Source organism: Myxocyprinus asiaticus, chromosome 13 (assembly GCF_019703515.2).
Source record: "Myxocyprinus asiaticus isolate MX2 ecotype Aquarium Trade chromosome 13, UBuf_Myxa_2, whole genome shotgun sequence".
Lineage (NCBI taxonomy): Eukaryota > Metazoa > Chordata > Actinopteri > Cypriniformes > Catostomidae > Myxocyprinus > Myxocyprinus asiaticus.
This window is the reverse complement of record NC_059356.1, coordinates 17129304-17406002: the sequence shown is the minus strand read 5'-3', so window position 1 is coordinate 17406002 and position 276699 is coordinate 17129304. Positions and strand designations below refer to the sequence as shown.

Genomic DNA, 276699 nt, shown 5'->3' with positions numbered 1-276699 from the left:
ATTAGAAAAGTCTAGTAATATTGTCTTATAATATTGAAGATGACATCAGTTGCTAAGTTAGGTTTGGTCAGTAACATTTTTAAGGCTGGACTTGGTGAAGGATCATGACCCAATGCTCTTAATATATAAAAAAGGCTCCTAAACATATGAAATGCTAAAATATGGGCAAAATACAGAGTTGTATGTACTGTAGCTAAAGAGACTTTGCCTTTACATGAAATGCTTTAATACATCTAGAACTTGTTTAAGGCTATTAAATCAACAGAATAACTGTTCATTTATTCTCACAGAGTGTTTGGTATGCACAGCGTTTGTTTCATTCATTGTCCTCCTGTTACTATTTAAAACACTCAACCAAGTCAATCATCTTGATATGAAATAGAAAACCGTAAAGCATACAGTGACTGCTGAGGTGTGTCATAACATTTATCTCACAAAATGTAAAACAGGAAAACAAATTAAACAAATCCAAAGAAACCACATTCAGTTCCAGCCTCATTGCAGTACATGACATTTTGTTTCTGCATATTCAATGAGACAAACTGCCAATCTTGAGATATATTGCTTTGCAGACATTGTTTTTTTCAAACGGTACAGTACATAGAGAACAATGTAAGAAGTAGTTTAAAACATTTTAAGACATTCATCTTGGTTACTGTCGTAATCTCCGTTCCCTGATTTAGGGAACTAGACGTTGTGTCGATGTAGTGATGTAGTGGTGCTCTTGGGAGCCCCAAACACATCTGACCTTTGAGAAAAGGCCAATGGGAATTGGCGAGTGGAATTTGCATGCCACTCCCCCGGACATATGGGTATAAAAGGAGCTGGCTCGCAACCACTCATTCAGGTTTTGCGCTGAGGAGCCGAGACAGGGTCCTGGCCATTTCAGCGGGTAGCTCAGCATTGTGGCAATAGGGACACAACGTCTCGTTCCTTCCATCAGGGAACGATGGTTACAACTGTAACCAAGACGTTCCCTATCTGTCACTCAATCGACGACGTTGTGTCGATGTAGTGACACTAGGGGTCCCTATACGAAAGGCCACAACCAGCTGAACTGTGTTACATGGACTGGCGGTGCAGGTGCGTGCAGACCACTGCGTACCTCGTAGCAAGTGCACCCGGTCCCCACGTAACCTCCCCCAATGCCCCACAAGTGTCGTACAGCCCCTCGCACTCCAGGGATAAGACGAACTCATAGTGGGGCAGGCCGCGTCAGCCATGGCGTCTTCTCTTCTTTTTTCTCCCACAAAAATGGAAAATCAATCAGCTGGGGCCATATGCGTCCGACACCAGGTGGTGGCGTTTTGCGGGCACAGGTGCACCGCAACCGACTTCTCCACCTGGGGAATCGCCGTACACAGACGGAAAGACATCTTTAAAAAGACGTTCTCCGTCAGTGCCATTTTTTTAGAGGAAAATATACTCTTTTATTATTAGAATATATACACTTTTTTAGCTGTCGAAGTGGCCAGGGGCGTTCACTGCACTTATTCGTTCACGAGGGGGAGAAACTGCTGAAATGCGCCGTATATCCAACAACATACGCAGAGGTGAATGGAATGGCAGTGGAATTCAATGAATGAATTCAATGAATGAACACCGCTCGGCTCCGAAGAAAAAATCTGAATGAGTGGTTGCGAGCCAGCTCCTTTTATACCCATATGTCTGGGGGCGTGGCATGCAAATTCCACTCGCCAATTCCCACTGGCCTTTTCTCAAAGATCAGAGGTGTTTGGGGCTCCCAAGAGTGACCCCTAGTGTCACTACATCGACACAACATCGAGTGAGTGACACATAGGGAACATGTGGTTTTGGTTGTACATGAACTTTTTTATAACTACCAGACATCAGCAGGCAAACTTTCATCATAAACAGATGTGAAATCTGTTGGGTTTAATGTACACCTACATAGCATTTGAGGTGTCATACTAATCCTGAAATAACACAATTTTATCCACCTTTGTGAAAGATCTGATTAAAGGGAACATTGCATATATCTTTTGAAATACATTTTGCAGTTTGGTGTTCTAGGCATACACTAACAATAACAATGCAAAGCTTCCTTCCTAAGTTTCCCATTTATGGATACCAAGTTTGAGGGTCATTTAAAAATCATCTAGAAACTGCGTAATTACGCAAATGGGACTACGTCAGTGAGTCACGTGGTCTGAAGCTTGTATACAGTTATGGCAATTTATTGGCTGATGGCGCTGAAGCGATGTGTCACGGAATCCATATAGGCATTCCGAGATGTTCCCTTTGATGAAACATTGACGTTGCATAATTACGCAAATGGGATGAGATATGCCAATGCGAACAGTAGCTGCCAAATCTCTAAGCCCCTGTGGCAAGCATACAGCGGTGCACAAGTGACCTAAACAAATAGAAATTTCAAGAACTTACTCCTGATCCAACAGAAAGAACATGGGAAGCAAGAGTCAAACTATCGTCCAAATTAGAAAACCTAACAAAAGGATGCAGAGAGGACCCTTCTGCCACCATACAAATGTCTTATAAAGACACAACTCAAGCCAATGCCCAAGAGGATCCCATACTCCTCATAGAATGGGCTTGAATACCCAGAGGCGTAGTTAACCACACGCCTCATAAGCACTTGAGATTGCATCCACAATCTAATGAGACATTCTCTGACATTCTCTCATGCCTGAGCATGGCACGAGAGCGCACCCCTCCCTGACGGTTGATGTAAGCCACCAATGTCCTGTTGTCCGACTGGATGAGGATGCGACTGCCCCGAAATTCTGGAAGGAAAAATCTCAAAGCCAACAGCACCGCTAGCAGCTCCAGACAGTTTATGTGCCATTTCAGCCGCTGGCCCATCCATACACCTTGAGCAGGACGGTTCTCGTACACAGCACCCCAACCCACAGAGGAGGCATCTGCTGTTATCAATTTGCGGTGATACACCTGTCTCAAAGGAACACCTATCCGCAGAAAGCAGTTCCATTTCCATCTTTCCTGGTGTTTTGAATGGGAAAGAGTGTATGAACATTGGGGGAGAGCACTTGTGCTTATTGTACATGGTACTTATTGCCTGTCCCGAAACACTTGGTCATGTGGACAGAGGCCGAATTCGATTGGGCAAGTATAAAAAAAAGGGGTCACTCTGAATGTATTTACAGCAAAGGACGCCAGTTAAACCATCTTCCCCAGCATTAGAAAGGGGAAGAATGTGCGAACATGGGAAATAAATTAACATTATTTATTTATTTTTTTTAACTCGCTCCCCAGCATAAGCTGCGGGGGAAAACTGAGCCATAACCTACCTTTAATAGACAAATTTTTATACCAATTGGCCTCCATAGGAGAATATTGATACCAATTTGCCTCCTATACAAAGTATGACCCAATGGTTTCTTAAGCAGAAACTATAATCCAATCCATACTTAAGTTATGACATGTTTAGTCCTCGATATACAAATCATAACCTACTTGATCTTCCATACACCCTAAATTTCGAGTGATCAAACGGCGAACTCGCACAAGAAGAAGCAAGAGCGTGACCAACGGAGAACTCAAAACACAACTCCTTAACAATGGAAAGATTGCTAAATCAGTGAGTACAGAACTAACATATCATAAAAGGAGTGAGGAGCATGAAGTACGTGCCGCCATTGAACAGGGACAGAGACAGCATTTGCGTCTCTTCACATGTCAAAGAAAAGATGGCCGTGCAACCATTTGAGTTTCACACACTCACCATCTCCTGATGGGACCCAGGGAGAATAGTAACGCTGATGAATCACCCAGAGCGTCAATTCATAATATTGTAATGGAGATAAATGCTCTTTTTTGAAGCCTCTTAAGTCCCGGGGCTTGAGCACCAATCACACTGGAGCGTGCCCGCTGCGCAACGGCACTCCAAATATGGGAGAGAAAGAAAGAGTGGTCAGGGCCACGGCCCGTGCCTCATTACGTTTCTGTGAACTCTCTAGGGCGACAAAATAGAAGAAATTAGGTATTTTTAAACAAGTGCCTACCTTTTCCATCGTTCCTGCGACGAAACACCTCCAAACCAGCGTTTCCTAGATGGAAAACGGCCTGCATGACACATAATGGCGCCGAACTAGGCCGCGCGCCAGATAAATGAACATGCCTCGACGGCGAGAACATGCATCTGTCCAGAGGGAGAGAGAAACACAAGAAAAAGTCTGGTGACTGTCCTCAATCCTTCTTCTTATGACAAGAGCCGGAACCTCAAGGCTCATATGGCTCCTTTCAGAGACCGTATGGTTTGGCAGAGCCTCAATGAAGCGCCATTGGGCCTGTTTAACAATGCGGTTGAATCCGCACACAAATTGCTCATTTCCAACGACGTCCTCACGTGTTGTCACTCAGAAGGGAGAACATAGTCCTCGCTTCGGCATGAGTCGCTAGTAACCAACAGGGCCTTAGACAAATTTGTGTATTAAAGTAAGAAAATCTGGCGAAATGGCAGCAAGTGTCTGCCTTTATGGATTCCATGATGTGGCTCCCTATGGGCGTCGCTTCAGTGCCATCAGCCAATAAATTGGCATGATTGTATACAGGCTTCAGACCACATGACACACTGATGTAGTCCCATTTGCATAATTATGCAACATCGATGTTTCATCGAAAGGGAACATTAGGATATAGATGCTATTAATAACTTTTAAAATATGACTGTCCACATTTGCATATCAACGCTTCAGTTATTCAGCAACTTCACACTGATCTCATAGTGAAATTGGAAATAGTAGGTTGAATTTTCTTTAGCTAAAATCGGTCTGTGCTTACCGAAACTCGAAACACTGCCCCCAGTGGTCAAATAGGTAAGTGTTGTTGGCACTTACAACTTACGTGTTAACTCCATTTACCACTTACGTGTTGTGAAGTGAGTTGTTTTCAGCTGTACAGGCTGTAATACATTGAAGAGCAATACTTATTTTATAAACTGTACCCCCTGACCCAAAACTAAACCTAACCATCAGTTGAGTAAAAATGCAATGTTAGGCGGGGTGAACACAACCTCCGCATCACACACGTTACTGATTATGCAAACGTGATTACTTTCTGGTTTTAATGCAGGATCTGAACCCGGGTCTCCCATGCACCTTATGAATGGACACAAAAGTGTAGCAAATAGCCCCTTTAAAACAATACTGTCTCCTCTTTTCCCTTTAAAAATGGTTACATCTACAGTCATTTTGTTAAAATCAATAAATAAGAACATGAATTGAGTTTGCTTATCTAATGGCAGTTTATCTTTTATGTGCAACAGTGATGTCCTTTAGGGTATGTTTACACGACAACGATGTACTAAAAACGGAAAAGTTTGTCCTTTGCGTTTTTGAAAACTTTCGCGTGCAGAAGACAACATTGTCAAAATGATCCCCGCTCACACGGATCCGCGAAAACAACTAAAAATGCTGTATTATGCATGCCAGGCCAGTAGTTGGCGATGTCACTTTGTAAAGAAACACTACGCAACTGTGCACATAAGCATTCTTCCACAGAGCGGTGAATACAAACAATGAAGATGGCAAAAGCATCAAGCAATTTTGTCTGGACAGACGATGAGGTTGCTTTATTACTACAATTACTTTGCTGGAGAAGTGTCAATAAACTCAAAATCTTGAGCAGCACAAACACAGTCCTGTAGTCCGCCATTGTAGTTTTGAATGTCTCGCTCATTGTTTTGAAGTATTTGCGCGCATGCCTATAGACTGAACTCTCAAGATTATTCAATAAACTCTGCTCATTTTTACCATCACTTCATCTCCTGCCTTCTTCTGTATTCCCCCTGCTGACTCTTGGGCTGGTAGGAGAGTAAGTTAACATAACAAGCTGTTGATGTTGACTGGTTTTGGATATCAGACAGAACTCTGATATATGGATAGCTTCTGACGGAGAGAGAGGTCTTGTGTACACTGGATTTAACATGCATTTTCACTGCCTCATGTTTTCATATTCTAAGCATATCATTGAATAATGTACATGGCATCGCATCTCTTTCTATAGGCTATAGACATAAACGGTGGGTGAATGAATTGCAGGGTAAAGGTACATCAGATAAAATTAAGTAAATAAATAAATAACATTTAAAATACAAATACATTTTTACCATCTGAATCCATACATTAATTTCAAGATTTTCAAATTGCAGGTTCTGCCTACTGTACAAAGTTCACACTCCATATAAAACACTCCAAATGAATAAATTGTTGATTATTGTTATTTGCACTGACACCAGTATTCATATTGATAATTATACATCTCAAATTGATGCCTATCAATCCATCAATCTTTTGATATCACAAAATATGTGTGCGCATGACGTCATCGTTTTCACAAATTTGCGTTTTTGTATGTTTACACGGAGACGATAACGGCATCGTTTTCAAAAACGTGCACTTTGAAACTCATTTTCAAAAGTTTGCGTTTTCAGTCCCCAAAACGCCATTGTCGTGTAAACTAACAGCCAAAACGCATAAAATGTTTTCAGTTTTTAGTTGAAAACGTTGTTGTGTAAACAGCCCCTTAGTATGCAGTATTTGCATAACTTTGATTGAAGCAGGGCTTCAGTCCATCTGTCAGAAAGATGAATCAAGCAAAAGTCCTTTAAAACTCACCAGTGTGCTCTGAAAAGGTCAACCATTGATTTTGTATGATCATGAGGGAGGCAACAGCGCAATTACTGTTAGAGGCCAGTTTAACCTTCAAAGTAAATACAGCAAAATAAACAGACAGTGCTGAAAATGTCATGAACTTTGAGCTTTTCAGAAGAATATTGTACCTTGGCTTTAATAAGTAATGTCAACAAAGTCAGGTATGCCTTGTCACGTTCTCACTGCCTGTCGGGGATGGCTGGAGAGTGTGAGAGTGCATTAGGATGCTATTGTTGTGGGGTTTTAATGGCATACTGTATGAAAGCATCACATGTAGTGGTTGACCGTTGTGGGTTTTCAGCGGCAGATGTGGGTGGTAATATCTAGAGATCAGGGTGGCTGATGTCCAATATGATGCTATATTTCTTCTATTAGTCCATCAGACTGACACTGATAAATAGAGAGCGGGATATAGCCTAATACAATTTAAATATAGCAACACATACATACAGTGTGTGCTGAAATTAGTTTTTTTTTTTTTTTTTTTACACAATATGTACTCTGAAGTAATTAAAAATGTTAGCAATTGTTTCTAATGTATATATATATATATATATATATATATATATATATATATATATATATATATATATATATATATATATTTATTTATGCTAGTGAAGATTTTTCCCAAATGTAAAATATTTTAGCAGATTTTGAGGACATATTATGTATAAACAATTGTTTAATTTCAGGCAACATTATCGGCTAATGACGTTAATCGCAAAATGGCCAAATGTCTGCTGATTTATTGACCTGGTTGATATACACTCAGTGACCACTTTATTAGGAATACCTCTACACCTGTTTATTCATACAATTATATAATCAGCCAATTGTGTGGCAGCAGTGCAATGCATAAAATCATGCAGATACGGGTCTAGAGCTTCAGTTAATGTTCACATCAACCATCAGAATGGGGAAAAAATCTGATCTCAGTGATTTCGACCGTGGCATGATTGTTGGTGCCAGATGGGGTGGTTTGAGTATTTCTGTAACTGCTGATCTCCTGGGATTTTCACGCACAACAGGCTCTAGAGTTTACTCGGAATGGTGCCAAAAACTAAAGACATCCAGTGAGCGGCAGTTCAGCAGTGCATTCTGAGATGCTATTCTGCTCACTACAATTGTACAGAGTGGTTATCTGAGTTACCATAGCCTTTCTTTCCATTTGAACCAGTCCGGCCATTCTCCGTTGACCTCTCTCATCAAAAAGGTGTTTCTGTCTGAAAAACTGCATTCCCAGGAGACCTAATAAAGTGGTCCCTGAGTGTATATTTCTATAACAATTCTATATTATACATTTTAGTGATAGCAAATGAGCAGTACAAACAATTGCTGAACATTAAATGAACAATTGTTTTGCATTGTATTCACTCAAAAAAAATAAATAAATAAATAAATAAATAAATAAAACATCCTGTTATTTTCCGGCTCCCTGTTCTTCTATTCTAATCTTTTCTATTTGCAGAAGTAATGTTTGGGAGTCTAACATTATATTTCCTATTGACACACTAAAGTTAAAGATATAAATAACCATCTAAAGACAAATGCTTTTGTGAAACATCTTATGTGCCTAAGACTTTTGCACAATACTGTATATATATATATATATATATATATATATATATATATATATATATTTTTTTTTTTTTTTTTTTTTTTACTTAAATTCTTTGAAAAAATTACACTTAAATGGGGGAAAAGGGAGACGTGTACTCCCAAACTGGCTTATTTGTCCAACCAGTAGTTCCCCCTGTCTCTTCTTGCTCTTCCCCCCAGGTTGATGAATCCGCTGCTGCGGGTACGGGCATAACGTCTGGGCCGGCTTGTTGGAGTTGCGGGGAGCCGGGGCACTTCCAGGGCCAATGCCCCATGATGGAACTGGGAGTATTGGTCTGGGTCCCCAATACCCCACGGGCCGCCACTAATCGAGCTGGAATGTACCGCATACCTGTGAGTATCAGGGGAAGTACATATCAAGCCTTGGTGGATACGAGTTTTAATCAAACCACTATCCACCAATGTTTGGTTCAAGACAAGGCTTTGGGCATGGGGCAGAAGATGGGGCAGAAGATGAAGGTGAGGTATGTCCACGGGGATATTCAAAGTTACCCTATAGTGACAGTCACTATTCAATTCTGGGGCAAAATCATAGTGTCGAGGCTGTGGTTAATTCCCGTCTCACCCATCCACTAATTCTGGGAAATAATTGGCCAGCATTTACTTCTTTATTGAGAGGAATGTGTTTGGATGGGTGCTGCAACAAAGTGTATTAGTGTGTGATGTGTGACTTGCTGACTGGGGAGGCAAGGGCCGTCTACATCAGCTCCATGTCAGGATGACGTAAGGGAGGGGGAAGTCTCGGCTTCCCCAGCCCTTAGAGGATTACCTGCTGGGGATTTCCCTCTGGAGCAGTCAAGAGACGAGTCCCTTAGGCACACTTTTGATCAAGTGAAAGCGTTTGATGGTCAGTGTCTCCGGCCAGACGTTGCACTCACACATACATATTTTTAAATTATTAAAGATAGGTTGTATCAAGTGACGCAGGATGCTCAGACAAAGGAAGATACAACCCAGTTGTTGATACCGAAGAGCCATCAGGAAATACTATTCCAGACGGCTCATCATAATCCAATGGCGGGTCACTTAGGGCAAGAAAAAACACTAAACAATAATTTTATAATTTTCTTTATTTATCACACATTATACATTTGCACATTTACAATGAAATTCTTCTTTTTCACATATCCCAGCTAGGCTGGGGTCAGAGTGCAGGGTCAGCCATGATATGCCCCTGGAGCAGATAGGGTCAAGGGCCTTGCTCAAGGGCCCAACAGTGGCATCTTGGTGGTGCTGGGGCTTGAACCCCTGACCTTCTGATCAGTAACCCAGAGCCTTAACCGCTGAGCTACCATTGCCCCATTTTTGCATATCCCAGCCAAGCTGGGGTCAGAGCGCAGGGTCAGCCATGATACAGCGCCCCTGGAGCAGATGGGATCAAGGGCCTTGCTCAAGGGCCCAACGGTGGCATCGTGGCGGTGTTGAGGCTTGAACCCCTGACCATCTAGTCATTAACCCAGAGCCTTAACCGCCAAGCCACCACTGCCCCTAGTCCATCTAATAGCCCATTTCTATTGGCCGGGCATTCGCGGAGATGTTCGCAGGTGGTGTGCGGCATGCTGTGAATGCCATTTGGTGAATCCACCGGCCACCCCAAAAGTGCCATTGCGCCCTCTGCAGTTAATTGAGGTCCCCTTCGAGAGAACTGGCATGAACCTCGTTGGGCCATTAGAACGGACGGCACACGGACATCGCTTTGTGTTAGTTCTGGTGGATTACGCAACACGATATCCAGAAGCAGTGCCTCTGTGCAATATCTCAGCACGCAGTGCTGTGGAGTCACTCTTCAGAATTATCTCCCGAGTGGGGATTACGAAAGAAATCCTCACTGATCAAGGCACTACTTTTAAGTCACGTACACAACGCGAGCTATACGTATTATTGGGTATAAAATCGATTCGCATCAGTGTTTATCACCCACAAACAGACGGGTTGGTGGAACGATTTAATAAAACCATGAAAAATATGATTCGTAAGTTTGTGCACGAGGATGCTAGAAATTGGGATAAGACTCATCCCTACCGACTTCCTGAGCACAAGAAAAAGTGGTACGAGAAGAATTGGATGCAATGCTTAAGATGGGAGTAATTGAAGAATCCCACAGTGACTAGTCCAGCCCGGTAGTGCTGGTTCCTGAGAGCGATGGGTCAGTCTGGTTCTGTGTGGATTACTGAAAGGTAAATGCAGTGTCTAAATTTGATGCATATCCAATGCCTCGCATTGATGAACTGCTTGAACGGTTAGGCAAAGCTCGTTTTTATTCGACACTGGATTTGACAAAGGGCTATTGGCAAATCCACTTAACCCCAATATCCTGTGAGAAAACAGCCTTCTCCACACTGTTTGGCTTACACAAATTCCGTTCTGTTTGGGGCTCCGGCTACGTTCCAGTGGCTCATGGACTGAGTCCTCAGACCATTTAGAAGATATCATTATTTACAGTAATGATTGGAAGCAGCACCTGCAACATCTGAGGGCTGTCCTGAGGTCATTGAGGCGAGCGGGGCTCATGGCAAACCCGAAGAAGTGCACAATTGGGCAGGTGGAGATCCGGTATCTTTGTGCATGACATGAGTAATTTTTCTAACAATTGTTTACAGACAGATTGTTTCACTTTTAATTGACTATATCACAATTCCAGTGGGTCAGAGGTTTACATTCACTACGTTAACTGTGCCTTTAAGCAGCTTGAAAAATTCCAGAAAATTATGTCAAGACTGTAAGCAATTAGCAAATTAGCTTCTGATAGGCTAATTAGCTAATTGGAGTCAATTGGAGGTGTACCTGTGGGTGTATTTTAAGGCCTACCTTCAAACTCAGTGCCTCTTTGTTTGACATCATGAGAAAATCAAAAGAAATCAGCCAAGAACTCAGAAAATAATTGTGGACCTCCACAAGTCTGGTTCATCCTTGGGAGCAATTTCCAAATACCTGAAGGTACCATGTTCATCTGTACAAACCTTAGTACTCAAGTATAAACACCATGAGACCATGCAGTCATCATACTGCTCAGGAAGGAGAGGCATTCTGTCTCCTAGAGATGAGCGTAGTTTGGTGCGAAAAGTGCAGATCAATCCCAGAACAGCAAAGGACCTTGTGAAGATACTGGAGGAAACAGGTAGACAAGTATCTATATCCACAGCAAAACAAGTCCTATATTGATATAACCTGAAAGGCTGCTCAGCAAGGAAGATGCCAATGCTCCAAAACCACTATAAAAAAGCCAGACTACAGTTTCCAAGTGCACATGAGGACAAAGATCTTACTTTTTGGAGAAATTTCCTCTGATCTGATGAAACAAAAATATAACATTTTGGCCATAATGACCATCCTTATGTTGGGTGAGGCTTGCAAGCCGAAGAACACCATCCCAACTGTGAAGCATGGGGGTGGCAGCATCATGTTATGGGGGGTGCTTTGCTGCAGGAGGGACTGGTGCACTTCACAAAATAGATGGTATCATGAGGAAGGATATTGATGTGGATATATTGAAGCAACATCTCAAGACATCAGCCATGAAGTTAAAGCTCAGTCACAAATGGGTTTTCCAAATGGACTATGACCCCAAGCATACCTCCAATTTGTGGAAAAATGACTTAAGGACAACAAAGTCAAGGTATTGGAGTGGCCATCACAAAGCCCTGATCTCAATCCAATAGAAAATTTGTGGGCAGAACTGAAAAAGTGTGTGCAAGCAAGGAGGCTTACAAACCTGATTCAGTTACACCAGTTCTGTCTGGAGGAATGGGCCAAAATTCCAGCAACTTATTGTGAGAAGCTTGTGGAAGGCTACCCAAAACATTCTCTCTACAATTATTCTGACATTTCACATTCTTCAAATAAAGTAGTGATCCTAACTGACCTAAGACAGGGAATGTTTTCAATGATTAAATGTCAGGAATTATGCTTTTTGCTTTCTGTTCCGGACTGGGCAACTGTCCACTGTCCATATGATTGTCGGAGGAACGGCCAGCGCTGTACATTAGTCTGAATCTCTCTTTAAGAGAGACTAAGTACAGCACCGTGGAGAAGGAATGCTTGGCCATCAAGTGGGCTGTCCTCACTCTCTGTTACTACCTGTTGGTGCGAGTCTTCAACCACTGTTCAGATCACACACGCTCCAGTGGCTTCACTGCATGAAGGATACTAATGTGTGGAACAGCCGTTGGTATCTGGCATTGCAGCATTTTAAGTTCGAGGTGGTCCACAGGCCGGGGGCACAGATGGCTGTCGTAGATTTCCTCTCCAGAAATGGGGGGGGGAGTGGTGGGCAGGCCGGATGGCTCCCTGAATCAGGCGGTGGGGGTGTGTGGCGAGGGCATGGTTGAGTGTCTGTCCAGGGAGAGGGAATGCAGTAAGAAATCATCCCTGGGTGACAATTAGGTCTAACAGCTGTTTCTTGTTGCAGTAATCCAGGAACAGCGATAAGAGGAGCCCACACCAGAGCCCAGGGAGAGAGAGAGAGCAGTGCGGCGCGTTAGTGTTTTTGAAGAAAGCTACCTATGAGTCATTATTGTGTGTGAATAAAGAGTTGAACTTACTTGAACCTCGCTTCCTCCTTCCCATACTGACCAGTCCTACTACAATACCATTATGTTTTTAAGGGTGGCACATTTATAGTGAAGCTGAAGACAATTTTTCAAATTTTGAACAGTTTCTAAAGTCTAAATATAAATGTAAAAAATATATACTGAATATATAAGTCTTTTTTGTAGATATACTGTATAAATACTGTGTGTGTGTGTGTGTGTGTGTGTGTGTGTGTGTGTGTGTGTGTATATATATATATATATATATATATATATAGTATATACTGTATATAGTATATACAGTGTATATATATAAAAAAAAGACTTGCCAAAAGGTAACTGGCCCTGACAGGCCATACAATTCGTAGTGGAATAGTGTTTAGTCTGTGAAGTACTACTGTATGTGAAAACAAAATAAATAAATCTCCCAAGTCAAAAGAATACTCCAAATCCAACAGATGTCAAATGGATGGAAATACCAGCTGAGCACTGTTCAAAAGTAAGAGCACGGAGGGGAAAGCGGGGTTTCTATATCTGTTCAAGTAAGATATTTGTGGATGACATATAAAATAAGTAATCTCCTCTAAAGCAAAGCAGTTTGTTAGATATGTCCGCACAAAAGCACCACAAGTTTTCTGCGAAAAGCCTCTCAATTAGCAGTCCATCTTTGTTTGATTAGGCCAACCCCTTGTCACAGCTGTCAAGTCAGAGATGGTTTTGTGTCTTGCAGCAGTTTGAACATTTAGAGCTCAGAGTGGCATGTAGAACGAGTGAGGCCATCAGAGGGCTATGAGTGTCATCACACTGTCTCACCTAATGAACAGCATGCCAGAACTGTCTGTCTTCAATTCAGTATTAGTCCATCCTTGTTAAAGAAAAAAAAATGGTTTTGCACTGAATGTGGTCACATTTATTTAAGCCACAAAACTGTGGATGTTTTCCACCTGATTCAAATGGCCAAGTGAATCCTTTATTTGGGTCATTTAATAAGCCTTGAGAATGGCACATTACATGAACAGGATACAAAATAGGGCCTAAAACTCTTTCAAAATGCAGTGGGATCAAATGTTGGTTAGTAGTTATTATCAAACATACAGTATATTACCCATATACCATATATATATATATATATATATATATATATATATATATATCAGTGGCGATTTCTCAGAGCCAGCAAAGCCTTCTCTGCTGGCGTTACATGCCTAATGAATAAATATTTTTTCATCCTTTCATTCTCATTGAACTTTTTATATATTTTCAGTTGCTTCCACTCCTAATTCATCTACAAACGAATAGCAAAACATAAAAAGTTTAACCAATCAGAATTTATTCCTCGATGCTTACAAGCAAAGTGTGACAACTGTTTCACAAATCGCATGCCCGAAGCCGAAGCAGCGCTTAAGTCTGAGCTCCACGGAATTTCCACAGAATCCTTCAACACTGCAGTGAATAGGTATCTAAAGTCAGATTGTCAGATTCATCAGCCAATCAGATCGATTTATTTGTTCTTGGTGGGTGTGGTATTTAGGATATGTCCCAGTCCATGCCTTCTAGCTGGCTTTGAGTTACGCAATCACGCTTTAAGTAATGTACGTAATTTGAAAGCGAAGAGCACGCGATCTAGCTGACAAGTTGGCTGTCATCACTGCCTCATCACCATTGAGAAAGAGATCTTTATGGATTTAAAAACCTGAGATGTTCTGCATGATCGTGCAATTGATTAATTAAACAGGAAAGGAGGGTTGATTTTCACTTCAAGCTGTTAGGTAAGTGCTTTTTGCATAGCAACATCAGGAGTTCGCTATCTGTCACTCACACGATGTTGTGTCGATGTAGTGACACTAGGGGTTGCCCTTGGGAGCCCCAAACTCCTCTGATTTTTGAGAAAAGGCCAATGGGAATTGGCGAATGTAATTTGCATGCCACTCCCCTGGACATACGGGTATAAAAGGAGCTGGCTCGCAACCACTCATTCAGATTTTTTCTTCGGAGCCGTGCGGTGTTGATGTATTCCACTGCCAATCCATTCGTCTCTGTAAAAAGCAAGCGATCTCCGCAGCTGTTGGATTTCATGGCGCATCACAGCGGTCTCTCCCCCTCATGCACAGATAAGTGTGGAGAACGCCCCTGAGCGCTTTGACAGCACACATTGAGCGATAAAAGAGTATATTTCTCCCTAAAAGAGTATATATTTCCTAAAAGAGTGAGCACTGACGGAAAGCATCTTTTTAAAGATGCTTTCCGGTTATGTGCAGTTCCTGGTTGCGGTCACTATCTCTCCGCTTCTGATGGTCACTATCGCTGCCTTAGGTGTCTGGGCTCCAGACACGCTGAGACAGTGATCGTGGATGGTTCATGTCCACATTGCAAGAGCATGACCATGGCCACGTTGTGATCGCGGCTTTCCTTCCTCAGAGGGAAAGCCACTCCAGCCGCTCCCCACCCTGGTTCTTCTGCCTGCAGGCACATAACCGTGACGGTTAACGCTGGTGGCGATATGTGGACTTCAATGGGAGTAACTCCGCCAGGTGAATCCCCACGGACCTCCCATTCCCCAGCACGCTCGTGCGCCCCGGTTGAGTTCTGGGATGAGTCAGGCAGCCCGCCTCACAGCGGGTTTGACCCCGGCGTAGAGCCCCCCACAGGAAGCAGACGCCCCCTGTCTCACGGCCTGCCGCCAAGAACCCGAGGAAGGCTTCTAGGCGCACCTGAGAAGGGTGACCCAGGCACGTGGAGACCCGCTGCAGGCCTAGAGATGGTAAGCAGACCAAACCATCCCCCAGTGGAGGGCCGGGAGGAGAATCATTTGTTGCCTTTTCTTTGATTAGCCGCATGCCCGAAAGGCTGCGGTACCCACATTTTCAGAAAAGGAGCGGTTTCCTCATTTCCTGGGTCACACACCCGGTGTTTAAGGCCTTTCTGTGAAAGGACGCGGTAGAGCCTGTCCCTCCAACCAAGATGAAGAAGGGGTTCTACGGCCCCTACTTCATCGTACCAAGGAAAGGTGGTGGGTTGCGGCAAATTCTGGACCTACGAGTTCTGAACCAGGCCTTGCACAGACTCCTGTTCAAGATGCTGATGCGGAAATGCATTTTAGCATCCAGCATCAGGAATGGTTCATGGCGGTAGACCTGAAGGACACGTACTCAACGTCTCTGTTTCTCCTCGGCACAGGCCCTTTCTTCGGTTCTCCTTTGAGGGCCTGGTGCATCAGTACAAGGTCCTCCCCTGCGGTCGGTCCCTGTCGCCTCGCGTCTTCATGGAAGTCACAGAGGCAGCTCTTGCCCTGCTAAGGGAAGTGGGCATCGGCATCCTCAACAGTCTTGACGACTGGCTGGCTCTAGCTCACTCTCGATACTTGTTGTGTGTGCACAGGGACCTGGTGCTCAGGCACCTCAGCCGGTTGGGGCTTAGGGTCAACTGGGGGAAGAGCAGCTCTCCCCGGTACAGAGCATCTCTTTTCTTGGGTTGGAGTCTCTATGATGGCACGCCTCACGATCGAGCGCAATCAGTCAGTGCTGAACTGCCTGATGTTGCTCATTTTCAGAGGCTCCTGGGGCATATGGTGTCCTCGACGGTGGTCTGCCCCAGGAGGAGGCAGACTCAGCCTTTTCATCGCTGTGTTCGGTGCATGCTTTACGCATCTATTTGGACCGCACGCAGAGCTTTAGATGCTCTGAGCAGCTCTTTGTCTGCTTCGGAGGACAACGGAAAGAGAGCGCTGTCTCCAAACAGAGGATCGCCCACTGGGTCGTTGACGCCATCACTTTGGCATACCACGCCCAGGACGTGCGGTCCCCCTTGTGGTGACCTCCTGGGCCCTGACCAATGGCGCCTCTTTAGCAGACATCTGTAGAGCAGCGGGCTGGACAACACCCAATATCTTTGCGAGGTTCTACAATCTCCGGGTTGAGCCGGTTCATCCCGTGTGTTGTCAGGTATGAACAGGTAAGTTGGCAGGACAACTGGCTGAGTGTACAGCTTGCGTATGGCACCTTTCCCCTACAGAGGGGAAGACGTGCGCTTTTTACCCCCCAGCAGTGTTCACGAGACCTTTGGCCCTGGATGTCTTTCCTCCTTAGCCCTGTGGCAGGCGGATTTGCGTAGAAATTCGATGCCAGCCCAGTACGTGTGCTAATAGTAACCCCGTGCGATGTATCTTCCGTGAGATGGTTTCCCCATTGGTAAACTCGCGTCTTCCTTGGGCAAAGTCCCCTTCTGCCACCGGTCACCGTGTTTGTAGAGCTCCATCCCCTCTGGGTAGGACCTACTAAGGGGACATCTCCTCATGCGACACTGCCGATAAGACTCGGTAAGACCTTGTGATGTATTTCCACACAATTGCCTCCCCTTCGGGCAGGGTGTGGTCTCCGCAGTGTCTTCCCCTTGGGAACGGACACCCCCCCCCTGACGTGGACACTTGTGGCCCCCAGCTGAACAATTTCCACTCTTTTTGGGGGGAGAAAAAATAAGAGAAGAGGCCACGGCTGGGGCGACCTGTCTCCATTTTTGCAGTCGACTTGTCCCCGAGGTATGGGGGACAGTACGGCACTCATAGGAGCATGGGGGAAGTTACGTGACGGCCAGGTGTGCTGGCTACGAGGCATGCAATGGTTTGCCTGTCTCGCACCGCCAGTCCAAGTAACACAGTTCAGCTAGTGGCGTTTCGTATAGGGACCCCTAGTGTCACTATATTGACACAATGTCGAGTGAGTGACAGACAGGGAACGTCCTGGTTACTTTCGTAACCTCTTTTCCCTGATGGAGGGAACGAGACCTTGTGTCCCTCCAGCCACTACACTGAACTACCCGCTGAAATGGCCGGGACCCTGTCTTGGCTCCTCAGCACAAAACCTGAATGAGTGGTTGCAAGCCAGCTCCTTTTATACCCGTATGTCCGGGGGAGTGGCATGCAAATTCCACTCGCCAATTCCCATTGACCTTTTCTCAAAGATCAGAGGTGTTTGGGGCTCCCAAGTGCGACCCCTAGTGTCACTAAATTGACAAAACGTCTCATTCCCTCCATCAGGGAACGGAGGTTATGAAAGTACCCAGGACATTTTCTACGTATAAATTAGGCTGCTTGAGCATTCAGTGTCAGATACAGTTTTGAAAAGTAACTGTGTACTCTTACGAAACAAATACTATTAAAGAGCTTTTTCTTGGTATTAGACCTCCTTGGTTCTGGCTTTCGTGCATGGACATGTTTTTAAAATATCAATTGGTATTATTAGTTGGCTGCGACGAAATGTATTATAGACATACGGTGTCTTATTCATTGTGAAACTGTGTTTTATTAATGACATGAATCACACTGAAGGCCTAGACTTAAAATGCACGGGCTGCGGCTGATGTATATATATATACACACACATTTTTCATACAATAATTTAGGAAAATGGAATGAGATTTGTAGAAAAGCTCTTTGTTCAGGGCAATGGAGGAGTCAGGAGACAACGAAGCAGGTTCAAGGTCAGTTCTTTTATTAACAGTATTGTTTCACACGGTAACCGTCGTTATGAACAACAAATAAACTCAGAAGCTCAGAATCTCAGAAGATTATTTTTTGTTTTTATTATGCCATGTTGTAGAAAGGCTCCAAAAGATGTTACTTTTGGAGTCACAATTTTATGAAATGTTACATTATTTGTAATAGGGGGGACATCATGCAGTAACAGGGTTTAATGCAAAATATTACATAGTTTATTTTCTACTGCAATTCATTGGTTGTTAATTCAATGGATTGTTAAAATTATCATATTATCAATATGCAACCCCAATTGTTGGGGAATATTATATGTTTAAATGTAGCTAATTTCTATTGTTCTCACAACAAAAATGTGGCATTTGTGCCTCTAATGCTTTAAAAAAGTTTTTGGAAACCAAGTGCACTGCACACATATTACAGTAGGTAAGTGCCCAGTATGAATATAGCCTACCTCTCTTCATATTCTTCATATAATCTAGATTAGTCATAATGTGCAGTGCTATACTGTTTAAATAAGAAATTGACTTTTTCCTCCATTTTGTTTGAAGCACTTTTAAATAAAAAAATAAAAAAATAGCCATTTATTTGTAAGTATAGATACATTTTTAAAAGGCTTTTTATAATATATACTTGGACATAAAAGTGTCTCATAACATTAAAACTCATTAACCAAAATCCAATGGGGATAAACAAACCAAACTCTCAGACCGCTATTATGGCCCCAGAATGGTTCCCTCAGCATTTTAAGTGATTAGATCTAATTCTCTAAAGTAATCACCTCTGCTCTGCAGTGTGCGCAGCGAAACTGATGAGCAAAGCACAGACCTGGAAAATGGAACCCTCCCCGTGAAAGTACTTGACACTTGTAAAAAGCTTGTCATGTTTTCATGCAGCTTTAAATCAGTTTTATCATTGTTAAAATCACAGTGTGTTTTTCTCATCGCTCTTCTCATCACATTCACATGCGATGGAGAGCCCTTAATGGTGACGGTAACTTTATGAAGTATTTTTATCAAAGCACCTCATCTCAGCTCTCTTCGAAGAGAGCCAAGCCCACACAGGATTATGAGAAAGGTGCCTAGCTGCACTCCGAGAAAGGAATACTTGCCTATGGATGATTTATAGGATGACAGACATGCCCCACCCTCAGAGGATTTCTCATTATGCAGGAGGATCAGGTGAGCAAATCTCTTCCTGCTTCAGGGCATGGGTGGCTTTGAATTTACAGGAGCCATCAGATCTACCAAACACTTATTGGAGTTATGGCATATTAATGTTATTTTTAACATTAATTGTTCCAGTCATAGATTTTATATAAATTAAGGCATGTCATATTAATTGTCATACCATTTTAGTAGATAAAAAGATGCAAGATGTAATATAGACTAATGTTTATGTTGTGGATGTAGCCAGAGGTGTATAGTAACAAAGTACAAATACTCCGTTACTGTACTTAAGTACAGTTTGTTTAATATTTGTACTTCAGTATAAATATTTCTTTGGACTTTCACTTTACTACATTTTGAAGAGAAAATTGATACTTTTACTCTGATAAATTTCTCCAGAACTTTTCATTACTTTTGCGACTGAATACCTAAAAAAAATAACAGCAATATGTGCAAAAATACATGCAGATCGGCGATAGTGATGTGTGATTTCTTGAAAGAATCATTTGAGTTGAATCTTTTAAATTTGATTCCTTTGAACTGAACAAAAAGATTCAAAAAGTGGTCTGAATGATTTGTTTTGCGAATCACGAATCTGAATCAAAATCACAAGCAAAGTGCGCGATTACGTGTTCATCAATCATCTGTCTCCACTGGGGAAGACAAGAAACTGCTCATGTGAGTTATTTTTTTTCCCCGACTAATTAAATGTATAAGTTTAGGCTTAAACATTATGAAAGCTGTGAAAAAGTTATATGCGATCAGTCTACCACTTTTCCAGGAGACCTGTTCATATAAAAGTCAATCACATGCGTTCATATTTTACATTTAAATGTGATGTGTATGAATAATTACCAGTGCTCTTGAAAATATCCATCAATATTTATTTTTATATTTTATGAAGATGTGAATGGTCTTTCCTGAAGCAAAACTAGTTTTCTGGTGGTTGATAAGTGTTATATTTGCTTTGTAGCACATTTATGCTACAGTATGTGGTAACTAGGGTTTTCTGGATGGTTGCTAGGTCATTCTATGCAGTTATCAAGGTGATCTCTGCTGTGTGTTTTGGTGCATTGCCACAGTATGTGGTTGCCAGGTTGTTACTATGCTGTTGCTAAGTTGTTTTCTGTGTTTTTTACACATTGCTTTGCAGTTGACAGGGTGTTCTAGGTGGTTGTTAGGTTGTTGCTATGCTGCTGTTAAGTTGTTTTAACTGTGTTTCAGCACATTGCTATGCAGTTGCCAGGGTGTTCTGGGTGGTTGCTGGGTGGTTGTTTATTGGCCCCATAATCCCATAAATATGATCATTCTGATGTGACTTGAATGTACCATTAAAGGGATAGTACATTTAAAAATGAAAATTCTCTCATTATTTTCTCACCCTCATTCGATCCAAGATGTGTATGACTTTTTTTTTTTTCTTTTTTTTTTTTTTCTGCAGAACACACTCACACACAAAAAAAAAAAATTCAGAAGAATATTGCTGTTATGTAGGTCAATTCAATGTAAGTGAATAGTGGTCAGACCTTTAAAGCTCCATAAAGCACATAAATGCAACATAAGAGTAATTCATAAGACTCCAGTGGTTTCATCAGTGTCTTCTGAATGGATCAAATTGGTTTTTGGGTGAGAATAGACCAAAATATAACTCCTTTTTTTACTATACATTTTGACATTAGCAGTCTTCTTGGCGATCAGGATTTCAAGTTCGATTACACTTCCTATAGTGCCACCTAGGGCTCTGCGCATGCATCAAGCTCTAGAAGGTGAAATCAAGCTTGAAATCATGATCGTGCCTAGAGATTGCAATGGCAAGATATACAGTGAAAATTAGTTACAATTTGGTTTGTTTTCACCCAAAACCAACTGAATCGCTTCAGAAGACATGGATTTAACCACTGTAGTAGTATGGATAACTTTATGCTCCCTTAATGCACTTTTTGTAGCTTGAAATGTCTGGCCACCATTCACTTGCATTGAATTAACTTATAAAGCTGAAATATTCTTCTAAAATGTTTGTTTGCATTCTGCAGATGAAAGAAAGTCATACACATCTGGGATAGCATGAGGGTTCCATAGTTTATGCAATTTACCTGTAAACATTGCAGGTAAATTTACTTAAGTAAATTTTATATCAGTTACTTTAATACTTTTACTTAAGTCGTTTTCTCATGAGCTACTTTAACTTTTACTTGAGTCAATTTCCATGAAGGTATCTTTACTTTTACTCAAGTATGACAAATGTATACTTTATACAACACTGGATGTAGCTAATATATTTAAAGAACACTGGGGCGGGGGGGGGGGGGGATGCTGCACATCGTATAGTGAGTCATTTACAGAAGGTAAGGTAGATCCGTGGACTAGTTGAGTATAGTGGACTACATTTCTGGACAACTAATCGACTAGTAAATCTGTCTAGATGGGCAAGCTGTTTTGCATGTCAATATATAATCTGCACCACCACATGTTGTGTTTTGATTTTTGGTCCACAACACAGGATGCTGTTGTGTTGGTGTTGCAACATGGCTTTCTGACTAGCATAACAAGCAAAACTTCCTTAAAATGAAAATTCTCTTATCATTTACTCACCCTCATGCCATACCAGATATGCATAATGATCTTTCTTCTGCAGAACACAAAAACAGATTTTTAGAAGAATATTACAGCTCTGTAGGTCCATACAATGCAAGTGAATGGTGGCCAGAAGGCAGCATAAAAATAATCCATACAACTCCAGTGTTTAAATCCATGTCTTCAGAAGCAATATGATAGGTGTGGGTGAGAAACAGATCAATATATAAGTCCTTTTTTTTTACTATACATCTCCACCTTTGACCAGGCCCAGCCAGTAGGAGGCGATATGCACGAAGAATGTTAATCGGCAAAAAAAAAAAAAAAAAGAAGAACGGGGAAGTTAAAGTTGAGATTTCTAGTAAAAAAGGACTTAAACATTAATCACGAACACCCATCACTTCTGAAGACATGAATTTAACCACTGGAGTTATATGGATTACTTTTATGCTGCTTTTAGAGAATTCTCTTTTTGTGTGTGTGTGTGTACCCCTTTAACTAGCATATCCAGAAAAACCATACTGGTTGACCAGTTGCTCAACAAAGTTTGTTGGTGAACAACATGGCAATGATGGATCACCAGCTATTCAGACCAGCATAAACCAGCCTTAGTCTAGCTTAAGCTTTAAGTAGGGTTTTCTTGTTTTTAAAAACCAATGTCTGCTGAAGGCAGATTCTGCTCTCCATTTGATATCTGCTATCTTTCATGATTAGAAGCAGCAGTGCTAATAAAATTCCCCTTTGGCAACGTTTCTTTCTAAAGGTATTTAAAAAAAAAGATGCTGTCTGGGTGCCGGCTCAAATGCCTCCGCCATCTCCACTTCCCCTCCGAGTTCGGCTTGTCAGAAGCCTCCTAGGTGCTGCTCATTTTCCCATGGCCTGTTGAACATGTGCTGGTCGCTTACCTTTAGGAAAGGTCAACCACTGAACTCTTATCCAGGCAACAGAGTTGGGCTAATTAAGCTTCAGCAGTGGAGAATTCTGAATCCCCAGACGCCCGGCTCAGAGAGGAGACCTCGGCAGGTCATAGCCATCTTGTCCCAGATTCATGCCTGTGTTTGCCATTTGCATTCTCTTGTAGTCAAAGCACGATGAAATCCCTCAGGAACATCCATGGTAAGTTAGAAAATTTCTATGACAGGAAAGGAGAGAGGAATTCAAGATGCTCAGAGCAAAAACTGCTTGATGAATGAGGGTGTGAATGTTTTCTGTCACCGACTCCGCATTCGGGACACTCAACAAACTAGACACTAAAATGAAGGTCTAGCTGTATTAATATCAAAGCACTGCCTGTTTTATATTCTCATTGTGTTTACTTGACTTGAGTACTTGACAAGGCCTCATCCGTTGATTGTGTCACTTTCATAAGCCATCGCACTTTACAGAATTGGAGCAATTCCATGCCATTTAACGTGCTATCTGATCAGCGTTAAATACATTCCCACAAAGCTATTACCATGGGCAAGATCGCAGACAGCTCTGCTTGGAATGATGCATCAAGTCTTTGCACAACAATGGTCATAATGCCAGTGCATTAGCTAAATCCTGCGTCCACTGCTCAGGCGAGAGTCCTTGCAGATGATATTCTCAGATGTAAATTAGCTACAACGACTGGGCCTGCATCATGAACATTCCTGTGGGGAGAGAGAATTATTTTCACAAATTCACACCCTCGAACCGCCATGTACAATTTGCGTCCACCTCCACAATCCTATGAGCAGAATGCCAAAGATGTGCCAAATGAGCTAAATTATGAAACCCTCATCCTCATACATCTTTTCATTAAACTGCTCTGTGCTATAGCGTGATGCTGAAAAAAAAAACAAGGAACTGTTTTAGTGAGAATGTTGAAAAGAAAAAGAGAAAACAGCTGGTTATCTCTTTGACCATTATTGTGTATGCATTATTGCATGTAACAGCATCCACCATTCTGAAATATTACAGTCTGTAATAATACACCTAATGGTTTTGCTATAAAGAGTCAGGAACAATTTGCTCCAATCAAGCTGAATACAAAAGGTACACATACTGTACATTATGCATTGTGCAGTAAAATTACTGAAGGCCTTTCATAACCAAATTTGAGGCCTACAGTGCCTGATAGCACATTTTATGAAGGCATTTTTTATAATGTGACAGTTAATTTTCTCATGTCAAATTCTTGTACATACAGCATCAGTAATTCTGGAAGAATAGTGATGCATATTATTAAGGGGGAAAAAAATCAAAAAGTATTGAAACTTCTTATATGCTCATCTAAAACTTGCCACACAATGTAAACAATGTTACACAAAACAACTGCGGTAAGTTTAAGAAATGTTTATTTTAGCTTTTTATTATGTTTCATTTGAAAACTTGTTTACATTATTTACTTAGCCTAGGCTAGAAGATAAGTGTATAGGCAATTTTTCAATAAAAAGTTTGTCTTTTTGTGGTTTGACAATTTGAATAACTCCTGTTCCATATAGAGAAGTTACACAATAAACGTTGTCCTTTCTGAGCTTTCAGTCTGTGCAATTGCACTGGTTTACACCAAAACACAATCTAATCATACACCAACCTGCAAACCATCAATGAGTATGTTCACATGCACACCAATATGTTGATTATTCTCTAAAATCAGTTTATTTAAAAAATCTGACAAAGCAAGAAATCTGCGTTTACAAGACATTTGAAATAATTGCTTTATTCTCTGTATTTTATGTCAAACCGTAAAGAGGCATGCACTCAACATGTGTGCACATTGGATGAGCCGGTGGGAACGCCGGTCAAGGTGTTTACAATTCATGAGAAATTGCCGTAATGGGCAAAAATCTACCCGTGTCGATCGGTTTATTCTTATGCCATTTAAGACCTTACACCAATAAAGGAAGGCCGTTTATCGTGTTTACATGACCACACACATTTATTTATGCATAATCAGTGTAAGAACTTGCACAAGGCCACTTTTCATGATCCAAACAATTCCCAATGGATAAAATCAAATCTTGCCCTAATTTTTGTCTAATTGAATATCCTATTTCACTAGAAACATGCCAAAGTACAGTAGTAAAATGGGTGGCGAACATCATTTCAAGTTGACTTTAAAAGTCAGATTAAATGTTGCCGAAAGACCTGTTTTGTTTTTTCGATTTGTTTTTTGATTGCAAAGCAATTTCACAATTTTCGCTAAATTGACATCCTACGTTTGAAAGTGTCACACAGTGAAGGTATCGAATAACGCAAAGAGGCATTATTCAAAGTAATTACTTTATTGATACAGAGGGCGACACTGGAGATGGACTGCCAGTGGCATGTTGGGGAAGGAAGTCCATATCACTCTTGAGGAGTCTTGGAAAAACAACCCCTGCAGGGACACAGGAGTCCTGGCTATGTTTCAGGTGATCCACACAAAGGGCCAAAGTAGAGGTCGATACAGCCAGAGACATCCAGGCTGGTCAGAGCTGGTCTCAGCCCCTAAGCACTGTCGACTAATACACAAGGTCAGCTCAGACTCTGTATTTATAGAGCTACATCACAGGTTCCTGTAAATCTGCATCACCTGCAAATGTATATCAATTTACAAAGGAGTTTATTTTAGCCTATAATAGAGAAGTCTCTAATACTAAAACCCAGAAGAGAGTTAGAATTTTCCAGTCATGGGTTCCCTTTTAAGAGGCCCTATTATGCTTTTGGGGATTTTACCTGTCCTTTAGTGTGTAATATAGCTGTCTGTGCATGTAAAAGATCTGCAAAGTTAAAAAGCACAAAGTCCACGCCAAAGGGAGTTACTCTCTCCCACAGAAAACACTGCTTCTGAACTGCCTGAAATGCCTGGTTTGCAGTCCAGCCATTACTCCCACAACATAGCTACATCACTATGTAATACATTTGCATAATGCCTGCCTCAGGAATGCGCTGCTTAGGAAGCCTCGGGAGCTGAAACTCGGTTATGGTAAGGGACGTTATATTTCCAACACACGCTGTTGACCAATCACAACAGACTGGGCCAGCTGACCAGTCAGAGCAGACTGGGCTTTTCGGAAAGAGGGGCTTAAAAGAGACAGGAGCTACAACAGAGCATTTCAGACAGAGGGTGAAAAGAGGTGCTGCAGCAATTTACAGTATGAGAAAAATAATGTGTTTTTTGAACATTAAAGCATGTAAACCTATTCTAGTAGACCCCCAAAATAAAATGATGAACCTGTAAATGAGCATAATATGGGCTCTTAAAAATTTCCAATGGGTTTTAAGAATAGTAGTTTTCAATTTATGTGTAAAATAAGTCCTGTGGTTAGCATTACTTGAACAGACTTTCACGTTTGTTTTGTTACATTCTGCTGACATGGTAGAAAACAAACAAGCAGTCTTATAAGGGGAAATTTTTCATTACTCGGGATGTAAAAATAACTTGGGAGCACGTCAGGTTATTGCATGTGTGTCAACAGTGCGAGCATCATGAAAATGAAAGGAAGATCAAAGTGTGTCCTCGCAGACAGACTTGATCAACGCTGTTCCAGTAATGAAGCATTCAGAAAAGACATTTCATTGCTTGAAAGCAACGCAGTTGTCAGTTTTTCCAACAACCACTGAAATATGAAAAGCAGAATAAATAAGTTATACAGAGAAATATATAAATAAACAGGCCAGGAATATGTGCATTGCCAGAGCGTTTTTCACTGAAATGCATTTCATCAGTGGAACTTATAGAAACAGGTTCAGTGACTGCAAGGCTCATACAGTATAATGTCTAAGAGGAATGCAGAATATCCATACTGCAAAGATATCCCCCCTCCTTAACTTCAAGGACACTTTAGATAGTAAGGACTACATCAAAAACTTTATTGTAGGCTAAAACTTGGAAGTGCTTTAATGTTCAGAGGAAGAGATTATGCTTTGGAAAGCTGTGAGGTTTTTGTTGATATGTTATTCATTCCACATTTACTACTCCACAAAAATGGGAATAAAGCTGAATTAATCAACAAGGAATATTCCGGGTTCAATATAAGTTAAGCTTAATCAACAGAATTTGTGGCATAATGTTGATTTCCACAAAAATTTATTTTTGACTAAAAAAAAGAAAAAAAAAATTATACAAAAGTTTATGTGGTAACACTTGACTCATTACTTATGGGTAACCAAAATTACTTTAAAAAGACCTCCAGCAATATCAAACCTGCCGAAGTTAATAATTTATAATGAACAGAAGAGATATCCCAAGGAATACACATGTTTGGCACATACTATGATACTCTACCAGACACTGTAGCCATGATTTAGAGAGCTATTCTGTTCATAAATTAATTCCAGCAAAGAACACATGTGAGGCGCATGTTTCTCTGAAGGCGCATTTCATGATCATGTTCACAATAAAAACATAATCATTCACATTTTAGACACATGTTAATGTTTTGATTAGTAATTAATTAGTAGTTATTTTAAATTAGCCATAGTTAGTTGATAGTTCTCAATGAGGACCTAACAGTGAACTACCTCAGTCATCAGTTCGCTATTACTTACTGATTGGTTAATCATGTTTCCATATTAGTTAATAGTAGTAATTAAAGTGTTAATGTAGTACTACTCATTAATTCTGCATTATTTCCTGCATAGTTACCTATTAATGACGGACAGTTATTATAAAGTGTTACCTAATTTTGTCATCATGACAGGATCCATTGTGGTATGATTTTCAATTTTAACTCAGCAATATTTATAAACATACGTGTTAAATGTTTAATCTGATGTTTTCTATACACATTCTGCTCTGCTGAATTGAAATTTTTCTATTTGGTTTTCCTTTTTGGTTGACCGGCTTAAACAGAACCCTGAATGGTGGTTACAGTTAATGGTAATGACAGGAAGTATTTTTGATGAAAACTGATGTAGGTGAGGTTTATATTTTTGTCAGACAACTATAAAAAAAAAAGTAAAAAAAAAAAAAAAAAGTACAGTAACAGCACATGAACGCTACAGAAAACGTCATGGTTACTGGTGTAACCTCCGTTCCCTGATGGAGGGAACGAGACGTTGGTGTCGATGTAGTGACACTAGGGGTCACTCTTGGGAGCCCGAGACACCTCTGGTCTTTGATAAAAGGCCAATGAAAATTGGCGAGTGGTATTTGCATGCCACTCCCCCGAACATACGGGTATAAAAGGAGCTGGTATGCAACCACTCATTCAGGTTTTATGCTGAGGAGCCGATATAAGGTCCGGCCATTTCAGCGGGTAGTTCAGCGTTGTGGCAGGAGGGACCAACCTCTCGTTCCCTCCATCAGGGAACGGAGGTTACACCAGTAACCATGTTGTTCCCTATCTGTCACTCACTCGATGTTGATGTCGATGTAGTGACACTAGGGGTCCCTATACAAAACGGCACAAGGCTGAACTGTGTTACGTGAACTGGCGGTGTGTGGTGGGCAGACTTGCTGTGTGCCTCATAGCCAGTGCACCAGGTCGACACGTAACCTCCCCCAACACAGTTATGAGTGTCGAACGGCCCTTTTTGGGGACAAGTCGACTACCCAGAGATAGAGACAGGCTTAACGCAGTCGTGGCCTCTTTCCCCTTCTCTTTTTCCACTCCCTAAAAAAGAAGGGGGATTATCTGACTGGGCCGCCAGGTCTAGTCGGGGGGTGTCCCTCCCAAGGGGAGGACACCGCGGAGGGTGAGGGGGGGATATTTAAGTGGAAGAATACATCACATGGTCTTTCCAACCATGTGGAGAGCCTTCAAGGTAGATCCTGCCTAATGGGGGAGGGGTTACTACAACATGGAGACTGGGGCAGAGGGGCTCTGCCCAAGGAAGACGCAGTTTGCCAGTAGGGAAACGAACTAGCGGAAGATATAGATCAAATGGGGTTAGCCTTACAGGGAACCGCCACATGCGGAGCACCTACCCCAGAACCGGGCTCTTAGTTAGCGCGTGTACTGGGCCGGCAGCGAGTCTCTCCGAAAACTTGACTGCCACAGGGCTCGGAGGAAGTCAACCAGGGAACAACTTTTGTGAACACTACTGGGAATTAACAGCGCACGTCTTCAGCTCAAAAGGAGGTGGAAGGCGCTATGTGCAAGCGATACACCCTGCTGGCTATCCCGGGCTTATCCGCTTGTGTTGCGTGCCACTACCTGGGACGAAACCGGTTCCACCCGGAGGTTGTAGAACCTTGCAAAGGTGTTGGGTGTTGCCCAGCCCGCTGCTCTGCAAATGTCTGTTAGAGAGGCACCTCTGGCCAGGGCCCAAGAAGCCGCTACACCATGGGTAGAATGGGCTCGTAGCCCTACCGGGGGAGGCATGTTTTGGGCGAGATATGCCATAGTTATGGCGTCAATGAGCCAGTGGGCGATCCTCTGCTTGGAGACAGCGCTTCCTTTCCGCTGTGCATCAAAGCAGACAAAGAGCTGCTCAGAGATTCTAAAGCTCTGCGTGCGATCCAAATAGATGTGTAAAGCGCGCACAGGGCACAGCAACGACAGGGCCGGGTCTGCCTCCTCCTGGGGCAACGCTTGCAGGTTCACCACCTGGTCCCTAAAAGGAGTGGTGGGAACCTTGGGCACATAGCCCAGTCGGGAGTCTCAGGATAACGTGAGAATAGCCCGGACCAAAATCCAGGCACGTTTCACTGACAGAGAACGCTTGCAGGTCACCTACCCTCTTGATGGAAGTGAGCGCAGTCAGGAGGGCAGTCTTCAAGGAGAGTACCTTAAGCCCGGCTGACTGCAAAGCTCAAAGGGGGCTCTCTGTAGACCCTGAAAAACTACAGAGGTCCGATGAGGGAACGAGGCGCGGCCTGGAGGGATTCAGCCTCCTGGCACCTCTTAGGAACCTGATGATCAGATCATGCTTCCCTAAGGACTTACTGTAACTGTGTCATGGTGTGCTGCTATGGCAGCAACGTACACCTTCAAGGTGGAAGGGGACAGCCTCCCTTCCAACCTCTCTTGCAGGAAGGAAAGCACTGATCTGACTGTGCACCTCTGGGAGTCTTCCTGACGGGAAGAACACCACTTAGCAAACAGAAGCCACTTAAAGGCATACAGGCGCCTCGTAGAGGGAGCCTTAGCCTGAGTGAACGTGTCTGCCACCGCAGGTGGGAGACAGTTTAGGTCTTCCACGTCCCATCCAGGGGCCAGACGTGGAGATTCCAGAGGTCTGGGCGCGGGTGCCGGATGGTGCCCCTTCCCTGAGAAAGAAGGTCCTTCCTCAGGGGAATTTGCACGGGAGGAGCTGTCACGAGGAGCGTGAGGTACGAGCACCACGTCTGGGCGGGCCAGTAGGGTGCTTACCAGGACGACCTTCTCCTCGTCCTCCCTGACCTTGCACAGGGTCTGTGCGAGCCGGCTCACTGGGGGAAAATGCATATTTGTGAATGCCAGGGGACCAGCTGTGTGCCAGCGCGTCTAAGGCCTCGGTCAGGGCGTACCAGAGTGGGCAGTGGGGAGGATTCTTGGGAGGCGAACAGGTGCACCTGTGCCTGACCGAATCGACTCCAATCAGCTGGACCACCTGAAGGTGGAGTCTCCACTCTCCCTTGAGGGTAACCTGTGACGGCACATCCGCCGAAGTGTTGAGGTTGCCCAGGATTTGAGTGGCTTGCAGCGACTTGGTGCTGCTGACTCCATTGGAGGAGACGGCGGGCGAGTTATGACATACAGCGGGAGTGCAGACCGCCTTGGCGGTTGACATATACTACCGCTGCCGTGCTGTCTGTCTGAACTAGCACATGCTTGCCCTGGATCAACGGCCAGAATCTCCACAGGGCGAGCAGAATTGCCAGTAACTCGAGGCAGTTGATGTGCCAATGCAGCCGCGGACCCGTCCAGAGGCCGGCGGCTGCGTGCCCGTTGCCAACAGCGCCCCAGCCCATTTTGGAGGCGTCTGGAGACCAGTTCTAGGGGAACACCTGCTCGTAGAAACGAGAGGTCGGTCCAAGGGCTGAAAAGACGGTGACAGACCGACGTAATGGCCACGCGGTGTGTCCCGTGGCGCCATGCCCGTCTCGGGACTCGAGTCTGGAGCCAGTGCTGAAGCGGCCTCATATGCATCAACCCGAGTGGGGTGGCCACCACCGAGGATGCCATATGCCCCAGAAGCCTCTGAAAATGTTTCAGTGGAACCGCTGTTTTCTGTTTGAACGCCTTCAAATAGGCCAGCACCGACTGGGCACGCTCACTCGTAAGGTGCACCGTCAAGGAGACTGAGTCCAACTCCAAACCGAGAAAAGAGATGCTCTGAACCAGGAGGAGCTTGCTCTTTTCCCAGTTGACCCGAAGCCCTAGTCGGCTGAGGTGTGAGAGCACCAGGTCCCTGTGTGCGCATAGCACGTCTCGAGAGTGAGCTAAGATTAGCCAGTCGTCGAGATAGTTGAGAATGCGAATGCCCACCTCCCTTAACGGGGCAAGGGCAGCCTCTGCGACCTTCGTAAAGACGCGAGGAGACAGGGACAGGCCGAAAGGGAGGACTTTGTACTGATATGCCTGACCCTCGAACGCGAACCGCAGGAAGGGTCTGTGTCGAGGAAGGATCGAGATGTGAAAGTACGCATCCTTCGGGTCTACCGGCACGAACCAATCTTGATGCCGGACGCTCGCTAGAATGCGTCTTTGCGTCAGCATCTTGAACGGGAGTCTGTGTAAAGCCCGGTTCAGTACTCGCAGGTCCAAGATTGGCCGCAACCCACCGCCTTTTTTTTTCGGTACAATGAAGTAGGGGCTGTAAAACCCTTTCTTCATCTCGGCTGGAGGGACAGGTTCTATCGCGTCCTTTCGTAGGAGGGTTGCGATCTCCGCGCAAGGTAGCAGCGTTTCCGTCTTTCACCAAGGTGAAGTGGACACCGCTGGACCTGGGCGGATGCCCGGCGAAGTGAATCGCGCAGCCGAGTCGGACGGTCCAGACCAGCCCTCGTGACGGACTGGAAAGCGCAAGCCATGCGTCCAAGTTCCGCGCAAGGGGGACCAAAGGGACAATGTCATCGGATGTACCGGCAGGTGGGGCCTCGTGGCGGGGCGGAGCTCGAGGTGCCACACCACATCGTGGCCGTGCTGAGTCTGAGGACATCGAAGCACTTACCTGGCTCCTTGTGACCACCCCTGGAACAGCCTGGGACGGGGGAGGAAGAGGCCTGTCCTCGTGACCCGTGGAGACTGTCACATCGGGGGCGGATTTGTGCCACAGCTGGGCGCTCAGGGCGGGAGACCGCCGTGGTCGTGATGCCAGCCGTACACCCCGGATATGTGACCCAGGGAACAAGGAAACCACTCTTGCTGAGCTCTTGAGTACTGCAGCCACTTGGGCATGCAGTGCAATTAAATGCAAAAGGTAACAAAAAGATGAAGATCTGCTTACCATCTCCAGAGCAGCGGGTTTCGTTGTCCCTGGGTCGCCCGTCTCAAGGGCGCTTTGAAGCCTTTCACAGGTTCTGGGCGGCCGCGAGACGGGTGGCGTCTGCTTCCTGCGGTGGGCTCCACGCCGGGGCCAGGCCAAAGGGGTGGGCTGTGGCGGAGCTGGTGCAGTCACCGCAGGGGGACGCCCTCGGCGATGAGTAGATGGGGTGCGGGATCTTGAGCCGTGCCGGGGCAGGATAAGCCGGCTAGCATCCATCTACTGCTCTACCATCGAGAACTGCTGGGCAAAGTCCTCGACGGTGTCGCTGAATAGGCCCGCCTGGGAAATGGGGGCAGCAAGGAATCGTGTCCTGTTGGCCTCACCCATCTCGACCAGGTTGAGCCAAAGGTGGCGCTCCTGGACCACTAGTGTGGCCATCGTCCACCCGAGAGACTGCACCGTGACCTCTGTCGCTCAGAGAGCGAGGTCGGTCGCCGAGCGCAGTTCCTGCTTCAATCCCGGGGCGGAACTACCCTCGTGCAGTTCCTTTAGTGCCTTGGCAGACTTGCAGGAGAGCCATGGCGTGCAGGGCGGAGGCGGCTTGTCCAGCGGCACCGTAGGCCTTGGCCGTCAGAGATGACGTAAACCTACAGGCCTTGGACGGGGGCTTTGGGCACCCGCGCCAGGTGGCGGTGCTCTGCGGGCATAGGTGCACCGCGAGCGCCTTTATCCACCGGGGGATTGCCGAATAACCCTTGGCCGCCCCACCATCGAGGGTAGTGAGAGCGGGGAAGCTGAAAAGATCGGGACCGGGCAGTAAAAAGTGCCTCCCGCGACCTTGTCAGCTCTTCATGCACTTCCGGGAAGAAAGGAATGGGGGCGGGGCGTGGCTTTGAGCGGCGCCGCGAGCCCAGGAACCAATCACCGAGCCGCGAGGGTTCAGGGAAGAGCGGTGAAATCCACTCTAACCGACGCTCGCGGCTGTCCGGGAAAGCATGTCGTCATCTCCGCGTCAGCCTATGACTGGGTGATCGACCCCGAAGGGAGGAGCCCAGCTGAGGCTTCCGACTGGACGAGCCCACTCTCCGATGCTGCGCTCGAGAGCTCATCACTTTCGCGGGCTCCGAATAAGAGGTCGAACTCGCCGTGAGACGAGCCGGCGGACTCACCCGGAAGCCCGATCGGGGCAGACGAGCGTGCTGGGGAATGGGAGGTCCGCGGGGGTATACCCGGTGGAGGCGGTCCCATTGGGGTCCCCAAATCGCCCCCAGTGCTAGCCGCGCTGGCCTCAAACCCATGGGTAAAAGGACCGAGGCGGGAGCCTCTGGGGTGGCTCGCTTTCTTACGAAGGCGAGCCGCGACCGCAACGTTGCCATGGACATATTCTCGCAAAGAGAACGTGACCATCCACGAACGCTGTCTCCGCGTGAGCAGTGCCCAGACACGAAAGACAGTGACCGTGACCGTTAGAAGGCGAGACATAATGAGCACAACCAGGAATAACACACAATCGGAAAAGCATCTTTAAAAAGACGCGTCTTTAAAAAGACATTCCATGTGTGCGCTCTTTTAGAGAAATATATACTCTTCTAGAGGGGAAAAATGCTCTTTCAGAAAATATACTCTCTAGTTTTTCTGCCGAAGCGCCCAGGGGCATTCTCTGCAGTGCACCAGTACAGAGGAGGGAGAAGCCGCTGAAATGCGCCGTCAGATCCAGCAGGTGAATGAACAGTAGTATTCAGCTCAGCGAGCATGACCGTTCAGCTCCGAAGAGAAAATCTGAATGAGTGGTTGCATACCAGCTCCTTTTATACCCGTATGTTCGGGGGAGTGGCATGCAAATACCACTCGCCAATTTTCATTGGCCTTTTATCAAAGACCAGAGGTGTCTCGGGCTCCCAAGAGTGACCCCTAGTGTCACTACATCAACACCAACGTCAAGTGAGTGACAGATAGGGAACAGTTCAAACATGAATCTCTGTCAACTAATAAATGTTGCTGACTTAAACATGAATATTAAACTCCAACATATCATTTATCCAACTTTTTTATCTACAAGAACAAATGATTAAATACGTATAATTAAATGAGTGATCAATATATAATACAGCTTTCTGAGAAACTAACTTTATGATCATAAAAATGCTGATATATCGACCGGCCGTGTTGGCAAACAAATACTTAGGGGTGCTTTTTGTGTCCATATACTGTAAAGTGACAGGCAGGACTGCACAATAATCAATATTTGATGCCTTGGGAGTTAGAAGGGGTTGGAAATATATGGATGAGGCAGCAGTTGCAGAGATGTGTGCATCCTGCTCTTTCCTCTCATTATTTTATTGACTGTTGCTCATTGCTGGTCTCTTATTAATCAAGACAGTGTGCACACCTGAAGACAGCTAGATTTCAAACCAGTTCAAACCAGACTAGTCATCTGTGACAAGTCGTAGCAGTCTCACAAGTACACATGCCTAGTTCAATTTTTTTTTTTTTAAGTTAGAAAAGTCCAGTTGTTTATATTTGCATGTGAGTTATTTATGAGCGAAAATCAAGGCCTATGCGCACACAAGGAGGGAGTTAGCTACGATCTGGAGCTTGTTGATGCAAACAAGTTGTAGATTTCAAACATAAAAGGGAGGCAATGTTCAGTCTAGTGTGCGCTTGGCTTAAGAGGCACAGACGTTATGTTCTCCATGTGGAATTGGAACCCCTTCTAATCTGAGAAGGTGTAACAAAGATAAACAGTGGCCTTTGTGATGCCCCCGATCTCTGTCATGCATCCTTGCACCAGGGAGGGTCATAACAACTTCCTGCCATACATTGGGAAGACAGAGAGACATGTCAGACCTGAGACTCTCGGTGCTTCATCATGTAAAGGTCACCGGCATTACTGTAAGGAGCTGCTGACAAGAGTCCGCTGACAGTCTATGGAGAGATATGGGCGCGGTTGCCATCACTGCAAATGGAATTTTAGTTCATCTAAAATCATGGCTGAAATTTCCTCTATATCACCCGCACCAATTCCTCTGGCTCAGCAGGTGCGGCTATATTCTGCAAATATTTCATATGAGCAGGCTAACACTGTCTGGGAAACTGTAACACATTGTACTGCTTTTGGGATTGCTTGATCCAGCTTGCCAAAAAAGTCCTGATGATACCTGGGAGTGAAATGGCTTAGCATTGCATCTTATGTAAGAGTGCTGACATTGCCATTTTGCAGATTGTAAGCACTCTGAATGCTAAAAAGGTTATCATTATATTGCAACCAATTCCAAATTCTCACCTTACAACAAATGCCTATTCCTGCAGTAAATAGCAACAGATTTAATAAATAAAAGGGGTGTGAGGATTTCCACACAACTATTTGAATACTTTCCCTTTTTCATTTCTTGAAAGCATCCATTGTGTTGCTAATCATAAATACTACAGTCTTCAACAATCAGACAAAAGCACTTTTGATATAGGATGTAAAACATGAATCTGATCCAAAGGACCCCTCACCTCTAAATACCAGTTTGTAGCAGGGGGTCTTCTGTTTTCTGCTTTATGAGAAACACGTTGGACACAAAGTACTTGAGGCTCCAACAGAAGGGTTGTCAGCTTCAAATGGAATCAGTCCTACCCTGTAGTTTTTTGATCATACAAGATAACTGATCTTAAAACTTCTAAGAATATTTATACGGTAAAATTTTACAATAAGGTTCCATTTGTTAACATTAGTTAACAACATTATTTAACATGAACTAACAATAAACAATACTTTTATAGCATTCATTAATCTTAATGTTAATTTCAACATACGTATATTAATGCATTTTTTAAATCAAAAATTTTATTAGTTAACATTAAAGCACTACGAACTAACATGAACTGACAAAGAACAATTGTATTTTTATTAACTAACATTAACAAAGATAAATAAATGCTGTAAAAGAAAATAAAAAAAATATTGTTAATTGTTTGTTTATGATACCTAATGCATTATGTGAACGAATGGAACGTTATTGTAAAGTGTTACCAATTATACTTGACTCTTTTCTCTATAGCTTGCTGCAGGCTTTCTTATAATTACAATGTGATTGCGCTATTAATGTCACTGCAGTGAGCATAATTACCACCCCTCTGCCCCACAGAAAGCCTTTGTCACAATTGTGGATGTTTGTGGATTTTACCAAAGTGTTGCCCCCATCTCAAATGTCACCTGTAAATCATTCTCAAGACACACAGCAATGAGCTCAGAATGAAAATGAAGTGGAAACTCGTTACTACAGCTGTGTCATATGTTACTAAAATGGATTGCTGCAGAGTTCACAAATGCAATACTATAACAGTAATACTATACAGTAATAGGACACGTACTCATTTTAGCTTTCGAGTGTATAATTTCTTTTTCTCTGATATACACTTATATTAGTAAAGTTTTTCAGTAATTCAGAATTTATTTTGGCAGAGGGTGTCACACCTACCAACTTTTTTGCTGAAATCTCTTTCTCTTCAGATGGAGGTCAGTCACACACAGACTGATTCAAAATGAAGGTGAGGTGACAGACATTCCAGCTCCCCCAGACTTTCTCTCTGATTTCCTGTCATGTGGGGATCAGTGAAATAACAACAGGAGTAACTTAAACAATAGTAATAGACTGAATTATGATGTGATTATTAGAGTAACTCTGTCCTGTGAATGTGTGTGATTGTGTATTTTTCCCCTCAGTGCTTGCCGCAAAAAGCATATTTACAGCTTCAGTGATAAAAAGATGATTTACGTCCAATAAACAGACTGTTGCGCCTGACTGTTCTGATTTCTGATTTTATTAGTCATTTAAGTGTAGGAGTTTCGCAGTGCCGTGTTGCATCCAGTGTGGACAGACAAATTGCTTGTCGCTGGAATCACATCACGTCTGTTAGGACACAGTGTAAATCTTGCAGTAACAGTATCTGTGCATGCAGTATGTTCAAATACTGTATATGTATCTGTCTAATATCAGCAAGTTGTGGAAGTAGTTTTAATAAATAGTTGCGTCTCACTGGGAAGGAGGTTTTGAGTTCTGAAACATACAGTATGTTATCATAGAATAATATTATCTAATATATCAAAAGAGCAAAGAAAATTTAATTCCTCATGATATGACCCCTTTAAGCAGTTTTATTAGTCTGGTTCTCCAACCATTAACATTATTTTTCTTGTTAATTTCTGTTTAATTTTGTTAATTTTCTGTGAATTTATTTATTTATCTATTTACCATTTTTATAAATGACAGTGAAGTGAAGGAAAGGGGAGGAAGACAGTGGGGAAATTAGACATGACAGGTTAGATCTGAACCTGCATCTATGTGAGCATAAATGCATAAGTATTGAACAACATGTGCACTACCCACTATGCCGCAGCCCTGACTTGTATATGATGGTTTCACTTGGATAAACATGCATAGAAATGAAAATGTCAGTTTTCACACTGGTTATCTGGCATAGCTCAGATTCAAGATTGCAGCTGGTTGTATTGTGGTGAAAAAATAAATGCATGCATCCTTGCGTGCATCCCTCATCACTATTTAGTCTGTGTACTCTGACCTAATGGCTGCATTAATTATTTAAAATGACAAAACATGCTGATAAAAGTCACATTAGGAGGAGCTGTACGTTGTGACACTGAAATATGAGTTGATGCAGACTGCGCTCCTTCCTGTATAAATTAGCTGCTGCTATGGTTATTAGCATTTTTCTATTTATACATTTAAACTCTGATCTCCCTCCAGCGATGCTCACACAAAAGTGATAAGCGATTTGGCAAGTCGGAGGAATAAATCTATTTACTTACACAAAATCCATGTGATAGCTTTTTAATAGAGGCCATTACCATTGTTTCCAGTGATACACTGCAATTCCATTAGTGGTTAATTTTGCTGATGATTAGATAAACAAATGCCCTGATGAAACTTTGATTATGTTTCCGTCTTGATTACATTACATATCTAACATGCCAGATCAACAGCTCCTAGGGACGAGACCTTTCAAATGCATGAAAAAGCATGAATGACATATTAGCGGATCACTTAATTGCAAATGTGCCCAGACAAATTCGGATAACAGTGCTTTGCACTCAGCAGCTTGTTGACAAATTTCTCCATCACATCCGTCGGCCGCCGCACCGAAATGACTGAAATAATTCAATCTCAGTATAATTGCTTACATCAGAGGAAATCTATCACAATATTTTGGCAGAGTACATCCCTGCAGAGGGAATTAAGACTTGCAGCTCAGTAGTGAAGCCTCTGCCAAACTTTTGACATGATCTTCCAAAACTTTTTATTAGAAAAAAAAGTTCACATCCGAAATAGAGCAAATTGCATTGCATATAGGCTGTTACCTAAGCCAGGCATAACAACATTACTCAGGACAGTATTTTTTTTCTTTTGCACTCAGTTATGGTTTACACTTTCTACTGTAATTGCTTTTACACCGTGTTTTGTTTTTGCACCGTGTGTGTGTCTGTGTGTGTGTGTGTGTGTGTGTGTGTGTGGTGTGTCTATAATTTTGTATTTGCGCACTTTTTTATATTCAGCACTTGAATTTCTCCCTTAGGAACCAATAAGTTACATTCATGTATCTGACCATCTGTACAAGGGAGAACATAAACCGGAGGTTACATCAATTAGTAGTAGAGAATCAAGCAACAATACTGACAGAAACAAAGAGAAAACCACTCGCTTCTCTGGGCTGGATAGCTTTAGCTTAAATAAACCATCTAAACCCGAACATTAATGCAAAAAAACAGTTTGTTTAACCCCTAACCCCAAACTTTAAATTACAAACCCGCTTAGTAAAATAATAATTCTGGAAGTAATTGAAAAGTTCTTACCTCTAATATTTACAACATTCTTGTACTTGTCCATGTTGTCATTATTGCTGTGGGAGATTTGCACAAACTTCACAGCAGGATGGTTTGTCATGGGACTGTTGTGAAGACATGCGGGGCATGCTCTGATAGGCATGAATTTGTGAATAGAACACTGAATGTCATGCATAATTAAAATAATTTCCACTGATGATGCAAGTTACAACATCCATGCAACACCGCAAATTAAAATATTTATCTGCCATTCTGTAGCAAGTTTTTTCCCCCTCAAATCATCCAGCAGGCCAGATTGGAGTCCTTTTTGGGCCACATATGACAACCCTGATCTAAACGTACATATTTTTTATGCTTGTTCAAATGACTCCAGCATAAACTCTGAATGGTGCAAGCCATCTTTGAACTTGTCATCTGTTAACCAATCAATTTTAATACTCACTCTTTGCCTAACATTTAAATTTGCTCAGTTTGCAAGTTAGCCAGTTTTTCTACAGCACACAGCGAGAGTTTCCTCTGAAAATACTATTTGCTCAGGTGGTTGCTGGGGCTTTTTCTTCTAGTAGCTTGCACTATAATGTCTGCTTTTGGCTATGACACACTAGAAGAGCGTATTTATCAAGGTAAGGTGTAGCCAAATCAGGCACTGGCACACTTCACTATTGTAGGTCATTAAATACACAAATAGCTAGGCTAAGTCACTAATTAAACAAGCTCTAGGCTTTCCTGGTCCAGATACACATTATGAGTCAGGTCACTTGCCGTTTAAGTCATTCAGTCAAGCAGGCCAAGGCACACCACCCTAGCATACACTCAGTGCACATGGCTCTCCAGAGCAGCAGCAGTACACAAGTTTTGGTGGTAGATCTGCTTGGGGGTTGTGATTTGTGTATTGTGCTATGTGTTTGTGCAGCTTTCCTTCCTTTGTTGGGGGATTGCATGTATGTCTAATTGTGCAGCAGCATGTCACACATGCTTGTTGCTGATCAGCTCACTTACATTTCAAGCCAACACATGTTGTAAGCTGATAGGTCCTTTCTCTTTGACTAACATTTAAATTTGCTCAGTTTTCAATTAAGCCTGTTTCACTGCAGCATCCAGCTCCACATATCTAGATCTGCTACATGAGGATTGTATTTATGTCTTATTTTGCAACAGTATGTCATACATGCTTGATGCAGCATGTCTTGTGTTTTTCTTATTGTGCTGCAGCAGCATGTCCACATGCTTAACTCAGTATGTCTATGTATGTTCTAGCTATAGCGACTCTCCTTACTTGCTCAGCAGCAGGAGCGTAGCAGATCTAGTCTGCCAAAACCAATATCCTATCAATATGTCATACCCACATTAACATGCTATGGATACCAGGATGACGGGCCACTGGAGAAAGCCACCAGATCTAGAGCTGAAACTATGCGACCACCAAACTCTCTGCACTGCCAGGACCAATTTAAGTTTTTCCATTTAGACACAAATTTTTAACATTCAAAGTTAAATTTTATAAAAAAAAATTCATGTGAACTCAAACCATTTGTGCTAAAAAACGATTTAATCTCTATGCCACTACTCAGTGTCAATCCAAACGCACAAACATGAGCATGCAATAGAACACCAGTTTATTCACCAATTGCAATAACAGGCTCTAAAAGTAAACAATGTTGTGCAATTTGGAAAGGGAAAAAACAGGCCTTCCACCTACACCAATGCAATAACCAACATTCAAATACATTTTACATGCAAATTCCTCATAATTAACAGCCCCTGGGCATTTTGTGGCCAAATCAAGACCCAATGACAACACTTTCCCTCTGACTGAATATGCATATCTCACAAAATAACAGATGTATTACTTGAGAAATCACTCAGAGACTTGCACAGTTCACTTTGGAGGGTAAAACCTCTAAGTGCACTAGTAATCCTTCCTTTAGTTCTCTCTCCATTTCCTTGATTGCACAAGTGGCGTGAGCCTTAATGTGGGTGCAAACCTCCCCATCACAAATTCATGAGAACCCTGAGTAACTAGCGTTTTCTTCTTTCCAGGCTGCTCAATTACCAGTATGTTTTTCTTTGCAGATTCAAGTAGTTTATCAATCATTCAGCCTATTTTCAATTCGTCCCTTCAGGTGTCTTGATTTGTAGGGTTGCTGACAGAGTTGCTCTCAGGGTTGGCCCATATAGCAATTCGTGTTTGAGTTTTGCAGCTGCTCCATCCTTGTGTTTCATTCATGATTGCTTGCTTGTGTTCATGTAGATTGCGGGGCTCCCAAACATCTGCTAACATTATTCCATTTGGAAGGTGTAAAGTTTACATATGTTGCCTGGACAACCTGATGCGTTTACACTTTTCAGAGTTGCATCTTGCATGCATCTCAAACCACCTTCTGAGGTTTGAGTAATAGGATTGATATTTGTCTCGAAAGCATCCTGTAGGTCATTTACACTTGTTATTTAATAATTGGTTAGCTGTCTGATCAGTGAAAACGCAGTAAAAAAAAAGTGTACTCCGTATCCCCCATGCACTCTTAAATGGGCCTGTTGAATGAATCAGTAACATATTTCTGATACCTCTTCCATAGTCAGGACATGTTTTGTGTTGAAGTGGGGATGTGGAACAGAGTTTTATCCATCCTGTACTGCTTTGCATAGTATTCTATCAGAGTGGAATAACACTTAACAAGTTGATGAGCCCTATGGCTGTCAGGGTCATTGATATGGGTGGAATTATTTCATGCTTGGGTTCAACATCTGGCATGCTGCGTGACAGGCACGGACAACAGCTAGCAGCTCAGACCAACTATGTAAATTTTCAGATCAGATGCTGCACTCTACTGACAAAGCACACACTAGTGAGCTGCATTGAATGAATGTGAATGGAAGAATTTGTGGCCGCATGTATATGTAGATCCTGACCATGTAGCATATTTGCATGAGATCACTCTCAATCTCTCTTGCTCTCAATGTATTCAACAGTGTTGAGTGTCCTTTAAATTTCAGTTGGACTCCTGAGGTAGCAAACAGGATGCAGATTTGGAATTTAAGGAAGTAGAATTAAAGGAAAGTCCTGGATTGAATACAAATTAAGCCTAATTAACAGAATTTGTGGCATAATGCTGATTTCTAAAAAATATATATATATATATTAATTGATGGGCATAAGGTATTAGGGACCCTCCATAAGAAGTCAAAAATACTTGTATTTGTATTTTAGTAAATATAATCAGGGTTGGGAGGGTTGCTTTTGAAATGTATTCCACTACAGTAAATGTAATTTGTAAAGTATTTCATTAGATTACCCAAGGTCAGTAACGTATTGTAAATACTTTGGATTACTTCATCAGCACTGGTAGATTTTTCACTTGTTTTGACTATAAAAACTCTGCCAGTACAGTAAGACAAAATGCACATGTTAAAAATACATTCTCTGAAAAACCTAAATATCTTATGCAGCGTTGTTTCTAAAACAATATAAATCAAATTGATCTTGTTTTAAGGATTTTTTGATATTTTTACAGGAAAGCAATACAAAAATGATTAACAAGAATACGATTTTTGCCCTAATATCAAAGGTCTTACTAGAAAAAAAGAAATTATGTTCCAACATGAATTTTCTTGATAAAAAAAATATGATCGTGCCTGGTAACGTGCGTGTAAAATGTCTAGAAATAGCATTTTAGCTTAGCGTAAAGCTGACAATTTACACAAGGTTTATTTCTATTTCTTCTGCTCCAAACTTACTTCAAACTTACTTCTCTGTCTGCTCGTATGAATGTAACACATCATAAGAAAGTGTTTCACCGCTGTTCAAATGCACTTTGGATCGCATCGTTTATATGTATAAATGTTTTCCATCTGAAAGGACTAAATATTAAATGAAACAAATGACAATAAAATGCAAAGTAATCTCTTTAGTAATCTCTTCAGTAATCAAAATACTTTTTGAATGTAACTGTATTCTAAATACCAATTATTTAAATTGTAACTGTAGTGGAATACAGTTACTTATATTTTGTATTTTAAATACGTAATCCCGTCGTGAGGGACTCGACATGGAGGCGAAGGTAGAATCCAAATTCAGGAAGTTTAATAAACTCAGCAGACAAAACCAATACACAAGGCAGAGACATAGTCGATGAAGCAGGCAAAGTAAACAGTGACAAGTAATCAGTCCAACCAGGCAAACAATGCAAAAACAGTAATCCAACAATCAGTAATCCAGTAAAATAGGCACAATGGTCATAACAAGATGGCAATGAATCAGGCAATACAAAAACACTCAGTAAGATAGTGAAATGACTAGCAATACTTCCCAAGGTATCTATGCAAGGCATGGCTATTTATACAGTGCAAACAGGAAGTAAACGTAGAAGAAACAGTTCATGGCTAGTATTCGGGAGAGGGCTCCCTCTGACGGTTGGCTGAATGGATACCAGCCTCATTCGTTACACCAGTTACATGTATTTCGTTACTCCCCAACCCTGAATATAATCATGACAAATGCTATTTAATTTACGCAGTTAGGGTACGGTACATTTCGTGAATTATTTACAATAATCAGGGCTATACAGTGCGAGCGTTTTACTCGTATATATGAGAGATAATTACTGCTTGCTAATGTAGAAAATTATTTGGCCCACGGCGTGAGTAACAGCTGATCTAATGCCCAAAGTTATGAACGTATTATTGCAGCCTACCATCAGAATTAAAACTTCCTAATGTATCTTCCCTCATATACCAAATTCTTTTAAAAGTGGCACGTTAGTAATTTTTGCATTAAAATCACAGTTTTTTTTTTTGTTGTTGTTTTTTTTTTTTTTTTTTTTTTGCTCTCACATGGCTGCGAGCGCTGTCCTCTCCCTCCCGCTCTTTTTTCATGCGCACGCAGAGACCAATGGCAAGATATACCACGTGAAGATGGTTTAAGTGAAGTTTCTTGCTTGTTTTTATGTGTCAAAATTACGTACAGCATTTTGAATAATGACGGATTAATCTCGCTCTCACACGCAAGATTCTGAGAAAAATATCGAGGTGAGCTGCATGTGTGAACATTTAAATGCGCTTCAAATGCCCCTTTTGGCGCGAAATGAAATAAAGATACAGCTGTTAATGTATTACGAGTGATTGTGTAAACAGACGGGACAGAAATCTGCGCCGTCATGACAAGATATTAATATAAATACAGCCGTAACTTTTGTAGCATTAAGCCCAATAAATTTCAATGACAGGTCTGCTTATCAGTCAAACTGTGAATGCATTGGTTCTGTATTAATGTAAATCAAATAGTAACACAGTAAAGATTAGCCTATGTCAATATTTTAAGTAGTGTTGTTTTTCATTTGATTACTTTTTAATGTTTTTATATCACTTTTTTTAATATTTAATTGCTGCTGTTACTGAATAACTTAAAGCATTGTTTATTCTGTTCTTTATTTTATTACTCTGCTTAATTTTAACTCTGCTTTTATTACTGGCTCTTGAACAATTACTTTAAAAACTTTAAGCAATGTTTAGGAGAAACACTTGAAGGCTACATTGTTTTAATTTAATTAGTTAATATTTACATCAGTATTAAATTATTTTAAATAAATGAGTCAATAAATTCATTTAAATAAATGTAAATAAATGGATTCATTGATTGCTTTTCAAATGAAAAGAAATTAAGATCATCATAAGGGAAGACTTGGCTTTATTGTTATTTTTGTTCATTCTTATAACGGCAACTTTCTAATTTGCTGGGTTATGAACAAAGCTATGTGATTTATCTTCATACACATGTGCATTATATTTTAAGGCTGGTGCCGTTCATATTTTTGTTAACATTATCGTTTTACCTCTGCTTGCATTTCAATTTGTACAAGTAGCCTATGTATGAGTCATATGAAGCTGCTTTTCAATAGAGTAGTGTATAAATAGCTGCTTCAGTGTGATATTTGAGGATGATATTGTCAGGAATTAATTAAAATATTTGGGACTTGATTTGATGCTGTCACGTGATGAAGTAAGATTGGATGACATCATCGGAACTTGCCATACCTTGGCTTTTGGTGAATTGACGCCACTGATTTAGCTTACAGTATGTGTAGATTAGAGGGGACTTCAAGGTAAAAAGGTTGGGAACCACTGGTCTGGAGCAGATTTTCATAGAAAAACAATAAAAAAAAAACAGCATATACAGATGCAGAATTGCTTCTTTGTGGTATCATATAAAATATATTAACATTGTATAACATTCATGAATAACCCATTAAGTTAAAACTGAACAGCTAAAACTGAAAATAAATTAATGTAGTTATGAATGTCATGAAAGTTTAAATGTTGATGAACTAGCTACTAATTAGATAAGAATTAGGCCTACCTACAGTATATATTTGTTAATGGCAAATGAAAATATAAAGTGTCATCTATTTACTACTAGTTTATTAGTGGCTTAAGGAAATCCATCAGGACTGATGTAGTTTGGTGCTTCCTGTAAGGTTAATTTAAGAAATAATCATTTGAAAATGGTTTATCAGTGAAGACGTCCTTTGTCATGTATGAGGAATATTTTGTTAAAGAGCACCTATTATGGTTTTTAAACGAGCCTAATTTTGTTTTAAAGGTCTCATGCCATAGATTTACATGCATCCAAGGTCAAAAAACACTTTAATTTGCTCATAATTTAAATTGCAGCATTACCTTTTTTTCCCAGTGTTAAAAACAACTCGTTCAATGATCCGTTCTAAAGGATTCATTCTAAACTCCTCCTTTCAGAGAGCCTACTCTGCTCTGATTGGTCAGATGTCCCAGTCTGTTGTGATTGGTCTACCGCTTAGTGTAGTGTTTGAGGGCGGGTCAAAGCTGTTCGCGAGCAACCAATGAAGACCAGAGGCGGGTTTTTTGTTACCAGATTATGTAGGTTAGTACAGGAAGTAAGTCTGGAATTACTAACGACTCGTTTCAGGTGTTCAGAATCAGTTCTTTCTTTTGGGAGTCAATAACTCCATTTGTTGTGCAGTTTGATTTTTGAAACTTTGCAGAGTTTTTACATTCACAAACAGCTATATAACACACTACATGAAAGGTAATATAAAAACCATAATAGGTGCTCTTTAATGAATTCTGTAGTCATTTTAATGCATGCATGCTCTGTTGTGATACATTACCAGTTGTACCAACCTGAACACCACTGTGCCCCTAAATACCACTAAGCGCAACACCCCCCAATCAATCACCCCCAATTTAATGTAACTGGTGAGTACTGACTTCTACTCTTAAAGTGATAGTAATTCTGTCATCACTTGCAAACGTTTATGATTTTCTTTCTACCGTGGAACTCAAAAGGAGATGTTAGGGAGAATGTATGGGGAAAAAATATAGTGACAGTGAATGGTGAGTGGAACTAACATTCTGTCTAATATCTTCTTTTGTGTTCCACAGAAGAGAGAAACTCCTACAGTCTTCGGGGTGAGTAATGACAGAAATTTCATTATTGGGTGAACTGCCCTTTGACTACCTGTTAAAGTCTTTGTTAAAGGTATCTGCCAAGAACAACAACATAAATGTAAGTCAGCACATGATTGCATCACGTTCAGAGGTGGGTAGTAATGTGCTACATTTACTCTGTTACATATACTTGAGTAACTTTTTGGAAAAAAATGTACTTTTAGAGTAGGTTTAAAAGTGGGTACTTTTTACTCTCACTCAAGTACATTTCTAATGAAAAAAATATACTTTTACTTCTTTACAGTGGGTGTCGTTACATCACTGGGTTTAATTTTAGTTTATGTGTAATTTATTGAGAGATTATTGAATGGGACTTTTACGACAGCGGAAGTTCACACAGCTGTACGCACTGTCACAGACTGTCATTCAAGCCGAGTCTATTACTGCTGCAGCATCATGCTCTTCAAATTGAAACACTTTCTTCACTCCGCACAGTGAAAAAATAATTGTTTTGTCATGCAATGCCTTCATTTAACACAAAGACAAGCTGATATTTCAAGATTAAAATCTCAGCTTCAATTTAAGGCAGCACATCGAGGTAAGTTGTGGTTCTAACGCTAACGCGGGCTTTTCTGTGTAATGTGATTTTTAGTGTGATTCTGTAACTGGGCTCTTATGACATCAGTTTTTAAGTGTACATTTTTAAATCAGTGCAGAAATATATCTGCGTACCGTATGTCATGAGCAGTATTTACGCATTTTCCCCGAGCCCTCACGGGGATACTGGAAACTATCGCAGCTACTTCGGGCTGATTAACTGTATAAATCAATGTAAACATCCAAGTTAAGTGTAAATACCGTTTGTTCTGCCATTCGCGTGATTGACAACTGAAGCGCGAACAGACAGCATTTCTGCACGTGCACAGCGAGGTGTGCGGGGTGCACGCATGAGAGATGTGTGGGTGCGAGGCGATCGTATGGCGAAGAGAGTGGCTGTGTCCGAAATCGTTCACTCATTCACTCATTCACTCATTCACTATTTCCTATATAGTGATGAGTGCACTATACCTCAGCAGTGAGTGAATGAAATGAGTGAGTGAATTCGGACACTGACGTAGACAATGAGCATCGGAGCTCTGGGGCTGTTGCAGAAACAATGTCACATATGAACTTTTAAAATACTTGGGCCTTCCTTGTTATTCTTATTAAATAATATATTATTACAAAATATCTTCATTCTGTTTGTCATTTTTAATATATATGTTAATATAAAGAATAAACACAGATCGAATGTACATTATTGTATTTATTTGTTATACTTTAGTATCTTTAAACTCCAATACAAGATGGGTAGCTTTTCTGGGCGCATCGCACCCTCATCCAACCAAATTATCATAACCTACGTGTTATAACCGAATATTTAAATCATCCATAGAATTATCATTTCCACTGTGTGCAGTCACCTGAGTTAAAATAATATCATCTCAGTGAATTATTTAGTAAATAAAGAATTCTTCAGCATAATGGCAAAAGTCTGTATAAATATAAATAAAGAGTACATTTTAAAATGTATCTGTGTTTTGCCTCTCTATATTTTATTGTTATTTTAATCAAGTAATGATTTGTCAAAAAGTAATTGAATACATTCAGCATTAAATAAAACATTGCAGGAGTGAAGGAAGCAGTAAACTCCCAGCTGGTAAATCTTCCCCGCAGTGTATTATGGGCAATTAATTCATAGAGTGTACATCGAATGTACACTCGAAATTAGTGCATTGTGGGTAAAAATTAGTGAACAAAAGTAGGGAATGAGTGGCTCACTCAGAATTCAGACACTCCTACAAAATGGCGGACACCCGAAATAGTGCACTATATAGTGGATGGAGGCGGTTTCAGACACAGCGAGTGTTCCGCGACCGGGGTTGGTGCCCTACGCAGGCTGCATACTCTGCGTTTAGAGAGCGGCAGTAATGCTGTACAGAACTAATGATCTAAATTCTTTCGACACTGAAAACTGTAACTACACAGAAATAAGAATTAATGCAGGACTTTAAAAGCTATGAAATAGAGAAAGTAGGCATTAATAAAATGTGATCTTGCTTTGGTTTATATTTCAGCATTATATATAATGTCCCAGTGGGACATTTTCACCATAATATTTACTAGAAAGGTTTCCAAACCTCTCTTCTTATTGACAAATTCATCCAGATTTGACAAGAACACATTCACTTAAAGTAAATAGTGACTCAGGGCAAACATTCTGTCTAATTTCCCCTTATTGTGTTGCATGGAAGAAAGAAAGTCATACAGGTTTGGAACAACATGATGGTGAATGATGACAGAATTTCCACTGATATTAATAATAATAATAATAATAATAATAATAATAAATAAATAAATAAATAAATAAATAAATAATTCTGTAATACAAGTTAAATGTGTATTATGTAATGAACTATAGTGGAGTTAACGTCCATTATGTAATTTGTGAAAGTAACGAGTTACTCACTACTTGAGTACTCTTTTAATTGGATACTTTCTTATTCTTACTCAAGTAATTATTTATGTTAGTACTTTTACTTCTACTTGAGTAATTCTTTTTTTTAAGTAATTGTACTTTTACTTGAGTACAGTTTTTGACTACTCTACCCACCTCTGATCACGTCTTGCTGAGAAACAAGTGACTGAAGGAGAGGACCATAATTAGACTATATACTTTAAAAATTATTCCATCTTAGCCACAATATACGCTGAGGGGAACAAGTCCCCTCAATAATCAGATATCAGATATGGCCAGATTGGTTGTGACAAGGACAGTGTCATATATTTTTAATGCAAATATTATTAAGTAATAATTTTCAATCAATTTAAGATTTTCTAAATAATTTCTTTATGTCTTTAATTATTTCAGAATTTTGTACAGCATCTCCTAAGACTCTTCTTTTAAAAGAGACCATTTTATTTTGAGGATGAGCCACCAGTTACAGTATCTCACCTAAAAATGGAAAATGTACTTTTACTCACTCGTTTACTCGTACTTGTTCAAAACCCATATGCTGTTACCTTTTCTTGGAACATAGAAATATTTTTTTTAAGCAGCTCTATTCCATAGAATAACAGTTTATTGTGAGCAGGAGCTGTCAAGCTTCAAAAAGGACAAATACAATAAAGCACTATTAAAGGTTCAGTATAAAGACATAATAGCAGTAGTCCATAAGACTTGTGCATTGTATTCCAAACTTTCTGGGGCCACCAAGGGCGTAGATTTGGCTTGAACATTGGGGGGGTGCAGCATGAAGCATTTACGTATTTCCATTGATCATGGAATAAATAAGGGGGGTTTGTACTTGCTTGTTTTGATTATTTGGGGGTTACCTCCCCCCATCCCCCCTGGAATCGATGCTCCTGGGGTCCACACAACAGCTTTGTGTTGTATGGACTACTTTTATGGTATATTAATTATGATTTTTTTTTTCTTTGGACCTTGACAGTAGTGCTCAATATTAACTGTTTTTGTATTGAAAAGAGCAGCGTTTGGGTTCCCGAAGAAAAGATTGTGTTAACATTCTACTGGGGGGGAAAACACAATGAGGGACAACTTGATGGCAGTAAATAATTTTGTGTATTTTTTTTATTTTTTTTTTTTTTTTGCTAGCCAGCTGACATAGTCATGTCATTTTGCAGATACATCAGTGATGAAAAGAAATTCAAATTATATTCGTCTATTCTTTGATACAGCACAAAAAAAGAAAGAAAAGATTACTAAAAAAGGCAAATTGCTAGCAATAGACCGAGGACCATTATATTTGTGACCTCAACACCCACGATCCCCCACCCCCAAAATGATTTGGTCCCCCCCAATGTTCAAGACATGGTTACGGCCTTATATATGTATATTTATGCTTTCTGCATCATGATGTGACAGAGTGGGCTGTATTTATCGAAAGGGCTCCAGAGGAACCTTGGACAGGAAATCAGCACCAAGGACAGCTCCACTGCATAGGCTCCTGTTTAGCAGTCTGCACCAGGGGAGGATAGAACACAAAACACAGTGCAGAAACGAGATAGCTAGCTGCCTCTGAAATTACGACACAGGCAGTTTAATTAAATTCCTATGCAGAGATGAACACAGTTTGATCTTGAAGAAAAGTTTACCCTCAAAAAAAAAAAAAAAAAGTATATATAATAATAATCTGTTATTCACTCAAATTGTTTAAATATACATTTTTCTATTATTTTCTCACCCTAAAGGGACAGTTACACTACAATTTGCGCTCCATTCACTCCCATTCAAACACAATGGCAACATATTGAAAGTTCAAGTTTGGTGAACTCTGAACCACGAATCCATATGACGAGAGGAAGCGTGACCAATAGAGGATCGAAACTTCACCCCCCAAAACTCTTGGCTCAATACAATGAATACATATTTCAAAGCTGTGTGGTTTATTGTGAATTGTGGTGATTCAGGAGAGTGCCCTGTTCACTATGTAAAGTGCTTTGAGGGTAGTTTCAGAAAAGCACTATACTGTAAGTGTACCATTCATTCATTCATTCATTCATTCATACTGTTGCAGTAAAGTGAGTAGACAATACATTTGAAAATTTTTAATATGATATTATTTGTAATTTATGATGTATTATTTATTACACCTGAAGCGCTCCCGCATGACATAATATCCTAGTCCTTGTGTTGTCCGAAGAAAAAAAATTAATGTGCTCAAACCTTATTGTGATGTCAGGTGTATTCTGTTGATTCATGTCTTTTATTTTGAAATTCTAGTTCCTGTTTCATGTCATGTGTTCCTGTTTCCCTAATCATGTGATTTCTGTTTTCCCTCAAGTCAAGTCAAGTCAAGTCAAGTCAAGTCCATGTTTTGTTTTGTAGTCAGGGTTATTGGAGTTCACGTTCTGTAAATAAACTGCACTTGGGTTCTTCATCTTCACATCCTCGTCATCGTCATCATTGTCAGCAGTTCCAGCATACGTTACAGAATACTCGACCACCTATGGACCCAGCAGTTTTACTTCTGCGCTTACATCAGGGGAATCGTCCTCTGGAGGACTATGTTGAGGACTTCTGCGGTCTAGCCAGCCAGGTAGACTTCAATGAGGTTGCCCTCAAGGGTTGTTTTAGATTTGGACTAAATGAGTCTATTTCTTTTTTGATGGCTGGCGATCACAGTTCCCTCAGCCTGGCTCAATATATCGACCTCACCCTTCAATTCATCGGTTCCCCGTTCACTGTGGGGGAGGCCGCCGCCGAGCCAGAGTCCCACGTCATGGCCGCCTCAGCCTGCTCCATGCCTCGTCACAGCGACGCCTCAGCCTGCTCCATGCCATGTCACAGCCACACCTGAGCAGTGGGACCTGGAGATGGTTCCCACCCTTATACCCACCTTTAATTCTCCTGAGCAGGCAAGGGGAACTTTCGGCCCTCCGATCCCGCCTGGACCCTCTGAGCCCTGGACTTCGCTTTGGCCTGTCGGCCTCTCGACATTGCCTCAGCTCAGCGTTCCCTCGGCTCCACTACGGTCCTTCAGCCTGTCGGCTGTGCCGGGGTCCCTTGTCCTTCTGGCTCCTCCTTGGTTTGTCGGTCACCTGGCTCCACTTTGGCTCTCCGAGCCTCTAGCATCGCCTTGGTCCTCCCTACCATCGGCTCCACCCTGGCCCTTCGAGTCTTCGGCTACTCTCCGGGCACCACGTTCCAAGGCTCCGCCCCTCGAGCCTCTCACGGCTCCACCTTCCATGGCTCCGCCCCTCGAGCCCCTCGTGACTTCACCTCCCACGGACTTTGCCCTGGTCCCATGCCCCTCGCCCTTTCTCGCCACACCACGCCCCACGCCCCACGCCTCAAGACACCCCCCTCCCCCACTCCCTACAGAACTTTGAATTATGTCATGTATTACGTGTTTTGTTTATATGTTGGGGTGTCAGGAGCCACCCCTTAGTGGGGGGGATATGTCAGGTGTATTCTGTTGATTCATGTCTTTTATTTTGAAATTCTAGTTCCTGTTTCATGTCATGTGTTCCTGTTTCCCTAGTCATGTGATTTATGTTTTCCCTCCATGTTCATATGTCATGTTTTCATTGGTTTATTGTTTAATTATCTTGTTATCAGTTCTGTTTGTTCATTGGTTTATGTTCTCCCATGTCTTGTATTTAAGCCCTCATGTTTGCATTGTCTGTTGGTGGAGTATTGTATGTGATGGTATGTGTTAGTCAAGTCAAGTCAAGTCAAGTCAAGTCAAGTCAAGTCAAGTCAAGTCCATGTTTTGTTTCGTAGTCAGGGATATTGGAGTTCACGTTCTGTAAATAAACTGCACTTGGGTTCTTCATCTTCACGTCCTCATCATCGTCATCATTGTCAGCAGTTCCAGCATACGTTACATGTGACAGCACCTTCTTTTTGTTCCCAGCCTGTATGACGTTCTTTCGTGGAACATAAAAGCTTATTTTTTAAAGAATATCCTGGGCTTATATATATATATATACATATATACACTGGCAGCCAAAGGTTTGGAATAATGTACAGATTTTGCTCTTATGGAAAGAAATTGGTACTTTTATTCACCAAAGTGGCATTCAACCGATCACAATGTATAGTCAGGACAAAATCAGAACTTCTTAAACTACTTCAAGGAGTTCTCATCAAAAAATCCTCCACATGCAGCAATGACAGCTTTGCAGATCCTTGGCATTCCAGCTGTCAGTTTGTCCAGATACTCAGGTGATATTTCACCCCACGCTTCCTGTAGCACTTGCCACAGATGTGGCTGTCTTGTCGGGCACTTCTCACGCACCTTGCAGTCTAGCTGATCCCACAAAAGCTCAATGGGATTAAGATCCATAACACTCTTTTCCAATTATCTGTTGTCCAATGTCTGTTTCTTTGCCCAATCTAACCTTTTCTTTTAGTTTTTCTGTTTCAAAAGTGGCTTTTTCTTTGCAATTCTTCCCATAAGGCCTGCACCCCTGAGTCTTCTCTTTACTGTTGAACATGAAACTGGTGTTGAATGGGTAGAATTCAATGAAGCTGTCAGCTGAGGACATGTGAGGTGTCTATTTCTCAAACTAGAGACTCTGATGTACTTATTCTCGTTTAGTTGTACATCTGGCCTTCCACATCTCTTTCTGTCCTTGTTAGAGCCAGTTATCCTTTGTCTTAGAAGACTGTAGTGTACACCTTTGTATGAAATCTTTATTTTTTTTTTGCCATTTCAAGCTTTGTATAGCCTCCATTCCTGACTGACGAGTTTCTAGAGAAAGCTGTTTTTTTTTGTTTTTTTTTTATGCCATTTTTGACCTAATATTGACCTTAAGACATGCCAGTCTATTACATACTGTGGCAACTCAAAACAAACACAAAGACAATGTTAAGCTTCATTTAACGAACCAAATAGCTTTCAGCAGTGATTGATATAATGGCAAGTGATTTTCTAGAACCAAATTAGCAATTTAGCATGATTACTCAAGGATAAGGTGTTGGAGTGATGGCTGCTGGAAATGCGGCCTGTCTAGATTTGATCAAAAATGACTTTTTTCAAATAGTGATGGTGCTGTTTTTTACATCAGTAATGTCCTGACTATACTTTGTGATCAGTTGAATCACTTTGGTAAATTAAAGTACCAATTTCCTTCTGAAACAGCAAAATCTGTACATTATTCCAGACTTTTGGCCGCCAGTGTGTATTATGCAAGTGAATGGGGACTATGTCTGTTTAAAAAGCACCTTAAAAGTATCATTTAAATGGTACTCGTATGCTAAATTCCATGACTTCCAAACCTATAGGGCAGCTTTACGTGATGAATCGACCAAGGCTAAATTGCCCTTCCCCTCCGCCGAAGCTCTGAAATGGACAACAAAAGTCATACATACTACAACAGCCTCTCACATACTCATGACCAAACTTAATTGATGTCATTGCCGCCATATTTGCTGCCACACTGCCAAGTGCTACAGAGGAGGGGAAGATTTTCAGTGAATGATGACTTAAATTTGTATATGTTCATTAGTCAATGCTATTATATGGCTTTAGAAGACATGGAATATAGCTTATGTTGTATGGACCATTATGGAACGTTTTTTAGACATTTTTTGCTTTTGGGTGCTTGACAGACCCAGTCCCCATTCTCCTTCATCATACGAGAAGAGTGGCCAGAAAATTGTTTAAGAATTCTCCTTTTGTATTCCATGGAAGAAAGAAAGTAATTCAGATTTGGAATGGCATGAGTGTGAGTAAAAGATGAGAATTCTCATTTATACGTGAACTATCCCTTCAATAGGCTTAATCATGAAATATGTGAAAGGGCCAATTAAATAATGTATAATTAAAAGGTAGATTGGAAAGAGTCACATGAAAAGAAAGATTTACAGTGGAGAGATCATTTTAAATAGGCGTATTCAAAACTTTGCAGTCAAAAAACCTTTTATTGGACCTCAATTTAGCTACAGGAAGTTATTTTTTTATATTATCAAAGGGAAAGGTTTGGTGAAAATATTATCTAGTGCAGGTTTAGCCTACTTAAAATTGATTATAGCAATTCCGCAGCACTCACAGTTTCAGGCTGGAGGGAAATACTTACTTTCCAGTGAAATGTATGTCATGAGTGACTGACTGAACTCAATAGAGCAGGGACCCCATTCACACAGGAGCATTTATAACCATTACTGCCTGCATCGTAAACGCAAAGGGACTATAAATATCATGTTAACTTCTCACCCTTCATTCAGTACTATTGCAAAATCCATCAAACTAACCTGTTCTCGCTAGACTTTCACACCAATCACATGATTACAAGGCAAGCACCCTGCTCTTTGCTTTGTTAATAGAAAAAGTCTGAAAATCGGGCTAGCTTCTATGGTGCAGGATAAAAACTTGTTTCATTTTTTTATAATGATTTAAATGGGAATGCTGGCAGATTGCTCTCTCCAGGTATTATAGACCTCTCTGACTCTTACAAACAAAGAAATGTTTTCAAAGCGCCACAGAGCCACAGTGTATACACGTTTTGAGAAACCCAGCTTACAAATGGCTGACTTACAACCTCTGCATCTTAATGAATTGCCTCTTAAAAGAAGAATAGCTCATTTTGGCTGTTGACACACCATAATATTGAATGTGTTAGCATTTTAGTGGCTTTATGTTCTCAGTCAGTAAATCTGCATTCAGGTGTGGGATTTCGAGAGCTTATCTTCTAAAACAGTTTGTCTATATTCCAGTATTGAGTATTGGAAATTCAGCATCACATGCAAATCAAAACCAATAAAAGCCATTGTAGACTGGAGGCAATTACATAATGTCTTGTCACATGAAGTATGCTTAAAGGGATTGTTGCCCTAAAATGAAAAATCTGTCATAATTTAGTAATCCTCATGTTGTTCCAAAAACAACTTTCTTTATGCATGCTTTCTGCCCCTGGTCCCCATCCACATTCTTTGTATGGAAAAGATCAGCTGGAACATTCTGCTAAGTATTATCTTTTGTGTTGCATGTAACAAAGTAAGTCATGCAGGTTTGGAACATCATGGGGGTGATGATAGATGTTTCATTTATGGGAGAACTACTCCTTTAATGTATGTATATCATGGCTATATTCAGAGTTGGAAATTCGGGCACACGGAAAGCCTAAGTATCCTCACCCTTTCCATTAGAAAAACTCTACTTTGGTATTCCCAGTAAAAGGTCAAACCCAATTACAGATATTTTGCTGCCGGCACTGTGTGACTCCATGAACAATGATTCCTCAACCATACAAATTAAAGGTTGAGACAGAAACAAGTCAAGGAAATTAAACCTGACATGCAGGTCAATTCCAGCATTGCAAAAATGCCTCCCATGCTTCCGTATGTCAAATAAATATTATTTAGAGAGTATGAGGCTCATTCGAGTATGAGATACCATGTCTAATAATAAGCTGAATTATTATTAAAGGTTTCTACAGAGTTTATAGCCGAATGGGACAGAAACTGTACAAGGAAGAATTTGTTGACTACATGCTGACCCAATAATCTGTGAAAGAGCACATAGCACAAAATGATTGATTGACAACTGTAGTGACTCATAATTTATTCTTCATAGAAAGCATCTGCATTTCTACCTGATCTAACCCTTACAATGACTTTTGTTGGTGTAAGCTAGTGTATTCAGGTTGATTCAGTGATGTTCAATAATATGTTTTATCTTGAATAAAACCAGTTAATTTAAATGCTACCATATTAAGCTCAAATTTTTGGTTCAAATGTATTTATTTATTTTAGTGTACATAGTTCCTGAGTTTCTGAAAACACTTGATGTCAGGTAGTGAATATAAGAAAATGTACCAACAGTGATTGTGACAGGAATCATTTAGGTACACACACACACACACACACACACACACACACAAACACACACACACACACACACACATTTATATCCACACTGACAAAAAGAGTACTAAAAAATAATACTAAAACTCACTACAGAGCTAGATTTGAGGGAGAAAGCTGTTGCATTCCCTCTTGTCTATATTTTTCCTTGTGATCTATAAGTCTGTTTATTAATTTATGGCAAGCTGAGAGACGAATGGAAAACAGCACAATGGAGATATGCAATACAATTTATCTGTTCATTTTCTAAACAGATGTTTTAAAAGAAACCACGCTGGTAATTCCTCAGTATCTGAGAGAGTCGCGGTGTTCTATTAAGTGCTGCTACAAAACAAAACCACAAGATGTATCGATAAAACCAGGGGTTTAGGGACAATCTGAAAAGAGGAGAGAAACAATATTAAACCTGTCAGCTTTGCACATTAATATAAATTATGTAACAGAGGGTTTTGCTTGGTCTTAAAATTGGGGTTTTGCTATTTTAACTTTGCATGGCATCCAATGAAAATTAAACACACACACACACACACATATATATATATATATATATTATTTTGTTTATTTTTTTTTTTTTTTTATAATATACTTTTTTTTTTTTTAAATGTGTTTAAAAAAATAAGCTAGAATGGTTGGTTAAACTGGTTGCTACAGCCCCTGACTAAAACACATTAAATAAACTTTCTTTCTAACAGCCATATTCTATCACTTTTATTCTTGGCATAAAAGGTGTTTTCATCAGAACAAATGGGATGGAAGTGTTATTTGGATTGGTCTGTCCGCAGCCACAATATAGACCTGCCCATTGTCCCATCAGTCTCGACTGGGCTCTGCTCAATGAAGCAAGATTGTAAGAGGGCAGATCATTTATGTCATAATGTCAAGCATTAGCATATACAGGTGCATCTCAATAAATTAGAATGTCGTGGAAAAGTTCATTTATTTCAGTAATTCAACTCAAATTGTGAAACTCGTGTATTAAATAAATTCAACGCACACAGACTGAAGTAGTTTAAGTCTTTGGTTCTTTTAATTGTGATGATTTTGGCTCACATTTAACAAAAACCCACCAATTCACTATCTCAAAAAATTAGAATACATCATAAGACCAATAAAAAAAACATTTTTAGTGAATTGTTGGCCTTCTGGAAAGTATGTTCATTTACTGTATATGTACTCAATACTTGGTAGGGGCTCCTTTTGCTTTAATTACTGCCTCAATTCGGCGTGGCATGGAGGTGATCAGTTTGTGGCACTGCTGAGGTGGTATGGAAGCCCAGGTTTCTTTGACAGTGGCCTTCAGCTCATCTGCATTTTTTGGTCTCTTGTTTCTCATTTTCCTCTTGACAATACCCCATAGATTCTCTATGGGGTTCAGGTCTGGTGAGTTTGCTGGCCAGTCAAGCACACCAACACCATGGTCATTTAACCAACTTTTGGTGCTTTTGGCAGTGTGGGCAGGTGCCAAATCCTGCTGGAAAATGAAATCAGCATCTTTAAAAAGCTGGTCAGCAGAAGGAAGCCTGAAGTGCTCCAAAATTTCTTGGTAAACGGGTGCAGTGACTTTGGTTTTCAAAAAACACAATGGACCAACACCAGCAGATGACATTGCACCCCAAATCATCACAGCCTGTGGAAACTTAACACTGGACTTCAAGCAACTTGGGCTATGAGCTTCTCCACCCTTCCTCCAGACTCTAGGACCTTGGTTTCCAAATGAAATACAAAACTTGCTCTCATCTGAAGAGAGGACTTTGGACCACTGGGCAACAGTCCAGTTCTTCTTCTCCTTAGCCCAGGTAAGACACCTCTGACGTTGTCTGTGGTTCAGGAGTGGCTTAACAAGAGGAATACGACAACTGTAGCCAAATTCCTTGACACGTCTGTGAGTGGTGGCTCTTGATGCCTTGACCCCAGCCTCAGTCCATTTCTTGTGAAGTTCACCCAAATTCTTGAATTGATTTTGCTTGACAATCATAAGGCTGCGGTTCTCTCGGTTGGTTGTGCATCTTTTTCTTCCACACTTTTTCCTTCCACTCAACTTTCTGTTAACATGCTTGGATACAGCACTCTGTGAACAGCCAGCTTCTTTGGCAATGAATGTTTGTGGCTTACCCTCCTTGTGAAGGGTGTCAATGATTGTTTTCTGGACAACTGTCAGATCAGCAGTCTTCCCCATGATTGTGTAGCCTAGTGAACCAAACTGAGAGACCATTTTGAAGGCTCAGGAAACCTTTGCAGGTGTTTTGAGTTGATTAGCTGATTGGCATGTCACCATATTCTAATTTTTTGAGATAGTGAATTGGTGGGTTTTTGTTAAATGTGAGCCAAAATCATCACAATTAAAAGAACCAAAGACTTAAACTACTTCAGTCTGTGTGCATTGAATTTATTTAATACACGAGTTTCACAATTTGAGTTGAATTACTGAAATAAATGAACTTTTCCACAACATTCTAATTTATTGAGATGCACCTGTATTCTGCAACTGGAATTACATAGCTCATCTTAGTTTGCTATCAAATTAACTTATGTTCTGCAAAGTGGCACAGAAGCTGCATCTAAAGGGGCACATATACGTAAGATGAAAAAATGCATTTAGACACAGCACAAAGGATAATTCTGCACAAAGGCTTTATGAATGCATTTACACAAATTACAGTTGCAAAAATTATGTTATGAAATTCATATTTTGAATAAACATTTATCTAAAGAGTTTTTTTGTTTGTTTTTTTGTAATTTTATCTTTTATCTTAAGTGACTTACAAAAGTGGAACTTAAGAAATTATAATATGAAATTATAAACAAATATATGAAATGACAAATTATACAGGATAAATTATAATATCTGTCATAGGTCATGACAACGACAACGTTTTATCCTGCACTGAGGCTGCATTTTTTTTTACACAGAACCAATAGACTGATCACACTGTGAATTCGGCAACAGTAGGTCAAACGTTTTGCAGCTGAAATCAGTCTGTGCTCACTAAAATTTGAATCACTGCCCCTAGAGGCCAAAGCTGGAAGTGCTGTTGAACATATGGACACGTGTTACAGTTTTTCTCAATTGCTTTGGCTCATTTTTTGAAACAGCCTTAACATTCTCTAAACTGTAAATGCAATTGTCACAACTGCTTTATGGGACATCACAACTCTATTGCATGTCTGCAAAATGTAGTAACTCACCCAAAACATTTAATTCATGCTTCAAAACCGTAAATCCGCAGGCATCCGAATTTGCATCAAACAGCCACCAGTCAATATGCTTCCAAAAGACATCGGAAACATTCCCTATATACCTCTTCACCTAGTTCTAATTAGGTGATTGCCATTAAGTAGGTCCCGCAGGGTGTGACCAAATCAACTGGACACAACTATTCCTGTTACATACTACGTCATAGATATTTATGGACTGATTGTCTGACAGATTTTGATAATTCAATGGATCATTTTGCATGTGATGGCTCACACGATGGAAGAATGTTTAGAAGTGAAGAGTATGACAATTTCACTAAGAATCAACTCATATTTTTTGTTCAGCAAGCATTGTGCATTTAGTTATTGTACAAATTGTAGACAATTGCACTTACTTTTTGCACACATGTGCCAAAACACGTGCAATTTGCTTAAATTAATAAGAAATTCAAATCTGGTGTGAACAAGAAACTAATTGTCCAGAGATTTGAACTTAATGTTTTGAAAAAAATTATTCTAATTCTCGAATTGAGCCAAAGCAGTTGAGAAAATCTCTACCTCCATATTCCAGGTGAAGAGTACACAGTGTGGTGTAATGCAGTCAACAGGAATGCATACCCTACACCCCAACCCTAAACCTAACCATCAGTTTAGTAAAAATTACATTTTTAGAGCAAAAATGCAACCTACGAAATATCCTCAACATTGTTTATGTGAACGTGATTACTTCTCGGTTCCAACGAGACCAGAACCCAGGTCTTGGAGGTTGCTTTCCAAAATGTCTGATAGGGGATGGCACTTATTTCAGCTGAAGGAGGTTGAAATGTTGGAACCAACAAACGAACATTTGCAACAGGACGGTATATTTTTTGACTGCTAAAATCGTTCTGTGCTTTCCAAATTTCCAAACTTCTCAGTGGCCCAAGTAAGAACTACAGTTGAACACATGCCCAATATGCCCACCTCGCAATGCGCTAGAGCAAGACATGAGTAAACATTTGGTGTCAAACATAAGGAATGGTGATGCATGTTGAAAAGGCAGTTAGAGAAAGAAAGAAGAGAGTGAGACCATTCTCACCATAGCTGTTTCAACAAATTTTAAATAAACACAGATGCAAACAGCCGGTTTCTTTGAGTAGAGGCAGCGCTGATGTCTCTTTGGTGCAGCGCTCTGCGGATTGGATCCACATGAAAGAGACAGTAGCCTAGATGAAATACCACAAGATCTTGAACACATTTCCACAAAAAAGAAGAAAAAAACGTAGCGCTTATTATACCTAACCTTATTTTGTACTGGATAAGATTGTTTGGTACAATAAAAAGCGTGTTAACCAAAATCCCCCTGTTTTCATTGGATGTGGGCCAGAAGTGATTACAAACAGCACCCAAAAATTCTACACACTGACAAAGTCTGAACCAGCTTCCTCCTAATTATACCCAAGTTTTCTGTTGGAATAAACACACACACACACAGCCTTTAAAAAGACTTGACAACTTCCCTACACGCTGAAAGAAAAAGAAAATATATTCCAGTACAAATTGGGCTTACCATGGGGCGAACACAGCGTTCACTATTTGATCAAGTATTGAAGAGTATTGTACAGGTTCTTATGGATCTATAACAGACCCAGGAAATGTTGCTTTGTGATAACATTCTTGTAAAGTTCTCTGCGAGAGGCAGGCTTTTGTGGAGCAGAATCTGACGGTATCTATGCCTGTTTGTCAGATACTAGAGTCTCACAAGTCTTAAGCCACTTCAAAAGGGTGAGGAGAGACGTGAAGCCGCTAGGACCAAGAAATAAATAATGGTTAGAGGGAAGCAAAGGGAAGCCGAGTTTACTGGCAGAAACCTTGAACAGTACAAGAGAAATGAACCAAACTCACAAGATCCAGACAGCTCATGTTTCGTCTCTCATATAACTATGTCCTATTTTATAATTATAGCAGCAATATCAATCAGCTTCTCGAAAAAGCATCTGACTCTGAGGTAGGCGGTCTCGATATAAAAGTGTTTATCACTTTCAGCTCCAATTACTTTGTTCTTGGTTTGAGAAAGTGGTAGAGTTCAGATTTTTCCCAGGGCATTTGAGGCTTGACTGATGAATTATAAGCACATAAGATGAAGCTGACAAAATATTGGAGTTCTGCAACAAAACAGGTGCTTGTTGATTGCATATCATTTTGGTGGAAACCGCAACACTTGAGTGAAGTCTGGCATATGTCAATACTGTTGAAGCTGAAGAGACCTTTTGAATTGGCTTCACTGTTGAATGCAAACATTATATCGGAGAACTGACTCAGAATGTACATATGTGGAATGTGAATAATTCTACCTGGTGTCATAAAAACATTACTATGCCTACGTGTTTGCTAAATGCTTTGTGCTTTTCAGAAAATGTTTTAACATTTACATTACATAACCAACTACATTTATAAACTTGTTGGAGCACAATCAAATGCAGTATCTCAACTGATAGAGCATAGCACTTGTGATGTAAAAGACTGGGGAACAGAATGATGTGGTTGGGTTGCTTCATCAGTTGCGTTTTTCATCTAACATTTGCTTTTTCGGACACTATCGGTTAGGTTTAGGTTCATGGTTTAGGGTTTGCAGGTCCGTTTTGTTTATTCACAAAAAACTTAATAGAGCATTAACCTTAAAAACCTCATCTGTTTGGGCGAAAATTTAAAAGAAAGTTCCGGGTTCAATATAAGTTAAGCTAAATAGACAGAATTTGTGGCATAATGTTGATTATTACAAAAATGTATTTTGACTCATTCCTCCTTTTCTTTAAATAAAAGCAAAAATCTGGTTTACAGTGAGACACTTACAATGGAAGTGAATGGGGGCCAATTTTTGAGCGTTGAAATACTCACTTTTTACTGAAATACTCAAGTGTAGCCACAAGACATAAAGGATATGCGCGTAAACGTGATTTTTGTGTAATAAAATCACTTACAAACCTTTTCTGTGTAAAGGTTTGTTTTCTTTGATACCATGACGATACAATGTCAACAAACTCTAAAATGACTGTAAAAAATGACAATTTAAACATCTTAAAATAATACATGAGTTTTAACAGAAGAATTAATGTAAGTGCTTTTATAAAATTATAAGCTTCACATTTCTGCCTTTAAACCCTCTAAAAATTGCTTTTTTTTTTAATAGGAGGAGCGAGTCGAAATACATTTTTGTGGTAATTAATATTATACCACAAATGCTGTAGATTGAGCTTAACTTGTATTGAACCTGGAACATTCCTTTAACTCGCTTTTAGTGCCACACAGTGGACATTTCACCTCGGAAGTGTGTAAGGAGCCATATTGGCAACCCTTATTTTGGGGTTGCCAATGTTTGTTGCTGCACTAAAATAATCCACACTTCAAAATACTAGTTAGGTTTTCATTGAAGTTAAAAAATCTTGTGAACAAAGCAGCGTGTCCATCCCATGTGTTCAAGAGAACAAAATCATCAATTCCAGAGATATAGGTGCAAAAAAGAAATGGAAAGTTGTAGCCACTGGGGAAGCCATCATGGCTCTTTTATTAAATGTAATTAATTACTTGTGGATTAGAGCATGCAGACAAATCGCTCTTATGAACTTCATGTTTGCTTTGCATCAGCTGCAGATGCCTGTTGTCCAGGAGCGACAGCTTGTCTGACAGTTCTGGGAGGTGATATTGGTCAGTCATTTTGTTAACAGCCTTTGGCTCATAAATGGCATATCAGATTGACCCAGAGCAATATTTGTTAGGAGCAAATTACTTACTATTATTATGACTTTTTTGATGCACATCTAGGAATTTATAAGGTAAATGTTTATGCATATGTCTTCTTACCTAATAAAAAATATATCCACCTCAAGTGAGTATAGAACTTTTTTATGGACATTTTAGATCATTTATTCACATCTTTGTGTTTCAATCCAGTCATTTTTTGAAATTTCTCCAAATTTGTATAAAAAAAATAAATAATACAAGGATGTAACCAAGCTACTGAGATGGCTTTTCTGGCTGAGTGAAAAAATAACTTTCATTAACTTAACATAGCAGAATAAAGGGCTGTTCCCAAAGGAAATGTTTTTGCTTCTTTGGTTATTTTCTATGTTTATATCCATCAAACCAGATGGATGCTTCTGTTCATTGTGTTGGATTTATTGTTTTTACCCATCTTCCAAAGTTTTCTTAATTCTGCCAAAAAAATTGTTGATGTGTGCAAAAAATTAAGTGGTTTTAATAAAATGAATATGCCATAGTGTCCTAATGTTTTGTGTTTGGCTTTTAATCTTTTTTATATAGATTCTGAAGAGTGTATTTAAATCAGTAAATGAGTACAATTACACTGGAGAGCCAATTCCAGTCGATTTACTCTTTCCCATCTAGGCTAGATTTTATACAACTTTCACTCATTTAGTTTCACTGTCTACAGAAAAAAATGCACTGCTTTCCCTCACATTTTTATGCCACTGTTTTCAACATCAGCGTGGTGTCGACTTGAGTGGGCCTGGCCACCTTTCACCAAAATATATCTCATCCCCCAGAGATTGTTGGCTAGTAATCCAAGTTATGATATGCCATAAAAACTCACACATACAAAATTACGCGAACATCTGCTTTCACTTACAACCAAACGTGCAACAAACCCAGCCCAAGTTGAGAAATATGACATAATATTTTATTTAAAAGCTTTAAGCCAAATATTTTCAAGCTTTATCCGGTGGATATAATTTTGATGTTTGTTTTTGTCAATAGTTGTTGCTAGTAGAAATTGGTATTAAAACCACTGAAGCATGCATCACTAATTAACCTCTATTACCCTCTGCCTGTAAAGCTACCGCATCTGTCAAACATGTGGCTCTTTGATTCGACTCGATATGAACTTTGAATACGCTTGTGTGCCTGATTGTCAATTTTATCTGTATAGTGATTTTCACAACACACATCGTTTCAAAGCAACATGACAGAAAATCATGCATTAGCAAAAAATGAAACTGTAATATCTATAATGTCTTACAGTGATCATTGTGTAGTTTGATTAAATATGATTGTAAATTGTGTATAAAAAATAAATAATTTAATTATAATTGTATTTAGAAACCCTGTGAGTAAGCTGAAGGCAACTGTGGCAAGGAACACAAAACTCCATAAGATGTTGGTTAATGGAGAAAAAATAACTTTGGGAGAAACCAGGCTCACTGTGGGGGCCAGTTCCCCTCTGGCTAAACAGCATGAATGTAATGCCACAATTAGTTAATTTTGTGCAGTGCAAGTCATGGTTTAAAATGAGTAAACTAAGTAAGTGTTAAGGGCTAGTGTTTAAACAAAGATTTTGAATGAAATGTAAGATTAATTACTGACGTCTTTGAAGTTCATCCTGGATTAACTGCAGAAGTTCAAATAGATGCATTGTCCTGTGTTAGTTGGCTGATGAAGGCTTTTGTTGGCAAATAATTTATAGTAGATAGAATTGATAAAAAATGTGTGAAGGAGAGAGAGAGAGAATTTATGAGTGGGTAATAAATAACTAAAGACACTCTTAGGCCACGGAGGTACATATTTGATTAGCTTTGTCTAACAGCCAAATTAAAGCGTTCCATGAATAAGTACTCTTGCCTTGACACTGAGTAATGCTTACCTCCGCCTCCTGCTACATTGAACATTTATATTAGGAAACATGCTCGAAGAACTCATACTCTTGAGCATAAAAAAAAAGAAATAAAATATTTCAGAAGTATCAGACAAACAAAATGATCAAGGCCAATAGATGTTTCTCCATTAATCCTCCAAATCAGTGGCACTCAATTGGTGTGTCACAACACAAATTTGGATGCAGGTTTGTTGCAGGATAGCAAAATAAATAGGCTTGTCTTTTAAAGGAAGAAGAACTTTTTTTTCCCATTACTTCTGTTGTTTATGTTGAAAGTAATGCATCCAAACAAACTAAACTTTAAGATACTTTGGCGCCAGTGATCCTTTAATGTGACTCAGTACTATTTACAAATTACACAAATCAAATTGTAATCAGTAACGTACTCTTTGAGATACATTTTTTAATGTAATCTATTCTGATTTTTTGATTACTTTTGGATTACTTATTGAGTAGTGTATTTGCAGGGTTGGGCAGATTACTTTAAGAAAGTATACTGGGCAGGGGCCTGGGTATCTCAGCAAGTATTGACGCTGACTACCACCCCTGGAGTCGTGAGTTTGAATCCAGGGCATGCTGAGTGTCTCCAGCCAGGTCTCCTAAGCAACCAAATTGGCCCAGTTGCTAGGGAGGGTAGAGTCACATGGGGTAACCTCCTCGTGGTTGCTATAATGTGGTTCTTGCTCTTGGTGGGGCACGTGGTGAGTTGTGCGTGGATGCCGTGGAGAATAGCATGGGCCTCCACATGCACTATGTCTCCACGGTAACATGCTCAACAAGCCAGGTGATAAGATGACCGCCACCCGGATTGAGGTGAGTCACTACACCACCACGAGGAATTAGGAATTGGGCATTCCAATTTGGGGAGAAAATATATTATATATATATATATATATATATATATATATATATATATATATATATATATATATATATATATATATATATATATATATATATATATATATATAGGGTGTATATATACTGTAGATAGATAGATAGATAGATAGATCCATATAATTGAAAAAAAAATATTGGCCTTCCTCCCTTTGCTTTAAATTTAATTGTTGGTCTATATACTCATGCGTCAGAAAGGCAATTTTAGAGTGTCACTTTGGTTGTGTCTCTTTTCACTAGTTTTAGTGCCTCTAGTCATAAGCGCAGTATTTTAAGACAAATGTCAAGTTAAACATAGTTTGAAACTTTTAAAAAGTCTCGAAATGAAATCTCTGCATTCTGTTGTGCTCCATACAGCTGTCTTTGAGTGTGTCAACTGTGGAAGGCTGTGCTGTCTGCTCGCTGGTTTGACGAGGTGCGTTGTCTGTACAGCTGCTGTGCTAACTGCCCCCTACTACATCAAGGTAGTATATCAAGCTCGAGTTGCTCCAATGGTAGGAACATTCCTTATTACGGAATTTACGTTCGGTTTGGGGCATGATTAACTTATTTTTTTATGTGTTATTTTTCAAATAATGCATCACACAAAATTAAAATGTTAAATCAACATACCTATTATTAACATAGGCCTATTAATAGGAATGGTTTAAGAATAGACCAGTACATATCCTCAGACTATTCTGAAAAGCTTATTAGAGGAACGCATCCCAGTAGGGTTGGGGGCCTGGGTAGCTGGAAAGGGGGCCTGGGTAGCTCAGTGGTAAAAGACGCTGGCTACCACACCTGGAGCTTGCTAGTTCAAATCCCAGGGTGTGCTGAGTGACTCCAGCCAGGCCTCCTAAGCAACCAAATTGGCCTGGTTGCTAGGGAGGGTAGAGTCACATGGGGTAACCTCCTCATGGTCACTATAATGTAGTTCGTTCTCAGTGGGGCGCATGGTGAGTTGAGTGTGGTTTCCGCGGTGGATGACGTGAAGCCTCCACACACGCTATGTCTCCGTGGCGATGCGCTCAACAAGCCACGTGATGAGATGTGCAGTTTGACGGTCTCAGAGGCAGAGGCAACTGGGATTTGTCCTCCGCCACCCGGAATGAGGTGAGTCACTACATGACCACAAGGACTTAAAAGCACATTGGGAATTGGGCATTCCAAATTGGGAGAAAAAAATAAAAAAACTCATCCGCTGGAAAACAAGTAACTAAATGCTTATAGACTTTGAGTGCAAACAGTAATTATCTTTGAAGGCAAACAGTAATACATTTTACTAGCACACAGCACAGAAGCAACATTACCGCAACCCTGACAACACGGCAACCCACTGAAGTTCGAGTGCTCCAGATTTGACAATAGTACAGAAGACATCAGACTCATTGTACATGTTGCTTGTTGCAACGCGTTTTGTGGGCTAAAATGACACTTACTGCACACGTGCAAATGGGTAAAGATTTATCATTGCATATTATATATTTTAATCGCAAATGCAAGGAAAACTGTTGCACTGTACAGTCATGGGCTAGGCCTATTGCACATTTCAGGCTTTGGCTCAGACTACTCTTGTAAAATTTAGGAGCATAATTTGTGAATTACGCAGTAGTTTTTGCTGTTGGCTGTAATCAGAAATGTAATCATGTAACCCATAAAAAGTAACTAATCTGATTATGTGTATTTTCAATGTAATGTGATTTAATTACAAGTACTTTATTTTGTAATCTGATTCTGTAATCCAGATTACATGTGTTACTTCCCAACACATTTTGGCAAAAATCTGTCCCTCCGTACTGTAAAAGCAAGACAACATGGACAGGCTGTGTGACATGCTCTCATCTTCAAAATATAAACATTTAAAAAAATTAAAAAACAGACTACATTAAATACCGTTCACTGTCAGTGAGGATAAATCTAATTGTTTTGCACTGTGAACAATTGCTGTCAAGAGCATAAACCATCAAAATTTAAGAAAAATATCCATTTCATGGCAATAACTTTAAATATTGTTGGGCCTATGTGGGTTCATGGTATATTAATTCATTTCAATATTTGATTTCAAGTACAGTTTTGTTTTACATTTTTGTAAACGATGTGTTGGTTCGTCACTTGATGTCCAATGTAATACCTGCATCCTGAAGCGAAACCACTGCTACTACTGCTTGTAATAAATCTGTAACATCATTCACGTACAAAAGATTTTTAATATCCGTACCACAATTCTCAGATTGCAGACAGTAGGTATTCCTTTCAAGCACAGTGATATTCAGTGGGAAGGTTTCTATCGAAGAGAGGAAATGGGGCAAATAAACTTTGACTAAGCTCTCCTCTGTCAGACATTATATGTGAAAGGCTATACAGCACTCAGTAACTTGAACTGCTGACCACAATAGTGAAGAGTGGAAGCTAACCATTTACAGTAGTCCATTTAAGCAATGCATCCTTCCCGATGCATCGCTTGCACACTGGGTATGACAGAGTGTTAAATTACGAACATTTACGGTTTCTCTGATGAACAACGACTGTCCACGATCAAAGGGACATCAGCATTTATTTACCAAGACACCACACAGATCTCCATGCTCTCTTCCTGGACTCAACTGGACTGCCTGTAAACTCCTTACAATGAATTCCAATTAATAAGTTCTAGTGCCTGGGGTCTGATATTTCTAATTCCCAAAGGCCTAAATTACATACTGAGCTGAACCTTTGATGCCATGACCACTAAACTGACTAAGTATATATATATATATATATATATATATATATATATATATATATATATATATATATATATATATATATATTCTATGATGCATTAAAGGGATAGTTAACAAAAAAATGAAGATTTTCTCACCATTTACTTACCAACCCTGTTTGACTTTCTTTCTTCCATTGAACACAAAAGGAATTAACACAGGTGTGATTCCTTAGAACACCTATTTTAGTGATATCTGTGAGGTGGTAGGGATTTTATGCATTTTATGCATGCTATTTCAAAACAAATCACTTACAGAGCCTTTAAGATTGGCATTACTAGTGTTGTGCTCAAGGTCATAATGATACTACAAGGTGCCTATTAGAAAGAAAATAATGCTGGTATTTCTACAAATATCCATTTACAATAATTAACCGTTTACTAAAATGTATTGTCACAAGGTTGACATATTCTTCATTAAAATCATTATTTACACAAATCTTCATAGAGACACAGCAGGAATCCATGTCATATCATAACTGGACTTGTATGTGTGTCATTTCTGGGATTTGGTAATATTTCAACTTGAAAAAAAAAATGTAAAAAATGCAACTACATTTGAATAATTGTCTGAATATTCCATAACGTTAGGCACATATTAAACCTCCAACAAATCATATTTGCTACAAAACGTTACATTGTGTGTCTGTGGCATTACATACAAATTTATTAAATTCAGATGAATTAAAATTCCAACTTTATTGACCTAGCCCTTAACATGTTAGGCTGTGCTCAGCAAACAATATATTGATTTTTAATTGTGTTCCCATTTTAAGTACCAAATATTATCACTCTCATCTCAACCGTCACAACACTCCAACCACTAGGCGACTTGCTCCAACATGTTTTTAACACCATGTTTCATTAAAGTAAATATATATAATTTGTAATATATAATAAAATATAATTGACTATTCCATATATTTGTAACAATATTCATAAATGTACTGAATAACTCAGTACAGTGAGCCACAGGTTTACAGTGAAGAAATGTGAGAGAAAAAAAAAAGATTTTTGTTCAAAATGGTCACTGTTCCTCGTGTGGTGTAGGACAGAAGACCACATAGCATGCATGATATTAATAAATTCTATATATATATATATATATATATATATATATATATATATATATATATTTATGGTTTAAAATATAATTTTGAAAAGTACTGATTTAATATCTTAATTTCACATGACAGGGTTGAGTTGTTGAGCTTGTTGAGCTTGTTGAGCTTGACCATACAATAATACACTTCAAAATATAAATACAGATCATGATATTTATTACCTGTTTCTGTGCCATGCTGTTGAAGACAGCTGAATGATGTCACTTCTGGTAAATAATGTCACATATGGGTGGAACCAAAATTTTCATGGGCTAAAAATGGTTGGTGTGACTGGGTTGAGTTCAGACTGAATTTTTTGGTAAAATATCTTTCTCAGCATAGGAACACAAATAAATCTTTACAGTATAAATCTTTGTCATTTACAGTAATGACAAAAATGACTGTTTATTAATTTTTTTCTAGGTGTAAATTCAGTGAAGATAGACAGAAGACAGTCTTTTATGATAAAGATTATTTTAATGCAATCATTCATTTAATTCATTATAATGGGCATATCAATATCTTGTAAAAAGCTTTCAACGTTTCATTTTTGTGAACCACCACTTTATAAGGTCTGGGGGACTGAAATATTACTGAATCCCAGGAACAACCCATGTCAAAAAAGGAAAAAAAATAATATCATAAATAAAATCTGCATAACTTGTGATGGAGAGAATGAAGGGTGAGCTTTACTAAATGAAAAGACAGACATGTCTCTGGTTATGTGGCTGATGGAAACAGATGTGATACTCCGCACTGCTCAGATGGAAAATGCTCTTTTTTAACTGCAGGCGACACAGCTAAACTCTCTGTGTACCATAACACAGAAGAAACACCTTAAAGCGTTGTGTCGCCGTTGAGGGTCTTTTTCTCACATTCTGTGACAGGGTACGCTTCCACCAAGAAGACTGAAAAAGAACAAGAGAGGAAACAGCAGCTGACATGTTACATAATGCAAATACCGCCATCTTAGAAATCTGCTGTGTTTTGAGTGCCGTGTGTATAACCTGCTGGACAGAGTCCCGCTTGGCAAATCTCTACACCTTCTGCTTGTATTACTTATTTTTATACTAAAGTAAAGGGACATCTGTTGTAAATGTACTTAGGGGATTCACAAAGAATGAATTATGCCTGCTGGTAGTGACTTTATTTGTTTATCAGTTTATGTGCACTGCTCTGTTTTAGCACCTGATTCATTAAAGGAAATATGCAAATGAGGCCATGGCGCAATCACACCCTCTAAATTAGTGCTGAATGCACTTTGGACCATTTGCACCTGAATCAGTTCTTGAAGGGCTGAAGGAGTGCTTGACTACAGTATATGTGAATAACTGCTTGGATATAATGCTCTTCTTCATTTGATCAATACAAACCCTTACAAAAATTGAGAGTTCTCCAAATTCTGAGTTTGCCGCAAATTCACCACTCATTATTTTCACATGTAAATGAGCTTTGCGGCAAAATCTTCATTGTCGCCAAAGTTTTGCTGCAAGTTCACCATCCCGTTGAAGAGCTGCAAACTTCTGGCAAACATTTGCGGTAAATTGCATACTCATTTGCTTGTGAAAAAAATGAGTGGGAAATTTGCATCAAGTTTGCAGTAAGTTTGCCAGAACTCTAGATTTTTTGTAAGGGAATGTAAACAAAGATCTCTCTTTAATAAAATTTGTTACCGCCATTTTTTCATGGCTTTTATTAATGCATCATTTATTGCACCAGGCGATATTTTTTGTGAGAAAAGGCTTAACCTATAATCAGGGTTGGGAGGGTTACTTTTGAAATGTATTCCACTACAGATTACAGAATACATGCTGTAAAATATAATTTGTAACGTATTTCGTTAGATTACTCAAGGTCAGTAACGTATTCTAAATACTTTGGATTACTTCTTCAGCACTGGTACATTTTTTCACTTGTTTTGACTATAAAAACTCTGCCAGTACAGTAAGACAAAATACACATGTTAAAAATACATTCTCTGAAAAAAAATATCTTATGCAGTGTTGTTTCTAAAACAAGATAAATCAAATTGATCTTGTTTTAAGGATTTTTAGATATTTTTACAGGAAAACAATACAAAAATTATTATCAAGAATATGATTTGTACCATAATATCAAAGGTCTTACTAGAAAACAGAAATTCAAATCAAATCAAATCAAATCACTTTATTGTCACACAGCCATATACACAAGTGCAATGGTGTGTGAAATTCTCGGGTGCAGTTCCTATCAACATAGCAGTCGTGACAGTGATGAGACATATACCAATTTACAATAACACCAAATTAACACAACACAATTTAAACATCTGATATACACATAATTACACTCAACAATATACAAATAATAACATACACTGTACAGTATACAATACACACTATATAGATGCACATTATTCAATAAAAATAAAAAATAAAAATATATAAAAAAGTATATATAGTATATATAGAATGTACAGTATTGTACTGTATTGACATTCAGGCTGTCGGCTGATAGTCAGTTGTTAAGAGAGAATATAATATAATAATAATATAATTTATGACAGTCCGGTGTGAGATATAAGAGTAAGAGTAATAAAGTGCAGTGCTGATGTATTTTGATCGTGGGAGATCAAGAGTTCAGAAGTCTGATTGCTTGGGGGAAGAAGCTATTGTGGAGTCGGCTGGTGCAGGTCCTGATGCTGCGATTATGATCCAACGTGAATTTTCTTGATAAAAAAATATGATCGTGCCTGTTAACGTGCATGTAAAATGGCTAGAAATAGCATTTTAGCATAGCGTAAAGCTGACAATTTACACAAGATTTATTTCTATTTCTTGTGCTCCAAACTTACTTCAAACTTACTTCTCTGTCTGCTCGTACACATCATAAGCAAGTGTTTCACCGTTGTTCACTTTGGATCGCATCATTTATATGGATAAATGTTTTCCATCTGAAAGGACTAAATATTAAATGAAACAAAAGACAATAAAATGTGAAGTAATCTCTTTAGTAATCAAAATACTTTTTGAATATAACTGTATTCTAATTACCAATGATTTAAATTGTATTTTGTATTTTAAATAAGTATTCCCGTTACTTGTATTTCATTACTCCCCAACCCTGCCTATAATAAGGCTAATTTGCAAAGAAGGCTGGTCATTCTTGTGGTAAAATGAATAACAATAGCTGTGTCCCAAATAACACAATGTACAATGTGCACTTACACTATGCACTCAGCCATCTAGTGTATGCATTTTCACTCTTTCAAAACTTGGGTAGATGTTAAAGCATTCAACTCACATTTGCAAAGTGCTGTCTTTATAGAAATTTTGCTAGCTGCCATATTTACCATTACTTACAACTGCTTTGTCAGGCCAAAATCATGGCCAGGTAATTCCCACTACGTGGGACAAGGTGCAACCATTGAGTGCATCATTCCACACTCTGTTATTTCGGATGAAAAAGCACATCATCCAGGTTCTCATAGTACTCTTATTTTCAATGCATTTTCAGTGTCAGCACACTAATGACACTACAGAATGGCGTAGAATAGAGCAGAAGTATCCAATTTGGGATGCAGCAAATTCGCTTTTTTGAGTTAAGAGCATGGCACAGTGCTATGTCAGCGTGTTTACCTCCTGGTTAAATGGGATTGCGCATGGTTATGTGGCTAGTCTCCCTCTATTCTGTGTTGTGTAATGAATTGACCATTCCGGACACCACAAATTCTGATAAAACAGGCCTCTTTCATATTCTAAATGAATAAAATAATTATTTTATCCACAAACAAAAAACAAATCACAAAATTCTGTGGCCTTTCCCCCAGTATTTGTGCCTACATCTCTTCAGTTGTATTATTAATTATAACAGAAATTTGGGTGGGGAAACATACCTGCATGAATGTAAGAATGTATTATTATTATTTTTTATCAAAAACTTGGATTTCTGTGGCCTTTCCCCAATATTTGTGCCAACCTGTCAGCAGAGGGAATTAATTTAGCTACATGAACTTGAACCACATGCTACATGAAAAACAAAACACACATACGTCTCACAGACAAGCTCACACAATTTTTATTCATGCTTAAATAAATATAACTGCATTTCCAATAAGAAAATACTTTTTTTTTTTCAATAAAAAATAAAAAAAATCAATCTGAGCTGCAGCATAACCAGAAACTATTTAGCCTGACACAGTACACTTGTATTAAAATAAATGGGAGAAATTGGAACACCAAATATGGTGGATGTATAAAAGGAAGTCCCGCCTAGCATTTAAAAGAGCCAATCACCTTTCATACATACATATTAGCCAGCCTGAAAATTGTGTTTTTAGAGTGATCTGAGCCACACACACACTCACACACACACACACACACACACACACACACACACACACACACACACAAACTATTTATGAGATTTTATTGCTGATTTTAAATATATGATATGGTGGTAATCTTGACCAACTGTTATGGAGATTTCAGTCTTTCCCTTTTCAAGTAGATACTTTCATGAAGCTTGTAACCAAAGAAAATAGCTGCGTGGCAGCATTCCAAATATGGCGGTGGAGTGGACAGACTTGTCTTGAAAGGCCCTTTGGCATAACTCACCTCTCTTCAATGATTCCCATTACCCTCAAAACAAAGGAGAGCTGACTGAACTGTATATGACTGACTTTTAAAGGGGAAGTACCCTATTTTTTATTTTATTTTTATTCACCCATAACATTATGAAAATGAAAACTGTCAAACATATGAAATGCGTTGTGTGTAAGAAGAATAGTTGTGTATTATATGTATAATAGTGTATTATAAATAATGGGAAGGGAAATACTTAACATTAATATACTAGAAGAAATATTTCAAAAATAATATAAATAATAGTACAACCAAAGGAAAGAAGAGATTTTGTGTGAAATTAACAAGATAACCCAACATCTGTTACAGTTATATAATAAGACCCTGAAGTACTGTTTTTCACAAAGGTGGCACAACTAGTTAATGAATTTCCCAACATGTCTTATTAGCACTACCTAGCTTTTCCATAATCTGTCCGTGGACTATTAATGTGTTTGGTACTTGGAATGAATAAGTGAAAACAGTAAACTTGAGGGCAAGGTCAGGAAAGGCATGCTAATATCGTTCTCTCAGGCGTCTCCATTGCCCTTCCCAAGAAAAGTCAAAGTGAACCTGTGTGAGAGACGAGAGGACAAGATGATTAAATTTTCCCCTTCGGCCAAACATGCTCAAAACACAAGAGGGAATATACGGCAAGGTCACAACATTCTCCACAACTCAGCCCAGCTATGCATTTATTTATTTGTTTGTTTGTTTGTGTTTGTTTATTGCATCATCTCCCTCACTTCTCCCTCAATTTTTGTGAGGAAACGAGTGAAAGTGAGACAAAAGGAGAAGAGACAGAGATGGGTAAAGAGAAAACATCAGCATGTCTAATCATTTATGATGACACTCCAGAGGATCAAAAGCAATGAGCTGCTGTCTGTTTAATAAACTGGGAGCTTACGCTGCAGTATGCTCTTAACTATGATTCATTACTGTCACTAGATCCTGTATGAAAATAAAAGAGGTGCCTGAGGAGCTTGCTGAATTCCAGCCACGCTAAATTGCCGTAAATTGCCTCTGCATTGCACGTCAAAAGACTTTGTATGGAGTTCACTTTTTCTTGCACATTTTTTTAGAGCCGATTAAAAATACATGAAAAGAAGAACTTTAGAAATCCTCACAAGTAGCTGAGGGTTTTTAATGTTAATGTATTGGAAGTATAGGGTGATATTTTATTCATTAGTGTGTTTCTTGTCTTTCACTCATGTAATTATTATAAAGGTGGAATTTTAATTTGAATTAATGGTTCTCAACTGTTGGGTTGTGACACAAAAATGGGTCGCAGGTCTGTTTGATAGGGGTATAGTTAGGATATAGGCTTATCAACTTTTAAAAGGGAGGAAAAAATGCTTCTCAGATGTTTTGTTGTTGACGTCAAAGGCTGTGCATCTAATCAAGCTCCACAGTATTTTTGCACAAATTTATCTGCTGTTGTAATGTGGTTAATTTACTAATTAGGGCTGTTCTAACCTGTATAAATTCCAGAATAAGGAAAGTTCCTACCATCTGAGCTTTATATTATATTTAAGCTTAATGTACCACCTTAATGTTTTTGTGAATATGTGGCAGTATGGGGCAGTCAACACAGCTCCAACTGTACAGGCAACACACCTCATAAAACTGAGAACAGACAGTACAGCCTTCAATAGATGACGTGTTCCTGTGCTCATAGACAGCTGGACTGAGTACAACAGAATGCAGGGATCTTGAGATGTGTTTCTCAAAGTTTCGAAAGTGTGCTTAACTTGACACAGCAACCTAAAAACACAGAGCTTATGACCAGAGTTGCTGAAAGCGGGTGAGATGCCAAGCAACCAAAGTAAGACGCTTCAAAAGAGTCTGTCTGCGGCATGAGTACAAAGACCAACAATTAAAAATAGCGCAGATAAAATTAGGCCAATTATAATGTAATGCTTTGTTAAATGATATGCAAATATAACAAATAATATTTTGAAGTTTAAACCACTTTTTACATTGACTATGTTTACATGGACACCAGAAAGCGGCTTATTGTGAGAAAGTGGGTTCCTGTTAAGCGCATACTCTTTACTCCTGTATGCAGCTCGGTCGGTAAGCAGCTTTCTCCATAGCAATGTAATTTTCCTGTGACGCTTGTGTAAATAACAAACATGGGATACGAGGAAGACTTTGCTATTTTATTCTCCGTTGCTTCGCTTTATTTCCAGATATTCCAGAGTTGTTGCTGTGATTGTTTCCTTCACTTTCTATCCTGACCAGCAGCAGAATTCCTGCAATAGTGGAATTTCCCTCATACATAAAACTCTGGGATTTCCTCAGTGGAATTCCCAGCATGCGTGAGGGACCGTCGATATTTTACATTCGTGTGTATAAATGGATATAGTTTATTATGTATGCGATTTTCCTACTGTTCTCCCAGAAATGTTGAATTCTGCGTTCTGTGTCGCTGTGTTGATATGTTGTTGGGCTCCATACTATGATGTTTGTTATCCTGGTCTGTTCCACGCACGTGCACTCTTCAAACACCCATCAGAACATCGCCTATGTGTTTACATGGCCACATTAAGCTGCGTTCTCTGGAAGAAACCTAGTAGTGTTAAATTGCTTTCTCTTAATCCCTTAAACTGTGTGTGGGCGTGTTTGTGCCACAGCTGAGCGCACAGGGGTGGGGGGTCCGACGCTGGAGCGCCATACCTGCCAAAATGGGACGGTGGACGGTGGTCGTGACAACGGCCGTGCGCAGCAGACATGTGACCCAGGAGACGAGGAAACCATTTTTTTGTCAGGCTTTTGGGTGCCGCAGCCTCCTGGGCATGCAGCGACAAAAGATTCTCCTTGGCTTGGTGCACTTGCAGGAGAGCCATGGCGTGCAGGGCAGAGGCAGCTTGTCCAGCGGCACCGCAGGCCACAGTCATCAGGGATGATGTAAACCTACAAGCCCTGGATGGGAGCTTCGAGCGCCCGTGCCAGGTGCGGCGCTCTGCGGACACAAGTGCACCACGAGCGCCTATCCACCTGGGGATCACCGAATACCCCCTGGCTGCTCCACCATCGAGGGTAGTGAGTGTGAGGGAGCTGAAAGACCAGGACTGGGCAGTAAAAGGTGCCTCCCACGATCTTGTCAGCTCCTCATGCACTTCCGGAAAGAAAGGGACCAGGGCGGGGTGTGGCCATGGGCGGCACCCTGAACCTAGGAACCAATCGTCGAGCCACGAGGGTTCAGGGGAGAGTGGAGGGTTCCACTCTAGCCCAATGCTCACGGCCGCCTCGGAAAGCATGTCCGAAATTTCCGCATCGGCGTGAGACTGGGCGACCGTTCCCGAAGGAGGAAGCCCAGCTGAAGCCTATGCGTCAGACTGGATGAGCCCGCTCTCCGATGCTGCGCTTGATAACTCTTTCTTACGAAAGCAAGCCGCGACCGCAACATTGCTATGGTCATGTTCTCGCAATGAGGACATGACTCATCCACGAATGATGTCTCAATGTGGGCAGTGTCCAGACACGTAAGACAGCGATTGTGGCCGTCAGAAGCGGAGAGACAACGACCGCAACCAGGAATAACACACAAACGGAAGGCATCTTTAAAAAGACGTTCCGTGTGTGCTGCTCTTTTTGTGAATGAAAATATACTCTTTTAGAATATACTCTCTTATTTTCGCTCTGCTGAAGCGCCCAGGGGCGTTCTCTGCACTCCACGGGTGCAGAGGGGGAGAAGCCGCTGAAATGCGCCGTAAATCCAGCAGTTTCGAGGTGCGTCTTTGGGGGGAATTGAATTCAGTGCACTGAATACAACCGCTCGGCTCCGAAGAGAAAATCTGAATGAGTGGTTGCATACCAGCTCCTTTTATACCCATATGTCCGGGGGAGTGGCATGCAAATTCCACTCGCCAATTCTCATTGGCCTTTTTTCAAAAAAGCAGAGGTGTTTGGGGCTCCCAAGAGTGACCCCTAGTGTCACTACATCGACACAACGTTGAGTGAGTGACAGTTAGGGAAATGATTTTACCATAAGCAAGGGGTGTTCGTAAAAGGCAGTTAAACAAAGAAAAACCCCATACCAGAATACCCATGGTAAAATCACTGTAACTCACAGCCTCGAGTCATTAATTGCTTTTATAAAATAGCAAGAACAGCAACATAATAAAAGACACTGTTCAATGAATAGTTGACATTATTACATTAGTAATAATAATCATAATAAACAATTCTTTCTAGTGCAAAACAATATAACTTTTTAGGTCATCAGCCTAACTGTAGACTGTTTATGGTTGCCAAGCAGCAGCAACAAACGTTCAGTAGACCTTCAGTAGCTTGTATATAGATCTTTATTTATGACCAACAACAATAATGTAAGTAGGTCATTAATAGAGATCTATATACAGGCTACTGAAAGTCTACTGACTGTTTGTTGAAACACTGTTTACTAGCTATAGCAAGTCAGTCGATAAGCTTTTATTTTGCTGCCATTATACAGGCTATTGATAGTCTACTGAATGTTTGTTGAAACACTGTTTACTAGCTATAGCAAGCCAGTTGATAAGTCAATTATAGTCAGTTAAATATCTACTTGGGACCATCCAAATAAAGTGTTACCCTTTTTTTATTATTGGCACAGTTCATGCTAATATATATAAAAATGTTAAACATTCAATGTCTCACATTTTTGTTGATGTTTTATTTGACAAACAATTTTGGTTCTGTGTTGGGTCATCACTCAACGTCCAATGTTAAATTTGGCAAAACCAGTCGAGATCCCCTGTTCAAAATAATTCACAATCCTTGCATTCCTCACAACAGATAATTAAAATACAGACTTCAGTCAAGTTGCAAGTCAGCAAGTTCACTGTCAATTTGCAATTAGTATTCTGAGGCAGATTATATGGCAGTTGATCATAGCTCTAATATTGCAAAGTACTGAAAAATAGAGGTTGCTAATGAGTAGGAAAGAACGGTATTTAGAAAACGTGGTTTCCCTTGAGATACTGAGACACTGACATGGTGCATAAATTGATTCTGTGTTTGGTTTTGTGCTGTAATATGCATGTTAACACTTTTATGGTAACATTAAATGTGTGATATATGCATCATACTATGTGCCTGTAGTAGAGCAAACAGACTCCTTAGAGAGACAGCAGGGAAGCAAAAAGGGAGAAAGTTTACCCTCAGCACGAAGATTCTGATATGTTTGGATTGGAATAATACTTTCATTTACTACTTACTGAATACTGCACAAAGTACATGTGAAGGTGCTACACACTCTCACGGTGAAATCTTAAGGATTCATACACCTTTTCTAAATTTGGTTAATTCGTATGATATCGTACGACTGCAATCGTATGACTTTCACTACAGCCAATGACGTCGCTGGACATCGTTTCCATCTAATACGCGACAATTACTTGCTTCTGTCACACACAACAGCTTCCTAACATGTTTACACATTACTGATCAGTTAGGTTTAGATAAGGGGTTTGGGAAAGGGCATAATATTAATAAGCATGTCCTTAATGCTGTCATGCCCTCATCAGCCTCTGCTCCTCCAAACTCCTCTCACTCTCCTGATTACTAATAACGTCCACCTGCTCCCCATCAAACCATCACTCAGAACACTATAAAGTCTCACCACTTTCCTTCAGTCCTTGTCTAGTCTCGTTTAGACTCGCTTCTAGTGTGTTCAGCTCCTCCTTGCATCCTTTGTTCGTGAGTTATTTACCAGTTGATTATCGATAATCTCTGTTACTTAGCATCCTGATTTAATCTGTGGTTTTCCCTTGTGTTTCTCTGTTTACTTCTGAGTTGTGCAATAAACTGCATCTGGGTTCTACACCTTGTCTCGGCTTCCTAACAAACACCTTGTGCGCGAAACTCATGCTTACTTCCGCATTAGACATCCGGACATTTGCACGTGATGAAATCATTCAAATTTATACGAACGAACTCGTATGAAATCATATGAAATAGCCAACTCGTAAAATATGTGCAAATTTTCATGAGACTGGGTTGGAAGGTGAAGTATATACGACAGAAATTCAGTATATTACTATTATATTAAACAAATCCTCAATAATAAACTTGACTGGAGACATAATATCTCTTTGACCAAGAGATTATTAATCTTATTATCTCACACCGGACTGTCATAAATGATATTCTCTCTTAACAACACACTGGCAACTGACTATCAACCGACAGCCTGAATGTCAATACAGTACAATACAACTTACTGTATATTTTATATATAGTTTATATATTATTTTTATTGTATGTGTATTCTATATTATGTGTATGTGTGTTCTATATTGTGTGTATTGTATACTGTACATTGTATATTTATTGTGTTGTGTAATTATGTGTATATTAGATATGTAAATTTTTGTTGTGTAAATTTGATGTTTATTGTAAATTGGTATATGTCTCATCACTGTCATGACTGCTGTGTTGCTCGGAACTGCACCCAAGACTTTCACCCACTGTTGCACTTGTGCATATGGTTGTGTGACAATAAAAGTGATTTGATTTGAATATACATCTGGGTTTCAAAATAACTGAGTTGAAGTTGTAGCTTTTGCACACCCTATTAATTTACAAAAAATGTTTTGAAAAAACGTGTAGTAAAATACTTATTTTTTTATTAGTGTTTGTTCATACATATTATTTATTATATTATAAATTAAAAACAATTTTCCTTGTGTTTATTTAGTGAAAAAAACTGTGGAAAACATGCATTCATTAACTTTAAGTAGATTTTTATTTCATTAAGCTTTTTGAATGTACTTGGCAACATTTCTAACAATGGCTGTTAGAAATTACATTAAAATCACTTTTATGTAATTTCCCCGAGTTGTACTTGAAAGGGGGCTCCCGGCTGGATGGTTGCTTAAGGCCTCGGAAATGGTAACCCCGCCCCTGGTCCTTGGTCATGAGAGGAAGAGATTTTGAGAGTGTAAAAGAACTCAAATGTGAATGCCCTTAAACAGTTCCTATTCAGTTAAGTCTTTAAATTCCTCTAGTATAACATGATCTGTTATTCATTTTCCTGCATTCATTATCATTCCCATGACTCTTAACTAGAGAAGCTGGACAGTTCATGGAAAGGGTGCTGTCATAAGTGCTTATGAAAAATGTGTTTGTTTGTTTTTTTATTTTTTTGTTGTTGTTGTTTTTTTTTTTTTTGTTTGTTTGTTTGTTTCATTTGTCAGTTACACTGACATTTTGAACAAGTTGCACTTTTGATGAATATTTCAAATGCACAAACAGAAGTTAAGATTATTCAAAGTGAGCTTGAGGAACATTTAAAGACTGACAGTAACATATGGAGATGCCAATCTTCTGAAGATGAAATCAACAACAAGTTAATTTAAACAGATCTGTGATAGAATTAACAACTTACTGTTATATAAATGTTGCTGTCATTAGTAAAGGGCCTTAAATTAGTTGGTAGATGTTGGGATTACTGGGGGGATGTAACCTAGTGGTTAAAATCAACATGAAATAAATCATGAAAATATTTACTTTCTTAATGCATGTTCCTGGTCTTTTTTTTTTTTTAATCAAAATGTAAAAGCTTGTTCCACCTCTGAAAAAACAACTGACATCACAATTTGTTCTTACTTTTTCAACACCTCCTCTATAACCACCTGACTTCATTCTGCTTTGTAACTGCCACTTTTCGTGATCCAATTATAAAATCAAGCCCCACCCTATTCATTTTTTTCTCATTGGATATACTGTTTCACAATGTTAAATGGGTTGTGCAACATTGTTTTTTTTTTTTTTTAATATTGACTTGATCTGGGGTGGTAACCGAAAGCTGTAGGTTCAGACCGTGCAAGAGGTGATTCATGGGGTGAACACTTATGTCCTTGATCAAGATACGTAACTCTAGGTTGCCCCAAGGCAATTGTACCTGTAATAAATGTACTCTAAGTCAAAGCATCAGCTAAATAGCAAATTAATTAGCACTGTGACTAGAGTGTTGTCAGTGAGGTATGGAGTTGAGTGAACTCAAAAGTTACTAAGGGAATTTCACCTTCATTGTGTTGCTGAGCAAAGCACTCAACATCAGATTGCTCCAGGAGGACTGTTCCAGCAATTAGCATGCTACAATTGCTTTGGATGAAAGCATCTGTTACATGACAAGTAATAAAATGAGACACAAATGTCCTGTTTAAGCAGAAGAAATCTAGCATAACAACCAGAGTAAACCATGTTCAACATATATCCAGGTGTAGCAAAGATGCCTGTGACATCTGTTTTGATAGGTTGTGGTATTGAACAAGTGGCATTATACTGTAAATTCAGGTGTCATTCAAGTGACTCTCCCTCGTCTCCTTATAAAACTGTCAATTACTTTCTTCTGTCATACACAACATACTCTTTATGCTTCAAATCATCCTTACAGACTGTACTCTATGGTTAGCTTTAGAAATGGGGTTTGGGATAGTGCATGACATAAATAAGCATGAACACAACATCGGACACACAGAACTTTTGCTTACTTCCGCATTGCACATCTGGGTATTTGCATGTCTACAATTCATACAAATTCAAATGAACAAAATTGTACGAGTTCATACAATTAAGCCAACTCATACAAATTCGTATGACCTCTCATGAGATTGGGTTGGATTTAGTTGGACATGAAACAGGTTGTTCTTTATACGCTTAAGACACTACTTAAGCCTGATAAAATGTGCCATATAAAACTGAAAACTACCATCAGACATGCAATATGTGTTTTTACTGCTTAAATGATTGGTCCACATACAAAAATACTAATATTTGAAATATTCAATATTCAAACTTAACAGTCAAATTAGATAGAACAAGTTAATGCATTCAGAATAAATGCAAATACATACAGCTCTGGAAAACAATTTAGAGACCACTGCAAAATTATCAGTTTCTCTGGATTTACTATTTATAGATATGTGTTAGAGTAAAATTACAATTTTTGTTTTATTCTATAAAGTACTGACAACATCTCTCCCAAATTCCAAATAAAAATATTGTCATTTAAAGCATTTATTTGCAGAAAATGACAACTAGTCAAAATAACAAAAAAGATGCAGTGTTTCAGACCTCGAATAATGCAAAGAAAACAAGTTTATATTCATTTCTAAACAACACAATACTAATGTTTTAACTTAGGAAGAGTTCAGAAATCAATATTTGGTGGAATAACACTGATTTTCAATCACAACTTTCATGTGTCTTGGCATGCTCTCTACCAGTCTTTCACATTGCTGTTGGGTGAATTTATGCCACTCCTGGCGCAAAAATTCAAGCAGCTCGTCTTTGATTGATGGCTTGTGGCCATCCATCTTCTTCTTGATCACATTCCAGAGGTTTTCAATGGGTTCAGGTCTCGAGATTGGGCTGGCCATGACAGGGTCTTGATATGGTGCTCCTCCATCCACACCTTGATTGACCTGGCTGTGTGGCATGGAGCATTGTCCTGCTGGAAAAACCAATCCTCAGAGTTGGGGAACATTGTCAGAGCAGAAGGAAACAAGTTTTCTTCCAGGATAACCTTGTACATGGCTTGATTCATGCGTCCTTCACAAAGACGAATCTGCCCGATTCCAGCCTTGCTGAGGCACCCCCAGATCATCACCCTCCATCTGACCATCTTATGGTTAGACAGAGACCTGGAATGGCCTTCAAGCCACAGTGTGATGTTGTAATTACAGTCCCACATAAACTTACAAAATGTATATCAGTTTCTTGCTGGCATGGTGTAGAGTACACTGCTAAGAAACATGGTATGGTAACTTGATGTTAAATATGTATTTAAATTAATAGGTGTCATTAATGTTCCTTTTATTAGGCTACTATGAAAATTGTAAATAATTTATTATTACTCTAACTAATAAACTAATTCATAATTAACTGTTTCAACAATAATTCAACAATAAACTGTTAAGCACTGTAGCTAATATGAGTGTAGTAATGTTCACATTAGCACATCATCTTGTATTAACACATATAGCCTACAAAACATTAATGGTTATTTGTTTTATTTGTGTACTATTCTGTGCTTTTCTGTGTATAGTGAAATTGTTTTCCTACTTAGAGATATAAATTTAAATGATTTGATATCACGGGAAAAAGGCACCACCAACAGCAGTAAAAGGCAAAAAAAAAAAAAAAAAAAAAAGAGCATCAAAACCTAGCAGGGGAGCAGTAACATGCAGTATTTTCACAAAGTTTAATTGCATAAGTTAAATTTAAATATATATACACATATTTAAGTTTAGCAGGGAAATAAATGTATAGTGCAAATTATGGTTACTCCAGGGATGCTTGTTCATCAGATGCTGGAAATGTCCCGCCCCTTACTGAAACAGAAAATATTACTGGTTAGCAAATATCCAATTGCGTCTGAAATGAACGTTCTGATTGGTGGATCAGATTAGTTGGACTGTCTTGCCAGTGCCATCAGTTGTGCTCCCGCAGCTTCGTGCACATTTAGAGAGAATCTCTTTACAATAATTTTTTTTTTTAAATAATAAATTATATAGAGAGAGAGAGAGAGAGAGAGAGAGAGAGAGAGAGAGAGACACACACACACACACAATTCACTCAATGGTGCTGCGGCATTGTGCTAGTAGGTTGAAAAAGTTCCGGGTCAAAAGACTACTCGTTGTTCTGGCGGCCATATGTATCATCACTTATTTCAGGTGGGCATATGCAAAATCCTAAAAAAGATGCCCTGGACTACACTACTGGACCCGGCCATGCTCCCCTTCGTGCTGCTAGATCTTCCATACTGGTCTTGTTCATATAAGATCATAATTTGGTCATCGATCAAATTTGGCCTCATATTTGTCACAGCACTTACACTTTGGAAATTTGTGATCAGAATTTGTGCGATCCTGATGGAAATTTAAAGAAACCCAAATCTCCAATAATCTTTTGGAAACAGGGTACTTTAACAATAACACAAGCTTTAAATTTCTACTTTACCTATTAGGTGACACTTTCTATGCCTTATAAGGGTATTCTTAATGCATTATAATGTATGCATAATGCTTTAAAATAAACCTTACAATATGTTGTATTGTCTCATAAATAATTGTAACAACAGTTATAATATGATATCATACTTATCTATTTATGGTTATAACATTTAAGAGTATATTGCATTATAACACACGATCAACATGTCATTTTATACACATTTATAGTTATAAATGTATTATAAGTTTCATATTTTGACATTGTTTATTTAAGATCAAAACCTGGACAATAACTTCCTACAGATTATAATGGTCTTTTACCGCCTGAAGTCAAACGACAAATGCAATGTCTTCTAGTAAACATCCGAAAGGCTTTATAATGTGGTCATAATCATTTATGAGTGGTCTTTGTCTACTTTAAATAAGTCTTCTTTTAAACAGCCATAAGATATTATGAAGTGGTTATAAGACATATTTGCTTTGAACATTTTTATGGCAATACTTAAAAAAATTTTTTTTTAATAAAATCAGCAAAAACATTATTTCAGATGTAAAATAGTTGTCAGCTTAAACTTGCTTACATTAAAATGAACACTGGCCTCTCAAAAATGAAAAAAGCAACAGCTCTACTAAAGGCTAGGCACTAGCACTTTAAAATAATAGATTTTTACTAATTTGCATAAAGAATGTACGAAGTCACGAACGTTTATTATAAGGCATTATGTATACATTATAATGCATTAAGAACACCCTTATGATGCATTATAAATACAGATTTCATTGTGTTATAATGCATCAAAATCTTAAAAATTTAACCACAAATAGGTAAGTATTATATCATATTATTATAACTGTTGTTACAATTATTTATGAGACAATACAACATATTATAAGATTTATTATTAGGCATTATGCATGCTTTATAATGCATTAAGAACACCCTTATGATGCATTATAAATACAGGCTTCATAGAAATTGTTACCAAAAAATATGTAATTGTTTTTGAAGAGACAGCGCTAATATGGCCTGATTGATTGTCTTAGTGTGCTGCTGTTGTAGGGCTGAAGAATTTAGCAGCTGCATCCTAATACAAGTAATGAGAAATCCATCTTGCTGACAAATTTATTAAAGCACCTATTTACTTTCCAGAGCTGTTTTAGGTGTTATATTTCTGATTAAAATGCACGAGGGGGAGACAGAGCTGACGACCAAGTCATTAACAGTAAATGTATCTGCATTTGCATTTTGAGTGTCGCAGTTTAAAGATGATTTTTAGACACCCTGAGCTTTTACCTCCTTTATATTACCCCACAGGCTCAGAGGCGAGATGCACTTTAATGACAACTTATAGACCATAATGTTGGCTTGCTTCATGAGTGACAATGAGTTTAAAGACAGTCTTCTCATTTAGACAGGCTGTTAAACGACAGCTGTATTCAAGGACACTCATTTGCAAATTATCACTTTCTTGATTTAAAAAACAGGATATAAATATATTTACATATACTAATATATACTGTTTCCACAGTGCGCATTAAGTCAGTAATTAAACAGCAAGTGGGTGATTTAAAAGTAAATGTTTGTTGCACATCCCATAATGACCATAATTCTTTCCATTAAGAATCTTCTAAATCAGTAGTTATGTTGGTTTGGCAATGCCAACATACTGTTGTTCTGCTGTCTTGTGCTAAGTTCACATCATGTCTGAATTACTATGATTATGAGATGGCAACACTACTCTAATTCTACCTGGAGCTGTTCACGTCCTGGGACCTCAGAAGTTATTCGTTTTGATGTCAATACTGATAACGCCAAATGGCTTTGTTACTGATAAAAGCAAAAAATGTATCACTACATTAATTATAGTACTTCACTTTTTATGTTGTTCCAAAATGTTTAAGAACAAAGAAAAGAGCCAACAATGGCATAATAAAATGGCATGTCAAATAAAAATATAGATAACCCTGCCAAATTGGTCCTTTTTACTTGACGTCACAACAGTCAGGTCGAAACTTTCAGAGAATTCTGAGTTTACAACTTGTAATTACGAGTTCTACAATGACGTAAAGACTTTAACAAAACAGAATCTCTTAATTATGGTAATTATAAGATTCTGCACCACTGAGCGCACTATTAGTTTAGGGTTTTTCCAAAATCCCTAAAAAAAGACCACATTTTTAAATGTAACTCTTTCTAAAGCTTTCAAGATACATCCCCCAAAGTCAGCACAGACCTTCAGACTGTTCTGGCTTTGACCCTATTTACACATCGCTGTTTACACTTGGTCGCCTAAATGCATCTACTGGTACTAATTGTGTTCGGATTTCAAGGAAAGTTTCTCTGTCACGATGACACTATTGAGTGTGCTTCTGTATGATAATAAACAGCAAAAAAAAACATCAAAGACAAAAAAGCGCTAAAAGAATGACACATTGTTTCTCCCATATGCAGTTCAAATGTAATCTAACCATAAACGCAGCAGAATTCTCTGTTAGCTTAACTACAGATGTGTGTGCTTCTCATCTGTGTCCCTGCGTGTTGATATCAGACACACTGAAGAAATTCCGAAAAGATGTTGTGCATGTGGATGTAAGCGATGCGATCAGTTATTTCTGTTTAAAGCAAAGTTTAAACTTGTTTTAGAGCAGGGCCTGATTGACAGGTGAGGTGTGGAGCTTCTCTGCTGTCCAGGACACATCAGGACAGATTACTGTTTACAACTCAAATGCGATGTGGCCGTATATGGTTTTTGTGATCCAATCACAAAACGTTTAGCATCAAAGTCTGTTCTGACTCCTGACAAACTTTACCTATCTAATTCTTAAGTAGTTTTTCCTTCAAGAGCCAGATTTTATATTGGACATAAAGTCACCCAACCGGCTTGGCTCCACATGTGGACCAAAATTGTTTAGTGTGCAAAAGTAACAAATGTACTTAAAACAACATTTAAGTGAAAAATGAACTTGCACCATAATATTTTAGAGTTTGGACAGCCTTTGACAGTACGAGAAGCATTTTCTTCTCTATTTTAAAACTTGATAAGCCTGTATACTCTTTAACTAACTACTCACAAATCCTAACTACACAATCATATGGGTAGTTTCAGTTTATAATTTACAATTAGCATTGTTTTTTGTTTTTTCTCACACCTTCTGACCACGACCCACAAGTTGAGAATCTTTCTTAATGGCAAATTTGGAGTTAGTGAACGCAGGCTGAACGATAAGGACTGAAACATTTCTAATTCAACATCATCTTCATCCCCATGACAGTTAATGGGGTTAATTAAAAAAGAGAGAGAACAAAGACTCACATGCCCATTAGTTCTTTCTGCAAAGCTCAGAGAAATATTAGAAGAGCCTGATTTTATTTGTCTATAAATAAATATTGGCGAGGGCTGCTTATGAGGGCATCTGGCTCCCCAGCCTCATATCAGCACTCAAGGGGCTATGTATCTTGATAAAGCTCTTTTCTACTTCCATTACAATGCACGAAAATGAAACATTTAATTTAGAAAGCCATAGCGAAAATGGGAGAAAATGTTTGGCTGTGTTCTTAAAGGGATAGTTCACCGAAAAATTTTAATTCTCTCATCATTTACTCAACCTCATGCCATCTTAGATGTGTCTCACCTAAAGCAGCAAAGTCCAACACTTAAACCTGCATCATATATGTCATCATGTGCTGTGCCCATCGACACTGTCAGAGCCAACTTAAGATGTTTTTCAAAAGTCAGGATAAAATTCTGTGGGGAATGCCAGCCTAACATGTTCAAGGAATGTGTCTGATAATAAATAATATTTTTCACTTAAGTCATCTCAGTGCATGCTTGTTTTGAGTTGATCCATGGTGCATACAGACACCACTGGTTGATCGCATGCAACTTCAAAGGCGCATGTTGATACAACTTGAATGAAATTGTTTTTAATGCTACCAAAATGTTATAAAAACAGTTTGTTTCATGAATCAAACTACTTGTTTATTACAAAACAAAAATGTAGAATCTTTTTAGAAACTAAGACATTTTCTCTGCGTAAACAATCGATGTAGAACATTACTCGGAGCCACTGATCCAGAGTCAGCTTTTCTCATCCCATTCTCCCAGTTACGGGGAGCTGTAAGTCAATGAATTGAGCAAATATTTCACCCTGTGTATCATGTCATGGCCAGTGGAAGACCAGCCTTATAACCCCTCTGCCTAAACGCGTTTACTGATTTTTTAATGCAGCGTGTATTAACACACGAATCAACCGAATGTTGACCTCATATTACGCTAAAACACGCTTGTATATCTAATGCACATGCACGTTAGTGAGTTGACTGACAGGCAATGATTGTATCTAAAAGGTGATTGGTTCTTTTACCTGTAAGGCAGGACTTCCTTTCTACATCCATTGACTGTTGGGTGCTAGAGCTTCTTGGTTGGGCATTCCAATTTCTCCCATTCATTTAAATAGAAGTGACTCGTCTCTGGCCTCACACTCTATAGAATTACAATGCCCATCATGCACTACATCTCCTCCCTGAAGTTTGCACACTTTTAATACTGATTTCTCGCAATACAGGGAAAGTAGAGGTGTACAAAAGCAACGCATTACTTTATTTAAAATGTAACTCCGATATTATGTTCTAAAATAAAATTTGTGTTACTTTACTTGTTACTCGAAAAAGTAATCTGATCCTTTTTTGCTAGAACTTCTTGTCCCTGCCCAGTAGGGGGGCAATGTGCATGAAGAATGTGAATAACCAAAAACACAAGAAGAAAGTTAAAGTTAAAGTGGAGATTGATTGAGCAGGGAGGAGAATTTATAGTATATCTGTATATCTGTTTCTCACACACACCTATCATATCTCTTCTGAAGACATGGATTAAACCAGTTAAACTTGGTGGATAAACTTATGGATTACTTTTATGCTGCTTAATGTGCTTTTTGGAGTTTAAAAATTTTGACACCCATTTATTTGCATCTTCTAAAAATCTTCATTTGAGTTCAGCAGATGAAAGAAACCCATACACATCCGGGATGCCGTAACATTGAGTAAATGATGAGAACATTTTCATTTTTGGGTGAACTATTCCATTCAGAAAAGAACCTGATATGTGGATATTGTATGTGTTATATAGAGTATTGTTTGTTTTACATTTAACAGATAAAACTCAGATCATAAACAGATTAATGCTTTCTCGCAATATTAAATCTTTGAAATGTTTGCGGGTGCACCGTACATAACTGAGACAAAACCCTGTTATGAGCAGCACAAATATACAGCCTATTTTAGATGCCAAAAATAATACATGACAACAAAAATGTTTAGGCACATGAAACACATAAAGAGGAAAATATGTCTACCCATAGCTATCAACCTTTGTTTGCCATTATATTAATCAAACTGTGGAGGTACGAGAGCCATATCATGACCTAACTGACAGGCGCAGAAACTTCATTAAATGTGAGTGAAGGCTTCAGAGGTAGCAAATCAACGCAGTAGGCATCTGCTGTCATGATGAATGAATGCACATCAGTTCACTGCAGTAATATTTATCAGTAGGGCTTGTGAAATGTGGTAATTATGCCTGGCCGATCAAAAGCAAGTCCATCTCTTGCTTGCTCACAAACACACACACGTGTACATGGCTCTCTGAAGATAAGATTTGATCCTAAGCAACTGTGTTAGACTGTTCTACATGCATGGGCTGTCCAGCATATAAATGAAGGCCAGTGGGAACACGGTTTGATTATTGATCATCCTGTTGATGAACAGAGGCAGAAAATTATCACTGAGTCACGTACATTCAGAAAGACGCACATGAAACAGACTGAAAGGGTGTTCATATAAAACACAAAAATGGTATGAGTTACAAAATATCAGGGAAATCAACCTACAAATGGTACTGTATACATAGGTGAATTTCGGACCAGGCCAATGGGGCCAGTGCCCAAGGTCCCTTGACTATCAGGGGCCTGGTGGGGCCCTGGGCTGCAAGGTCTCGTGTCCCATCAACCTTGAAAACAAATGTTTATATATGCTTAAATATTTGGGCCCCTCAGCAGGTCCCTGTGACTATGAGGGCCCCAAGCCTTCTTATAGGACCCTTTTGTCTTCCTGATTCTAATAAGAAAATTTTGAGCAACTCTTTAACCTTATAACGCTGCATGTACCGTGGTGTGAAAAAGTGTTTGCCCCCTTCCTGATTGCTTATTTTTTTGCATGTTTGTCACACTTAAATATTTCAGATCATCAAACAAGTTTAAATATTAGTCAAAGATAACACAAGTAAACACAAAATGCAGTTTTTAAATGAAGGTTGTTATTATTAAGGGAAAACAAAATCCAAACCTACATGGCCCTGTGTGAAAAAGTGTTTGCCCCACCTGTTAAAACATAATTTAACTGTGGTTTATCACACCTGAGTTCAATTTCTCTAGCCACACCCAGGCCTGATTACTGCCACACCTGTTCTCAATCAAGAAATCACTTAAATAGGACCTGCCTGACAAAGTGAAGTAGACCAAAAGATCTTCAAAAGCTAGACATCATGCCGAGATCCAAAAAAATTCAGGAACAAATGAGAAAGAAAGTAATTGAGATCTGTCAGTGTGGAAAAGATTATAAAGCCATTTCTAAAGCTTTGGGACTCCAGAGAACCACAGTGAGAGCCATTATCCACAAATGGCGAAAACATGGAACAGTGGTGAACCTTCCCATGAGTGGCCAGCCGACCACAATTACCCCAAGAGCGCAGCGACGACTCATCCAAGAGGTCACAAAAGACCCCACAACAACATCCAAAGAACTGCAGGCCTCACTTGCCTCAGTTAAGGTCAGTGTTCATGACTCCACCATAAGAAAGAGACTGGGCAAAAATGGCCTGCATGGCAGAGTTCCAAGACGAAAACAACTGCTGTGCAAAAAGAACATTAAGACTCGTCTCATTTTTGCCAGAAAACATCTTGATGATCCCCAAGACTTTTGGGAAAATACTCTGTGGACTGACGAGACAAAAGTTGAACTTTTTGGAAGGTGTGTGTCCCATTACATCTGGCGTAAAAGTAACACTGCATTTCAGAAAAAGAACATCATACCAACAGTAAAATATGGTGGTGGTAGTGTGATGGTCTGGGCTGTTTTGCTGCTTCAGGACCTGGAAGACTTGCTGTGATAAATGGAACCATGAATTCTGCTGTCTACCAAAAAATCCTGAAGGAGAATGTCCGGCCATCTGTTCATGACCTCAAGCTGAAGCGAACTTGGGTTCTGCAGCAGGACAATGATCCAAAACACACCAGCAAGTCCACCTCTGAATGGCTGAAGAAAAACAAAATGAAGACTTTGGAGTGGCCTAGTCAAAGTCCTGACCTGAATCCTACTGAGATGCTGTGGCATGACCTTAAAAAGGCAGTTTATGCTCCAAAACCCTTCAATGTGGCTGAATTACAACAATTCTGCAAAGATGAGTGGGCTAAAATTCCTCCACAGCGCTGTAAAAGACTCATTGCAAGTTATCGCAAAAGCTTGATTGCAGTTGTTGCTGCTAAGGGTGGCCCACCCAGTTATTAGGTTTAGGGGGCAATCACTTTTTCACACAGGGCCATGCAGGTTTGGATTTTGCTTTCCCTTAATAATAACAACCTTCATTTAAAAAAAACTGCATTTTGTGTTTACTTGTGTTATCTTTGACTAATATTTAAACTTGTTTGATGATCTGAAACATTTAAGTGTGACAAACATGCAAAAAAATAAGCAATCAGGAAGGGGGCAAACACTTTTTCACACCACTGTATAATTTTTGGTATATGACTTTCTAAAGCCTCTACATCATTAAGATGTGTATGAGATGTCTACTGTCTCCTGGTGAAAGTTTCCATGCTCTTTTGTATGTAGAAGACCTTGTAACATAATTTCCAAAATAGCTACCTTCATGTTTTGATGCACTCATCTTTTTTATGTAAAATTAATTTGAAGTAAAATTAACAATAATGTTTATATTGTTACTGATATTTCAAGTTACTGATATTTCATTAGTGTTTATTGAATTCAAGCAACATGTGCTAAAACTGACATTATTTTATATAAAAAATGGTTTAAAAAATATAATTTTCTGACTATTTCATATGTTAGGCTTTATATCGTTAAGCTTTATTCTTTGTATAAAAGGGCTGTCAAACAAAAAAGTTTATTATTCATTGCTATAACTGCATGTTTGCCCTACATTTAAAAAAAAAATGTATATAATATTGATATTTTACTTTGTGTGGTTCAAAAGTACTGATTAAACTAGATACATAAAGTTTACTGAGATAAACTATAATGTTGGTCTGACAAAACCTTGTCTGAAAGTTTTAAATAGTTTTAAATGCTTGAAGTTAGAATTTTTTACAGGTATTACAGTAAAAAAGAAAGCAAGAAAAAGAAAGAAAGGAAGAAAGAAGAGAACATCTTAAAGCACATTAAAGGGCTTGTGTGTAAATTTTGACAGCTAAAGTTTGAAATTATGAACATTCCAACAGACTCGTTAGTCATTTAAACATTCTGTCAATGTAAAGTAGTCTAGGGGATTTTTGGACACTTTGAAAAGGCTTAAATGATGCCTTAGCAAGGCTTTTCGATGGAAGAATGATAATGGTAGCCAAGCTGTTGGGTCATTCCAAACAGAATTTCACTAATACCCAAAAAATGACCAAATGACCACTACTTTTGAGCCCCGCACTTTTGAGCCCTTCAAAGCTCTCACAATGGAGAGTAAAGTCTTTGAAGGAAATAGGAATGCACCCCATCATAATCTTAGATTTTCTAGTCATAATCCGCTCCTGACTGTATATTAAGCTTGGAAAGGTGAAAGTAGTTTAACATAAAAAAATATATACACTTCAGTTTCAAACTTCAGGAATTGTTCACAGAAAAATGTAAACACTCTGATCATTTACTCACTATCATGTTGTTCCAAACCTGTGTGACTTCCTCTCTTCCGTGGCACACAAAATTAGCATTTATCCTGGCCATTCTTTTCTATATAAGACAAATTAATGGGGACTGGTGCCATCAAGCCCCAAAATTGAAATAAATAAAATAAAACTGCACACAAAAAAAGCACCATAAGAGTATCATAAAAGTAGTCCATGCAACTCAAGTATGAAATGTCATTTAAGCTCTGAAATAGACTACAAAAAATATAAGGACTACAAAATGGAGCGTTGATGCCATTTGACGGTAATGGCACCACCGCCATTGGTTCTTGCGCAGGGTTGAGAACTGAAAACCGTTTCTTGTTCAAAACCGGTTCCATTATTTAAAAAAATATCAGAACGGTTTTTTTTTTATGACTCAAACATGCAATATTCCGCCGATGCAGACAGAACACTGTACTAAAAGTTCTGTGGCAACGCTGCCCTTCTAGTTAATCTACAGCTTAAACACACAGCATGTTAAGTGTTGTCTGATTCTTGAATGAATGACTCTTATGAGCCAGTTTTGTTTTCAAACAACACATTGTCATATGAATAATCAGTCATTAACAGCACTGCCTGATGTAAGTCTCACAAGGCTACAACATTTCAACAGTTTGAGTTACTGTCACAATTTCATTTAGAGTTGGACATAATGAAGTCATAACTTGCATGTCATTAAGCTTGATTCAGTAACCGCTCCTCTGACTGATGTCTAATCGTTTTTGATTCACTTAAAACAGACAGTTAATAAGAATAATTTGTTTGGGAATCGCCCTACATTGGCCACACTGTATGTTTCTGTCTTTCTGAATCACTAAAAAGAACTGGCTAAAAATAATGTTGTATTTAATATATATTTATGGCCAATTATTGGATTGCATTTGTGCCCCTAAAAAATCTGTATAAACACACTTTTTGAAAGAATTGTATTAAATTAATTTCTGATCTACTCTGTCTAAACCTAAAATGATCTTATCATTTGACAACAGGCAGTTGAGGGAAATTAAATGCAATAAGAATCGCATTTTTATTTCAAAATAATTATTTCTAAAGAGTACTAAAAAAATTGTTAAAGGGAAAATTCACCCAAAGCAATCTCTTATCATTTACTCACCCTCATGCCACCCCAGATGTGTATGACTTTCTTTCAATTGCTGAACACAAACAAATATTTTTAGAAAAATATCTCAGCTCTGTAGGTCCATACAATGCAAGTGAATGGTGATCAGAACTTTGTAGCTCCAAAAATCACATAAAGGAAACATAAAAGTAATCCATTAGACTCCAGTGTTAAAATTAATATCTCCAGAAGCGATATAATAGGTGTGGGTGAGAAACAGATCAAAATGTAATCCTTTTTTACCTTAAATTTCTACTTTCACTTGTGAAATTTCACATGTGGTGCCACATCTGAAAGTGAAATTTAAAGTGGACATTTAGAGTAAAAAATTACTTAAATATTGTTCTGTTTCTCACCCACACCTACAATATCACTTCTGAAGATATGGATTTAACCACTGGAGTCTTATGGGCATCACTTTGCTATGAACTATCCCTTTAATGGAACCGTTAAGGAACTAGAATCATTAAAAGGAATCAGAATCAGAACCAAAATTATTAAATTCCTTATGATTCCCATCCCTATTTGTCATAGTTATCTGGTTATTCCTGCATGTCTGTGTGTTTTTTTCCCTTGTGTGTTTCCTTGCCGCATGGCTGGTGTAATTAGCGTTTTTATGGGAACGTTGATTCACACCACTCACGTGGCAACACCCTCACCTGTTCCTTGTTAGTTTTGGCTATTTATTCCCCTTCATTTCTCTGTCTTGTCACCAGATTGTTCCAGTACCCCTGTCATGCAGTCTCACCATCTGTCTGTCTGCTGTCTGTTTTCTTGTTTTGCTCTGTTTAGTATACTCACCCCGTGGATTACCTGTTTACTGGACTTTGTCATTTCTGCTGTGGAATATATTACTCACCTTCTGCATTCAGATCACTGCTATTATCAGCCCAGTTGATCCAATATCCTTCCTGGACATTCCCATCTGCAGCCTGTGCTGGTTTTATGAACTTTTGTCACTTTCCACCTGCCTGCTGTGTTCATTCAATGAAGACTGTTACATTTTCTCTGCGATTGATTCCTCATACTTACTCCGTTCCTGACAGAACAATCTGGTGAATTATGGACTCAGCAGAGGGAGCTAGCTCCCAGAAATGCCCTCGCTCAACAAGGAGCACTCCTCGGGCATCAACAGGAGGAACTTGCAGCATCCAACCAAGCTATCAGAGACATGGCCAGGCAGATGGCCAAATTAACTACACTAGTACAACTACTTCGGCTCTCCCCCAACACTGGTCCCACTACCACCAACGCTGAGGCTGCATCAGCTCCACCCCCAGCAGTTTCCAACATCTTCAGACATTCCGAGCCCCGTCTCAGGTGAGCCTAATACCTGTTGCTCCTTCCTGTCACAGTGCACTCTGGTATTTTCTCTTCAACCATCAGCCTTTCCTTCTGAGAGTTCCAAGGTGGCCTACACCATAACACTCCTCACGGGGAGGGCTCGTGAATGGGGAACAGCTGTGTGGGACAACAACAATGGCTGCTGTGCTTCGTTCCAGTCTTTCTCTGCTGAACTCCACAAGGTCTTCGATCGATCTGCTATGGGGACTAAGGCAGTGAGGATCCTGTCAGACATTCATCAGGGAGAGAGATCGGTTTCGGATTTCTCCATTGAATTCCGCACCCTCACCACCACCGGCTCAGTGGGACTGGTTTCTGCATGGGCTCTCCGACCGGTTTAAGGATGAGATCTACTCTCTGGATCTTTACGCTGTGTTTGATGACTTGGTAGATCTTGCCATTCAAGTGGATAATCATCTCACTCTATGTCGACATCGCCATAGAACTTACACTCGTCGTGAGCAATCTCCCACTGTTACCTCACCTTCCTTTTTGGGTGCACGCGAACCCGTGTCGGAGGAGGAGCCCATGCAGATCGGGAGAGCCCAGCTGGCATCATCGCCTGGTCAACAGCTTGTGGCTCTACTGTGGACGACCAGAGCACATTGTCACTTCATGTCCAGTAAAAGGTGCTGCTCACCATTAAAGAAGGGGTTAATGGTGAGTGTTACTCTGCTGGATAAATCCCCTGGTGGTCAGACTCTCCTACTGGCCAGGCTGCAGTTTGGCAACAACATCCATTGAATCTCTGCTCTGGTTGACTGCTCTGGTTGACTCTAGTACTGAAGGTAATTTCATGGACATTTACATCGTCAATCAGTGGTCAATCCTATTATGCGATTGAAGGAACCCATAACTGCCAGCACTCTCTGCAGTACCCCCCTCTCTAAGGTGACTCGCACTACTGCCTCACTCACCCTGATCATTTCTGGTATCATGTTGAAGAAATTAAATTCTTTATCCACTCACCCTCAGCTCCTGTGGTTTAAGGACACCCATTGTTGATTAAACATAATCCACATTGAGACTGGTTAAAGAGTTCTGTATTGTCTTGGAGTTCTTTTGGTTTCTCTCAGTGTCTTGGTTCTGCCCACTCCCCTATTTTGTAATTTTCTGTGTTGCAGGAGGAACCAGTGGATTGTTCCTGTGTTCCCGAAATCTACCATGATCTGAGGGTGGTTTTCAGCAAGTCACGGGCTGCATCTCTGCCTCCTCACCGCCCGTACGGTTGTGAGATTGATCTTCTTCCTAGCACTTCTCTGCCTTGGGGTCATCTGTATTCGCTCTCTTCCCCTGAGAGTGAGGCCATGGATAAGTATATCAATGATTCTCTTGCAGTTGGTGTCATCTGTCCCTCTTCCTGTGGGATTTTTCTTCATGGAGAAAAAGAACGGTTCTCTGCATCCCTGCATTGATTATCAGGGGCTGAATGACATCTCGGCAAAGAATCGTTATCCTCTGCCACTGATGTCCTCAGCCTTCAAACTCTTGCAAGGGGCATTCATCTTTACAAAGTTGGGCCTCAGCAATGCTTACCACCTAGTCCGAATAAGGGAGGGGGACGAATGGAAGACAGCCTTTAACAACCCTACTGTGCATTTTGAGTACTTGCTCATGCCTTTCAGCCTTTCTAACACACCGGCGGTCTTCCAGACACTTTATCTTGATGACATTCTCATTTTCTCCCAGAATAGTCATGACCATGTACAGCATGTCAGGAGAGTGCTTCAGTGACTGCTTGAGAATTGTTTATTTGTCAAGGCGGAGAAGTGTGAGTTTCATGCACAATCGGTTCCGTTCCTGGTGTTCATCCTCTCAGGCGACGGTATCCTGATGGACCCTACCGAGGTAAAAGTGGTTGCAGATTGGCCAATCCCAGATTCCCATAAAGCGGTCCAGCGGTTCCTGGGATTTGCCACTTTTTATCTGCGGTTTATCTTCTCCTCTGACAAGATTCATGGGAGACTGAGTCCAGAGTCTGCTCAGCCTTACACTACGTCACCACTCCCACAAAGTGCCCAGAGAATATGTTGTTCATTCCTGAGTCGGTCCATACCCCTGTCGTGCAGTGGGCCCATTCATACAACCTAACCTGCCACCCAGGAGCTGCTTGAACCCAGGCATTAAGCAGCGGTTTTGGTGGCCGTCACTGTTGCGGGACTCTCGTGAGTTTGTTTTGGCCTGTCCTATTTGCATTAGCAATAAGACTTCCAATCAACACCCAGCAGGGCTTCTCCAACCATTGTCAGTCACTTCGTTCCTGACACTATTGTTGTGTGCTTTATTCTGCCATGATTAATTTGAGAGCTATAGTGAAAGGGAAGATTTGCAATGAATAACGACCTTAACTTTGGTTTGCTCCCCACACAAAGCTATCATATGGCTTCAGAGCACATGAAATATAGTGCATGAGTTGTATGGACTAATTTTATACTACTTTGTAAGGGGGTTCAGTGGAAAGGAGGAGGCGAGAACCGGCTTAAGAATATAAATAATAGTTTAATAATAAACTTAACTAAAAACACACAACCATAAACACACAGTACAGCTGCCTGTAATTCTCTCTCTCTCGAACTGTCATCCCCGGCTGCCTTTATCCCCTCCTCGGCTCTACACTCCTCCCGGCATTGCCTCAGGCCGGGGAGCCCCTGGCATGACGTACATCCCCCCTTCCTCTCCGGGGGGCGTACCTTGCGCCCCGACTGCCGGCGGGTCATCCCCTCCTTCCTTGACCTGGGAGGAGACAAGAGGGGAAGAACAACAACAAAACAAAACAGGCGAGGGAAAGGCCAACACAGAGCGACAGAGAGAGAGAGAGGAGAGAGAGAAAAAGAAACTCACCTGTTCTCTGATGCGCCGTCACGTGGTCCTTGATCACTCCTCCACCCTCTCAAGCAGACGGCAGCCGCTCCTCCCCGGGTGGACCTGAGTCAGACCTCTGACCCCCAGCAGACAGAATGCCCCTCTGTGTTCCCGGTGTCCCGTGGGGACACTCCTCCGCCCCTGGCAGCGGCCCTACCACTCCAGGCGGTCGGGGAGTCGCTTCCCTCCTCCCCCAGTGGACGGCAGTCTTCTCTCAACCCCTCCATATTCCTGGGGGACGGCAGGGCACTCCACCGCCCCTGGCAGCGGCTCCCTCACTCCAGGCGGTTGGGGAGTCCCGTCCCCACTCGCCTCGCGGACGGCTTCCCGGGTTTCGGCACCAGTGTAAGGGGGTTCAGTGGAAAGGAGGAAGCGAGAACCGGCTTAAGAATATAAATAATAGTTTAATAATAAACTTAACCAAAAACACACAACCATAAACACACAGTACAGCTGCCTGTAATTCTCTCTCTCTCTCGAACTGTCATCCCTGGCCACCTTTATCCCTCACGCGCCCCATCAGGCTGATTGGGGACTGGGCATGCGTCATTCCAGCCCGGCCCCGCCCTCCTCATCTCTACATACTTGTAAGGTACTTTTCTGTAATTTTGGTTCATGACAGTCCCAGTCCCTATTCACTTTCATTATCTGAAGAAGAGCAGCAAGGATATGTGTACTGAACTACAGTTCAGTACACATATGGTAGGTCTGATCACTGACAATGATGAAACAGCCTACAGAGAGGAGGTGCACAATCTGACATGTTGGTGTCAGGAGCACAACCTCTCCCTCAACATCAGCAAGACAAAGGAGCTTGTGGTGGACTTCAGGAGAAAAGACAGAGAACACAGTCCCATCACCATCAATGAGAACTGGTGGAGAGAGTCAGCAGCTTCAAGTTCCTCGGTGTCCACATCACTGAGGAACTCACATTGTCCGTCCACACTGAGGCCATTGTGAAGAAGGCTCATCAGCGCTTCTTCTTCCTGGGACAGCTGAGGAAGTTTGGAATGAAACGCCACATCCTCACAAGGTTTTACACCAGCACAGTAGAGAGCATCCTGACTGGCTGCATCACTGCCTGGTATGGCAGTAGCACCGCCCACAACCACAAAGCCCTGCAAAGGGTGGTGCGAACTGCCAGACACATCATTGGAGGTGAGCTTCCCTCGCTCCAGGACATATATACCAGGCGGTGTGAGAAAAAAGCTTGGAGGATCATCAGAGACTCCAGCCACCTGAGCCATGGGCTGCTCTCACTGCTACCATCAGGCAGGCGGTATCGCTGCATCAAGACCCGCACCAGCCGACTTCATGACAGCTTCTTCCCCCAAGCAATCAGACTTTTGAACTCTTGATCTCTCACGATCAATATACATCAGCACTGCACTTTATTAATCTTATTTTCTCACACTGGACTGTCATAAATTATATTCTCTCTTAACAACACACTGGCAACTGACTATCAACCGACAGCCTGAATGTCAATTCAGTACAAAACAACCTACTGTATATTTTATATATACTATATATACTATTTTTATTGTATAATGTGTATTCTATATTGTGTGTATTGTATACTGTACATTGTATATTATTATTTGTATATTGTGTTGTGTGTAATTATGTGTATATTAGATATGTAAATTGTGTTGTGTACACGTGATGTTTATTGTCATTTGGTATATGTCTCATCACTGTCATGACTGCTATGTTGCTCGGAACTGTACCCCAGACTTTCACCCACTATTGCACTTGTGTATATGGTTGTGTGACAATAAAAGTGATTTGATTTGAAAAAAGAAAAGTAAATGACAATAGAATTTTCATTTTTTGTATGAACTATCCCTTTCAGCATTACAGGATTTCATTTTAAATTAAAATCCACTGGAGGTTACATGAAATGAACTGCAAATTTAGTAACAATATCTTGGAGCAACTCACACAGTGGTGAGATAAATTAATGTGTCATTTGAGTTCTGCTTAATGGCAGACTACATGAACCCATAAGATCTATATTAAAATCAAGCTTTGGTTTGGATTGCTTAGATTGGGATCTCACTCAAAAACTGTGCTTTTGTTTCTGTGCCAGATAAACGCTGTTGTGTCTACAGATAACATCAGACAGAAAAGAAAAGGAAATTATAGCAAATCATCTCAAAAACAAGAACAATGCCCTGCACGGACAAACTGGCTTCTCCTAGTGGGCTCGCGTTTCCGGGGGTCTTGAGGATGAATGTACTAATCCTTGGCAGTGATGATGAGGGTCTAAAGCAGGCGGGAGACTTATTAAGTCTGCAGGGAGTCTAGTGTCTAGAAATCCCTGCAGGGGTCTCAGTTTACTGCTCGTGTTGTTCAAAACATTCTCGGCCAGCGGGCTGCAGCAGTCTGAGAGAATGTCCCGCATCAATCTAAAAGCTGTCCGCCCGGGTGACCTCATTGCACCACAGGAGAGACACATCTTGGACCTCTTTATCTGTGGCCATGCTCTGGGTGTTCTGTGCCTGTTACAACTCTTGTCGACACATCACTCTAGGAAGGTAATGACAGAATCACCTCAGGAAGGGGAAACTGACACACAGGAAAATAATGAAAGCATTCTAGGCCTGGGTGGTGACAGAGTAAAAACATAAAATCAAAACTAGCCCTATTTACTTTCTTAATGCACATTTTGGGTCTTATTTTGCATGATTCATCATTGCGTGTAATTCAAAAAATGTTGTCTTTGTATTTTTAAAAATGACTTTCCTTTTTGGCTCACGTCACCTTGGCTGGAAAATAATGTTAATCAATAGCCAAACACTGTAGCTACACTATATGGCCAAAATATATATATATATATATATATATATATATATATATATATATATATATATATATATATATATATAATTCCTTGAACTTCTGTCTAAAAAATCCATAAAATTAAGATTTAAAGTGCTACTAACTCAAACAATCAAGTACAGAACTGAGGTTGAGGGGAATACCCATAAGCCATTACTTGAAAAATGTAAGCACATTTGTTTGATCAAAAGGAACTTAATGGTGGGGCATTTAATTTGTTGTTATCAGGAATTAATAGAGATTTAAACTCTTTTTTAACATTATTGATGTAGTTTTACTGTAATTAGTTGTTTTGTGTGAAGTCACCATAAGGGTGCTTAGTGTTCCCTTTGGTGAAGTTGGACTCTGTTCAATCCATGCCAATTTTCCTTGCGCATGAGTATGCGTATAGCTGAAGTACAGCTTTATATGCACCTCTTTGGGATGTAAAGTTTAATCACTGACCAATTTTCTTTTGAGCTTATTAAATTAACTAGGAACATCAATATGAACAACATGCTAAAAGTTGTTGAATCTTATTCATGTGACATAACTTTATAAGTAAATAAAGCTGAATGAACTGATACATTTGTGCATATCTAACAAAGGTTTTCTAGTTATGCATATATATTTTAAGTAAATCCAACAAAAAAAATTTAAGTGAAAGGGGTGTCCACATACAGTACATGTGTTTACACATTACAGGTATATTAGGTTACTTTGTAGACAGTGCTACCTTTCTAAAATTTGTCTCCACTTGCTGGTTTCTCTCTCAGTAGAGGGACAAATAAATAAGTCCTGCGACAAAATTTCAATCTCAAAATTTCTCCTCAATCGCCAGCAAACTTATTTAGGTCTGGCTCCATTCTGGTGTAGCCGTTGGGTTGAAAATAATCAACACAGGATACAAAAATATCTTTTGGGGTTTTATTCTGATGGCTGATTAAACCAAAAAAAGAAAAAAGGATGTCAATAAATTTCAGCAAAATGAAACACAGTAGAATGAAAAACTGTAAAATGAAAAACGGAAATTAAATTAAAAAATTTAAAAACAAAAACAAAAATTAAATATGAAAATGAAATACGGTAGAGGCTAATGTTAAATGAAGATACAAACATTGCATTAGCCTACCCATATCACCTTAACACATGCTTAAATCACTCAAAGCATTTTATGCATTTTAACCAGGCTTTAAGGACATGTTTAACAGTTTAAACGATAAAATTCTCATTACATATGTAATATGCTGGGCTATAAATAATTACACTAGATATGATTAATACTAAATTTACATAACCAGTCCTCGCATGTGCACAAAATGTGGTCAAACTCCACACATGCAATCCATATGCATCCTTCAAAAATGATCCATTACAAACACTCAGTTTTAACATACGACTCTTCTGAACACAAATTTAAAATTTCACATTTTGTGAAATTTTATATTTACCCTAATAATTCTCAAACGATGAACAAAACCGGGAGCTCTCTTGCACAATGCATGTTCTCACCCGAGATGCCTCTGGTCTTTGATAAAAGACTATATAGGCTTTAGCTGTCAGGGACGACGTGAACCTACAGGGCTTGGACGGGAGCTTTGGGCGTCCACGCCAGGTGGCGGCGCTCTGCGGGCATAGGTGCACCGCGAGTGCCTTATCCACCGGGGGAATCGCCGTATAGCCCCTGGCCACCCCGCCATCGAGGGTAGTGAGGGCAGGGGAACTGAGGAATCGGGGCCGGGCAGTAAAAGGTGCCCCCCATGATTTCGTCAGCTGCTCATGCACTTCCGGTAAGAAAGGCACTGGAGTGGGGCATGGCTGCTTTGAGCGGCGCCGCGAGCCCAGGAACCAATCATCGAGCCACAAGGGTTCAGGGGAGAGTGGAGGGTTCCACTCTAACCCGACGCTCGCGGCCGCCTGGGAAAGCATGTCCATCATCTCTGCATCAGCCTGTGACTGGGCAATGGTCCCCGAGGGGGGGAGCCCAGCTGAGGCTTCTGCGTCCGACTGGACAAGCCCGCTCTCCGATGCTGCGCTCGAGAGCTCATCATCTTCGCGAGCTCTGAACAAGAGGCCAGACTCGCCGTGAGACTAGCCGGCGGACTCATCCGGAAGCCCGACTGGGGCAGACGAGCGTGCTGGGGAATGGGAGGTCCGCGGGGGGATACCCGGCGGAGGCGATCCCATTGGGGTCCCCAAATCTTACGAAAGCAAGCTGCGACCGCAACGTTGCCATGGTCATGTTCTCGCAGTGAGAACATGAACCATCCACGAACACTGTCTCCATGTGGGCCGCACCCAGCAGTGATCATGACCATCCGAAGTTGAGAGATAACGACCGCAACCTGGAATAACGCACAATCGGAAAGGCATCTTTAAAAAGACGCGTCTTTAAAAAGACGTTCCGTGTGTGCCGCTCTTTTAGAGAAATATACTCTTTAAAGAAATAAGCTCTTTGAGAAAATATACTGTTTTTTTCTGCCAAAGTGCCCAGGGGTGTTCTCTGCAGTGCACCAGTGCAGAGGAGGGAGAAGCCGCTGAAATGCGCCATCAGATCCAGCAGAGTTGAATGAACAGTAGTAATTCAGCTCAATGAGCATGACCGTTTGGCTCCGAAGAGAAAATCTGAATGAGTGGTTGCATACCAGCTCCTTTTATACCCGTATGTCCGGGGGAGTGGCATGCAAATACCACTCGCCAATTTTCATTGGCCTTTTATCAAAGACCAGAGGCGTCTCGGGCTCCCAAGAGTGACCCCTAGTGTCACTACATCGACACAACGTCGAGTGAGTGACAGATAGGGAATTATTTAAGACCTCTCGTGCTCCCTAAAAATTTTCCAGCCAAATTGATTTTAAATGCAACTTCACCCCCAAAACTTTAGCATCTTTGATAATTAAAGGAATAGTTCACCTTAAATTTTTTTTTTTTTATATGTACAGCAGAATTGACAATACAAAATTTTATGACAGTCTTTTTTCTGCGAATCACAAAAGAGGATGTTTTGAAGAGTGTATGATGTGATTTTGTCCATAAAATGTAAATCAACGGGGCCCAAATCTTTAAGCTCCATAAAGGAAATAAAGGCAGCATAAAAGTAATCCATACGACTGGTTTAATACATATCTTCTGAAGCAATACAGACCAAAATGTAAGCCCTTATTCACAGTTTCTGTTCTCTATCCACCCTCATGGTGCTTGAAGCTTCTTTGTTTTTTTTTGTTTTTTTTTGTGGAAGAACAAAAGGAGTTATTATATTTTTTTTATTATTATTATTATAAAATGTCAAATCTGCACTTTTCTGCTGTACATTGACAATGCATGGCGATCGCTGGCTGTTAAGTTCATGTAGTTCAGTTCAGTTTTATCAATTTATATTGCATGCTATATGGAATATTTTAAGACTGACATGTCTTACTCTGATATAATAACAACAAAGTTGTAATACAAGTTGTTATAATTGTTGTTATAATTGTTTTAAGTTGTTAGTGTTTTAACATTGTTAAAGGTCTTATCTCACATAGGCCACCAAGTAAGCCAGGCTTGTCAATGTTGCCCCTTTAAAAAAAAAAAAAAAAAGTGCCTGATATCCAGAGCAAAGCACACTTTTCATGGGTAAGCATGCAACAATGCAATCTAATCCAAGATCTAAAAATTACACCTTCAAATAACCTTTAGAAACAGCTTGTCTCCCTGTAATTGGGGCTCATCTTCACAAAGCTGTATATACACACTTGTTTAGGCTCTCTATGATAATTTATGGCTGTAAACTGCATCACACTGGTGACCTTTACCTGGGTTTGTTGCATGCATGTTAAACCAAAGGTCCTCTGCCTCTCAATCTGATGCTCCTATGCTAAACTCTGTATAGCGGCCCTTTAAGTCTAGCCTTGGAGGAATCAATTACAATTGATTTTCTTACAAAGTTTTGCTCACTCTCCAGGGCCGAGTCAGAGAAAGGGGACAAAGGGGATGAAAACCATTCCTGAATTACTAAAGTAACCTGCTTCACTGTGGGAGACTGAAATTATTGAGTGCAAACAAGAGAAACACAGTATGATGAACGAGGTGAACGCACATCAATGGCATCATCTGAGCTACTTAAAACCACTCATCGTAGCTGAACTACAGGTTCTTCAATGTGGCTGCTGTCTACATCTTTTTGTGGTACCATGGAAAGAGTTCCAGACAATGTCTGACATCTTGTATGAATGGGAAACCAAAGGGAACAGGAAGCATAATAAAAAGAAAAAAAAACCTGTATGTAGTTATTGAAATAGTTCACCCAAAATGAAAATTCTGTCATAATATACTCACCATCATGCGGCTCCAAACCCATATGACTTACTTTCAACCTCGGGCTCTATTTTCGTGAGTGCATAAAGCACAACGCTACGCACAATGACCAATTCTTTTACAATTTTCGTGAGGGCGCTAATTCTGAATGCAGTTTTCGTGCCAGCGCAAAGTGCAAGTGGGTGTGGGTTGGAGTGTTTGCGCTGTCTGTGGGTGTATGCCCGCAAACTGTGGGTGTTTTTGAAGGGGTGCAAAACTCAATATGCTATTTTTATGAGAAATTGGTCACTGTGCTAAGACATTTCAAAAGCAGGTCTGTTTTCAGCGTAAAGTCCAAACTCAGTTCCTGCATTTGCAATTTGGAGATTCCACCAGCAGGTGGTTATAAAGTTCATGTCCAAACTCTGAAAATATAGTGGAACATCAAATTATGTCCCTGATGATCAGAGTTGTAGCCATCTTATAAAACCAAAATTTATGAGTGTCATGAATCCCGCCTTTGTTGTTCCTCCCGCTCACCACCAGAGGGCTCCATCACCTGGGGTTTGACTTTAACTCTCTGGACTCCATTTCCCATAATCCTCGTACCTTTCAATGATTACATGTTCACCTGTTTCCAATTCACTCAGCTATTTAAATCTCACTCTCTCTCATTGCCAAGTCTTGTTTTGCCCAGGCTGAGCATTTTCTTAGTTTGTTGAACTACCTGTGTATTATCCTGGACTGTTTACCCTGTCTTTGATCCGTTGCCGCCTGCCTACTATTACTGCCTTGTTTTACTTGGATATAACCTGTGATTGTCTACCGCCTGCCCTGATCTCTTGCCTGTTTATTGAATACCCCTCTGGGCTGCCTTTGATATTACTGCTGCTGGTGATTTACCCCTGCCTGTCTGAATTACTACGTTTATTGTTATTAAAAGCTGCACTTGGATCTCAACTCTGTTGACTCATCATTACAATGAGATGTCTGTTAAACTATCTATAGTTCATGGTTTATTTTTCAATTATTATTATTATGTTTATATTTACACTTGAATAGTTTGTATTACTATTGTAGTCAAGTAAAGAAATTTCATGTAATTTAACTCTAGTCATAAATTGGATGTGGTCCCTTTAAGAACTGGAGTTTTGCGACACTCTCTCGTGTTAGAAATGTGAGAACATGCATTGTGGAGGAGAGCTCCTGGTTTTGTTCACTGGTTGATAATTCTTTGGGCAAATATAACATTTTACACAAAATGCTTATAAAATGCATTAAATGTGTGTTCAGAAGAGTCATATGTTAAAATTGAGTGTTTGTTATGAATCATTTTTGAAGGATACATATAGATTGCATGTTGGTGTTTGACCATGTTTTACACATGTGAGGACTGGGTGTGTTAATTTGGTATTAATCATATCCAGTGGCGATTTCTCAGGGCCAGCAAAATCTTCTCTGCTGGCGTAACATGTTTAATAAATAAATATTTGTTCATCCTTTCATTCTCATTGACCTTTTTGCCTATGTATTTTCAATCACTTTACACTCCTAATTAATCTACAAACGAATAGCAAAAAACAAAAAATTGTATCCAATCAGAATTTATTCCTCGATCCTTACAAGCAAAGTGTAACAACTGTTTCACAAATATCATGCCCGAAGCTATGCTCGTTAGCCAAAGCAGCGCGTGAGTCTGAGCTCCACCCATCAGGCCTTCAGAAATTCCACAGAATCCCCCAACACTGCAGTGAACAGGCATCTAAAGTCAGATTGTCAGATTCATCAGCAAATCAGATTGATTTATTTTTTCTTGTGGGTGTGGTCTTTAGGATATGTCCCAGTCCAGGCCTTCTAGCTGGCCTTGAGTGATGCAATTATGCTTTAAGTGATGTACGTAATTTGAAAGCGAAGAGCATGAGATCCTTATGGATTTAAAAACCTGAGATGTTCTGCATGATCGTGCGATTGAGCAATTAAACGTCCTGATTACTTGCGTAACCTCCGTTCCCTGATGGAGGGAACGAGATATTGTGTTGATGTAGTGACACTAGGGGTCACTCTTGGGAGCCCGAGACACCTCTGGTCTTTGATAAAAGGCCAATGAAAATTGGTGAGTGGTATTTGCATGCCACTCCCCCGGACATACAGGTATAAAAGGAGCTGGTATGCAACCACTCATTCAGGTTTTATGCTGAGGAGCCGAGACAAGGTCCGGCCATTTCAGCGGGTAGTTCAGCGTTGTGGCAGGAGGTACACAACGTCTCACTTGACGTTGTGTCTATGTAGTGACACTAGGGGTCCCTATACGAAATGCCACAACTGGCTGAGCTGTGTTATGTGAACTGGCGATGTGTTACGGGCAGACCACTGTGTGCCTCTTAGCCAGCACACCAGGTCGACACGTAACCTCTCCAAACATAGTTATGAGTGTCGAATGGCCCCTTGGGGACAAGTCGACTACCCTCTTTTCTCCTTCTTTTTTTCCACTCCCTAAAAAAGAAGGGGGATTATCCGACTGGGTCGCCAGGTCTAGTCAGGGGGTGTCTGCTATGGCGGCAACGTACACCTTCAAGGTGGAAGGGGACAGCCTCCCTTCCAACCTCTCCTGCAGGAAGGAAAGCACTGATCCGTCTGTGCATCTCTGGGGGTCTTCCCGTTGGGAAGAACACCACTTAGCGAACAGATGCCACTTAAAGGCATACAGGCGCCTCGTAGAGGGGGCCGTAGCCTGAGTGATTGTGTCTACCACCGCAGGTCCCATCCAGGGGCCAGACATGGAGATTCCAGAGGTCTGGTCGCGGGTGCCAGATGGTGCCCCGTCCCTGAGAAAGAAGGTCCTTCCTCAGGGGAATTCACCAGGGGGGGCTGTCACGAGGAGCGTGAGGTCTGAGAACCACATCTGGGTGAGCCAGTAGGGTGCTACCAGGATGAACTGCTCCTCATCCTCCCTGACCTTGCACAGGGTCTGTTCAAGTAAGCTCACTGAGGGAAACGCATATTTGCACAGGCCAAGGGGCCAGCTGTGTGCCAACGCGTCTATGCCGAGGGGGGCCTCAGTCAGGGCGTACCAGAGCGGGCAGTGTGGAGGATTCTTGGGAGGTGAACAGGTCCACCTGTGCCTGTCCGAATCGACTCCAAATCAGCTGGACCACCTGAGGGTGGAGTCTCCACTCTCCCCTGAGGGTAACCTGCCGTGACAGCGCGTCCACTGTAGTGTTGAGGTTGCCCGGGATGTGAGTGGCTCGCAGCGACTTGAAGTGCTGCTGACTCCAGAGGAGGAGACACGGGCGAGTTGTGACATACAACGAGAGCACAGACTGCCTTGGCGGTTGACATATGCTACCGTTGACATCTTGTCTGTCCGAACTAACACGTGCTTGCCCTGGATCAATGGCCGAAACTTCTGCAGGGCGAGCAGAATTGTCAACAACTCGAGGCAGCTGATGTGCCAATGCAGTCGCGGGCCCGTCCACAGGCCGGCGGCTGCGTGCCTGTTGCAAACAGCGCCCCAATCCGTCATGACCAAGACGTGCCTGGAGACCAGTTCTAGGGGAACACCTGCCCGTAGAAACGAGAGGTCGTCCAAGGGCTGAAAAGACGGTGACAGACCGGCGTGATGACCACGCGATGTGTCCCGCGGTGCCATGCCCATCTCGGGACTTGAGTCTGAAACCAGTGCTGAAGCGGTCTCATATGCATCAACCCGAGCGGGGTGGCTACCCCTGAGGATGCCATATGCCCCAGGAGCCTCTGAAAAAGTTTCAGTGGAACCGCTGTTTTCTGTTTGAACGCCTTCAAACAGGCCAGCACTGACTGGGCGCGCTCGTTCGTGGGGCGCGCTGTCAAAGAGTCCAACTCCAAACCGAGGAAAGAGATGCTCTGAACCGGGAGGAGCTTGCTCTTCCCAGCTGACCCAAAGCCCTAGTCGGCTGAGGTGTGAGAGCACCAAGTCCCTGTGTGCACACAACATGTCCCGAGAGTGAGCTAGGATTAGCCAGTCATCGAGATAGTTGAGAATGCGAATGCCCACTTCCCTTAATGGGGCAAGGGCTGCCTCTGTGACCTTCGTGAAGACGCAAGGAGATAGGGACAGGCCGAAAGGGAGGACCTTGTACTGATACGCCTGACCCTCGAATGTAAACCACAGGAAGGGTCTGTGTCGAGGAAGGATCGAGATGTGGAAGTATGCATCCTTCAGGTCTACCACCACAAACCAATCTTGATGCCGGACGCTCACCAGAATGCGTTTTTGCGTCAGCATCTTGAACGGGAGTCTGTGTAAGGCCCGGTTCAGTACTCGCAGGTCCAAGATTGGCCACAACCCACAGCCTTTTTTTGGTACAATGAAGTAGGAGCTGTAAAACCCCTTCTTCATCTCGGCCAGAGGGACAGGTTCTATCACGCCCTTCTGTAGGAGGGTAGCGATCTCCGCGCGCAAGGTAGCAGGATTTTCGTCCTTCACCAAGGTGAAGTGGATACCACTGAACCTGGGCGGGTGCCTGGCGAACTGAATCGCATAGCCGAGTCGGACGGTCCAGATCAGCCATCGCGACGGATTGGAAAGCGCAAGCCAAGCATCCAAGTTCCGCACAAGGGGGACCAAGGGGACAACGTCGTCGGACATACCGGCGTGTGGGGTGGAGCTCAAGGTGCCACACCGCATTGTGGCCATGCTGAGTCTAGGGACATCGAAGCACTTACCTGGCTCCTTGTGACCACCCCCGGAACAACCTGGGATGGGGGAGGAAGAGGCCTGTCCTTGTAACACGTGGAGACTGCCACATCGGGGGCAGCTGTGTGCCACAGCTGGGCACTCAGGGGCGGAAAGACCACCACTGGAGCGCCAATCCTGCAAGGAAAAACTCATGGACGGTAGTCGTGGTGACAACCGTGCACACTGGGTATGTGACCCAGGGAAGAAGGAAACCGCTCTTTTGCTGAACTGTTGGGTACCGCAGCCTCTTGGGCATGTGGTGAAATCAAACGAAAAGGCAACAAAGGATTCTCCACCCGGCCCTCCACCAGGAGATGGAGTGGTCTTCTTACCAGCTCCAGGTGAGTGGGTTTCTTCGTCCCTGGGTCGCCCGTCTCAGGGGTGCTTTGACAACCTCCGTGGGTTCTTAGCAGCCGACTGTGAGATGGGTGGCATCTGCTTCCTGCGGTGGGCTCCACGCCGGGGCTGGGCTGAAGGGGCGGCGAGCAGACGGGGTGCAGGATCTTGAGCCACACCGGGGCAGGACCGCCGAGAAGCCACTGAAATGTGCCGTCAGGTCCAGCAGAGGTGAATGAACAGTAGTAGTTCAGCTCAGTGAGCATGACCGTTCGGCTCCGAAGAGAAAATCTGAATGAGTAGTTGCATACCAGCTCCTTTTATACCCGTATGTCCGGGGGAGTGGCATGCAAATACCACTCAACAATTTTCATTGGCCTTTTATCAAAGACCAGAGGTGTCTCGGGCTCCCAAGAGTGACCCCTAGTGTCACTACATCGACACAACTTCGAGCATGTGACAGATAGGGAACAAGAAAGGAGGACTGATTTTCACTTCAAGCAAATTGGTAAGTGCTTTTTGCATTGTTATAGCAACATCAGGAGTTTTCTAAGTGTAAATTAGGCTGCTTGAGCATTCAGTGTCGGATCAAGTTTTGAAAAGTAACCATGTACCCTGACGAAACAAAATTTATTGCAAGCAAAATTTTAATTGCAAATATTATTAGAGAGCTTTTTCTTGGTATTAGACCTCCTTGGTTCTGGCTTTCGTCCGTGGACGTGTTTTTAAAATGTCAATTGGTATTATTAGTTGACTGCCACATAATGTATGATGTACGGCATCTTATTCATTGTGAAACTGTTTTCTTAATGGCATGAATCACACTGAAGGCCTAGACTTAAAATGCACGGGCCACGGCTGATCATATCTTATTTAATGATTTATAGCCCAGAGTGTTTTCCAGTTTAGTGAATAAGTGTAATATGTGTTATATGTTAAAACATGTGTAATGAGAATTCTGTTATTTTGGGCTGTTGTGCATGCCTGGTTAAAAATGCATAGAATGCTTTGAGTGATTTAAGCAAGTACTTAAATGCATAAAATGCTGTGAATGTTATGAGCATGTATTAAGGTGATGTATGCTGAGGCATGTGGGTAGGCTAATGCCCTGTTTGTGTTTGACATTAGCCTCTACCGTACTTCGTTGAACCATATTTCATTTCCATATTTCCCTTTTGTATCTCATTTTTGTATTTCATTTTTTGTCATTCATTAAAAAATATATATATAATAATAATAATAATTATATATATATATATATATATATATATATATATATATATATATATATATATATATACACACTATATGGCCAAAAGTTTGTGGACACCCCCTTCTAATTAACGAATTTGGTTACTCCATTAAATCCAGTAAAGAAAACTCTTAATGTTTCTTTATGTAATGGCTTGGGCTTTGTGTGCTTCCAAATTTGTGGCAACTGTTTGGGGATAGCCCTTTTCTGTTCCAGCATGACAATGCCCCTGTGAACAAAGTGAGGTCCATAAAGAAATGGTTTAATGTGTCTGGCGTGGAAGAAATTGACTGGCCTGCACAAAGCCCAGACCTGAACCCCACGGATCACTTTTGGGGTGAACTGGAACAGCAAATGTAAGTCAGGCCCCATTGACCAACATCAGTTCCTGACCTCACTGATTGCCTTGTGTCTGAATGAGAGCAAATCCCTGCAGCCATGTTACTACATACAGTATAGTGGAAAGCCTTGCCAAAAGAGAGGAAACTGTTATTACAGCAAAAGGGGAAATTGATGCCTAAGGTTTTGAAATCAAATATTCATCAAGCACATATGGTGTCCACAAACTTTTGGCCATACAGTGTATATATACACTACCAGTCAAAAGTTTTGAAACATTTGACTGAAATGTTTCTCATGATCTTACAAATCTTTTGATCTGAAGGCATATACTTAAATATTTGAAATTAAGTTTTGCAGACAATTCATTATAAAACTAAAATGTAATAAAAAAAATTAAAAAATGTTTTTGAAATTGATGACTTGGACCAAATAATACAGAAAAGCAGCCAATATGTGCCCAACATAGATGGGAACTCCTTCAGTACTGTTTAAAATCATCCCAGGGTGATACCTCAAGAAGTTGGTTGAGAAAATGTCAAGAGTACATTTCTGCAAATTCTAGGCAAAGGGTGACTACTTTGAAGATGCTAAAATATAACACAGTTTTGATTTATTTTGGATTTTGTTTAGTCACAACATAATTCCCATAGTTCCATTTATGTTATTCCATAGTTTTGATGACTTTACTATTATTCTAAAATGTGAAAAAAAATTATAATAAAGAATGAGTAAGTGTTTTAAAACTTAAAACACCGGTAGTGTATATATATATATATATATATATATATATATATATATATATATATATATATATATATATGGCCCATTGACTGCTGTTTTTTTTTGTTTTGTTTTTTTAAAGACAGCCATCAGAATAAAATGCAAAAGATATTTTTGTAACCTGTGGTGATTATTTTCAACCCACCGGCTACATTTTTGGTACCAGAAGTGGGGTATCTGTCTGTTGGGGGCCTATAGGTTTTTTTATTTTTATTTTTTATTTTGTGTTCATCTTGAAATAAGGTTTAAGTGAAGACAGGTGTCTGTGGCACACAGAGTAGAGGCTTCAGTGGTGCAGGCCTAAGAAGGGATCATTGTAAGCTTGTCAGAGACAAGCCACAGTCAACAATAATTGAAGTGCGAGATGAAGCCCTTATGTGGTCTCTAGAAGATCCTAAATCTTGTGTCAAAAATTAGTCAGGAACAGAAGTGTTGTGTCTGAGACAGCAGAAGTTAAATGCCCTGCTGTTGGAATACCTGAGAAAAAACCTGCTACTCTTGAAGAAGTTATAAAAATTGTAGTAGAACAAGGAAAAGCTATAGGAGAGCTAACACAAGCTGTCAAGATCCTCACTTTAGTTTTTTACTGTTATGCCGACGATACCCAACTATTTTTTTGTTATTACAATTTTTTATTGATTCCAACAAAGACAAGAATAAATGTAACCACAGAATTATCCATTCAGAATCAACTTAGAACCCTTTATAACCTTTACCCAACTCGATGCACCACTCACGAAATGAGGGCACATCAGTTTACTTCCATCCCCTAAGGATTAACTGTCTGCCAATCATCATGCTGGTTATGACCCAGCTTTTTATTTATTTATCTCCTATATTCAGGAACCCCCATCACCACAAATACACACATTGGACCCTCAACCAAAATTCCTGGATCTTAACACAACCCCAGAAAACATGGGTTGTGTCCCGGTCTTCTGACTGGCATCACCAGCAGGTGGGTGTGTCTTTAAGATCAAGCCTATACAATCTAGAGGGGGTCCAATAGAATCAGTGCAAAATATTAAATTGTATCAGACACACCCTCTACGCATCTCTAGATGTAGACTTGACATTTTTTAGAATCCTAGCCCACACTCCCTCCTCCAATACCAAGTTTAAATCTTTCTCCCATAATCTCTTGAGAGAAGTTGAAACCCTGTCCCCCAGACTCTGAACCAACAGGGAGTAATACACTGATGCCTCATGACCTTTTCCAAAAGCAGTAATCCCCACTTCCAGTGTATCTGCCACTTTGGGGGGGGTGTATGGTACTCCCAAAAATAGTACAGAGCAGGTGGCGCAGCTGTAAATACCTAAAGAACTGAGATCTGGGAATCCTAAAATGTTGAACCATATTTTCAAAAGATCTCAACACTCCACTCTCATATAGGTCACCGAGCGTATTAACCTCCCTCACAATCCACTCTGACCAGCAAAAAGGGGACTTATTAATATCTAATTTTGGGTTAACTCAAATGCTCGAGGCAACATTTAAATAAATGTCTGAATTAAACACTCTGGACACTTTTGTCCATACTGAGTGCAAATGCGAGATAACGGGGTGTAACTTAACTTCTCCGGTTAACCATTCCAAATGACGGACTTCACTATGCTATCAAATTGCTTGAAATATGACAGGGGGACATCTATAGGGAGAGATTGTAGCAGGTTGTTGAATTTTGGAATACAATTATTTTAATAACATTAACCTTCCCAATCATAGATAAATGTAACGAAGCCCACCTGCCCACAACGCTCGAAAACCTTTTTATTAAAGGGTCAAAATTAACTCTAACTAAATCACATAAATTTACTGGGAATAAAATGCCCAAATACTTAATGCCCTGTTTGGGCCACTGGAAGGCGCCCAGCTGAAAAGCCATTACTGGGCAGTACGCTGTCAGAGCCAAAGCTTCGGATTTAGACCAATTGACTCTATATCCTGAGAACTTAGAAAAGGAGTTAATAATTCTGTGGAGGCAAGGCATAGATCTAGTGGGGTTGGAGACGAATAATAGAGTATCATCTACGTAAAGCAAAAGCTTATGCACCAAACCTCCCACCACCACCCCTGGAAAATCATCTTCCTTTCTTATCGCAGCTGCTAATGGTTCCAGGGCAAGACAGAACAATAATGGGGAAAGAGGGCAACCCTGCCGGGTGCCCCTATCCAGAGTAAAATAATCTGAAATGAATCCCTTTGTTTGTACCGCCGCTACCGGGTGTCTATAAAGTAACTTAATCCATCTAATAAAAGTATTCCCGAACCCGTATATTTCCAAAATCTTAAAAAGATAATCCCATTCTACCATATCAAACACCTTTTCGGCATCAAGTGAGATGGCAGCAACCGGAGTCTGATCATTCGCCACTGAGCACGTGATATTGATGAAACGCCTAATGTTATCAGAAGAGCTGCGGCCCGAATAAACACCACCTGATCTATATGTATAAGAGATGTCATAACTTTATTTAATCTGTTGGCCAAAATGTTTGACAATATTTTTACGTCTAGCTGGATCAGGGAAATTGGACAGTAACACTTACACTCACTTGGATCTTCGTCCTTTTTAAGAATCAGATTGATCCGGGCTGGTGTCATGGCTGGTGGAAGCTTTCTATTATTTAATGATTCCGTATAATCTTCTAACAAAAGTGGAGCCAGTTCTGTAGCATAAGATCTAAAAAATTCAGTGGCAAAACCATCTGGCCCCGCCTGCAGGTAAGGCTCCTCCAAGGTTATCTCAGAATCAAGATAAGTTTTTTGCTCAGTCGTCAGTTTAGGGAGTTCTAATGGTTCCACAAAGTTTCTAATATCTTCATCAGTAGACGAAGACGTGGAACTATAAAGATCAACATAGAATTATTTAAAAGCATTCCAGCTTATGGCCTGTTATGTCAAGCAGACTGAGGTAAATATTTTACCACCAGCAGATTTCACTGAGGGAATGGTAGAAAAAGACTCTCTCTGCTTTATATGTCTAGCCAAAAGCTTCCCTGCTTTGTTCCCCGACTCAAAGTAAGACTGTCTTGCCCTGAATAACCAAAACTCCACCTTATGCAACAAAATAGTATTATATGTGTGTTTCAATCGGGTCGATTCTCTGAGGCCATCAGATGACATTCGGCGCTTCAGCTCTGCCTCGCACTTTTAATATTCTCTTCCAACTCCACGAGTTCTCGTGCTTTGGATTTTTTGATGAATGAGGCATACTGTATGATCTGACCCCTAAAAAACACTTTAAGTGCCTCCCAAGCCATGCCCACAGAGGATACTGAGGACCAGTTGGTCTCCATATAAACCCTGATTTCAGTCTTTAACATTTGTTGGAAATCAGGATTTTGCAAAAGGGATACATTAAAGTGCCAACTATATGATTTACTGAGACTAAAATGTTTCCATTTCAACAACAGATGAAATGAGGGACTTAGATATCAAAAAGAAATCTATTCTAGAATAAATCTTATGGACTGATGAAAAAATGTATAGTCCCTACCAGATGGGTTCAAAAGTCTCCAAATATCTGTAAGACCAAGATTTTTACACATCCTGTGAAGTGTCACTGCTGCTGTAGTGGGCTTACACACTTTTGCTTCACTATGTTCAAGGACTGAGTCCATCAAAAGATTAAAGTCTCCTCTCAATATTATATCATGAGGGGTGCCAGTGGCTTGCAACATCCCTTCAAGATCTATAAAAAAGCCCTAATCATCAACGTTAGGCGTGTAAATATTAGCCAAAATCAACCCTTGCCCCTGAATTTCTGCTAAAACAATAATGACTCTTCCTAATTTATCTTTAATCTGTTTGAGACATTTGAATTGTAGATGCTTACTTATCAGTGTAATGACTCCCTTCCTCTTAATTGAGCCAGCACTACAGAAAACTAAAGATATGGGGTGGACTAAAGAAAAATGTCCACCCCATATCTTCCCAAAAGTTTCAGCTTCCTGTGGGGAAATATGCATTTCTTGAAGAAACACTATATCATATTTCTTATATTTAAAAAATAAATAACCTTCTTATGGGGTGCATAATGGAACCACTATGGAACCAGCACAAAAAACAAAACAAAAAAAACAAGCCGTTCAGTTCTTTGGGCAGTCAAACTCACTCCAATGTCCCGAAGAAATTATTCTACACAAAACAAACTTTGGCCGCTAGGCAGAACCAGCATAAAAAGAAACAAAGAAGGCGCCCAGCTTCCTCAAGCAGTCGAGTGTATATTCAGTGAGACAAGTCCACTAGGCAGCAACATGAAAATCACCAAATGGCTTACTCACTTGCTGTGGGCATGTAAATTCTCTATGGCCATGCTTAGCATCTATTCTCAATTTGGCTGGAAACATCAGTGCAAAAGCAACCTTCCGTTGATGTAAGAGTTTCTTGCATTCCTTGAATCAATCACGTTTCTCTCTTGTCGAATTTGCAAAGTCTGGGAACAAGAAAATGTTGTGGTTAATTTACTCCTCGCCTCGTGTAACACAAGATTTTTATTGGGTGATCTCAGAAATTTGTCCAGAATTGTCTCCCTCAGTGGATCTGTGAGCCGGGACCCTGTGAGCTTGCACGATTTCCAGCTTATGGCCTGTTATGTCAAGCAGACTCAGGAATAGCTCGTCTAGGAATTTCACCATATCTCTGCCTTCCTCATGCTCAGGAATTCCAACAATTCAGACGTTGTTTCATTGATTACGATTCTCCAAATCCTCCAGTTTTTCCCAAATGCATTCCAAATCTACTTTGGTCACTAGCAGATTAGCAGCTAATTCCCTCTCCAATGACTCCAGATAATCGATCTGTTTCTCAATGTCCAACAATCTTGTAACCAACTCCATGGAAGTGATCGATCGACGTATCACAGCAAGATCCTCCAAGTCTGCAATGACCTTCGTCAGCATCGCCGACACATTCATCAATTCACGCCGAATTTCTTTTAGTTCACGTCCGAATTGAGTCCAGGGCTTTTGGCCTGTTTCACAAGGGAATCAGATTGAGCACATAAGTGTCTTTTAATGTTTCCAGAGCCTGAGGATTTTGAATTTTTTGACATATTGTCTTCCTAGAACAGTTAAGAATCAGGGTGTATCAAATCTCACCGGTTTATTACACAAATAGTAATAAAACTAGCAAAGTGTGCAGAGCTTGCCATTCACACGTCCGCTCCTCGCATGGCATCATGTGACTCCAAGACAAAATTTCACAATTTTCCAAATTAACAGTGAATAAATTATATCACAAATTGTATGGCTAGAAATTTCCGTCTACTTTGATCACTTGAAGACATTAAAAAGCACTTACATTCTCACGCGTCAGATGCCTTGTAGGATCAAGATGGCAGAGATCCAGTAGATTAAATTATTTAAATTATTTATTTGAACAATAAGTGTGCTATAAAACTTAGCAACAAAACAACTGAATACTTCATTCAGGGCCATTGGGTGAGACAGGGCTGCAGTTTAAGTCCCACTCTTTTTAACATTTATATCAACGAATTGGCAACAACACTGGAACAATCTGCCACTCCGGGCCTCACCCTAAACAACACAGAAGTGAAATGTCTCCTGTATGCAGATGTTCTGGTGCTGCTTTCACCCACAGCTGAAGGTCTACAGCAGCACCTAGACCTGCTCCAGCAGTACTGCCACAACTGGACCCTGGCAATCAATCCTATTAAAACCAAAATTATGATTTTTCAAAAGAAAGCCAGACTTCAAGATAGCAAATATATTTTCACACTAGGCAACACCACCCTAGAACACACACTAAATTACAACTATCTTGGACTAAAAATGAGCACATCAGGTGGCTTTGGTCCGGCTGTTAACACACTGAAGGTGAAAGCAAGGAGAGCATTCTATGCCATTAAAGAGAACCTATTATGGTTTTTTAAATATTACCTTTCATGTAGTGTGTTATATAGCTGTTTGTGAATGTAAAAAAGCCTGCAAAGTTTCAAAAATCAAAGTGCACGACAAATGGAGTTATTAACTCCCAAAAGAAAGAAATGATTCTGAACACCTGAAACGAGTCATTAGTAATTCCAGACGTACTTCTTGTACTAACCTACGTAATTTGGTAACAAAAAACCCGCCTCTGGACAGCCATTGGCTGCTCGCGAACAGCTTTGACCTGCCCTCAAACACTACACTAAGCGGTAGACCAATCACAACAGACTGGGACATCTGACCAATCAGAGCAGTGTAGGCTCTCTGAAAGGAGGAGTTTTGAACTAATCCTTTAGAACGGATCATTGAACAAGTCATTTTTGACACTAGGAAAAAAAAAGTAATGCTGCAATTTAAATTATGAGCAAATTAAAGTGTTTTTTGACCTTGGATGCATGTAAATCTATTGTATGAGACCTTTAAAACAAAATTAGGCATGTTTAAAAACCATAATAGGTGCTCTTTAAAAGAAAATTTCATAACGTCTCCGGTTACGTTTGTAACCTCAGTTCCCTGAGATGTAGGGAATGAGAAATCGCATCGCTAACGCTTATGGGAAAAACTCCTTTTCTCAGATTTTTGAACTCCTATTGGATCACGCCAATTCAGATGCAACTGAATTGAGCCAATGTCGTTTGCGTCCACTCAGCCAATGACATTGAGCACGCGGTGCTCAGCTTTCTATATAAGCAGGCGGCATAACGGCATCAGTCAGAATTTATCGACTGAAAGTGGCGGCTGAGCCGCCTGATAGTGACGTCCGGTAGCGTGGCCAGCTACATGATGTCTCGTTCCCTACATCTCAGGGAACTGAGGTAACATACGTAGCTGGAGACATTCCCTTTCGATTTCGGTCACATACATCACGTCGCTGACACTTATGGGAACGTGTACGATCACGCCGCGGTACTGGACAAAGGACACATAACACTCATGAGGGAATCTCGTTGTAACTACCCCGAGTGTATAGAAGGGGCAGGACATGAGATTGTGTCATAAAGATACAAGGCTTAGCTTATAGGAAGCGTATAAGAAATCAGTCTCGCCCTGACAGTTCTGAGGGGGTGAGGTAACAAGCACATTCGCATCGCTCAGTAGTGGGATGCATTGCCTTTAAGAGGGCTCCAAGCGGACCTAGTAGAGCACAGCCAGGTGCACAGTCCGGTAGTGAAACAGCTGAGTTACACTAAGGGAAGCACAGTGCATATCTATCTTTTGACCAGAGAATGAGTGTCTAAGGCTTGACTGAGACACAAGTATATTAATGTATTTGTGTGGGAAACAGTAAATATATATTCAAGCAGTATGGCCTGAGTGTGGCACCGCTTTACATTCGATTGTAATTTCTTTCAAAAATGCCTTTTGAGAGACCTCCGAAACAGACAAAAAGCTGGTCCGTTTGTCTGAACTGGCTCATGCGAGACACATAGGTGTAATAGGGAGGGGGGTAAAAGGCTTGTAAAGTGACTACCTGCGCCTTAAAGGGGGTAGAGAGCACTTTGGGAATATAAACTTTTTTCGGTCTCAGCGTGGCTCTAGATTCGCTCGGACCAAATTCCAAACAGGAGCTGTGCGTTGAGAATGCCTGCAGATCACTCACCCTCTTAACGGACGCCAGGGTGAATAAGAGAGCTGTTTTAAAGGAAAGAGAATGCAAATCGATAGTCGCGATCGGTTCAAAGGTGCCTTTAGTCAGCGCGTTCAGCACCAAGGCCAGGTCCCATGTAGGGATTGTAGCTGGGCAGGGAGGATTCAATCGCCTTGCACCTCTTAGAAAACTGACCACGAAACAGTGTCTACCTACTGGCATGTCCCCTACAGCTGCATGATTTGCCGAAATAGCAGCTACATATACTTTTAGCGTAGATGGAGTAAGACCTGCATCTAAGCGCTCCCATAAAAATTCCAAAATGACAGAAATAGGGCAATTAATGGGATCGTCATGTCATGTTTTGCACCATTTCACTAAGACATTCCATTTGTAGGCATAGAGCCGTCTCGTAGATGGGGCTCTAGCGTGCAAAATTGTATTCTTTATTACCTGTGAGAGGTCTTCGTCATCCGACGTGACCCGCTCAACGGCCACACATGTAGGTTCCATAACTCCGGCCGCGGATGCCAAATCAAGCCACGAGCCTGAGAAAGAAGGTCTCGTCTTAGTGGGATTTCTCACAGATGCGCATAAAGGAGCTCCATTATTTCTGGAAACCATGGTTGATTCGGCCACCTCGACGCAATCAGTAGTACTTTTTCCATTTCCTTCCTGATTTTGGAGAGGAGTGGAGGTATGAGGCGCAGCGGGGGGAATGCATACTTTCGACCAGCTGGCCATTTGTGAGCTAACGCATCCACCCCCAACGAAGCCTGTGCTGTCATGGAATACCACAAGGAACAATGAGAGGTCTCCTGAGAGGTGAATAGATCTATTGTCACCCTCCCAAACCTGTTCCAGATCTCCGTGACCATCAGGGGGTGGAGTTTCCACTCCCCTGCGATCACTCCCTGTCAAGAGAGCATGTCCGCTCCAAAATTCAGGGCTCCGGGCACATGGGTTGCTCATAACGACAGGAGACGCTTGCCGCTCCATTTGAAGAGCTGTCGCGCAAGTGTCATTATTGCTGGAGATCGCACATGCCCTGGTGATTGATGTATGCCACTACCGACTTGTTGTCAGCGCGAATCAAAATATGATGCCCCGTCACCTCTGTAGCAAATTAGCTTAAAAGGGAATTATTTATAATTAATTATAACTGGTTATAATTAATAATAAATATTTAGATTAGATCTTAGAATTAACTGTAGCAGAATCGATATTACAACTACTTGATCTGTCCGTCCAGCGAGCAGACAATATAATTATTTATCAATTCTTGGAAGATTACTTTCCTGGCCAAGGAACAATAGCCTTCCTACTTATACAGTGCTAGCAGTAGTTTAGCATGTAGCAAGGAGCAACATTCAGTGACTTTGAATTGTGAGAGGAACACAGAGACAATCAATTGTGAATATAAGGGATTTAATAAATGAAACTATAACTAACATACAAACAAACTAAGCAAAACATACATATATAGAATGAAGGAAAGTAAGGAAAAGAGAGAGAGAAGAGCATAGAATGGCAATATTTCACGTCAGTTAACCACAACCTAAATGAGAATCATCAGAGGCACAATTCACCTTAAAAGGGGTTCAAACTTAAACGCGCATCTAATCAGTTGTAAATGGTTACTTGCATTGGTTTGTTGCTGAATAAGAGTCTTGATGCGGTAGACGAGGTTCTCGATGATTTCTTTAGGAGTGAGTTGAAGAAGTCCACAGGAAATCCACAAGGTTACTTGAAGGTAAACACTGCCAGAATGTTAAATTCAAGAGAGAGTTTTGGAGTGTGTTGGTCTCAAGAAGAAGAAGTTTTGAGCGATGATTAGTCTGCGCTCTGGAGTTTTGATAGTTCATTGCCGCACCCATTTTGTGGGTGGAGTGGCCAATCAGAGGCATGCATTTTGAGCGGGAGAAACATCCTTTGTCTCCTTTATGGCCCATTCGCATTTTATTGCTGATCTGGACTGCTAGTGCAGCTTTTAATTCAAAACATAGTAAGAATTGTTCGATGCATTTCACGATCACATGGTGTACATTATTGTGTGAGAAATAAAGGGAAGATCATTTTGATACCAAGAAGGTAACCTCCAGACGATATTAAAGCAGAGATACACTCATACACTTGAATATAGGCATTTAGCGTCTAACTAATACAAGTAAAGGGTTTTAACCAAGTTAATATAATAGGGAAATATACATACAACACATGCATATAGCAGATACATTTATAACTGCTTACTATGGCCTAAATAGAGAAAATGTCTTTAGGTGTGTGTGTGACATGTATTGGAATTACTGGAGACAGACAACTGCTCTGGTGCCTGGCATGGGGGTCCCCCCTTATGGTGTGAGAAATAAAGAGAAGATCATTTTGATACCAAGAAGGTAACCTCCAGACGATATTAAAGCAGAGATACACTCATACACTTGAATATATGCGTTTAATGTCTAACTAATACAAGTAAAGGGTTTTAACCAAGTTAATATAATAGGGAAATATACATACAACACATGCACATAGCAGATACATTTATAACTGCTTACTATGGCCTAAATAGAGAAAATGTCTTTAGGTGTGTGTGTGACGTGTATTGGAATTACTGGAGACAGACAACTGCTCTGGTGCCTGGCACGGGGGGGTCACCCCCCTTTCTGTGGAATGTGTTTGAAGCTTGATGGAGACACTTCAGAGGAGACCTGTTTTAGCATCCTTTTGATAGTGATAAAGACCATCTGCAATTTAGCACCTATATAAATGTAAACGTGGAGGCCAGGTCAGTAATTTATATGCAAATGTCAAAAGGCTAAAAGGTTTTTTTTCAAACAAAGTTTTTTTCAAACAAAGTGTAATTATCCATCACTGATCTTACACAGACGTTACACCTCTGACTCGAATGCTTTTAGGGCTAAAATAACTGCCAACATCTCCAAGCGGTTGATGTGCCAGGTCTGTTTTACATTCGTCCATTCCCCAAATGCTGGGTGGCCATCGCATAATGCACCCCAGCCTGTGTTGGACGCATCTGTAGTAACTACTTTGCATCTGGAAACCTGACCAGGTGACCCCAGGCCAGTAAAACTCCAGAGCTGTCCATGGTGCTATCGCAGATAGACAATGGTTGGTGACTACAACGCGATGGTGCCCGTAGCACCATGCCCGTTGAGGAATTTGGTGGTTGAGCCAGCATTGCAGAGGTCTCATGTGTAACAGACCAAGGGGAGTGACCACCGCTGTGGCTGCCATAAGCCAGAGGAGTTTCTGAAAGCATTTCAGAGGCAGAGCCCTGCCCAATTTGAAACTCTCTACCGTGCTGCATATCGAGTGCATTCTCTTGGCCGAGAGCGAAGCGCACATTTTTACAGAGTTCAAACGCAACCTCAGGAAGTATATTTCCTGACTGGGAATTAATGAGCTCTTCCTCACATTGACCCGTAGGCCAAGTGTATTCAAATACACAAGCAGCCTGTCCCTGTGCGAGTGCGCCACAGTCTCTGACTGTGCTGAAATGAGCCAGTCGTCTAGGTAATTGAGTATGTGCAGCCCTTCCACTTTCAGGGGGGCTAAAGCTGCATCGACACATTTTGTGAATGTGCGCGGAGTGAGGGAAAGGCCGAACGGCAGGACTGTGAATTGATATGCTGTCTGAAGCATCTGTGATGAAGAACGATCGGGATATGTAAATAGGCATTTTTCAGATCTATTGAGACAAACCAGTCATTCTGACAGATGTGTGCTATGATCTGCCTTTGTGTCAACATTTTGAATGGCCGCTTTGATAGAGTGTGATTCAGAAGCCTTAAGTCCAGAATTGGACACAACCCGCCGTCTTTCTTCGGGACAAGAATATAACGGCTGTAAAAGCCCTTTTGACGCTCGCTGAGCTCGACAGGTTCTATTCCCTGTACTGCTAGCAGGCTGTCGATTGCTGCATGCAGAATGTGAGCGTTTTGAGATGACATTGTGGACAGCATCACGCCATTGAAGCGCAGCAGCTGTCTCGCAAATTGAAGTGTCTAACCATGCTTTAGAGTTGTTAACACCCAATTTGATATGCTGGGAAGGGATTCCCATGCTTTTTTGGGTCGAAGGCCGGCTCAGATGGACCCTGAGGGGCCTGGGGAGTAGAGTGCTGCCATTTCGGTGGGCGCTGCGTTGAAGCGGAGTGTGAACAGCTGGGTTGAGCAGTGGTACTGCCTCGTTTAGGCATTAAATGCTTCATAGCCTGCTGCTGTTTTTGGGCTGTCTGGAAGCGCTCCGACTGGGCTTCCACTGCATTGCCGAAGAGACCAGCGGGGGATACCAGCGCGTCGAGGAGGGCCGACTTGTCCCCATCACGTATGTCGGTCAGCGTCTGCCAAAGGTGACAGTCAAGGATGACCAGATTTCCCATGGAGTGCCCAATTGCTCCGGCTGTGTCCTTTGTTGCACTTAGCGCCAAATCAGTCGTGACGTGAAGTTCTTTGAACATGGTCGGTTCGGGAACGGATTCATTCATTTTTTAAGAATTTTGGCCTGGTAGACCTGGAGCACTGCCATCGTGTGCAAGGCGGCACCAGCTTCCCCAGCTGTATTATAGGCGTGTCCGGCTAGTGTCGAAGAAAGCCGGCATGGCTTAGACGGGAGCAGTAGGCAGGATCTCAAGCCAGCTTGAGTCAAGGGACATAAGTGTGCTGCTACCGCCTGTTCAAATATCCCATTTGGTCTCTGCGGTCGACGGATGTAAAAGCTGCTGTATTGGAGAGGTGCAGTATCGCCGAGTATGGTGAACTCCACGATTTGGAGAGTTCAGCGTGGACCTCTGGGAAAACTGGGCCAGGTCTATGCGGGGTGGTCTTAGTTTGGTGACCTGGCAAAAACCACTCGTCCAGCCAAGAACGAGTTGGCTCTAACGGAGGTGACCATTCGAGCTCCAGCTCATCTACAGCCTCACAATCCATTTGCTCCATATTGAGCATCATCGTTCCCCAGATCCTCAAGGGATGGGGGAGGCAACGGAGCGAGAGCAGTCGGGTCATTGCGCTTAAATAGCGCTATCCGAGCGTGGAGCATTTTGAGGCACATTGCCTCACAGTGTGGGCATTCAGCCTTGACCAGCGCTGCTTCTGCGTGGGCACGGCCCAGACAGAACACACAGCTCTTGTGGCCATCAGACGTGGGAACAGGTTTCCCACATTTGCACTTACGTGATGGCATCTTGAAAAAGACAGTCCAGTCAGCGCAAGCATGGAAATATTAAGCTCTTTTAGCTCACCGGAGCACGGCAGGGGAGTGGTCGTCTTCAGGAAGAGAAGCGCCGTCCACTGATTTAGCGGTGAAATCCAGGTGCGAAGGAGATTAATTCTGACTGATGGCGTTATGCCGTCTGCTTATATAGAAAGCTGAGTGCCGCATGCTCAATGTCATTGGCTGAGCGGATGCGAATGCCATTGTCTCAATTCAGTTGCATCTGAATTGGCATGATCCAATAGGAGTTCAGAAATCAGAGAAAAGGAGTTTTTCCCATAAGCGTCAGCGACGCGATGTAAGTGACCAAAATCGAAAGGGAACATAGAAATCCCAATCAAAACCTGGAACAAAATATTTGACAGTGTCATTTTACCTGTCGCCCTCTATGGAAGTGAGATCTGGGGACCCCTCTGTAGTCACGACTTCACTAAATGAGATAAACACCCTGTTGAAACGTTCCATACAGAATTCTGTAGGAACATTTTAAAAGTCCAAAAAGAAAATGCAGAGCCAAACTAGGCAGATACCGATTAATTTTACACATTCAAAAGAGATCTATACAATTTTGGAAACACCTTAAATCAAGCCTTCATCAAAAACTCCACCATGACGCATTTTTAGACCAAGGGCTGAACCTGGTCCTGAAACTCACCCGCTCAAACCAGTTACAGACCAGTACTCCTGAAATAAAACATATCAAATTCAGACAAATCATAAAGTACAATAAAAATACCTATTTGGAAATTTGGGAGAATGAAACTAAATCACAACACAAATTAGAATGCTATAGAAGCCTAAAAAGAAAATATGAACTGCCAGTTTATCTGTCCACCATCAGAGATGTAAAACAGAGGCACATCCTGACCAAATACAGGCTGAGTGATCATAACCTTGCCATAGAAAGAGGGAGACTTAAAAAGTCTTGGCTCCCCAGAGAAAACAGGACATGTGTTCACTGCCAGAATGGAGAGTTTGAAACAGAGATGCACTTTCTCCTCCACTGTGGAAAATATCTATTAATTAGAAACACATTCTTCACAAAATGCAGTGAATCTTTACCTGAAATATATGAGCTGCCTGAAATTGAACAAATTCAGATCATATTAGGAGAGAAAGAACACATGGCCCCTACAGCTGCTAAATATGTCACACTCTGCCATAACCTGAGAGAAAGAACTCTGAGCCACTAAACCAAACCTTTTCACTTAAATTTATACATTAGTTAATATATTATATCATTATATATACACTGTATATTACTGTGTATAAGTTACATGTGATTTAAAATATTTACATACAATGCATTTGTTTATTTGTTTGTTAATTACTGTGTTCTAAATATCCACAGTTTAAATCTGCTGATTAATGTTATACACATGTTTCTACTCTGTTTGATTTGATTATAACTTGTGCTTTGGCAACATTGTAACATACAGTCATGCCAGTAAAGCAATTGAAAATTGAAAATTGAAATTGGATAGTGAGAGCAGCGAGCTTCGTGATGTAGGTCGGGATATCTCGAACATTTATACAGCGCTGACGAAAATCTCGACCAACATGGAGGGTCTTGCAGAAATACGTTGAGCGATCACGTCTATGGAGATGAAAATTTCCACCCTGATCACAAGAATAGACGATGTTGAAAAATGGATAGAGTTTCTGGAGTCGGCTGAAAGAGAGCTACAGACTAACCTGCCTGCTACCAAGGCTGATGTGGAGCATGTGTGGGAAAAACTAGAGGATATGGAAAATCGGAGCAGGTGTAATAATGTTCGTTTCATTGGAATCCCAAGGGAATGGAAGGTAAGGCACCTGGGCCTGATGGTTTTGCCACAAATTTTTTTAGATCTTATGTCACAGAACTGGCTCCACATATGTTATAAGTTTACACAGAGTCATTAAAGAAAGGTGAACTACCATCAACCATGACGCAAGCCCTGATCCATCTCATTCTTAAAAAAAATAAAGACCCAAATTAATGTAAAAGTTATCATCCAATTTCGCTGATCCAGTTAGATATTAAAATATTGTCTAAACTTTTAGTTAATAGTTTAAGCAGAGTAATTGCATCTCTTATACATTGTGGTAGGGTGAGCAAGATACAGACACAGTGGGTGTGGCGTCAAGCCTCGGAGAGGCATTTATTGAAAACAATAATAAACGTAAAATGTCCAAAAGGGGTAATAAAGTGTCCAAGGGGAAATAGTGTTCATAATAAACGGGGGAATCTGGCATCCTCGCGGTGAACGGGGCTCCGTGAAAGGGGCGGGGTAGTGTTCATAGGAAAGCCCAGGCACGGGCTGGGTCAGTTGGCCACTCACACTCCCCTCCAAAGTCCACGGCACGTGTGGCGGCGGCGTCACTGGCGGCCTGTCTTCCCAGGCCTGTGGCAAGCGTGAGGGGAAGGCGGCCCGGCATCTAGCCCATCGGCAGCAACGTGAGCTTTTCACCCCCGGCGACTCATTACGGCATCCAGGGGTCCGAAGAATGGGTCCGGAAGCATGTCGACTTGTCAAATCCCTCCCAGCTCTGGTCCTGGGCATGCGAGGATGCTAGTGTGTGCACACATGGAGATTTGAAGCCGGCTCCCCAAGAAGAGGTGCGCACTGCATTTAAAAGACAGCGGTGATGAAGCATTATCCCCATCAAGTGTTCTTCATTCACCGCTGACCAAACAAGGCTTATTAATTATGCACCTCTTCTTGCTCTCCCGCCCAACTCCCGTCGTGAGCCTGGCTGAAGGGCGGCCCTAAGAGGCGGGGTGACGATGACGAGCCAGAGGGGTGGATCATTCCGCCACACCCCCCAAAAGCGTCACCCCACCGGCACCTCCTCCCACGTTCACATCCAATCATGGAATCCAGAGCCGGAGGTGCACACTCTTTAGCCGCCCACACGGGAATGCTACTTCCTCAACCAGGCCCTACAGTCAGAGTGGACGTAAGGGGGATACCTCTCTGGGCCAACTCCTCCTCTCACTCACACCCAGGTGGAAACAGAGAAAAAACACGATTTAATATGACAGCCTCAGCCAGCTACAGGGTAAATGTTTATTAAGTGCCACTTACCCTTTGCTGGAGCTGGGAGGCCGTCCTCGTGTTCTCTCCGTCCCACTCCAGGCTTTCCATCGAACTGGCGAATGAGAGGAAGAGTGATGTAACTGTTGGTGCCCAACTGTGCCGTCTTTGCTCACAAAAGTGCCCACATTCTCCACCACTGTGGCAGGGTGAGCAAGAGACAGACACAGTGGGTGTGGTGCCAAGCCTCAGAGAGGCATTTATTGGAAATAATAATAAACGTAAAAATGTCCAAAAGGGGTGATAAAGTGTCAAAGGGGGAATAGTGTTCATAATAAAAGGGGGAATCTGGCATCTTCGCGGTGAACGGGGTTCCATGAAAGGGCCAGTGTAAGTCGGCGTCACTGGCGGCCTGTCTTCCCAGGAAAAGCTCCCCGAGAAGAGGTGCGCACTGCGTTTTAAAGACAGCGGTGATGAAGAATTATCCCCATCAGGTGTGCTTCATTCACCGCTGACCAAACGAGGCTTATTAATGATGCACCTCTTCTCACTCTCCCGCCCAACTCCCGTCGTGAGCCTGGCTGATACTTACCTAAATGTATATGGCTGAACCCCAAATTATGTATTAACAAGTCCCCCTTTTGCTGTAAGAATGGATCGAGTGGGGTGTTGCTACACTTGGTGAACTTTATGAAAATGGAACTTTGAGTTAATTTGAAAATATAACGAAGCAAATCAGGATTTCTAGGTCTCAATTTTTCAGGTATTTACAGCTGCGCCATTTAATTTGTACTATTTTTGGTGGCAGTACACAGCCCACTAAGGCTGCTGACACTCTTTGGAAAGGGTCATGAAGTGTCAGTGTATTACTCCTCATTGATTCAGATTCTGGGTGATGGAGCCTTAACAGCTCTTAAGAGGTTATGGGAAAGAGATTTGAACTTGGTATTGGAGGAAGGGGAGTGGGAAAGAATTTATAAAAATGTTAGAACTCTTGGGATGCAAGGGTACGCCTTATTCAGTTTAAGATTTTGCATCATTTCTACTGGACTCCCTCTAGATTGTTTAGGCTTGGTTTAAAAGACACACTTACCTGCTGGTGATGTCAGTTGACATAGCCCATGCTCTGTGGTTCTGCACCAAGATTCAAGAATTCTGGGTAAGAGTTCAGAATTTGATCTGTGATGCATTAGATACTCAAATTTCATTCTGCCCTAGACTGTGTATATTGGGTGATGGGGCGGTTCTTATTGTAGGTGACAAATATATAAAAAACTGAGTCTAAACTAGTGTAATGTTTGGGAGACAGATTATTCTTAGAGGATGGAAGTCAAAATGCACTCCCTCATTTCAAGAATGGTTCACTGAATTGGGCAGAGTGGCGGCATTTGAAAAGATGTCTTATAAACAGCTTGGCAGACATGACGTGTATGGGAAGAAATGGGACAAATTCTTGACAATTCTGTAGGGTTCTCAGTGAGGACCATGTGGAGAGTAACATGTTTTTGGTTGAAATTTTAAATCATATCCTTTATGTAATTTTTCTTTTCTCCATTTCTCTCTTTATTTGTTGATTTTTATATTTTTTTCAATTATCTTTTATTTTGTGTGTATATACATGTGTGACTCAGGCTTGACCACGGGATGTTGTTGAGGGTTGTGGTGGGGTTTGGGATTGGAATGGGGGATATTGGGGGTTAAAAGGGGATAATTGTTTGATTCTGTTCATGTATATTGTAATTTATTTTAAGAAATATATTAAGAATCAATAAAAAACTGTTAATCAGAAAAAAGGTGCTAAAATATAACTTGACTCTTGATGGATGTACTGTAATGTCAGCTTCTACAGCAAAAAATGTTGGTGTTATATTTGATAGCAATATAACCTTTGAAAAACAAATTTCCAATACTTGTAGAACTGCATTCTTCCACCTCCAAAAAATTGCAACGTTACGACACATGCTATCTGTTTAAAAAAACTAAATCATGCGTTCATGACCTCAAGACTAGATTATTGTAATGCATTACTAGGTGGATGTCCTTTAGGTTTAATAAATAAACTTCAGCTGGTTCAAAATGCAGCGGCTAGAGTGCTAACTAGGATGGTGTTACCAGCCGGACTGCGATGCTCCTCACTGAATGATACCAACTTGGTCAAAGGAGGGACAGCGCTCTCTTAAAAAAAATGAACTATATAGAAAATGAATTAACCACTAACAAAAGCCTTCATCTGCCAAAATCAAAGGACAATGCATATACATGTATTTCCACAGATAATTTGGGATGACTTCAAAAACTTTAACACTAAAACTTATAGTTCATACAAAATCATTTTGTTTAACCATTGACCCACAACACTTTCATAGTTTACTAATTTTAAACACTAATAGTTCTAAACATAAATAACTAATATTGGCATTATATTCATTCATTTTCTGTTATACCATAATTTCATGTACAGCTGCTTTGGAACAACACCTGTTGTGAAAAGCGCTATACAAATAAATTTGACGAATTTGTAGCAGTGTTGGCCTTAATAGGTTGGGTTCAGGTGCCAGGGGTTAAAACCACCATAGTTATTAATTAAAATTTAGTTATCCTTAAAAAGACAGTCTGTGTAATTGTAATAGACAAATAACACAAGGAGCAGATAATAATAATAGTTAGACAAATTATTGACAAAACGAATTATTACAAAACAATATTATTCTCTTACCGTATCAATCGCTGAATTACTGGGCCCAGACAATCAGTTCAAAACACTAAAGTGCTTCTGTAGTGCAGCAGTCAAACCACCATATTTTCAAAACAATGAAGGAAATGAATCGGCAATTCGAGCGCCAAATAAAAATAAATTACATCCCTACAAAATGTCCTCCCTATAAACAAAACAAAACGAGTATCCTCGTTTAAACTGCAATAATCTCTGCTCAATTTAAAGAATGAAAGAAACATCCATACCCATCACCGACGCAATGCTACCCGACTGCGTGATCTGCTCTCTGAACCACGGATTTACAAGTGCTCAAATTCAAACGCGGGACACCAACCACGTCTAAGGTAAGAATCGCACGCACCACAACTACAAAACACAAGCCCTAGTACTTTGTCATTAAATGCGGAGTTGTGGCCGAGGCAACACTCAAGCCGTGACTCTCTGTCATACACCCGGCAGCATAACCTGGGATGACCTGCACGCCCTGACAACAAAGGAGAGACCGCAATCACATTCGCATTTCCTTAAATAAATTCCTCCCTGGTATCCCGTATGCACGCTTAACAGCGCCCTACCGGGAAAACAATTGATCATAGGAAAAAACTATCGCTTACAACTGTCACAACTTGACTTTGCAGTGCACTAAGTCAGAACCTATGGCTCATAGTATACCCAAGATGCAGCCAAGGTTTAAAGATGATGGCCAGCCAATATGTTTCTGGTGTAATGGTGTAGGACAAATGGCTAAGAGGTGTGTGAAGAAAAACAAACAGACTGTCACAAAGAATGCTAAATCATCAGTGCAGCAGGGAAACTCACTTGCTGTGAGCCAGGCAGTGCAAGAGCAGTCCATAGGCTCAGCCAGTATTAATACTTGTGACCGACTTCTCCAGCGCACTGTGGTAAAATGTCCTGTCTCTAATCTAAAGATTAGTGGAGTAATGGCATCTTGTTTACTTGATACTGGAAACAAAGTCAGTACTATTTCTGAGAGTTTATTCAGAGAACACCTTTCTGGGGAGGATGAAGGTATACTGTCCACAGCAGGTTGGCAGAAGATTACAGCAGCCAACGGTTTAGATATACTTTACCTAGGTTATCTTGAGATGGAGGTTGAAACCATTGGTATTACCCTACCAGAGTGTGATTTTCTAGGAATCAGAGACTCACAAAACTCTCCTGCTGTACCAGCCCTCTTTGGCAAGAACATCATTAGCAGATGTAGACAACTGATTCATGTAGAGTTTGACACTACCCTAGGTGGAGAGACGCAGTCTGATTGGAAGGAGGCATTTCAGCAGATGCAGAGTGCCTGCAGTCTAGAGAAGCGAAGCATAGTCCAAGTAGCTGGAAAAGACATGGTACATATACCTGCTTCATCAATTACAATGGTAATGGTCAAGGGAGAAAAGAGTATGGTTCACGGGACTTCCTGTTAGAACCAGCGAACACACAAGGGTGTCTGATTGTTGTTCCCTCTCTTGTGTCTTCAGAGAAACTGTTATTTACTGAACAGGATGTGAATCTCTCCCTAGAAGATATCTCGTTACAGGCCAGAACAAGACTTGCTGCTCTGTCTCTTGTCGACAGTGTCCAATGAGACATGTGAGGTTATATTTCAGAGAATTTCTGCTGATACTGAAGAAATCAGTGTAAACACAAAAGACAGTCAGTTATTGGTGGACAGCTCCAGAGAGTTTCTCAACAAGCTACACATTGGTGGTACTCCTGAACAACAGGCAGAGCTGAGTTATTTGTTGATGAAGTACTCTGATGTTTTTGCTCTCGAGGATGAAGACCTCGGTTTTACAGACAAAGTACAACATGAGATTCACGTGGTGGATGATGTACCGGTGGCTCAGCCTTATAGGCGTATCCCACCCACTCAGTATAGGGAAGTCAGAGAATATATCACCAAATTCCTTAAATTCCTCCAAGAATGCACAAGTGCTTATGCTTCACCTATCGTGCTAGTTAGGAAAGCTGATGGCAGTCTCAGGCACTGTGTCGATTACAGGCAGCTGAACTCAAAGACCAAGCGAGACACGTTTCCTCTGCATAGGATAGATTAAAGCTTTGATGCACTACAAGGAGCAAAGTTCTTTTCTTCCATTGATTTAGCTAGTGGATATCATCAGGTTGCTGTCCACGAGCGAGACGGGCATAAGACTGCATTTACAACTCCATTTGGGATCTTTAAGTATTCTCTATGCCCTTTGGGGTTTGCAATGAACCTTCAATGTTTCAACATCTTATGCAGGATTCCATGGGTGATGTAATTTTTCAGATCATGCTAGTGTACCTTGATGACAAACTAGTGTACCCGCCCACTTTCCCAGAGCACTTCCAGAGACTGGAAATGTAAACGTAGTTCTAGCAGGAAGATCTCGGGAACCATTCATCAGGCATCACATCCAATCACAAAACAGCCTCCGCTTCATAAGCCTGCCAGGTGCCTCTCATTGTTCGCATACTTCCACGTTTTCACTCATGTGCCTGTGAGTGAAACACACATCATGTTACACGCCATGCTTTGCTTCTCCAAGCAACAGTTGCTTCAGGTTGGATGATCACTTACCTTGATGTTTACACTCTTCACCAGCTGGTCTCCATCAGGAAAATACGCTAAGTTCTCAGTCTATTATACTTTTGGGGAACAATCGTCAATGCAAACAGCTGGTGGTAGATGGGATTTTTGGTTTTCTGCTTCCAATGTTCTCAATCCTCTGTTCATATTAAGCTTTATAATGCATCAATATCGCTTCAAGTTTTCAATGTTTTCTGCTGTCGGCTCAGTACATCTTCTAAGCAGTGCAAATGTGCTGTCTAGGTACCGCAAATGTGGCATGTCTCAGGTGTGCTTTTAAGTATTTTATGACACTGTAAATGTGGTTTATATAAAAGCAAATTAAGTTCCCTTCATATGGCAAAGCATTGTTTATCTTTGCAGGGGTATTGCACAAATAATGCACGCCCTCATCGTAGGGCTCAAAAGCAAAATGTCGTCAAATGCAAAATGTGTTCAAATGCAAAATGTTGCTATTCTTTTGCAAAGGTATTTTGTCATTTGTCATTTGTCACTTTGTCATTTGTCTTTTGTCCTCCAGCAGGGATACTGCACAAACAATGCCACCCTTATTGTAGGGTTCAAACGCAAACGTCATTTGTCCTTTTGCTGGGGTTTTGCATGGATTATGTCACCCTTATCCTAGGGCTCAAATGCAAAATGTTGTTTCGTACTTTGCAGGGGCATTGCACAACCATGCCCGCCTTTTTGCAAAGGCCAATCCAAGCAAGGGCTTTTTCACAAGAATTGTTTACCCTTCAGCAAAGATACTGCACAAACAAGGCTCACCCATTTACAGGGGCTGTACAATTCTCATAAGCTAGCCTACCCTTCTGCAGGGTTTGGCACAATAGTAGTATGTCATACAGCCTTACAGGCTTAAGTTTGCATCATTCATCTATATTTCTTTTCTTTCAGATTTGTCCCTCATCCTCTGAAGACCTGGTTGTTGTCCTGAGTCTAATTATTTGGTTTTGTATTTTCTTTTGGGGGCTTAGGTTAAAGTAGGTCCTAATTCTTTTAGGGGTAAGCTCCGCTCCCCTGCCATCATCACCTCCGGCAGGATCTGATGGTTCAAGCAGCATTGGAGTGATAAACCATTGGACAGGGCTTACGACAAATTATATAAGTATGTTTTTGTTTGTATTATTCCAATAATCTTGAGTCTTTCTGATAGAAATGTAAGCTTAAGCGTAGTTCTAGCAGGAAGATCTCGGGATTCATTCATCAGGCATAACATCAAATCATAATACAGCTTCCGCTTTATAAGCCTGCCAGGTTTTTCTCATTGTTTGCATACTTCCATGTTTTCACCCCCCATCCCACCACATCTTCACCAGTTTAAGTCCCGTCCTGGGCGGGGGTAAGCTCTGCTCGCCCCCCGCCATCACCTCCAGCAGGATCTGACAGTTCAAGCAGAATTGGAGCGCTGAAATTTAGGACGGGGTTTACGCCAAATTATATAAGTATCTTTTAATTTGTATTGTTCCAATAGGTCTCAAAGTTAAGCCTGAAAAGTGTCATTTCTTGCAGCAAGAAGTAACTTTCTTAGGTCATCAGATCTCAGCTCGAGGTATTGGTACTGATCCAGCTAAAGTTGAAGCGGTCAAGCAACAGAAAATTCCCAGAACAGTTAAGAAATGATGCTCATTCTTAGGGTTTTGTAGTTACTACAGAAAGTTAATTGAGGGTTTTTCTAGAATTGCCAGCCCCCTCCATGATTTAGTGAACCTGTGTATCAAGCAGTTTGGTACCACAAAGAGAGAGTTTAGTGCTTTGTGGTCATCCGAGTGCCAATCAGCATTGAGCTGCTGAAGGAGAAGCTTACTTCTGCTCCTGTGTTAGGGTATGCAGATTTCAATCTTCCTTTCACATTGGAGACTGATGTGAGCAGTGATGGCCTAGGTGTTATACCAGCAGCAGGGTAAGTGTAGGAGAGTCATAGCTTATGCCAGTAGGACACTTTGTAAAGCAGAAAGGAATGATAGAAATTACAGTAGCATGAAGCATGAACTATTGGCCCTCAAGTGGGCTATCTTTGAAAAATTCTGTGTTATCTGCTGTGTTCCAAATTTGTGGTTATAACAGATAACAACCCTCTGTGCCATCTAAAAATGGTCAAGCTCGGTGCAACTAAGCAAAGATGGATCGCTTAATTAGCCGTCTTTGATTTTTAAGGTGAAATACTGCCCAGGACGGCATAATGCAGCTGCTGATGCCCTTTCTAAGCAGCCATCAGCAGGGGAGCTTGCCACGCCTGAGGATGCAGAATATGATGACTGTTTTGCCATCTGCAATATAATAAACAAAGGAACAGCCTTAAAGCCTGACCTAGTGATGGCTAGTGAAAAGTTCGAAAGGTTTAGACAGATTCATGATATAGAGTGTGGAGTAGAGGATGGCAGTAACCCTCACTGAAGTACGCCAACTCTGCCAGGTTATACAACAGCCGAACTGAAGGATTTTCAAATGAAAGTCTGCCAAGATCCTTCTGAAATAGTGGTTCATAAAATATGGTGTGCCTGAATGACTTCATTCTGATCAGGACAGAATTTTGAAAGCAACGTGAAAGCTGTGTAAAATGTTTGGTGTAAAGAAAACCCGCACTACACCCTAAAGGCCTTAGGATAACACTCAGTGCGAGCACTATAACAGAATGCTACATGATCTATTATGTACACTTCCCCCTGAAGAAGAAAAGGCATTGGCCAGAACACCTTCCTGAGTTGGTTTATGCTTATAATGTAACACCACATGCAACCACTGGATACTCACCACATTACTTGCTGTTTGGAGTCAACCACTTCTTCCAGTTGATGCACTGTTAGGTCTTGATTGGTTAGTGATTCACCAAGACAGATTGAGAGAATCTAATGAAAAAGCCACAGAAAATGCTGAACACAAGGCTGCTGAGAGACTTGCCCCTTTAACCCATTCTCCCACAACACCACAATCGAGGGGAGAATCTGTTTCTGAGCCGGTTGAGGATGTGCATTTTGATCCTGATTTTGTTGTGTTAGAAGAGATCAGATACAGAGACCTAGTCTAGAAGAGATAGAGAATGTGAACCCTGAAAATCCTGTGTCAGCCGCTGAAGCCCTTATGGGTGAACCTGTACTGATTTCAGAGAACACTGAACAACAAGGTTCGGTACCAGAGAGTGTCGAGCCTGACACTGGCACGGCTTCTAGAGTGTCTGAACCAGAGATGAAAAAGCCAGTACCAGCACCAAGAAGAACTATAAGAGCCAATGCTTGCATACACTCAAAGCCATTTAATGAGCCAAAATCAGCATGAAATACTGTTTCACTCAGTCCTGAAGTCTTCCTTCAGGTGTTAATAAGCCTGGGTAGTGTGTTCTTTAGAGAAGCTGTTAAAGAAGTGAAAAATATGTATTAACAATGACTTTTAGCAGGGGAGAATGTAGGCAAGTGGAAAAATGTCATTTAATTTAACTCATCATAAATTGGACGTGGCCCCTTTAAGAAGTTTTGTGACACCTGCTTTCCAGCACTTTCTCCTGTTAGAAATGTGAGAACATGCATTGTGCAAGACAGCTCCCGGTTTTGTTCATCAGTTGATAATTCTTTGGGTAAATATAAAAGTTTACACAAAATGCTTATAAATTACATTAAATATGTGTTCAGAAAAGTTATATTTTAAAATTGAGTGTTTGTTATGGATCATTTTTGAAGGAGGCATATGGATTGCATGTGTGGAGTTTTACCATATTTTACACATGTATGTAAATGTGGTATTAATCATATCTTATTTAATGATTTATAGTCCAGAGTGTTTTCGAGTTTAATGAATAAGTGTAATACATGTTAAATGTGGAAACATTTGTAATGAGAATTCTGTTGTTTTGGGCTGTTGGCCATGTTCTTAAAGCCTGGTTAAAAATGCATAAAATGCTTTATGTGATTTAAGTATGTGTTAAATGCTTAAAATACAGTGTGTTTAAGCATGTGTTAAATGCACAGAATGCTTTGAGTGATTTAAGCAAGTACTTATGCAAAAAATGCTGTGAATGTTATAAGCATGTATTAAGGTGATGCATGCTGAGGCATGTGGGTGGGCTAATGCCCTGTTTGTTTTCGTTTGACATAAGCCTCTACCGTATTTCGTTGAACCATGTTTCATTTCCGTATTTCACTTTTGTATCTCATTTTTGTATTTCCTATTATGACACTATCGATTAGGTTTAGGTGTAGGATGTAGGGTAGGGATGTCGGTTTTGTTTATTTAAAACTAGAAAAACAGATGAGGGTATTAAGGTCAATACTCTATGATCTCATATTTGCTTTTTATGACACTATCTGTAAGGTTACTTTTGTTTCAAAATGAAACAAAAGTATCATAAAAGTAGTCCATGTGACTTGTGCCATTATCCAAGCCTTTGAAGCCAGACGATTCTGGTTTTGGTGAGAAAAATTACATTAAATTCAATGAAAACCTTGACATCCATTGCACATGAGTGCATGAAGCTCGTTCACTGTGGCTCATGTGTTCACACAAGAACTTGTGTTGTTTTTAGCGCTAAACAGCACAAGTTATCGCATGTGCATGCAAATATGATTGCGAACATGAATGTGTGCCGCAGAAGAAATAAATAGGGATGTGCACTGATAGTCATCACTCGGTTAACCGTCGATGCACCTCGATTCAAATACCAAAATCACTATTCTGTTATTCTACATATGCAATAGAGGTCTGCAACCTGACCCAAGCCCAACGGGACCGGACAAACTGTCGGGCCGGGTTCAGGTCAGTATTATATGGAGGGGCTGTTCTCATGTGTTTTTGCTGGCGTCAGCATTGTTTTTCAAGTGTTTTTCTATATAAATGTGCTGGAGAGACGTCTTTGATCGTTCCGCCGCATCTCACTGTTCTTTTTGTTTTGTGTCTCCTGCAGGGCCACTGGATTTGTTAGATTAAACACAGTTAAGTTAAAAAGAACTTTATTTTTATATTTTTATAAATGCATCTTGAGACACCTACATTCATTTTTTGAACTGCTTCTAGCTTTTTTAGCACAGGTGTCACAAAGATTTGATGTTCTGAAGAAGTTCAGGTTGCAAAGAAGACTTCATGTGACTGTTACAGTGTTACACATGATTCCAGATTGATTTTTACCTAGCAATGTTTCAGTTCTTGATAAACAGTAAGCCAGTTTTCTTCCCCTTTTGCTTTTGTGCATAGTTACAATAATTTGACAAGTTCAATGCAAAACCATTTAAAAATCAAAGCATCTCGAAAAGACTAATAAACCGTATTAGTGTGACCACACACGACATACATGACAATACTATCATCCGCTGCCTCATGGAAATGTGAACCTGGGCAGAGCACATATCAAGTTTGACACTTAAAATACATATTTTCCATTTGTTAAGTCAAGTAATTTTTATTTGTGTAGCACTTAACACAATACACATAAATTCAAAGCAGCTTTACAGAAAATCATGTTTTAATTTCTGTAATGTCTTAAAGTCCCCATAGAGCAGTTTCACTGAAAAAACTTAACTGAAAATCATGCCTTCAAATTTGTTGTCTTTAGGCCCCCAGTGTGCAAGCCAAAGGCGACAAGAAATGTGGCAAAGAACAAAAAACTCCAAAAGATATTAATATGGTGTAAACACAACTAACATGTAAGATGTTAGTTACAAATTACAAATGGTTACCATGCACATCCCAAGAAAGAAAGTGATATGCATTTGGGATGACATGATGGGTGAGTAAATTATGATGACAAAATGTTTATTTTTTTAGGTGAACTTATGTCATTTTATGTTGGAAATCTCAAATCTCATTAGTGTTTGCACATTTTCAAGTGTGTGTGCAAAGACTCACACAAATGTTTATATCAGTGATGCAAATCCCATTGGTTCTTATGTATTGTTCTTACTGATTATGATGTACTATATTTGAGTATACAGAAATGTGAATGAGATATTAGAGTTACAACAACGGAATATCAATGACAATTTAAATTTCTGTATTTTGGTAGCTTTTTAAGTTTAACCACGTCTGTTCCCATTCACTTTCATTGTATGGAAAAGAGCATTGTGAACAAGGTTCCAAGGTTTTTCTAATAATTTTACAGCTATTCTTCTTGGTGGTCTTGGAACAATTCTCATTTTCCTGTCCCTCTAATGAGACCAATGCATTATCTTTCTTAGCGCAACCCCAGCTAGAGGTCAACATGCACAATGGAGGCCTCCGTTGATCGGTATTCAGTACATTTTTTCATCATTTCTACATCCCTCTGCCCTTGACTAGAGGCACAGCATAAATGAAAAATTTGCATCTCAAAGGCAAATAAGTATAATTTGATGGCCTTGTTTATTTTTACTGCCTTCACAGAAGTTAGATGTGAAACAGTTTTAGGAGCTTTATCAAAGGTTTGTTCCCTCTTTCTCACATCTGGCTCCAGAATATATCCTGATCATGTTAAGTGTGCAATTAAACCACCAGACTAGTCAGGCAAGTACATCCCGGTTCACAAAGCAAGAGAGAAAGCAAAACACAGGGCTTACAAGGCAGATTTAAGGCTTACTGATCACAAGGCTTTTGGGATATGGACTGATGCCACAGACAGGAGTGGAACACTGCAGGGGAGTGGAAGGGAAGTGACAGATGAAATCACATCGCAGGCTAAGCTCTAATGGCCTGTGAATGAGTCAGAGTCCCCACTACTAACCGTCATAATTAGCTAACACAATCAGGCTGAATGGCGAGGAATGCAGTCTTCATCTGGCCTGTATATAGCGTTGATCAGACTGCAGATAGAACAGATATTTGCCAGAGGCAGTCAGTGTGGAGGTGAGACAGGGTTATAAAAAGTTGAGAAGGGAGAAGATGGCCATCTGCAATCATTGATAGTCAGGTGGGATGCTCAGCTGCCTACCTAGTTGGGCCAGGCATTGAAAGATATACTACTGAATATTTATAAAATGGATAGTTTCAGTGCTGGATGCTAAATGGTCAATTCAGTGTTGCAGCCATGCTGAAATACACAATATAATGACAACTATGGCACGATAAACCTGTTTACCACATCGCTGCTATGCATCCATAGCAGACTGTCATTTATGTTGTATAGCAAATCTCTGTTATGTTACAAAAACTGTAGATTAGCCTGTATCTTTTAGCCAGTGTAAGATAGCATTTTATGAACTTACTTTCTGAAATAATGGTTTAATGACAATCTATGTTATTAATACATATTTTTTTTTTACTGTAGGAACAATTTTATAAAAGCAATAAGGCACTCGAGGCTGAATATAGTCTTGGCTAAAGGGGCTAAGAGCTCTTGGCCTCTTGGCTTTTAGTTGTAACTATATTCTCAATATAGCACGGTCTCCCGTACCTTTATTGCTTATTTTGGTAGCAATATTTTAAACTAACCAACACTGTGAATATCCCAATGGTTTTAATGGTCATTTAATTTGGTCATTATATTTCCTAAAGCTTCTGCTGGTATACCAGTTTTGTGCCTGCTCTTTGTGTCACAATATGAGAGGAAGGCTCAGCATGGCATTTTTCTTGCTTTAAAATGTTTTAGTAAAAAGTGTATGTAGGTAAGTATTGTTTATTACTATGTATTGATAAGTACATATAAATAAAAATGATTTAAAAAATAAAAATAAAAAATAAAAATTCTTCCTTGCCTTCATTTTGTGAAAAAGTGCAGAAAAGTTGCATTGGTTATTTTTCTAACTAGATTTCTACCTAGATATTTCTTACTTTATACATTGGTTGTTTGGTTGAAATGTCTCTCTGACTGAAAAACTAAGCAATTTTGAGGCAAATGCATTAATATCAAGATGAATATTGTCAAATAAATACATAGATAAATAAAAAATAAAATGGCACAAAGAAAGAAACGTTACCAATGAGATTTTTTTCAGATCTGTAAATCAAGTGTGTAAAGAGCACTTCAGGTAAGCCTCTTTTTAGACAGTGTAAATTAATATTGCAGATGTTAAATATTCAGCAATGCATTTGCTCTCAACACCCAGAGCACTTGCCAGTCCTCAAAAAGAACTGCTAATGATAACAACTCTCTAATATTCACTAACACAAATGCCTGTCAGAATATGTAATGGCGAGAAAAAGAAGAAGAAAAAAAAAAACACACACACACACACACACACACACACACACACACACACACAAACAGAAAAGCTGATGAGGCTGTATTAAAAAAATAAAAATAAAAAAAATAAATAAAAAAGGCATAAAGAAAGGGAAAAGAGGTCTGTTTGAAATGCGGCTCATTTTAGGTCTGCTTCTGAACACTTTAGCAATACAGTTTGCTTAAAAAAATTTTTCATCTCTGCTGAGCAACTTGAAAAGCTAGTGAAGTTAAGCTAAAAGCATAGGCCTACAATAAATATTCTAGGCATCCCTTGAGGTTTGGGATGCTGAGGGAGTGATAAGCTCTCAACAATGTTTGTTCAGTTTTAGGTGTATATTGAGGCCTAAAATGAAATAACAGCCTTCCTTTCTCTGCAGTACGAAAATATTTTTGGCTGCTATTCAAGCATTCATGCAGGACAACACAGCCTTTTCTGAGAGCCTGAGATTACAAATGTGAACATACACCTGCCCTGTGAAAAATCATGAACATTGGAGATGACACTGTATTTGCCTCTGTCCCAGTTACATTGCGGTCGTTACATTGCGGAACGTAAATGTGCAATTTTCTTAATGTAAGTACAAATTTATTTAGGTTAGCATTCCTAAAAATGTGAAAAGTTCCTGAAAACGTAATTTTCCAATTTCTTAATCAGTTTTTACTCTCATAAAAAAATACAAATAAAAGTAAAGATCCAGTTTAAAGGATGCATGGTTGTTTTTTTTTTCCCTAACATAGTGAGAACTTTTAATGAATACTAATAACTTCAATGTTTTATTAATGTTTTAACAACATGTGATCCTAACCTGTACATAGCTTTAGCCAAAGTGGTTGGAATGGTCCATGTTAGGTAGAGTGATCAGAAGGTATGTCAGGTTAAATCTTGCTTGGTAAACACTTCTTTAATAAACCGGCCATAGAGAAGCAAATCGTTCGAAGGGGCGTTCACACTGACAGTGGTTTGCAGTGACAAAGTGACTGGAAATCATTCATTTTCAATAAGCGCTGGTGATTTCAGACGACATGATTGAAATCGACTATTGGTAATGAAACAAAGTTTAGAGCTCAGCATAAGTAAGAAAATTATGTTGATACAATTTCCATGCCTATTACATGATTATGATTTGAATAGTTTCCAAGATACTTCCAAGCCTGGAAATCACAATTCAATTTTTTAATAATTTTATAAAATAATTATGGGAACTCTGGTAAAATCATTTTTAAGGAGTTAATCTTTTAGCTTAGGGGAGCTAAAATAAAAGACAAGGGGGTCTAAAGTACCCCTAAACAGGGTCTAGAATTGCCCGTTTTGCCCTGTTAGAAACTCACACATATTCACAGCATATTTTCCAAGCAAGGGGATAAGCCCCATCTAGTGGTCAACTTTGAATAATACAGCTTGGGATGACTGAAATAGCAAAGGAAAGCTCAAATCTAGATTAATAAACAAATAAAATAAAACTATAGGACAACTTTTATCTTAGACCTTTAATGCAGGTTCATATTTTAATTGTAATTCAACCTCCAACATACATTGGGGAGACAATGTTACGAATACAAATGATTCTTCAAAGAAATGCATTATTTAAAATAATAATAATAATAATAATAATAAAAAAGTGCATACACATAAAACATACAAATAAATTAACAATGCATTTGACGGTGTCTCATGCAACCAAACATGTACATGGTTTTTATTTTTCACCAAATATTATTTTTCCTGTTTTGGTTGACCTAGGCTGTTGCTCATATAGCAAAATGACAGCCCAGATATCAGCCCACCTAATGGGTACCAGTTTGTTAACAATACAAGAAAACTGCTCTGGGCCGACATAAATCAATCATTCAAGTTCAGTGTGTAAACCAAAAGCACGCATATCACCATAAGACTGATACAGCTTTATTATAATCATAAAATAATTTGTCCTATCGATAGGACCGTCTCATATTAGCACTTGAGCCATTGAAAACATCCCATATGCAGTAAGACTTAAGTAGAAAGTGTAATAGCACTTATCTGAATTCTTTATAAAAATCTACCATATGGCTCACACCATAAGTGTAATGGTCCAACACAACTTCACAACTTAAGACATGGAATGACATGAAAGACATAGTGAACATAATGTTTAGTGTCAGCATTGCAGGCGATGCAGAGAACTGTGTGCACTGAATGAATGCTGATGTCGAGTAGAGATCCAAGCCTCCCAAGATACTACATATGAAAGCATGACCAGGCCACATCACGCCAACGAAATGTAAAAAAAAAATAAAATAAAATGTTAGGACTATAAAAAGATACAAACTAAATTCAGTTCATGGATAAAGGGAGGCCATACCTTTAGACATCTTATGATTTTAAATATTCATAACATTACTAATAATTAAATTGTAGTGTTTAAATATAAAATAGCATGAAAATACAAATTCAAATTGCAAATTTTGAATCTGAATCACATTTAAAGCTGTTGAGCTAATAATTTATGCTTGCATTAAAATATTTGAGAAAATAAAAGTTTGACAAGTGTGCAAAAAAAGCAATAAAAAGGAAACGATCCATTCTTTCTGCTGTTTTATATATATACACACACACACACACACACACAGCTATATATATATATATATATATATATATATATATATATATATATATATATATATATATATATATATATATAAAACATTGATAACCAGACTTGTTTTGTTTAGCAACAGTCACTTGCATAGTTAATTGCATGTGTTAATGTAATCATGCAATACTGCTTTTTTCCACAAATATATTTTCAGTGCACACGCACAATATAATATGGGCTCATCGCAAATAAAACAAACAGATAAAAAAGGTTCATTCTTAAAGACTCATCTATTTTAGTATCAAGTGTGCTGAGAAATAAGGTTGCGTTTCTGAGACCAAACGGCAGCATGAAAATGAGAATGCTTCAACAGTGGCATCAGCACAGCTTGGATTAATGCTTTAATTACAGGACAAGCTAAATAGTGGTGGACGTAATGACACCATTAGATGCAACAATATTCTAATGACCTGCTATTCTAATATCCTTACCTTTCTACTTTCGTAAATAATATTTAGAATTAGTCTGAATGAGCTTGTACTAGCTTACTGGAGAAAGAAATCTATATATTTTGGTGAACTGTATGGTGCTACACAAGCAAGCAACATAAAGAACTTTCTGCAGGACAGTTTCATTCAGATATTATTCCAGACACTAACAATCTTGAACAAAAAAAAATAAAATGTCCCCATTGTTGTGGTGAGGCATAACATTCATTTATGATATACCTTAATTAAATGTTTTCTTATTTCTATTGCATATGCACAGTATTAATCTTTAAAACATTCTTTCTAAAACATTAATATTTAACTCAATGTGTTTCTCGAATAGAGAAGTCAATATAAATTTTCTCCAAAAAAGTTTTGAAAACTATTGCACTGGTTGTCCACAGATACATACGGAAATAAAAACCATCACAAGAAGGTTTGACCCCAGTTCAAAACAAGCCAAATGAAAACTGCAATTCAATGATGGCAATGGATTTGGCGGGCATGAAATGGAAAAGTATGACAATGTGGCTTTCAAATTTTCATTATAAAGACAAAAAAAATATACAAACATCATGCAGGGTTTACACCGTCTCCATTAATATCTAGATAAGGAGATAACACAGAATTTTGTTGGAATAAACAAAACAGAGCGAGTTTAGAAGATTGTCCTCCACTAACTTACCATTCGAAAGATCACATTCATTCAGCAACAATTCAGCTATCGGTCTATAGTTGGCGTTGTTGCACACATTTCTATAGGCAGTAATGCTACTTAAACATTTGTAACAACTCTTGAGTACAAAAGGACATAGTTGGTGTTGGAAAGCAAGTTTTGAGAAGTACCAATGAGATTGTTCATTGCTAAAACCCCAGATAGCCTACAGTTTCAGATTCTGCTTTTGTGACATAGAGGCAAGGGTATACTTCGTTTTACCGCTAGCCATTCCGTCTCGCATATAGTCGAGTGCTCATTCAACATATACCCCGACAACATGCCAAGACTCAAACTGTCCGTGTCTAGAAAAACTAGGCTGCATACTGACAGTCCGTGCATATTGTGTTGATGAGAAAATGTGTATCTTGCACACATAGCTGGCACGTGATAAACAGAAGTATCCTTTGGCCTCAACTCTTCTCAATCTTATACTGTATCAGTGCCAGGGGAACACTGGACTTTAAATAGCACCAGGTCTAAAAGTGGAGCGAATTGGTACAGTACTCCAAGGAATATATCGCAAGATTTGAATTTCATTATAAGTGACTTGCCCTAAGAACAGTAACAAGTCAAAAAGTATATTACATATCATCCGTTACATTTAAGCATTATTTGAGAGAGAAAAATATGTACAAAGTGCTAGGTTAAAACATTCCTATTCGGAGTCGTGAACAGTAGTAGATTCATGTACATACCTTGCCAGAGGCAACATTTTGGTCCCATGGCAGATAGAAAGGCGCTTCCGATAATTTACATACTTTGAGAAAAAAGTAAAATACAGGTATATACTATATCCTTTAGATTTATATTCTTCTTAGGCACATCAAAAAATAGCTGCATTACAGAAAATAATGAAACCGCTATTAAAATTGTCATTGAGGTGTCTATGTTGGCCGTGCGGAGGATTGCATGCTGGAAGAAAACTTTCTAGAGGATGCCATCTTTTCAAGTGGCTTCTTCCCATTGATGGGAGACTGAAGACTAGTCTCAGAATTGGAAGACTTTGACTTGCCTACTGGTAAGAGAGAGCTTTTGACAGGGGTTGAAGTTTTTAAGGACTCTTTATCCTCTTTGGCGGCCTTGCTGGAGCATGGCTCTGGAGAGACCTGCTGGGAGGAGTTGCTCTCACAATTGTCGGCACTGTTGAGTTTATACCGGCTGCTGGACTTGGCTGTCCTCTCAGCAGCCTTCTTGGTGAGAATGGTGGTCTTGCCCAGGTCGGCCGACCGGCGAGTCTCTTTCTGCCGAAGCGCGCTCTTGAAGAATGAGAGTCCCTTGTCCTCAGACTTGCTGCTGCGTCTGAGATCTCTCGAGGAGACACTTGGGGAACGCAGGCTTGTAACTGAGGAACTACTGCTGGAGCTTCGCACTGGTTTCCTCTCTGGCCGACTTCCCTCTGCACTTTTAGGCTGGGATGTCCGAGGGGTGGCACTGACTCTGGACTTGTCTGCCAGGGGACTGGTGATGTGCGCCAGGTCCTTTCTGGAGCCCCTTTCCACCAACTTCTTGCCAGAGACAGAGTTCCTATCAGACACAGAGGAGCTTTTCTTGGCTGTAGGTGATGGCGAAGCAGAGGATTGAGGCGTGGAGGTCAGAGACGGCTTCTCCTTTGTGCCTCCAGACACTGGAGACTCCTGTGCCTGCGAAGACTCTTTCTTTCTTGGAGTTCCTGAAGGTACACCCTTGGTAATTTTGGGAGAATCGCTCTTCTCTTTTTGATTGGTCATTTTGGTGCCCTTCGCTTGAGGGCTGGAAGACACATGGGAGGAAGGAGACTTTGTTACAGACGAGGTGCTATGGCGCTTCTTAGAGGGCTTCTCCTGGTCGCCCTTGGTCTTGGTGGAGCTCTTTATGCTTGTGGACCCTTCTGCATTCTGAACCGATCCAGAGATCTTATGCTTCTGATCTTTGGAGAGCATTCCAATCCTGTTCCGATCCACAGCATGAATCTGGTTGTTGTTGTCAACGGGTTCACTTTTAGAGCTTTTCCTGTCAGCCTGTACTGGAGCTCTGCAATAGGCCTCATCTGGGATGTGTTTTCCATTGCTCTCATCACTACCATTACCCTCCATCATAGCCAGCGGGGCCTTACTGCTGGGTTGACGCTCATGTCTGCTGTCTCTGCCGAAGCAAGATGTGGACACCTTGTCGTCACAAGCTTCTCCTATCCTCTCTAGAGGAGGGGAAGAGCGAGAGTCCAAAGAGAATCGTGAGGGTGAGTTGGATCTAATCTGCAGTTTAGTCGACAAGGACCAGGAGGGTTTCATCCCGTTTTCACTGAAAGCCAGAGGGCTGGTGACTGACGATCTGGACGACAAGCTCTGATGTTGAATGCTCCTCACAAAGGGCCGCGTTGAGAATCCTCCTTAAAAAATGAACAGAGATATTTAAACTAATGCGCTTATACCAGACAGAATGAAAAGTGCATTGGCATGCAGTTTTTTCTTAACTGAGCAAGGCGGGAGATCCTGTGTTAGTAAGCGCTAAAGCTACAAGAGAGAGAAGACATAATAAAGAAAGGCAAGAGTAAAACACTGGACAATACACAGAACAACAGGACACAAGAAAGATGAAGGCAAAATATGCTACTAATATGCTTCTAAATATTTACATAGTAAAGAAACTGGAAAGATGAACATCTACTTTAGAATTGAGAGGCATAACAATGTTCCTCACCATCGTCTTCACTGCGATCACAGGGAAACTCCACTGACTCAGCCAAAGAGATCAGGGATGTACGTCTGGAGGAGGCTCCAGAGGCCAGGCTAGGTGGCCTGCTGCCTGGGAGCCGGTTTACCCAGTGTTCACATAAAGATGAGCTGGTGGAGCCTGAAAATGTTTTACAGAGAAATACAATGTTAGAATCTTCAACAACAAAAAAAAAAAAGTATAAAGGAGGATTCATTTAAAGGGGCCATATCCTACACTTCTATAACATTTAATTCCTTTTTCTCTAAAGTCCACTTATAATGTTAGTGAAGGTTTCATATATGAAAAAAGATGCCATATAGTTTTACATGATTATTTTCAACCCTCATTCTGACCCTTTAAATTAAGCAGGCTAAGTGGACTGTACCTTCGTGGTTTCTGTGTGGAAATGGCCCATGTTATAATTGGCTACGCTTTGCATGTGAAAACTACTGGTGTGGTTTACACTGCCATTCATTGTTGAATACCAGATAGCTGTTAAAATGTAAACATGGACGATCATATGTTAATGTGCTCATGGTTATAACATTAATACCATGGCAATTTCTGAATGAATCTTAGCTTAATTTTCACAAACAGTCTGGGTGGACTGGGGAGGGCTTTTGCATTGTGAATGAGAGTAGCACATCAGACTCTTATTTCAAAAGAACAAGGAATACCCTGTTTTCCAATATATGTCTTTTTAAATGTAACTACTTGAAAAAACAAAACAAAAAACAACAGCAACAACATACAGCCGATGAGCAAAGAGGCCATAAATGTTCATCCTATCATAAGCTTCATACATTTTATCAGGATGTATCAAAAGTTTATTAGAAGGTGTCATGCTAACAATAAGGGCTTTCATTGGTCTGGAAAAAGAGGGCCACTCGGTTCATACGCCAGCACCTTCAGAACCCCTCTAGATTAAAAAGACAAATGACTTAGCAAACTGTGTCAACCAAAAACCCAATAAGGAACAAGAGTCACCTGCAACGGAGCTGTTTGCTGACCAGGAGGGAATAGTTGTCCTCCTTTGATAGAACAGAATGTATGCAGTCTGCTGGCAAACATCTTCATCAGCTATAGGCTGAACTTCACTGTCATCAAAGCAATACCACTGGCCATCAATGGAGTTCTTACAGTAAGCTGTTGGAGTAAATTACGCAAATTGCCATGTTAATCAAATGCACCAATCAAAAGGCCTATGAGAATAACATTTTCAAATAAATGCTAACACTGCAACTTCTGGCAATGTTATAGTTGAGACCATTTCATCCGAGTCCAGGCCAAGACCAGAGTAGGTTGAGTCAAGACCAAGACCAGAGGGTCAAGTCCGAGTGGTCCGAGACCAAAAGAGGCAGAGTGTGAGACAAGACTCATATAGACCTCTGCAATCTTAATGAATGTGTTAAACATTCAGTGCATGAGACTAAATTTATCTAGGCACATATATCAAATATACCTCATATGTTATTTGCTTTAGCTTATGTTGGTTAAACAATATTACCAGTCGAGAATAAAAAAATAAATAAATGCCACATCCTAGGTTAGGTAAACAAAATGTTATTACATCAGTGTTAAAATGTCAGTAAAAAAATAATAAAATTAAAGGCACAAGGTGCCTATGTGGCTTTGCATGGCAATACAGACTACCAGCTACTGTGTATTATAATATTTCATTCATTGTAAGTAAAGTATAAATTTTTTCTGCTATATAAAATACAGTATTATTGTACTTTAAATAAAATGGACATAAATTGTACAATAATGTATTAAATTTGGCATCCTGTAAACACAGTATGTGAATGTACGATTTCCTCAATTGCACTATATTCCATTCATTGTAAGTTAAGTAAGCATTTATGTTTACTTCAGCCTACAAGATTTAATCTCGGGGTAGGCACAGAAACCTCAAGCTGTTTTGTTTTTATGGCAAAAACAACACCAAACCGTTCAATTACGATGAAATTCAGAAAAGTATTTTTTCATTTTCTTCAGTATGTGCAGCATTCATTTAACTCTTGGCTAAGGCCACGTACACACTACAAAGTTTCGGGAGTGACAATCGCTTTTAAAAGCAGGAGCGAATTCCCAAAATTGCTGCAGCGTGTACTGTATATATATATATATACACTGTATGTTAATATAAAGAGTAAACACATTTTATCAAATGTACATTATTTTATTTATTTGTTATATTTTAGTATCTTTAAACTCCAATACAAGCTGGGTAGCGTTTCTGGGCGCATAGCACCCTCATCTGACCATAAACAGCACGAAAGTTATCATAACCTACATGTTATAACCGAATATTTAAATCATCCACAGAATTATCATTTCCACTGTGTGCAGTCTCCTGAGTTAAAATAATATCACCTCAGTGAATTATTTAGTAAATAAAGAATTCTTCAGCTTAATGGCAAAATTCTGTATAAAATATAAATAAAGAGTACATTTAAAAATGTATGTTTTGCCTCTCTATATTTTATTGTTATTTTAATCAAGTAATGATTTGTCAAAAAGTAATTGAATACATTCAGCATGAAATAAAACATTGCAGGAGTGAAGGAAGCAGTATACTCTCTCACCCGCTTGCTCACTCGCGCTCTCTCTCCTGCACGTGCTCCCTCTCCCAGCTCGTACGTCTTCCCCACGGTAGATTATGGGCAATTAACTGTTGCTGAGTGTACATCAAATGTGCACTCAAAATTAGAGTGCATTGTGGGTAAGAATGAGTGAACAAAAGTAGGGAACGAGTGGCTCACTCAGAATTCAGACACTCCTACAAAACGGCGGACACCCGAAATAGTGCACTATATAGTGGATACTGGGCAGTTCAGACACAGCACGAATCAAGATAGTCCAAATTCTCCCGAGTCCATGACAAGACCAAGACCATTAAAATCTGGTCTTGAGTACTGCAACACTGGCTTCTGGTACTTCTTACCTGTGTAATGCCCTCCATGCATGTTGCCATGATGATTACACACAGCATACAGGTCGTAAAGGTAGTCGTCTGGGTTACGGCCAAGTCCATAAGGTCGTCTCCATGGCGACCAGTGGGAGGGTAGACTCCAACTGCTCTGGCTTCTCTTCACTACATGGGGTGCCATATCCATTCCAATCAAAGGAAATCTCACCATGTTCTGCATCTTAACTCTCCTGTCCCCTTCCTAGAGGACAATGTACACATTAGTAAGTAGTAGGTAGGTAGCAGTTTAGCAGACACTTTTATTCAAAGTACATTTATTACAGAGTGTTACTCATGGGCACAATGGTGATAGTTAACAGATCACCTCCTGGTGGGGTTCGAACATACAGCTTTTTAGTTGCAGCCCAGATTTTTTATCATTCTACATTAGAACTTAGTGAAGGGATCAGGGTTGAGCAAAATTCAGAATTTAAGAATTAGCTTCATTTCAGTTCTTGTATTGGACTTTGAACTGAATTGGCCATGTCTCTAAGGATGTTAAACCGGAATTTGTATTAAAAAGCGTAATTTACTGAATTAAAATTCCTTCGAAATTGACAGAGGAATTTCATTAGTCCAACACTTCAGTATTTTTGCTACAAAACATACATTATTAATTTTGACAAATTATGCCAATTTATTCCCTGATGTGCAGAAAACTAAATTCAGTACTGTCAAAACAATTAAAAGCCATCAAAACAGATTTTAATCTTGACATACAGCACAAAATATCCACCACTTTGTTCTCAAATAACTTTATTAAAATAAATATTAATTAAAAATTTGAAACTACTGATAATACATTTTTTTTGAATTTCTATCTATTTTTATTCTACTTTATTCTACTTTCATAAATTCAAATTTGAATTAATTCTGCATTCCGTTTGCTACCTAAATTCAAATTCAGGAATTAATTAAAATGTTAAAAAGTACTCTCAATTCAGTTCTGAATGGCACACAACTCTGGAAGTGATTTGATTGGTACATTACCTGTCTAAACCTCTTGAGGTGTAGAATGAGAACATCAGGCAGGGTCCACAGGCTGAGTTTGATCCGCCCCTGTTGCAGCTGCCTGCAGTGAGGGCAGCGCCAGGCATCGTCTGGGGCCAACTGGAGAGAAGCCATAGAGAAAATCAGACACAAGAGAGAAGGGTTTTACGTTTACAAATCTGGCTGTGCCTTCATTTTCCTTAAAACCCAGCCAGTTCCAAATCCTTCTTTAACTGTCCGAGGCCAGCTCTGGCTAACCACAGTGTATATTTATACGCTGTGTGGAGCCATTCCAGGGTTAAAGATGTACTTGTAAAAAAACAGAAACAAAACTAACAATTTTAAAACAGCACTGACAGCAGAAACAGAGTAATCTGCACATTTGTGTCCACAAAGGCAGCTCCTGAAAAATTGAAAGAAATAAGGGAATGCGAGATGACTCTTTAACAAGTTTAAAACTTCAGCATGCACGAGTTTGAATATTGACTAGTCGACTGAGTCCCCTAGTGAGAATGCTATGGTACAGAATTGTATGAAATTCTGAAAATTCATAAAAATTTTTCAAATTATGCCAACTTGTCGACCTCAATAGTTGACTAGTCAGTTGCTGGACAACTAGTTGGTCATCGTGACTCCCCGATTGTTACCTGCTCCTCTTTGGTGTAGAGCTGGAAGCACTGAGCGAGGGTGCAGGCCTGTGGCTGATGGTGCTGCTCTCTGTGCAGATACACACTCTCAGCATCAGGGATGTACTCTTCCTCAGTGTGTCCAAACAGACTGCAGGGAATCAGAACACATACTGCTCACAATATCTTTAACCAGACCAGTCAAGTACATATCCTACCCTCTACCATGGCTTATGCAGCACATTTATTTAGTCTCTGTGGACACTTAAACTTTAATACAAAATAAAATCAAAAAGACTCACAAACTGACTGAAAATGTTCTATATGCCAAGCAGTAGTTTAAGACATATTTTCAACAAGTAGTTTTTTGTAATAAATATGAATTGATAAAAAACATTAAAACATCACATTTCTCAGCAAATAATCAGAGTAATGAAAAGTAGCATGTAAACGGGATTGATGTAATCTTAATCTGATTATTCTTTATATTCCTGAGTATTGCAATAATCGGAGTATTGGCTTACATGTAAATGTAGTAAGTGATCAAGCAATGGAGAAAGGACCTCTTAATCATATTTTTGGACAAAACAAACCCAGATGGGACCTGTGAAAGGCTGCATTCACATGACTTGCTTAAGTGAAGCATCAACTTTGTGCTTTCGTCTTACCGAACAATCTGGGTAAAGTATCATTTACTTCTGCAGTGCCAGCGCTAAAAGCAAAACAAGACGTTCTCTGACTGCAAGCACTTTTCATGTGGAGTTCAAAACAGTGTGAATCATGTTAATGTGACTTCACGATTGCCGTAGCAAATTGGACGGCCACGATGAATATTGTGAAAGATGAGGGTTTAAGAAATGTAATGCTCAGTGCAATAAATACTCAACCTAGACTTTTTTCAATATGTTTTCAATAAGGCTCCCACTTAGATTTAAACGTTTAATGTTATTTGAATTTGTGCCTTTTTTTGTGCATTTCTTTTATTTATTTTTAATTTTATCCCCTTTTCTCCCAATTTGGAATGCCCAATTCCCACTACTTAGTAGGTCCTTGTGGTGGCGCGGTTATTCACTTCAATCCAGGTGGCAGAGGACAAGTCTCAGTTGCCTCCACTTCCGAGACAGTCAATCCAAGCATCTTATCACGTGACTCGTTGTGCATGACACCGCGGAGACTCCGCATGTGGAGGCTCATGCTACTCTCCGCGATCCACGCACAACTTACCACGCGCCCCATTGAGAGCGAGAACCACTTATCACGACCACGAGTAGGTTACCCCATGTGACTCTACCCTCCTTAGCAACCAGGCAAATTTGGTTGCTTAGGAGACCTGGCTGGAGTCAGTGCATTTCTTTCTTTATACAAAGGAACACTTAAATACACTTAAAGAACACTTAAAATGTTAATAAAACATTGTTACATATTGTTTTCTGTTCTACGAAGGAACTACATGCATTTTGACAGGAAAAGAAGTCATAAAAAAGCATATCTAACAAACTATTTGAACAGTAAACCTAACAAATTTCTTTTTGTGAAATGTTTTGCTTGCAAATTGTTCTTGCACTTTCTTTTTTTAAAAAACAAACATCACTTGGAGTGATATTTTGTCATTTAATGCAATTTTAATAATACATTTTTAAGTGTGACTTAATTGACCAAATAATTTTTGGGTCCACTATATAAAACAGAAGTACTCTTTTACTTACTATTCCTTGGTCTCTTTGTCCCACTCTACTACAATCTTGACATGAGGAGGTCCTCCTGGACCACATGATTTATACGCTCTACAAAAGAAAGATTGAGAGAATAAGAAATCATCTTTCCAGCTAATCATATCTATTTGATTAGATGCCAGCTATTACTAACAATGGGGAAAATAAGTAGTTGCTGGCATGCACACACAAACTAATTGTGATTAAAGGATTTATTAAACACATTAAGCGGATTACATTACAACCCAACAAAGATTTGTTGTTCTTCATGGCAACTACAGTACATAGATCACAAATTTAGATTAGCTTAGATCAAACGCTGTGTGAAACAAAACATGCGCTAACAAGGTCAAAACTGTCACGGTCCTGTCACTGTCAGTCTGGGTTTTTTTCTGACAAGACCGTGGCATCATCGTCTCATGTCTGTCTTATGTTTCATTGTCTGTCTTTGTGTGAGCGCACGGTTTCGGTTTTATTCCCTGCCGTGCGCTCTTCAGTCTGTCTTGTTTCATGTCTGAAGTATGGTGTCTGGGTCCTGACTTCCTGTCTGGTTTGGTTTCGGCCTGTGTCGGGATCCGGACACTCATGCTCCATGTCTGTCTGTTATTGACATGGGTGCATCGCGCTTATGTCATCTTGGCAGCATGCACCCGTGTCAATAGTTTATGTCTGTCTCTAGCGAACACAGGTGCGCCTCGTGTCGCACTCACGTTGCGTGCCCGGGTCGCTAGTTGTCTTCACGTTGTGCTGAGGTTCAGTCACTTCGGTCTGAGATTTCAGGTTTGTGTGTGGCCGAACTCTCGCACAGGTGTCCTGTCTAGTTTCTGTTGCCTGTTACATGCATTGCGCGGCGTTTGCCTCGCGATGTACGCTCAGGTTTCGTTTAGTGTGAGAATGCGTGGCATCGCTTTGTTTGGTGTTGCTACAAATTCTCTCGTCTTGTTTGTCGGTTGGCATGGGCGTATATTGCCTTATTGTCTTGGCGATGTGCGCTCATGCCATTCGGGTGTTTTGTTGTCTTGTGAGAGCACGTGGCTTTGTTTTGTTTCTGTATCGCCACGTCTTTCTCTGTCTTACGTCATACCCACCTCCTTGTTTGCCCATTATTAGTTTATTAGTCACACCTGCCCTGTCTTGTTAACCTGCTGATTTCTCTCCTTATTTTAGTCTCCTCGTGTTTGCTGTCCAGTGCCAGTTCGTATTGTTTTCCAGTCGGTCTTGTGTGTCTAGTGTGATCCAGTTGGTCAGTCTTGTTTGTTCTTCATCCCATCCCTGTCCAGTCCGGTTGGTCCTGTTTCCCCATTTCCCTCTGCCCCAGCCCTAGATTGTTCGTTTTCCCCTACGGGTTGTTTATGTTTGTTTTCCCCCTTGTGGAAGTTTTATGTTGGTTTTTGTATTTTATAAATAAATCCCCTTTTTAACTCTTATTTTGGGTCCTGCCTCTGCATTCCTTGACACAAAACAGCTGCTGCATTAGCGTTCCGATGAAGTACTTAAAGAGCAGTCAACTCGTGCTGAAGCGAAGAGCACTAGCTTTGCCACTCAAAGTATCTGTCCAATCCAAAGATCTCTAGGACAGAGAGTGCACTACAATACTGGTCAAATAATTGATTGAATCCCCCTCTTGACATTTGCTGCTCTAATAGACCTGTTTGCAGCAGTGAAAAGTGAACAGCTTCTCAGCTTTCAGCTTACTGTGTGATTGAGGAAAGGAGAATCAGACTGACTTGAAGTCCAAATGCTGTTCTTTGTAAAAAGAGAATGTGCAGCTCAGTTTAAAAGCTACAATAAACTTATTTCTGCCATAATTTAGGTCCACATCAAACACAAAACAAAAAGTCAGTTCTGAAAGATTTTACTGAAGCTGTTTAAGCAATTGAGGAGCTGAGACAATTTCCTTTCTGTTTTAAGCACTTCAACAGCCCTTTCAGCATCTTTCACAAACCAAAGAACCAGTCAAACCTTGTTCTAAATAGGTTTATTCAATTGTCTTAAATCCAAACACCAGCCTGCGCACTAGGAATGGCTGGGTATTGGCACTGATTTCCTGATTCAATTTGTTTCCAGTTTACAAACTCTCAATTTGATTCCAAATAGGTTAATTTGGGAATATTTTTGTTTCAATCTCACTCAAAGTTTAAATAATGCAATAATGCAGAGGAGGAGATTTTTAAATGTGCACACGCAATCACACAATGTGCTCTTAATACAGCAGTCATAAATAGACAAACCTTTCCACAGTGGGGTGACATAGTGGTTGTTCTTCCTGTGGCAACAAGTAGGTGATTCCAACCACACCGACCACACGCAGACTAAAGGGTCCCACCTAAAATAATCGGTCGATTTTTTTACAATCAGCTTTAAGAACAAGGTGATGTTAATCACAATATAATGTCCTCAAAGTAATGGTTGACATTATTTAAAAGCAAACAAAGTTCTGTGTTCAATAAAGTAATAGTATCACTAACCTGTATGTAAACCTCTGGCCTTAGTAAGTGACGCATTTTCTCCAGAATTTCTTTTTGCAGCACATCCCAAGTCACAGTGCGCTCCAAATATAAAACAAAGGGAAGACCAAACCTGAAACAAAAAGAAACAGCAGCATTGATTTTCACTTCATGCTCTATTACTGTATTACACTGTGTAGTTTTTTTCCACAAGCTATAGTGGAGTTCAAGAGTCCACTTGTAAAAATGCTTTTATTTAGCATTTTTCTAATTTTCTAAATACTGTTGTTTTATGCTTTTCAGCTGGGTGCCAAACAGGGCATTAAGTATTTGGGTGTTTTATTCACAGCAAATTTGTGTGATTTAGTTAGAGTTAATTTTGACCCTTTAATAAAAAAGGTTTTCGAGCGATGTGGGCCAAAATTCAACTACCTGCTACAATCTCTCCCTCTCTCTTATTTCAAGCAATTTGATAGCATAGTGAAGTCCTTCATTTGTAATGGTAAGCATCCCAGATTACATTTCAGTAAGTTGCATAGGCCGATTGACAAAGGTGGGCTAGGCCTACCCAAGATGTTTTATTATTATGCATTCGGTCTCAGACATTTGGATCATTGGTCACTTCCACCTGAGAGAGCCCCTCCCTGGTTTTGTATTGAACAGGAAGTTCTTGCCCCTGTTTCGCCATTGCAAAGCCTTTCTATCAAACTAACCAGAGAAGTTAAGTTACACCCCGTTATCTCGCATTTGCACATGGTATGGACAAAAGTGTCCAGAGTATTTAATTCGGACAGTAATTTAAATGTTGCTTCGAGCATATGGCTAAACCCAAAATTATGTATTAATAAGTCTGCTTTCTGCTGGACAGAGTGGATTGTGAGGGAGGTTACTACACTCGGTGACCTATATGAGAGTGGAGTGTTGAGATCCTTTGAAAATATAGTTCAACATTTTGGGTATTTACAACTACAAGACCTGCTTTGTACTATTTTTGGGAGTAGCATACACCCCCCAATTGTGGCTGTTGGAAAAGGTCATGAGGCATCAGTGTATTACTGCCTGCTAATTCAGAGTTTGGGGGACGAAGCATCAACTTCTCTCAAGAGATTATGGGAGAATGATTTCAACTTGGTATTAGAGGATGGAGTGTGGGCTAGGATTCTAAAAACATCAAGTCTACATCTAGAGATGCAAGTGTGCACCTTATGCAATTTAAGATTTTACATCGATTCTATTGGACCCCCTCTAGATTGTATAGGCTTGGTCTTAAAGACAAACCCACCTGCTGGCGATGCCAATCAGAAGATGGGGACACAGCCCATGTGTTTTGGTGGTGTGTTAAGATCCAAGAATTTTGGTTGAGGTTTCAGAGTTTTATGTGTGACGTATTGGGCACTCAAATTTTATTTTGCACCAGACTCTGTATTTTAGGCGATGGGGCGGTCATTGATGTAGGCAGGGGATAAATGCAGGAAGAATTGGGTCCTGGCTGGTGTTATGATTGGCAGACAGGTCATCCTTAGGGGATAAAAGTCGGCTGGAGCGCCCTCGTTTCATGAGTGGTACGCAGACATGGGCAGGGTAGCGGCATTTGAAGAGATGTCATATAGAAGGCTAGGCAAAATAGATTTGTTCATTAAGAAATGGGGCAGCTATTTAGCCTTTTTAGAAGGCTCTCGGGGAGGGGCAGTGGAGAGAGACTTGTTGTTTTAAATGTGCGTGTTGCAACCTTTTTGTTTTTTTTGTTTTGAATGTATACTTTTTATGTTTTTGTTTATGTTTCTAAATATTTTCTGCTGTTTTATTGTCTGTTTGTGTGTCATTGTCAATTGGCATTTGACCACTGGGGTGCCTGTTTGTGTCGGGTGGGGAGTTAATGTTCGGGGGGGAAGGGTTGTAAATTTATATAATTTGATTCCAAATATTCTGTTAGGTTTTTTTTTAATTTGTTATATGGAATCAATAAAAATGGTTAAACAAATTTAATTATCATCAGTGAAATGATTCAATTGAAAAATTAACATGAATTTCAGAATTTCTTAAAGGAGTCATGTCCTTGATCTTTTCACATGTAAGAGTTAATTGTACTATAAAGACATACAGTAAGTTTCAGAACTCAAAACTTCCTTTTTTCCCAACAAAAAAGCATTTGTTGAAACCAAGCTGCCAAAAACGACTTGTTCTGTACATCCTTCATATTGTGATTTCACACTGTGGTAGACATTTGCCTCCACAACAACACATCAATGCCTACTTTACCTTATCACTTCTGTAGCCCTGCCCAGTAGTGTTGAGCAGTGAGATGGCAAGAAGAGAGCAGGTCAGTCAAGCGCAGAGAGTCAATCACAACAGTGGGTGTTTACGGTCAAGTCTTAAAGGAGAAGCAGCACCAAAACCGAGCGTTTCCGACAGAGAGTCAGAATGAGGGTGGAAAATTATAATGTTTTACAAATATATGACTGTTTTTTTGTGCAAAAAACCTTTACTAATATTATAAATGAACCTCAAGGAACATGAAATAAAAAAAGTCATGACCCTTTTAATATTTGGTATGTCCCCCTTTTGCTCTAATGACAGCATGTACTCGAGCTGGCATGGACTTGTTATCCCAGGATGATCTGAGAATTTTCCAAAGAGCATCTTGTGTGCTTCAATGGAAGTAAGGAAATCTGACCTTCTGTCCAAAGGAGTTAATATGGTAAATGTCACAACTTTGCTTACTTGATTAGAGACCTGGCAATAGTGCTGAATCTAACATACCTTTATCATTGTAAATTTTTACACAATGCCTTTATTTGAAGTTTCTTTGTATTACTCTTTCTAAATCATGAAACTTTATTTGTTTCCAGGTTTAAATTAGATCATAAATTCCAGATTTTCATTGTGCACTTTTGAACTCCACTGTCACCAACGTAAGCAATTATTCCGTTACACAATGATTTGACTGTAATGAGATTACTCTATTTTCTCAATATGAAGAATTTGGAATTTTGAACTGCGGTGTTATGACGGCAATATAATGATCTGGATATCTGTTTTTGGCTGTGGGTTTTACCTCCGTCCTTGATGTCCAGTGCAGGCTCTGTTACAGATCAGCAGAATCATTTTGTCAGACCCTGTGTTTTTGTTGGGTGATGCTGGATTCATCGCACCCTGCAGGAACGAGGGGGTCCGGCTGTTCTCTGCTCCATACTTCAGATTGTTCTGATTGAGGTTTGCAAGGAGGCTCCCTGAAAATAAAAGTCATGTTTAAAAAATAAAACTGATGGCATTATAATCCAATTTACTTTCCAATATCTGCTAATGGCGATTCCTCACAAGTTTTCAAAAAACGTCTTTAGGCCCTACTTCTCATTAATACACTAAGGCTGAATGCAAATACATTTCCGAACAACTAAAGATCTTTTTTATTTTTCAAAACCAAAGTGCAACACGTGAAAAAGTACCTCGTTTAGAGCGAATGTTTTCTAATCTAAAAGTCTCAGGAGTTTCAAAAGCAAAGACTGAGTCACTTTCTTGAATGATATCAAGATCGTCGTCATCGTCACAAAAGGAGCGGTGGAAACCATCGTAATACATTTCAGTCAGGACAAACTGCACAGACATAAGAGAGACGGATGGTCAGAACTTACATTCAACATCTCAGTACAGCAAGGCAAACAAACAGGGAATAGCTTTGGTTGACATAATGAGGAAAGACAAACACACAAACAGCAGTTTACTCTCTATCAATGTATATACCTCAGTACTGAGTCAATATTTATGGTGAATCAATAGCGTATTCAGGGCAACAGCAAAATCTTTTGTTTTGCAGTGGGATCAATGACTTGCTCATTTCTTTACAATGACATTGGGCTTTATGGCCACATCATACAAAACAATCTGATTATTTCAAAATGGGCTTTCGCAGGAGCAAAAGTGCAGTCTTCAAGCTTGTTATCTCAAAATAAAAGCAGAAATTGAGGAATCATTCAAACTGTAACCACAGGCTGAGGAGTGCAGGATTTTGATGAATACTACTACTATTCTGGGTAATACTAATGCATATTCAAATTTGAACTGAAACATAGGGAAAGAGAGCTTCTCTAGATGTGGATATAATGGTAAATAATTATACACCACTCAAACACAAAGATCTGAATTCAATGCAAAATGTGCAAAAGATCTGAGAGCACTGCACCTGATCTGGTGGGATCTTGGTCTCACGTGACACAGCCTCTCTCAGTCTGGACACAGTGCTGTTGAGTGGAACGGCCACACCAATCCTCATGCAATGAGAGTACTTGCCTTGATATACAACTGTCACATAGAGGGGCCTGAAGGATGCAGCAAGTAAGAACAATATGATCAAGTGGTCATTTAGCATAGCAAATCCAAAGCAATTTTCACAAAAAAAAAAATAAAAATAAAAAATAATAATCTTTTTCAAAATCAATTTTTTATTGTTTTCCAATAAGAATATCTACACATCTTTAAAACTAAATATAACAAAAATTTAGTGAATATTATGCTTAAAATAAGAAAAAAAAAATGTCAATGCTGTAGAAAAAATTATTTCTGCACCACTAGCGTCACCAAACGGAGTTGCAAAAATAATCACTTTTTAAAGCAGATCACACAAGACTCCACTCATCTTCTATTGGTTGTACAAACAGACAGCCCTGCCCCAAACTCACACTACTGGTTAGGGCTGCACAATTAATCGTATTTTAATCACGATCGTGATTTCTGCCTCTCATGGTTAATTAAGCATAATCGTCTGTGATATTAAGTGAGCTAGCAAACTGAAGTGATCAGCCAGGTAAAGTTGCAAATTGTTGTTCATTTTCATTATAGGCTATCTACAGATGATAGACCAAATCACAAGCTCTTTCCTAGTCTGCTTTCACCTCACTTGACCAATGATGCTCTCTTCTGAAGTTCACCACTGACCAATCACAGTTTCTCTTTCGAGCACGCACTGAAATACAGAACCACACCACAGATGTTTACCAGTCTCGTATGTGCGGCACAGGAGGATAATGATACAGTGTTTTGTGCTCGATGCACAGGAAATTAATTCCATCTCATGCTTTGATAATGTATGTTTTATATAGAACAGCTGTGCTCTGAGTTCGGTTCATGCGCATTGCTAACGTGCGCTGACCAGGTTATTTTAAAGCGCTATGCATTTACCTCAGTTGCACATTTGTCTAAATCCAAATATGTTTAGCCATAACAAGTGTGTAAACAAATCTAAAGTAACCCCATGGCAACGGGATTGTGTGGAGCGAGGAGGAGATAAGAGCATTTCACCATGTATGGAACGCCACACTGTCACTTCTGCTGGTAACACAGAAACAACACTGTCTTCATTCAAAATAAAAGGCTGGATAAAATATTTAGGCTTTCCTCAAAAATAGAGGCTTGAGAGTTTATAGCAATTCTGCACACTCAATTATTACAGAAATATATTACTATTAGCCTATATACAACAGTTAGTTTCGGTCCTCGAATCTGATTGGACGAGAGACATTCCATGAGCACCGATGGTCTGACACCATCAGCACTCCGACGCTTCACTGTGTGTATCACTCCGCTTGTGTTCATGCCGTTCTAAACTAAAGTGTAAGAGCAGTGCAGATGTGTTAAGAGCTACTGTTTGTCTTTTTTTTTTTACATGTTTTTTTTTTTTTTTTTACATTATATATGTTAGCCAGCAGGTGGTGACAAAAGATAATTTTTATGTGTAATATGAGCAAGTTAGGTGACATGAAGTGAATCCGCATCAGCCAGTGTTTACATACAGCACTCCGTGATCGCTCGTATTACTACTACACTACTAAAGCTAGGAAATAGCTTTAAATGGCTTTAAACGAACAACTTCAGCATTATGGCTCATCACAGGGAGACACAACAGACTGAAGGCGCTTACCTCTTATCGGACTTTCTACATTGGAGTGGACACACTGTTCAAAATGGCGGAGAAGATTGCGGTTTCTATAGTGAAAGACTCTGGCGCACCGGCTACTGCGAAATAGGGAGAAATACCCCCGCTTGGATGGCTATTTTTCCAATAAGAAAGCTGATCTTCAGAAAGCTGACAGCATCTCTGCTTGGGTGTGGCAACAGGTGATCGCACATGCTCCGTCTCTCTTTCTCTCTCTCTCTCTCTCTCACACACACACACACACATCCATCCATCCTTGTTTATCCAATAACTTGTTAGAAACAGCACAAGCCGTGATACTATTTCTGTAGTGACATTTTTTAATTACTAATGAAGGCTTAGACGCATCATTTGGTTTGAACCAGCAACGGCAGATTCTGATCCGCCACGTAATAATGTAGTTCCATGCACAAATGCGTTTTTATGACCGTACTCAGTTTTTCCTAATTTTTTTTAATTTACTTTTGTATATAAGCAATATCACACTCGCAATCATGCTATATGGCCCTAAATCAGCACTGCTGTGATTACCTACGGCCAAATCACAGCAGTGCTGATGTAGGGCCATATCGCTCGGAATATAATAATAATGTTAATAATAATAATAATTTAAAGAATGGATCTTAAAAGAGGAAAAATCTTCTTATTTTACCCAATTTTGCAGCACAAGTAAACTTATCTTGTTTTAAGATATTTGTATTGCAAAACAAGACAAAAATACTGATTAAACAGCCAACAGTAAACTCAAACAGTAAGGGCCCCAGAGATTAACCCGAGACGGACCACTGGTATTAAAATTAATGGGAGATATTGGAACGCAAACAGATGTAGAAAAAGGAAGTCCTGCCTTATGGGTAAAAGAGCCAATCACCTTTTAAATACAGACATCACCTGTCAGTCAACTCGAGAGTGTGCATGTGCATTAGCTGAAATAACCTGAAAAACAGTGTTTTTTGTGTGTGATCTGAGCTAAAGAAACACCATTTACGATACCATTGTTGTCAAATTTTACTGCAGATTTAAAATATGAGATTTTGGTCTTTCTCCATTCAAGTAAATATGATCCGTACGTTCATGCCACTTGTATTCATAGAAAATGGCTATCCGGGAGCGTTCCAAAGATGGCCGCCGAGTGGACAGACTTGCCTTGAAAGGGACTTTGAGGGTCCTTCACACCGAATTTTGTGACTAAATGAGTACATCTGTACTGATTTTCATTTGTTTTCCTATGTAAACAAGTGCCAGATGGACATCTTTGACCATTGTGCAGTGTCCCGCTGTTTTTTCAGCATCTCACGCAGGAGCTCTGTGGGGTTTTTATTTATTTTTTTGCAGCATATCAGGTTAAATAGGGCTGTCAAACTATTAACATTTTGCATCAAATTAATTACATAATATGCACTTCGTTTATCTGACTTCATCACAAATAATTACATAAATCATTATTTGCTGAGAAAACCCCTTAAATTACAACAATTACAATAAATATTTATATTTTATTTTGTTTAAAAATCAGATAATTAAAATGCTTTACATTATTGTGGCAGACAAGTAAGGCACTGTAACAAGTGGCTTAAGAAGGTAATATATTGTTTTCCATATTATCAAACATTAGCATCATTGGCCTTAATTCGTCAATTTGTCCGAGATTGATTTAGTATTAGGGCTTGTCTAAGGAAGCATCAATGTACACCTGCATTAGACGGATGCTTTTGGAGCGTCTCACTATGTTTGCATCGCCTCATAAACATGCCGATTTTAGGTCACTGTGTCAAGTTAAAAGTAGTCTAAAACTTACATCCCGAAAAACACATCCCGAGATTCCTGCACTTGGAATTGCACTCCATCCAGCTGTGTTTGAACTCAAGTGTGCATTCTCATCTTGTGCTGTTGCTAATGTCAAGCAAGCCTGACTTTGGTTTGTTCTCTGTTGAACTGTGCTTTGCCTGTCCAGCTTGTGTTTTGCTTACCGCACCTGCTGAAAACAGGTGGTACTTCAAGCTTGAATTCCTCTGATGATTGGAATATTCCATATTACATTGATTAATTGTGTATTATTTTTATATAATTAAATCACATTAACACATTAAATTGACAGCCCTAAATAAAAATAACGTCAACTTAAAAAAATGCGTCTTGAGACTAGTGCCCGACAGATATTAACCTTTCACCGATATATCGGTATCGGCGTATGTGTTTACTGATATGCGCAGATATGAAAACTTTTTTCAGAACATATAATGCAGAAAACAATGCTTTAGAATTGGTGTCATAACGTAGTTTGTCCAGCAGAGCATGCTCCGACTCCACTGTTTACAGAGCTGAACTGACGGTAGCTCTGCAGACAGGGCAGAGTTAAGTGATGCAGAGTTAAGCGGTGACTTCTCGGTAACTTGCTAACTAGTTTATGAAATACATACTGGAAAGTTAATAAACAATGACCCCATCATTTTCCCTTTTCAATATAACTAATATAACGTTAACCCTGTCCCTGACAACCACGTCACTCCTGTTTATCACATCTGTTTGCTGTTAGCCAGCTATAGTTTGTCAGTGCAGTCAGTAATGTAGCAGATTGAAAGGTAAACATCATAGCATGCAGCTCACCAGACAACGGTGCGGTGATGGATTGTGTGTTGAGTGTTGATTTCATGCTACGTTGTTACCTAGTTGGTGAGACGCAATGCCAGTCCATCTTTTGATCTCTGTGACAACGAGCTTATAGCTAACCACGTAGCTACTTTTATTGCTTGTCAGCTGAGTGGAAGCTAATGTGTAAACATGTATTCACCAAACTGTTTTGTTCAAGATTCACAGTTTGGTACCCCCTTCAACCGAACAATTCCAGTCCTTGCATTTATAAAATGTAATATTTAAAAGTCTTGTTTTCCACCGTTGAAAGTTTCCCCTGAACTTGTATGGCAGAATATGGTGTAACACCGCTGCCGCTGTTTATCTCTTGACTCGGCAGGTGTAAATGCTTCTTGTTTTACAACCTGCCCCTAATTGACTGGCAGTATTAAAGAGCACCTATTATGGTTTTTAAACGTGCCTAATTTTGTTTTAAAGGTCTCATACAATAGATTTACATGCATCCAAGGTCAAAAAACACTTTAATTTGCTCATAATTTAAATTGCAGCATTACCTTTTTTTCCCAGTGTCAAAAATGGCTCGTTCAATGATCCGTTCTAAAGGATTCATTCTAAACTCCTCCTTTCAGAGAGCCTACTATGCTCTGATTGGTCAGATGTCCCAGTCTGTTGTGATTGGTCTACCGCTTAGTGTAGTGTTTGAGGGAGGGTCAAAGCTGTTCGCGAGCAGCCAATGAAGACCAGAGGCGGGTTTTTTGTTACCAAATTATGTAGGTTAGTACAGGAAGTAAGTCTAGAATTACTAAGGACTCGTTTCAGGTGTTCAGGATCGGTTCTTTCTTTTGGGAGTCAATAACTCCATTTGTCGTGCACTTTTGTTTTTGAAACTTTGCAGACTTTTTTACATTCACAAACAGCTATATAACACACTATATGAAAGGTAATATTTGAAAAACTATAATAGGTGCTCTTTAAAATAGTCAGCATTTGACTGATACTAAACAGTACTACTGGTGTTTATTTAGCATTTTATTTTATTTTTATTTATTCTTTATTTTAATGGTCAGCATCTGACTGATACTAAACATACAGTACTGATGTTTATTTAGCTATTTATTTTATTTGAATTTATTCTTTATTTTAATGGTCAGCAATTGACTGATACTAAACAGTATTGATGTTTACTTAGCTATTTATTGTATTTTTATTTATTCTTTATTTTCTCAGTGTTCATTTATAGAATTTGTTGACAATGTATAATAATAATGTTCAATATTCTTTGATAAAAATATTTAAGAAAGCAGCCTTCTGAGTACTTTTGCATAGTCATATCGGTGCAAAATCGGTGCACAATTCACATAGAAAAGGTCTGTTTTCATTCCAGCTAAAAAATTAACTATATCGGCCACCATATCGGTAATCGGTGAATTTTCCAAATCAGTCCCAAAAATCCCATATCAGTCGGGCTCTACTCAAGACACCCGTCTTATGTCATTTTGTCTAGCTTTTTTTAGCCCAAGAACACATTCGGTCAGAATGGCCCCTAAAGGCTAATTTATACTTACTGGGTGAACAGGCTTCGCTTAGTTCGCCTACATATGATGAAGAAATGCAGTGACATTTTTGTTCTGCCAAGGTGTTCATTTGGTGAGATTTCTCCTGTTCACGCACATCTCTGAAATTCTTGACCCAAGACAACTTGGCTGGTCGAAGAGCGTTGATGATTGGTTGAAACTATTCGTGGGTGTGGTTTTGATGTGACGCTTTTCATTTACAATCGCGCATGCCAACTGAGGAGTTGTTACCTAGGTTACTGTCGTTAAAATGGATAACTTTGAAGCCCGTCTCTCAGAGATAGTGTGGAAGTATACTTTTTTACATGATTTGCAACATAAATTCTACAAAGACAGCACGGCCACGACAAATGAGTGGAGAAAGATTTTACTTGAAAGGGGACATGACAAGTTTAATAAAGCAAAGAAGCAGTACAGTGCTAAAAGCGGCGGTCCATGGAGAAAAAACCCTGCATTATTGGCTTTACTTGTGGCTGGAACAGTATGTTAAACACCATGACATCACCCTACACAAACTAATTTTTAAATTACATCATGCGTAGTATAAAAGGTGGCTTCTTTCGTCTAGGGTGCTTTAATTCGTCCAGGAGAAAATATTTGGCTTCTTCCAAAGATATAAACCAGGCTTAACACTACTGCACTACAAGAGCATGCCAATCCGTGCACACCTACATTCCAGTAACAAACTAAATGAAAGTGGGGATGTTGGGAAAATAAATAAAAATGGCAGCATTCATTTAAAATCAACCACATCGTCCATTTAGGCCTATTGTGTCCAACAGCCTCAAGGGACCGATAGCATTTTTTCTTTGCTTTAATGATGCTTGATCACCTCTTGAAATGCATTTAGAAGCAGACTTCGAGGACAAACAGTGTGCAGTGGCCCCAGAAGGCAGCCAATAACTGGCTAAATCAACAACTCTTCATCAATATTTGTCCAGATGAAGAGGCATATCATGGAAGGGGTAAGGATTAAATGGCCTATGAAATAATATACACAGAGATAACAGCATTTGATAAGCATGGATAAACAGAATTAAGGAGAGGGGTGCAGATGAAATCCACTCCCACAGACTGTGACAAGACTTAGCCACACATCGCACAAGTCACACACAAGTCACACATTGCTTAACTTCCAGACAAAATTTCCTCTCCCTCCCATCAGTCAGTTCTCATGCTGCCAGAGCGTAAGCTCCAAAACTACTCTTTCACTGCACTATTGTTTTTCAGAGCAGAGAGATGCCAACAGTGCAGAAAGTCACAGTGGGTGAACGGGTCACCAGTCGATAAGGATGATAAGAAGTAACCAGCGGGGTTTTATTCAATAATGATGTGGAAGTGAAACCTGCCCAGCACTTCTACTCTCCTAGGGACCATTATTCACTCATTCATCATCTCTAATGTACTGTGAGAGGCAAGTGTGCTGTAAATCACTACTGTCTTTTTCCTAACAGTACAGCTTCTTTAATCATTAATGTGTACTAATAAATTCAGCAGTTTAAAACTGGCTCTATATTAAACCAAGTGCTCTCCTTGATTACCTAGTACTGGCCTCTTAAAAATAGCATCACAGTACCTCATGAGAACAGCAGTAAGGGATAATTTCCGCTCTCAAATAATGTGAGGGAAAATGTACTGTATATTAAGCACCTAAATCAAGGAGAAAATAACTACTTTATAATGTTGAATTTTAAACTCACTATAAAAAGAATAGTCTGGGTTAAATATGATGCAAGGTCCATCAACATAAACTGTGGAATGCTGCCATTTACCAGAGAAAATAACTCCGACCTGTCAGTTTGTGAAAAGTCGTGATCAGTAATGCATTTACAATGAAAGCCTATGGGGCAAGTATACAGCACTGAATAAACATTACACTTTTTTTAGTAACTTGTTTTTTTTTTTAAAGCAGTTTGAAAACAATTTTTGCAATTCAGTTTTGGTGGTGCAGAAATTACACACTTCAGCTTTAAAATACTTTAAAAACAGTCACACTACATTTAAAGCAAAACCTTAAAAGCATAGTTCATCCAAAAATGAAAATTCTCTCATCATTTACTCACATCCCAGATGTGTATGACTCCCTTTCATCTGATGAACTAATGGAGGCTAAAATTTCTAAGCTCCAAAAATCACAAAGGCATTATTAAATTGGTGAAATCAACATCTTCAGAAGCGATATGATGGGTGTGGGTGTGAAACAGATCAATATTTAATCCTTTTTTAATATAAATTCTCCTTCCTGCTGGGTCAATCTCCAGTTTAAAGCTGCACTATGTAAGATTTTTTTGGTTAACAATTAACAAATTGCCATTATTGATTAAGTACATAAACAATCAGTGTTCAAAACAATGTCCTTACCTTACCCCGATTTATGTGTATGCCGGTGTATGCCTATCAAATAATTTGTATTTTGAGCTGTCGGGTCATTTTATGTTTTAATTTTACAGTGTTATGCCTACAGTTTCAAATATTCAAATATTTAGAAAAAAAAACATTTATAAACATTTTTTAATGTTAACATGTATAAATGTATATAGGCCTACTGTCCTTGTTGTGAAAAACCTGAAGCCTACTGTACTTTGAAATCGTCATGCTTTAGAGACTTATTAATTTTCCATGAAAGGACACATTGCGTGTAGCATGTTTCTTATTGAAGTGTATTCACAATGCAAGTTACGCAACGCAAATTACACATATTCTGACTAGCACATAATTTAGTTCAAGTTCACATGTTCATTCGTTTCGTTGTGCAGATGTAAGTTGTTCCATAAATGTTGTGGATATATTGATTAATCTCATGTATAAATAGTATGCATTTGAATTAGGTTTTTACCCCATTTTAAAGCAGTTAATTTTGGCGGTGTTAGCGCATTAAATTTACACAGCCCAAGAGAGATCCCCAAAATTTTGTATTAATGGATTAGAAGAATCCATGTCTACTATCTTCTTCTATTTACAGATTCTCAAGATGTTTCTTCTTCTTTTTATATCTTGCACTGTTAATATCTTGCAGTATAATTTTTTGTCATATTTTCATCAACAGTATGCTTTAATAAAATCATTTAATTATCGTCATGATATGCGCCTTTTTCATCTCGTCTTTGTTATCGTTGACGAAATCAATAAAACACTTCGTCAACGAACGTTTTCATCATTGATTTCGTTAAAGAGATTAATAATGTAAAAATAATTACGTTTTACATTGAACTCGATTCAGCAGTATCATGAGTTTCACCTCTTAAATTGATAAGTGTAATACAATACAAATATTAATAGTCAATAAAACACTTAAATAATCATATTAAAATATACTTGTAACTGGTGGTGATTCAGGAGAGTCCCCAGTTCTCTATGTAAAAGTGCTTTGATTGTAGTGTCAGAAAAAATTGTACAATCATTCATTCAAAATATGTAGATAAGAGTGTTGTTTATCTTCATCAAAGCAAGTAATATTTCATTTTTAAATGTTTAATCGTATAACATAATAATATCAACATGAAAATAGCACATTATGACTCCAGCTCTGAATTTCTCCCAGTCATGATCACACACAGTCGATGTCCAGGTAACCTCAAATCATGAGATTCATCCGCCAGAGCAGCAGTGTCGAAACACGACGGGCGTAATGTATTCTTCCACAAATTGCTTAAAATTTTAAATTTCAACCACAGATGTTGCTAGAGAGCACAAAGTTACGTAATGCAGCTTTAACTTTCACTTTCACATTGTTCTTCTTGTGTTTTTGGTGATTCACATTCTTCATGTATATCGCCCCCTACTGGGCAGAGAGGAGAATTTATGATAAAAAAATGACTTAAATATTGATCTGTTTCTCACCCACAACTATCATACAGTATCACTTCTGAAGATATGGATTAAAGCACTGGAGTCTTATTGATTCATTTTAAGATGCATTTATGTGCTTTTTGGAGTGTCAAAATTTTGGCACCTTGTCTGTGAAAAGTTTTATTCCTTTTATTCCTTTCCTGCATTACAGTACACATTTTACTTTAGTTTTAACAAACTAAGGGAGGAGTAAAAAATAATTTTCTGTGGTAATCAACGGTGATGTTAATGCTGTCAATTTTTAACCTACAATGTTTCTTTAAACAAGAAGACAGGTGAGTCTCACTTAAGAATATCAATGTTCAGATATCCAAGGACAACAACAGCTTTCATGGTTGGTGTCACTACAGTATGTTGTGGATTGTAATGAAGATCTATGCCAATGGTTACACAGTTAAATTAAGCCACTTGTTTTTTCTTAATTTAAATGGTATGTCTATAGCAGACAAAATGATCATCATCATTACAGTCATAAAATCGAACAAAGGTCAAAATCGAACAATTAATTAAAACTCTGTTCCAGAGATGTCCAAACACATGATGTTCAGTCATAAGACAAATATAGAAATGACAGTAACTCAATCTGCCTTGATTCTTAGTCCACAAAAAAAGTATGTTGCTGTCATCAATCCTCACAGCATGGAAATGAAATAGTGGTCTATGTGACATCATCAACAAGCGTTTTCGAGATGGAGGCTGGTGTGTACTCACCGTGTGTGAGGTAACGGAATTGGGAGGGAGATGCACAGAAAAGGATCAAACGTGTTGCTCTGTTTTTGACAGTGTGGACAGGTGAGTGAGGATCTGGAAGCAACAGAGGCCATAGTGAGCAATTACCACCAAGACAAACATCTGAATACAGCCAACAAACAGTTATCAATCATACCTGTACTGAGCTTGAAAGAGCTCTTGAACAAATGAGCCAGCTGAAAGAGGAGGTGAAGGTCCCTCTAATGCTCCATCATCTTCCTCAATGGGTGGCTGTAGCGACATACACATGAGAATGATGCATAAACAAAAAGTCAATTAAAATCCACAGTAAACCTATGTACATCATAAGTCTGAAAGGAAATTTAAGACAGAACATATTTGGAGACCAACTTACTGGAATGTCCATAGTAAAAATTATTAAATACACCTGTGGTCACTGTCCTAGGGCACTTTTGTGAACTCAGGACCACTATTTAAAAATAATTCATATAAGGCTGAGAAAAATTTACAAATGTAAAATTTTTAGCTAAGCTTCTGACTCTCCATAGCAGTAGGTACGCAAGGAAACAGTCAGCCTCATGCTTCTTAGCATGAGGCAGGAAACACGACACTTATCTGAATCAATCAGACAGGCTGAATGACCTTATGGGAGTATGCAGGTGCCTGAGCCCACCAGGACACCACAGGCTGTTAAAAGAAACCAAAGAGCCATCAACCAAACAGGCAATTGGATGTGACTTAAAGTCCCATGTATTTGATATACAGCAGGATTTAAGTCTTCAGAACTCTTTTGCCCTGGTCTTTGTCAGACTGATGTCTGATATCTGGCTCCTAGCTGCCATTCCAGAGCAGAATGGCTCTATAAATCTACCTACGTTTGGCTCTTCTCCTGTTCTGCTATTTAAACTATTGAAATTTCTGGCTTTTATGTTCCGGCTCATTCTGTGCAACCTTTGTAAACAGCCACAGCGTTTAAAGGAATGTTCCGTGTTCAATACAAGTTAAGCTCAATCGACAGCATTTGTGGCATATTGTTGTTTACCACAAAAAATAATTTCGACTCATCGCCCCTTTCTCTAGAAAAAGCAAAAACCTGGGTTACAGTGAGGCACTTACAATGAAAGTGAATGTTGGCAATTTTCGGATGGTTTAAAGGCTGAAATGTGAAGCTTATAATTTTATAAAAGCACTTACATTAATTCTTCTGTTAAAACTCATGTATTATTTGAGCTGTAAAGTTGTTTAAATCAACATTTTCTTAGAGTAATTTTAGGCTTATATGGTTTGTTGACATTACATTGTCATGGCAACGAAGTTGAAAAATTGGCTATTGACCTGTTTCATGTGACATCACTGTATGACCGTGCAGCCATGTTTGTGACCAATATTCCATATACCTATATTGTGCTGCGCTGTGAGATGCGACAAAAAACCTTCTTCAGGAGTTAAAAGCAGCTCCTACATTCATACAGACAGGATCATCAAAGACGTTTTTAATACTGTGACTAAATCAGAGCAGAAAACAACACAAAAACATTTGTTACTTCTGAATGAAAGATGTTTACGGTGATGTACCGTTGGCTGTGTGTACTCGCCGGTCACACATCAGACTTGCCGGTGTACGGAGATGAATCGTGGATAAAATATCATTAAATGTACGGGAAAGTCCAATTTGGCAATATTTGGGCTGTCTTCAGACCTGTATGAACTTTTCCTGGGACTTGGCATGGATCAAAAGCAATTTTTTATGTTTTTCTTGATATCGTTTCATGGGTGTTTTTCCATTCACCAGCATTGTTTCCTCCCGCTGATGGTCACAAATATGGCGGCTGCGGGGAAATGTGACGTCACTGAAACAGGTCAATACCTTTACACAGAAGAGGTTAGTAAGTGATTTTATCACACTAATATCATGTTTACATGCATATTGTTTATGTCTTGTGGCTATACTTTTGAAACAGTGAGTATTTTAAGGTTAAAAAGTTGGCCCCATTCACTTCCATTGTAAGTGCCTCACTGTCACCCAGATTTTAGCGTTCTTTTTTTTAAGAAAAGAAATCAAAATAATTTTTTTTGGAAATCAATATTATGGCACAAATGCTGTCGATTGAGCTTAACATGTATTCATCCATATTCCTTTAACAGTGTCCTAAAACAGATGACCTTAAGAGGTGAAAGTATGATTTTTTGTTACACCAAGCAGTCATGAATCAGCAAAACAGTTAGTCCTTCCAACATCAAATCACTGCAAAAGGACCTTTCTGCAGATGTGACACTAGTTAGTTTGGTCCCTTGTGGACAGATAAGTTTGCCAGATTTAAGTCCCATTATGTAATTTCCTATTAAATCAATCATACCTTTACAGAGGATCTGCTGTTAGGGTGCACAATATGGTTGAGGTCTTCATGGACACGGTCGAGAAGCCAGAGGAGGAACTCCTGGGCATCATGCTGGGCATTCCCCCGGTACTGCAGGGCACTCCTTGCCACAGCATTCTATAAAACCATAAATGGTCAACATTCTCTGCCAGCAACCCATATGATAAATTCAGTTTTAATAAAAAAAGACGTGAATGTTTAGAATATTTGGAAGCAAGTTCAGATATGGAAAACTTCTGTGCAGTACTGACAACAGAGCCTTTAGGAATACACTTTGATGCTTTTTCAATGTTAAATTCAATGAAACTATATAAGCTGCTGTGCCAGCAGTGGATCTTCCTAATAACATCAGCGGTTTAACCTTGAATGACAAAAGATTACTTACGTCAATGTCCCCTATCAAATTTTGTTTGTGCTGCAGAGAAGTTGCAATGTGTTTCTTTAACTTGGATTTGTCAGATTCAAACCAATAACTTACTAGTGCGTCTCATTAAAAGACCTAGCTTTAAAAGACCTAAGAGTCAAACCACTGTCAAACTAGGCTTTGAGCATGCAACGTTATTTTAGATACTGCAATGGAAAGAACATGATGTCACATTCATGTGCTTCTAGTTTTAATAAATAATAAATCACAAATAACAAATATTAACATAACAACAATAAACACATTCCGCTTTGAAATATGCATTCTTTGCATTGAGCCAAGAGGTCAGTGTATGACGTTTCAAACTTATACTGGTCACACGTCTTCTTGTTATCCGAATTCGCAGGTCAGAGTTCACCAAACTTTCGAACTTTCACCCATAGAAGAATGGGAAATATCTTCGCACGAGCTTGTGTTTATGGTCTCCTGCGTTCAGATGCGTTTGAATGAAAGTTAGTGGAGTGCAAATAGTAAGATGCGGCATAATTTGTTCGTGAATTGGACTACACTGGTCGAGCTGTGTGTTTGTTTCAGCGTGCAGTTTTAAAAACTACCAGATGTTGCACATAAAAAATAAATAAATAAATAAATAATTCATTACAGGGGCAAGTTGAATTTCAGGAGTATTTTGGTCATTTTATGGCAAAAATGCCCCAAGCCCCCTTTATTTTCTGACCCTGGTCTGTGGTAAACATTACTTGAAGATACTATTATGTTTTGTTCTACAACATAAATTACACAGTCATACCTTAAATGTGAATTTTGAAGCTGCCATGATTTAAACGAGCTGCTAGATAAGGACTACAAATACTACAAGCAGTGGACGTGCCTGATGAAATGTAAAACTGTTGTAGTTCTTAACTAAAAAACTTGTTTGCAACATACCTTTTTAAAAACAAGGCGGCTTCAAAATTAAACAATTTTGGTATGACTGTGTGTAATTTATGGTGTAGAGCAAAGAATCTTAAAGTAATGTTTAACACATTCTTTATTTTACTCATAAATCCAAAACTGCCATTATAAAAGCAAATATGTAAATCCAGAAGTTACCCACAGCTTGAAAATGCACTTCTGGGATTCTGTACTACAACCTGAGCCCTGTTTCATGAAGCCAGTTTCAGTGGCTACCCAGGTAAGTTTGAGATTAGTTTGAGCAAACTCAAGAAGGCGGGCCGGTATTTACCAGTGTTTATCGCCATAGCAACTTAAGCTACATGGCTAACCTGCTCTGGATCTGCCCTGTTCTAGATTACAGATCGTAAAACTGATGCTGAAACAATCAGCTGTGAGTAAAGTGATATATCTGCCGTTACTCCCCCTCCCATTCAAATTAAAGCGCACTTCACAGGGCATACAGTATACAGTATATTAAATTAATTTAGATTTATATATTATGAATTAATATGTCAGACCTACATATTAAGATATTCTAGATGGTTTATTTGGAGGATCCTGGAACCTTGTATCTTTTGAGCAGCACATTAAAAATGCATTATTGCATTTCTTTGCATTTCTTTACATACTGTACCTGTATGCAGTGTGTTTTTATTTTTTTGTAGAAGTGTTCGTAAGGTGGTTCTCATACTTTAGATATTTTTGTGTATTTTTCCATACTAAATTGTTTTAGATCCTGAGTAAACACAAAATACAGTTTTCATATATATATATATATATATATATATATATATATATATATATATATATATATATATATATTGAAGCAAAAAATTTATCCAGCACCTATATCACCCATGTGAAAAAATAAATGCCACATTAAACTTAATAGCTGGTTGTGCACCTTTAGCAGCAACAACTGCAGCCAAATGCTTCCAATAACTAGAGATCACTTTTTCACAACGCTGTGGTAGAATTTTGTCCCACTCTTCTTTGCAGAACTGCTTTAGTTCAGCCACAATGGAAGGTTTTCGAGCATGAACTGCCCGTTTAAGGTCCTGCCACAGCATCTCAATCGGGTTCAAGTCAGGACTTTGACTAGGCCTCTCAAAAACTTTAATTTTGCTTCTTTTGAGCCATTCAGAGGTGGACTTACTCCTATGCTTTGGATCATTTTCTTGCTGCATAATCCAGTTGCGCTTGAGCTTCAACTCACGGACTGATGACCGGACATTCTCCTTTAGGATTTTCTGGTAGAGAGCAGAATTCATGTTTCCCTGAATTACTGCAAGTCGCCCTGACCCTGAAGCAGTAAAGCATCCCCACACCATCACAATACCACCACCATGCTTGACTGTAGGTATGATGTTCTTTTAGTGGAATTCTGTGTTTGATTTACGCTAGATATAACGGAACCACTGTCTTCCAGACATTTACACTTTTGACTCATCAGTCCACAGAACATTCTCCCAAAAGGTTTGAGGATCATCAAGGTGTGTTTTTGCAAAATTCAGATGAGCCTAAATGTTCTTTTGTGTTAGCAGTGGTTTTCACCTCAAAATGACCACTCTTCCATGGATGGCATTTTAGACCAGTGTCTTTCTGATAATGGAGTCATGAACAGTGACCTTTATTGACGCAAGAGTGGCCTGCAGTTCCTTGGATGTTGTCCTTGGCTTTTTTGTGACTTCCTGGATGAGTCGTCACTGTGCTCTTGGAGGCATTTTGGAAGATTAGCCACAGTCCCAGAGCCTTTGAAATAGCTTTGTAACCCTTCCCATACTGATGTATTTCAATTAGAGCCCGACCGATATAGGATTTTTGAGACTGATACCAATTTTAGAGGGGGAAAATTCACCGATTACCGATATGGTGGCCGATATAGTTAATTTTTGAGCTGGAATGAAAACAGACCTTTTCTATGTGGACTGTGCACCGCTTTGGCACCGATATGACAATGCAAAGGTACTCAGAAGGCTGCTTTCTTAAACAAATATTTTTATCAAAGAATATTTGACATTATTATTATACATTGTCAACACTGGAAAAAGTACAATATTTCCCTCTGAAATGTAGTGGAGTGGAAGTATAAAGTAATAGAAAATGCCATGGTAATACTCAAATACAAGTATCTCTAAATTGTACTTAAGTACAGTTTTCTTGCTTATTAAAACATCATCAGCAATATTTCAATGTTAATGTATAACAAAACAGTTACAAACAATAACTCATGGTGCGCTGCTGCCGAGTCAAGAGATAAACAGCGGCAGTAGTGTTACACCGTATTCCGGTGGAAAACCAGACTTTTAAATATTACATTTTGTAAATGCAACAACTGGAATTGTTCAGTTGAAGAGGGTTCCAAACTGCGGATCCTGAACAAAACAGTTTGGTGAATACATGTTTACACATTAGCTTCCACTCAGCTGAAAAGCAATGAAAGTAGCTACGTGGTTTGCTATAAGCTCGTTGTCACGGAGAGTAAAAGATGGATGTTGTTTATTTACTTTCTAGCATTGCGTCTCACCAAATAGGTAACAACGTAGTGTGAAATCAACACTCAACAGACACAATCCACCACCGCACCGTTGTCTGCTGAGCTGCAAAAAGATGCTGTGATGCTTACCTTTCAATCTGCTACATTACTGACTGCACTGACAAACTATAGCTGGCTAACAGTAAACAGATGCGATAAACATGAGTGACATGGTTGTCGGGGAGAGGGTTAACGTTATATTAGTTATACTGAAAAGGGAAAATGATGGGGTCATTGTTTATTAACTCTCCAGTATGTATTTCACAAACTAATTTGCAACGCAACACTTAACTCCGCACCGTCTGCAGAACCACGTCAGCTCAGCTCTGTAAACAATGGAGTCAGAGCGCGCTCTGCTGGACAAACTACATAATGACACCAATTCAACATCACACCAAGCATTGTTTCTGCATTATATGTTCTGAAAAAAAGTTTTAATATCTGCGCACATCGGAAAACATATATGCCGATACCGATATGTCTGTGAAAGGCAATAAATCGGCCTTTCGACCTTGGCATAGTGTGCTACTGGTTGAGACCTTTTAGCCAACTACATGCTGCTAAAAAAGATCTATTTAGGTGTTGATTTGATTGAACAGGGCTGGCAGTAATCAGGCCTGGGTGCGTCTAGTCCAGCTGAACCCCATTATGAATGCAATTTCATAGATTTGGGGATTTAGCAACTAAGGGGGAAAATACTTCTTCACACAGGCCCAGTTGGTATTGGATAACTTTTTTGCTTCAATAAATAACATCATTTAAAAACTGTATTTTGTATTTACTCAGATTGTCTTTGTATTGTGTGAAGAGTCTTTCCACATGAACAAATCTACTTGAAGTTATATTTTAGACTATCAAACAAAGTGACATGGCTTTCACTTAAATTATATTAGGTTTTTAATTTCAATGAACATAAAAGCTTTTATATTTTAAATAAATATATAGATTTTATGCTGGTTTTATGTTCTTATTGTGAACCTACATAAATTAAATTACACATGTACAATGTAAAAATTCTTAATATTTTCATAATGACCTCTTGATCTTCAGCAGAGAAAGAGAATGTTTGCATCGAGCATCCTGAGATCGCCGAACCAGAGCTAAACCATTTTGGCACCATTTGGTTTTCTCAGCCTGAAACTTACTTTCAAACTCTGAGTTTGTTCAACTAGTTTCGTGCCCAGTGTTGGGGAGTAGCTAACTACAAGTAGTGACACTACTAGTTTAACTGCTTTTTTCAGTAGCTTGACAGTAGCTCAGCTGCTTTTAAAACAGATAGCTTTTCTAGTAGCAAGCTACTTTTTCCAGCAAGTAGCAGTGTAGTGCGACCAAATGCTACATCATGTTTTGGTCAGATTGTAACTAATAGCCTTCTTTATTGAGAAGAAGCCAAACTTCTACAAGCAAAACATCTGACTAATTTACAGCATATTCTGGCTGCTGCTCAGAATCAGGAGGCATCTGTGACTATCTGCTATAGGGACATATCTGCTTTTTCCCAGACATGTCCTGTTTTTTAGACATGAAAACAAAGCATCCGGCCGGGATTTCAAAATTGCCTCTAAATGTCCGGGATTTGGCTTTGTCTTCACATTGATGTGCTCTCTACAATTAGGACAAAGCCTATCATACATTCTGTGTATCTGATACTGCAAATCAGTTTTTTAAAATTTTGACTATTTTGAGACAACATCAAATAGCCTAAACTACATATTAGGGATATTTAAACAAATATGACAGATGAAAATAAACCATGATGGAAATTTTACAACTCAGTCCATCTGATATTTGTAGCGCAACCTCTGTATGTGACCTTCAAATCTGGCACTTGCGTGTCAATGGCGAAAAAGTCAGAAAATACAATGAACAAGAACACAAGTGAAGGGAGAAACAAGCACCGAGTCTCTATTCACATATTATCCATACTACATATTATGTGACAAGCACAAAACATCAGGAGAGTTTGTCAAAAAAAAATCTTTAGGGAAGTATGCTACACTTGTGCAGCAGGAGGACAGAAAAGTGTTAAGTATAGTATAATAATTATTTTTTTTAATGGCGTCTGATCTTTTCTGTTTTTATTTTGTTGTATTTTATATTATGGCCATTATTAAATGTATTAATGTTACTTGTCATTAAATGTATTAAATACATAAAATGTAAGTACATACATTAGATGTATTTAATTAATACATTTATTAATTAATAAATGTTAGTGTAAATTTTGTTATTAATATTAATGGTTTGATAGCAACACTGCAAGAAAATATTGCCTCATTAAGTAGCTTCAATGTAGCTAGCTACTTTTTGAAAGTAGCTTGTAATGTAACTAACTACTTTTTCAAAAGGGTAGCTTGACTGTAGCTTAACTACTTTAAATTATGAGTAGATTGTGCTTGTCAAACTACAGTTTCAAAGTAGCTTCCACAACAATGTTCGTGCTAGTGATGAGTCGTTCATGAACGATTCATGTTCATGAACAGTTTTTTCTCTCAGGCTATCCATCTCATGAACAGTTAAAACTGCCCCATTGAGCAATAATTATGTGCAATTCACAGTTTAGTCTTTTTATATTATCCAACACATACTACCTCTTCTGCCATTACATTCCCTTGCACTGTATATAACAGCTTTGTATTTAAATTTGCACTACGTATGTGTTTGTATATATATGTATGTGTGTGTGTGTGTGTGTGCGTATATATATATATATATATATATATATATATATATATATATATATATATATATATATATATATATATACACACATACATACATATATATATGTGTATATATATATATGTGTGTGTGTGTCTGTGTGTATTTATATTGTCTTATTGTGTAATCTATATATACTTTATTTTCTATTCATTTTTTTTTTTATTCTATTTTTATTTATTTTTAAATTATTTTTTATTGTTGTATTGTTGTGCACTGGAAGCTCCTGTCACCAAGAAAAATTCCTTGTACGTGTACGCATACCTGGCACTAAAGCTGATTCTGATTCGTTCATTCTGAACGAATCTTTTATGTGAGTCAGAAGAACGAGTAGTCTGAAAGAGTGATACGTTTATTTTGTGTTGGCTGCGCATGCGCATTGCACAACCTCAGTTCTTTTGTCACGTGACAGCCATATACGCTATGCATTGCTCACACAGGAAACAGAAATGATTAGTTCACCTCTCAAGTCATCTGGTCCGAGTCGTTCGTTCAAAAGAATGAACGACTCCGACAAGAAGATTCCAGAGGTGAACTAATCATTTCTGTTTCTCATAATTTGTCCTTGGCTGCATTATAATTTTTTCCTTATTGGGACTATGATCAAAGTTTGCGTAAGTAGATGTGTTGCGGGAGATTTGGCTATTGAAAATGTAACATTTTAATTCAATTCTGCTCAAATGAACGAAATGACTTGAATAAAGATTCGTTAATTTTGCTGAACGAGACTCAAAGATCCAAGTCAGTAAAATGATCCGATCTTCCCATCACTAGTTCGTGCCACAGGCCACTGAACGTCTCTATTACAAAAATAATTTCCAAACAAGTGTCCCCAAACTCGGCACCATCTACCATTGGCCAAACAAAAAGGTAGTCCCGCCCAAGATTTACGCCATTGGTAGAGAGCCACATCCAAATTTTCGGATTAGCTAATATCCGCGGGCTGCAGTCAGTGTCTTTCTGGTTGTTTACAGAAACAAGTGCAATTTCTCAGGAAACCTATTTCATTGATATCTGTCAGGCAGTGGATACAATTTTAGGCATGGCATTTAAAAAATGCTAGCAACAATTTTTAAGATATCCACCTTTTTCCTGAACGCAGAAGTGTCCCACGATTGTACTGTTTTCCATTTCATCGGCATATATTCTTAGCGGATAATGTAATGTTTAAGATATTACATTTGTAAAAATTGTCAAAAAACATGCCGACATTTCAGAGAGTCGAGATGACAGGTTTTGTTTTTTTTTTTTTTTTTTATAGACAGTGCCTCACATGAGTGTGTAGATGACATAAAGCACTGGTCAGAGGTGAGTTACGTTGATATAATTAATTATTCAGAGTTGTTATGACAGCCAACAATTGCACAAATTGAGCCTGAAATCCAAATAACACTTAAATAAATGTAGTTGTTGCTCGTTTTGGCAGTTTTTAACTTGGCATCTCGAGACCAGAAACAGAAAACAGGCAATTCGAATCATCATGGCGCCGCCCAGTGGTTGCTCAGGAAAACTGTGGATAATCCAAAATATTCCAGGTGAACAACGTCACCTGTTCTAGAATTCCGCGAGAACTTACTTTGAACTCGCGACTGTGCTGCGGCGTGTATTCAAACGTCCACAGGGCTCGGACCAATCCGGACAGCTGCTCGGTCACGTCTCTCCTGTCCGGGTCGCCCTTCCTCTGCACGACACCGTTCGTCTTGGGTTTCTCGTCGTCCGTCTGATCTCCTCGATACTGCTCCAGCGCCAAATACTCTGCGAAGAGCTCCGTGTTGCTCAGGCACTGCAGAATCGCGTTCATGAAACACGTGTTGCCGTGGTTTTTCAAACCAGCCACTCCGGGAACTTTGTCCTTGGGGAGAAACCCACCACAGTCGCTTTCATCCGAGGCGACGGATCCCTTCCCTTCGTTCTTGAAGGCTGTGAATCCTCCGTCGTCCTTGTCGCCCTCCGCGGCGTGCAGCTCCGAGCCGAAATGAGAGAGTGTGGAGAGAGTCTTAAGGACTCTGCTCATAAAACTCCCGACGGAGCGCACCGAGCCCCGGCGGAAGAGCTTCTTGCTGAAGCCGGACTTCTTCTCTTTACTCGAAGCCTTGCTCGACATGCTTGAAGTGTTTAGGGCATCCCCTCTCTCAATCATATATGGGCGCTCGTGATATCGAGGCTATAGCTACAATGCCAGCGATCAAACGCGAACTGTTTGTAGACGCTGGCTACTTATTTGGAGCGTAAAATCGGCTTAAGAACTGGCATGTTACCGGAGGCAGTGTCTCACTATTCTCCAAGTGTTTACTAAATTCACACAACCAGATTCTTCCTTAAAAAATGCATTGTGAAACATGCGCGCGCCTTCCACATTTAAAGGTATTTAAAAACCTGTTATATCAAGTTGGCATTAACCAAACAGCCCGTTATTAAGTTGCACCAGCCAGTCTCTTCGCATCTTTAGCACTCTTTATTACGAGCCTAGTGGCGCCGGTTTCACTCACTACACCATTTAAAAACAAGCCGCTATAATGATCGCACGTTTGCATGCTGTCTAATCCAGAGAAGTGATTTCATTCTAGCTAACACTTTGGCTAGCTAGGCCTGCCCAAGCTAACTGTTTGCCATGCCAATGAAATGATGGAGGGGGTTGTTAGAGACCCCAGCAATGCACGCTGCTCGTTCTGCACCCGCATTAAAGTCAAATGCACATGCTGAAGGCAAACGCTGTAGGCATGCAGATCACTGTCATAGTATGGGACAGAGGTTAGCCCGCGCTGCTAGTGCGCTAGCTGCTGCTTCATTTCTCAATGAGTGCATGCATAATTGAACGATGCACTGCAACTCCACCCAGGCAATGACGCTCCAGAATATAAATATGAAGCATACACGTCCAGACTGTACGAGGAGGCGAGATACTTTAGCTTGTCTGTGTATTTTGAGATTTTATCCAGCAGTCCCACCGATGGCTGTCCAGCAGAAGCAGCAGGCAGAGGCGCGCGCGACCAAGCGAGAGTTCAGCGTGCGATTTCCCGAAACCGCACATCAGAAAATAAACCCGTCATGTTTCCCCGTTGACTCGTCGGTTTTCTTCACGCCCGCGTAGCTTTTTTGCTTCCGATAGAGCCAAATCTGTCGGTCTGTTAGTGGGTCGTCTCGTCCTCGAGTGCTTTTCTAAAAATCACTGACACTGCAGGGCGGCGGTGCGTTGATGATGACGTCACGGCCCAGCAGCAGTCTTGTTCAGGTAGTTTCTGGTAGATACTGTATTGGGATTAGGGGTGTCCTCTTCCTCCACTGACTCATAGTACTTTGCTTTTGCACAGACTACTCTGACGTGTTATGTATTGCATGGTAAATTGCACAAATGCATAGTTATGTATGACTTTGAACAATATTTGAATGTATCTGTAGCAAAGATGGAATACAGTGAAAGACAACTGAGCACCTGTTAGCAATAGCTTGCACATACTGTAAATTCACCATTACCACTCCAAACTCATAGAAGAGGAGCATTTCATGCAGCTCTTTTATGTGAAGCACCAAATAGGACAACAAAACTCTAAAGATACTTTAAAAACGGAGGGCCAAATTACTCCAAATTAAATAATTTAATACATAATACAAAAAAAACAAACACTAACATAATAAATTATTAATAATAAAATAATGTCCGTTGTTTTTAATTTTAACATTAGTTTGTCCATTTTCATTTTAGCATTATCTTTGGGTTGATTGTTTTTATTTACAGGGATAGTTCACCCAAAAATGAGAATTCTCTCATCATTTACTCACACTCAGGCCATCCCAGATGTGTGTGACTTTCTCTCTTCTGCTGAACACTAACAAAGTTTTTAACAATAATATCTCAGCTCTGTAGGTCCATACAATGCAAGTGAATGATGACCAGAACTTTGAATCTCCAAAAAGCACATAAATGCAACAAAAAAGTAATCCATACAACTGCTATGGTTAAATCTATGTCTTCAGAAGTGATATGATAGGTGTTGGTGAGAAACCGATCAATATTTAAGTCCTTTTTTTTTTTTTTTTTTTTTTTTTTACAATCAATTTCCACTTTCACATTCTTCTTTTGTTTTTTTTGGCGTTTCACATGCTTCGTGCATTTCACCACCTGGTCAGGGCTGATCAAAGGTGGTGATTTATAGAAATAAAGGACTTAAATATTGATCTGTTTCTCACCCACACCTATCAAGCCCTCCATAAAAATAGTCCAATAGACTCATGTGGTATATATACACTAGTTTTGTGAAAGGTGTACAATAATTTTGTGCTCTCAAATCCTGTGGCGGTCTTGACACACATGGTGCCCCAAGTGAAATTCATCTGGCACAAAGCAATGATTATCTTAATATGGGTGATAACAAATATACAGTTGAAGTCAGAAGTTTACAGACACATTAGCTAAAACATTTAAAGTTTTTCCACAATTCTTGACATTTAATTGTAGAAAACATTCCCTGTCTTATGTCAGTTAGGGTCACTATTTTAAGAATGCAGCCTTCCACAAGCTTCTCACAATAAGTTGCTGGAATTTTGGCCCATTCCTCCAGACAGATCTGGTGTAACTGAGTCAGGTTTTTAGGCCTCCTTGCTCGCACATGCTTTTTCAGTTCTGCCCACAAATTCAAAATCGGATTGAGGTCAGGGCTTTGTGATGGCAACTCCAATACCTTGACTTTGTTGTCCTTAAGCCATTTTGCCACAACTTTGGAGGTATGCTTGGGGTCATTGTCCATTTGGAAGATTCATTTGCGACCGAGCTTTAACATCCTGGCTGATGTCTTGAGATGTTTCCTCAATATATCCACAATTTTCCTTCCTCATGATGCCATCTATTTTGGTTGGTGTTCTTTGTTCTTTGGCTTTCAAACCTCATCCTTTTCCCTCCAAACATAATGATGGTCATTATGGGGGGCCTGGGTAGCTCAGCAAGCAAAGACGCTGACTACCACCCCTGGAGTTTGCGAGTTCGAATACTAGGGCGTGCTGAGTGACTCCAGCCAGGTCTCCTAAGCAACCAAATTGGCCAGGTTGCTAGGGAGGGTAGAGTCCTCGTAGTCGCTATAATGTGGTTCGCTCTCGGTGGGGCGCGTGGTGAGTTGTGCTTTGGATGCCGCGGTGGATGGCGTGAAGCCTCCACACGCGCTATGTCTCCGCGGTAACGCTCAACAAGCCACGTGATAAGAGGCAGCTGAGATTCGTCCTCCGCCACCCGGATTGAGGCGAGTCACTACGCCACCACGAGGACTTAAGGGTGCATTGGGAATTGGGCATTACAAATTGGCGAGAAAAAAAAATGGTCATTATGGCCAAACAGTTAAATTTTTATTTAATCAGACCAGAGGACGTTTCTCCAAAAAGTAATATATTTGTCCCCATGTGCACTTGCAAACTGTAGTCTGGCTTTTTTATGGCGGTTTGGAGCAGTGTCTTCCTTGCTGGGCAGCCTTTCAGATTATGTCAATATAGGACTTGTTTTACTGTGGATATAGATACTTGTCTACCTGTTTCCTCCATCATCTTCACAAGGTCCTTTGCTGTTGTTCTGGGATTGATTTGCACTTTTCACCCCAAACTACGTTCATCTCTAGGAGACAATGCGTCTCCTTCCCGAGCTGCATGATGGCTGCGAGGTCCCATGGTGTTACTTGCATACTATTGTTTGTACAGATGAATGTGGTACCTTCAGGCATTTGGAAATTGCTCCCAAGGATGAACCAGACTTGTGGAGGTCCACAGTTTTTTTCTGATGTCTTGGCTAATTTCTTTTGATTTTCACATTATGTCAAGCAAAGAGGCACTGAGTTTGAAAGTAGGCCTTAAAATACATCCACAGGTACACCTCCAATTCAGTACACTTCCTATCAGAAGCTAATTGTCTAAAGCCTTGACATCATTTTCTGGAATTTTCAAAGCTGCTTAAAGGCACAGTTAACTTAGTGTCTGTAAATTTCTGACCCACTGGAATTGTGATATAGTCAATTAAAAGTGAAACAATCTGTCTGTAAACAATTGTTGGAAAAATGACTTGTGTCATGCACAAAGCAGATGTCCTAAATGACTTGCCAAAACTACAGTTTGCTAATATTACATTTGTGGAGAGGTTAAAAAATGAGTTTTAATGACTTCAGTCTAAGTGTCTGTAAACTTCTGACTTCAACTGTAGTGGCAACATTAAATGGAACAAATAAATGAACACCAAAAACATATTAAATAGAACATTGAACAAATTAATTTATACTGAACACAACTAATAAAACACTATTTTATTTTACTGAGTCAAAAAACAGTGATAAATGGCTGCAATTTAATATTTTGCTTAAAAAAAAAAAGAGGATGTAATGATTTTAAGCAAGAGGCTGAAGTGAGCTGGTAAATTGTTTAGATGAACTGATTCATTACTGAAGAGTTTGAAAACACTGATTAACTAAAATGAGTTGAACTTCCCATTGCTATCTGTATAGCAATACAGATAGCAATGGGAAGTTCAACTCTGTATTTTCACTGTATATGTGCAAATGTATAATGTGTGAAAAATAAATATAATTATAATTATTATAATGCTACATGTTAGTCAATTGGTGAATCACTTATAACTGGTTCATTTACATGAACCATCCGAATGAACCAATTCATATATATCGACTATACCAAGGTCCTCCACTGCTTAAATCTCATTGTCTTTATAGCATATTTAATTTGGCTATGTTATGTTGACACACAAGAATCTATTTTTTAATCTGAATGTGTATGCCGATAAGAATTTATTAGAAGATTATCACTGAATATCGACTTCAATTTCAGTCTGTTTTTCAAATATAGCTATTGTATGGCTTTGAAAGACTTAGAATATTGTGCACGAGTCTTTGACTACTTTCATGGTGCTCAGTGGTGTTTTTTGTCCATTTTAGAGTTTGACAAACATAGTCACTTTTAACTGTTGTTGAATGGAAATAAGCTGTGTGAACATTCTTTTAAAAATCTCCTTTTGTGTTCCATAAAGCAAATAACAGGTTTGGAACGACTTCAAGTTGATCAAATGTAGAGATAATTTTTGGGTGAAATATTCCTTTAATGTTCCATGTAGACTTGTTTTGACCAGTTCATCCATGTGAGAGGAAAATGTGCTTTCAAAGCTCTGTCAGTTAGATTAGTCACAGAGGTCCAAGAAACCTGTTTTAGATGAACTCGAAAGTCTTGTCAAACAGGATTTCAGCCCAACTGATATTCATCCCAAAGAAAATACCTACTTAATGGTTTTGCATAGCCAGTAAAGTTGCCCAAAATGTTTCAAAAGTATTTTTTATAAATATCTTTATATACTTGAGATAATTACAAAATGTTTGTATTATTTATTACAAAAGAGAAGGCCTACAGGAAGCTATTTATAGTAACATAACATTATGCTCTTGCTCTACCTTGGTCAATAAGTCCCTATTGGCAAACAGTCTCAAAGTGACCCATGGTTAAGATTAGCATAAATGTTTGTCAGTAAAAATTAATGTATTAACTGAGAACATGTTAAGATTTTTTTTTTTTTTTTTTTTAGTACAAATGACGTACATGCACAGGAGAACTGAGAGAGACCAGTCAGCATCAGTTTTGGCCTGGTGCCACAGATGAGACATCAAAGGTCATTTGACTAAGGTCTGGTGTACCATGAGACTAGCACCTCAAGCAGCCAGAAGCCTCGCTGTGCTTCCCTACGTTTCCCCTTTACCCCATCCATTCTGCATATAACACTCCATCTGCACACAAAACTGCTTGCTGTTGCATTGTAATAAAGCTGGGATGCTCAATATAGGACCCAGCATAATGCATATTAAATATTTATGAGCTTTAATGACTGTTAATTTGTATCAATAGACAACCACAGACCATCTTTGTTTTCTCCCCTTTGGATTCTGATACTTTTGTGGATTCTGAGTAGATCCTAATCTCAAAGCACTGCATGGTGTGTCATTTGTTGCAGAGATCAGGAAGTACAAAAAGTCTGATATATTTGATCATATATATATATATATATATATATATATATATATATTTATTAGATATTAAAAGGCAAGTCATTTATCACTTTTTCATCTTACTTCACTTTTATTGTCACACAACCATATACACAAGTGCAATAGTGGGTGAAAGTCTTGGGTGCAGTTTTGAGCAACATAGCAGTCGTGACAGTGAGACATATACCAGTTTACAATAAACACAATTTACATATCTAATATACACAATTACAACACAATATACAAATAATATACTATACACAATATAGAATACACATACAATTAAAAAAAAGTATATATATAGTATATATAAAATATACACTAGGTTGTATTTTACTGTATTGACATTCAGGCTGTCGGTTGATAGTCAGTTGCCAGTGTGTTGTTAAGAGAGAATATCATTTAAGACAGTCCAGTGTGAGAAGATTAATAAAGTGCAGTGCTGATGTATATTGATCGTGAGAGATCAAGAGTTCAGAAGTCTAATTGCTTGGGGGAAGAAACTGTCATGAAGTCGGCTGGTGCGGGTCCTGATGCTGCGATACCGCCTGCCTGATGGTAGCAGTGAGAGCAGCCCATGGCTCGGGTGGCTGGAGTCTCTGATGATCCTCCGAGCTTTTTTCACACACCGCCTGGTATATATGTCCTGGAGGGAGGGAAACTCACCTCCAATGATGTGTCTGGCAGTTCGCACCACCCTTTGCAGAGCTTTGCGTTTGTGGGCGGTGCTATTGCCGTACCAGGCAGTGATGCAGCCAGTCAGGATGCTCTCTACAGTGCTGGTGTAGAATCGTGTGAGGATGTGGCAGTTCATTCCAAACTTCCTCAGCCATCTCAGGAAGAAGAGGCTCTGATGAGCCTTCTTCACAATGGCTTCAGTGTGGACGGACCATGTGAGTTCCTCTGTGATGTGGACACCGTAGAACTTGAAGCTGCTGACTCTCTCCACCGGTGCTCCATTGATGGTGCTGGGACTGTGTTCTCTTTCTTTTCTCCTGAAGTCCGCCACAAGCTCCTTTGTCTTTGAGGTTGTGCTCCTGACACCAGCGTGTGAGAGTGAGCACCTCCTCTCTGTAGGCCGTTTCATCATTGTCAGTGATCAGACGTACCACCGTCGTGTCATCAGCAAACTTAATGATGGCATTGGAGCTGTGTGTTGCCACACAGTCATGTGTGTACAGGGAATACAGGAGTGGGCTGAGAACACAGCCCTGCAGGGCTCCAGTGTTGAGGGTCAGTGATAAGATGTTGCTGCCCATTCTAACCACCTGGCGTCTGCTTGACAGGAAGTCCAGGATCCATCTGCACAGCGAGCTGTTTAAGCCCAGAGCCCGGAGTTTCACAAATCTTGGAGGGCACTATGGTGTTGAATGCTGAGCTGTAGTCTACAAACAGCATTCTCACATAAGTGTTCCTTTTTTCCAGGTGGGAGAGAGCAGTGTGTATTGTAGATGCAATGACATTATCAGTGGAGCGGTTGTTGCGGTAAGCAAACTGCAATGGGTCCAGTGAGGGAGGCAGCACAGAGAAGATGTAATCTCCGATTAGTCTCACAAAGCATTTGCTGATGATGGGGGTCAGAGCAACAGGACGCCAGTCATTTAAGCAAGTGATTTTGGATTGCTTTGGTACTGGCACAATGGTGGACATTTTAAAGTATGTGGGGACCACAGACAAGGAGAGGGAAAGGTTGAAAATGTCCGTAAAAACACCAGCCAGTTGGTTCGCGCACGCTCTGATGACGCGGCCCGGAATGCCGTCTGGACCCACGGCTTTACGGATATACACCCGTCGGAAGGATCGGGTTACATCCGCTACAGAGACGGAGAGTGAACTAACCTCTGTTGCTTCGGCCACGAGAGCTCTCTCCGCGAGGGTGGTGTTATTTCCCTCGAAACGAGCATAAGTATTTAGCTCATCCAGGAGAGAGGCAGCGGTGTTCATGGCAGAGTTTTTATTCCCTTTAAAAAGTTTGTGATGATATTAATTCCCTGCCACATACTTCTAGAGTTGGTGGTGTTAAACTGTCCTTCAATCTTGTCCATGTACTGGCGTTTGGCTGCTCTGATAGTTTTGCGGAGTGCATAACTGGCTTGTTTATGCTCCTCCGCATTCCCGGAATTAAAAGTGGAGGTCCACGCATCAAGTGCAGCGCGAACGTCGCTATTCATCCATGGCTTCTTGTTGGGGTAGATCCGTATTGTTTTGGTTGGAACAACATCCTCTACGCACTTTCTGATGAAACACGTTACGCTATCAGCGTACACCTCGATGTCGTCATCAGAGGCGGACCGGAACATCTCCCAGTCCGCGTGATCAAAACAGTCTTGTAGCGTAGAATCTGACTGGTCCGACCAGCACTGGATCGGTCTTGGGGTGGGTGCTTTCTGTTTCAGATTCTGACTGTAACCGGGCAGAAGCAGAATGGAAGAGTGGTCCGATTTGCCAAATGGTGGGTGGGGGAGGGATCTGTAGCCATCCCGGAGAGTAGCAATGTTCCAAAACCCAGTCCCCTGTGTTGAAACTGATGTGTTGGTGGTATTTTGGTGTGATTGATTTAAAATTAGCTTTGTTAAAGTCCCCGGTCACAATGAATGCGGCCTCAGGGTGCACGGTTTCCTGCTTGCTTATAACCCGTACAGTTCCTTGAGTGCCCGGTCTGTGTCGGCTTGTGGGGTGATGTACACAGCTGTGATAAATGACCGCTGTGAATTCCCTCGGTAGCCAGAATGGTCGACACAGAAGCATGAGAAATTCCAGATCAGGAGAGCAGAAAGACTTGATAGAATGTACGTTCCTCTGCTCACACCAGGATTTGTTGACCATAAAACATACACCACCACCTCTGCTTTTACCTGAGAGGTCTTTCGCTCTGTCCGCTCGGTGCACGGAGAACCCTGCGGGTTCGAAGGCTGAATCTGGAATCTCAGCAGACATCCAAGTTTCCGTAAGGCAGATAATGCAGCAGTCCCTCGTCTCTCGTTAGAAAGAGATCCGCGCTCTCAGAACTTGTTGTCCATAGACTGAACATTTGCCAGTAGAATAGTGGGTAGCGGGGGTCGATTTGCACAACGTCTTACTCTGATGAGAACACCGGCTTTATTTCCCCTTTTCCTTATGCATTTCAGTGGCTGGGCTGCCCAGACAAATGGCTCCGCTGGCGTGTTTGTAAACAGCGGGTCGGCATTGAGGAATTTGAAGTCCGGTTTTCGGTGTGCTATTGCAGAACCAATGTCCAAAAGTGTTTGTCTGTCGTAGACAATAAGGCAGACAACATCCAAGACAAAAAAAACCCCATAGAATTGTGAACAAAACAAACAAAAAAACTAGTGTTGTGTCGGAACTTGAAACGCAGCAGCCATACTCGGCACCATCTTGAGTCATACAAGACCACACACTACTCATAACAGATTATATACTGTATATTTTTTTTAAATCTGTATAGTCAGAATGTGCTGTCAAGTGAGGGAAAAACAATTCCTTTAAAGATTCTTTGGCATTTTGACTTTTTTCTATATATCTGGCATAGAATCAGGCTTAGATGCAACAGGGCTCTCCAGTTTGGGCAAATTTGTGTCACTCCCCAATAAATCTATCAGTTCTGACATTTTGGCCAATAGAAAACCGAGCCCATGCAGGCTGCACAGCGGGATTGGCTGACTTGTTGCTAAGAGTCAAAGCACAATAACTCATCTGAGGGACAAGGCATTCCCACACGTTAAACGGAGAGATGTACACAAGGCAGAAATGCGTGTCGCAGCTTGTTGAAATATCATGGGAAATTGCATCAGTGCACCTGCACAAAGCTCCCTGGATATGCATGAGTGAATGCACCAATGTTTTTGTGCAATCTAAAGATACAACAGGACAATTAAAAAATAAAGTAGGTTTAAAGTAGGCAAACATGTTTTCAAATCTTGAGGAATGGTGATAACCGATAGCTGGTGAATCAAAATATACAGTATTGCTTTAAAAGATGCACTAAGTGTCTGTATAGAAAATACTACAAGTGAAACAAGATAAAATTTTAAGTCAGTTTAAGTTTTCATATCCACAGCAAAAACAATGTGGGACAAGTTTTGCACTGAAGTTTAATATTTAGGGAAAGGGCTTTGTTCAAACTAATAATAAAGGAATAGTAAAGAAGGATTAGATAGCTAATAGTGCCTGTTCAAATAAAATACATTTATTACTCTGGTATATAGATGCATTAGTTATGGCTGAGTATTAATGGGTGAGATTTAACTTAACATTTTTGTAGATAGTGCATCGTAATATACATTGTTTCCCACAGTGAATGTATTTCCAATATGATCTCATATTTGTTCCAACTCTAAAATACCTAAAAACTCCCTCTGCTGTGATAGATGTGTCACTACAGCACAGTCTTATTAAATGATTGCCCTGCTCACCCATTTATTGTCCGGGTATATAGACTGTAGGACACTTTGGTAAATTATTAAGTACCTTAAAAATAAATCCAGCAATTTAAATACCTGCATCAGAAGGATTAGTACATTTATTTATTGAATGTGTTTCAAGAAATATTCCGGGTTAAATACAAGTTAAGCTCAATCGAATGCATCTGTAGCTTAATGTTGATTACCACAGAAAATAATTTTGACAACTATATTTTCTTTCATTAACAAAAAAAGCAGAAACTGCAGTTGCAGTGAGGCACTGCAAGTGAATGGGGGTTATCCATTAACAATATTTACACACTGTTTTAGAAGTGTGGCATTTAGAAGTAAAACAAAGGAATAGTTCACCCTAAAATTAAAATTATCACATTGTTTACTCACCCTCATGCCATACCAGATGTGTATGACTTTCTTTTGCAGAAAAAGCGCAAAAGATGATTTTTAGAGGAATATTCAAGTGAATGGGTGCCAAAATTTTGATGCTCCAAAAAGCACATAAAGGCAGCATATAAGTAATCCATAAGACTCCAGTGGTTAAATCAATGTCTCCTGAAGCAATATGATAGGTGTGGGTGAGAAACAGATCAATATTCAAGTCCACTTTTGCTAGAACTTCTTCTCCCTGCTCAGTAGGGAGAAGAATGTGAAAGTGAAAGTTAAAGGTGTAGATTGACTGAGCAGGGAGGATAAGTTATAGTAACAAACGGACTTAAATATTGATCTGCTTCTCACCCACACCTATCAAATCACGTCTGAAGACACTGATTTAAACACTCTGAAGCCCCAAAAATAAAGGCAGCATAAAAGTTCTGGCACTTATTCAATTGCATCTTCTAAAAATCTTCATTTGTGTTCTGCAGAAGAATATCACACCTCTGGGATGGCATGAGGGGGGAGTAAATGATGAGAGAATTTTCATTATGGGGTGAACTAACCCTTTAAACATTATATGTGTTGGCATGATTTTAGTGTGATAAATTACGTCAGCATCATTCACTGTTGTCTTGGCAATGTTGTCAAGTTGCAATACTGGATGTAACTAGTAACCTCTTATCACAAAAAACAGGTTTAATGCTTACATCTTGTGGTTATACAACTGAAACAATGTGTATTTTAACATTTATGGACTGACCTATTCACTTGCATTGTAGGCGCTTAACTGCAATTGTGATTTTTGCTTATATAAAATAAAGGAGGAACGAGTCAAAATAATTTTCTGTGGTAATCAAATGCTGTTGATTGAGCATGACTTTGCATGCACCCGGAATATTCCTTTCAACCTATTTTAAATTTAAGTCAGATTCTTTCAGTGCATTTAGTCTTGAAAGAAAAACCCCTTTCAGAATTCAAAAGTGTTTATCAATTAGATTGACCAGGTTTTAGCATTACCATCATATACATTTTCCCCAGTCGTAACTTGCAATTACATATAATATACTATGTGACTACACAAATTGTAAGCATAAAAAAAAATAAAATACAAAAACATGTTATATAGGAATAATAAGTATAGGAACAGCAGTGACAAAGTGGAGCAAAAGACATTTCAGTTTGCTTCTGCCCGTTTTCAAAATACATTTTGAAGACTGCACGCTTTAATAGGGAAAGAAAAAAACCTGAGGCAGAATATCATCTTGGGCACCCACAACTGCCTCAAATACTCACTGATGCCCTCTAGAAGTTTACGTAAAAGGGCAAATGAAATGTGTGACTGGTGCATCAGAGTGCATGTTGCTACCTCCACCTACATCAGGGAGGCAGGACGATAAAAAAAAAAACAAGAAAAAAGGAGGTAAGGCCAGCATTGCAGTGCCCTAAACAGTGATGATAACCATCACCCTCCAGCATCGCTTTGATTCCGTACAGCGGCCTGGATGTCAATAGTGAGCGATGGCCGTTTGTCTGGACACCATGCACAGTGAAGGCTCAGTGGCTATAACAGAGGCACATTTCACCACGAGACACTGACTCAGTGAGCAAACAACTTAACACTCCACTGATAATAATTGAAACCTCCTCTCTAGTTGCTAAGACACAAGGTTGACAGTAACTAACTAGGTAATTGAGAGGATATGTAAACATACAGGTCTTAAAACCACACTAGAATGTGGTGTCACATAGTCAAGGTAAGTAAACGTGTAGTATTATCGTTTATAAAACACCAGCCATGTAAACTTCGCCTCGATCCGGCAATATTAAGAGATCGGATGAATCTCTGCCAAAAAAAATTATAGCTTGTACTCCACTATTAAAAGCCCTTTGTGTGTGAGAGAGGATTAGGAGAAAATAAATAACATGCACTGAATATTTCGCTCTTTATAGGTCTATATACAACGTTAAATAGATATGTTGTAGCCTAGCAAAGTGATGTTATTTCCCTGACCACAATTCCAAAAGAAATTCAGATCTTGTGTAGGTTCATTAAAGGCAACATTGTCAAAAAAGATTTTTCTTTTTTTAAATAAACAATAGGATTATGTATATTTGGAATCAAAATTCAACTTCAAAAGAGTTGAACCAAAGTGAGTATTAAACTGCAGTGTTAAAATATATAGATGTTAATTAGTCAACTAACACTCTCTTATAGAAGTGTCTTTTCTTACTCCGTCATTTACTAAAGCGTGAACAAAATAAGCCCTGCAACGCCACTTATTAACAATCACTGTCATGTAAGTAAAGTGCCGTTCTAAACTGTATTGTCAAAACAAATGAAACTGAATGACTTTGTGGCCTTGCCTTAGTTCTTCTATTAACCAAAGATAGATTAGGACATCTACTTCAATACCTCTATCGCAAAGTAAAAATGATTAAATTAATCAAGAAAATGTCGGGTGTTTTTTTCACCCCTCAAATAACGTTAAAATTAGTTCCAGTTTAACCAAAAACCATTTGGAACAAATCCAGGGATGGAAGACAAAAATGTTTGTTCTCTTTTTAACGAATTCAAGGCAGCAACAGTACAACCTCACAAAACGTGAGGTAACTTTGAGGCAAACTGTTATGGATGTTCTTTCACCCTCTCCTGGTATAAAAACTAACACTATGCAAGTCAAATAAAATCAGCTTTGCTCCAAAAAACATGCTAAAACAAAATCTTTGCTATACAAATGTACCATTCCTTGCCAGTCAACATTACACATAAGCCACCTCAATAATGTAATCTCAAACCAAAACAATACTTCTCCACTCTCTTATTTATGATCTCTGAACTGTCTGTATGGCATAATATACAGTTTTAAATATAGTTTTGACAAAATTGCTCAATGGACCACAGATGACATGATTAACTTATTTTGTGAACGTCGATAAGAGACCCTGAGTAAACATGATTGGACCAGACATGATTGAGGCCCTTTTTGCTCAGCTTACTAATGACATGCATATTCCTACCTTTTAAACAAAGATTCAGAAATATATCCACCAACAGTCCGGTATTACTGTGCAGGCACAAACAAGTGTCAATTAAATCTAAAAAAGAATAGAGCATCCATTCTAAATAGGTTGTCTTGCCGCTTGACAGTTTTCACTCTCAGTGTGATATGGTGCATGCTGTTCTGCCCAGACGTTGCAGGACCAGAGAGTTTCACATTCGAGAGCCTTGTTCTTGAAGAATCTGAAAAAGAGTAACAACTATTAAATAAACGGAATAGATGATGGACGTTTATCATGTCTAGATAAACAAGGAGGGAAAGAAACTCAGCTAACATGAGTAGGGCTGGGCGATATTTTGAATATTATTTTCTTGGCAATATAAAATTAACCAACATTGTGAAGATCGCAATGATTTGAGTGCACTCATTATTTGGTCATTTTGTTTTCTCAAGACCATGGCAGTATTTCCACTCCCTGTGTCATAACTCAGAGTTCAAAATATATAATAGTAGTGCTGCTACAACTAATCGATAATAATTGATAATTAAAATAATTACAGAATTTAATTGTCGATTAGTTGGATAAATGCAGCGTGCATGGAAGCTGCATCAGAGGTGTCACTGTCACAAGCTGTCCAGTACACGGGAACACTTTACGTTAAACACTTTTAAAAAAAAAAAAAAAAAAAAAAAACCCTAAGCATACATTTTAATGTGGGTCGGCTGCTGCGTCAGGTGCTTTGTCAGAGTTTGTGTTTAATGTGTTTGAGTGTCAAGACGTGTTTTCCTAAGTATCAATTTCAACGTTTGACTTGACACAGCGACCTAAAAACGTTGCGTTTATGACGCGACACGACCAAAATTAGATGCTCAAAGCATCTGTCTGACTCATGTGTACATTGACCCTTATTATAAATCTTTTTCAGACAGACTAACAAATTTAAGAGCAAAATGGTTTACTGTGAACTATAGGCCAATGACAGGCTTATGTTCAATAATATGGAAATAAATAACATTCACTTCCAAAGCCACTTTTTGTATTGCCTATCAATCCTTTACTCATCTGCCACAATAATGTGATGCATTTAAATTTTTGGAATGGTTATATTTATATCTATTATATTTATTATTATTTAAATATAACTATAATTATTGAATTAACTATACTCACTGATGCCCTCTAGAAGTTTACGTAAAAGGGCAAATGAAATGTGTGACTGGTGCATCAGAGTGCATGTTGCTACCTCCACCTACATCTGGGAGGTAGGACGATAAAAAAAACATAAGGCCAGCATTGCAGTGCCCTAAACATGAATTACTGAATATACTGAATTATTGTTATTTGAGGGCCTTCCTCAGCAAATATTTAGTTATGCGATTAATTGTGTGATTAATTAATCGGCATCTTATATAATGAATTTGATTCTAAATTTTAATCGATTGACAGCCCTATTATGAAGTCATGCGCGTACTTCCAGATCACAAAACAGTCTGTCGAGCGAGTCTCTGTTAAAATTCAAAAGACTTAGTGTAACCATATTATATTGAGATCATAATACAAAAAATTATTTTATAAGAGCAGTAGTGAGATTATAACGGAGTACCTTATATTTTTAAAAATGTAGATGTATATTGTTACATTCATATTTTAAAACTTTTACAGTACCTGTACAGCAATGTATATTTTAAGATAAAAAATATATATATAAATAAATAATTTCATTTTTTTTTTTTATAGGTTAATTGAAGAAATAATAGTCAGGATAATCCATTATCAAAATAATTAGTTGCAGCATTAGTTATTAGCATCTTTGATAAATCAATACCGAAAATGCAGAACGAGTTGTGAAGCTTTTTATTTTTATTTTTATAATTATCATTACTGTCCTTTTCAGTGAATCTGTTTAAACTAATGATTAAACAATCCAGTTAAAATGTTAATGAAAGTCTTTGTATAGTAAAAGATAAAAGGTAGGAATATAGCTGTTTATTAGTAAAAAAACAAAAAACCTAAAATGTTCCATGTATTTTACTAACTGTATTGTTTTAAACACTTTGAATCTATGTGGAAACAATCACTGTCTACATTATGATTTTGATTCCTCTGATTGAAAAAAATAAAAAAATAAAATAAATAGTCCTTTAAACTAAAGCAAATATATAAATATCTTCAGAAGGTCATTTTTGTAGCTATATCATCCAGCCCTGAATGAGAGGCCTTTGTTTATTTGTGCAGGCGTCTATGTGGACTACACAGGATGTGTAACGATGCTTAAGTGATATCATTCCAGACTGTTTATTACGGTGCATGAGTGTAGCACAAATCCCTCTACACATTCTCAATGTTGGAAAACGTCTGAAACGGAGTAAAATGATGACTTTCAGCATGTAACTTCTAGAGCTGGCTAATAGGTAAGAGTATAGCCAGACAGCGTGCGTCAAATTGAGCAATGGTGAGAGAGAGAGAGAGAGAGAGAGAGAGAGAGAGAGAGAGAGAGAGCGAGAGAGAGCGAGAGAGCAGTCAGCAGAGACCTAATTAACAGCTTAAGTGATATGTAAATGAAGCCTCACCAAGAAAAACAAAGGTGAAAAAATAAAAAACTACTTTCAACTCAGTGTGCATGCAGGGAAACAAAACACTGAAGCATGAACATATTTTGTATGGTTAATCAAATCTTTGAATACAGTTATGCCATGTGACCATTTCAAGAGCAGAGCTGTGGGATATTTTCTTACGATTTGTGCGTAAATGACTATTTCTGTCTGTGCATGAGGGAAGAGAGCACGAGAGACTGTAAGGGTTCTGTCAGCCTCACCTTGGCCTTTTCACTGGGCTCGCTGTTTGTGCCATATGACTGATTGTGCAGCTCCTTGGAGACCACGCAGAGGAACTCTGCCTGATCCTCATTTCCGTAGTTGTACGAAGAGCCAATGCTAACCAACTAGAAGGAGAGAGGAAAATACATAATGATGATATTTCCATAGTTTACTGATTTGACTACAAATTGTTCATGAAATATAAACAAATCCACACAGTTCCTGTAATGCATTCATTAGTTGGTAGTAATAATGTGTAACATACAAAACTATATGAACCAGAACTCAGTCCTGATAGATCAGTGAAGAGCACAGAGAAGATTATCCTAATGTACTCTAATTGTATCATTTGGGGATGTAAAAAAAAAAAAAATATAAACAGTAGGGTTCGGAAGTCCACAGTGATAATCTGCGATTCAAAATGCACTGTAATTAAACCTGGAAATACACAGAAAAATGAAAAACAAATAATTAAGACGTAAGATAAACACGAAATATTGAAGATTCTGCACTATTTCTAGACAACCAATGATTTCTCCATGAAGAAATTCATATCATTTTTTCAAATTCAACTTTTCACTCAAACTATTGTGCTGACAGGGAAGGGAATCGTAAGGAATTTAGGGGCCGTTTACACAACGTTTTCAACTAAAAGCGGAAAACTTTGTGCGTTTTGGCTGTTCGTTTACACGACAATGGCATTTTGGGGCCTGAAAACGCAAACTTTTGAAAATGATGCCGTTATCGTCTCCGTGTAAACATACAAAAACACGAATTTGAGAAAACGATGACGTCATGTGCACACGTATTAAGTGTTCAGTCTATAGGCATGCGTGAGTACTTCAAAACTACAATGGCGGACTACAGGACTGTGTTTGTGCTGCACAAGATTTTGAGTTTATTGACGCTTCTCCAGCAAAGTGTAGATTTACTGCATCACTACTATGACCAGCGATCACCATCTTCACTGTTTGTATTCACCGCTCAGTGGAAGAATGCTTGTGCGCAGGCGCGTAGTGTTTCTTTACAAAGTGACATCGCCAACTACTGGCCTGGCATGCATAATACAGCGTTTTTAGTCATTTTTAGGGATCGTTTTGACAACGTTGTCGTCTGTACGCGAAACTTTTCAAAAACGCAAAAGGAAAAACTTTTCCATTTTTAGTACATTGTTGTCGTGTAAACGTAACCTTAATGTTCTGGTTCCGACAGCTCTTAACTAGAGCCCGACCAATATGGGATTTTTGAGACCAATACCGATTTTAGAGGGGGAAATTCACCGATTACCGATATGGTGGCCGATATAGTTAATTTTTGAGCCAGAATGAAAAGAGACCTTTTCTATGTGGATTGTGCACCGATATGACCATGCAAAGGTACTCAGAAGGCTGCTTTCTTAAACAAATATTTTTTAATCAAAGATTATTTGACATTATTATTATACATTGTCAACAAATTCTAGAAATGAACACTGAGAAAATTAAATAAAAATAAACATCAGTATTGTTTAGTATGTTAAGTGCTGACCATTTCAATAAATAAATAAAAATACAATAAATAGCTAAATAAAAATCAGTACTGTATGTTTAGTAATCAGTCAGTTGCTGACCATTAAAATAAAGAATAAATTCAAAAAAAAAATAAATAGCTAAATAAACATCAGTACTTTTTAGTATCAGTCAAATGCGGATTATATTAATACTGCCAGTCATTTAGAGGCAGGTTGTAAAACAAGAAGCATTTACACCTGCCGATTCAAGAGATAAAGAGCGGCAGCGGTGTTACACCGTATTCTGCCATACAAGTTCAGGGGAAACTTTCAACGGTGGAAAACCAGGCTTTTAAATATTAAATTTTAAAAATGCAATGACTGGAATTGTTCGGTTGAAGGGGGGTACCAGTCATCCCAGTCCCTTCAGTTGTGCTCATTCTGGATTCTCTCGATGTCAAGTGGGTTTTTAAAAATACACATCAAACCCCTTTCTAAAATTCAGTTCGAATGATGTTTGATATCAGGAAACAAACCAGCCATATTGTCCATCAGATATTTTATATTTTCTTTACAGTTTAGAAATTACTAAAAATCCAAGAGCCTAATTAAGTGTTTTATTTATGGATATTTTTTTTTTTTTTTTTGTCATTTTACTTTTTGCATTGCTTTGAGAAGATGTTAAGTTTCTTGAGGAAAGTTATAACAATAATCATAATGAAAAGAAAATTGGTGCATATCATCAGACTTAAATGTGACATTTTTATTTATTTTTTTACTTTGTCAAGTTAAAAAATAAAAGAGAAAATTATATTAGATTTAGAAGTATTTAATTCACTGACTGGATTATTCAAAATTACATATATACCGATATATACAGAGCGGTTTTCTGAGTTACCGTAGACTTTGTCAGTTCGAACCAATCTGGCCATTCTCTGTTGACCTCTCTCATTAAGACATTTCCATCCACAGAACTGCCGCTCACTGGATGTTTTTTGTTTTTGGCACCTTTCGGAGTAAATTCTAGAGACTGTTGTGCATGAAAATCCCAGGAGATCAGCAGTTACAGAAATACTCAAACCAGCTGTCTGGCACCAACAATCATCCATGCGATTATCTAATCAGCCAATCGTGTGGCAGCAGCGCAGTGCATAAAATCATGCAGATACGGGTCAGGAGCTTCAGTTAGTTAATGTTCACATCAAGCATCAGAATGGGGAAAAAATGTGATCTCAGTGATTTGGACCGTGGCATGATTGTTGGTGCCAGATGGGCTGGTTTGAGTATTTCTGTAACCGCTGATCTCCTGGGATTTTCACACACAACAGTCTCTAGAATTTACTCCGAACAATCCCAAAAACAAAAAACATCCAGTAAGTTGTTTGGCAGCAGTTTTGTGGCAGTTCTGTGGACGGAAATGTCTTGTTGATGAGAGAGGTCAACAGAGAATGGCCAGACTTGTTCAAACTGACAAAGTCTACGGTAACTCAGATAACCGCTCTGTACAATTGTGTACAACCACATTCATCCGCGCAGAGCAGAGCCGGAGCACAACTTACATCATTACCAAAACAATGCTCTTCCGCAAGACGCATACGGTTTTATTTTTTAACCGCTAGAGGGCCAAAAGTTACATAGTGTAGCTTTAAGTTTGAATTTATTATTATTAATATTATTATTTTATGACATATGCAAAACAGTTCCTTTCCTTTATTTGTAAAGCTTAACAAAAGTAATATTCATTAGAGTAAAATGATCCATCAGGGATGGAGTGGGACCAAAAAATAAATAAATAAATAAAAACAAATCAGCCCAGCAGAGGGCAAAATGACACCAGAAATATAATATTAATAATTAAATATTGTAAGATTTAAAAAAGGTGTGGTCACTCATTACATGTTTCTAAACTATCATTTTCGAAAAATACACTTACACACTAATGGTAGTGTATGCTTATCCAGTAAAATAACGTTTGCCATTATATAAATATATTTACTGGTGAAATCAAACATGACATTATCATCATCAGGACTATCAAATATCAGGACCCTTAGCATTATTATACATTATATTCAGCATACAGTTTATAAAGTACAATCATCAGATTCACTCTCGTGCTGAAAAGTCTCATCCTAGACTTTTTTGTCTAGACAGAAGCTTGTTGTATTACATGCGAATACATGATGAGAAGAAACCATCTAAAACACTTGAAAAGCCGGCACATTTGGACCTGAGACATTTTGACATCCATGAAAGCTGCATAATTGATTACATCGAAAATGAAATCGCGGTACAATGTTGCACACACGTAATCAAAATGATTGCGCTTCCTTTCTCTATGGCAATTGGTTTGATTGTCATAGATGCGCGCTGGTGCGCTTGGTAAAGTTGAACGGAGACAAACAGTTTTGCGAAATGGAAATACTGATTTTTAATTCATAACATGTATACATTACAAAACATGTAATGTAAGTTAACAAAACAAAATGTAAGTTATGTGCTGGAGAGTCTTTAGAGCAGTGTTTCCCAACCACTGTGCCGCGGAAAATGATCAAATTCCACATAATAAATAAATGCATGAAAAAAAATAATTTTAGGGATCCAAACTCCTGACCTTTTGGAGAAATTTGCCGTTTTGAAACCATAATCGGTCACTTTTGTGATTGTGAAGAGCAATGATTAATGTGCAAAAGTGACTGATATTTATACGCGTTAAGGGTCTTTCACATGACTCGCACCAGCGCTGCAGAATACATTGACGTCTATGAAGTGATACCACTTTACACCTCTTTTTTGCTTCACCAATAATGTCTTTGAGAGTACTAAGCAACAAGAAATATTTAAAAACTGTCCAAATTTGTGGAGAGACATTGAATGTCTCAATTTCTTTCAATTAAATATTACCTTATTGTTTACGAATATCAGAGACCCCAGTTATTGAACTAATTTAAATTCACCAAGAAACGCTTCGACCTAAACAAAACACGAGACCTTTTATTACTTTCTGCTATCAAAGAAACTACATGCTTTTTTTCCTCTCTTCCAAATACATGTTTTCAATGTTTATCACCCCTCTGTGATGCTTTCTGCAGCTCTTGCCCTCCACATGACAATGCGGCGCTTGACGCTGGCGTTGAACGGAGTGTTGTCGCCTCGACTCAACTCATGTGAAATGGGCTTTACAATGACGAAAGAACATTACTGAAACTCAAAATTATCATTATTTGTCTATTATTGTGGTCTTCATTGATAAAGGCCATGCTCAGCAGTTTAAATGGGCTACTGTAGGAAAATGATACCATAGATCAGCTTTGTGTTTAGGGTTGCACCAAACGATTATTATTATTATTATTATTTTTTTAATCGATTAATCTATTCTTTTTCCGATTAGTCAATTAATCTAACAACTAATTTGCTGATTATTCTAAAGATTTTTTATTATTATTATTATTATTTGATTAATATAACAATTTATTAACCCAAAATAAATATTAAAAAAAACCTTCTCATTAATATTTCAATATTTTATTAAATCACCTTCTCTTAAACACAAACAAATATACAAGAAACAAAGTGTGCACTGCAGGGCATTATTCTGCAACAAAAATAGCCCTGTCTTAACTGATAATCTCCGTTTTCCAGTCCAACATAAAATCTCTCCAAAATAAAGTAACTTGTTCAATTCAAGTAAAAGGAAAGTGCAATCTACATTTAGCAATCCAACAACAAAATAAATGAAACAAATGTAAAAATTCAAGTCACTTTCAGGAGGAATACCAAAACATTGTGCAACCTCGAGTTTAGCAGTTCAACATAAAATGATTTTACAGTAAAATTAGTGCAATTTGAGTAACACAAATGCTTTTCTAACAGGAATAACTAAAACTTGTGCATTCTTAATTCCTGATCAGAAAAATAGGCTACTAGACCTCAAATTCAATAGGATTGCTGGAACACATAGATTAATTTAATCGCTGTATGTCAACCCTTTCCCTGAACTGGAGAATCAGTATTTTTACTTAAGTACTTGACTTAAAACGGTTATGACATTGATTTATTTCATCACTGGAGTAATATGCAGTTAAGATAATCATTGGCAAATGTAATTTTGCATCAGTGTGGGGCAAGGAAAATAACTGAAACGATTTAAAGACTGTAACAGTCACACAGTTTACGCCATTTTCTCACTCATACATGGCCGTTAAAAGTAAACAGAAAATATAAAACAGCCAAATAACAAAATTAGATGACGCATGGTGTAAAGTTACGTTAGCAGAGGTGCAGAAATTACTTTTAACATGGGGGCGATGAGGAAACATTTAGAAAATCAATTTTAAGTGACTACTACTAACAGAAACACGTGTTGTAATACTAACATGTCATGCTTGGGTGGGGACAAAAAGTAAACAGGACTGCTGCCGTCTTGACAAAGCGCTCCGGGATGCTTTCGCTTCAAGTGTTCATTCATGGCGGTTGTACTGCTGTGATAAGCCATTTCCAATTTGCATAGCTTACACAGCACTACATTTTTGGGTCTCTGGCTAAAATACTCCCATGCTTTAGATGACCGTGGGCGATTTGTTTTTTTAGCTGCAGCTTGTTCTTCGGGGGAATCCATGCTTAAACCGGGCGCTGTCATTTTAATTACTCCATTGTGATGCGCCGATGCATGTTATGCAAATTGACGTATTTCTGTAATCGATGACGTCGATGAATCATCCCAGCCCTATTTGGGTTTATAATTCTTATACTGAAGTCAGTAGATTTGTAGCCATGCAAGTTTTAATAAAGGATGTTATTGAAACTCACTATTATTAGACTAATATTGTTGTCTTTTTGGATGAAAAATAATACTCAGACTGAAGGAAGACCATAGATCTGCTTTGTTCTTTTAATGCTTAAACACTATAAAGTCTCTTGGTAGATTTCGGTCATGAACGGCTCAAAATGATTCACTGACTTACAGCACACAAGACGCTCATTTGTCACCACCTAGTGAAATTTCCAGAAGGGGTCACTGAACTAATCAGTTAATAAAATTTAACAAATTTGTGAAACAGAAGCAAGCCTCACCAAAATACTCTATTTTGCAGCTAATTCTGCACAATTGTAAACTTGAATAAACTTGAAATCACTAAAATAGCTGGAATTGGTGCTTTTAGCTTATTCTTTAAAAAAAATAAATAAATAAAATATCCCCAGAAAAAATGTTCGTGGACCAGTGATTGTCTTACCTTTTTCGCCCATTATGAGTTTGCATCCCTGTAATTTGTTGTGGCATTACAAGAACAAATTAGAAAAGAAGCAAATTTGTTGTTTTATCATTACCCATTTAGCGCTCTTTCCATCTGTGACCTCACACAGCGTAGCCTACCTAATTTAATTTTTTATTATTTTTTTTAAATTTTTTTGTATAGCCGAATTTCAAACATTACAAGTAAACACGCTACTAAGATGGACAAAACATGGACAAGTTCTTGAAAAGGAAAAATATTGACGATGGTTAGCCTATGTGGGATAGTGGTGTGCCGTAGAATTTTTTCGTCGTAAAAAGTGTGCCGTGTCAGAAAAAAGGTTGGGAAACACTGCTTTAGAGCATGAAACAGCACAAGCCCTCTTTCAATGCACCTGATGCGGCAACTGCTCCACTATAAACTTCATGTTTATTATGATCTTTGAAGTCTTTATAAAGTGCTCTTGTGTGATGGGCTTCTTGGGTCACGTTTTTTCCGCTTTAACTTGTAGCCGTTGTTTTTCAAACAAGTTATGTCACACACTTTTCACTGGGCTGTAAAGTGACATCACTGACGGAGCTTCTCCATGCTTACCGCAAATATCCAACTAATCGATAATTAAATTAGTTGTCGATTTTCATTATCGATAATTACTGATTTTATCGATTAGTTGTTGCAGCCCTAATCTAAGGAAGAGGACCATTAACTCCACTTGAATACTGATGCCTCTGTCTCTCTCCACTTACTTCCAGATAGTGAACAGACTGAACTGTCAGACGCTCTTTAGATGCCTCACTCACCACAGGTTGCTGAACCACAGACACTTCCTTACACCTGCCACTGATTCTACAAACCAACTCGCTAGAAACCCAAACCCCCTTGCAAATTACTCCTTGTCCCTAAACTACCACACCCCCTTCTGCCAAAGGAGTATGAATATGCAAAAATAAAGGAAAACAATGTTTTAGCATGGTATTCAAATAAAAGCAAACTTCCAAAAAACTTTTCCACTGCTGTTTGATGCACTTAAATGACATAGAACTTGACATTTAACTTTATCAGGTAGCATCACTCAATCAAAACATCACACATAGCACTAAAAAAAGTATCATATACATTAGGGGTGGACTGTATGACCAATCTTATGGTATGAGTAATTTCATTTAATGGTAATGTTATATATCTCACAATGTACTAATAAAGGTTTTATATTACATAACCAAGAAGTAATGCCTATTATATATAATCTAACGCATGAAATACTTAAATCAAATAAGATGAGGTAATTTTTGTATTTTTGCTATGAATTTAATTGATGGACACTAGCGCTGTCACAATTATGAAATTTGGCTAGTGATTAATTGTCAAACAAAAGATTGCGATTATGATGATGAATTTCTCTTTTAGGGCTTTCACGATTAATTGTTATATAAATTGTTATATTTCATAAGGTGCATGTGTGCTTCAGATGTTTTACATATTTAACTTCAAATGTAGAAATCAAATAAAACGGATATATGATTTCCTTTTAAGGCGTTAAAACTATGAATGACAATGAATTTCTAAATATAAAAAAATATGTCTCTTTTTGGTCAACTTTAGTTTTGGTCACTTTTACATTTACAAAAAAAATGAAAAAAATAATACAAAATACATTTTATTATATTTATATTATATAATATAATATTACATTAAGCGAAGGTAAAATATTTCTGTTCTAATTTCTTCACTTTCACACATCATTGTAATGCTCTTTGATTAAACCAACATCCCTTATTTCTCATGAAGCAAAACCTTTTAATTTCATAATTTTATCAATCCACAGAAACAGAGTAAGCATGCGTCTCCTCCTCTGTGTCATTAACAATGCGTGAATGAACCCGCTTTGACCAGAAACATTTTCCATTACACAATCGTTCAATTAAAGTGAAACAGGAGCGTTTTGCGTTCACTACCAAAGTTTGTTTGTTCGCTTATATTTTTGCCGGAGTTTGGTGCGAGCCTCTGCTGACAGCACGCACATCATAGCCTCTGAGAAGCGCTTCACTCACTCTTCCAGACAGGAGCTGCTCTCGTTGACATCCGCGGTGCGGCTCAGTGACGATCTGAGTTTAACTGAATGACACACAAACGCGCTGTTTATGGCATTTATATATAAGCTTAAAATTCCCTTATTTGGACATTTAAATATCATTGCAATTTGAACTGTACAATAAAAGATCAAATAACTGCGATCAGACGATTATTTAATAAATCGCGAGAGGCCTAATGGACACAAACCAAAATGTTAGGTTATTCATAACAAATGAATGACACATCTGGAATCAGCAAAAAAATAAATAAAAATGCTTAGCATTAGAACACGAGTTAAGAACAAAAAGACTTGAAAAATAATAGCCAATCTATGCACTTATTACACAGTGCCCTGGAATACTTGATTCTGGTTGGTCAACGGTGCCAAAAGCGGTCTGATCTTGCTCAGTAACAACCGCACTTCCACGTATCAGACCGCTCATCCGGGTATTGCGAGTCATCTTTTCTCAGATCACGGATCACTGTGCGATCACTACAAGTAAGCTAATAAAATAATTTCAAATCAACTCAATGTTTCATGTCCATTTATTTATTTCTTTGGCAAGTAGAATGAGCAGTCAGTCGGTCATTATGTACAAAATAAACACAAACAGAACTCCAACACAATCCAAAGATGGTTTTTAGCTGTTCAGCGATTTATGTCTTCTCACATAATTATATAATTTCAAAGCAAATCAATCTTTTATCTCCATTTATTTACTTATTTGTTTAGTAGCCGCTCAATAAACGGGATAATGTACAGTCAGCCGAATGTTATTGCAAAATAAACCCCTTCAGGGTGATACAAGTCCTGATCACCCTGTTGGGGTTTATTTTGCGATAACGACCGGCTGACTGTCCATTATCCCTTACATATGTGACTGCATATCAGTTTAATTCTATATTAATGAGTGATATTATCGGCCGATATTAGCCTTTCACAGATATTTCGGTATCTGCGTATAAGTTTTCCGATATGAGAGATATGATAACTTTTTTTTCAGAACATATAATGCAGAAAACAATGCTTGGGGTGATGTGGAATTGGTGTCATAACGTAGTTTGTCTAGCAGAACGTGCTCCGACTCTATTGTTTACAGAGCTGAACTGATGTGGTTCTGCAGACAGTGCGGAGTTAAGCTGTGCGTTGAAAATTAGTTTGTGAAATACATACTGGAAAGTTAATAAACAATGACCCATCATTTTCCCTTTTCAATATAACTAATATAACGTTAACCCTGTCCCTGACAACCATGTCACTCATGTTTATCACATCTGTTTGCTGTTAGCCAGCTATAGTTTGTCTGTGCAGTAAGTAATGTAGCAGATTGAAAGGTAAACATCAGAGCATCTTTTTGCAGCTCAGCAGACAACGGTGCGGTGGTGGATTGTGTCTGTTGAGTGTTGATTTCACGCTACGTTGTTACCTATTTGGTGAGACGCAATGCTAGAAAGTAAATAAACAACATCCATCTTTTACTCTCCGTGACAACGAGCTTATAGCTAACCACGTAGCTACTTTTATTGCTTGTCAGCTGAGTGGAAGCTAATGTGTAAACATGTATTCACCAAACTGTTCTGTTCAGGATTGACAGTTTGGTACCCTCTTCAACCAAACAGTTCCAGTCATTGCATTTTTAAAATTGAATATTTAGAAGTCTGGTTTTCCACCGCTGAATGTTTCCCCTGAACTTGTATGGCAGAATACGGTGTAACACCGCTGCCGCTGTTTATCTCTTGACTCAGCAGGTGTAAATGCTTCTCATTTTACAACCTGCCCCTAATTGACTGGCAGTATTAACATAGTCAGCATTTGACTGACACTAAACAGTACTACTGATGTTTATTTAGCTATTTATTTTATTTGAATTTATTCTTTATTTTAATGGTCAGCAATTGACTGATAATAAACATACAGAACAGATTTTTATTTAGCTATAAATGTATTCTTTATATAAATGGTCAGCAACTGACTGATAATAAACATACAGTACTGATGTTTATTTAGCTATTTATTGTATTTTGATTTATTCTTTATTTTCTCAGTGTTCATTTCTAGAATTTGTTGACAATGTATAATAATAATGTCAAATATTCTTTGATAAAAAAATTGTAAGAAAGCAGCCTTCTGAGTACCTTTGCATAGTCATATCGGTGCACAATCCACATAGAAAAGGTCTGTTTTCATTCCAGCACAAAAATTAACTATATCGGCCACCATATCGGTAATCGGTGAATTGACCCCCTCTAAAATCGCTATCGGTCAGGCTCTAGTTGTGATGTTACTTAGCAAACACAATCAACAAACAACTAGGGTCCCTTCACACAGAAGGTTTTTTTTTTTTCTTTTTTTGCATATGTCTGTGCTGCTTTTTAATGGATTCTCTATGTCAGAGGTTTTCAATTGTTGAGGCGCGCCTCCCCTGGGGGGCGCCAGAGAGCCCCAGGGGAGGCGCAGCGTGGGAAAAAAAAAAACAATTGTTCACGTATGTATACATCTGTCCTTATAGCTTGCGTGTTAAAGTGCGTGTTATGCATATGCGTGTTGCAAAATGGATCGCTTTGTAGTGTCTACAATACAAAAGTCTACAGGAGAGGAGGCAGATTCCCTTCACCTCCACTTATGTGAGTGCGGGTTTTCCGCTTTGACCCTGCTTAAAAGCAAATACTGATCAAGGCTGCAGGTGGAAGACGATTTACGTTTATTCCTTTCTACCGTGCAGCCCCGCATCGATCAGCTGTGCGCATCGAAAAGTCGGACTCATTGTTCCCACTGATGTAGGGACGATGAAAATGAAGAGGCAAAATCAGCCATCAGATTTTTTTCTTTTTTTTTTGGCTTAACCTAGGCCTATATAGAAGTGATTTTTAAGCATTTGATACTGTGACAAAACAGCGCTGTCCATCTTGCTGATGTTGTTTGATGTCTGATGTTAAGGTTTTCAAAGTTGAATTGGCTTAAGCCTAAAATCTCCAAAATAGCTCTTATTCAATTGAGATAACGCTAGTAGCCTGTGGCTGTTAATGAACATGTTTCCAATTTAGTTATTTGACCGTCGAGGGTTATCTGTTCAGTGATCAGAAAATAGAGCTGTCCATCGTGCTGATTTCGTTCTGTCTGATTTTGTTGGCTCTTTGGTTATAAGGCTGTTGAGAATACTTAGTTTAGTTTTTTGACAGTGGATGATTCTGTTCAGAAGGCTAATTTTAACAGTTTCCCAATTGCTTGAATGTGGTAAAAATGTGTTGCAAAGTGTGTTCACAATACGTTTTAAAAAGAAAAACAAACGTGTTTAAAAAATATAACCTATTTAAAAATGAAACTGAATTTAAAATGGAATGTTGATAGCTTAATAAATAAAAATAAAAAAAATATATATATTGATGAGTGGAACATAGCCTAAAAGTAGTAGCCTAGTAGTACCGATAATAATAGCCTAATTAGTGGGGGGGGGGTACGGCTCTCTTCAAGTTCTCTAAGGGGAGGCTCACTTTCACCCAATTTGAAAACCCCTGCTCTATGTGAACATGGGCTAGACTGACATCTTTTGACTTTCTCACTGTTTTATGCATGAGAGCAATGTTTTTAAGAAGCCTAGTCAACTGAAAAGAACTTCAACTTTAAAACACGAGTCTCAAAAACACCTGCATTCTGTTCCATTCATTGAGCTGCATAGCTTTTCTTAAATGCAAGAATGCATTCGGTCTGAACGGCCCCTTACACTGCGTTTAAACAATAAATTAGTGACACGTCAAAACTAAATCACTCTCATTCTAATTAATAAAACTGTCTACACTGAAAGCATCCATCTCACAGTTTGCAGAGTAGACCATGGTTATAAATTTAAACCATCCAGCCTCAGGTGTACATTATACTATACATTTTTTTTTTTTTTTTTTTTTTTACTGCAAGTTGTTTGGAAAGAATCTATAAAGCACATTTGCACGTAGCAAATTAATTTTTAAATGCACTCATTAAAAGAAACAGAAGAACTAAAAACCAATGACCAACCACAAACCAACATTGTAGTTTCTACATATGGCACTTTCAAAGGCAAATGTACATTACAGGGAATGGCTGGCATTCTGTCACCTTACCGCTGTCCATATAAGGCAAGATTTGAGGATGAGCCAAAAGCAGGTCAAGAGTGCACATACACCTCAGTTGCATGGGGAAAACCCTCCTATACCACACGATTAACTCACTGACCAACATCACCTCTCCTCCACACATAAATAGCAAACAAAAACATTCACCAAAACGTTGTGCATTGAATTTACATTGGATTTGATCGCATTTCTTGAAACCTGCCAGGTTTGGTTCATGTCCTCACATTCAAACATCAGTTGAAGACAAACACAGGTTTGCCAGCTGGCTTTAGCATAGTAAAATAAGCATCCCCAAATTTGAATCGATAAATAACATCTGAGACCACTGAGAGCAGTACAAGTACCAAGTTTAGATCGTCGCATGTCATAAGCCTATAAATTCACTGTTTTAGATCACCCAGGTACAAACCTTGGTATTCAAAGAACAGCTTGATTACAGTTGTTAGGCCGCCCAACAAACAACTGTAATGTTGCCCCTATAAGATTTTAACACTATTCAATACTACTGTGTACTGTTAAAATTTTACCCTAAAACTCTTTCAACCAATAGCATGACCCCAATTCCCTCTTAAGTTTCTAATTACCTGTTCAAACTTCCAGCCATCTGACATGGTAGAGACCATCTGTGTTAGTTCCTCCTCTTGACACTGCAGGACTCTGTAGACATGCTTCATAGGGAGCTGAGGGAAGAGAAGAAATTTATGAGGATGTGTATAAAAATTACTATTTGGAGAGACATGGTATACCTTGTATTTATGTTAGTGCTCTAGTTTAATTGTGGAATGATTCAGTCCTTTCCGTTGATCCATAAATGTAATAGTATCGATGAAGTTGCTGAGAAGCCAAATTTCAGAGAACAGAGGACACACTTGACATGGGATACAGCAAGAGCATTTGAGTGAACCTTGAAGTACTTTGTAAGACAAACCCATGCAGAAGACAGGTCTGTAGAAAATCCCATTTAATATTTTGGTTTTGAATCAATGGGCCTCATTCATGAAACAGAAGCCGGACAAATCTCTACGTACATTTTCTGGTAAAACCATTCTTAAATTCAATTAAATGCAACAACTTCCAGTACCTAAAAGGTGTCACACACCGGACATGTCTGGCGGACTACATGGCGTGTTCTAAAATTCGAAACCACCGTTTTCTATGAAGGTACGCACACCGCCACCACCACTCGGCATCTGTCAGCGACTCCCAGCTACGTCTTAAGAGGCTGCTCAAAACTGCGCAACTCGCATAGTTTTCTATTAAATTTGACCCGAATCATTTTCAAAGACCATAGAATATTTACTCTAGCCATCACTGGGGCATATATTGTGTATATGCATCTTTCATATAACCTACACAATGTATTTTCAGATACAAGTTTGCCTTTTCGTGGTTTGACAGCTTAAATGAAACCCATTTATACAGAGAAACTGCATAATAAACATAGTTCCGTTTCTAATCATTCAGTTTGCGCAGTTACAGCAGTTTCATACACTAACCTGCAAACTTATCAACGCCACTTTGTTCTTTTTTTATATTTATTTTTTAACCCCTTTTCTCCCAATTTGGAATGCCCAATTCCCACTACTTACTAGGTCCTCATGGTGGCGTGGTTACTCACCTCAATCCCGGTGGTGGAGGACAAGTCTCAGTTGCCTCCGCTTCCGAGACAGTCAATCCGCGCATCTTATCACACGGCTCATTGTGCATGACACCGCGGAGACTCACAGCATGTGGAGACTCATACTACTCTCCGCGATCCACGCACAACTTACTGCACGCCACAATGAGAGCGTGAACCACTAATCGCGACCACAAGGAGGTTACCCCATGTGACTCTACCCTCCCTAGCAACCGGGCCAATTTGGTTGCTTAGGAGACCTGGCAGAGTCACTCAGCACACCCTGGATTCGAACTCGCGACTCCAGAGGTGGTAGTCAGCATCAATACTTGCTGAACTACCCAGGCACCCGCTTTGTTCATTCTTGAAGTACACAAACCTACATAACTTGTGTGGTGACTAGATCCACAACTCTGGACTGCACACCTGCACCACATCGTGTCCTGTCCAACCTGGGACATGGCGCGGCGCTTCTCGTCCAGTGTGCAACTGCCTTAAAATTTTTACGACCTATTTACAGAGAAATTCATTCTGCTCATGTTTTGTGAATAAGGCCAAAGCGCGTTCTTGTAAAAGGATTATTTGTTTTATACGAGAGTGATGGCTTGCATGAAAAAATATAATGCACATATGTTTATTAGGGCTGAGAATTGCCACAGACCTCCCGATTTAATATTACAATGATATTTAGTTGCAGATTCAATATGTATTACGATTTATTGTTACCATATGTTAAGCTGAATTAACCCTTTTTTCTTAGAGAGAAATGTTTATTGAAGAGCAGTTGTGTCACTCAATGTGTAATGTGTAAAACTACCAGTTTTCATAACTTGACTAGTCGATGCTTCGTCTGAGCTATTAGTCCGCTAGTCTGTGTTAAGGATGTATAATTAGTCTGCGTTATATCCCCTCAATCAGATGTGTTTAATAGGTATATATAGACTGTAAACTCAGCCCTTTAACAGGATAACTAATGGATATTAAGCAAATAAATAGGCTTTAACCTTTTATTGCACAGAACTATAAAAAGTAAGAAACAAAGGTTCGATACAAAGTAGCGCAAAACCGCATGTGCATCCCGGACTGAGAATGCTGCGCCTCAAATGTAACCGGAGCACTTGGAGTCAACATGCCGATCCTCGCTCCCCATTCAAAAGTGCATAGCTGTTAGATTATAAATATTGTGGAGCCACAACATGCAGGTCACGGCATCCAACAGTTTGACGAGCCTTTTTTACTGCAACTATTTATTAAGTAATTGCCAGACAGCAAATTTATTATTGTTAATGAAATTGATTACAAAGACGAAAACTAACAGTGAAAAAATATCTTTGTTAACTAAACTAAAAATAAAAACGGGAGTTTTCAAAAAGACGAAAACTACGCTGAAACTATAAATGTGCACTACCAAACGAATGAAAACTAAATAGAATTAGAGAAAATTACGGTACTTTAGTTTTCGTTTTTCAATCATTGTTGGATGATCAGATTTAAATTTAAATTAATTTAGTTGACCTCAAACAAAACTTCAGAATATATTTAATTCCATGAACTTCGGCAAATAAGTTCTCCGGTGATGGCCATCTGACACAAGACCCATGTGATTCCAGTCGGGCTGCAACTAACGATTATTTTGATAATCAATTAATCTAACGATTATTAGAATGATTATTCAACTATTCGGCAATTATTGCAACGATTAATCATTAGCTCTTAACCGATTATTCAGCATGTGCCCCGACTTAAAAGGATGTATTAAACGTGCTTACTAACAAAGAGGACAAAATCATCTTTTAAAAATACCTCTAAATGACATTCACTGAATTAAAGGAAAAAAAGATTAATTCAGTAAAGAAGTGTTGTTGTCTTGTTTTCCATTTAAAATTGTCTAAAAATCCTTAAAACAAGATACAATTACTTGAGAAGCAACATAATATATTTAGACTTTCTTTAAGAGAATGTATCTTAAAAAGTGCTTTTTTCACTTGGTTATACTTCTGCAAGTGCAGTAAAGACAAAATATACTTATATTCAAGATACATTCTCTAAAAGCAAGTCTAAATATCTTATATACTGCTTCTCAGTTGAATGCATCTTTTTTTTTTTAAAGGATTTTTAGATATTTTAAAATGTAAATGTTTAATATTATATTCAACGTTCCCAGATAACAATTTTCTCTTCTGCAGTATAGCTGCTAAAGAAAATGTATGTTGTTTAAGGAGTTTTAGATATTTATATTGGAAAACAAGCCAAAACAAAAACAAATCAAAAACTTATTTTGTTGCAGTGTATAATGGGGTGAAGACTCTCACCTCTCTGTTCACTTCAATCCAACTTTAACTCACAAAAAAAAAAAAAAAAACACACTCTCTCTTATTAATAAAGCTGCGTATTGCCAGTTTTCTTCACGATAAGAAATGCACAGTGACATATTATGATTCAATAAGTCACGAGCCATCACATTATAATCTAGCTGCAGCAAGCGTGCATGCTCGAGGGACGAGCATCCCAGCAACAGAGTGTGCATCAGCCGGGTGCAGTTTCAATATCTCCCCTTAGATCGGGACATTCACGCAACTCATAGAAGAGGCGCTGACCGCACAGAGAAATGCCAGTTTCGGAGTTTATAGTTATTTACATGACCTGCTTCCTTATTATTTTAACTTTAATAAAGCTATAACACATTAAATATAACTGCATTAAAGATGTAACTCCGGGGTGTTTCCTTTAAAGAACTCCGGCTCCGCTTATTCCACAACGAGGGTGCTTCTGTATTTTTGCCTTATAATTCCCCTCATATTTTGCGATCTACATCACCTGAAGCGGTTTGGAAAGTTTAGAGTGCGTCTGGACTGTGAGCAGTGCAATTCTTCCTCTCCTCAGTCATGCGTGAACTGCAGTGCTGCTCTCATGCACCATCATTAAAGTTTCATATCTGATCTTATGTTATGTTAAATGAGATCAAACGACAAACAACGAAATTTTTTGTCGACGATTTTTAATTGTTGACATTGTCAATAATGTCAACTAATCGTTTCAGCCCTAGATTCCAGTCCATGCTACTGATAAATGCTGCAGAGATAATTGAATAGATAATACTGCTAAATGTAACCTATATGCATCAGCAATATAGGTTACATTTATGGCACATTTCCTTCATGTCAGGAAGTGCTGCAGTCTGCTGTGTTGTTTTGAATTTGACAAATAAGACTTTCAACTATGATGGTATTATTTTGAGTATGAGTATCTTCTGATCAAGTGATATCACATGCAGGCAAACACTTTACAATAAGGTTGTACTTGTTAACATTAGTAAACGCATCATGAAAATAAAATAAGAACTATTGAAATCGTCAAAACTTTTATAACCCTGTCAGACAGTAACAGCAGAATGACTCCTGAAAAAAACTCTCCACAACACCTCACAAAGAAGTGACTGTCATGAAATGTATTATTGAATCCAGTGAGTTTGTACCACTGATATATACTGTATATAGAATTGGATCACTGACGCAACGGTAAACTGCCTGCAGGAGGTGAAGCCACCGGAAGTGTTTGAGCGGCCATCTTGGTATGCCCAAACTGTCAGAGAATCAATGACTGACAGATAAAAACAGCCCCATTTCACAGTCTCAAACCTGTGGATATGACAGTTGCATTTTGCCCTCTAGTGACAATAATGTTTAATTTGCTCGTTATGGATAATATTTGTTACGAAGGTGAAAATATATGCGTATCGCAATGTCAGAGCATTCACCTGCCCCGTTGTTCAGTCTATCAGTGCAGCACAACAATCAAAGGAAGTAGCAAGTAGGAAAAGCTGCAATATCTGCTTGTTTATGGTGACAATACGTCCTTTCCCCCAAAAGAGACTTAAAAAAAAAAAAAGAAGTGCTCTCTGTAGTCATACATGGATATGTGTCATAAATATGTGTTTGTATGCCATTTAAACCTAGCATATCAGTTTAATTTGACCCAACTTTGCTATGCGTGTCTCCCTCCCTCTCTGTACACCTGCTGCACGTGTGATAGAGGGAGAGAGAGTGCGCACTCTTAATCAAGTGGCCTAGAGAACAAGTCACGTTTTAATGAAAACATAAAACAAGCTACTCTGAACGAACACTTCGATGTTCACAAACAATAAGTCTAAATGTCTGTTTGTATTTTACCTCAGTTTCAGTTAACTTGTTTACATTCAGCTGATCTGTTCGCTGATGAAGTTTGTTAGAGGTGGATACTGTTTGATATACAGTAGATATACATACCTTGCCTGGGCTTTCAAGAAACAGGAAAAATACCCTACTTTAAATAAATAATTACATGTGTGGGAGGTTTGCATTGTAGGGATGTACATGCAGATTTCAGATATAAAATCGGCAACTAAATGACTAATGTTTACTTGCTGAAATGAGATGATTTCCTATTAAGTCAATAGGGACACTGGAATGTTTGAGAATAGCAATATGGCGGTGCAGTGGCTTCACTGATATGACGTCATGAGCAATCCAGTTCTAAAATATATATATATATATATCTCTCTCTCTCTCAGTGGTTTGTACACAACAGCGGTGCTTTGATGGCTGTCACAGTGGTACATCAAAGGACAAAACAAAAAGAAAGCACAAAACTTATCAGAGAGAAAACCTGTTTGTGCATAATTCAGCACAAATATAGCTTCCTATTTCGATCTATCATTGTATTAGCATATTGATCTAATCTAACTTAAATCTAAAATTTAAATTAAAAAAATCTATTTTTCATCAGGGACATGATTTGATGGTTTGTCCCAAGAACCACAATTTGTAATAGAATAATTTTCTCCCACCCCTCATGTACTGTATACAGTATATGATACAATAATTTATGAGATATACATTCAATTGCTGAAATCTTATACATTTACTCAATTTTTCCCAAATAACGGAAAACTTGCTATCGGTGGATAGAATAATTTTTACTTACCTGAGCCGTCTTACAATCCCTCTCCCTGATTTTGTCTTTCACAAGTTTAATCAATGAAGTGATATTGTAGAATTCAGCCTCTTCCAGCAAACCTGAGGAACAATATAAAGACTAAATGCTTTATCAAAATCCATGTGTCACAGACATCACAGCTTCATGACAAGAACAAGTTCACCTTAAAAATAAGTTTCAACTGAACTTAGCAAATGAGCAGGGAGAAAACAGAACAAATCCAACTGCAAGTCCAGGCATATCTTAAAGTTTCTTACTGCATTCTCTGCATACCTTCTTCTGCCAACCCCCTGTTCAGCACCAGCTTCCCATGTCTCAGGTAGTTGAGCACCGGACCAAAATAAGTGGGATCTCTGTCTATCAAATAAGCACCTGTTTCATCCTAGATGAGAAAAGAATATTTAGAGCTTCGGCAGCACTATCACAGTGGAATCAAAAGAGATTTCTGAATAATAAACATTACTTATTCTGCTGAAATTGTTAAATCTGGCTGTAATGATTCAGTACCTCATCAGATAGCAGGTATGGCTTATTCAGATAATGGGAAAAGTCTCTCAGAAATTATAAACGGTGTCTGTCAGGTACCAAAGAGTCAAGTCATTGTTATTTGTATAGTGCTTTTCACAATACACATTGTTTCAAAGCAACTTTACAGAAAATTATACTGTAATGTCTTAAAAGTCCTCATTGTGCAGCTTAAATGAATAACGCAATTGAAATCATGCCTTAAAAATGATTGTCTCTGCTAAGACGAGGTGTGGCTGACATTTACCATACATGCTGCAAAGCCCATAGGGACCCTGATCCATCTCCAGCACAACATAATTACCACGGATCAATATTGGTGTCAGAAAGTGGGCTTTATTCTACAATGTTTAAGCACAAATTAACACACTCAGCAAATACAATTTTACAAGTCGTGTAATTTCTAACTCGCAATGAAAGCTTGTTCATTTAGAATGATTTTTGACTGAGCAGAGGAACTGAAAAAAATTGTCTTTTTACCGGCTTTCAACTGTTCGTTACCCTAATAAATGATGCATACTGACCTTTAAAAGTTTCAAATCATGCAGCAACCCTACTTCTTCATATGTCACATGAAGAAAACTGGTGGATTTATTGAAAACCTAAATCACACTTGTATGTCCTGGTAATGGTTGAAATTGGTCGATAACAACATTTACTGTCATTCACAATTGATTGGAATAATTGGTTGCTAGTTCTATTCTAGATCAAATCCTGCCAATTAATGTTTCCTGAGTATTAAATGTGTAAATATATTTGTTTACTAACTAGCTGACTGGTTAAAACATTCGGTACAGAAATGACAAACAATAGCTCAAGAACAAACCAAAAATGTAGTTCTTTTTTCACTGCTGAATATACATACAAACAGACAGATGATACAGTAGATGGACAGACAGATAAAACCTATTTTTTAAGATTTACGCATTTAAATTTCATAACAAAATTCCATCAAATTGCATTGTGTAGTCTTTCACCAAATTAAATTAATAAAACTTGCATAAATTTGTATTCTTTTTTACTTTTTTAAAGAATACACAGTTCAATTTGAATTACTTACTATATTTCTATGGTTTTGTTCAGCCTAGAATTTATATGGTTTAGATTGATTAACACCAGTAAAAGAGTTTTAATGGTTTAATCAGATAAACACCAGTCAAACCGTTTTAATGGTTTGATCGGATAAACACCAGTCAAACCGTTTAATGGTTTGATCGGATAAACACCAGTAAAACCGTTTAATGGTTTGATCGGATAAACACCAGTAAAACCGTTTTAATGGTTTGATCGGATAAACACCAGTAAAACCGTTTTAATGGTTTGATCGGATAAACACCAGTAAAACCGTTTTAATGGTTTGATCGGATAAACACCAGTAAAACCGTTTTAATGGTTTGATCGGATAAACACCAGTAAAACCGCTTTAATGGTTTGATCGGATAAACACCAGTAAAACCGCTTTAATGGTTTGATCGGATAAACACCAGTAAAACCGCTTTAATGGTTTGATCGGATAAACACCAGTAAAACCGTTTTAATGGTTTGATCGGATAAACACCAGTAAAACCGTTTTAATGGTTTGATCGGATAAACACCAGTAAAACCGTTTAATGGTTTGATCGGATAAACACCAGTGAAACCGTTTTAATGGTTTGATCAGATAAACACCAGTGAAACCGTTTTAATGGTTTGATCAGATAAACACCAGTAAAACCGTTTAATGGTTTGATCGGATAAACACCAGTAAAACCGTTTAATGGTTTGATCGGATAAACACCAGTAAAACCGCTTTAATGGTTTGATCGGATAAACACCAGTAAAACCGCTTTAATGGTTTGATCGGATAAACACCAGTAAAACCGCTTTAATGGTTTGATCGGATAAACACCAGTAAAACCGTTTAATGGTTTGATCGGATAAACACCAGTAAAACCGTTTAATGGTTTGATCGGATAAACACCAGTAAAACCGCTTAATGGTTTGATCGGATAAACACCAGTAAAACCGCTTTAATGGTTTGATCGGATAAACACCAGTAAAACCGCTTTAATGGTTTGATCGGATAAACACCAGTAAAACCGCTTAATGGTTTGATCGGATAAACACCAGTAAAACCGTTTTAATGGTTTGATCGGATAAACACCAGTAAAACCGTTTTAATGGTTTGATCGGATAAACACCAGTAAAACCGTTTAATGGTTTGATCGGATAAACACCAGTAAAACCGTTTAATGGTTTGATCGGATAAACACCAGTAAAACCGTTTAATGGTTTGATCGGATAAACACCAGTAAAACCGTTTTAATGGTTTGATCGGATAAACACCAGTAAAACCGTTTAATGGTTTGATCGGATAAACACCAGTAAAACCGTTTAATGGTTTGATCGGATAAACACCAGTAAAACCGCTTTAATGGTTTGATCGGATAAACACCAGTAAAACCGCTTTAATGGTTTGATCGGATAAACACCAGTAAAACCGCTTTAATGGTTTGATCGGATAAACACCAGTAAAACCGTTTAATGGTTTGATCGGATAAACACCAGTAAAACCGCTTTAATGGTTTGATCGGATAAACACCAGTAAAACCGTTTAATGGTTTGATCGGATAAACACCAGTAAAACCGCTTTAATGGTTTGATCGGATAAACACCAGTAAAACCGTTTAATGGTTTGATCGGATAAACACCAGTAAAACCGTTTAATGGTTTGATCGGATAAACACCAGTAAAACCGTTTAATGGTTTGATCGGATAAACACCAGTAAAACCGTTTAATGGTTTGATCGGATAAACACCAGTAAAACCGTTTAATGGTTTGATCGGATAAACACCAGTAAAACCGTTTAATGGTTTAATCGGATAAACACCAGTAAAACCGTTTAATGGTTTAATCAGATAAACACCAGTAAAACCGTTTTAATGGTTTAATCAGATAAACACCAGTAAAACCGTTTTAATGGTTTAATCAGATAAACACCAGTAAAACCGTTTTAATGGTTTAATCAGATAAACACCAGTAAAACCGTTTAATGGTTTAATCAGATAAACACCAGTAAAACCGTTTAATGGTTTAATCAGATAAACACCAGTAAAACCGTTTAATGGTTTAATCAGATAAACACCAGTAAAACCGTTTAATGGTTTAATCAGATAAACACCAGTAAAACCGTTTTAATGGTTTAATCAGATAAACACCAGTAAAACCGTTTAATGGTTTAATCAGATAAACACCAGTAAAACCGTTTAATGGTTTAATCAGATAAACACCAGTAAAACCGTTTAATGGTTTAATCAGATAAACACCAGTAAAACCGTTTTAATGGTTTGATCAGATAAACACCAGTAAAACCGTTTAATGGTTTAATCAGATAAACACCAGTAAAACCGTTTAATGGTTTAATCAGATAAACACCAGTAAAACCGTTTTAATGGTTTAATCAGATAAACACCAGTAAAACCGTTTAATGGTTTAATCAGATAAACACCAGTAAAACCGTTTAATGGTTTAATCAGATAAACACCAGTAAAACCGTTTAATGGTTTAATCAGATAAACACCAGTAAAACCGTTTAATGGTTTAATCAGATAAACACCAGTAAAACCGTTTAATGGTTTAATCAGATAAACACCAGTAAAACCGTTTAATGGTTTAATCAGATAAACACCAGTAAAACCGTTTTAATGGTTTAATCAGATAAACACCAGTAAAACCGTTTAATGGTTTAATCAGATAAACACCAGTAAAACCGTTTAATGGTTTAATCAGATAAACACCAGTAAAACCGTTTAATGGTTTAATCAGATAAACACCAGTAAAACCGTTTTAATGGTTTGATCAGATAAACACCAGTAAAACCGTTTAATGGTTTAATCAGATAAACACCAGTAAAACCGTTTAATGGTTTAATCAGATAAACACCAGTAAAACCGTTTTAATGGTTTAATCAGATAAACACCAGTAAAACCGTTTAATGGTTTAATCAGATAAACACCAGTAAAACCGTTTAATGGTTTAATCAGATAAACACCAGTAAAACCGTTTAATGGTTTAATCAGATAAACACCAGTAAAACCGTTTAATGGTTTAATCAGATAAACACCAGTAAAACCGTTTTAATGGTTTAATCAGATAAACACCAGTAAAACCGTTTAATGGTTTAATCAGATAAACACCAGTAAAACCGTTTAATGGTTTAATCAGATAAACACCAGTAAAACCGTTTAATGGTTTAATCAGATAAACACCAGTAAAACCGTTTAATGGTTTAATCAGATAAACACCAGTAAAACCGTTTAATGGTTTAATCAGATAAACACCAGTAAAACCGTTTAATGGTTTAATCAGATAAACACCAGTAAAACCGTTTAATGGTTTAATCAGATAAACACTAGTGGATTTCTGGAGTTCCTCACCAGCTGACATGTAACGAGGTGGCCTCATATTTTCAGCATTACAGACTTAAACTTAAGAGAACTTCAAAATAACGAAAACAGCCTCTTTAACTATATTTGACAGTCAAGAACAAACTTTCATTAGTAAAAAAAAAGGCTGCATAAACTGTTATTAGTCAGGCTAAGCTAGTAAGCAGGGCTCCGTTCACGTTTACTTTCCCAGCTAGCCTGCGAGCTAAAATATAAAGAATACACCACTTTAGCGGAATCAAACAGAACAGACCCATTGTTCGAGCATTTTGAGCTCCAACGACTCGCTTTAACCCAAAATAAGCGACAACACGCTTTATTTTCATCCTCATGTAAATGAAAAGCGATGTAAATACCTTGTCAGAGTCGAGGTCGGGGTCGGCCTGGCACAGTCGGTACAAGAAAGATTTTGGGTCTCTGCACAGCGTCTGTCTCGTCGTGAGAAAGTACGTGCCGCCGACGTTCAGGCGAACCCATTTGGACGATCCGCTCCCGGGCGGCTGCATTCTCTCTCCGGGAGAAAGAGCCGGACACCTCCGACCGTTCGAGCCGCTCGGGTCAGGGCTCTTCTCCGCCATACCTCCTCTGCTCTCCCCACTGACTGATGATGGAATTGAGCGAGAGCAGGAAGTGTGCGGAGTTTGAGAGCTACTGTGCCCTCCCATTCCATCCGACTACACAGGCTCTGTCTCAAAATATAGTGAGCTTCCTTCCTAGACATCATTCTTGGGCATCATTGGCGCGTGCAGCATTGCAGGGCATGCAAAGATGCTGCATGCGCAAATGATGCCCAAAATGCTGTCTAGGAAGGCAGCACGGTTTTGGTACACAGCCAGAGAGGAATAAGTGCGTTGGACTTTTTGTTACCTGCAGAGACCTTCTTATTTTTTTTATTTTTATTTTTTTAGAAATCAAGTAATTATCAAAATAAAAAAGCAGTAATGGACTGAAAAGAGTGTCATTGTTTCTAGGAAGCAGTGACCCAAATGAGGCAGGTCCACTTTATATATATATATAGATATAGATATAGATATAGATATAGATATATAATGAATGTACACCAGCCACAACATTAAAACCACCTGCCTAATATTGTGTAGGTCCCCCTCCTGCCACCAAAACAGCACCAACCCGCATCTCAGAATAGCATTCTGAGGTTATATTCTTCTCACCACAATTGTACAGAGCGATTATCTGAGTTACCGTAGACTTTGTTAGTTCAAACCAGTCTGGCCATTCTTTGTTGACCTCTCTCATCAACAAGGCATTTCCGTCCACAGAACTGCCACTCACTGGATGTTTTTTGTTTTTGGCACCATTCAGAGTAAATTCTAGAGACTGTTATGTGTGTGAAAATCCCAGGAGATGCGGGTTGGCGCTGTTTTGGCGGCACAAGGGGGACCTACACAATATTAGGAAGGTGGTTTTAATATTGTGGCTGATCGGTGTATGATAGTGCGTTGTTGACAGTGCTGGCTGGGTAGGAACGGATCACAAGTAATTTTGATAATGAAATCAGATTACAAAAATCAAGTACTTGTAATAAATTCTCGTAATCAGATTAGAGCGGTGTTGGTAATCACTCAAAAACAGTAGGCCTAATCCACTACAAATGATTAATTATTGCTCTAAAATTGCAATCAGATTATCATACTAATTCATTGAAGAAGTAATCACATTACTAATTACTTTACTTTTAAGTTTCTTTCTAAAACATTTTTCTGCTCAACAAATTACTAATGTCTATAAAAAAAAACTAATGTCTATATTCCCTTATTGTTCATTGTTACACACAAGTCAAACTCTCAGCACCTCACATTTCTCCTTCACAATGACTTATCACCGGGCCATAATTCATGTATTCTACATAAATAATACATTAGAAATATGCATAACCTTTTAATGTACTTAAAAGTAATTATATTACAGTAAAACGATGCAGTTGTTCAATTATTTTTTAATTAAAATCAGCGAAAATTACTGTAAATGCTGTACCAAGGGAGTACTAATATCATGAATAACGATTTTACAATTTAAATAACAATTTTCCATTGGGCTAGTGAGAATATCATTGTGACCATCTTTTTTTGCATTGCAGATATGAGAATTGAGGTCAAATGTGTGTGACTGTCATGAAAATAATGTCACAATCACAAATTTAAACAAATCTTAAAGGTCCTAAAAATATGGTTGATTTTCTATATGCTTAATTTAATTTATTTTAATTCAGAGTAGGACCAAGACATTTTCTTGACAGGTTATGGGACAATCTCCCCTTTACTGTGGGTGATACTGGTCTTCCATACAAGACAGGCTCCATCTTGATTCTTGATCCCACCCAAGTTTCAGTGTCTTATAGACCGCAGAAATATATCCGTCTGATATTGAGACCAAACGATCATAATATGGCATAAGAGCCTGAATGTGTTCTCATGTTCAAAACGTATAAAATGCCCAAGATTATTTGAATGTCAAGACTGAAAATAAAATTACACAGTGGTGAAAATCTTACTCAGTTTTAGACAGTACACAGCCATTTAAAATCGCTTGATGATCCTGCAGTTGTGAAAGTGATATGTACTGTATATCTCACAGTAAGCAATAGCAGTGCTGATGCTTTTCTGTCAAGATAAGCCTGCGGGTAGTCTCTTACTCTACATATTTACCTAAGACCTGGAAAGCTGAAAAGTGAGCTCATTCAGTATGACCGAATTTCAGCACTTATTCTGCTCTGCAGTATGCTGAATAATGTAAACAGCCGGCATGCATAAGAGACCCAACTGTGAAATGTTTAAAAGACAGGGGAAGTCTTTAAGGAACTGTTGTCTTAGCACTGCTGTCTTGCACATGCTACCAACAGCCTGTCAGACACAGAGGCAAAAATATATTAGTCTATATATGCTTTTATTTTGAGACTTACCATGAAGTTCTCTAAGACATTCTTCAATTTAATTATAGGTGTGCAAGGGCATAAACATCGAATCTGATATAATTTACTGTAAGTGACCTAATAAGACACATACTTAAAAAAGAAAGAAAAAAGGAAAGCGTGCTTAATCTTACAGCGACTATTCACATTCATAGTCTTTACATCACAATATTTACAAAACATGACCCCTGAACATGAGTTCAATATAAATCTTTGAGTATTAGAATAACCTCAATAACAGGCAAATAACCTCATATAAGAATACAATTATACAAGGTGCAAATCTAGTAACACTGTTACTTTCTAAATAATACATCATCTGTACATCACAGTCATCTTCGGTGACAAACCAAATAGAATTTTAAAGGTGCAATATATAACATTTTTCATGTAATATTAGCCTATTTTTTGCCAGTGTGTGAACGGCATGTAACGCAACTTAAAAAATGAGCCCTTCCTGGCCTTCCTAGGTTGCCTATTAAAGCCTGTACACTGATTTTCATGTGAAGGGAGCAGGTCACTTTTGCCGGGAAAATCCAAAGGATGTGACGTTTATGCGAGCTCCCGAGAGCCTTGCCTCAGTGCTTCTCTTCCACTATTCAACAACGTCAACAGACAGTCTGCAACACTAGGTAACGCTATCTTAGAGATGAAATCCAGCAAACGTCCAGCTCCCAGCACAACACCGACTCCTACACAAACTCAGAAGAAGCCAAATAAACAACAACAACAAAAAAAAATAATTTATCTACTGAATCCTGTCTGGCTAAGCAGGAACGTGGTCGAGCGAAAACTAGAGTGAACATTGGCAGTGCATTTAATTCCTGGAGGGACCTTCATTCGGTTTTGGGGATCAAAACCGACCCTGAATTGGCGTTCTACTTGTTGGACAGGTAAGCTTACATAACTGCAAAGCATGTGAAATATAGTGCCATAAGGATTGATCTGTGTAATTTTAGCTAACTTGATCTTGCCTGCTAACGCTGACGAATTGCAAGCTACCTTGCTTCGTAACTTTCAAATAATTTCAACGATCTTCTCTTTATACTAAAAGTCAGGTTAATGTCAATGTAAATCTGTAATTATTCAGCAAGGTAAACTACAATAACACATGAAATGAATGCTAGACAATGTTCAAGATAATGCAAAAAGACCCATTCATTAGTGTAACGTAACTTGGTTATACAAAAAATAGATATATTCTATTATTATAAAACAATAGCGCATCGATATATCAAAATGACAGTTATGATGGAATCACATCAACATATTTATAATGTACAGTCTATTTTATAAACAGCTACTGTCATCATCCACCAAATCTAGCTAACAGCTATTGATAAAGCTGGCTAGCTAGCTAACGCCGACATAGGCAGTCAATGTATCATGCAAAGAAAAGTGATTACTTCAAACTACAGTCTCGCATAGTCAGACCTATATCCACACTTTGTTTTAGCCCTGTTCCACCACTGGAGAGTCAAATATAATATACAGTCTCAAAGTTTGTAGTAAAACAATCATAACTGTGTAATTTTAATTATGCTACCTCATCTGTCAGCATGATGTCTGTGAATCAAGTTGTCTCTTTGTACATTACGTCGTTGTTTTGGCCGATGCTCGCGTCCCTATGGAGTGTGTGCACGAGCGCGAGCACGAGCAACAGGTAGCTGGCTGCAATTCACTTAACGGCCATAGGTGTCATTAATAACAAGAGTTTCTGAATCTTACATACTGCACCTTTAAACAGACAATGTAACCATTTGTCAGAAAAAAGAAGAAAAAAGTGGAGAAACACTTCTGCTTGGTTTTCAATCAGTTACAGCATTTTCATTTATATGTTTTGGACCAAATAGCCTTTTAAATAAGCAATAAAGCAGTCAAAGCTGCATCTCTACACACAACTTTTATTTACAGTTGCAATTCTCTTCCAGGAACTTCACAGCTCAATCCTCATAGGTATAACACACGTCTACACTGCAAAAGAGTGGTGCGAAGTGATGCGACAAAACCGGATCACTCCTATTATATCAATAAAGCTGTCCACATTGTAAGCATGCAATACCACTATGTAGAAAACATATTTGATTATAATGGGAGCGATCTAAATTTGTTGCATCATGTTGCGCCACTCGCTTGCAGTGTAGACACGATAAAATGTACCTTGTCAAGTATGCTTCTTGTTAGATTTTCAAACAAAGGTTAAAAGATAAAACAAAATATAAAAACAACAATTCATACAAAATCAATAAATTTCATACCAAATATAGCGGCTCAACAATAATTCCTTTTCTGATATTAATCATTAATCACCAACAGTACATCCCAATACAGTAAACAGCATCATATTCAATAAATAATGCCACAGTTGCAGAAAATAGTCAACGCTTATAGGCATTGTTGAATCACCACTGAAATGTGACATTATACATGTGAATATGATTGTGACATTATACATGTGAACATGATGACTAAAAGAATAAATATAAATATATTAATCATTTTCTTCTTAATGTAATATATACTTGACCTGCAGGATCACTTGAGTGTCATTATAATGTCCTATGGTCCTCTAAATCTTTCTTAAAAGCCACTGTGGAAGCAGCCAAAAACACTCAATTTACTGTTAAAGGCAAGAATGAGTGAAAGAGTGTTTCTTTTCCAAAGCTTTTGGGGATATCCTCCTATATATTGATTTATATACACATATATAGTGTGCAAGTTGCAGCTTTGTTGAATTTTACTGGTCTTTGATTTTATATTACAGCTGCTGTACATGACAGAATCACAGCAAACAAGCAAAACATCCTTCCATGAAGGAATATTGATGCACAACTATTATAAATAAATAGTTCAAGCACATAGGGAACGTTAAGGGCTCCGACCATGAAGACTTGCCTGGACTACAGTGAGGATAGTCCGCTGAAGCTTGTAGTCTGATGTTAGTGGTATATAGTTCCCCAGACCTCTTGAATCTTCTTACACCATTTGTCTGCATTACCACTGGGATCCATTAGATAATATGTCCTGTTTGGCTGCACATGAGGAACACAACAATTAATAGAGCTGCATGCAGCAAATATCGAGGTCCAAGCAGTTGGGAAAAGTAGAGAAAATTACCAAAATTGCCAAATTTAAAGGAACGGATCTGTCGGGGTCAAAGTAATTTCCACCAGGGTGAGTTTTCCAAAAAAAAAAAAAAAAACTTTTTCTAACTCCTCCTAGTACATTGGTCCAATTCGCACAAAATTTTGAAAGCATCATCTAGATACATTCAAGACAAAAAGTTTCCAAAAGAATCTGGATTCTTCAAATAATTTTGAAGATTAAAGCCAATGTTTTTTTTTTTTTGGCCATGGCACTTTTCACTTATCAACCCATGTCTTCTGTACAATTTGACAAATCAAAATTCATTTGTCAAGAGGGTCTCTAGATAATTCATGCAAAATTTCAGGTGAATCAGACCTGCGGTCCAAGGAGAAGTTTGGAAAAAGTAAATTTTTCTGAAAACTTAAAATGTTGGAAAACCCTTTTATAGATGGAAATCGGAGATGTAAGTGTTGTTCTGCTTGACTCAGGGAATCAGAGGACAAATTATTTTAATTCTAGCCGATACGGTTTTAGAGATATTAGCGAAAACATAAAAGTTTGTATTATAGCGCCACCTGGCATCGGACATTTGGTACTTGGACTCCTAAAAATGTACATTGTGTTAAGCAGAAAAAGTAACAAAAAAGTACCATGATAATATCACACTTTTTTAATGTCCCATTGTAATACCATGCTATTTTAGACATGGTACCTTGGTAATTTTTTGTTCTACCTTTGGACATCTACTATAGTCATACCATGGTGTTCTTTGAAGTAGTTTGGCGTATCATGTAAATACCATGGTACATAAATATGGTAATATACATTATGCTATATAATTACCATGATATTACCATCGAAAACCATCACTGTGCCATGACGAACATGATATAAAAGGAATTATCTAACTACCTATACAGCTACAAAGCAGCAAAAATGTGTTAAAATGCATTTTCATTGTACTATGACAAAATAACCCAATTCTTCTACATCACCCACCAATAATAAATGTTATTTCTTTACAAAGCACATCTTTTTTTTGGAGTTTATTACTATTTTTACCGTGTGGATGAAAAACGTCTTGAAGTTCTTGGCCTCAGGACGCAACTCTGGAGACCATGGGATTTCCCCTTTTAGGACTTTATTCACAGGGTCCACGTAATATAGATGTGGTCCTTCAGTTAGCAAAAGCTGACGCCGACGAGCAAAAAGTCCCTGTGAAAAAGAAAACAGAGCTTGAATCCACTGCTCACTGTCAATCCCAACAGCAGCCAACAGATGGCACTGTAAGATTTCTCACACTAATTTCTATTAAATAAAAACAGGCACCTGTTGTTCATCCTTTATATAACCACAGATTATTTACCCAAGAAAGAAACAGAGAAGAAAATGTTACCTTTCGTTTGTCGACTGGTCCCATTTTATATATCAAATTATTTTCAACAAACTGATGCCTTTAAAAGAGAGAAGAAAAAAAAATATGTCAATGAAAAACAAGCTGGCAGCTAACAGTGCTTGTGTTGTTAACCGATTCAATACACAGAACTATAAAAATCAAGAGTATCTTTTACAGCATGCTATAAAAAATCCAACAGGAAATGCAGAAGGAGATAAGAAGTGATAATTGTGAGCACATACACCTGCGCAGCCATAAACCCCCACTTATTAGGGATGATGACAGAATGAATTTGTGTTATCACGACACATATAATGACACATACAATTCAATATTTAACCAAAGTGAATGTTTATGAACAGTAATCCAAATTTCTGAATGAAGCGTATAACATGCCAAGGGTTGCCATTTGTTTGCTTCTGTAGTAGAAGTTGTTTCTCCTCACTGGAGAACTGCAGGTCTAGCTCAAAGGAGTTGCTGTCCAGGTTTTGGATGTATTGCTCAATATTGCTGCAGGATCTCTGTCGGATGACGGTGGATGGGATTGAGAGGACTTGACAAGAGCTGGATGGAACCACCTGCAGGCGAACAGAAACAAAGAGCTTGCACAATTTGTACCATCAATTCATATGAAAAGCTCCAAACGCATGTTTAAAGACAAAATGAAACGGCATTTACAAAACATTTAATTTAAAATGTGCAGTTCAAATGTGTACTTGCTCTGCCAACATTTTTACTAGCCCTACCATACAATATGATCAATTCTTTAGCAATGTATTTTTATTTATGGCAGGAAAAAAAATTATCATTAAACGTTAAGCTTTCTTTGCAAAAACAAACGAAATACTGGGTTTTTAATTTGAGATTTAGCTGGAAATTGCACCGCTACAATGTAAATCACAGCTATGAATGCATGTACACACTTTTGCTGCAAAATTATGGCATACTGTATGATGAAACACATTACTGGTTGGTTTATAATTGCAACCCATTCTATCTAATGCTTCCACGACTATCACAAGTCATCACAATTTTAACACTCTCACAATTATATCTAAGTTAGACAGCTAGATAACATTGCCTTGGTTGCATATTTAAATTAGCAGAAATATCAACAACAATGTACTAACTTAACATATCGAACTATATTATAAACAGTGCAAAATAAACCCAGCAACATTGTAGGGTCAATTTTGATTTCATGTTGTCTTTAAAGAAATAGTTTACCCAAAAATGAAAATGATTTCATTTGATGAATCATTTACAGAACACAAACGAAGATTTTTAGAAGAACATTTCAGCTAAGTAGGTCCTTACAATGCCATACCTGCCAACATCGGATTGTGAAAAGAAGGGAAATTTTTCGTATGTGCAAGGAACGGCAGCTGGTGGGGTTTCTGGTGCCCCCGTAGGGAGTAGGTGCACTACGCAGACTGTGTAGTATGTGTATAGGGAGCAACAGTACCGGTCAGTAATACTACACTGAAGATGAATAATACCAAGAAAATTACCATGTATTCAGACGGTCTCTTACCACATTGTGGCAAGCAGGGCGGGGCCGAGCGGCATCTGGGCAGAGCGAGGCCGGGAAAATGAGTGATGAATGAAGTCCACCTGTGTGCCACACCGGTCTAGCATTCCAGTGAGGGGTGGCAGGAGTATTTAAGGAGAGGAGACAGCGGCAGAGGGGAGAGAGAGACGCACAAAGCTGAAGATGTGTGTGTGTTAATTTGTTTGACGTAGCTGGCTGAAAAGCAGTGCATGTGTTTTATGTGGGACTGGAAAGCACCCCATTACGTTTAAAGTGTCTTATGTGTTTGTTAAGCTGGTCCCAGCTTCCTCCTTTTCCACGAAATGTTACACACATCCTTCACAGTTTTAGCAATAAATGCTTTTTGAGTTATTAATAATAAAAAGTGTATATCCTTTATATGCTAAGAACTTTCCTGAACCATGACTTATAAAAAATATAATTATTTTTATTTCTTTGATTATTTATTTACTTCTTTATCTTATGTACACATCTGTGTTGGTTTATATGTATTTTTATGTATTTAGTTTTTTGTTATTTATTTTAATTATTTATTTTTAGTGATTGTATTCATACTGTACATTGTTGGATTTGTGTACTTCTGTACATCTTATTAAACATTTATATACTGAACCTTCTGTTTTTCAATAAAAAAAAAAACTGTTTTAGCACAATGTGTGGACTTTTCAGACAACCCCTTAACCACTGTAAGAAAAATGTAAAACTTACAGGACAGATTGCGTCCCTTATTGATTTGATACAGGACGCATCATTTCATATTTAATACGGGACGATCCCATATGAGCAAAGTGTGGATGCAGAAAATCGGGGGTTTATCGGGAGAAATTGTAAATTGGGAGTATAGCGGGAGGAGGGGTGGAAAAATGGGAGAAACCCGGTAAAATCGGGAGTGTTGGCAGGTATGCAATGTAAGTGAATGGTGACCAGAACTTTGAAGCTCCAAAAAGCACATAAAGGCAGCATAAAAGTGATCCATACATCGTTTACTCAGTGTTTTATGAAGCGATCCAATCGGACCAAAATAGAACTCCTTTTTCACTATAAATCTTGATATCAGCAGACTCCTTGGTGATCATGATTTCAAGCTCGATGAAGTGTAATCGAACTTGAAATCATGTGGTGAAGACTGCAATGGTAAGATGTACAGTTAAAAAGAAATTATATTTTAGTCTGTTCTAACCCAAAAGGTTAGATCGCTTCAGAAGACATTGGTTAAACCACTAAAGTCTTATGGATTACTTTCATGCTTCCTTCATGTGCTTTTTGGAGCTTCAAAGTTTTGGTCACTTGCATTGAATGGACCTACAGAGTTGAGATATTCTTCTAAAAATCTTCGTTTGTTTTCTGCAGAAGAAAGAAAGTCATACACATCTGGGATGGCATGAGGGTGAGCAAATGATTAGAGAATTTTCATTTTTGGGCAAACTATCCCTTTAAGAAACTTACATACATCTTTTATGAGGAAATTTTCCTAAACAAAATGAATGTGCTCTTTATACATGATATGCAATGTATATCAAACTAACATTGCCATAGAAGTCTTCATCATCTTCAGCCATGGCCGGCAGGTAAGGAGTCAGTTTGGGTGGAGTCTGAACCGGCAGATTCTCCCATGGGATTGTCTCAAAGAACACGTGGCCTTTCAATGTATTGAACCCACCCATTTCCTCACATCCGAGCCGCTTTGTGGGGTCCAAAGACTGTGAGGAAAAACAATTACTTTCATCAGCAAAGCTTTGCAATTGACATGAAAGGGCAGATTTATTAATTTCAGGTCATTTAAAATAGAAGCAAAAATTATTACCAACAGCCGCTCCACCAGATCTTTAGCTTTGGGGAAAAACTTTTCAGGAAATTCATACTCCAGCTTTATTATCTTTTGGAAAATCAAATACTCGTTCCTATTAAAAGACAAAAGCAAATGACTAACTGAACTAAATCAATATCATCTGAATGCATCATTGCAGTCCCACTGAATACTGGAGAGCTCTTAAAGGGATAGTACATCCAGAATTGAAAATTCTGTCATCATTTACTCACCCTCATGTTGTTTCAAACCTGTATGGCTTTTTTTCTTCTTCCATGGAACACAAAAGGAGATGTTAGGCTGAATGTCAGCCTCAGTAACAATTCACTTTCATTGCCTCTTTTACCATAGAATGAAAGCGAATGGTGACTAAAGCTAACATTTTGCCTAACATCTCCTTTTGTGTTCCACAAAATAAGAAAAAGCCATACAGGTTTAAAAACCCACATAATGACCATTTTTTCATTTTCATTTTTGTGTGTACTACCTCTTTAATCAGTTGAGAGAAGGCAAGGGTTAATTTACAGTCACATGGTTGTGAAGTGTTTTGTTTTCAACGGCCATCTGAGCCAATTTATTGGTTGTAATGTTACCAAAAGGCAAGCGGGTCATGTGACTCGGTGGTTGGGGTTTCCTCAGAAGCCCTCTGTACTGTCTACACAAACAAGTCATAAACACCAAAGCCAACACTTCCTGTTATTTCACACCTTGTTTTTAAAAGTGCGATTACAACAGTGATCATCCACTATCTGTTCAGCTGAAGTGCAAGGCTGTAAAATCCATTGCTACATTATTAAGAATGTTCAACTGAACTGAAGGTAAATTGATCTGTGACTTACCTGGCTCTAAACGGAGGTAATCCAGCCACTAGCTGGTAGATTATGCAACCCAATGCCCAGAGGTCTGAACTAAAATAATACCATAGAAAATCAACATTATTAGAAAGCATTTTATTGATAAATAGAGAAATTGTTGCACATTTAAAGGAAGAGTTCGCAAAAAAATGAAGACACTGTCATCACTTATTATTCCAAACCCATATGATTTTCATGGAAAGGAAAAGCAGATGTTATGCAGAATGTTCGCCTCAGTCACCATTCCCTTTCATTGCATCTTTTTTTCCATACAATGAAAGTGAATGGTGACAAAGGCAGTCAGTCCCTAACATAATGCCAAACATCTCTTTTATGTGTGCGTGTTCCATAGAAGAACGAAAGTCGTACATGTTTGCACCAATATGAGGGTGAGTAAATGAGGACAGAATTTTATTTTTGGGTGAACTATCCCTTTAAGTGAGAGCAACGAATCTGAATGCCGGACAGAAGACCTTTTGCAGGCGGATTTTTCCGTCAGCAGCTCTGGAGAAACATACTGTGCAGTCCCAACAAAAGAACTGGCTCTTGCTGTAAAGACAAATATAATATAGAGCAAATGCAGGGGTGCACAAACATTGTTGACTCATATCTGTGTATGAAGACATTACAATGGCTGCATCAACAACAAGTGCAGACTGTCATGTAGATGACCCGTATTTATGCTACTTGAGGACTGTTGTGTGTGTATCTATAGATAACAAACACTTCATGCCTGACCTACAAAGGGGTTGAAGGAAGTTAACGACATCACAATAGGGAAACAACAACAACCAAAGCAGGAGCTAAAAACTATATCTGAAATATTTATTACTTCTACAGTATGTTACCTTGAGTGCTGTCCGATGACAACTGTTTTGCCGTCCCGAAATCTGTAATCTGAATGTGCATTTCTTCGTTCAATAAAATGTTCTCTGGCTTAAGGTCCCTAAATAGAAAGCATAACAAATATTTAGAAATGCATCGTCATCGTTTATTTCAATTCAAGTCACACTGTAACTCAAAATTGTGAATTACCTGTGAATAATTCCCACTGAGTGCAAATATTCAAGTGCGCAAACTATCTCAGCAGTGTAGAATCTTGTGCAAGTCTCATCGAATGAGCCTATTTTGCGAATGTATCTAAGTAGTTCTCCATTCTTTGCATAACTGAGGGCAAAATCTGACGGATTAGAGGTTAAGTACATTTTAACAAAGTAATCATGGGTCAAACAAACACCACAATTGTTTTGCAATCTCAAAAAAAAAAGGATACATAATTTATGTGAATCTTGAAATGTGAAGTAGAGCTTTACGAAAAAGGGATGATCAATGCGTGACAGTATATCCTTCTCTCGGATGACATAGTGTGTTTTATTCTCTTTTCTGATGTGATTCTTCGCTAGAATTTTCACTGAAAAACCAAATTCAAATGAGATCAATATAGTTTGTTTACTTTCCATTGTGCGATCAACACTGTGAATGAACAGACAATGAGAAACGTACAGTAACAGGTTTGTATTTGTTACAAGCACAACATGCCTATAGGCTATACTATATATGACATGTTAAATGAAATATGATGTGGGATGCTTAATAAAAGCCCATTACTTGCGTATTCCTTTCCAGTGGCCAGTTCTTTTGCTAGCACAACCTGTAATTCAAATGTTTTCATTTAGTAAAACAAATTGTGAAGCTAGCTAAAAATGTAGGGATGAATATAAGTAAAGTGGTACATTTTCTCATCCTTTGTCATTGCCGTTATTTTAAAAATATGATCCAAATGGCTACATCCATGTTATCTCATAGCAGTTTAGCATGAACTTAATAGTGATTTTTAATTATGGAATTATATACATAATGGTAGATGATTAAAGGAATATTCTGTGTTCAATACAAGTAAAGCTCACTTAACAGTGACATTATGGCATTTGTGGCATTATGTGGCATTATGTTGATTTTCACAAAAAAAATTATTTCAACCGTTTTTTATCACTTACTAACCTTATCTACAGTATTTAAAGTTCAAAATTACAATGGCGTTGTCATGACAATGAAACCCCATAAACCTGGTATGTGTATAACACATGAGGTTAGTACACAGATGAGTTTAGTAAGCGATTTAATCACACTAAAATCATGTTAACACATATAATGTTTACATCGAGTGGCAATACTTTTGAAACAATGTGTATTTTAATGTTTATTTACTGGCCCCATTCACTTCCATTGTAAGTGCCTTACTGAAACGGCTTTGAGTCAAAAAAATGTTTTGTGGTATTCAACATTATGCCACAAATGCTGTTAATTAAGCTTAACTTGCATTGAACCCATAATATAATTAATTTTTATAATTATAATAATTTTTATAATAATTAATTTATAATTTTATAATTATATTTATTTATCACACATTATACATTTGCACATATACAGTGAAATTCTTTTTTTTCACATATCCCAGCTAAGCTGGGGTCAGAGTTGAACCCAGAACATTCCTTTACACTTAAGTGTCCCACTTTACCAGTTGTCCCACATGACCTGTATTCACCTTCTCAAATATCAATAATATCTTACTATTCTAGCATGAAACAATGAATTTCGTTATTGCAAAATCCTCTCACACACTAAAACAAAAACTCCACCCACCGTAGAGAAGGAACCCTCTCCTAAAATTTTTCCAAAGCTGAAGTCCTCCTTCTTGCGTGATTGTGGAGGCTTGAGCGCAGGCGTCTTTGGTTGAACGCTTGCCTCACCACTGCGGAACTCCATAATGAGACAGTGAGGAAGGCTGGAGTTGAGCTGAGTCCCTACCATTGATGAGGAAGCACAGGAACGCAGCAGCACACTAGGCTGGATGGGAGCAGCATCGTACTGAACGAGCAAAACACACAGAGAGCAAACATGACACAGACTCAGACATGCGTGTGCATGTGCAATGAGGAACAAAACCACCTTGGAGGCAGTAACCAGCAGCTGATAAAGTACAACTGAGCTTCAGCAGAGGGGAGGGATATGTTTGTTTTCACCCAGGATTATGAGTACTCAAATTCATTCACTCAGACCTGCCTTTGTTTATGCTGGAGAAATGTCCAGGCTTTACTTAACAACCAAAACATTTAGCCTTGCTAAAGTTAAAATGATATAATTTTTGCCGCACGGTATTGGTTAAAGTCACCACACTTAACCACATGTAACTGAATGAAGATATGAAAGGTACAAAGGGATAGCTCACTAAAAAAAATCAATATCTGTCATCATTTATTCACCCTCATGTTGTTCCAAACATGTATGACTTTCTTTCTACATTAAAGGAGATGTAAGGCAGAATGACAGCCTCAGTCACCATTCACTTTCAATGCATCTTTTTTCATACAATTACAGTGTATCCGGAAAGTATTCACAGCGCTTCACTTTTTCCACATTTTGTTATGTTACAGCTTTATTCCAAAATGGATTAAATTCATTATTTTCCTCAAAATTCTACAAACAATACCCCATAATGACAACGTGAAAGAAGTTTGTTTGAAATCTTTGCAAATGTATTAAAAATAAAAAACGGAAAAAAAAATCACATGTACATAAGTATTCACAGCCTTTGCCATGACACTCAAAATTGAGCTCAGGTGCATCCTGTTTCCACTGATCATCCTTGAGATGTTTCTACAACTTGATTGGAGTCCACCTGTGGTACATTCAGTTGATTGGACATGATTTGGAAAGGCACACACCTGTCTATATAAGGTCCCACAGTTAACAGTGCATGTCAGAGCACAAACCAAGCCATGAAGTCCAAGGAATTGCCTGTAGACCTCAGAGACAGGATTGTATCGAGGCACAGATCTGGGGAAAGGTACAGACAAATTTCTGCAGCATTGAAGGTCCCAATAAGCACAGTGGCCTCCATCATCCGTAAATGGAAGAAGTTTGGAACCAGCAGGACTCTTCCTAGAGCTGGCCGCCTGGCCAAACTGAGCGATCGGGGGAGAAGGGCCTTAGTCAGGGAGGTGACCAAGAACCCGATGGTCACTCTGACAGAGCTCCAACATTTCTCTGGGGAGAGAGGAGAACCTTCCAGAAGAACAACCATCTCTGCAGCACTCCACCAATCAGGCCTGTATTGTAGAGTGGCCAGACGGAAGCCACTCCTTAGTAAAAGGCACATGACAGCCCGCCTGGGGTTTACCAAAAGGCACCTGAAGGACTCTCAGACCATGAGAAAGATTGAACTCTTTGGCCTGAATGGCAAGCGTCATGTCTGGAGGAAACCAGGCACCGCTCATCACCTGGCCAATACCATCCCTACAGCAAAGCATGGTGGTGGCAGCATCATGCTGTGGGGATGTTTTTCAGCGGCAGGAACTGGGAGACTAGTCAGGATCGAGGGAAAGATGAATGCAGCAATGTACAGAGACATCCTTGATGAAAACCTGCTCCAGAGCGCTCTGGACCTCAGACTGGGGCAAAGGTTCAGCTTCCAACAGGACAACGACCCTAAGCACACAGCCAAGATAACAAAGGAGTGGCTCCGGGACAACTCTGTGAATGTCCTTGAGTGGCCCAGCCAGAGCCCAGACTTGAACCCGATTGAACATCTCTGGAGAGATCTGAAAATGGCTGTGCACCGACGCTCCCCATCCAACCTGATGGAGCTTGAGAGGTCCTGCAAAGAAGAATGGGAGAAACTGCCCAAAAATAGGTGTGCCAAGCTTGTAGCATCATACTCAAAAAGACTTGAGGCTGTAATTGGTGCCAAAGGTGCTTCAACAAAGTATTGAGCAAAGGCTGTGAATACTTATGTACATGTGATTTTTTTTTTCTTTCGTTTTTTATTTTTAATAAATTTGCAAAGATTTCAAACAAACTTCTTTCACATTGTCATTATGGGGTATCGTTTGTAGAATTGAGGAAAATAATTAATTTAATCAATTTTGGAATAAGGCTGTAACATAACAAAATGTGGAAAAAGTGAAGCGCTGTGAATAATTTCCGGATGCACTGTAATTTAAATGGTGACTTGAGGCTAAAATTCAGCCATTTGTGTTCCAAAGAAGCAGGTTTGGAACAATAAAGAGTGGGCAAATAGCAACATAGTCCCATGATAATAATTCAATTATGTCTTGTCTTCTATAAAAAGGCACAACTTTTATTCCCTTACAGATCGACCAATACATTTTTTAAATCAACAAAATACAGGATTCATATTTTAGCTAGCCTCAAATCCAAATTTTAAGTAAGGAAATGTCAGTGAACATATATGGTTACTCATTCCATATCGATTCATGCAATACAAATTACTGATGTGTGTTAATATTATGCAATTAGCTTCCCTCATCTCCTTCCAAACCCCAATGGTTTCTTTCTTCTGTGGTTCACAAAACTATGGTTTGGTTTGGGCTGTGATAAATTGTGATTACATCATCTGTCAGTTTGTTTATTTTCTTGGAGTAAAACTCATACAATTTTATTACAACTTGTCAAGAAACCAGAGTGGTAAATAATGACACATTTTTATTTTTGGGTGAACTACCTCTTTAAGGTGACTGATCGTTGAAGGATTCAAGCACTGCCTCTTTATTTATCTACTTGTAAATGTACTTTTATGTACATATGACTCAAAATGGCATTCAGACAGATTATGAGGTCACCAAAAGAGGAACCTGAGAAACAAGGCTAAAAATATTTCATCCATCCAATTAGGAGTGTGTTGTTTACTGGACTGTTAGACTTAAGTAACAGCCAATAATACAGTATATATGGGATACAGATGCCTAGGATGTCTACATCTATCAGTAAGAGACAGCTTTATCCTTAAGTCTCTAGTCTAAGAGATAACACCCAAAGCCATGGAAATAAAAGAAGATCTACTTCCCCTCAGCGTGACGATCACTCCACATATGTTTAGAGATGTCAAGAGAAAAAACATATTCTAAAAGGTTTAGTTATCAGTGTAAAACCTGGTACTTTCCAGACACCTGCCACATAGGGCACTTCTCCAATACCCCACTGCCAAACACACTCAACCACTGAAACTAAAGAGGACAGTCCCCCCACCTGTAACTGACAAACAAACTGCATGGATATCACACTATATAGGAGCTTATAATACAAACAAAAAGTAGAAATCATGCAATTTATTACACAGCATTGCTCAATTATTGATTCTGCTTGGCTGACAGCCGTTTCAAGGTGTTGACTCATTTTATTTATAAAATATATACTTCCAGTCCTGGATGCTGATTGGTCACTAGCCGTGCTTTATTCATGATAAAGCACAGCTAAGACCTCTTCACCCAGCTACAATTTGTATTAGCCAACTACTTGTGCTTCACGATATATCACATTTATCGTTATATTGCAAATTTACATATCGCAAGGGCTTGCAATAATACTTTAAAAAGTAATGTTTAAAGCTAAGCAGATTGCAGATTATAGATGGCCACGCAATTGTCACTTGGTCTGTGTGCGTGCAGTAGCGATGGGTGATAAAACGATATAGATATTTATAAAAAAATAAATAAATAAATAAATAAAAATCGATGATAAACTTTGGAGTAATTTTCAATATTTAGCCTATGTTCTACATGTAGACGATCAGATCAGGTACGTGTTGCTAAAAACACAAAGAGGACACAAGCAGTTCGGCAAAGTAATACACACAACTAGCTACCTAAATCACAGACATGCAATCAGCCTGTTAGGAAGTATTAGCAGGCAGCCCTGCTGTCATGAAAACCAATCAGGCTCGTAGCCACTAGCCATTAGCTATTAGCTAGTTATATGGCTAATTTAATATGGTTGTGTACCAAACAAGACAGCACTGACAATGCAATACAACAGCTGTTGACTGAACACAACAACAATTCCGACACCAATGATGTTTATTTATGTACTGTTTTGTTTAAACGTTTTTTGCATGATCCATAGTGCTGTCACAGGCAAGAAAGTTTTCATCTTGTGATGTTTATTGCCGGTTGGCAATAAAGGAAAGGATTTTAAATTACGACCAGTATGCAAAGAAAGTTCTGACATGTCTGTATAATAATTAATAGTGCACAATTTGCAGCTTGGATACTGTACTTCAAGTACCAACAGGTTGCATCTATTCCTTTATGACACAATAATACAATAAAGGGGTGAGGCACAAGCACAGCGCCTAAAACAACAATAACAGAGTAGAGCTGCACGATACGGCCTCCACCACCCTCAGGATCAATGGCATCAAAATACTGCCATGTTGTAATCGGATAACATAACAGCCAGTTTTCCTGGAAGATGTAATTACAACTAGATTAGGAAGTTATGTTTTGATAGTGTCAACAAATATGATACCTGGACAGTAAACATAACATATTTAACAGCCAGCAGTTTTTTTTTTTTTTTTTTTTTTTTTTTTTAAAGCAAACAGAGGCACTGCATGCATGACAGCAAAGTGTAGTAAGGGTTGACAGATAATAATGTAAGCATGAATGCAAAAGACTTAGCAAGCTGCTGGGTCATAAAGTGTCATCACAAGGTAGCTACATTTTTAAAAGTGGACTAGACAAAGAGCTAATATTTAAATAAGACAGCAAAAAGACAGATAACAATATATATATATATATATTGGCAAGTCGTTTAGGACATCTACTTTTTGCATGACATGAGTGATTTTTCCAACAACTGTTTACAGACAGATAGTTTCACTTTTATTTGACTATATCACTGTTCTAGTGGGTCAGAATTTTAAATATACTAAGTTGACTGTGCCTTTAAGCAGCATGGAAAATTCCAGAAAATGATGTCAAGCCTTTAGACAATTAGCTTCTGATAGGAGGTGTACTGAATTGGAGGTGTACCTGTGAATGTATTTTAAGGCCTACCTTCAAACTCAGTGCCTCTTTGCCTGACATCATGAAAAAAAAAAAAATAATAATAATAATAATAAAAATTAAAAAAAAAATCAGCCAAGACCTCAGAAAAAAATGTGTGGACCTCCACAAGTCTGGTTCATCCTTGGGAGCAATTTCCACGTACCACGTTCATCTGTACAAATAATAGTACGCAAGTATTAACACCATGGGACCAAACAGCCATCATACCACTCAGGAAGGAGACGCATTCTGTCTCCTAGAGATGAAAGTAGTTTGGTGCAAAAAGTGCAAATTAATCCCAGAACAACAGCAAAGGACCTTGTGAAGATGCTGGAAGAAACAGGTAGACAAGTATCTATATCCACAGTATTGGAGTGGCCATAACTAAGCCCTGACCTCAATCCTATAGAACATTTGTGGGCAGAACTGAAAAAGTGTGTGCGAGCAAGGAGACCTACAAACCTGACTCAGTTACACCAGTTCTGTCTGGAGGAATGGGCCAAAATTCCAGCAACTTAATGTGAGAAGCTTGTGGAAGGCTACCTAAAATGTTTGACCCAAGTTAAACAATTTAAAGGCAGTGCTACCGAATACTAACAAAGTGTATGTAAACTTCTGACCCACTGGGAATGTGATGAAAGAAATAAAAGCTCTCTACTATTATTCTGACATTTCACATTCTTAAAATAAAGTAGTGATCCTAACTGACCTAAGACAGGGAATGTTTAATGTTTTCTTCCACCTGTAAGTTGCGAGGTGGAGCCTCCAGTGATTGGACTTGTTGGTCCAGCACATCCCATAGATGCTCAATCTGACTGAGATCTGGGGAATTTAGAGGCCAAGTCAACACCTTGAACTCTTTGATATATTCCTCAAACCATTCCTGAACAATTTTTACAGTGTGGCAGGGTGCATTATCCTGCTGAAAGAGGCCACTGCCATCAGGGAATACCGTTGCCATGAAGGGGTGTACGTGGTCCGCAACAATCTTTAGGTAGGTGGTACGTGTCAAAGTAACATCCGCATTAATGCCAGGACCCAAGGTTTCCCAGCAGAACAATGTCCAGAACATCACACTGCCTCCGCCGGCCTGCCTTCTTCCCATAGTGCATCCTGCTGCCATCTCTTCCCCAGGTAAATGACACCCACACACCTGGCCATCCACACAATCTAAAAGAAAACATGATTCGTCAGACCAGGCCACATTTTCCTTGCACCTTGCTCCATTGTCCATGTCTGATGCTCACGTGCCCATTGTAGGCACTTTTAGCGGTGGACAGGGGTCATCATGGGCACTCTGACCGGTCTGCGGCTTCGCAGCCCCATAAGCAGCAAGCTCCGATGCACTGTGTGTTCTGACACCTTTCTATCATGGCCAGCATTAAGTTTTTCAGCAATTTGTGCTACAGTAGCTCATTTGTGAGATCGGATGAGACGGGCTAGCCTTCGCTCCCCATGCGCATTAATGAGCCTTGGGCACCCATGACCCTGTCGCCGGTTCACCGGTTGTCCTTCCTTGGACCACTTTTGGTAGGTACTAACCACTGCATACTGGGAACACCCCACAAGTCCAGCCATTTTGGAGATGCTCTGACCCAATCGTCTAGCCATCACAATTTGGCCCTTGTCAAAGTCACTCAGATCCTTACAACTGCTCATTTTTCCTGCTTCCAACACATGAAATTCAAGAACTGACTGTTGACTTGCTGCCCACTATATCCCACCCCTTGACAGGTGCCATTGTAAAAAGATAATAAATGTGTGAAGAGGGGGAGGGTGTGGCCGGGCCGTGAGGTTGCACACCCTGCCCTGAATTGTCCTTATCAGCCGGGAGGGGGATAAAGACGAGCCGGAGGCGCCAGTTCGAGAGAGAGAGGCACACGTGGCCGCTGTGTGTGTGTCTGTGTGTTTATGTTTGTTTAAGTTCAGTTATGTCATTAAAATTATGTTGACTGTTCTGCTGGTTCCCGCCTCCTCCTTGCCCGTCCTGTGAACACTGTTACAAAATTTTATTCACGTCACCTGTGAAGTGGTTTTGATATTGTGGCTGATCGGTGTGTGTGTGTGAGTATATATATATATATATATGTGTGTGTATGTATATATATATATATATATATGTGTATACACACCGATCAGCCACAACATTAAAACCACCTGGCTAATATTGTGCAGGTCCCCCTCGTGCCACCAAAATAGCACCCAGGAGAATCAGCAGTTACAGAAATATCTGCCACCAACAATCATGTCACGGTCAAAATCACTGAGATCACATTTTCCCCATTCTGATGGTTGATGTGAACATTAACTGTAGCTCCTGACCTGTATCTGCATGATTTTATGCACTGCACTGCTGCCACATGACTGGCTGATTAGATAATCACATGGATGATTGTTGGTGCCAGATGGGCTTGTTTGAGTATTTCTGTAACTGCTGATCTCCTGGGATTTTCACGCACAACAGTCTCTAGAAACAGGGCGTGCTGAGTGACTCCAGCCAGGTCTCCTAAACAACCAAATTGGCCTGGTTGTTAGGGAGGGTAGAGTCACATGGGGTAACCTCCTCATGGTCACTATAATGTGGTTCTTGCTCTCGGTGGGGCACGTGGTGAGTTGTACATGGATGCCACGTAGAATAGTGTGGGTCTCCACACGCGCTACGTCTCTGCAGTAACGCACTCAACAAGCCATGTGATAAGATGCGCGGATTGACAGTCTCAGACACGGAGGCAACTGAGGTTCTTCCTCTGCCACCCAGATTGAGGAGTCACTACACCACCACAAGGACTTAGAGCGCATTGGGAATTGGGCATGCCAAATTGGGGAGAAAAGGGGAAAAAAATCAGGAAAAAAAGTTAAAATGCACAAATATATGTTGAAATTAACATTAACCATGTCTAATAAGTGCTGTAGAAGTGTTGTCGGTTGCTAGCTCATGTTAATGTTTACCAATTAAAACTAATTGTAAGGTGCTAACCTTTTTCTCTACTGATTTTAAGTAGTGTCTTTTGACTACATTGCATCTGTCTAGTGAGAGCGAGGTGCGTGCAGTTGGATTTTTCCAGCAGCGCAAACTGCAAGCTTGATGGGAAATTACTTGCTGAACTGAGAATCGCCTCTTTCGGACATAATACTGCGAACTGCTGATCAGTGAGTAGCTGATGAGCATGTGTGAACCGAGGACTTCAATGAGGGGGCGAAACGTTTCAGTCGAGAGATGTAAACTAATTTTACTATAGAGTACTGTGCATGCAGATTATATCTTAAGTTGTGATGAGCTGGATCATGGTTTCTGTATAAAAGGGTGAGTTGATGAAGACTAGTTTGATAACTTTTTATGCTTTAAACATGTGTAGAACATCCGCGTTTGTATATCAGTGTCAGTATTGGGTGCTTTAGGTGCAAAACTTTAATGTAGGATGTTTTGTAAGATCACTAAATGAAACACTGATGACAATAAACACCCTTATTATTATAACTTAATTAAATAAAATGTTATAATCAGCTATATGCCCTTACATATGGCTTTATTGAATGTGTTTGTGCGTAAATTCTACGACGCCGGTGTATTAGCATTATATATAGTGACGTCTTTAGGTGATGACGTAAATGAACTGGTGAATCGGGTTTTTTTAAACAGTTCATTGAAACGAACCATCCGAAAGAACCGGTACGCGGAAAAGAATCGGACTTCCCATCATTAAAATCTGTTCGACTTGCTGTGATATCATGACGACGTATAAGTTTCCTTACAGAAGTTCTACAAGTTGGAGGGTATTATTGTCAAAGGCGGAAGGTATATCTAGATCTGTCTATACGTCATTATCGTTAGAGGTGCCTCCCAAGACTATTAAAGATTTAGATCAGATTCTTTATAACTTTATTTGGAGGAAAAAACCACATTATTTAAAAAAGGAGGTAATTTGTAATCCTAAAGAGCAAGGGGGACTGGAGGTCTTAGATTATAATACTCTCAATGACACTTTTAAAATTAAATGGTTGATAGAGTTTATGAAGAATAGAGAAAGTCCTTGGAATGCATTTCCTAATTATATATTTAATACTCTTGGAGGCATAGACTTTTTGTTGAAATGTAATTTTTCTGTTGATAAAATTCCTGTTAAATTGGCCGGTTTTCACAGACAAGCCCTGTTAGCATGGAAATTGGTGTATAAGCACAATTTTTCACCCCACAACTATTTCATATGGAATATTATTATTTAAAAACAAATCTTTATTCTATCATACTTGGTTCAAGGAAGGAATTCTTTTAGTAAGACAGTTAGTTAATTCCCATGGGTACCTGTTGTCATATACTGAATTTCTTCAGAAATTTCAATTACCAGTTAAACCAAGAGAATTTGCTATTGTTTTTGACGCAATTCCAAAGAGTGTGATGTTACTTTTGAAAAACTGTAACTCAGAAGAAATCAGCATGGTTAATCTTTGTGGAAACATTTTCATTGAAAATGTTGATGTTTTAAAACAACAGTGTAGCAATAAGATTATAAGGAATGCTCTTTGTTCTGTGTCCTTACCGGCAGCAAGATTTTTTTGGTCTTCTTTATTCGGTAATATCTCTTGGGTTAAAGTATGGAAACTGCCAAATAAGTTTTGTATCAATAACAAAGTTAAGGAAGTGTCTTACAAAATACTTCATAGAATTGATCCTGCTAAGCATGTTTTGGAAAGATTTAAGCTTAATATTTCGTATTCCTGTGATTTTTGTGGTCAAGAAAAAGAAACTATTTTGCATCTTTTTTTTTTTCATTGTCTTTACTCAAGATTATTTTGGAAGGATTTGGAATTTTATATTAACAGAAAAATGGAGTGTATGATAGAAATTTGTATATTTGATGTACTTTTTTATACAGAAAAAGAAAATTTGAATTGTAAAGAACAACATATTATACATTTGTTTATTTTGTTAGGAAAATTCCATATACATAAAAAGAAGTGGGCTCAATGTAAACCAAATTTTGCACATTTTATAAATGACTTTAAATTATATGTAAATCTCTTGGAACAAACAAAAAACAAAAAAGCACTGAAAACATGTAATGCTCTGAAAGCATTGAAATTTATGTAATTTTCTTCCTTTATTTATTTATTTATTTATTTATCTCTCTCTCTGGCAGCTAATGTTAATTTGATTATGTGGATATGTAATACCTCTTGTTTTTGTGGCATTTAATCAATAAAGCATTAAAAAAAAGTTCTACAAGTTAAAATGTCCCGCGAGAGCGCAGCGGCGCAGTTGCTTTTTCTGAGCTGTGCATGATGGGAAATTACTTGCTGACGACACAGCTTAATGCTCATTGGCTACCGTGATGATTCATTATCTTCTAAAATGTTTGATTTTTTTTATCTCTAATATCATGTTTTTTATGTGTATCAATTATCTGTGAATATTCCCAGCACTCTGCCAGTACAATCTCTATATGGGATGTGATTTTTATCATATTTCTGAAAAATCTAAAATACGTGTCTTTATTCAACTACAAATTTATGGAAAGACACGTCTTATGGGGGGAATTAAATAAGAGGTACATTGAGTGTTTTGTTCATCATATTTATTTTCATTTAAAAGCAACAGAATGTAAATCGCATCCACTTTATTAACAACAAAGCACATGAACGTGAATCCCGTGATATCTGCTTTGATCTCGAAGGTGTCTGATCCAGTACGAGAAGTGAGAACTGTCCGACTGGACAGCTCTTATTTCACTCCTCCCCTGACTGCAGCCGTCTACTCTCGTCTACTTTCAAGGCGAGGCGTTTGACATCTCAAACGAGCCTAGTGTTTTCATGTGATGACTTAGACAAATTAACCAAATCTGTCATGAACCGACTTCACACTGCTCATCGCACCTGCGTCACTTCCTCTGGCGTGCTCGCGAGTGCTGCTGTTTGTTTTTAGCCTGTCAGCTGACAAACTACGTGTCAAAATAACACCGCAAATTAAAACTAAAATATACAGAATTAATCATATCACAACAAGCAACGACGATAAACTGCGTTAAAGTAGAGAAAGGGTTAGTTTACATAAAACAATTTTAGAAAATGTTGAAACAAACAAGTGCGTGCCTTCAACCCCTCGAAAGACCCAAACAAATAAATGTATTAAATTACATTAACAGAATTAAACTTATTCGAACTGACATCACTCCCAAAACATTCCTAAACCGCTTAGCTACATGAAGATGGTAAGGGATAATTAAAAGTTTGTAAATAAAACTGTGGTTCCGGTGGACATCTTCTCAACCACCGTTGCTCGGGATATAAATTATATTTGATATACTCACGGTTTGGCTTTTGGTCTTGGCCATGGACGTTTACAGGCAGATATTTCAGTAATGTTGTCATTACAGAGCTGTAGTGGATGGCCACCGTTGCCTCTCTCTTGGCAGCTCTGACGTCACACAACAACAACGTTTCACGTAGTGTAGTGACAGGAGAACTGCACCACATGCTCTAGACAGTAGAGGGCAGCACAACACAGCAAATCAAGTTGCATTAAACTGCAGTTCATGGCCAAAAAAAAAAAAAAAAAAAAAAAACCCTGGGAAAATAGCCTACTGAATCCTAGCTAAAGAAAAACAGAAATCCTAATATGGCCTGGATTAATATGACTATTATTTCCACCATATATTTATTATTTAGTAGCACATCATTTGTATTAAATGACTAGTAAAATGTACTTGATTTTTATTTAGCAAGTTTTTGAAGAGTTTTTATAGTATAAAATTAAGTAAAGTCACTTATCTTCATGAGATAATATTGATTGAGTGAATAAATGTAACTTAAACATTTCAGTACTTCTGCAAGTAAACTTATTAAAATGGAATAGTACTTCATTTTTCTTCTTCTTCTTCTTCTTCTTCTTCTTCTTCTTCTTCTTCTTTGTGGACATCTCACATTTTCAAATTTCCTTCATCGGCGAAAAAGAAAACCCCCGCAAAAATATGAAAATTAAACCATGCAAACTCATGAATTATTCAAGGCATGCTGGGAACAGCAGCTTCAAAAAGTTAAAGGGATAGTTCACATAAAAATGAAAATTCTCTCATTATTTACTCACCCTCATGATATCCCAGGTTTAAAAATACCTTAACTCAGTAGGTCCTTAAAATGCAAGTTAATGGAGATTTCTCTTTTGAAGCCCCAAAAATGGCTGACAGACAGACAGTCAGCATAAACGTCATCCATACAACTCAAGTGGTTAAATTAATGTCTTTTAAAAAAGCGACACGATCACTTTTTTTCAGAAATAAAAGATTATTGAAATAAGTAGACCAGAGACCAGAAACAATTAATATTCATGACAGAATGATTCACACTTATGATATATGGTAAGTAAAATGGAATGGGATAATAAAGTGGCTGGAGTAGTTCTGCAATCTGTACTAACCTTTCAGTATGATCTTAACAGACTCTTATTGATTGATTCTTCTGTCATAGTAAATGTAAACTTACGTTACAGTGTTGTATGTTTACATACACTTTTGTACAATGTAATGTAAAATAAAAAAGTATACATTATATTTTCAAACCTTTTTGAATTAGAGTGGACTTCTGCTTGAACTGTCTACTCACATTAATCTGTCTTAATTAAAAATAAGATAATGGATACAACAGTTTGCATTGCTCAGACTTTATAGGACAAATGGTTCAAGTAAGATTATTGAAAATAAGCCAGTTTAGGTGTGGGTTAAACATGATCTGCTACAACAACAAAAAAATCAAAAAAAATTTTTATCCTGTTGTCAGGCAAATGAAGAAATTTACAACAAATATTACACTCAGCGATATACATACTCAAACAAAGGGCAAATAATCTGCAGGTATCTGTTGCACAAAAATAGAGAAAAGAGAGAAACAGAAAAGAGAGTTGGTTTTTTATTTATTTATTTTTTTTTTTAAAGGAAGTGCCTTAATATATGGTTTTTAAAATGCTAATTTAACCATTTGTAAAAAATAAAAAAAATACAAAAGATTGGTATTTTTGATGTCATTCAGTTTTTAAGCAAAGTACTTAAAGCTATAGACTGTCTCTGCAGCTGGTCAGCTGCTTTTGATGAAGATAAATAGAAAAACATTTTATTATTGGACTGGAAAGTATAAGGAATTAACATGCATTCTCTGGTACTTCAAAATGTCCACATATTATTATCTACAAACATTTGTCTTTCAAGTATACTGCTTGTTTGTAAAATGTCCTCCTCTGCTGCATTTATTCAGTGGAGGTATTGCCATCCAGCTCTGCATCTTTGGTGAAGGTGGGGACAGGACCTTGGGGAGTGTCAGTGAGAGTGCAGTAATCTTGTTTGAAGCATACAGGCGTTGGGTTAATGATTGCCGGTGCTTCAGATGACCCGCAACTCTCAGAACTCTCAAGACTAAGCACAGAGTTCTTCAAAGAGAGAACATCTCCACTGCAACACACTGTGCTTAGACACTGTATGAGGTCATCCACTTGATCAGGCAACTCTTCACAGGACAAAGAAAGTTCCTCACACGGGATACTTGTCTCACTACACACATCGGTTGTTTGGAAAGGGGCCCAGATCGCAGCTGTGGGGCCCACATAAGCTGTGTAGCATTGAGCTGAGGGATGCACGTCTGTTTTCTCTCCATAATCCTGTAGTGTAGTTTTGGCCTCGGCAATCTTGTCAATTGTTGAAAATTCTTCCATAACACAAACATCTTGTATAGGACTCTTTGCCAAAACCCAACACTTAGGATAAAAAGGAGACTATATATTAATCTAATGCATGCTGCAAAGATTAAATCGAACACCCTGTCTACATCAGACACGTCCTTTGACACAATGCGACACTGAAGCAGCAGCTTAAGGCTGTCTATACTGGAACATGTGAAGTTCTGTGGGTGAATAAGTATCATACAGTACAGTCCACTGGAATAAAGATTTACTTATTATATAATTATTGTAATGTTACTGTTGCTAAAACTGCATTAACCTCCTGAGACCCTCCGCATGACTGCTGTGTGCATTTTCCATCTGTAACTAGTAGCACCTAATAAACAAGCAAAAAAATAATAATAAATAGAAAAATAAATAAAAACATTACTAGAGCAAATCGTTTTCCTAAAAATGTATGTCCACATATGTGGACAGCGGGAATCATTTGTGAAATTTTAAGGAATTTCAAGCTATAGAACGTCAGATTTTATTCATCAAATAGTTTATTAAGTTTCCAGAAGTGTTGGTTATTCATAATTTGAGACGTTATAGACATTACAGCTGATTTTCTATAAAGCTGAATTAATAATTTTGATTAAAGGTAATGGCCAGCATCATCAAATCATTGCCAACCATGTTAAAATAAAATTTTGCATTATACAATTTTGAATCTATGAACTGATTATCATTGTCCCATGTCTACCAAACATGTTGAGTGGTCCAAATATCATCTGAAGCATGAAATTGAACTTTTGGCCAGATGTTAGAAGTGAATGCACTAGGCTGCATAGGAAAGCTATAGGATGCTCCCTTGCTCCCTTATTAGTAAATTACTTAACCTCCAGTGTGCTATCTGTCTTCACTGGTCTCAGAACAGTTTGAAATCCACCTTATTTTCATCCTAACTCCGTATACAGCCTCTGAAAGCAACATTTTCCAGCTTTTGGATACATCCATTGATACTCAATGTTATAATGCACAGAGAATGTAGGATTTTAATGGAAAGTTAGTCCTATTGTCCACGTACATGGACATTGTGTTTAACAGCATGCCGTTTCGTGATAAATCGATGCAATGTTTAAAATGGCATATCAGATGAAACAAGAGACTCTACTCTTTTGACTCTAACAGGTTTTAAAGGGACAGTTCACCCAAAAATGAAAATTCTCTCATCATTTACTCACCCTCATGCCATCCCAGATATGTATGATGTTCTTTCTTCTGCAGGACACAAATGAAGATTTTTAGAAGAATATTTCAGCTCTGTAGGTCCATTCAATGCAAGTGAATGGGTGCCAAAATTTTGAAGCTCCAAAATGCACATAAATTCAGCATAAAAGTAATCCATAAGACATTAAATCGATAGCTTCTGAAGCAATATGATAGGTGTGGGTGAGAAACAGATCAATATTTAAGTCAGTTTTTACCAGAAATTCTCCTCCCTGCCCAGTAGGGGGCTATATGCACGAAGAATGCAAATCACCAAAAACAAAAGAAGAAGATAAGCTAAAAATCTTTGTTTGTGTTCAGCAGAAGAAAGAAAGTCATACACATCTGAAATGGTATGAGGGTGAGTAAATGATGAGAGAATTTTCATTTTGGGGTGAACTATCCCTGTAATGTGAAAACTTAACCTGGTTTCTTACCAGATGTTATTTTGTTGCTGTTTCTCCAAATGACAACCTCGGCTGAGATTGGCACCATGTTGTTTTGTCATGAGTCGGTAAGCTGAAAGTTTAACCCTTTAATGACAGCCTAGTGTATCCTAAATTGAGATCAGTTGGTTTAAAAAAATAAAAATAAAAAATAAAATAAGCATAGCCTATAGCGAAACCAAAACGTAATGTCCACGCATGTGGACGTGGGGGTCTCACGAGGTTAATATGGCTAGAAATAAAAGATTATTGAAATAAGTAGACCAGAGACCAGAAACAATTAATATTCATGACAGAATGATTCACACTTATGATATATGGTAAGTAAAATGGAATGGGATAATAAAGTGGCTGGAGTAAGCTCTGCAATCTGTACTAACCTTTCAGTGATATAATGAGTAATACATACAGTATAATTCATAATTTCTGTATAAGATCACAGTTATACATTGATTTATTTATTTATTTATTTATTTATTTTTCCAAATAAATGTTTATTTATTTATTTATTTGGCACTGGCATGTCTGTAACTATTTCATAAGCTCTTTGCAGTTCTGTATTGAAACCTTAGGGGTTCGAACCCCCAGCTGAGTTGTGTGAAGTATTACCTGAAAATTGCCTTGGTAATGTTGGTATAGGGGCTGAAAATATGTCGCCGGTGTTGGCACCCATGCAATTTCTTTTATTTTCATTCTGTATTGCATAAAATACAACACATACTAGTTATCGTTCTTGCGTTATCCGAGTTCCATCAGTTTACAGTATATATAGGCATATGATAAACAATTACCTTGCAACAGGAACTGACAAGAGCAGAATTAGAAATCCAAGCATCAAACACGTTATGATGGCAATCCTGCCAACTTGATTGGATTGGTCTTGAAAAAAATCGATGGGAAAAAGAGAGAAACAACAGTGATGTACCAAATTTGACCTTCCAGCGACTTCTAAAAAAGGGAAAAATGACCGCTCAGCAATTACATGAGTACTTCTACCTTTTTTCTTTTTTTTTTTTTTTACCTTCGAGTGTCGTTTTCCATTTTATTGCAATGCTCCAGTCACTCAACGTTCCATTGTAAAAGTGATTTTGATCTATCCCAGTCCTCACCATAGCAGTGTATTGAGCACCCCGAACAAGTTTTAGTTCATCAATTTGAAGCATTTCTGGGTGAGCAATGACCTCCTTGAAATATCATTTTATAAAAGTAATTAATGAAACTATTCATTAAAGATGTCAGCAGTCAAGCAGAAATACACATACACAAATGATGTTACATATATTTCTTTGATGTGGGTTTAATGCTGTGTGAATGTCTAAGAATCGTAACTGTCTTACACTGCCACGATCTCCCTCTTTGTAATACAGGAACTCGTACATAAAGGGTAAAACCTTTCCATAGACGTGATGTTCATATCCACTCTGCCATTTAAAGTGATAGGTTCCATTTGCATATTGAAACATAAAATTATCTGGGGGTTTTGGTTTAACTGAGGAAAAAGACAGAGGCTTTAAAAAATCATTGTATATGAAATCCTTGTATAAGTAAATTTACTCTGTAAAGCATAATGGCTATATACAATATGTACTTATATAAAACATACAGCAAATTTGGCTGTGGTTTGTTCGGATCACGTCAGAATCTACTTACTATTTTTAGCTGGATAATAAGAAGATTCCAACAGCAAGGAATTATTTTGTCCGTTTTCCAAATAAAAAAGTGTTATTGTATATTGGTCAATATCCATGAACCCAGAAAAAGCCTTTTCTTCAAAAGAATAGGTACAGCTGTAATCCTCATAAGCTCTCTGAAGTGCGCATTCAAACGTGCTGTGTACGAAAAAGTTGTAGAATCATGTTTAGGAAAATCTTTGCCTCATTGCACCACACTGGCAATGCACACCTACAGTTTAATTGTATAAAATGCAATGCTTAATGAAAAACGGTGTGTATGAATTACTAATCAGCCAATGCTTATGAATAACTGCAGTATGTTTACACATTCTCCTTGTTCTGATCAAATTTCAGCCAATATGATCTGTTTGTAGCTCTGGCGGGTGTCACTGGTATTTTTAAAGAGCAGTTGATGGTGAGCCAGTAATCTGTCACACAGGTGTACCCATCTGGCAGAGCTGAAATATAAGGGGAAAAGGTCATATGGTCAATGGGAAGTATGTATGAATAAAAATGAATGTAGATTTGACAAATCTGTTTTACCATGTGAACTGGCTTTAGGTTGCAGTGGAAAAGCCAGAAGAATGCAGAAAATTCCAGTGAGGTTCATTGTTATATGTCACTTTTGCGTACACACACTTGACTTTAAACTCACATGCTCAGTCAGAACTCACATGTGTTTAATACAATGCATGCAGCTGAAAAGATTGAAAATGCAGCATAATGCACCAAATACTCAAGTGATCAAAAACACTTTCAGTATTAAAAGCCTCTTGGGTTATACGGATATTAACTTCACCTCCTAAGCCTGACTTGAACCACTGCTAATTAGAGAGATGCAATAAATATTACACAATTGTGATGTCAGGTATTCATTCTTAAAGTGTTTTTAATGAACGTATACAGTGTAATTTAAAACACCAAATACGTAAATCTGCTATAAATCAAGAATACATTTAAGTCTTGTATCTGTATCATACATTTCTGAATTATTAGTACAAATCGTAAAGATGACATAAGCTAGAACAGTTATTTCAACTCACCACATTTATTCGGACACTTTAGAGAAATATTACATAACTGGAAAGGAGAAGTCTGAGACAGAGCAGAGCAGCATAGACAAATCAAGCCGGCTTTATATACAGAGCGGTTCCTGTTTATGTAGGAGATCTTAACCTCTATGTTATCTAAAATCTCTGATCTGATTAGTTACACTGGCATCATAAGGTTCATGCTTTCCCATACACAAAATATCACTTGTGAAAACCACACATTAAATTCATGTGATCTTTTTAAACTATACAACATTATGTACTATGTAATATACCAGTTGAAGGAATGAGTTTATATATAGGATTGTATAAAAGGGAGACTCTGAATCTTAATTCAGATTAATTCTTTGTTGGTTTGACAAAGCATTTTAGTTACTCTAATCTTAGTTTCCCTTTTTATTATCTAATTTATAGACCTAATTAAAAATCTGTAACATTTCCAGCCATTAAATGAACCTTGACATGACTTTATACTGTTCCATTTCAGACATTTTTGTGCAGTGATATTAATAGATAAAAGATGAGCAGTTAACAGCTTCTTTTATTGGTGGCTTCTTACATAACTAATTTGGCATTGTCTTAGATGGTTGCTACTTTCTTTTTCATTTCCTTTTTTACATTTCAGATGTGGCAGGAAAAAAAAAAAGTGTTATAAGGCGACAAAATCTGCTGTACAGATTGATGGTGGCTTTCATAAGGAATGCATATTTGTTAATGGGCACACTCTCAACCATTATTTTCTATTTATCCATATTTTGACATTATCATGGCTTTTAATCTGACTTTTAATAGATTGATTAAAAACCTTTAAACTTATTATGGTATATATGGTTCGCTTCTTAACTGACATGGATGTTTCCAGAAATGTTAAACTAGAATCACCAAAATTGACATGTACCGTAGCTGCTGAAATGGCTGAACTGTAAAAAGTTAAGGCTAAAAAAGCACAAAAACCCTCAAATCATATGTTTGTCAAGCGACCATGAATTTTACTTTTTAAACCTTCCATTCAAGTCTTATCTACCAAATAAAGTCTGTAATCAACAAATAAATGGTCTCACCAAGAGTAATAAATAATCAGATCATCATAACAATAAAGTGCATGAAATAATTTTAGGATCATTAAATTATGTGTCTGTTTCATAAAGTGGATTGCTATTACAGAAACATTGTGAAAAAGTTATCAAAGAACACCTGATTAGGACTGCAGGGTTCAGCTAATCATTTGTGCAAAAGATCTGATATGTAGAATTACCCATTGTATTATCAGGTGGCTGGGATTATTTGCCTGGCAGTGACACATGCTTATCTTGCTCAGGCCAGCAAATACTGATAACACCCACAACTGAAGAACTGCATATGTCATGAATTTCCATAGCATAAAAGCTTACAAAGTCCTTTATTTCTCAAATTATCAATCTTACCTCAATAGATAATCAGTACAAAAATGCAATGCCTTCATCCCAATTCACGTACTTCTACTGCGCACTAAATGTGCGTTTTCCTGGTGCTGGAAAAGTACATACTTTTGAGTGTTTGACAGTATGGATAAATTGGATCATACTAACACATCTTGACACCACAGACCCCTTTGTCGCCAGACTGATCACACTGTGGATTCGGCAACATTAAGTCGAATCCACATAAGAAATAAAAAATACACCCCGTCAAAATACCACTAAGCACGTGCTTAGACCCCGTCAAAACACTGCTAAGCACACGTCCTCCCCTGTAACCACCCAACCCCCCATAAGACTGGAAACAGTTTGAGCACTGGGTGATCAACTAACTTTTTTCAATAACCAATTAAACTTTTACATTTGGTCCCCCGCCAATTTTGAATATTTGGTGATATTCTTGGGTTGTGAGCAATATAATAACAATAATAATAATAATAATTCCTTACATTTATATAACGCTTTTCTAGGCACTCAAAGTGCTTTACATTGTATAGGGGGAATCTCCTCAACCACCACCAAGGTGCAGCATCCACCTGGATGATACGAGGGCAGCCATAGTGCGCCAGTACGCTCACCACACACCAGCTATTGGTTGAGAGGAGAGAGTAGAGTTGTAGAACCAATTAATGGATGGGGATTATTAGGAGGCCATGATTGAGAAGGGCCAATGACAGCAATATAGCACGCACCAATGAGTACTTTGAAAATCCACTAGAAATAGTACACCATCCAGGCACCTTTGGCATAGTGTATAACACAGTAAATTTGGCACAATCTTGCATATGTATACAAATTGCAGACTTCTATATAGTCCGCAGGATCCTGTTGTAGAAAAGTGTCCTGTGAAAGATCCTTTGCACACAATCTCACGTAAGCCACTGCTAGGCCTATGCCTTGCTGGGCTGTAACTTATGAGCAAATTAAGTCCAAACAGGGACATCTTCAGCCTTGTTTGTACAAGCTAAGAAACTTGTACTGTTTATTATTCAGTTTTGGCTGATTGGTTCCATTTGATGTTGTAGTACACAGTCCCGGCTACTTTCCAGTGCTTTGGGTATCAACTTGGACTGCAGAAAAAGCTGCCCACTGTTTGACATAATTTGAATGGGAGCACTCTACACCGTCCAGAGAGGAAGTCTCTATCTGTTCGTTCCCATCAAATGCTGAGGGGCTAGAACTGTCTGACTCAAGAAAGCCACTGTCTATGGTGTCTAAATCCAATCCCATTTGAGGGTAACCATCATCGAATTGCTCATTAGAACTATAAGAGTCCAGAGAGACATGTTCAATGTTCTCCAGGTCATCCTCTTGTAGATGCCAATCGTCACAGTCTAAAGCTTGTAAGCCACCTCTCCTGTCAGGCCCTACAGCTTCGGGCTGCCCATCAGTGACTTCAAGCAATCTCTGATTGGCTTCTTTGGAGTTGAGGAACTCCTCCAGGCTCCGTTTATGACTCTTGCCAGAGCAGTCGGCCATGATGCCCTCCTGATCAGATACGGTAACAGTGTCCATTGATATGTGGCCGCCGGAGTGTGTGACACCATCACTGTTGCTTCCAAGGAGTTTGGATGAGTTTTGAATTGCCAGAATGAAAGGGCTGGAGTCTCGGTGACTGTTCCTGTTGTTACCAGGTTCCTCTGATCTTTCACTCTGCTGCTTGTCACAAAGCACCTGTAGAGTGGCGCTCTTCTCAAGGACATCATAGTTATTGAAGGTCAGGACTGGCCCTACCCATTTCTGAAAGAAAACATGAGAAGATCTTGTTTATTCTGTCTTGAAATCAGTTATATAGATGACATTACAGACTGCAGGGCTCAACAATAAGGGTGGCCCAATGGCCCAGTGACCCAAGACCTGTCTTGGACTAGTTGATATCACTTGCCAGTACCTCAGTGTTGCATTGCCACTACACCTTACATTTGTTGATCTTGTGCATGTGTTTTATGCCTTGCATACTTCTGTGTTGTTTATTGTACAGTGTTGCTGAGAATTATATTGATTTAAATATGTCACCAAGGCTAAAGGTAATGTTATCAGGCTGGCTAACATGAGGTTTTGAAGAAATTACAACAATGACTTGTGATCATCGGCCGATAAACCATATGGGCAATTGAGCGAGTGCTCAGGGGCAACATGACTCCAGGAGGCTATTTGAGTTTCGTTTCTAGCACTTGGAAAATCCACAATGGATGCCTTTTACAGTGTTGCAAAAATGCAAAATGAATCTTATGTCTACGCAACGCACATGGCTGTTGCCCAGGGGCACCGTGAACTCTTAATATGCCACTGCTTGTGATAGTCTTGGAAGCATCAGTATGCCAGCGTTTTTCAGAAAAAATGCATTTACGAATGTACAATACTGCCATCATGAACATGTCAGGGACATTATAGGTACTTTATAGCTTTATGATTTCCAGCTATTATTGCACATTAATTTATCGCAAATACATTTTGTGTTCTTTATTTTTATAAATAAGGTTAGCTCTGAGGTAAACATTTTGACATTGTAAAATATGTCATTTAGTTAGTGGAGCTATTGATAATAATGCCTTTACACTGGGCAAGTATATAAATGAAAAATACATTACATATCTGTACAGATCACATCTTCAGCTCAGCTGTCTGAACTTGTGAAAATCCTAAACTGCTGAACTTGACAAAACACTGTGACTGAGATGAAAACAACTGAGATCCACCAACAGCACCACTTTGCAGATGAAACAAAGAACAACAAGCATGACCATAAGCATCACTTCCTGCCTAATAAAAAGTGTTTTTTCAGCCCTAAGTTTGGTTTATGAATGCTCTTAGAAAGAATCTAGGTTTGTAAATAGGTTGCACGCACATAATCAAAATAATTTTCTAAGTCATCTAGTGAAAGCTACCCAGCTACACTAACACAATGATATAGGGAAAAATCTCATAAATGTTCAATGCCATTCATCAACACTGTACTTTAGCATTTCTTGACAAGAACTCGAACAAGTATGGAATCTGATTTTGTTTTGAGTCCCTTCTTTTCATACAATTTGTTTCACTTCTTGGCAATTTCGATACACCCAATATTAATCAACGATTGATTTTCTTTTGCACATGACTTGAGAATGCAAAAGATCTGGAGACCGGTGTACGTTTGGATAACAGGATTGTCTCCTCTTTCATACTTTCTAATTATGCACTGTCGTGGCTGTCAAGACCTGAAGTAATAATACAGGAATCCTGTTTTTGTTTTTTTTTGTTTTTTTGGCATAGCAGAAATGCTTACTTGGCTTGCAGTGAATGGAATATACTAGTGCAACTGAGCAAATTGTCAACAAATGGAAAGTCAAGACCTAGGAATAGGATGTGACTTTTATTTCATTTTATTTCATAAGCCTAAGAAAATAATTCATGAGGCATACTTGATATTTGAGCTTAAAGTCAATTTATTTTTTACACTGTATATTTAACCCATTCATTAGGATTGCATTAGGTTTATATGAGTCTCGGATTTAGCCTCTTCTGGTCTCAGCCTGGACTCATACTCTGATGAGCTGGTCTCGAACTACAACACTCAACTCTCAACTCAAATCTGCACAGTTCTCATTTCAGCATGCTGCCCCCTGCTGGAAAATGTTTGCCTTGAAACGTAGTCTCCACTATTTCTTGAGTACCCATGTTGGAACAAAGCAGGTGACTCAAGTCTTGCTAGTTCACAAAATTGACCTATTTCATAACATTGAGGTTTCCAAGAAATCCGCAAGCCAAGAAATGTCTCTTCTATTAATATCTTGTCAATATTAAAGAAGATGCTCTTTCACAGAATAACAAAAACAACTAATTAAATAACTATCAATCTGATTGTTTTTGTTATACTATCAAGAGCTTTAGAACGTATGGTATTTTATTTTTCAGCACACTTTACCCAGAGGAATGTTCACTAAATTTCCCCTTTAATTAAAAACAGCAATTTATAACCACCCACCTTATCAGAATTTGGGTTTGAACTCAAAATACTTCCCATTCGAGGGGAAAACTGCTACTTTCAGTTTGCACATGTAACAGTCTCACCCAAATGTTTATAATCGAGCCCTCCCTGTCCTTTGAAGCCCCTACAGACTAACTCATTTGCAAAATGTCACATTCCCTGCTCAAGAGTGAATTGAACCAAGTCTTATACACGAAAGTCCCCTTATAAAACACATTAACGCACTTAACCACACAGCAACTTCTGCTTATGCATGAGAGGCTTAGAGCTTGGGTTGAAACAAAAAATAAAACTTTTAGAATAAGGTTTTATTTTATTTTTTTTTTAAGTAAAAACATTGCATATCCTGAACTACCAATGAACAATATACTGTATTTTTACAGCATTGTTCATTGGTAGTTCATGTTAGTTCATAATGCATTAACTAATATAATTTATTAGTTTATGCTGAAATTAAAGGTGCACTCAGTAATTTTTTTCCTCATTTAAAATATTTTACTCCTAAAGAAATGAATGGTAATTTTTAAACATATGTATGAAATCATGACCACTCATGTGAGATGAAGATTTCAGTCATATCAGTAACATTATAAAAGCTGTTTTATTCTACATGGAGAGGGTCCCCTCACTGGGGCTGCCATGTTAGGATCACATGACCATCTGAATATTACTCCTTTAATCTCAGTAACTGCCCTGTTATTGGACATTTTCACTCATGGATAAAATGAATGCTGGCTCACTGAGCATAATGAATTTCTACAATGGCATCGGAAACTGAAAACTATTGTGTTTGAAACACAGCATCTAGGCCACTATGTGTCAATGTAAGCAATACTTTGACGTACTTAAAAAATTACAGCGTGCTCCTTTAACATTAACCAAGATTAAAGAGCACCTATTATGGTTTTTAAACGTGCCTAATTTTGTTTTAAATGTCTCATACAATAGATTTACATGCATCCAAGGTCAAAAAACACTTTCATTTGCTCATAATTTAAATTGCAGCATTACCTTTTTTTTCCCCCAGTGTCAAAAATGGCTCGTTCAATGATCCGTTCTAAAGGATTCATTCTAAACTCCTCCTTTCAGAGAGCCTACTCTGCTCTGATTGGTCAGATGTCCCAGTCTGTTGTGATTGGTCTACCGCTTAGTGTAGTGTTTGAGTGCAGGTCAAAGCTGTTCGCGAGCAGCCAATGAAGACCAGAGGCGGGTTTTTTGTTACCAAATTAGGTAGGTTAGTACAGGAAGTAAGTCTGGAATTACTAACGACTCATTTCAGGTGTTCAGAATCAGTTCTTTCTTTTGGGAGTCAATAACTCCATTTGTTGCGCAGTTTGATTTTTTTACATTCACAAACAGCTATATAACACACTACATGAAAGGTAATATTTGAAAAACCATATTAGGTGCTCTTTAATAAATGCTGAAAAGTACTGTTCATAGTTGGTGTGCATGTTAACTAAAGTAGATTACTAATGTTAATGAATACAGCCTTATTATAAAGTGCTACCAGGAAAAGGAAAGAAAAGAAAAGCAGGCATACCTTAAAGTCTCCTTGATATGTATGGTAGAGTGGTTTGAAGTAGTCATGGGGACTTGGAATATGTTGCCATAAAGACAGCTTTTTGATGCCCCCTCTGTAAACAAGCAAAGTTGAATGAAATATCTGATTAGACAAACACTTGTTACATCTCGTTTCTTTCTCTGCCTATTTTAAATATAAAATAATTAAGCTTGGACTGTCCATCAATGTTCTTAAAGAATAGTTCAACCAAAAATGAAAATTCTCACATCATTTACTCACCCTCATGCCATCTCAGATATGTATGACTTTCTTTCATCTACTGAACTCTAATGGAGATTTTTAGAAGAATTTCTCTGCTCGGTAGGTACATAAAATGCAAGTGAATGGGTGCCAAAATTTTGAAGCTCCAAAAATCACATAAGTTAGCATAAAAGCAATCCATACGTCTCCAGTGGTTAAATCAATGTCTTCCGAAGTTATATGATAGGTGTCGGTGAGAAACAGATCACTTTCACATTCTTCGTGTGTTTTTGGTGATTCACGTTCTTCATGCATATCACCCCCTACTGGGCCGGGAGAAGAATTTTAAGCAAAAAGGGACTTTATTGATCTCTTTCTCACCCACACCTATCATATCACTTCTGAAAATATGGATTAAAACACTGGAGTTGTATGGATTACTTCTATGATGCCTTTATGGGCTTTTTGGAGTGCCAATATTTTAGCACCCATTCACTTGCGTTGTACGGACCTACAGAGCTGAAATATTCTTCTAAAAATTATTTGTGTTCTGCAGAAGAAAGAAAGTCATATACATCTGGGATGGCATGAGGGTGAGTAAATGATGAGAGAATGTTCATTTTTGGGTGAGCTCTATAAGATTTGGAAAATGACCACAAATCTTTCAGATTATGCAACATTTGGTGTAAGCCAAAGAGGAGGGCTTCCCCAGAGTCTTGGTTACCCACAAGGTTTCTTCCTCAACTACATAACATCTTAGCAAGTTTTCCTTGCCACTGTTGCCTTCAGTTTACTCACTAGGAGGTTTGTAATTCACTATTTGTCTATTGTATCTAAAAGCTGCTTTGAAACAATTTGCATTGTAAAAAGTGCTATATAAACAAACTGAATTGATCTAATACAAGTGTAGTTTGGTGGGTGCATTTCAATCAGGGCATTTGGATGCATTCACTGTCATTGTAGAACATACGGCTGTCATGCTGTTCAAGTGCTGAAAAAGAAATAAAAACAGCAGCTGTCATGAAATGTTGTGCACTGGAGAAATGCTCGTTCTGTGCACTTGCAGAGCTGTAGCACTGACTTCCTCCAATCTTTCACCTACATGAAAATAGACTGTCTGCAAGAACGTATCCGATGCTGTTGTGGTTTCTGTGAACATGGAAGGTGAAAAAGGACTATTCGTATACGGTAAAAGCTGTCATGTTCATTACTGGAAAACGCATGAAGAGGATGCGCTAATCAATACATGAAATCATACTCATCTATAATGTTTTATTAGACAGTCCACCACTATGTGAGATATCAGGCAAAATTCTCAGTACATTATCTTTGAGATTTTTAAGAATGACAAAAGATATCTGAATGACAGAAGATGGTTGGATTGAAAGCAAAGGTTAATTAAGGTCCCAAAGGCATTTGACATTTGACAAAGTGACTCATCTGAGTCATAAATGAAGTGTGTGTCATAATGTGAGAGACTCAAGTTTGCTTCACCATATCCCACAAGGTGGCTTTTGAGCATGGCCATAAGATTCCCTAATGTCTTGATTATGAAATCTCTTTGTCATTTATTTTATGCACATTTTGCAAACTCCTACTGTAAAAACAATGGGCACGGTCAGATCTAATTGCATATTTAGCATACTTATTTAAAGGGAGATGAAATGTGACTGAGGTTAACATTCCGCCAAGAATCTACCTTTGCGTTCTTTGGCAGAAAGTCTTATGGGTTTAGAACAACCTGAGGGTGAGTGCATAAGAATTTGTATCTGAAAATATGAACTGGAGAATTAAATTAAATATTGGACAAATAAAATTAGCTGGTTTTTATACTGATAACCAAAAGAGACACTCACAATTTGACAGTGTACAGGAGAACCACCATCACCACAATGGCGACTGCCACCAACAACAGGAAATAGTACTGTTCTGACCCCGGAGCATTAGATTTCCATTCAAATATGCTTCCAGATGTCCATTCAGTGGTCCATTCAACACTGTTGCTCCATTCACTCCACATGGATGTAAACCATCTAGGATGCACTGCGACCTGGACATCTGCCACATACTGCCTTCCTGGCAAGAAGCTTTCACTCATGATTACCATGGATTGTTGGTTCTGTTCCAGAAGGTAAATTTGTCCCTTCTGTGGAATAATCAAAAGACTGTACAATTACTTGTTGTTCAGATAAATTATGAATTGATAAAATGTTTAAAATGCAGTGGAGTACAAGAGTCCAGTGGAAATGCTGATGGTTTTTTTTAAGATTTTTTTTAATATTCATATTATTATTATTATTATTATTACTATTACAAATTATATTGTCAGCAAAACTATTTGAGAGAAAAGTTGCAAAAGTTGAAGTAATTTCTTAGTATTTGGTATGTCTGATTTGTATGCAAAACCTAATGATCCAGGTTATCATTGCATGATTTGAGAATGTTCCAATGATCCAAAGAGAACCTTTTATGCTTTAGTGGGTGCAAGGAAATACTTCTGTACAAAGGAGTTAATGTGGTCAATGTCACAAATTGGCCTATTTGATTAGTGACCTAGAATTAGTGTAGAAAGTTAATTATTTCTTATTTATTTTACATCATTATGTCTCTTTGGTTCTTCTTCTCTTAAAAATCTTCCCTAAAAAAACAACAACAAAAAGTCCTAAATCCTAGATTTTAAATCCTAGATTTTCAATGTGGACTTCTGAACCCCACTGTATGTCAATTTGGAGTCCCTTTGTCTTCAAATGGATAGAAGAATTCAGCTTTTACCTCATCTGGGGCACCTTTAGTTCGCAATCGTACTCTGTAGTATAATTTTTCATACAGATCGTGCTCTGTATACGCCACATCCCAAGTGAGATTAAAACCTTCATCAAATCCTTCAGTCCTTAGGTTAAAAGGCCTTTTAGGCTTAACTTTAAGAAGGGAAAATAAGCATTAGAGAATACAGCAGATGGATAAAAAAAGACTCCTGAAATACATGACACTTCAAGTAGGTAGAGTGACGTACCAGATTTGTACAGAAACATTTCTTCTGAGTAGCGATTTGTTGGGATCTCCAGCCCTCCTTTATGGGACATTTGTGTTATTGTTATATTGCAAATGGTATCATAGGCCATTATTATTTCATGTTCCTCTGATTCCATTGTGCACCAAGATTGTGGTGATTTGATACTGCAGCTCACATTCACGGCATTACCTTCATCCCTGGTTAAAACAATGACTGAGGGGGTCAGACACTGCTTCAGTAAAATGACTCAGCAAATTCCTCTATGAACTGTCATTCCACATTTGCAAGACTCAAAGTAAGAACATGATGTGCTAGATCTGTACCTGCAATCTGCAACAATGATACATGATGCAGTTCCTGCCAAGTCAGAATTAGAGCAGTTCAGCATAGAGATGAAGTCTGTGGTGCAGGTCACTTTGCACATACTGTCATCTGCAAAAAGTGCTAAAGGAAATGTAGTCATTTGAGAGACAGGAACAACAGCATTTCTTCTCAATGCAACACCTGCGTTGGTCAAAGGTCGCAAACTAAACCATTCTAAACCAACCTGTTGCTGTTTATTTCCCCCCTGCCATTTCTGAAACTTATTTTCGAATGACTTTACAGTAACGATCAGATTGAAATTTATGTAAACTTACTGCACTCGATGAGTCCACAGACAACAAGTAAGGAAATGGCTTGCCATAGAGCCATCGTGGAGAAACAATGGAAGAATCTGTGATCAGCTCTGCTCAAATGCATATTAAAGAGCCCACATGGAAACTGAAATCAAAGTAAATTAAAACATTGTCATATGTTAACGTGAAAAACAAACCTTAATTTATAATATTTATTATTTTACTTATGTCATATTTTTAATGTGAATATGTAATTATACATAGGTATCATAGATACTACTCCTAATACTAATAATATTTTGCATACATAATTTTAAACTCATAAGATTAAAACATACAAATAAATATTTAAATTAAATAAACTTGATAATAAATACATTTAAAACACATAGTTAATATTTATATACATCCTGTATAAAACAAGTAAACAAACATTTTAAATCACAAATGTTACAGAATTACCCCCATTCACATAATAATATATATAATTCAGCTTATATCAGTAACTGTAGCAACAAGAGCTGTGCTATGCTACAGGCATTAAACAGAAAAAGAGAGGAGTTAAGTTAAAAAGAAAAAAAGACAGGTGAAAGTGGCTGTAAAGAAGAAGAGGAATTTTACAACATTCTTACATTAATAATATTCCCATCGAATCAGTGTTCATAAAAATGTAAGATTCTGATGTAAATATAAATTACTGAAGGTCTCAATCAAATGCCAGTTGTACATCACGGAAGCCCTGACATTTACAGTATGCCTATCTACTGATCTACATGCACAGTCAGACTCCTTATGACGAAGATATGACATGAAGGATGTGGTTGTGGTTAAAACAAAGACCTATTTACAGGTGCTCCACCCCCTATAAGACCAATTAAGGTTTGTTCCTTTTGTGTGCTGTTTTGTAGGGCCAGATTAAATTGCAATGTCATCAGATTTAGATTTTTGGGGGGCCAAAGTAGCAAGTAACAAGTAAATCTTGGGTTGACATGGGTAAGAAAAATAATAAGTAAGTAAATAAATAAATAATAAGTAAGTAAATAAATAAATAAATATGTGGAAAGCAGATATAAATATTATTCTAAAATATTTAATACTACATTATAAACTCACATTATGTGTTTTTAATATTAGACCATAAATATATTCACCTCTATATACCCAAACATACTGTATGTACAACAACAAGCAATTTGGCAGCATAGAAACTCTTGGACCCCTAGAGGTGCCTAATTACGGGAAATAGGGCGTGGGTAGAGGGCAATATTAAAAGCAGGAGTGTAAAGAACTTGAGTAATTATACTTCATTACTATACTTAAGTATTCTTTTTGGGGATTTGTATTTTACTCAAGCTCAATTTAAACTGAATACTTGTACTTTTACTTAATTACATTTTCAAATATAATTAACCCTAATCCTAATCCTAACCCTAACCCTAACCCCTTACAATTTTATTTAGACTTGAAAAGTACTTGTTACATTTTTGCAGATCATTTTCTTTCTTCTTACCTTAATACTAACAAACCAATCAAACTGCACTGCTGTCCAGTTTAAGTTAAATGTTATTTAGTCCACCAATTAGTTCCGTTTTAACATAAAATGTATTGTGCAATACCTGCGTGAATCTGGCCCCCCACCCAACGCAAAACGTCGGCAAAATAGTCTCAATCGTTTGTGCTCTGTTTGTGCTGTAAAAAATTTCGTTTGTGCTGCTTCGGTTTTTTAGATATTAAAATAATATTTATAGGTCATTCTGAGGTCACTCAGCCCCCCCACATGCTCCAAATTCACCCCAAATAGTCTCAATCATTTGTGCTTCGTTTGTGCTGGTAAAAGTTTCGTTTGTGATGCTTCGGTTTTTTTTAAACTAGACATTGAATTACAGGCAAATTATAAATGCTGATATTTATTGAATACAATAATGACAGAATAAAATAGATCACTTAATGGTCACAAAAATCAAATGTAGGTTAGTAGCAGTCTCGGTCATTCTGATTACTATATATTCGGCTACTATATTATATATTTCTAAAATAGGTCTATCTTGTTTTGTGTGTAGTCAGTACGATTTATGAGTAGTGAACATTTTATTTCGGGTTTGTCATTTCAATCTCTTCCCAAAATGTTGGATGATGATGTTTTAATACAACAACAACTCCTTCTTATCAATGTTTTTGTAGTCGCTATGGTGTTTATTAAAAACTTTATTGGTGTTCAGACAGCAGCAGCTCAATATTCATCTGGTGTCTGTCGGACTCTTTTTCTGTCACTCACTTTCGCTCAGCTCTGGGCACGAGAACAAAAGCGCAAATCTCCTCGATGTGAACACACTTTTACAGTCGAACTGCTGAAGACTTTCTGTCAAGACTAATCATCACATCATTTGTTCAATAAACAATTATCTTTACTTCATTCACTGGTCTTTCCTGATTGAACTTTTTATTCATTTACATGGAGTATCATCTGCTACACTTCACTGACACCACTAGGCGCAAGTGACACTTCTGTTCAAGATGCTCTTGTGGAAATTAGTGTAGAGTTAGTAGAGAAAAAGTCGATATAAATCAAACTACAAAAGTCGTTACTAAATCAAATTTCTGGCCAATGTAAGTACAATGTTTTAACACTGTCAGTTACAATATTATTTGTTAACTTCAAGAATAATGGTACAACATTCAAGAGAGCTAAGATTGTCAATGTTTATTGAACAGAAAACTCATTGCTAATACTAATATATACTAATTACAGTTGCACATGTGACCCATGTTAGTTTTTTAATACATTGTGCATCTAGGGGTCAACATTACCATATTGGTCCTAATATAAGATATATTATCCTTATATATTATTACTATATTATATTATCCTTATATTCGGACAAATACTGTAATACATAAAAATAAGTTTATACTGAACATGACATTTTTTGAGTCAGGATTATTTAAGTGGGTAATTATGTTTTGCTTATGCCAGATGCCCAAGAAACCAGCAGTCGACAGAGATTCCATTTTCACAGTCCTGTGTTCATCAAAAGAGGCCATAGTCTAAAATGGCAACATAGCTCCGCCTAATCAGAGCATCTGGACAGAGCTTAGTAAGCAGCTAGAAAACAAGATCACTGCAAAGGCTCTATACACTTTTGTTAAATTAAATAGACACAACATCTGGACTGCTTTAGGGTTTACTCATGAATGTGATCATGAAACAAATGGCAGCAGTGATGACACAGGGTCCCTTTCACCCAGACCAAAAGCTTGCTGGACTTTTGATCTTGAAGTTCCATTTCAGAAATGGATTGAATTCATGCCTGAAACGGTTAAATACAACAAGTTCTCTAAAACACAAAAAAGGGAATACACAATTTTAAGCGTGGCATCTGGACCCATGTGATAAATCATCACATGTTTTTAAGTTTAAGTTTTTAAAGGTCCATTATTTGTGTTAATTGATGTTCAATAGTACACAGTAATTAAATTTCAAAAGTAAAATCATTTTGGTTTCATTCTTAATTCATTGAGTCACGAGTTTCCACATACATTATATATATATATATATATATATATATATATATATATATATATATATATATATATATAGTACCAGTCAAAAGTTTGAAAAATTAAGATTTTTTAATGTTTCTGAAAGAAGTATCTTCTGCTCACCAAGGCTGCATTTATTGGATCAAAAATACAGTAAAACAGTAATATTGTGAAATATTATTCCAATGTAAAACAGTTGTTTTCTATCTGAATATATAGTAAACTGTAATTTATTCCTGTGATCAAAGATGAATTTTCAGCATCATTACTTCAGCCTTCGGTGTCACACGATCCTTCAGAAATCATTCTAATATGCTGATTTGCTGCTCAAGAAACATTCGTTATTATTATCAGTTGAAAACAGTTGTGCTGCTTTTTTTTTTTTTTTTTTCATGGAAACCATGATACACAACCATTCAAAGGTTTGGGGTAAATGATATATGCATAGTATATTATGTATTATTTTATTTTATTATAATACATAGACAATTCAATGTCTAATATTTAAAAATCCGAAGCAGCACAAACAAAACCTTTACCGGCACAAACGAAGCACAAACAAAGGAGACTATTTGGGGTGATTTTGGAGCATGTGGGGGGGGGGGCGGGCTGAGTGACCTCAGAATGACCTATAAATATTATTTTAATATCTAAAAAACCGAAGCAGCACAAACGAAAATTTTTACAGCACAAACCAGCACAAACGGAGCACAAACGATTGAGACTATTTTGCCGACGTTTTGTGTTGGATGGGGGGCCAACTTCACGCAGGTGTTGGACCTTGGTCATTGAGAAGCGACATCATGTTTCACCACAATGCACAGCACCTTGATCTGTGCCTGAGACTAGGGGTGAATTCCAAACTGCGTTTTTGTGCCCTTGAAGGGCACTGCAGGAAGAGGACACCACACGAAAGGGTGTTCCAAACGAAAGTGGGCAACTCAAGCCCTCCACGAAGGGCCCTTCCACAAGGCCGCTATTTTATCATTTATGATCACGTGACCCTGGGTGGCGTGTCCTCGGAATGTATTTTAAAGCAAGATTGTCAATCAGAATATATTACATGTTCAAACGTTAGGGAAAGCACTATAGCCCTTTTATAACAGATACCTCTCCTCCACCGCAGTTTACATTAGTCCTCATACATAAGATAGTAGACACCCATAAGCAGAAAGATACTCCAAAAACAGGGCCCCTTTTTTACTGTAGGCTAGTCTAAACCCTGTGGTTTATGATTATTTATTTATCATTAAGACCTCTCTTGCACCAAATAACTTTCGGTGGGAAATGTTCATTCATGTATTTTATATACATTTATGTACAGATATATTGCTATTATTATTAATATTATTATTATTAGGGATTCAAGCACAAAGTGCTAGAAACCCTATTGTTTTTGCACAGATTTTTTTTTATTATTATTATAATTTTTCTGCCTTAAAACTGATCATGGAGCCCAAACCGTAAGGCCTAGAGACATGAAACTTGGTGGGAAGGTAGTACTCCCTGTTGCTACTCAGGCACACCCATAGGTGAACAAAAGAAACAAAATTATTTTTTCCTGTGATTCCTTGCGTCATGATGAATCTTTTAAGATCTGGACGTTTTTGGCTCCACCCCTTTGTTTTCCAGCTATTTTGGACTGTTTGAAAAAAAATTCAAACAAACTCGTCCTAGGCCATTTGCCTGATCGGAACCAAACCAGTGCAGAAAGATTCAGCACAGTCCCAATATGAAAAGTTATCAAAAAAAAGTTTGAACATTTTGATTGATCGTCACAACGGTATGCCAAAACGTATGTAGCGGGAGTGGCCACAAATGGTTATAACTCTTGAACAGAATGAGATATCACCAAATTTAGTACATTTATTTATGGGGTCATTTTGAGGACACACACACACACACACACAAAAAAAATGCACGCCTCTGCCTCTTGGTGGTGCTATAATAATTAAAAAAATAAAAATGGCTCCAACTATGGAACCGTTGGTCCGAACAATTTGAAATTGTGCATGCAGTGTCTATGTCCAAGGTGCCATCAAGGTCTATTAGGACAGTCGCATATATTGAAAAACATGGCCGCCGATGACCAATCAGCTTTCAGCAGCTTTTAGATAGGGTTAAATAAGGCCAATCAGAACGAAACCTGGTAGGCCTATTTGTCTCTTGGCCCAAGAGGTCTGTGCAAAATTTGAATAAAATTGGCCACGTTTTACATCCGTGTAAATCATTGTAAATACCACTGTGCTTCACAAAGAAACACTATATTCATACCATATTGCAGATCTCCTCATTCTGAACAACTCTGCCTCAAGTACAATTGGTGTGAAAAAAAAAACTTTTAAAAACTACTTTTTCAAACTAGTCCTAGGCCGTTCACCAGATCGGAACCAAACCAGTGCAGAAAGATTCTCTGGAGTCCCATAATGAAAAGCTATCAAATGGAACGCCAAAACGTACGTAATGGGCGTGGCCACTTTTACTAAAATTGTTATAACTCTTGAACAGAATCAGATATTGCCATCAAATTTGGTACACATATGTATAGAGTTATTCTAAAGACACACAAAAAATGTGCATTGCTACCTCTTGGTGGTGCTGTAATAGTAAAAAAAAAGTCCAAATAGCTCAGACTATGGAACCGTTGGGACCGACTTGAAATTTTTCATGCAGTGTCTTTGTCCAAGGTGCCATCAACATCTATGAGGACAGTCGTATACCTTGAAAAACATGGCCGCCATCAACAAAATCAACTTTCAGAAGCTATTTGAACAAGTCCTAGTCCGTTCACCCAATCAGAACCAAACCAGTGAAGAAAGATTCTATTGAGTCCCTTTATGAATAATTATCAAAAAAACTTTAAACTTTCGATTCATCGTTGCAAAGCTACACCAAAACGTACGCAGCTGGTGTTGCCAATTTTACTTAAACAGTTCTAACTCTTAAACAGAATGAGTATTTTCACAAAATTTGAGACACTTCTGTATGGGGTCATTCTGAGGACACATGAAATATTGCATACCTTTGCCTCTTGGTGGCACTATAACAGTTAGGAATGTAAAAAATACCATATCTTTGTGCTACCTCACTTGATGTTTCTCAAAACTGAGGCACTTTAACATTAATGTAGTTGCTAAAAGGCTGCTGAATTTATACTTAATATCTGTTGCATATGCACTTAAATGACCTTAAATGCTTGAACCCCGTTAATCGTTGCTTGCAGCTATATTTATTATTATTATTATTTAAACAGCAACAGTAAGCAATTTTAAATAATACACAAAATGCAATGTTGAAAAAAAAAAGCTAATTACAAAAAGTATATTTATTTGCAACAACAAATTAACAACAATAAATAGGAGATTCCTGTTGTTAGAACAGCTGCGCTGCGTCATAATGGTAACATTTCAGGTGAAGATAAAGTGGAAGTGACGTATGTCTTTCATTACTCGCTTCATCAAAGGTGTTCCAAGCGGCAGGGGGCCTGGGTAGCTCAGTGGTAAAGATGCTGGCTACCACTCCTGGAGTTCGCTAGTTTGAATCCCAGGGCTTGCTGAGTGACTCCAGCCAGGTCTCCTAAGCAACCAAATTGGCCTGGTTGCTAGGGAGGGTGGAGTCACATGGGGTAACCTCCTCGTGATCGCTATAATGTGGTTCTCTCTCGGTGGGGCACGTGGTGAGTTGGCGTGAAGCCTCCACACACGCTATATCTCCGTGGTGATGCGCTCAAAAAGCCACGTGATAAGTT

At 39.0% G+C, this 276699-nt stretch overlaps 4 protein-coding genes and 1 pseudogene across 4 annotated transcripts; all 5 read right to left on the bottom strand.

The window, feature by feature from the left end:
• Positions 1-146768: 146768 nt before the first annotated feature.
• LOC127450767 (ubiquitin carboxyl-terminal hydrolase 31-like) lies at positions 146769-186136 on the bottom strand. The gene is made up of 16 exons (XM_051715107.1): positions 184535-186136; positions 176363-176500; positions 174181-174275; positions 174006-174098; positions 163531-163666; positions 162797-162944; positions 162406-162580; positions 159372-159483; positions 159135-159229; positions 156898-156975; positions 155213-155342; positions 154566-154685; positions 153552-153777; positions 151592-151750; positions 150590-150742; positions 146769-150278 (listed from the first exon to the last, which is right to left on the bottom strand). The coding sequence occupies exons 1-16, from the start codon at positions 185096-185098 to the stop codon at positions 148798-148800; spliced, it is 3903 nt and encodes a 1300-aa protein (XP_051571067.1). The 5' UTR covers positions 185099-186136; the 3' UTR covers positions 146769-148797.
• Positions 186137-191074: 4938 nt separating this feature from the next.
• LOC127450552 (BTB/POZ domain-containing protein KCTD5-like) lies at positions 191075-226646 on the bottom strand. Its single transcript, XM_051714773.1, has 6 exons — positions 226387-226646; positions 221354-221462; positions 221069-221160; positions 215073-215168; positions 201582-201707; positions 191075-199007 (listed from the first exon to the last, which is right to left on the bottom strand). Exons 1-6 carry the CDS (start codon positions 226606-226608, stop codon positions 198978-198980), a joined length of 675 nt encoding a protein of 224 aa, XP_051570733.1. The 5' UTR covers positions 226609-226646; the 3' UTR covers positions 191075-198977.
• Positions 226647-228915: 2269 nt separating this feature from the next.
• Positions 228916-240590, bottom strand: LOC127449960 (3-phosphoinositide-dependent protein kinase 1-like; annotated as a pseudogene).
• A 12568-nt stretch (positions 240591-253158) lies between these two features.
• il21r.2 (interleukin 21 receptor, tandem duplicate 2) lies at positions 253159-258636 on the bottom strand. Its single transcript, XM_051713625.1, has 9 exons — positions 258581-258636; positions 258081-258235; positions 257863-257995; positions 257515-257693; positions 257202-257353; positions 256886-257048; positions 256656-256743; positions 256474-256558; positions 253159-254242 (listed from the first exon to the last, which is right to left on the bottom strand). The coding sequence occupies exons 2-9, from the start codon at positions 258145-258147 to the stop codon at positions 253739-253741; spliced, it is 1371 nt and encodes a 456-aa protein (XP_051569585.1). The 5' UTR covers positions 258148-258235; positions 258581-258636; the 3' UTR covers positions 253159-253738.
• On the bottom strand, positions 258409-270168 carry LOC127449958 (interleukin-21 receptor-like). Its single transcript, XM_051713613.1, has 8 exons — positions 270044-270168; positions 269433-269556; positions 269118-269238; positions 268795-268991; positions 268554-268699; positions 267638-267927; positions 265560-265653; positions 258409-261786 (listed from the first exon to the last, which is right to left on the bottom strand). Exons 2-8 carry the CDS (start codon positions 269533-269535, stop codon positions 261085-261087), a joined length of 1653 nt encoding a protein of 550 aa, XP_051569573.1. The 5' UTR covers positions 269536-269556; positions 270044-270168; the 3' UTR covers positions 258409-261084.
• Between the last annotated feature and the right edge of the window lie 6531 nt (positions 270169-276699).

Coding starts and splice junctions, on each gene's coding strand:
- LOC127449958 (XM_051713613.1), bottom strand. CDS start 269,535: ATGCATTTGAGCAGAGCTGATCACAGATTCTTCCATTGTTTCTCCACG. Junction 269,239..269,432: donor CTGTGGACTCATCGAGTGCA/GTAAGTTTACAT, acceptor CATTTCCTTTAG/CACTTTTTGCAGATGACAGT. Junction 267,928..268,553: donor CTAAAGGTGCCCCAGATGAG/GTAAAAGCTGAA, acceptor ATTATTCCACAG/AAGGGACAAATTTACCTTCT.
- LOC127450767 (XM_051715107.1), bottom strand. CDS start 185,098: ATGATTGAGAGAGGGGATGCCCTAAACACTTCAAGCATGTCGAGCAAG. Junction 159,230..159,371: donor GGCCAGAGGTTTACATACAG/GTTAGTGATACT, acceptor CGATTATTTTAG/GTGGGACCCTTTAGTCTGCG. Junction 150,279..150,589: donor TGATCGCAGTGAAGACGATG/GTGAGGAACATT, acceptor TCATTTTTTAAG/GAGGATTCTCAACGCGGCCC.
- il21r.2 (XM_051713625.1), bottom strand. CDS start 258,147: ATGAACCTCACTGGAATTTTCTGCATTCTTCTGGCTTTTCCACTGCAA. Junction 257,354..257,514: donor TTATTATCCAGCTAAAAATA/GTAAGTAGATTC, acceptor CTTTTTCCTCAG/TTAAACCAAAACCCCCAGAT. Junction 256,744..256,885: donor ATGGAAAACGACACTCGAAG/GTAAAAAAAAAA, acceptor ATTTTTTTCAAG/ACCAATCCAATCAAGTTGGC.
- LOC127450552 (XM_051714773.1), bottom strand. CDS start 226,608: ATGGCGGAGAAGAGCCCTGACCCGAGCGGCTCGAACGGTCGGAGGTGT. Junction 221,463..226,386: donor CCGACCTCGACTCTGACAAG/GTATTTACATCG, acceptor TTTCTCATCTAG/GATGAAACAGGTGCTTATTT. Junction 215,169..221,068: donor GGGATTGTAAGACGGCTCAG/GTAAGTAAAAAT, acceptor CTCTTCCCTCAG/CTCCCTATGAAGCATGTCTA.